Below are 243,793 nucleotides of genomic sequence, written 5' to 3'. Positions count from 1 at the left end.
CATGTAATTAATTCTTGCTCTTCGAGTCCAGTTTTTCCATTAGTTCTGTTGTCCTTGCCTGATAATTGAGAGTGACAGGGGCAGTGATAATTCCAAGAAGTTTGCAAGGCTTTTGTTAAGGCTGGTATGATTTACCCAGTGAAGTGGGTACGTTGATCACTGGAGATTACAGAAAACCTCAACTGGAAAACATGTTTTTTTTTAACTGTCTCTTTGCCAGTGTGAGGGCATCAGCCTTGCAGCGAGGGAAGGCTTCAAGCTATTGGGAAAACATACATATAGTAACAAGAACATTTTGATAACCCATACTAAGTGGCAGTCGAATGAAGTCCAGCTGTAGGTGTTCAAAGTTACCAGAGAAAGGAGGTCTGAGGTCTCTGGGGACAAAAATAGTTTTTCCCAGGATTATGGACCTGACCTGTCAGACATTGCTGATAGGCTGTTTTTGCAATTTTATTTTTATTTTTTAAAAATTATTTTTGCAAGTTATCACACACTAGGTGTAAACCTTTTTTACTTATATTATCATTCTTTTTTTTTTCTTGTTTTTGGCCCCCGCCATGCCACATGGATCTTAGCTCCCCGGCAAGGGATTGAACATGCGCCCCCTGCAGTGGAAGCGCAGAATCTTAACCACTGGACAGCCAGGGAAGTCCCTGTTTTTGCAATTTTATAGAAATCTTCTTACCAATGTCTGTTTACAATTCGAGTCATTTTAAGTGAACTGTGGTGAGGGAGGAATCCAAGAAAAAAAAAATGAGGTTTGCCACGGGGCTGGGAAAAATCAAGTGGCTGTCTTGGGTTTCCCATAACCCAACTCTTTGTTTAATTTATAGCTATTGTTTACCCATCTTAATTTCTCTGATTCAGGAGCAGACTGTTGCTATGGTACGAGGATATCAACATGGCAAAAGTTTGGCAATAAGCAGTCAATTTTTTTTTTTTTTTTTTCAGAAGCAGAATGGACTTCATTCACACGTGTCACCATCCTCACAGATTCTGGTGTTGCTGCCTTTGAGTGAAAGTCAGTTAGGGCATTTCCCTGATACCTGGGTTCAGTCCCTTTAGTGTGAGTCTCAATTTTGATGACAGACAACATTTTATGCCAGGACATATACAACTTCCAGGAATTTCACATTATTTTTGGAACACTTATAATTCATATCTATACAGACACAACATAAAGAAGGCTTAATGTTACTTTTTATTTGATGACTCTTCCTATGTAATTTAACGTATCAAATACACCTAATTAGTTTAATCTCTGTCTTTTTATAAGGAGAGAGAACAAATTTTTGAGATATTTCAGGGGCCCTATGAAATATTTCATATTCCAAAGTTAGTTCTAAGTCAAAAAGACTTCATTTAGAATTTGATTTTTGGGAAGTTTGTCAAAAATATCAAAAATGTTTTAAAATGCTTAGTTAAATAGGTCTCTGTGAAACAATGCTTAGTTATTCATTTAACCAAAATAAGAATTAAAGATTTCATAGGCAAATTTAGAAGGTTATATAGTTCTGAGCAGAACTTAGCTCTTTTAAAATTGAGAGGATTTGGTTTACTTAAGTAATCAAAGACCTGACAAAGACACCACAGAACATAAGTGATTATTTTGACAAGACATAAGATCTATTTTATTCCTAGGCAGATTACTTAAACGTAATGAAAAACCTTTCCTAATCTCTTATTAATATCAAGAGAAGACCAATGGGGGGAAAAAAACTTTGTCTTTTTAACAGAGAGAAAACCAAATTCCAATTTTGCACCAGTTTACTTTTGATATTAAAACTCATTTACTTAATTAAATTCATTCCAGTCTTATCCAGTCCTAGACACATATAAAATTCCTTCCCAAAGATTCCTTTATTTACAAACCTTTTATAATTTTCTATGTCCATGTTAGTTAGTCTCTTGTTTTCTTCCCACTTAGAAGTAATCGCACTTGGACAAAATCACTTTCTTTTTCCTTAACAAAAACATCGCCGTACCTTATACCTCTTCTTACTCCCAAACACATCCTATTTCTATTATTTTATCTGGTAGTTTTAACCACATATATTAATTAAAATTATTAATCCTTTGAAATCTTAATTTTTTAAAAAAATTTGTTTATTGTTTATTTATTTTTGGATGCATTGGGTCTTCATTACTGCACGCGAGTTTTCTCTAGTTGCGGTGAGCGGGGGCTACTCTTCGTTACGGTGTGCGGGCTTCTCATCATGGTGGCTTCTCTTGTTGCGGAGCACGGGCTGTAGGCGTGCGGGCTTCAGTAGTTGTGTCACGTGGGCTCAGTAGTTGTGACTTGCAGGCTCTAGAGCGTAGGCTCAGTAGTTGTGGTGCACGGGCTTAGCTGCTCCGCAGCATGTGGGATCTTCCCGGACCAGGGCTCGAACCCATGTCCCCTGCATTGGCAGGCGGATTCTTAACCACTGCGCCACCAGGGAAGCCCTGAAATCTTAATTTTTTTAAGTGAAAATAAAGAAGTAAACACGTGTGAACTGAATACATTTTGTGGCTTGGCAAACTTACAAATACGTTTTAATTTTTAGAAACATATGCTACTTCATAGTACAATCTTTCCATAAAGCACAAGATATATTTACTAACAGAGCCAAGCATACTTAGTCTTGAAACTGAGTCCCCCTAAAACGAATTTCCTTTGCCGAGTTTATGTTTAATCTCTCGATCCAAAATGTTATTCCCTGTCTTGTCCAACACCTGTTCCCCTCAAGATTGAGCAGTATCAAAGAAAGAGGGGACACAGAAAGACTTTTGTACCCGGGAGGGCCCCAGAGTGTCCTGCTTGTTTCAATTCCCCCTTTTCTCCTAGTAGTTTTGGGGTATATTTGTCTATTATCATAAGTCTTAGGGTAATTATTATTAAAATTTTTTTCTTAAGTACAGGACAATTTTGCTCCAATATTCTGATCTTTTATAATGCCTATAAGCTTTTTGAGAGGAATAGGTAAGGTCTTGAGAAGAGTAAAGATAGGTGGGCCCTGACTTGCTTCTAGAGTTGTACTTCTGGTTTTGTAGACATTTACGAGACACAGACAGTTGTTTCTATTAGCCCTTGAATATTGGCCTCCAGCTGATTTATTTCCTGATTGTTTGTAGGAGGGTCTGGAGAATTGCGTTGGAGATGGGGCAGTTTTTAAGAAGGGAAATTTATGTTGGATTTTTGTTTCAAGTCTAATTTCTGTTCTTTCAGCTTAATAAGGGCTTCTTTAAGGCTAGTTGTTATACCTTTTCTCTCCTTTTGATTCTCCCATAAGTACCAATATGACAGCTGTTTATGATGAGAGCTCTCAAAATATATTTTCTTTTTAAATACAGCCAATTTAAAGGATCCATCATCTGGCCATTGATGAGTAGAATCTTGTATTAATTTCAAATAGTGACTCAAACCAATAAGCATTTTATTATGGCTTAACTAAAGATTCAAGAGGTGTCTCAGAAGAGTGTATATAACCCTAACAAGATCCAGAAAGTTCACTCCCAGAGTTAGTCTATGAAAGTAAAAGCCTTTTGTTGCTACAGGTGGTAAGAATGGTATAGTGAAAATGGTGTCTTTGGTTTCCCATAAAAATATAGGGCATCTCCAGTCATAAACCTACTAATTTATGGCACCGGGCAGGCGCTACTGGAGTAGGACTTTTCTGCACTAACAAGCAATGAAGATCACGAGGACAAAGGCCCCTTTTGGATTGGGACCCCTTATGACAATTCCCCTGAGAGCTGGCACAGCATGACAAAGAGAGTGCTGCTTGTGACTTCATGTCTCAGAACACCAGTCTTTTTGACTGGCCACCAGGTACACCCTGGTAAGTGCACCTTTAAGATGGCGGAGACCAGAAAGAATATTCTCACTAGAGACAAAGCCAGGCTTTCAGGACATAGAACAAGATGGAAGGAAAAAGGTCATCCAGTTTTTCATGGAGGACTGACAACAAAGTTTGTCTCAATAGATACCGACCTGGTAAGAGCTGTTAGTTAACTCACTAGCCTGTGAGACTGGCTCTGACAGCAGGCTTATGAGGCTTATGCCTGTGTTCTGCCCTGTGCTTCTTCCTCCTTATGACCAACAACACAATAGACAGGGACAAAGAAAAACGGTGACCATCTCTGGGAGGAAAAGAATCCTCTTGAGTTGCTAATCCAAGGAAATAGCTCCACAAATATTTTCTCTTGCTTATCTAAATTGAAAGAGAGAGAGAGAAGAGGGACCCTCACCACTTTCCCTTCTAACAGACTTTGCAGGCAGAGATCCTGGAGGCTGATGTGATAAGAAATCTTACCTTCCACAGGCCTTTGTCATATGTGCCATGATATCTTGGCTGCACCAGCCTCAGGACAGAAAGCAAGGTCCAACCAGCTTCCTGGTTGGCTCACCAACTTTCCGGGGGGGGGGGGCGGGAAATTTCCTCCCCTACCCCTCCTGAGTTCTTGTGGCTGGGCTAATAATGAAATTGACACAAGACCAATTAACAGGAGAAAAAGGAACAAATTTTAATTCATGTGCATGGAGGTCCCACAGAGATGGACCTAAGAAGTGGCCAAAGCAGGCAGCTTTTATATTTTTTAGACAAAGAAACAATAAATTCTCGAGGAATTGACAGGACAAAGAAACAGATTTTAGGTGCCCAATTAGTAAAGAATCTAAATAGAGTCTGGGCTTGGGGTATTACATTAAAGAAGTAACAAGGTTTGTTTATATAGACTTCTAGGCCTGAATTCCCAATCTTTGGTGAGAAGTGTGTCCTTTTACCTTCATATGCAGTGAGTGCACCTTTCAAATTAGAGATACGTATTCTTTCAGGGAGACAGAAGGGAGGGTCAGAGTGTCCCTCTTGCGTTGGTCATTTCTTAAGTAACTTTAATTCAAAATAATCAATATGCCATTGAGGCACATTTCGGGGTGGCCTGCTGTGGGCCCCAAAAAACTTTAAGAAGTTTAGTAAATATAACAATTTGCCTCCTCCATAAGTCAAAGAACATGTGTGACCTCTAGGAGCTGGGAACAGCCCTCAGCTGATAGCCAGCAAGAAAATGCTAACCACTAAGAACTGAATTCTGCCAACAACCTGAAGGATAAGCAAGGAAATGGATTCTGCCTTAGAGCCTCCAAAGGAATGCAGCCTGCCACCGCCTAGATTTCACCTCTATGAGATCTTGTTAGATTTCTGACATACAGAACTATAAGATACTAAGTATATATTATTTTAAGCCACTAAATTGGTGGTAATTTGTTACAGCAGCAATAGAAAAGTAATACAGCAAGGAATGTTTTGTCTTTACTTCATTTAAATCAAAGTTTATCCAATACTGAATCCTTATTCTGTTGGGCTGGCAGGGTATTCAATCCCAGACGTTACTGAGGCCCTTTCCCGTACCGGTGACACACAAGGTTCCAAGGATCTTACCATGAGCCAAAATATCAGGGAGGCTCCCTTGGACCTTCTGTTATCACCGTTATCATCTGCTACCAATGAGATGCCATAGTCCCTGCCTTCTTGGTCCCATGTAGTCTGGTGGCAGCAGCAGGATCTTCACAAGGGGGGGAAACCTGGGATCTAGGGTTCATCTCCTCTAGGCATCCAGGAAGTCATCCCCTCATTCCTCTAATCTGGATGTTCCATCATTACCTGGGAGCACTGGGGGGTTAGGAGTGGGGTTTTGGTTACCCTTTGTCCCTTTCTCAGTTAGGGGAAATCTTCCCTCTAACAGTCTATAACAGTTTTTGCTTTTATCCTAAGGACACATCCATCTCACCCCTAACATACATGTGCACAGACATCAGGCCTGATACTGAGGTCATCTCTAATCTGTTTTTACCTCTCAAACTCCCTTGAAGCAAAGAATCATAATGGTCTGGTTACTAGGAGTTGGGAGATAAATAAAATATAAATTAACATCTCAGTAGATTATTTTGCAATATTGATGCACTGGTAAGTTGGTTGCATCCCTTAAAGGAATTTTTGCTTGCCTTCCCAGTGTCTTGGTATTTCTCAGAGGTTTGGTCACTGACGGTCTTTATTTTGATACCAGGGTCTGTCCCAGGCTGGTAACATAAAGTAGCAGCTCGCTGGATGGGTGATACATTTCCTCAGGCTTCTCAAGGTCAGGGTTCATAAACCTGGATTCTTGCTTCCAGAGAGAAAAATGACTCTCTTTTCTCCCAGCTCTGGCTGTATCCCTCCCGCATGGGAGTTTTCTTTGACTCTGGTCAACCTCTGGGAGAATGGACTACAGAGAAGCAAGGATGGAGCAGGGGACCACTTATGTGCTTATGGCAATAGTCTAGGCAAGAGATGACAGGGGCTTGAATCAGGGCAGAAGTAGTAGGAGAGATAAATGGTTGGATTTTGAATACTTTGATGGGTAGAGCCAGTGATCTCATGTGGGGTATTAAAAGAGAAAGCCAAATATAAATAGGCTTGTTAGGACTCACCTGCCCTCACATAACTCATAGTTGGGAGTCTGGAGTGACCTTAAATGACTTAAGAGAACATTCCCCATCTTGAGATTGGAGACGAGAGTTTAAGGGTTGTCACAGGAGAATTTAATTTTGGTAGTTAAAGAACTGGTTCTCCAACCTAAATCTGCAGCCATATTTCTTTATTTTCGGATTCACCTCCTTTTCTATAGTCTCTGGGATTTCATTATCTCCCAACTCCAGTTGGCATTAAGTTCCAGTTTTATCTCCCATCCTACATCCATCACCAGGCAGGTTTTTCAGCCTTTTTCTATCCTCAGAGTACTCCAAAATAAATGACAGGTGCCATTTCCAGGGGAAAAGAATGCGGGAAAGTTGAAAACAATAGCCCTGTTTTCTATATACAGACTTGATTTTAAGATGACTAAAAACTTAATAGTGAGATAAACACTTTAAGAAATACAATACTGCTCTATTACTGTTAGTGCTAAATCTACTTTGTTTTATATTTAATATTTCATAGCTCTAGAATCAAGATAATTATGATTGCAAAACTTAGCTCATATGACTGGTGAAAACTTAATTTTTTAAATCATCGTTTAAAACGATGAATGTTGGTAGAAGTAACAAAGTATTAATAAATGAAAAGAATCAGCACCGATATAGGGCAAGAAGTAGTGCCACTTTCATTCTAACGTGAAGTTCATTCTGGCTTTTAAAAAACTGCGGGCTATATTGCTGTTTTCAAGAGCTGTAAAAACTTGGGCAAGGTAGTTATCTTTCTGTGGCTTATTTTTCCCCGCATACATGAAATCTCAGCTCTCTTACTGCCTTGGATCTTAGGGGCCTCGGACAATTTAAAAACCGCATTTAAACAAATGTTTAGTGTCTAGCGTAAAATAGTATGCTTGATGACGAGTAGAAATACCAAGTACAAGACACAGGACACAGGTCCCTGCCCTTCTAGAGCAAGAAATCCGCTGACGCAGACCAGCCGTGAATTCAACTTTCAATCGGTACAACCTCTCCTTTGTAAGCCTGAAACAAGTACACAAGCTGATCAAGTACATCAGATACTGAGACTGCTGTGCGCACTCACCCAGCTAATTATTTTTTAAAATTTAAAAATTATTTTTAAAAATTTTACATTAATTAATTAACTAGTTAATTAATTTTTGGCTGCATTGGGTCTTTGTTGCGCGCGGTCACCCAGCTAATTCTTAAACTGCCATCCTAAGGCGGAAAACGCAGAATTCCATTTTATTTTCACTTTTAAAGGGGTGAAAATAAAGAAAGTACATTCAAGTTTGCCACCTGAGGTGTTTTCAGAGGAGATTCCTTTACTTCTCCCCGAGACGCTTTCCTAACCTCACCTGCTCCCCAGAACAATCCACACTTTCCTTCCGGGTTCTAGGTGAACTGGCCCACTGGGGACAGACCAATGGGTTCATTCTTTGTCCACTGCGGGGCGGGGTCTCCAGCCTGGGCTTCGGAGACCCGCCCCCCGTACGTGGCGTGCGTGCGTGGCGCCAGGCGGCGCAGGCTGGTTTCTCCAGCTTGTGGTGCCCCCTGGCGGCAGCGGGGCTTCAATGTGACGGTCGGACCTGAGCGCCTGCCATGGAGCCGCAGAAAGAGGCGCGAACACCCAGGGACCCCGTCGCGCGGCTACCCGGGGCCTCTAGCTCTCAGAAGCCGGACGAGGAGGAGCGGCGGGAGGGCGGCACAGCGCCGGCGGCGACTGCCTTGGACGCGGAGGCGGACGGGGCTAGTGCGGACGGGCTGTGGGAACTGCCCGTGGAGCCGGCTGAGCGGAGGCCCGAGTGCAGCCGCTGCAGGTGACCGCCGGGCGGGGGCGGGGGCGGGGACTGAGGCCGGCGGCCGACTTGTAGGGGGTTGTGTGTCGCGGTGGCTGCCGCGCCCTCTGCCGGGGAGGCGGCTGCTGCGGCTCCAGTCCGGGGGAGCGCCGGTTCTGGCATCTCCGCGCTTGGGGCGGGAGGGTCCACTGGTTGACCTTGGAATCACTGTGAAATACCTGTCACAGCTCTTTAGTAAGAAGCCATTTCTCCAGGTTCAGGATTATTTAGCCTTACTTCCTGCAAGACACTGAGCGGGTCATGGGATGAGTAGACAGAAGTTCCGCTGTCAAGAAGCTTGAGCGTCTGATAGGGGAAGTAAGGCGTAATGACAGTAACATTTGTAAAAACACGTTTATGCTTATGTGACATAGTCATCTCACAGTAAAAAAAAAATAAAATGGATCAGAGGAGACAATCAAGGTGGCTATTACAGTAGTTGAGATTGTATTCAGAATTATGAATTCACTTAGAAATATTTATTGAGCACCTACTGTGTGGCAGGCACTGTTCTAGGTTCCTAGGAACCTAGGCATGGATAAAACATACGTTATCTCTGCGCTCACTGGGTCATTTATAGTCTAATGGGGAGACAGTTTATTAACTAGCAGCACCAACAATTAACATTATTTGACCATTGAATTACGCTGGTGTACTTTCAGGATTGTGAGGATTGCTTTCCCTGCTTGTTTGAATCTCATGCTATACAGATATACTATTATATTTACCTCCTGGGTGTTCAGGATCATTTATCTTGGTTACTACCTCTCTGTTGTCCTTCACACTTTTAGCAATTAGATAGTGTCTCTACTTCCTCACCTGGGAATCACTCTGTAATTTGTTCTCAGATCCTACGCTCTGAAATGGCTCTCACTAAGGTCACCATTAACCTTAATGAGGTGAAATCTAATGGGTCATTTTCTGTTCACTTTTTACTGGACCTCTTGGCAGAATTCTGCAGTTGAAATACTCACTCCTTGAAACACTCTCTCTTTGGTTTCGCTTTGATTTATCTGACTTCTGTATCCTAGTCTTCTTTGCCTGTTCTGTTAAAACTCTAAATGTTGGGCTACCTCAAGGTCTTGGTTCTAGGTTCTCTTCTAACCCCATACACTTCTCACAGGTGATCTTACCATTTTTCATGGCTAAGTTATCACCTCTACCCCAGTCTCTCTAGCTCAGACCTTTCTCCTGAGCACCAGATGTACTCATTCATTTAATCATTGAGTACTGAGTGCTTTGCTGATTACTGGTAATATGGTGGAGTCTTTGTCCACACAGAGTGTTCAGTTTGTTATTGGATACAGATGATAAACCAGTAAACAAGCAACTAAATATGTAATTACAGATTGGAAAAAAAAAGAACAGCAATGAAAGAAAGAAGTGGGATGCTGCCATAGAAAATAGCAGGATGGTGTCAGCAAAGATTTGTGAAGAGATAGCCTTTATATTGAGACTTGAAAGATAAGAAGGATTCAACCAAGAGAGAAGTGTTCCAAGAAAGGGAACAGAAGGACAGGCTCGTTGATTGTCTTTAACATTTGCATACTTGGAGTCTCTCAGGGCCATTTTGACCTTTTCCCAGAGCTGAACTGTAAGACCTAAGAGGAAGGATCTTGAGTGTAAGGATCTTCTTATATTTTCTGAATGTACTATGTGCAGTAGATACTCAGTAGACCTTTGACGAGGGTAAATAATTTGTGTCTAAAAGAGACTGTGTGTTGGAACAGAAGGGGTGTGTGAATACAATTTATTTAAATAATTTTTCTAAAGTTGTTAGGAGATAGCACTTAATAATGCTTCGGGGCTTCCCTGGTGGCGCAGTGGTTCAGAATCCGCCTGCCAATGCGGGGGACACGGGTTCGAGCCCCGGTCCAGGAAGATCCACGTGCGGTGGAGCAACTAAGTCCGTGCGCCACAGCTACTGAGCCTGCGCTCTAGGGCCCGCGAGCCACAGCTACTGAAGCCCACGCGCCTAGAGCCCGTGCTCCGCAACAAGAGAAGCCACAGCAGTGAGAAGCCCGTGCACTGCAACGAAGAGTAGCTCCCACTCGCCGCAACTAGAGAAAGCCTGCGCACAGCAACGAAGACTCAACACAGCCAAAAATAAATAAATAAATAAAATTAAAAAAAAAAAAAGAATGCTTCGAAGGGGTCTCACTAGGATATGGAAATAAAAGTGTTTCAAATACAAATCCAGAGCTAAATTATGCTAGCTTTATTATGTAGTTTTTAGTCTACTTAGAACTTCTAGTTATAATAGTTTAAAAATTAGTCTTCTATGGCTAGCAAAGATTTATAATTTTTCTGATCTCCTCCTCTCTGCCCCATTAATAGACTTTATTCTTTAGAGCACTTTTATTTATTTTTAAAAATATTTATTTATTTAATTTATTTATTTTTGGCTGCATTGGGTCTTTGTTGCTGTGCCCTACTTTCTGTAGTTGCGGCGAGCGGGGGCTACTCTTCGTTGCGGTGCACAGTCTTCTCATTGCAGTGGCTTCCCTTGTTGCGGAGCACTGGCTCTAGGTGCACAGGCTTCAGTAGTTGTGGCTCGCGGGCTCTAGAGCGCAGGCTCAGTAGTTGTGGCGCACGGGCTTAGTTGCTCCGCGGCATGTGGGATCTTCCCGGACCGGGGCTCGAACCCGTGTCCCCTGCATTGGCAGGCTGATTCTGAACCACTGCGCCACCAGGGAAGCCCTAGAGCACTTTTAGATTGACAGCAAAACTGAGAGGAAGGTACAGAGATTTCCCATATACTCTCTGCCCCTACACATGCATAGCTTCCCGGTTATCAACATCCCCTACCAGAGTGGTACATTTGTTACAATTGATGGACTCCATTGACACATTATTATCACTTAAAGTCCATAGTTTACGTTAGGGGTCACTCTTGGTGTTATACATATTTTGAGTTTGGACAAATTTGTAATAACATATATCTACTATTATAGTATTGATAGCATACAGAGTGTTTTCACTGCCCTAAAAATCCTCTTGCCTCTGCCTTTTCATCCCTCTCTACCCTCTAACCTGATCTACTGTTTAAAAATTAAAAATGACTTGCTGGATTTTAGCTTGGTTTCAGTTTCATTTAGTTAATCCTTTAGAATTATAATTCATTCTGACATTTCTGCACTTTGTTTTTTTCTAGTGAAATTTTCTACCTTTTAAAGACTCTTGTCTCCCTTGGCATGCTATGCATTTTGTTTGTTTTAATTGGTTAGAGTGCAGTTCTAGAATTATGGAGAATATTTAGGTGTCATCAGTATAATATTTATAGCTCTTTATATTTTATTTTATTAGGTGGTTAGGGTTTTAACTAGTTCCCTGAGTGAACTTCTTTACATTTATGCTTATAATAGTTTTTAAAATTAAAATGCATTCTTAGATTTGAGTGATCAGTAAGTCACAATTATTTGGCCATTTATTTAAAACGCTATTCATTTCTCTAAACACATTACTATAATTGTCACAGCCTAAAGAGTTCTAGAGATTGGTTTTGTTCAGGAAGTGCAAACTCAATTTAACTTCTCAGCAGAATCTTGCTCGTTAGAAATACAACATATCTTAAACATTAATGAAATATTCTTTAAAAGATCCCAAACTAATTTGTTATTGCAAGATACAGATTTTATAAAAAGTGTGTCCCTGTTAGAAGGAACAGCATGTACAGGAGTACATTGTATAGAGTACAGTGTATTTGGAGAGCTTGGCAGAAAGGAAGGAGAGACGAGTCCGCAGAGATTAATTGTGGTTGCACTGGGAAGGGCCAAATAGACTGTGTTAGGGAGTTTGAGCCTAAAGCACTAGAACCCAACAAAACAGCCACTGAAGTATTTTTATATCTGAATGAAGGTTACAGCTTGATTTCTATAGGTGGCTTTTATCACAATTTGTACTGTGTTTTATATATTAAGAAAAATGCAAACTGAATGGTGAAACAATGGTAAAAGGCTTGACTGGGAAGAGTTAGGGCCTTATTCCAGTAAAATGCCAGACATCTTAATTATTTTTTTATCTCTTCTGTTTATATTCCTGCCTGAGGACAAGAGTTAGAAACCACTTGAAATTCATTGATCATAAGAATAATGGAATAATGTCTAAATACAGAGTATTTTTTAATTTGTCTGAGGGAGGAAGACAGCAGGGAGAACATGTACACAAACTGACACAGATAGGCCCTGAGACAGAAAATTTTCTCTCTCCAGTGCTTTCTTCTTACAAAAGTACAAAGTTGTAAGGATTATAATAAGCCACATCAATATATTTGGCACCCGTTTATTAAGCACTGGTCATCTGCAGGTTATTCACCAAGCCTAGGTGCTTTATGTATAATATTTTATTTATTTCTCATAACAGCATTCTAGAATTGATGATATCGTTAGCTTTTAAATGATAAGGAGGTAGAGGTAACAATCAAGTAGCAGAGTTGGGTCTCCAGCTCCAGTCCGCTTGGCTCCCAAGCTCTTGCAAATGCTTGGCTTTGCTCTATGCTCCACGCTTGCTGAAGAACCCCTTATGATTTTGTTTGCTGAGTGGATGTAGTCACTAGTTGAAGTGGAGCCCCTAAGGCTGCAGGAGTAGCTCTGATTTTCATACTTTTTAAGCTGAAGTATGTTTAATTCAAGCTTAGTAACAAGATTCCTGAGCTTTGGTGTTCTTTAGCTCCTTTTTTTTAAAATAAAAATTAAGATATATTTGTTGTATAATTTTATATAAGTTTAAGGTGTACATCCTATTGATTTGATACATTTATGTATTGCAGTATGATTATCACTGGTAGTGGTTAGCTGTTGTCACCTAATTATCATTTCTTTTTTTGTGCTGAGAAGATTTAAGATGTATCCTCTTAGCAACTTTGAAGTATATTAGACAGTATTGTTGACTATATCACAGTGCTGTGCATTAGATCTCCAGCATTTATTCCCCTTCTAGTTCCAACTTTGTATCCTTTAACAACGTCTAGCTTCTTTATTCCATTTCTTAACCTTTTCCGTATTCTTTAGGCTTGACTATTCTGGAGAAGAAGGTGATGGGGATAAAATAATGAGAAAGCGAAGCAGGGAAGTTTGCAGGTGTTTAAGAAGAATACAGGAGCCACAAACTGGAAGTCCCACAGATGTTTTGTTTAAAACTATATTTTTACCAGTTTTAAATTACCAGTTGCTAATAGTTAAAAATGAAGATGTTTTATATCAAAATCCAGATTTCTCTTTTCTGTGAGAATGGGAAGATCTAGCAGCTCGGGGGCCAACTTCCTGAGCAGTAGTTGGCTGCGCAGAGTATTGGTTGTGCCTTTAGACTGGGTGTGATCTGTCCAGGTCATCATTGCTCCCAGTCATTCCTGCTTAATTCAACTATGATTAACTGCCTGCCTCTCATAGGCATTGGCTTTTTGATCTGGGTCTCATGTATGTCATTGTGGGCTGGTCAGCCTGAGCAGGAGGGTAAATCAGTCTGCAGGTTTTGCAGGTAGAAGTGAAAAATGGTAATTCCCAAAGCAATTAGTTTACAATAATTAAGATTGTTGAATTGGTATCAACACTTAGAAAACCAACTGTTTTGGTAAATTTAAAATAAACTAGATTATTGACGGTAATTTTTAGGGTAAAAATTTTGGTGGTCTGCAAATTTAATTCTTTGTGCATTAACTAAGTTAATTTGTTATTTCTTGTTAATATAGAAAATATGTTTATTCTTTGAACTAGTTCGTTCCTAAGATATGTGGGAAGCTAACTGATTTACAAATTACTGTGCAAGCTAATCATATGTTCAAAGTTGAGCAAAGATGATATATCTCAAGAGGAAATTTTTTTCTTAATTAAGTCTCCAAAGAGGAGTGACCAATTTTAAGAAACCACTTTAGAGCTTTCTAAGTGTTTGATTTATTTTCCCCAAGAAAAATACGAACATTATTATTACCCTGTGATAGATAGACGTTTTCTTCAAAGAATATCAAAGCACATTAATTTTTTAAGTATGTTTACATTTGCCCCAAATTAATAATTCATAGCTCTGTTAGTGCTTATGTAGTGAGAAAATATATTCCTTAATAGTCTAGTCTAAAATTTGTCTTTTTCATTTATTTTTTAAAATATGTGATGTATTTTATTTTTTTCTTCCAGTTTTATTGAGGTATAATTGACGTACAGCACTGTACAAGATGTACAGTAAAATGATTTGACTTACATACACCATGAAATGATTAAGTTTATTGAACATCTATCATCTTATGTAGATAAAAAATAAAAGAAAAAGAAAAAAAATTTTTCCTTGTGATGAGAACTCTTAGGATTTACTTTATTTATTTATTTATTTATTTAGGCCGCTCTGCGTGGCTTGTGGGATCTCAGTTCCCCGACCGGGGATTGAACCTGGGCCACGGCAGTGAAAGTGCCAGATCCTAACCACTAGACTACCAGGGAAGTCCCAAGATTTACTTGATTAACAACTTTCATTTATAATGTACAGCAGTGTTAATTATATTATGTTGTACATTATATCCCTGATACTTATTTATCTTACAACTAGAAGTTTGTACCTTTTGACCACCTTCATCCAGTTCTCCCGCTGTCACCACTCCTCGCCTCTGGTAACTACAAATCTGATCTTTTCCTTTAAGTTTGTTTGTTTCTTGAAGTATAATTGACCTTCAGCACTATGTTAGTTCTTGGTGTACAACATAGTGATTCGATACTTCTATACATTAGAAAATGATCACCACGATAAGTCTAGTTACCATTGTCACTATACAAAGATATTACATAATTATCGACTGTATTCCTCACACTGTACATTTCATACAGGTAACATTTATTTTGTAACTGGAAGTGTGTACATCTTGTATTTCCCTCACCTTTTTCACTTATCCTCTCACCCACCTCCCCTCTGGCAACAACCTGTTTGTTCTCTGTATCTAAATAAATTTGGCATTATTTTAAAAGACTTCACAGGTTACAAAGTGCTTTCTTACATGTACGTTTTTATTTACTATATAAGACAACTTTGTGATTTAAATAGTTTTTCTCTTTTATATATTCTTAAGGTCAGGTGCGTAGTAGAGGCAGAGCTGCTTTAACTTTCATATTTTCATTACTGGATCACATAATAATGAATTATACTGAAATGAACAGTATGACTTTCTTTGTTTTCCTATTGCATAGAATACATACTTCCAGTGAGGCGTTCCTTTGCCTTCTTCTAATCCATAGATTCTTTTCCTTTTCCTTTGTCCATGGCTATTTTTAATTATTTTGGGATGGGCAATTTTAATTATTGTCTTTTTTAAGGTCCACCTTTTACCTCCTGAATCCTTTACCTGCCTATGGTCAGCTTCTCATTTCTCTTGGTGGCTCTTCACATTTCAATTAGAAAGGCAAATTTGAAGGTATTATTGATTGATAGGATTTTTTTTTTTTTTTCTCTGCTGAGTTTTTAGTTTGCTTGTTTCTTGTTTTTCGTCTGCTGGAAGCCTAGTGGAAAAGTTGTGGGGAAAAAGGGAGCAGTGAAGTGAAGTAAGTAGAAGTGTTCCAGGATTAATGAAGGAAAAAAATGGAAAGGTATGGAATGATTCTCCTGACCTTGCAAAGAGTTAGAGAGATTGACCTGATAGAAATGTGTCTGATCTCACAGGTGTGACCCCTAGGAATAAATAAAAATAAGAATTAAAAAAAGAAAAAAAATACTGAACAGACATACCAGTGACTGCACACTACAAGAGGAGGGAGTCTGCAGGTTAAGTCCAGGCAAGTTTCCAAAGAACAGCAACCAGAAAAATTAAATAGAATCCAGAGTTTCTACACTATATTGTCTAAAACGTCTAGTTTTTAACCAAAGCTTACTAGACATGCAAAGAAACAGGAAAGTGTGACTCACATACAGGGAAAACAACAGCAAATAGAAACTGTCTTTGAGTGGATCCAGATTTTGGATATAGTAGAAAAATACTTCAAAGCAACTCTTATAATAGGTTCAAAGAATTAAAGGAAAAAAATATAATGACCGTGACTCAACAGAGGCTCAATAGAGAGTTAGAAATTATTTTTAAAAGTCTATGCAAACTGTCAGTGTAGGTTCATCATTTGTAACAAATGTACCACTCTGATGGGAGATATTGATAATGGGGAGGCTATGCATGTCTTGGGGCAGGGGGTATATAGAAAATCTCTGTAGCTTCCCGTCAATTTTGCTGTGAATCTAAAACAGCTGTAAAAAAAAAAAAAGTCTTAAAAAAAGAGATGTGTATTATCTACTTGTTTATGTAAATCTGTTACTTGGCAGGTCAATTAAAAAAAAAATCATGTTAATATGTATATAACATATTTATCATTTGAACCGTTTATAAGTGTACAATTCAGTGGCATTAAATACATTCATAATGTTGTGTAACTATCACTACTATCTATACCCAGAAAATTTTCATCATCCCCAGTATAAACTCTGTACCCATTAAATAATATCTTCTCATCCCCTCCTCCCCCCAGCCCCTGGTAATCTCTATTCTCCTTTCTGTTTCTATGAATTTACCTATTCTAGATACTTTGTATAATCATACAATATTCGTTCTCTGTCTGACATTTCACTAAGAATAATGCTTTCAAGGTCCATCCATGTTATAGCATATATCAAAATTTCATTTTTATGGCTGAATTGTATGTATATGCCATCTTAATTTATCTGTTATCCATTCTTTTGTTGATGGACACTTGGTTTGTTTCCACTTTTTGGGTATTGTGAATAGTGTTGCCATGAACGTTGGTATACAAATATTTATTCTAGTTCCTGCTTTTAATTCTTTTGGATATATACCTAGGAGTGGAATTGCTGGGTCATATGGTAGTTCTGTGTTTAACTTTTTGAGGAATTGCCAAGCTGTTTTCCATAGCAGCTGCAACCATTTTACATTCCCATCAGCAATGTACAAGAGTTCCAATTTCCACAAAATTGAAGGTACACAGTTATCTGAGTAGTTAACAAAGCATGTATATCACCCTTAATGTACTTGAAATTGAATCTTTAATGCAAACCCTCAAATGAAGAAATCACTGAAAAAATGCAGCAATTACCATTGCTCCAGCAAAACATGGATTCTTTTTTATATTTTTATTGAGGTATAATTGACATATAACCTTATGTTAGTTTCAGGTTTATAACATAATGATTTGATATTTATATACAATGCAAAATGATCACCACAGTAAGTCTAGTTAACATCTGTCACCTTAAATAGTTAAAGAAAAGTTTTCTTTCTTGTGATGTGAACTTTTAAGATCTACTCTCTTAGCAACTTTCAAATGTGCAATTTATTTTATCACTGAAAGTTTGTACCTTTTGACCCCCTTTATCCATTTTTACCACCCTCTCAACAAATAATGAATTCTTTCAGAGGAGAATCTAATGTAGTATGTACAAGTTTTACAGTGGCAATGATGACTCATTATTATTATTACTTTCTTTTGGAGTATAGGAGTTGGAATTTGGCTACTGATTGATTTAATTTTACCTGAAAAATAATTTTAGACTTACACGTTGTAAAAATAGTACAGAGAGTTCCGAATACCTTTTTGTTTTGTTAATAGTTTCCCTTGCTGTGCCAAAACTTTTCAGATTGATGTAATCCCTTTGTTTATTTTGTTTTTGTTTCCCTTGCCTGAGGAAATGTATCCAAAAAAATAGTGCTAAGACCCATGTCAAAGCATACAGCCTATGTTTTCTTTTAGAAGTTTTATTTATATATTTATTTATTTTTAAAAATAAATTTTATTTATTTATTTATTTATTTATTTTTGGCTGAGTTGGGTCTTCATTGCTGCACGCAGGCTCTCTTGAGTTGCGGCGAGCAGGGGCTGCTCTTTGTCGTGGTGCGCATGCTTCTTATTGTGGTGGCTTCTCTTGTTGCGCAGCACGGGCTCTAGAGCACACGGGCTTCAGTAGTTGTGGCACGTGGGCTCAGTAGTTGTGGCTCGTGGGTTCTAGAGCTCAGACTCAGTAGTTGTGGTGCACGGGCCTTTTAGAAGTTTTATGATTTCAGGTCTTACATTTAAGTCTTTAATCCATTTTGAGTTCATTTTTGTATATAGTGTGAGAAAGTAGTTCAGTTTGATCCTTTTGCATGTAGCTGTCCAGGTTTCTCAACACCAGTATTGAAGAGGCTGTCTTTGCCCAATTGTATATTATTGCCTTCTTGTCATAGAGTAATTGGTTTATTTCTGGGCTTTCTATTCTGTTCCATTTATGTATGTGTCCGTTTTTTGTGCCATACCATACTGTTTTGATGACTGTAGTTTTGTAGTGTACTTCGAAATAAAGGAGCGTTATACCTCCAGGATTGTTCTTTTTTCTCAAGATTGTTTTGACTATTCAGGGTCTTTTGTCCTGGTATAAAAATTTTTAGAATTATTTGTTCCAGTTCTGTGAAAAATGTCATTGGTATTTTGATAGGGATTGCATTAAATCTGTAGATTACCTTGGATGGTATGATCATTTTAACAGTATTAATTCTTCCAATCCGTAAGCATGGTATATCTTTCCATTTGCTTGTGTCATCTTCAGTTTGTTTCATCAATGTCTTATGGTTTTCAGTGTATGGGTCTTTCACCTCCTTGGTTAGATTTATTCCTAGGTATTTTATTCTTTTTGATGCAATTATAAATGGGATTTTTTTCTGAAACTTTTTTTCTAAAAGTCCATTGGTAGTGTATAGGAATGCAACAGGTTTCTTTACATTAATTTTGTATCCTGCAACATTACTGAATTCATTTATTAGCTCTAATAGTTTTTTTGGTGGTGCCTTTAGGATTTTCTATATATGGTATTGTGTAATCTGTGAACAGTGACATTTTACTTCTTGCTTTCCAATTTGGATGCCTTTTATTTCTTCTTTTCTGATTGCTGTGGCTAGGGCTATGTTGAATAAAAGTGGTGGGAGTGGGCATCTGTGTCTTGTTGCTGATATTAGAGAAAATGCTTTTTACCTTTGAGTATGATGTTGGCTGTAGGTGTTTCATAAAAGCCTTTATTATGTTGAGATATGTTCCTTATATATCCACTTTCTTGAGAGTTTTTATCATAAATTGATGTTGAATTTTGTCAAAAGCTTTTCCTGGATCTATTGAGATGATCATATGATTTTTATTCTTAAATTTGTTAATGTGGTCTGTCACACTGATAGCTTTGTGGATATTGAACCATCTTTGCATCCCTGAGATAAGTCCTACTTGATCATGGTGTATGTTCCTTTTAATGTATAGTTGAGTTTGGTTGGTTAATATTTTGTTGAGGATTTTTTTTTTAACATCTTTATTGGAATATAATTGCTTTACAATGGTGTGTTAGTTTCTGCTTTATAACAAAGTGAATCAGCTACACTGTTGAGGAGTTTTGTTTCTATGTTCATCAGTAATATTGGCCTGTAATTTTTTTCTTGTTGTGTCTTTGATTTTGGTATCAGGGTGAAGCTGGCCTCATAGAATAAGTTTGGAAGCATTCCTTTTTCTTCAAATTTTTGGAATAATTTAGGAAGCAAAGGTGTTAACTCTTCTTTAACTGTTTGGCAGAATTTACCTGTGAAGCTGTTTGGTCCGTGACTTTTGTTGGTGGGAATTTTTTTTATTACTGATTCTATTTTGTTGATGTTAATTAGTCTATTGATATTTTCTATTTCTTCCTGATTCAGTCTTGGGAGATTGTATGTTTCTAGAAATTTTTCCATTTTTCTTAAGTTGTACATTTTATTGGTGTATATAGTATTATATCGGTGTTCATAGTGATCCCTTATGATTCTTTGTATTCTATGGTGTTGGTTTTTACTTCTTCCCTTTCATTTCTGATTTTATTTCCTTTTTTTTTGGCCACACCATTCAGCTTGCAGGATTTTCCCCAACCAGGGTTTGAACCCAGGCCACTGCAGTGAAATGCTGGAATCCTAACCACTAGGCCACCAGGGAAGTCCCTGATTTTATTTATTTGGGTCCACTTCTTATTATTTTTTGATGAGTCTGGCTAAAGGTTTATCAATTTTGTTTATCTTTTCAAAGAACCAGTCTTAGTTTCATTGATATTTTCTTTTTTTTTTTAGTTTTTATTTCATTTACAGTTGACCCTTGAACAACGCAAGTGTTAGGTGTGCCAACCCTCCGCACAGTGGAAAATCTGCACATAACTGTACAGTTGGCCCTCCTATCTGTGGTTCTGCATTTGTGAATTCAACTAGTCACAGATCTTGTAGTACTGTAATACAAATTTATTGAAAAAAATCTGCGTACAAGGAGACCCACGCAGTTTGAACTCATGCTGTTCAAAGATCAATTGTATTTTTGCTCTGATCTTTGGTATTTCTTTTCTTCTACTAACTTTGGGTTTTGTTGTTCTTTTTCTACTTCCTTTAGATGTAAGGCTAGATTGATTGTTTGAGATTTTTCTTATTCCCTGAGATAGGCTTGTATTGCTATAAACCTTCCTTTTAGAACTGTTTTTGCTGTTTCCCATAGATTTTGGATTGTTGTGTTTCCATTTTCATATGTCTCCAGATATTTTTTGATTTTCTCTTTGATTTCTTCAGTGACACATTGGTAGCATATTGTTAAGTGTCCATGTGTTTGTGTTTTTTGCAATTTTTTTTTATTGTACTTGATTTTTAGTCTCATATCTTTGTGGTTAGAAAAGATGCTTGATATGGTTTCAGTCATCTTAAATTTGTAGAGACTTGTTTTGTAGCCTAGCATGTGATTTATCCTGGAGAATGTTCCATATGCACTTGAAAAGAATGTGTATTCTACTGCTTTTGGATGGAATGTTCTTTCTTTGAGCTTTCTTTGACTTTGACTTTTTGCTTCTTCCTTGTCTCTTTCAGACTGTTAGGTTTATTTATCACCAAATATTTTAATTTTAGTGCTAGGCCTTCTGGGACCTAGGGCAGCTCTACAGAGTTATGTTAAGACTTTTCATTGACATTAAATGCTTTTATGGAATCAACAAAATGTATTGATTAAGGGCATACACTTTGGAATTAGAACAGGGTTCTAGCCCCAGCTCTGTTTTCTCTTGAGAAAGTTATTTAACCTTTCATAGCCTTGGTTTCTTCATCTGTAAATTAGGGCAATAATACTACCTTTCTTTTTTTTTTTTTTTTTTTTTAATTTTTATTTATTTATTTATTTATTTTATTTTATGGCTGTGTTGGGTCTTCATTTCTGTGCAAGGGCTTTCTCTAGTTGTGGCAAGCGGGGTCCACTCTTCATCGCGGTGCACGGGCCTCTCACTGTCGCGGCCTCTCTTGCTGCGGAGCACAGGCTCCAGACGCGCAGGCTCAGTAATTGTGGCTCACGGGCCCAGCCGCTCTGCGGCATGTGGGATCTTCCCAGACCAGGGCTCGAACCCGCGTCCCCTGCGTTGGCAGGCAGACTCTCAACCACTGCGCCACCAGGGAAGCCCTATACTACCTTTCTTTGACAGGTTTTGTAAGAATTAAATGAAGGTAAAGTATTTAGCATAGTGCCTATAGCATATGCACATATGCACAAAGTTGTGCAGTTGTTAAACTCTTCCTCTTTCCCTTTCCTCCTTGTTCTCATCTCTTATCTTTTTCTCTTTCCTCCTCTTCCTTCTCCTTTCTTCCTTCCCCTCTTTTTCTCCCTCCTCCCTCGTTCTTTTTCTCCCTCCTCCCTTGTTCTTTTTCTCCTCCATGAATTATCATTATTATTATTTATGAAATTGGTTTATTTTGTAGTTAGTCAACTTCTTCCCTGTTTGGGTTGTTTTTCTAGATTCAGAGATTAAGGGCAAGTAAATAACTTTGCATGTGTTAATGTTGCAGGTCACCATAATTAAATTGCCTCATGATGGAGATTTTATAATCCTAGGACTTTTAAAATACTCACTTTCCAGCTACAAATAAATATTCCATTGATGAAAAATACTTTTTTTAGGGACATCAAAATCGGCTTATTCATAGCATTATTGTGTTCTCTTATGTAGTAAAGTAACCCTATCTTAAACCTTATGTATTTTTCTCTCTTATATCAAAGAAAATTCTCAATTCTCTTTTGAAGAAATGGACCTTTATATAAATTTAGGAGGAATATTTCCTTAATAAATCAGGTATTCCAAATCTGCATTTTAAAATATAGACAGCTTTTAGGCAAGGGAAAGGAGAAGAAAGAATAAAGAAAATGAAAATGTTTTCTAGTAACATGGTCCCTTCATTCTATGCTATTCTTTGTAAAATATCTCTACTGAGCTATAGCTGGCCCTTGGGACAATTTAACCTCTGACCCCTTGCTTGTCAGGATGGCCATTCATGCTGTTCCCTTTAGTTGACCAATGGCTAAGGAGCATAGAATTCTGCTGCACATGGACCTGGAGGCTTAATTTGATGAATCATATGGGTAGTCTTTGTTCATTCAATCATTATTAATTCAGTATCCAGTAAAGGCACAGCTTGGGTCATAGAAAAATAATTAAGAAATTGTTTCTTCTAGAATTCATAGTGAATTGAATGTGAGGGAAAACATGTCTATGTAATAAATATTTAAGACAAATTATGAAAGTATAAAGTAAGAGTTTTTAGAGCAAAGAGTGATTTACTTAACTTGCTATTAAGAAAGATGTTTATTTTTTTATATTTGTTTTATTTCTATATAAGAAGACAAAGTAAATAATAGGATAATTGACTATAGATGATTACTTTATGACAAGATTCTCAGTTGATCTGTCACTTTGTCATTGCAGCTCTAGTAGGGGCTTTATATAGATGCTGTATATAGTCATCTCTCTGGACACAAGGCTTTTGTTTTCCAAGCATTGGCTCCTCTGAAGGCTTCTTTAATTATAATAACACTTACTAAATTTTTCCTTAGTTATAGATCTTGTAGTAGGAACAAGCTTATCTCTAGGCCAGTGATCTCTAAATTATTTTGAATACATACCACAGTTAGTTAAAATATTTAGGATGTAATTCTAATAGGTATACATATTTATCTATGATAATATACATTTATCATATACTAATGTATGACTTGCCTCTTCAACCATAAAAAAACATAGATAAAAGGGAAGAGATAATGGTGAAATAAACTATTTAAAATGTTTTACTAATTGTGATGGAGTCCTAGTCTTATTATTTAGTAATTTTGAGACATAATATATACTTACAGTAAGGTTTATGATAGTAACTTACTGATAGTAAGATGTGATTTCACAGTTCAAATAATCTTTATAATTTCTACTTTTTAAAGTTATTGTCATCTGATTAGATTTATTAACTCTAATGAAGAGTTTGAAGTAGCTGTAAGAAAGGAACAGCTCTGCCATATACTTGTTTATTTGTGATTATGTAATTAGAATTTCTTCAGTATAGACTCTTTGTGGGTATATATAGTTTCTTTGAGGGTACTGTTGTTAACACTTCATGTTTTGAAACTCCTTCTTTTCTATTAGGATACTGCATATCCTGACACATTACCATGTGATATACATCCCACAGAGGGAGTGTTATTCTATGTACTAAATATTAGTTGTTTAATTAAAAATAGAAGTGATAATATTGATACTATCTTTTTGCACCCCATTGGGATATTTTACTTAACTCACTTTGGATACCACTCTTCTAAGCATGCCTAGGTCAATATGTCTCATCTAAAGATATTATTGTCTTTAGAGAGTTACTTCCTCTCCTATGACAGTGATTTTTTTTCCTAAGTCTATTGTTCCTCTACTGAAGGCATTTATAAAATAAAATAATGTAGTGATAAAAAACAGATTTAAGGGGTTATGAGAATATCATTTTTTTACACTTGAAGCAATCAGACATGGTTGAGATTGCTTCTCTTTATGAGATGAAATTTTATTATAATATTATATTAATAATGAAAAACTGTTTCTTCTTTCATTGATTATATTGGATATAGTTTCAAAAATGTAAAACCTAGAGTTTATTTTACAGATTATTTGTTTATTTAAAGTGACAGTAGAGGGCACTGTGGCATTTCGTTTTTCAAAGTCTGTTTTAAAATTAGAAAGTTGTTGCCATTTTTATGTGTAATGCAGTGTATCTATTCAACTGATCTATTGAAAAGTAATGAAACTCTTTGTTCTTTGCTTTTTCACTCTATGGGACTAAAAATTTTTTGTTGAGTGTTGGAAAATTTGAGGTGTGTTATCTTTCTGGGTTCTACATTTGCTTTTGTTTAGTGGGTAAAAGAAATTCTTTTTAAGATAGTGATTCTTGTAAATCTATTCACTGATCTTTTTTTTTTAAAGATTTAATTTTATTTATTTTTGGCTGTGTTGGGTCTTCATTGCTGCGTGCGGGCTTTCTCTAGTTGTGGCAAGTGGGGGCTACTCTTTGTTGCGTTGCGTGGGCTTCTCTTTGTGGTGGCTTCTCTTATTGTGGAGCACGGGCTCTAGACGCGGGGGCTTCAGCAGTTGCAGCACGTGGGCTCAGTAGTTGTGGCACGTGGGCTCTAGAGCACAGGCTCAGTAGTTGTGGCGCACGGGCTTAGTTGCTCCGCGGCATGTGGGATCTTCCCTGACCAGGGATCAAACCTGTGTCTCCTGCATTGGCAGGTGGTTTCTTATCCACTGTGCCACCAGGGAAGTCCCGTATTCACTAATCTTTAAAGTATGCCTTATTAGTACTATGAGAAAAATAGCTTTCAGTGAATATTATGTTAGAAATTAATTAAACTTTCAAATATTAATTAAACTTTTGGAAGATGTTTTTGTAGGTTTTAGCATCTCTAGTCATATGTCAGATATAATTTTATTTCCCTGCAGGCTGTCAAAGATAGCATACCCAGAGTGACAGATTACCCCTGTTTTACAGCATTCACTTCAGAAGCCAGTCAGTCCTAGTCTGACAGAAAGCTTACGTATTTATTTCTACAACCTTGTTGAGAAAAGAAGAAAAAGCTTATTTCATAAAATTTGTTCAGGGAAATTATTTGAAAATTCCATTTATATGTTAAGAATATAATTAACATTAATTGGTTGTATAGATTTTAAAGAAGATAAACCCCAGTGATAGAAAACAGTATTTATAATACATTTCAATGTGTTGTAAGTGTAGAAGAGGGAAAAATCTCAGCTCTTACTTTGGTCATTCTGTTATAAGTTAGTTGAAAAATAGTCATAAATGATTACATTTTTATTACATTTGCCTGTGATTCAGTAGTTATTCACCAGAACTTTCTTGGTGCCTTATTACTAGTTCTATGAAGAAGGAAATTGAAAACCTCTGACACAGTCAGGATCACATAGCAAGACAATGGTATTGTCAGTGACATATCTTAATAGTTACTCCCTAAACCTATACCCAATTTACCAGTTGATATTTATTCAGATATTAATTTTTCTTCCTTAGATCTATATAAATTCTAGAAGTAGTTTGATTTTTATTTTAAGATGAATGTTCATTATTTATTAATAATGATAAATAATAATAAGTTTTGATGTGTAGTTATCTGATCTGTTTTTTTCCTATCATCCATAATAGTTCATAGAAAGCAAGGAACTTTTAAAAAATTTTTTCTGACACAGTGAAAACATACACATTCAATGAAAGCAGTAATCTTTCTCTCTTTTATTGTCCCAAGTGCCTAGTGTCTGGTACATAGTTAGATGTACAGTAAATATTTGAATAAAATTTTGTTGAATTTACAAATTATTTAATCCATTATTGAGTTGAAATATTTAAACCTTCAAGGATTAAGTTTGAATGTAGGGAGATTTTTTGTTCTTTGGAAAAAGATTTTATTTTTATTTAAAAATTTTACTTACTTTTTTGTTCAATTTTTTTAAACTAAAATATACAAAAACAGTTCATCCATTTCTCCCCCTTCCATCCCCTGCCTCTGGCAGCCACCAATCTTTTCTCTGTATCTATGAGCTTAGGTTTTTTTGTTTTGTTATGTTTTTTTAAAGATTCCATATATAAGAGAGATCATATGGTATTAATCTTTCTCTGTCTGACTTATTTCACTTAGCATAATGCCCTGGAGGTCCATCCATGTTGTCACAAATGGCAAGATTTCATTCTTTTTTTATGGCTGAATAATATTCCATTGCATATATATCACAATTTATTTATCCATTCACCCACTAATGGACACTTCGTCTGTTTCCATATCTTGGCTATTATAAATAATTCTGCACTGAACATGGGAATGCAGATATCTTTTTTTTTTTTTAATAGCACCTTTAATTATTATTTATTTATTTATTTTTTGGCTGTAGTGGGTCTTCGTTTCTGTGCGAGGGCTTCCTCTAGTTGAGGCAAGCGGGGGCCACTCTTCATCTCAGTGCGCAGGCCTCTCACTATTGTGGCCTCTCTTGTTGCGGAGCACAGGCTCCAGACGCTCAGGCTCAGTAGTTGTGGCTCACGGGCCTAGTTGCTCCGCGGCATGTGGGATCTTCCCAGACCAGGACTCGAACCCGTGTCCCCTGCATTAGCAGGCAGATTCTCAACCACTGCGCCACCAGGGAAGCCCAGATATCTTTTTGATTTAGTGTTTTCATTTTCTTTAGATAAATATCCAGAAGGGGAATTGCTGGATCATATAGTGGTTCTATTTTTAATTTTTTAAGGAATCTCCATACTATTTTCCATAGTGGCTGCACTAATTTATATTTGCACTAACAGTGTAGGAGGGTTCCCTTATCTCTACACCTTCTCCAGCATTTATTGCTATTCTCTTTGACAGTAGCCATTCTAACAGATGTGAGGTGATATCTCATTGTGGTTTTGGTTTGCATTTCCCTGATGATTAATGATGTAGAGCATCTTTTCATGTACCTGTTGGCCATCTGTATATCTTCTTTAGAAAAATGTCTGTTCAGATTTTATGCCCATTTTTCAATTGGATTGTTTGTTTTTTTTTTTTTTTGCTCTTGAGTTGTATGAGCTCTTTATATCCCCTTATGAGATATATGATTTTCAAATATTTTCTCCCAGTTTGTAGGTTGTCATTTCATTTTGTTGATAGTTTCTGTTTCTGTGCAGAAGCTTTTTAGTTTGATGTAGTCCCACTTGTTTATTTCTGCTTTTGCTTTTGCTTTTGGTGTCAGATTAAAAAAATCATTACCAAGACCTAAGTCGAGGAGCTTACTGCCTATATTTTCTTCTAGGAGTTTTATGGTTTCCAGTCTTACACTCAAGTCTTTAAACCATTTTGAGTCGATTTTTGTGTATGGTATAAGATAGTAGTCCATTTTCATTCATCTGTATGTCCAACTTTCCTAACACCATTTAGAAGAGACTGTCCTTTCCCCATTGTATATTCTTGGCTCCTTTGTAGTTAATTGACCATACATGCATGGGTATATTTCTAGGCTCTGTGTTCTGTCCTGTTGATCTATGTTTGTTTTTATGTCAGTATAATACTGTTTAAATACTAGGGCTTTGTTAGTATAGTTTGAAATCAAGGCACACGATGCCTCTAGCTTTATTTGTGTTTCTCAAGATTGCTTTGGCTGTTTGGTTTAATGGTTCCATACAAATTTAAGGAATTTTTGTCCTATTCCTGTGAAAAATGTCATTGGAATTTTGATAGGGTTTGCATTGAATCTGTAGATTGCTTTGGGTAGTATGGACATTTAAAAAATGTTAATTCTTGCAATCCACGAGTGCAGAATATCTTTCCATTTATTTGTGTGTTCTGCATTTCCTTTCATTAATGTCTTATAGTTTTCAATATACAGATCTTTCACCTCCTTAGTTAAGTTTATTCCTAAGTATTTTATTCTTTTGGAAAAAGATTTTAAATTGAGGAGAGCAATTTCTCTGCACTTATTCACTAGTTTGGTAAGAGATGGTTTAACATTTGGATAGCTAGTCACCAGCATAGTACATGCAGACAATTGTGGAGTAGGAAAGTATGAGAAAAATTGCTGTTAATAATAAATAAGCAAAATTCTTAATTAATTAATAAGGTTAATAAAGGGGACATGCTTTCAAATAAATGGGTAATGATATTTTATGAGCATGTTAAAGCATAAACCAAAACAATTAGGTTTAGCTTAAATCACAGTTACAGTGTTTGTACGTAAAGTGCTTAGCTGTTTTTTTTTTTTAAGTAAATATTTTCTTCAGTAAATATTTTGGCCCCCTATATGGTATTGCTTACCAAAAGGATCACAAATGATAGCAAAGGAAGATCTGAGGGAATTCCCTAGTGGTCCAGTGGTTAGGACTTGGAGCTTTCACTGCCAGGGTCCAGGCTCGATCCCTGGTTGGGGGACTAAGATCCTGCAAGCTGGACATTGTGGCCAAAAGGAAACAAAACAACAAAAATGTCAAAGGAAGATCTGAGACTCTGAATTTCATTTATAATACAAACTAATTGCTTTAGTACTAGAGAGGAAGTGAGGGAGAGATCAGTATTTGATATGCAAGAAAATGAAAGGATAGGATAAGAAATTGTGTAGGAGGAGAAAGGAATTTCAAGGTTGAGGTAAGAGGGAATGCAAAGGTATTCCCTCATGTATTCAACAGTATTTATTGATAGCTGACTATGCTAGGTGCTGGGATATAAAAGTGAAAAAAGTAGGTCAAGTCCTTGCTCTTAGGTAGCTTACACTGTAGAGAAGGAAACCCACCTTAACGTAACATGATGTCAAATAGTGGTAAAATGCCTCTTTCTTACTAATTAGGTTGAACATTCTTTTTTCATTGCATTTTTATATTTAAAAAAAAAACAGCTTTATTAAGATACGATTCACAGACCATGGCATTTATCCTACTAAAGTGTATAATTTAGAGGTTTTCTGTTATATTAGCAAAGTTGTGCAAACACCACCAGTATTACAATGATTTTAGCAGATTATCTTTGAGTATCTCTTTACAACATCTTTCTTTAAAGCTGCCTTCTTCTTTTGGTATTGCATCCTGTCCATTAGGCTCCACTAATTATCAGTTGATCATTTTATCATTTCGATACAGTGCCCTGGAGAATAAATTGCTCAGCAGTCTGATCCAGTTAAATTTGGAGAGGGGTAGTTTTTGAGGCCACTCTGAGTTTTTTTCTGACTGCATGTGTGTTCTTCTTAGCTGTCTCTTTCCATGGTTCTTTCTGATAAACTAGCTGGCCTATGATTTAGCTGTTGCTCTTAATTAAGAAGAGTTATTGTTTTTGAGAGCACCCTTAGGCTTGAACTTCTCACACTCCATTTCAAATAAAGTCAGTTACTTTGGGGAGAGCTTCAGAGCTCTCTTTTCTTATAGTCTGCCTCTCCTCTAGGGTGGATTCTCTGAGCCACTGTTCTGGGCACAGGGCTGGTCAGTAGCCTCTGACTTGCTGCTTCTGGTGTAGAACTTCTGTCCTACAAGTGAACTGGGGTGAGAACGGTTGGGGTCCCAGCATTTTCAGCCTACTGCACTGTGGTAAAGCTTCTGTTTTTTAAGTGGAGGCTGGGTGGAGGAAGGGAGACTGCTCTGTTGGCCACACTCACCAGGAATTTATTTTCTTCAATTTGGAGTTGGAAGGATGAGAAATGCTGATGGTCTGCCTTTCTCTGTGACATATGGTAAGTTTTGATTGAAAGCTGAGAGGAAGCTCTGTTCTCTTGGCCACACTTACCTGGAGTGGAGTTTCTGTCAACCTAAACTGGGGCAAGGTAGTAAATGGGTTATGGCTCAAATGCCACAAACTATCCCAATACCAAGTTTTCATAGATTTTCTTGAATAATGTTTCTTCATTTGAATATGCCCTTAGGACAATTTCCAGAGGCTTTATTTATTTTTTTAAGTTTTTAAAAAAAGATTTATTTATTATTTATTTGTTTATTTTATTTATTTTTGGCTGTGCTGGGTCTTAGTTGCAGCACGTGGGAACTTCGTTGAGGCACGTGCAATCTTTTGTTTGTGGCGTGCGGGCTCTTTGTTGTGGCATGCAGGTTTCTCTCTTGTGGTGCATGGGCTTCTCTCTAGTTGTGGCGTGTGGGTTTTCTCTTCTCAAGTTGTGGCATGCAGGTTCCAGAGTGCATGGGCTCTGTGGTTTGTGGCACGCAGGTCCTGTAGTTGAGGCTCATGAGCTCAGTAGTTGTGGCATGCAGGCTTAGTTGCCCCGTGGCATGTGGGATCTTAGTTCCCTGACCAGGGATCGAACCCGCGTCCCCTGCATTGGAAGGCGGCTTCTTTACCACTTGTCCACCAGGGAAGTCCCGCCAGAGACTTTAAATGGTTGTTTTTTAAAACAGTATTTGTCAGTTTTGCTTGTTTCACTGGAGAGTGGGTCTCTGAAGCAACTTTCCTTGTTATCCTCGAAGCGGAACTCTCCAAACTACTTAATTCTAAATATTCCTAAAGATCAAACATGTCCTTCCAGTAAAGAAATTACTATCCCAGGTAACTTTTTTTCCCCCCATGAACAGAGGTTTTGGTCAGACATGAAACCCAGAGCTATCAATAGCTAAAGCAGTTCTTTGCACTATCCTGTCATACTGAGGACTTTTATAATTACTATATATGTCATGAGCTAAAGATGTTATTTTTAGTGTTTATTTTACCTAGTTTTCTGCTCCCCACAGAAATCTACAGCTTTCACTCAGCTTGTTTACTTGTTGGGTTTTGCAGTTCTTTGGCCCTGCTGATATGTAGATGCTTCCTACATAAAACATATGACATTTTTGCACTCTTTCATATTCTTAGAATCATATAATTTATAAATATGTAAGTTGATATCCAGTTAAATTCTGATTTTTTAAAAATGGCTTCATCTGATCTTAAATTACATTTTATAAAAGAATTTTACTGACATCTGATCATGCATTGCAGTCATATGCAGAGTTTCATATAAAAAAATCAGAAACTTAGGGACTTCCCTGACAGTCCAGTGGTTAAGACTTTGCCTTCCAATGCAGGGGTTGTGGGTTCAATCCCTGGTTGGGGAGCTAAGATCCCACATGCCTCGGGGCCAAGGGACCAGAACATAAAGCAGAAGCAGTGTTGTAACAAATTCAATAAAGACTTTAAAAAAATGGTCCACATCAAAAAAATCTTTATAAAAAAAATCAGAAACTTAAACTTTTAGAATTCTAATGTATCTTATTCTCTTCCTCCTCCTGTTGAATGGGAAATCCTTTCTAATTGCAGCCCTTGATCTGTTTGTCAGTATACGTAGTCCCATCAGTCACTGCTCCTGTGTTTACTTATGTTTAAGTGGTCTTCTTGGGACCACTGAAAGACTCTCCATTCCTATAAATCTGCTCACATTCCTGAGAAGGAACCCATTGTAGGACTGAGTAGTCACACGGAATCATTTCAGACATCATTGGAAAGCAAGTATATTGATTTTCCTTTGGTTAATCATCCACTCTGGGTTCAGTGGTGGAGAGGGGAAGTGGGGTCATGTTGTACAATACATTTCTACCTCTGCGTAAGATATTATCTAGATGATTTCTTCAGCAGGAACAAAGCTTTGACAGTTTCTTGCAGAGTAAGGTGGTAGATATAATTGAACCAATTTACTCACGCTGTGTTTTATTAATATAAGTATTTCTTACCTTAGGCTATAACTCAACATAAGTAAAATTGAGGAAACAGTTGATAGTGATCAGTTTTCTAGTAGTAAGTATGCTGTTGGGAATTCCCTTTAATATAACATTCACTTGTATACTGTTGTAATGGCATGTAACATCTGCCTATAATAGTGATCCACTGTGAAAATTTACTTCCATCATATACTGTATCTGGCCGTTTGTTGAATTTCATGTTATAAACACACATATTAAATATAGGATATAATGGTAAACTATCCATGTATATTCCTTCAATACCTTTGGAAGGACACACAAGAAACTAATCACTGGTTGTCCTTAGGGAAGAGAATGCACCAGGCTGGAGGACTGAGATGGGGAGTATACCCTTTTATTCCATCTGAATTTTGTAATAAGTATTTTTGAAACAATAGTAAAGCACTAAAAAGTAAGTAAAACAAAAACAACAAAGTAAACAATAACAAAAGGGAAAACAAATGGATAGACTGGCGTTCTGTGGATATAATTCTAGCCAAAAATACTTTGGTGGCCCGTTTGGGTTTCTTCTCACAATTGGTAAGCTCTCCATGTTGACTGATGGCTAAGTTTGATTAGAACTCTCTTCTAGGTGGTAATTATATTCTAATATTTTATCATCATTTTGTTCCCTCCAACTTCAGATGATTTAGATCAGTTGCCAGGTTTCTCTTTGACATGAGATCTGTTCTTGATTTGGAATGCAAATTATTAGAAGTATTTCTTCATGAATAAAAAGACAATGGTGGTGACTTATGAGTATTCTTCCATTGAAGATAATTAAGGCAAGATCTTTTGAGGTACTTTGATCTATATGGATGGTAAAAAATTTACTTGAGTCTTTTTTCAAATTCTCATATTGAAAATATGATTGATTAAATTCGTTCTTGGTATCATTTTAAAAGAAGGCAGCTTTAGCAAATCTATATAATGAAGTGAGATTATGTTCAAATTTTAGGTTATTGTTATATAATTTTATTTTAAACATATAGGTTTTCATTTTTTTTCTGCCCTTTAGCCGACCTCAGAAAGTGTGTTTGTGTCCATTTCTACCAGTGCATCCTCTACACATCTCTACCCACTTGTACATAATTCAGCATCCAGCAGAGGTAAGATGTCATAAAATGCACAATTTCAGATAGAATATTAGGACACAAGAGGGAGCATACGGATGAACATACTCGTCCTTTCAGCTCTTCAGCATTTTTGAAAATAAATTGATGATAAATGCTTTCTCTTTGGGAAAAAATAGTTTCTTTTATATATTATATGATAGTATAGTATCATATGCTTTATAGACAGACAAAAAATGTGTTATTTCATAAAAAGTACATTACTGAATTGTATAATGAATATTGAATATATAGAAATTTAGAACTCCAACAATTTTGTATGGAGGAAAAAAAGAGATTTTGTGAGTAGAGAGCTAAGAAATTATTGCTTTTTAAATTTTGGTCATAGCTTGTATCCTTTGATGTCTTTTCTTGTTAGGGCAGAGGTAACGCTCAGCATTTTAGTGTTATAAAATGCATAAAATAAATTTTTTACTTCTTTAAGTGAATAGAACAAATATGTATATTTTACATGTATATATAAAAATAAATATATAAAATATGTATACGTGTTGTATAGAAAGACTTTTTAGTTAATAATTTCATATGTTGGTGAGAATTATGCATGTGCTAGTGTGTACGTATGTTAGTAACTCTTGATTAACTGCAGTAATGAAGAGAGGAGGGAAGGAGATCATAGAAAACCAGAAATTATCATCAATACCAAACTAGTTGATGCATGGTACAAAAATGGGTTTAGTGTAAACTGAAGTTAAAACTCTTCCAGGCTTTCGAAGGGGGAATAATTTTTTTCTTAAATTTCTGAGGTGTATACCACTTGAAGACTTTAACAAAGACATTAAAGGATATTAATCTGTCACTTTCCTTTTCCAAATGATGAAGCAATTATTCTTTTATTGCAAATTGTTAAATATTTCATTTGTTGGGCAACCTTTTTTTTTCAGTGTTAACAACATGCTTTTGTCAGGATTGTGACACTTTAATCACTAGCATTATTTTACTGCGTTTAAACTTACAACACCGTGCAGCTCAAATTTACATAAAATGATAGCTTACTGGCCATAACAGTTGTGGCTAAAACTTGACTTTTGATGATGAATGCTGTTTTCATTTTGCCATATACATAGTATGGGGCCTTTTCATTGTTGTATGGTTCCAGACATAAGATGGCTTTTAAAATGTAGGTGTTTTCATTGATTTGTGGCAGTTTTAATGTTTTCATATCTCCTATTTGTTCCTTTTTTTCTTCATTCCTCTCTTGTCCTCCACATCCCCTCCCCCACTTTCTCCTCCTCTCCCTCCTTCCCTTCCTTCCTTCCTTCATAGTTAATTCACAGTTTAGATGATTCATCCATAATTGTGTGTGCTATAAATGTATTTTATGTATGTACAAGTACATCCATATTGTTTTTCCTTAAAGTTCCAAGGAACTTTACAATCTTAATCTAAGTCAGTCATACTTGGCTGCCTTGTGCTTATTCTCAGCATACTGTTTTCAATAAAAGAATAGGCCAATTTGATGACTTCCCCTAAAAAGTGATTGAAAACCATTTGGATAGGCTCTAGGAGGGGGCTTTGAGAAAAGAAGACTTGATGGAGTGGATGAAATGGAGGTGATATGATGGAGCATTTCAAAGAGTAGGTATATGCATATAGAAAATTACTTAAGGATAAAAACAAAACAGTTATCTCAAGAATAACAAAAAACTTTACAAGAAAGAAACGTTGTGTTAAATTGCTTGGCCTTTTGTGAACAACGTATATGTAGGCATTAATGATGTAAATACGGTTTATTGATTTAACTAAAAATATTAGAAGATGTAAGGGTAAGGAGTGTTGTAAGAAAGCTAAATTTTCATTTATTACGAGAGGCTGTAGTTATAGAATGCTGTAGTTAAGAGTAAGGCTCAGGAGTTTAAATCCTTAACAGCTCTGTAAACTCTGTAACCCTGGGCAAGATAATTAACCTCTCTGTGCTTCAGTTTTGTCATTAGTGAAATGGACATAATAAAAAATATACTTCATTACTTGTTTGTGGTGCATAGTAAATGAATAATATACAAAATGCACTTAGAATTATATACGTTAAAGTTAGCTATTATGATGATAATAAATGGTAGCTTGTAGATAATATCTAAAATTGATAAGAAATAGCAAGACATATATAGAAATATGGACATAACTACTGGAAGAAATAGCTAGAAGAGTTAAAGTGATTGCCTCTAGGAAGTAGTATTGGGGAGTGTATCTGGGAACATTACAAATCTTTAGGCACCATTTAATTTGACTATTATACATGTGTTACTTTGACAAAAGTTTGGAAAGTGATTTAATTATGTGTGGAAGTCTCAGTAGTGATGGTAAGGAGGGAAGAAAACAGTATGAGACACTGGAAAATGTCCTGAAACTTCCCTCTTGCCTATTTCCTGCTAGTCCCATTCATCATAGGAGCTGCTCCAAATAGCTGTTTTCAGGCTTCCTCAGAGTGCCAGCCTGCTACATGTTCTTTTTAGTTAAAATCCCAGCAAATTCTGACTCTTCTGTTTCCTTTTTGAACTTTTTATTAGGTAGATCAGTTTAACTACTCTCAGCATCTGTAAATTTACCGTTTACATGTTATTTTAATCAATACTTCCAAGACCCAGGGGTGAAAGAGGTAAACACAAAAATGTCCTTGAGGGTATATCTATGTGTGTGTTTGTGGTTGTTGAATACTGTTACTACAGTACTTTTAGTTTCTGTTTAAATGTAAATAATGTAATTATAAATTTATTTTAAATTACTTTTATAAATTCTTATATAACTTTATTATTTTGTATATCAATTTGCTAAATAACTCTGATATTCCTAAAGGAAAGTAAGTAATATTTGATATTCCTTTAGTACATTGTCTTTTTTACAGACACAAGTTATTCACTGTGAGGATATATATATGCAGGATTATATAAACTGGTAAAGATAACATTGGGCTCTATGTAAGTAAACTGATTAGAGAGGGCCTCTGTCACTTATTTGATCAAGCATGACATTCCCAGATGGGCCAGTGGAGAAGAGCCAGGCAGTGACTGAGCACTATAGACCAAAATAACCAAGAAAAGTATGAGGCTAAAGCAGAATAGCTAAGCACCTGACTTTACTAGGATTAAGAATGGAATTCTTGTGGCAACCAGAAAGGTGGTTTTTAGTGTTGGAAGTTAGGACGTTGAGAAAAACCCACTGATTTATGGTGAACATTAACTATGATGATAGTTAATGCAATTTACAGAAATGGTCACCAGCTTTTTTCACACTGAAGTTATAACTTTTTTCTCTTTCCATACTTTATTCCTTGGAAGGAAAGCCATAAATCCAGCCCACACTCAAGTAGGAGGGAGAGATTAAACTCCACCTCCTGGAGAGGGGAGAGTTTGTGTTTATTACTTGGAATTCTTCTATGAGGAAGATTTGTCACTTCTCTCCCATTTATTTATTCATATCAGTCTAGACTCTGTATTTATTTTATACTTTGGGTTATAATCCAAATACTGTTATTTTGTTGCTCAAGTTGTTCCATTGGGTGCTCTTTAAGATTGGCTTCTGTGACCCTTTGATATGCCCTATTGTTTTGTTTTTTTTGAGCACTTCCTTGCTTTTGGGGCATAAATATCTAGGCAGTTATCTTCAAGTTGACATACTACAAAATGTAATTACTAGTGAAATAAGAAGTTTGTCAGAATAAATGATTCAATTTAGTTAAACACAAATTTACATTTTTCATAATCTTTATTATTTAGATTAATGTTATCCTTTTTGATCAGTAAACATGTAAACACACCCAAATCAAATAAAAATATACACTTGTATTATATTTAATACTGATAAGTCAGAGAAACTATAGCTCTTTTTATTAAACTGTGGTCTGTAGTAAAAGACTTGTGAAAATTATACATAATGCTGTGAATCAGATGTTCATCAAAAAGTTTTAAAAGCGTGTTTATCTAATTAGAATCTACATTTTAATTAATTTTTTAATTACAGGAAAACAAGGTGTTGCGGACAGTTCCTCTGCTAGCAGCTTGTCTCCCCCAAGATAAGTGTAAAGTCAAGATTGGTCGTCGCTTCAGTGAGGAAAGGTAAATTAACTTTTAGGGCAATTTAAACAAATTCTTTTTTTACTTTAAAAATGGTTTCCTTCAAGTTATCTATTAGACCTAGAACATGGTACATTGGAAATGGTTAAAAAATTTAATTTCTGCCTTTTCTCTCAAAATAATACAAGATAAGCAAAACATAAACAAAAACAGACCAAAATGGAATAAACAAATTATAGCATTATCTAAATTCCATGGTATATATGTTGAGCCTAAAAGGCATGTATATTTCCTGTTTATTTCATTTTTGTTAAGATATTTTATTTCAGGATGTTAGGGTACTTGTATTAGATTTAGTTAATCTTTTTCTTTTACAATTATATATGATACACATTTACATAAACATATATTCATTTCTAGCCCATGAAGGCTTTCCTAAGGTACAGTGACTAGGACTATATTTAGTGTTCCAGTTATAGGCACATCCATATTTTAAAAAAATGATAGAATGCCTTCTCTTGTCGTGTTTAAAATATATATATATATTTTTTGATGAGGCCCAGTATGTGCAGCAGTTTGTTAGTTGATATCTTCACAGACAGTTCTGTAATATTCTTGGATCTTATTTTACACTGTATTACAGAACCCATTATTATAAATATGTATAATATGCTGGATGTATATTGAAATTTTTCTACAAGTTGTTTCTTACCTTTGAAGCATATTTGTTGCTTTTCTACCTATTCACAGCCTTCACAAATTACCTTGATCCTATCTACACAGTTAAATGTATTTTTAGATGCAAAATTTAATTTCTCTTGAAAATATTGAGATTTCTTTTTCAGTTCACTTATGAAAATGCTAAGTAAGACTAGTGCCAGCACCAAGCCCAAGGAATTGACCAAACTTTTTCCTTCCTTTATTATTTTAGCTTTATATTACAAAAATAACATCATGTTAGAACTTTATAAAATCATTTTTTCCTTTCTCTGAAACTATTGGTTAGGCATTCTTTTCTCATATAGATTTTTCTTTTGCACAGTTTGCATTGCCTTGTCCCCCAGAGGTGAGCTTTGCTCTGGGCTTGGTGCTGCTGTTGCAGATTGTGCTGTTTTGTTGGGAGTGGAGGCACCATCCAGAGCTCTTCACATGGGGAGCAACCACATAATTTACACTGTGACACTTCTTTCACACAGAGGCTCTTTATAATGATAGTTTCTCTGTAATTCTTGGATAGATGTGGATATATAATCTGCCAGCTTGGATCTCGGTTATTTTATTGCAAAAATGGTGAGCATCTATGGTGGTAGAAGTGGAAACTATCTGAGTCATCCCTGACATTTGGCTATCTAACCCTTCCACAGATGTGCGTGGGGATGAGAAACTTGATATTTTTCTAAATAGCCTATCCCATTTTGAGCCTATGATATTAAGTTCAGTATTTTTGATGGTACCAAATATAGTGCTTACTCAGTAAATTATTATTCACTTATGGATTTTAAACTAAAGCTGGTTAAGATTATTGACTTTATTAATCTGGTAATTGAATGATTGATTTATTTTTTTCATAAATGTATTTATTTTATTTATTTATTTTTGGCTGCATTGGGTCTTTGTTGCTGCATGCGGGCTTTCTCTAGTTGCGGCGAGTGGGGGCTACTCTTCGTTGCGGTGCGCAGGCTTCTCACTGCAGTGGCTTCTCTTGTTGCAGAGCACAGGCTCTAGGTGTGCGGGCTTCAGTAGTTGTGGCACGTGATGTCAGTAGTTGTGGCTCGTGGGCTCTAGAGTGCAGGCTCAGTAGTTGTGGCGCACGGGCTTAGTTCTCCACAGCATGTGGGACCTTCCCTGACCAGGGCTCGAACCCATGTCGCCTGTAGTGGCAGGCGGATTCTTAACCACTGCACCACCAGGGAAGTCCTGAATGATTGATTTAGTTTTTTGTTAGAGTATGTGATGTAACCATGGGGGAATGATTAAGAGACTTACTACTTTTAGTATCCTTCGTAAATGGAATTTAAAAATACTTACTTTCAGTTTTTTGCCACTAGTATATAAGAAAGCAGTTGGGCTTTGTATATTAACCCTGTATACTATGACTTTCTAAATTTATTTGTTAGTTGTAGAAATTGTTTTGTAGATTCCCTAGAACTTTCTATGTAAGTAGCATTATCTGCAAATAGAGTCATTTATATTTCTTCCTTTCTGATGTTTATGCCTTTTATTTCTTTTTCTTGCCTTATTGTAGTAACTGGGACCTTCAGTACAATGTGTATTATGAGTGGCGAAAGCCCCTATCTTTACCTTGATCCCAATCTAAAAGGACGTTGTTAGAGCTGGTATTGGCTGTATATTTTTGTAGATGCCACTTATTATTATAGTTTGAAGATTATACCATCTATTGTCTTTAATTGACTTTTAACTTGTCTCCTTCCCCCTCAAGTTTGTTTTGTTGCTTGCAGAGAGAGGCTGTGTCATTCTTTATTATATCTCTAGTGCCAAAATGCTTTGACATGTATTTTTGAATGAAGTTCAATAAGAATAATAAAACTTCACCCCCACCCCAGGCTAATAAAGACTTTTATTTTAAACTTTTAGAGATCCTGAACTTTCAGCTGTTTGTCGGAAGTCTGATACATTAATATTATATCCAGGGGCTGACGCTGCTAATTTGGAAGAATTTATATTAGATTCTCCTATTTATCCTTCCACAATCATCATCATCGATGGTACATGGAGCCAGGCTAAGGACATTTTCTACAAGAATTCCTTGTTCCGGCTGCCTAAACAGGTAAACTAGTATTTTAACATAGAGTAAATACAAATGTATAGTTACACATGTAGTATATATTTTCTGTGAGATGACACACATATGCGTTTATATATGAATTTGATGGTGTTTAGATATGTGAATGTATGTACAGAGGTATGTATATGCTTGTGTGTATGTTTTATATATAAGTAGAAAATTTCAAATTTGTCCTTCTTTGTCAATTACTACCATCAAATTTCACCATAGTTTAGGCATTTAGCTGTATTAAAAGTTTCTCAGACATTTAATCAGAGAAGTGTAAGGATTATTTATTTCTATGTGTATTAATGTTTTTGTTAAGAAGTGTTATGTTTAAATATTTTTGGGATACTAAATTACTTTGTTCTTATTAGGCATGACTGAGTTTTTATGAAATACTTTTTTTGTCATTCATGATTATAATCATATGGTTTATCCTTCAATTTGTTGATGTAATTGATGATGATACACTTCCTAATGTGGGACTGTTCTTGTGTTATTAGAATGAACTCTACTGGGTCATATTGTACTATCCTTTTGATATATTACAGAAGCTTATATTTTATTTAATGACATTAAATTATAATTTATATATTTTATGTACTTTTATTATAATATTTGGGTACTAAGATAATGGTAACTTCACCAAATAAGTAGGAGAGATCTTAATATTTTTCTATGGCTTGGAATAGTTTAAATAATAGTTAACCTAACTTCATTTAGGTGAACTTGAGGTGCTGCCATTTTGTTGTATATGTACAGGATGGTGAGCTGGGAAGCCTTTGTCATGAACTTATAGTACCTATTTCAACTGCCCCCTAAACGACTCCTTCCTGAATTTGTTTTCCTTGGGGGAGGGGGGATGGATTGTACAATGAATAAGAAGTATTAATTTTTTTAAAGATAAATTGACTTTGAAGATATAAAAAGTTCACTGCAAGAAATAAAAATTGTGAATGAGGAAAAAAAAAAAAAAGTTTTGCTCCTTAACAATTACATGGAACTCTATGGTGAAGCCACCTGATACTGGTCTCTTTAAAAATGGTAACTTTAAAACCCTTCTTTCAAACTCTTTTATGAAAATTATTCAAGCTTTCTACTTCTATTTGCTTCAGTTTTTAATAGTTTATCTTTTCTGGGGAATTATTCCTTTCCCTTGGGTTAACAAATTGTTTGCCATATACCTATATATTCTTAAGTACTTATTTTAATTTCTTCTGGATGTTTCCCTTTTTTTTTCTAATCATACACACACACACACACACACCCCCACACACTTTTTTTCCCCATGAGCAGACTCAAGAGGGGTTTCCCTGTTTATTGAGCTTTTAGAAGTATTAGCCTTTAGATTGTTTTAATGGCTATTAAACTTTATTCTTACTTCATCAATTTGAACTTTTACCTTGATCAATTTATTTTACCTTTTTCAGCTAAATTATTTTTTCTGATTTTGTAAGATTTGTGCTACAAGTACTATGTTTCTTTATTAAGATTAGTGAGTTTCTTGTTTAATAATAAAGGGAAAGAAGACTGTAATGTTTCTTCTTAGTATAATTGTCATTGTATCCTATAGTTTTGGATTGATGTGTTTTTGTATCTATAGCATTGATATAATTTGTAATTTGTTTTGATTTCTTTCTACCCATGGATTATCAGAGTTCTTAATTCTCAAGTGTTATAACATTTTTGTAACTATTTTTATTTTTATTTCTTATTTTGTTGGATCATGATAAAATAACATTGCCAACAATATTGTGAATAATTTTATGATTTTTATGAGGGTAAGTACATGGCAAATTTTTGTGCAAGTTCTATGAATATAAAAAATTTACCTTCTCTATTTAGCAATGAAAGTGTTTACATTTTTTTAGAGTTTGTTATTTGCGGTTTTACTTTATGCTTTTATTTTTGGCATGCTTGGGCTATTTTATATTGAAAAAGGTATATGGAAAGCTTCTATTTGTGTGTTTTTAATGAAGTTATTCCTACATTTTCTTCTTTTCGAATTTATTTATTTTATTTATTTATGTTTGGCTGTATTGGGTCTTCGTTGCTGCACGCGGGCTTTCTCTAGTTGAGGTGAGTGGGGGGTACTCTTTGTTGCGGTGCGCGGGCTTCTCATTGCAGTGGCTTCTCTTGTTGCACAGTGCAGGCTCTAGGTGCAGGAGCTTCAGTAGTTGTGGCATGTGGGCTTAGTAGTTGTGGCTCATGGGCTGTAGAGCGCAGGCTCAGTAGTTGTGGTCCCTGGACTTAGTTGCTCCACGGCATGTAGGATCTTCCCGGACCAGGGCTCGAACCCGTGTCCCCTGCATTGGCAAGTGGATTCTTAACTACTGCACCAGCAGGGAAGCCCCTTTTTTTTTTTTTCTTCTACATTTTCAATAGTTTTTGTGTTATGTATTTTTTTTAACATTTTGTTGGAGTATAATTGCTTTACAATGGTGTGTTAGTTTCTGCTTTATAGCAAAATGAATCAGCTATACATATACATATTTTCCCATATCTCCTCCCTCTTGTGTCTCCCTCCCACCCTCCCTATCCCACCCCTCTAGGTGGTCACAAAGCACCGAGCTGATCTCCTTGTACTATGCGGCTGCTTCCCACTAGCTATCTATTTTACATTTGGTAGTGTGTATATGTCCATGCCACACTCTCACTTTGTCCCAGCTTACCCTTTCCCCTCCCCGTGTCCTCAAGTCCGTTCTCTACGTCTGCGTTTTTATTCCTGTCCTGCCCCTAGGTTCTTCAGAACCATTTTTTTTTAAAATTCCATATATATGTGTTAGCATACGATATTTATTTTTCTCTTTCTGACTTACTTCACTCTGTATGACAGTCTCTAGGTCCATCCACCTCACTACAAATGACTCAATTTCATTTCTTTTTATGGTTGAGTAATATTCTATTGTATATATATGCCACATCTTCTTTATCGATTCATCTGTCGATGAACACTTAGGTTGCTTCCATGTCCTGGCTATTGAAAATAGAGTTGCAATGAGCATTGTGGTACATGACTCTTTTTGAATTATGGTTTTCTCAGGGTATATGCCCAGTAGTGGGAATGCTGGGTCCTATGGTAGTTCTATTTTTAGTTTTTTAAGGAACCTCCATACTGTTCTCCATAGTGACTGTATTGCTTTGCATTCCCACCAACAGTGCAAGAGGGTTCCCATTTCTCCACACCCTCTCCAGCATTTATTGTTTGTTGAAGTTTTGATGATGGCCATTCTGACTGGTGTGAGGTGATACCTCATTGTAGTTTTGATTTGCATTTCTCTAATGATTAGTGATGTTGAGCATCCTTTCATGTGTTTGTTGGCAATCTGTATATCTTCTTTGGAGAAATGTCTATTTAGGTCTTCTGCCCATGTTTGGATTGGGTTGTTTGTTTTTTTGATGTTGAGCTGCATGAGCTGCTTGTAAATTTTAGAGATTAATCCTTTGTCAGTTGCTTCATTTGCAAATATTTTCTCCCATTCTGAGGGTTGTCTTTTCATCTTGTTTATGTTTTCCTTTGCTGTGCAAAACCTTTTAAGTTTCATTAGGTCCCATTTGTTTTTGTTTTTATTTCCATTTTTCTAGGAAGTGGGTGAAAAAGGATCTTGCTGTGATGTATGTCATAGAGTGTTCTGCCTATGTTTTCCTCTAAGAGTTTTATAGTGTCTGGCCTTACATTTAGGTCTTTAATCCACTTGGAGTTGATTTTTGTGTATGGTGTTAGGGAGTGTTCTAATTTCATTCTTTTACATGTAGCTGTCCAGTTTTGCCAGCACCACTTATTGAAGAGACTGTATATTCTCCATTGTATATTCTTGCCCCCTTTATCAAAGATAAGGTGACCATATGTGCATGGGTTTATCTCTGGGCTTTCTATCCTGTTCCATTGATCTATATTTCTATTTTTGTGCCAGTATCATACTGTCTTGATTACTGTAGCTTTGTAGTATAGTCTGAAGTCTGGGAGCCTGATTCCTCCAGCTCCGTTTTTCTTTCTCAATATGGCTTTGGCTATTCGGGGTCTTTTGTGTTTCCATACAAATTGTGAAATTTTTTGCTCTAGTTCTGTAAAAAGTGCCATTGGGAGTTTGATAGGCATTGCATTGAATCTGTAGATTGCTTTGGGTAGTATAGTCATTTTGATAATGTTGGTTCTTCCAATCCAAGAACCTTGGATATTTCTCCATCTGTTTGTATCATCTTTAATTTCTTTCATCATTGTTTTATAGTTTTCTGCATACAGGTCTTTTGTCTCCTTAAGGTAGGTTTAGTCCTAGGTATTTTATTCTTTTTGTTGCAGTGGTAAATGGGAGTGTTTCCTTAATTTTTCTTTCAGATTTTTCATCATTAGTGTATAGGAATGCAAGAGATTTCTGTGCATTAATTTTGTAGCCTGCTAGTTTACCAAATTCATTGATTAGCTATAGTAGTTTTCTGGTAGCATCTTTAGGATTCTCTATGTATAGTATCATGTCATCTGCAAACAGTGACAGTTTTACTTCTTCTTTTCCAATTTGTATTCCTTTTATTTCTTTATCTTCTCTGATTGCTGTGTCTAAAACTTCCAAAACTATGTTGAATAATAGTGGTGAGAGTGGACAACCTTGTCTTGTTCCTGATCTTAGAGGAAATGGTTTCAGTTTTTTACCATTGAGAATGATGTTGGCTGTGGGTTTGTCATACATGGCCTTTATTATGTTAAGGGAAGTTCCCACTATGCCTACTTTCTGGAGAGTTTTTATCATAAATGGGTGTTGAATTTTATCAAAAAGTTTTTCTGCATCTATTGAGATGATCATATGGTTTTTCTCCTTCAATTTTTTAATATGGTTTATCACATTGATTGATCTGCATAAATTGAATAATCCTTGCATTCCTGGGATAAACCCCATTTGATCATGGTGTGTGATCCGTTTAATATGCTGTTGGATTCTGTTTGCTAGTATTTTGTTGATGATTTTTGCATCTGTGTTCATCAGTGATATTGCCCTGTAGTTTTCTTTCTTTGTGACATCTTTACCTTGTTCTGGTTTCGGGGTGATGGTGGCCTCGTAGAATGAGTTTGGGAGTGTTCCTCTCTCTGCTATATTTTGGAAGAGTTTGAGAAGGATAGGTGTTGGCTCTTCTCTAAATGTTTGATGGAATTCGCCTGTGAAGCCATCTGGTCCTGGGGTTTTGTTTGTTGGAAGATTTTTAATCACAGTTTCAATTTCATTACTTATGATTGGTCTGTTTATATTTTCTGTTTCTTCCTGGTTCAGTCTCAGAAGGTTGTGCTTTTCTAAGAATTTGTCCATTTCTTCCAGGTTGTCCATTTTATTGGCATAGAGTTGCATGTAGTAATCTCTTGTGATCCTTTGTATTTCTGCGCTGTCAGTTGTTACTTCTCCTTTTTCATTTCTAATTCTATTGATCTGAGTCTTCTCCCTTTTTTTCTTGATGAGTCTGGCTAATGGTTTATCAATTTTGTTTATCTTCTCAAAGAACCAGCTTTTAATTTTATTGATCTTTGTATCGTTTCCTTCATTTCTTTTTCATTTGTTTCTGATCTGATCTTTATGATTTCTTTCTTTCTGCTAACTTTGGGTCTTTTTTCTTCTTTCTCTGATTGCTTTAGGTGTAAGGTTAGGCTGTTTATTTGAGATGTTTCTTGTTTCTGGAGGGAGGATTATTGCTATAAACTTCCCTCTTAGAACTGCTTTTGCTGCATCCCGTAGGTTTTGGGTTGTCGTGTTTTCCTTGTCATTTGTTTCTAGGTACTTTTTGATTTCCTCTTTGATTTCTTCAGTGTTCTCTTGGCTATTTAGAAGTGTATTGTTTAGCCTCCATGTGTTTGTAGTTTTTACAGGTTTTTTCCTGTAATTGTTATCTAGTCATATAGCACTGTGGCCGGAAAAGATACTTGATACTATTTCAATTTTCCTAAATTTACCAAGGCTTGATTTGTGGCCCAAGATATGACCTATCCTGGAGAATGTTCCATGAGTACTTGAGAAGAAAGTGTATTCAGTTGTTTTTGGAGGGAATGCCCTATAAGTATCAATTAAGTCCATCTTGTTTAATGTAGCATTTAAAGCTTGTGTTTCCTTATTTATTTTCATTTTGGATGATATGTCCTTGGTGAAAGTGGGGTGTTAAAGTGCCCTAATATTATTGTGTTACTGTTGATTTCCCCTTTTATGGCTGTTAGCATTTGCCTTATATATTGAGGTGCTCCTATGTTGAGTGCATAAGTATTTACAATTGTTATATCTTCTTCTTGGATTGATCCCTTGATCATTATGTAGTGTCCTTCTTTGTCTCTTGTAATAGTCTTTATTTTAAAGTCTATTTTGTCTGATATGAGAATTGCTACTCCAGCTTTCATTTGATTTCCATTTGCATGGAATATCTTTTTCCACCCTCTCACTTTCAGTCTGTATGTGTCCCTATGTCTGAAGTGGGTCTCTTGTAGAGAGCATATACACAGGTCTTGTTTTTGTATCCATTCAGCCAGTCTGTGTCTTTTGGTGGGAGCATTTAATCCCTTTTCATTTAAGGTAATTATCAATATGTATGTTCCTGTTACCAGTTTCTTTATTGTTTTGGGTTTGTTGTTGTAGGTCTTGTTCTTCTCTTGTGTTTCCTGACTAGAGAAGTTCCTTTAGCATTTGTTGTAGAGCTGGTTTGAGGGTGCTGAATTCTCTTAGCTTTTGCTTGTCTGTAAAGGTTTTAATTTCTCTGTCGAATCTGAATGAGATCCTTGCTGGGTAGAGTAATCTTGGTTGTAGGTTTTTGCCTTTCATCACTTTAAATATGTTCTGCCACTCCCTTCTGGCTTGCAGAGTTTCTGCTGAAAGATCAGCTGTTAACCTTATGGGGATTCCCGTGTATGTTGTTTGTTGTTTTTCCCTTGCTGCTTTTAATATTTTTTCTTTGTCTTTAATTTTTGCCAATTTGAAACTGTGTGTCTCGGTGTTTATCCTTTTATAGGATAAAAGGGTTTATCCTTTTATGGGATAAAAGCGTTTATCCTTTTATGGGACTCTCTGTGCTTCCCGGACTTCATTGACTATTTCCTTTCCCACGTTAGGGAAGTTTTCAACTATAATCTTTTCAAATATTTTCTCAGTCCCTTTCTTTTTCTCTACTTCTGGGACCCCTGTAATGTGAATGTTGGTATGTTTAATGTTGTCCCAGAGGTCTCTGAGACTGTCCTCAATTCTTTTCATTCTTTTTTCTTTATTCTGCTCTGTTGGTAGTTATTTCCACTATTTTATCTTCCAGCTCACTTATCCGTTCTTCTGCCTCAGTTATTCTGCTATTGATTCCTTCTAGAGAATTTTAATTTCATTTTTGAGTTTTTCATCATTGTTTGTTTTCTCTTTAGTTCTTCTAGGTCCTCGTTAAACGTTTATTGTATTTTCTCCATTCTATTTCCAAGATTTTGGATCATGTTTGCTGTCATTACTCTGAATTCTTTTTCAGGTAGACTGCCTATTTCCTCTTCATTTGTTTGGTCTGGTGGGTTTCTACCTTGCTCCTTCATCTGCTGTGTGTTTCTGTCTTCTCATTTTGCTTAACTTACTGTGTTTAGGGTCTCCTTTTCTCAGGCTGCCTGTTCGTAGTTCCTGTTCTTTTTGGTGTCTGCCCCCCGTGGCTAAGGTTGGTTCAGTGGGTTGTGCAGGCTTCATGGTGGAGGGGACTGGTGCCTGTGTTGTGATGGATGAGGCTGGATCTTGTCTTTCTGGTGGACAGGACCGTGTCCAGTGGTGTGTTTTTTGGTGTCTGTGGCCTTATTATGATTTCAGGTAGCCTCTCTGCTAATGGGTTGTGTTGTGTTCCTGTCTTGCTAGTTGTTTGGCATAGGGTGTCCAGCACTGTAGATTGCTGGTTGTTGAGTGGAGCTGAGTCTTAGCGTTGAGATGGAGATCTCTGGGAGAGCTTTTGCCGTTTGATATTATGTGGAGCTGGGAGGTCTCTGGTGGAGCAATGTCCTGAACTTGGCTTTCCCACCTCTGGCGCAGGCCTGACACATGGCCGGAGCACCAAGACCTTGTCAGCCACATGGCCATGTACGTGGGGAGTTTCTTGCCTTTTGGGAATTCTGAGGTCTTCTGCCAGCATTCAGTAGGTATTCTGTAGGAGTTGTTCCACATGTAGATTTATTTCTGATGTATTTGTGGGGAGGACGGTGATCTCCATGTCTTATTCCTCCACCATGTTGAAGGTCTCCCTTGTGTTATGTATTTATCTACTCTCTTTTTGGGTTTATACAAGCCATGCACTTGGTGAAAAATAAATGTGAAACCCTGATTCTGAGATCTTAATCTCAAATTCTTCATAGTTTTCTTTCTCTTTGACTAAAATTTTGGCATGGTTTTTAGATGAGACTCAAATATGCATAACAGTTCCAAAATACAGTTAACATGTTGAGTGCTTTGAATGGGCCAGTCCCATTTCCAGGTGCTTTACATATATTACCTTATTTAATCTTTCTCCAAATCCCATGAGGTAAGTATTGTTATTAGTTAACAGATGAGGAAACTGAGGCTCAGAGATGTTAAATAATTTGCTTTAGAAAACCACAGTACTTCATAGTAGAATTGCAATTTGAACCCATCTAGTTTAGAGCCAAAGCCTCTGCTCTTAAACAAAGTAGTATCCCTCTTCTAAAATGGCAATTTTCCATCCGGAATATTTACATATAATAGCTTCTGTAGGTTTATCTAACTTCTTTAGTCCCTGTGTTCTCAAGAACCAAATAAAAGGCATGCATGCTGTTAGAATGTAGCACATTCCAGGTAAAATTTTATGTTCACGTTACATTTAGATATTTCTCAATATACAAAAAAAAGTTTGATGAAAGTGTTACATCTGTAAAACATTTTTGCAGATATTCGAATTTTTTTCTTTTTTGCATGGATATGCTATGTCTGCATCTCTAATCTTTCATTTTGTGGTAACTACATGACTACCACAGAAATGAAGTACGTAGTCACATTAAAAAGATTAAAAGCTATTTTAAAAATGAAAATTCACCAAAACTATTTATCTCTTTTAAATTGAGTAGCAGATAAGGAAATAGGTAAATAATCTGCCTAGTCCTACCATGCCATACATTTCTATCTTCTTTTCCTCTTCTTGTTTTTCCAAACTAGAAGCAAATATAGTCAGATATATATTAAACCTTTAAATGGGTATCTCACAACCAGAAGATAAAATAAAATGCTTAAAAGAAACATCAGATAGATTTGAGATGGGGGAAAATACCACCATAAACTAAAGTGAAATGGTGAACGGCTCTTGAGAAGAGTATGAATTAGAAAAACGCTTCATAAGCTTGGAGTTCTTAGAAATGAATAAGATAAAGTGAAAATCTCAAAAAGTGGGTCGTAGATATAAAAACAAAGTTTGCAAAATAGAAAATAAATGTACTTTTAAGGATCATCATTTACCCTAGTAATCATATGTCAACAAGATACTAAGTTGTAAACTTATATGCTGAAATAATTTCAAACTTAAAGAACAGTTTCAAGAATAATACAAAGATCCCTTAAATACCCTCAACTACTAACTTTGTTCCATATATGTTTATCATGCTCTCTCTCCGTATAATTATGGTTTTCTGAACCTTTTGAGAGTAAGGCATAGATATCCAAGTTTTACTTTTTAAAAAATGTATTTATTTATTTATTTTTGAGTTTTATTTAATTTAATTTTTTATACAGCAGGTTCTTATTAGTTATCCATTTTATACATATTAGTGTATATATGTCAATCCCGATCTCCCAGTTCATCACACCACCACCACCCCCCCACCACTTTCCCCCCTTTGGTGTCCATACATGTGTTTTCTACATCTGTGTCTCAATATCTGCCCTGCAAACTGGTTCGTCTGTACCATTTCTTTAGGTTCCACATATATGCATTAATATACAATATTTGTTTTTCTCTTTTTGACTTACTTCACTCTGTATGATAGTCTCTAGATCTGTCCATGTCTCTACAGATGACTCAATTTCGTTCCTTTTTATGGCTGAGTAATATTCCATTGTATATATGTACCACATCTTCTTTATCCATTCGTCTGTCGATGGGCATTTAGGTTTCTTCCATGTCCTGTCTATTGTAAATAGTGCTGCAGTGAACATTGGTGTGCATGTGTCTTTTTGAATTATGGTTTTCTCTGGGTATATGCCCAGCAGTGGGATTGCTGAATCATATGGTATTTCTGTTTTTAGTTTTTTAAGGAACCTCCATATTGTTCTCCATAGTGACTGTATCAATTTACATTCCCACCAACAGTGCAAGAGGGTTCCCTTTTCTCCACACCCTCTCCAGCATTTGTTGTTTGTAGATTTTCTGATGATGCCCGTTCTAACTGGTGTGAGGTGATAACCTCATTGTAGTTTTGATTTGCATTTCTCTAATAATTAGTGATGTTGAGCAGCTTTTCATGTGCTTCTTGGCCATCTGTGTATCTTCTTTGGAGAAATGTCTATTTAGGTCTTCTGTGCATTTTTTGATTGGGTTGTTTGTTTCTTTTAATATTGAGCTGCATGAGCTGTTTATATATTTTGGAGATTAATCCTTTGTCTGTTGATTCGTTTGCAAATATTTTCTCCCATTCTGAGGGTTGTCTTTTAGTCCCGTTTGTAGTTCCCTTTGCTGTGCAAAAGCTTTTAAGTTTCATTAGTTCCCAATTGTTTATTTTTGTTTTTATTTCCATTACTCTAGGAGGTGAATCAGTAAAGATCTTGATGTGATTTATGTCAAAGAGTTGTTTCCTATCTTTTCCTCTAAGCGTTTTATACTGTCTGGTCTTACATTTAGGTCTCTAATCCATTTTGAGTTTATTTTTGTGTATGGTGTTAAGGAGTGTTCTAATTTCATTCTTTTACATGTAGCTCTCCAGTTTTCCGTGCACTGCTTATTGAAGTGACTGTCTTTTCTCCATTGTATATCCTTGCTTCCTTTGTCATAGATCAGTTGACCATAGATGTATGGGTTTATCTCTGGGCTTTCTATTCTGTTCCATTGATCTATATTTCTGTTTTTGTGACAGTACCATATTGTCTTGATTACTGCAGCTTTGTAGTATGGTCTGAAGTCAAGGAGTCTGATTCCTCCAGCTACGTTTTTATCCCTCAAGACTGCTTTGGCTATTTGGGGTCCTTTGTGTCTCCATACAAATTTTAAGATTTTTTGTTCTAGTTCCGTAAAAAATGCCGTTGGTAGTTTGATAGGTATTGCGTTGAATCTGTAGATTGCTTTGGGTAGTATAGTCATTTTCACAATATTGATTTTTCCAATCCAAGAACATGGTATATCTCTCCATCTGTTTGTATCATCTTTAATTTCTTTCATCAGTGTCTTATAGTTTTCTGCATACAGGTCTTTTGTCTCCTTAGGTAGGTTTATTCCTCGGTTTGTTATTCTTTTTTGTTACAGTGGTAAATGGGAGTGTTTCCTTAATTTCTCTTTCAGATTTTTCATCATTAGTTTATAGGAATGCAAGAGATTTCTGTGCATTAATTTTGTATCCTGCCACTTTACCAAATTCATTGATTAACTCTAGTAGTTTTCTGGTGGCATCTTTAGGATTCTCTATGTATAGTATCATGTCATCTGCAAACAGTGACAGTTTTACTTCTTGTTTTCCAATTTGTATTCCTTTAATTTCTTTTTCTTCTCTGATTGCCGTGGCTAGGACTTCCAAAACTATGTTGAATAATAGTGGTGAGAGTGGACAACCTTGTCTTGCTCCTGATCTTAGAGGAAATGCTTTCAGTTTTTCACCATTGAGAGTGATGTTTGCTGTGGGTTTGTCATATATGGCCTTTATTATTTTGAGGTAGGTTCCCTCTGTGCCCACTTTCTGGAGAGTTTTTATCATAAATGGGTGTTGAATTTTGTCAGATCCTTTTTCTGCATCTATTGAGATGACCATATGGTTTTTTTTTCTTCAATTTGTTACTATGGTGTATCACATTGATTAATTTGTGTATATTGACAAATCCTTGCATCCCTGGGATAAATCCCACTTGATCATGGTGTATGATCCTTTTAATGTGTTGTTGGATTCTGTTTGCTAGTATTTTGTTGAGGATTTTTGCAGCTATATTCACGAGTGATATTGTTCCGTAATTTTCTTTTTTTGTAATATCTTTGTCTGGTTTTGGTATCAGGTTGAGGGTGGCCTCATAGAATGAGTTTGGGAGTGTTCCTTCCTTTTCAGTTTTTTGGAAGAGTTTGAGAAGGATGGATGTTACCTCTTCTCTAAATGTTTGGTAGAATTCACCTGTGAAGCCATCTGCTTCTGGACTTTTGTTTGTTGGAAGATTTTTAATCACAGTTTCAATTTCATTACTTGTGATTGGTCTGTTCATATTTTCTGTTTCTTCCTGGTTCAGTCTTGGAATGTTATACCTTTCTAAGAATTTGTCCATTTCTTCCAGGTTGTCCATTTTATTGGCATAGAGTTGCTTGTAGTAGTCTCTTAGGATGCTTTGTATTTCTACAGTGTTTGTTGTAACTTCTCCTTTTTCATTTCTAATTTTATTGATTTGAGTCCTCTCCCTCTTTTGCTTGATGAGTCTGGCTAATGGTTTATCAATTTTGTTTATCTTCTCCAAGAACCAGCTTGTAGTTTTATTGATCTTTGCTATTGTTTTCTTTGTTTCTATTTCATTTATTTCTGCTCTGATCTTTATGATTTCTTTCCTTCTACTAACTTTGGGTTTTGTTTGTTCTTCTTTCTCTAGTTCCTTTAGGTGCAAGATTAGATTGTTTATTTGAGATTTTTCTTGTTTCTTGAGGTAGGCTTGTATTGCTATAAACTTCCCTCTTAGAACTGCTTTTGCTGCATCCCATAGGTTTTGGATCATCGTGTTTTCATTTTCATTTGTCTCTAGGCATTTTCTGATTTCCTCTCTGATTTCCTCAGTGATGTCTTGGTTATTTAGTAACGTATTGTTTAGCCTCCATGTGTTTGTGTTTGTTACGGTTTTTTCCCTGTAATTGAATTCTAATCTCATAGCATTGTGGTCAGAAAAGATGCTTGATATGATTTCAATTTTCTTAAATTTACTGAGGCTTAATTTGTGACCCAAGATGTGATCCATCCTGGAGAATGTTCCATGCGCACTTGAGAAGAAAGTGCAATCTCCTGTTTTTGGATGGAATGTCCTATAAATATCAATTATATCTATTTGGTCTATTGTGTCATTTAAAGCTTGTGTTTTCTTATTAATTTTCTGTTTGGATGATCTGTCCATTAGTATATGTGAGGTGTTAAAGTCCACCACTATTATTGTGTTACTGTCGATTTTCTCTTTTACAGCTGTTAGCAGTTGCCTTATGTCTTGAGGTGCTCCTATGTTTGGTGCATATATATTTATAATTGTTATATCTTCTTTTTGGTTTGATCCCTTGATCATTAGGTAGTGTCCTTCCTTTTTTCTTATAACATTTTTTATTTTAAAGTCTGTTTTATCTGATATGAGTATAGCTACTCCAGCTTTCTTTTGATTTCCATTTGCATGGAATATCTTTTTCCATCCCCTCACTTTCAGTCTGTATGTGTCTGTAGGTCTGAAGTGGGTCTCTTGTAGACAGCATATATATGGGTCTTGTTTTTGCATCCATTCAGCAAGCCTGTGTCTTTTGGTTGGAGCATTTAATCCATTCATTTTTAAGGTAATTATCGATATGTATGTTCCTATGACCATTTTCTTAATTGTTTTGGGTTTGTTTTTGTAGGTCCTTTTCTTCTCTTGTGTTTCCCACTTAGAGAAGTTCCTTTAGCATTTGTTATAGAGCTGGTTTGGTGGTGCTGAATTCTCTTAGCTTTTGCTTGTCTGTAAAGCTTCTGATTTCTCCTTGAAATCTGAATGGGATCCTTGCCGGGTAGAGTAATCTTGGTTGTAGGTTCTTCCCTTTCATCACTTTAAGTATATCATGCCACTCCCTTCTGGCTTGTAGAGTTTCTGCTGAGAAATCAGCTGGTAACCTTATGGGAGTTCCCTTGTACGTTATTTGTCGTTTTTCCCTTGCTGCTTTCAATAATTTTTCTTTGCCTTTAATTTTTGCCAATTTGATTACTGTGTGTCTCAGCCTGTTTCTCCTTGGGTTTATCCTGTATGGGACTCGCTGTGCTTCCTGGACTTGGGTGGCTATTTCCTTTCCCATGTTAGGGAAGTTTTCGACTATAATCTCTTCAAATATTTTCTCTGGTCCTTTCTCTCTCTCTTCTCCTTCTGGAACCCCTATAATGTGAATGTTGTTGTGTTTAATATTGTCCCAGAGGTCTTTTAGGCTGTCTTCATTTCTTTTCATTCTTTTTTCTTTATTCTGTTCCGCAGCAGTGAATTCTACCATTCTGTCTTCCAGGTCACTTATCCGTTCTTCTGCCTCATTTATTCTGCTATTGATTCCTTCTAATCTATTCTTCCTTTCAGTTATTGTATTGTTCATCTCTGTTTGTTCTTTAATTCTTCTACGTCTTTGTTAAACATTTCTTACATCTTCTCGATCTTTGCCTCCATTCTTATTCCGAGGTCCTGTATCATCTTCACTATCATTATTCTGAGTTCTTTTTCTGGAAGGTTGCCTATCTCCACTTCATTTAGTTGTTTTTCTGTGGTTTTATCTTGTTTATTCATCTGGTACATAGCCCTCTGCCTTTTCGTCTTGTCTGTCTTTGTGTGAATGTGGTTTTTGTTTCACAGGCTGCAGGATTGCAGTTCTTCTTCCCCAAGTTTTAGTTTTTGAAGTTGAAATTTTGCCAGCTCTAGCCCAGAAAGGTTATCTTTTCCTAAATTTTTTTTTGCTTGAAATAAAAAATAGTAATTTAAAACATGACATAATTTATAAAAGCTCATTTTATATATCTTGAGACAGTTTCATCTTAATGTATTTGGGAAATATGGGTCATTTAAAAAATAATACACAATAATATGCATGACTTTTTAGAATATCATACAGTATCCATCCCTCATATGTGAATATGGCTTAGTTAGTAAAGATATGTTTCTAGTTGTTGCAATAAAACAATGAAATCTGTATGTTTACTCTCTCTAAAAAAAGCATTTGAATATATACTTTGTATATAAATTATATGTATAATATATACAATATAAATATATACTTTGTATATTTATATTTTGTATATTTATAAATGTATAATTTTTGTATATTTATAAATATAAATATATTTATATATAAATTTACAAAATAATTTTGTATATTTATAAATATAAATATATTTATATTTAAATATACACAGTATATAAATATATACTGTGTATATTTATATTTTGTATATCTTTGTATACTTTGTATATACAAAGAGAAATAGTAAGATGAATTGAAAAATGGATTGATTTTTAATGGTAACTATACACGTATCCTTAGACATCTATACAATTATAAAATGGTATTGATAATTGTAGTGATTTTATAGTAAGTTTTGAACTAATTTCTGTAACACTAAAAAAGTTTTAGTGTGTTTTTAGCATATCTTCTAATTCTTGAAAACTTTCCCATATCTGTTTGATGATTTTTAGTTAATTTGTAACTTTGTTTCTCAGCTTTTATGGAAAAAAATTTTTATTTTATTACATAATAGACTTTCCTAGGTGCCCTGCTTTAATATATGCATACAAATAAGTGTATGTAACATGTCTCTCTCATGAGTAGTGACAGAAATTCAACTCAAACTAAACAAAAGGAAGTATATAGGTCATGTTACTGAGAAACTCATAATAGATAGGAATGGTCTCAGACTTGGCTGAACCTGGTTCTCAAGCAGCTCTGTTTTTCGGGTTTGATTCCCTTTGTGTTGTTCTGATTTTCTCTTATTATAAATGGACTTCCTCCCTGCCACTGGAAGTTGTCTGTGGGAAGCAGCAGATTAGTCTCCTCCTGGTTTTATTTATCTTAATGGAAAGATGATTTCTCCTTCCCAGAGTAGAATCCTGGGTGGTCCTTTCGTTGGAGTTGGTGTGGATGGTGGTGCCATTACTGACAGAAGGGCCATAAAAATTAGGAAGAAGTTCCTTAGGGGACTTGGGCTGTTGCTGTCAGTAAGATGATTTAAAAGCATGAATGGGCAGACCAAAAACCCCATAGATAACTACAGTCTACTATACATCACTTGTTTACTTGTAAAGCATGCTTGTTTATGCTTTTCTTGGTTCATTCAAAGCTAGTGCTCTATATAAATATTTTAATAATTCTTTCTTACAGTCTTGTTCACCAAGTGAAAAAGGAAAATTTAATTTCTTGTCTAAGTTTCCCAAATCTATAACTAATATAGTTTAAGTTAATTAGGTTTTATTTCTAAATGTAATTTACTTGTCATTTTTTTATCACCCCCTCAATACACATATACCCATGTACCTGCTTTTTGCATAAATTTGTCTTAACTATTATTCTTAGTTTAGTTGATCTGTTTAGTTTCTGTAGTAGTATAAAATTTTTGCTTCAAATACATGAGAGAAAAAATTACAGAAAGAGAACACAAATCAGAATTAATGTCCAAAGTATTGATTTTTTTTTCCAAATAAGAAAGTAATCACATGTGAACTTCATGCTTACCTAATTGAGGAATGAAAGAATTGTAATGCAAACCCATTAACTTCACCTCATTTTAATCTGAATTTCTAATATATCCAGACTATTTGGCAATGAATGAATCTCTTCTCTCAGAAGAATTTTACACAGGAGACTCTTGACGTCTGCTAGGAGTAAGTCCAAGGTGAATATGGAAATGTTTGTAGAGGCTCCTGGCTTTCTTCATAAACTTATTTTCAGCCAGTGTTTTTGTATCCTTGCTTTATTGCCTTTAAAACTTCCACTAAAGCTTAATTTCTCACTTGATAAGCAGAGCACTGTTGGGAGCACTCACTGGCTAAGACGTTTTCATAAAAACTTTTTCTTGTGTCTACACAGAGCTGTTAAGGACTGGTTTATGTTACATCTAATCTGTTGCCAAATTCAAATTCATCATTATCCTCAAAATTTTTTTTATTGAGGTATAATTGCCATATAACATTATATTAGTTTCAGGTGTACAGCATAATGATTTGATATTTGTATATTGCAAAGTGATCTCTACAGTAAGTCAAGTTAATATCCATCCCTATACATAGTTACAGATTTTTTTTTCTTGTGATGAGAACTTTTAAAATCTACTCTTCTTAGCAACTTTCAAATATACAATACAGTATTCTTAACTATAGTCATCATGCTGTACATTACATTGCCATGACTAATTTTATAACTGAAGTTTGTACCTTCACCCATTTTGCCTACCCCTCACCCCCCTACCTCAGGCAACCATTAGTTTGTTTTCTGTATCTACAAGCTTGATTTTTTTTTTAAACTTCTCATATAAGTGAGATCCTACAGTATTTGTCTTTCTCTGACTTATTTCACTTAGCATAATGCCCTCAAGATGCTTCCAAGTTGTCACAAATGGTAAGATCTCCTTTTTTATGGCCTAATAATATTCCATTGTATATACATATATTACATTTTCTTTATCCATTCATCCATTGATGGGCACTTAGTTTGTTTCCATATCTTGGTTGTTGTAAATAATGCTGCAGTGAACATGGGAGTGCAGATATCTTTTTTAGTTAGTGTTTTCATTTTCTTCAGATTATCCTTTTAGTTTTATGCAAAATTTCAGTTTTTTTTACTTCTATCACCAGCATTGGGAATTGGCTTACTTTTTAATGCCCTTTTCCCCCTAAAAAGCAAATTTTTTTTTTTTTTTTTTTTTTACTTCACAGAGTTAAATATGTAAAAGATTCCAGAGAACTAGGGAACATACATCTATATTGAGATGTAGATTCTGAATAGCCTGTTCTACTTACTGTTTGTTAAATGACTTGTGTACTTTACCTTCCAGTAAATATGCTTTCATTTAGTGCTGCAACAAAGTAACTATTTCCTGTCATGAAACTTCTGTGTCCTTCGGGCATAGTCAGAACTGTTGGATGTTAAATGCAGAATGCCAAAGGCTTACTATTATCAGTGATTAACTCTTTTGACTCTTGCGTAGTATTTATAGTTTTGTTGACAGAATGTATCCATACCTTCTAGATCTTTCTCGCTCACATGTTGGGGTGTTGTGTACTCCTCACAGGCTATAAGGCTGATCTCCAAGGTTGTAGATAGCATTACATTTACATATAGAACTTGAGTTAACTTGCTTTTTTTATTCCAGGTGATAGAATGTGAAGTGATAGGAACTATGATCTTGCTATATGTAAAGGATAGTTTAAAGAAAGTTATCAGAGATCTCAGTGTGGAATTCCTTGCCTCCCTAGTTCCATCTATTCTTTACTGAGTTCTTAAGTGTGTACTCACTTCCCTTGCTGAGAAAAATTCTCAAATCCCTTGGCAGATAGTAGTATAATTTTTGAACTGGAAAGAATCTTAAAGATTAATAAATTCTCAGCATTTCAAAAGTGAGAAAGGTAAAGGCCAGTAATAAGTGACTCTTCTAAAGTTGCAGCCAGGTAAGGGGAGAACTTGGAGTATAATATGGTTCTCCTGCTTTCTAATTCAGCATATAATGCTATCCCTAGAATATGCTAATTTTAAAAATTTGGATTTAATTTATTTTAAAATTAACCTAAATTTAGGACTTCCCTGGTTGTGCAGTGGTTAAGAATCTGCCTGCCAATGCAGAGGACACGGGTTTGAGCCCTGGTCCGGGAAGATTCCACATGCCGCGAAGCAACTAACCCCATGCACCACAACTACTGAGCCTGTGCTCTAGAGCCCATGAGCCACAACTACTGAGCCTGCGTGCCACAACTACTGAAGTCTGCGTGTCTAGAGCCCATGCTCCACAACAAGAGAAGCCACTGCAATGAGAAGCCCCTGCTCTCTGCAACTAGAGAAAAGTCCGTGTGCAGAAATGAAGACCCAATGCAGCCAAAAATAAATAAATAAATAAATAAATTTTTAAAAAAAGAAAAAACCTAAATTTATGATTTTATGTCACAAATCATTTGGTCTAACTTAATGCCTTAAATATAAGGTATTTTTATCCTCAAGTATAGTAAGTAGAGCTGTACAGTAGCAGAGTGGGAAAGGCTGTGCTGTGCCTTCCTTCCCAATGTGATTCATGGACTAGCCAGCAGCACTGGCATCAATTGGTAGTTTGTTAGAAATGCAGAATATTAGGTTCCACCTTAGAACTACTTAGAGTCTTCATTTTAACAAGATACCCAAGTAATTCTTTTGCAGATTAAAGCTTGAGAAGCAATGCAGTCTAGATGTTTTAAAATTGAGATATAATTCACAACCTTAAAATTTGCCCCTTTAAAGTGTACAGTTCAGTGGATTTTAATATATTTGCAAAGTTGTACAACTATCTTTTTCCACAGTATTTTCATGTTCAGTACTCATTAGCAGTCAGTTTACCCCTTCCTCCATTTCCAAGTCCAGGCAAAGACTAATCTGCTTTTTTTGTCTTTGTAGATTTGCTTATTCTGGACACGTCCTGTAAATGGAATTATGTAGTCTTTTGTGTCTGGCTTCTTTGACTTAGCCATGGGTGCTTCAAAGTTCATCCATATTGTAGCACAGGGGTCTCCAACCCCTGGACCACGGACTGGTACCAGTCCATGGCCTGTTAGGAACCGGGCCGCGCAGCAGGAGGTGAGTGGCGGGTGAGTGAGCGAAGCTTCATCTGCATTTACAGCCGCTCCCCATCGCTCGCATTACCACCTGAGCCCCGCCTCCTTTCAGATCAGTGGTGGCATTAGGTTCTCATTGGAGCGCAAACCCTACTGTGAACTGTGCATGCGAGGGATCTAGGTTGCACGCTCCTTATGAGAATCTAATGCCTGATGATCTGAGGTGGAGCTGAGGTGGTGATGCCAGCACTGGGGAGTGGCTGCAAATACAGATTACCATTAGCAGAGAGGTTTGACTGCACAGAGACCATAACAAATCAGTTGCTTCATATTAAAACCCTATCAGTGAGTGGCAAGTGACAGTTAAGCTGCATCTTAACCGAGTAGACTGGACATAAGCAACACACTTTGGGTGTCACTGTCTCCCATCACCCCCAGATGGGACCATCTAGTTGCAGGAAAACAAGCTCAGGGCTCCCACTGATTATGCATTATGGTTAGTTGTATAGTTATTTCATTATATATTATAATGTAATAATAATAGAGATAAAGTGCACAATAAATGTAATGTGCTTGAATCATCCTGAAACCATCCGCGCCCCACCCCTGCCGGTCTGTGGAAAAATTGTCTTCCACGAAACCGGTCCCTGGTGCCAAAAAGGTTGGGGACTGCTGTTGTAGCATGTATCAGTCCTTCATTCTTTTTTATGGCTGAATAATATACCATTATATGCATATACTGTACTACATTTTGTTTATCATTCATCCATTGATGAACATTTGTTTTGTTTCTACTTTTTGGCTCTTGTGAATAATGCTGTTATAAATATTCATATTTGTGTGAATACCTATTCTGAGTTTTTTTGGTTACATATCTAAGAGTGGAATACTTGAGTCATTTACTGACTCTATGTTTAACTTTTTGAGGAACTGTCACACTGTTTTCCAAAGCAGCTACACTGTTTTACATTTTCTCTATCCAATTCAATTTCTCCATATCTTGACCAAAACTAGTTATGCCCCCCGCCCCTTTTTTTAAGTTGTGGCCACCATGGTTGGTATGAAGTAGTGTCTCATTGTGGTTTTGATTTGTGTTCCCTAGTGACTTATGATGTTGAGCATCTTTTTATGGGCTTATTGGTCATTTGTATATCTCCTTTGGAGAAATATGTTTCAAATCCTTTGCTGATTTTAAAATCTAGTTATTTTTCTTTTTATTGTTCAGTTGTAAGTGTTCTTTATATATTCTGTAGGATAACCTCTTATCAGATTTATGACTTGCAAATATTTTCTTTCGTTCTGTAGGTTTTTTACTTTCTTGATTATGCTCTTTGATGCAAAGAAAAAGGCTTTTAATTTTGATGCAGTTCAGTTTATCTATCTATCTACTTGTCTCTCTATCTATCTGTCTAGGTTTCTTGACTACTAGATATTTTAACACTCAGAGAAAAAAAGTAAGGAATGAAATATTGGAGGCTCCGAGTATAAAGTAAAAGGAAAGTTCAGATTTGGGGGAAGTGCTTAAGATTCCTTCAGTACCAAATGCTAGAAATATTTTCAGGAGTCAAAAAGCTGTTACTCTGTTCTTTATTAATATAATTTTTTTCCCAAACATTCTTATTATGGTTATTATGTCTCAGTCACTTTTCTAAATACAAATATTAACTCATTTAATTGTCATAATGATTTCATAAGGTAGATGTTATTAAGATTTCTATTTTGTAGAAGTAGAAACTGAGACACAAAGGTGCTCAGTAATGTCATATAGCTAGTAAGTGATGGAACCAGTAAAGAGTTCTAACACATATTTTTCAAGTTTATATATAAAATGTGATGTTATTAAGAGGTTGAAAGACTAATCCCTAATCTTAATCACAGAGAAAGGTGGACAAGATATTGTGTGAGAACATATTGAGCATGGGTTAGGGCTGGTTTGGAAAATTATGCTGCAATTTGGGTAAGCATCAAATACCATTCTAGTATGTTTTTCAGGTGTTTTATCTCTGGGGATTCATTAAATAAACTTCATTTTTGTTATTTTAAATTAGACTTGCCTATATACCACTTAAATATATTTTATATACCTTTCTTATGAGAGTTATACCGTTCCTATATGTAGATGGTAATTATCAGCTGACATGGTGTCATATGTTTGTTTTGTTTTTGGCTGTAGGGTTTACTGCATTGGTCTTGGGCTAGATTTTTTTTAAAGCTAACTTTGCTTGGGATAGGGGCATCCTATCAGGGCCTATTCTTTAAACAAACAGGGTGAAAATAGAACCTGAGTTTAGCTGGGAGCACTATCTTATAACTTGGCTTATAGCTTTGTGTATTAGGTAGCGAGAGGAAGCAGGATTATTCCCTTTCTTTATAAAATATTATTACATTGAAGATAATTTACCTGATAATTTTGATATCTTAGCATATAAGATATAGTTTGTAATATAGGATAAAAAGGCATTAGAAGAAACAAATGCCCTTTAAGTGTGTATCTAATTTAGATAACTTTTTATTTAAAATAAGGTTCAGTTGAAGAATATATTGTTTTATTTTATTTTGCATTAATGGAAAAACATCATTGCTGGAGGTTATATGAAAACTAAAACAGGTTATATAAAATCTTAAATATTTAGAGTCAACACAATAAATACATTTTTCTTATGAATTCTTACATAGATGGTCAGAATTTTCAATGCAAACTGTTTCTCAGGAATGGCAAAAACAATCATTCAGTAATAAAAGAAATTGAAATTTTTGTTTCTCAGGAGTTTCTTGTTGACCTTTTAGAACTATGTATCAAAATAACTTTCTATAAAGATCTGTTATAGTACCTTCTTTAGATACCAAAGGAGGGAATGGTGTAGAAGTTCCTGACATCTATCTGTCCTTTTTTTTACTTTTTGCTTTTCTCTTTTTGTGGTGTTGGAGTGTCTCCTGCTCCATGGTAGATACATAGTCTCCAATGGTAATTTCTGAATTGTCTTTTATCATTTGCATTATCCTGCCCACAGGATAGTGAATTGGTATATTCTGACATCTTGGACTTGTCATTAGTAACCCAGTAAACACATTGTCACAATTCCATTGTGTGGATTGTTCTGGTGTACAGATGCCTATATGAATAATCTTTACACACTTTTCTTCCCATAAAGCCTCTTAAAAATTTCATATATCATTGCCTTGTATTTATTTTTGGAATGTATTATAATCCTTTTCCCCTTTTTATTTTAACTCTCATGCAATAAACTGCACATGTTTAAAGTGGACAGTTTGTTAAGTTTCGACATATGTATGTACCTGTTAAACCATTACCACAGTGAAGATAATGTATCTATCACTTAACAAATTTCCTTGAGCTTTGTAATCCTTACTTCGTACCCTTCTCCTATTCTTAGGCAACCAATGATATTCTTTCTGTCTCTATCAACTGGTTTGCATTTTCTAGAATTCTATATAATCATACATTGTATACTTTTTTGGTATGACTTCTTTCACTCTGTGTAATTATCTTGCAGTTCATTCTTGATCATGTGTCATAAGTTCCTTTCTTTTTATTGGTGAATAGTATTCCTTTGTGTGGATATATTATACTTTGCTTATCTGGACATCTGTTGATGACCATTTGGGTTGTTTTCAGGTTTTGGCTATTACAAATAAAGTGCTATGAACGTTTATTACAAATCTTTGTATGGATGTATGCTTTCTTTTCTCTTGCTTTCACCAGGAGTATATATGTTTTCACCTAGGAGTGGAATGCCTGGATTTGTATGATAGGTATATGTTAAACACTTTTTTTTGGCAGTTTTGGAAAATTGCCAGACTTTTTTCCAAACAATTGTACCTTTTTACATTCCTACCAGTAGTTTATGAGTGAACCAGTTTCTTCATGTCCTTGACAGTGCTTGATATGGACAATTTTTAAAAGTTTAGCCATTTTAGTAGTTGCACAGGGATATCTCATGTGGCTCTAATTTGCATTTACCTAATGGCTAATGATGCTGAGCATCTTTTCATGTCCTTAATTGCCATCCATATAGCTTCTTTGGTAAAGTGTAACTCAAATCTTTTGCCTGTTTTTATACTGACTTCTTTGTTTCCTTGTTAATGAGTCTGAGATTTCTTTATATATTCTGGATACAAGTCCTTTCAAATCACATGTGTGATTTGTAAATATTTTCTCCTAGTCTGTGGCTTCCCTTTTCATCCTTTTAGCAATCTTTCTGAAAGTTTAGAATTTCTTAATTTTGATGAAATCCAATTAATCCATTTTAAAATTCATATACACGAATTTTAAGATAAAAAAATCTACCAGATAAGTCAGCTTATTTTACCTTTATGCACAAAGGATGGAAAGAGATAAAGTTTCAGAGTTTTTATGTTTTAACAAAGCTATGTTACAGGTATTTGTATCTTCAGAAATAGAAATGAAAGTTACAGTATTCTTACCAATATTCTTGCATTCACTTATCAAGCAAGACAACCAATTAAAAAAAGAGATTTTTTACATACAGGTTAGAGTCACAGGACCTACTAAGATTCTTTGAATCTAGATGACTAGAGAGACTCCTTTGTTACAAATAAACATTTATAAGGATGTTTTATCATAGACAATAGAACAGGATGATTATAGTTGTAACTTAACATGCAGCCTCTATGCTAGACTTACGGTGAATGCTTTCTGTTCTGTATGTTATCAAGACAGGTCCTCTGACTCAGAATGTTCTGCCCGCTGCAGCTGTAGGAGAAAGAGCCTGAGCATTTCTTGTTTTTCTGAGATTCCTTTCACTAGCAGTTGCTAATTAGGAGTGCCTGTCTTCTAAAAGATAAACCAGAAATTCCATTCGTTACTAGCTCCTTGGAGAAAACAGCAAGGCCATGAAGCTTAAAATTTACAACATGAAATAGAAAAGGGAAAATTTATTTTAACAAATTAAATGTGTGTAATGAATTTTTTGTTTTTAAAACACACTGATGTAAATGTGTATATACATAAATATATAACGCATATACACTTATATACACTCAGGTGTATCAATATATATAAATATACACACACACATATAATGCAGTTGTTAACAGAGGTTGCTTTATCTTTTAAAATTTAAATATGATTGTCTCACTTTCCTTATCAAATCTGCTGTGGAAGTTTTTTGCAAAAAAGTTATAGTCACCTCTTGCTCTGAGTTCCTACTCTGCTGTACTTTCTTTTTTTTTCTTCCAGTTTTATTGAGATATAATTGACATACAGCACTGTGTAAATTTAAGGTGTACGGCATAATAATTTTACTTACATACATAATGAAGTGATTACCACAGTAAGTTTGGTGAATATCCATCATCGCATATAGATACAAAATAAAAGAAATAGAAAATTAAAAAAATTTGGTGATGGGAACTGCTAGGATTTACTCTCTTAACAACTTTAAAATGTTTAAAACAGCCCTAGCATAGTGTTGAAGTGCTATCTAGTGTTCCTGAGCACAAGAAAGCTGTGATGTGCCTTATGGAGAAAATAACATGTGATAGGTAAGCTTCATACAGGCATGAGTTACATAGTGCTGTTTTCCAAGAGTTCATTGTTAATGAATCAATGATATATATTAAATAAGGTGTCTGTAAACAAAAACACACATAAAATAAGGTTATGTATTGATTGATCAAACCAAAAGTCTTGTGACCAGAGGCTGAAGGGAACCTAATCTTGTATTTTCCCTAAGGGCAATGGCTCAGTATTTGCTAATTCCATGTTTACAGCAACTTTATAAAACCTATCACAAATAATAAGAATCAACTGTATATAAACTTCTTATTAAAGTTTAAGTTATATAGAAGTTGGCCCAAATCATGTGTTCAGCTCCATGAATCTTCACAAAGTCAACATACCTATAAGCAGTACCCAAATCGAGAAACAGAATATAACCAGAATCCAGAAACCTGCATGTCCTTTTCCTGTCAAATGCCCTCCCACCCCTGTAAAAGAAACTGACCTTTATCTTGACCTCTGAAAGCATAGTTTTGCCAGTTTAAAACTTTATATAAATGGAATTATATAGATGTACTTTTTAATGTCTGGCTTCTTTTATCAATATTAAGTTTATGAAATTCATTCATGTTGTTACTTGTAGTTTAATTTTTATCCTTGTAGAGCATTCCATTGAATATACTACAGTTTATCCATTCTGTTGTTGATGAGAATTGAGAGTATTATAAACAGTGTTAATATGAACATTCTGGTACTTGTTAGCCTAATATTGTTATTTTTAAAAACAATTCCACTTAAATTATATGGAATACAAATATGAGAAGTTACTTATTATCATATGAACATCTCTAAATAACTGTAAACAAAATAATGCCAAATAACTTTATGTAAGCTTAGCAGACAAGGTATTACTATGAAGATAATAAGGACAAAGCTGTGACAATGGACTGAATAAAGGATAGCTTAGTTTGCAGAAAAGAAAAACTTTTATCCATCCAGAAACTATAATCATAATCCTGACACATAAATAAGATAAAGTATTTTGTTTTAAGATGGACTGGGTAACAAAGTTAATAGGGTAAACAAAAAATCACTGATGGAAAAAACTACCCAGAAATTTATTTCCTGCTGTACCTACTAGCAAAAGTTCTCAAAATCATTATCACTACCAAAATATTTATGTATTCACATACATTTTACATTCTCTCAGGATTCAACCTTATTATAAAATGCCATATGCAAATAGAATGAAATTTGTGATTATTTCTAATAATGATTGTTAAAACTTCTAGTACCAGTTTATATATTTTCTCTTAGATACTTTGCCTGTATTTTTTGATAACCACAATATAATGAATACCATGTGATCTCCCTTTAAATTGCAAAATTCTAAACATTGGAAAAAAAGGGGAGGATTCTAAATGCACATAAATGCATATGTTACATCGTAAATATGCTTGGCAATCTAACATTATCAAATGTTAAATTACCTTTAAAAACATAATGAAAGTAAAGAAGTAGCGTTAAAACAATACAATTTGGGGAAGACCAGACACTATATAGTTTCACAATCCTGATCAGTTTAGTTTTTAACAATTTAATTTTTACTGAGAATCAAATTATAAGAGACCAGAATGCCCCAGATGATTCTTTCTCTAAAGCTTACTATCTTGCCTAAGTCATACCTTTCATGTAGTTGAAGAAAGTACGTAGGTATACAGTATAGTGAGGTATACCATGTTGAGTTTAAAGGAAGGAAATATATTTTTTCTAGTTAAGTATTACAGTGGGCTGCAGGTTGTGTCTGAGACCTGTTAACATAAATCAGAGAAGTTCTTTGTGTGTCCTAATTATCCATAAAGTAGATTATCAACTCAGGTCAAGAGATCAAAATGACTTAGTTAGGAATATTTATTTTTAACCCAAGCTAAACACAAAATGAAATCAGATGGTTCACTGTAATCTTAAATTCTTCTAAATGAATCATACTTAATTCCTTTTTATTGTATCTATATTTTGGGTAATTTACCATTAAATTTTCTAATAATATGTATGATTACATAACAATACCTTTTCTCATTTTATGCCATATAGATACAGATACCACTGTATCTAGTTATCCTCTAAGAAACAAATAAGTACTAGGGAGATAATGTATAACATGATGAGTATAGGTAACACTGCTGTATGATATACAGGAAGGCTGTTAAGAGAGTAAGTAAATCCTAAGAGTTCTCATCACAAGGGGAAAATTCTTTTACTTTTTTCTTTTCTCCTTTCTTTTCTTTTTATTGTATGTATAAAAGAAGATGGATGCTAGCTGAACCTATTGTGGTAATTGTTTCACAATATTTGTAGATCAAATCATCATATTGTGCACGTTAAACTTATACAGTGATGTATGTCAATTATTTCTCAATAAAGCTGAAAATTTATCTTCTGATTCTTTACTGATCAGGAATTCATTGTTTTTACCCAGTTATCAACTGACCTTTACATTATTACTTTTCAAATGATGTAATGTGTATCCTTCAGAATAAATTTTTATCAAGATCAACTTTTAGGAGACTTCAAATGTACCAGTATAAAACACTAAGATTAAGAATCAGTTTTCAAATAATAATTTTACTTTGAATTTATTTGCCATGATGCATATTTTAAAAGAGTATCATTTAGTGCATTTTGTTTTACACAGATTCCTTTTAACTACATTTAATTTAGTGTTTTCACAGGAACAGAAGATATGCCATTTTAGGCCAGTCTGGCCAGTGGTTTGTACAGCCTAATATATTGTTTTTGACAGTAAAGTGTGGCTGTTGTTCCAGTTGTCTATTGTTACATGTGCAGAAAGCAATTAACACAGCAGGTTTGAGACTGCTATCCTTAGAAACATTCTTGCAAGAACGGCCTTTGGCATCTGAGAATGTGAATGGTAAACAGTTTCCTGCACAGATATAAATTTTCCCTAAAGGATGAGTGGCTCACTGTTGTACAAACAATGTGGTGTATAATGAATACTTGCTTTTCTGTACGAGTCTGAGATTTTGGTGCGTGCCAGGCAGAGGGTGTCTATGTAACTAATCTCCAGTAAAGACCTTGGGCACTGTGTCTCTAATGAGCTTCTCTGGTAGGCAGCACTTAACACAGGTTGTCACAGTTTAATGCTGGAGGATTTAAGTGCATCCTCTTCGACTTCACTGGGAGAGGACTCTCGGAAGCTTGAACCTGATTTCATTTGGACGTGTGTCTTTTCCCTTTGGTAATTTTGCTTTGTGTTCTTTTGCTGTAATAAGTCTTAGTCATACATTGAACTAGATGCTGAGTTCTGTGAGTCCTAGTGAATCACTAGACCTGTGAGTAGTCTTGGGAACCCGTGACAAACTGCATAACAAAATTCTGCAAAACTTAGTATCTTAAAACAGCCATATTATTGTATCTCATGATTTTGTTGGTCAAGAATTCAGTTTGACTTGTTGACAGAGGTCACTTGGTGATTTTCATCTAATAGTTGGTTTGGTCTGGTGGGTCCAAGAACTTTCTCCATGAATCTGGCACTTTGGCAGCAATGGATGGAAGGCTGTGCTCAGCTGGGACTGTTGACTGGAATGTCTACATATGGCCTCTCCTGTATTACAGCTCTAAAATGCCAATTAAGAATCAGACTATCCTGAATAGACAGATCATTTATTTATTTTATACTGCTGAAATAGCTTATATTATTATTTTTAGCTGGAATAATTGGAGTTCTGAATTCCCTATATTACCACATATTTTGTAATGTGTGGTTATTAATTCCTTTTGTTTTCCCCAAACTACCTTCCCTTTGAGTGTTAAGGGATATCTTTTTGTTGTGCTGAATAATTCTGTGTTCATGTTACCTATACTCTATGTGATTTTATTAACATGTAACATCTTCTTTTGGCTTTCATGTTTCTAAGAAGAGAATGTTTTTATTATATCCTCTTTAGAGAGTGACTATTCTAGTTATTTTTATCTTAACCATTTCCAGGTTCATTTTTTCATTTGAAAATGAAAAATCTGACCTATATGCAATATGATAGGCTGAGATGCACCATATATATATTTTTTTCCTCCAGAAGAACCATGGAGGCGTGAATTCCCTTTGCAGAAAATATTATTACTTTTTATGGCTCGAAATTATTCTTAAGTGGAAAATTTTCAAACCTGTGATTAGAAATATTTCTTTTTTACTCACTGGTTTGTAGTTCCTTGAGAGCCTTTGGAGCCTTTTTTTAAATGAATAACATGAAAAATTCTTGAAATCTTTCAGTGGCTTTTACAAATTTTAGCTCATAGTTTGATAGCTTCACATTTGAGTTCCTTCAGGACTCCTGAGTGAATGTTATTCAATCCTAATTTATTTGTATTCATCAATCATGTTTATTTTTTGGTATTAACAATAAATGACATCTCTGTTGGATAATACTGCATGTTAGAAAATAATTTTAGCATGCATTATATAATTTCATTCTTTAAGCAAATTGTTAGATGGTTTGAATAAGTATTTTTTAAAAATTGAATCATAATGTTTTTTGTTCTTTTTCTCCATATAACATTTTTTTTTTTAAACATCTTTATTGAAGTATAGTTGCTTTACAATGGTGTGTTAGTTTCTGCTTTATAACAAAGTGTATAATGTTTTACAGTAGCAGTTAATTTGGCATTCTGTATATGCCATGGATTGTAATATTTCATATTTGTGAATATTATGTGGCTCTCATTTTAAGAAGTTGGCTCTTTTCATCGCTTACTCCAATATATTTACAATACTATTTTTTTCTGTTTTTGAGATTCAAATAAAAATAATCTGCTCTAAATTAGAATGATAGAAGGAAGCTCAAATCTCTGGGTACTAGGGACACAAGAGGTTTTTCATTATCCTCCTTGTACTTATTTTGAAAATTTTCTACTTTGAGCAGGAAATTTCAAAGAGGAAAATAAAAATTGCTTGATATCCTACTATCCATAAATAATCATAGTTAGCATTTTGGTCATTTCCTTTCTTCTCCATCTTCCTGTGGATTTGAATAGTATTGTTAATTATCCCACCTCATAGATGAGAAACCTGAGGCTCAGAGTGGTTTTTTAAGTTAGAAAAGAGAAGAGCTAGAGTGAGAATGGAGATCTTATGACTCCAAATCCCACTGCTCATGGGCATCTGTTCAGTTTTAGGGGCACCACACTACCACCCTGAGTCCTGGTGTTTAGATGATTGTTGTTGTTGTTAATGTTGATCAAGGCGGGCAGGGTATTATGCAGTCCACTTGCATCAGGGATGTTCTGAGATTGATATTTGGATACCTGAGGTGAACCCTGGACACTCATGATCACAGTGAGTCTCCCCTCTGCTTTACTGCACTTAGAGTGCTCAGTTAGGTGATTGAATTTCAGCCTTGATTTCTGACTTATCATTCCATTTCCCCCAGTGGGACTGAACTCTGCCTTAAATCCCCACCTCCCTAGTTCTTGCTCCTAGAAACTGGACCACAAAAGCTCCACCCACTGACTGGAATCTTGTTCCAAAGATAGGATCATGGTGGTACCATCCACCTGACTCTTCTGACCTTGTCTCACTCACTAGTTAGAGTGCTTTTGGCTATTTGACCACCATTTCAGTGTCACTAAAGATATGGATGTTTGCACTGTTGGTCACTGTCTTTGGGGGGGCAGCCCTACAGTGTGGACTCACTCATATCCACTTTCTTCCTTTTTCTCACCAGCATATATATATTGAAGTTGAAATAGTAGGGACTTTCAGGTTTTTTCCATCAGGGTATACTACTTCCTTAGGATAATCCTAAACTATTAATTAGATATTGAATCTCTGCACTTACCATGTTTTCATATATATATATATATATATATATATATATATCTTCTGAACTATTCCCAGTAAAATGAACTTGAGAATTTAGAATCCCTTTAAAGTAATAATTTTCAATCCGAAGTTTATGGGAGTGGTTAAAAACTGAGGTATATACATTTGTGAGTCATTTCCACTTGGGTAGCAAGCGAAACCAGGTTATGGATGATATTATCTAGAATGAGAATATGGAGTTAAAAACAAGTATTTAAGATTGGACCTTGAGGAACTTGAGTATTTAATAGCCAGGAGAGAAGGTTGAAACCACAAAGGAGACAAAGAATGTGTAGCCAGATGGGTAGAAAGAAAACTAAAGGAGTGTGGTGTCTTGAGAACAAAGGAAGAAGAGTGTTAGCAAAGTTGAATTCTCCTGAGAGATCAGTTAAGATGAGCACTGAGAAGTATCCATTAGTTTTAGTGACATGACGGTCATTGTTTATTTTAGTCAGAGTGTTACAGTGGAGTGATAGGATGGAAACCAGGCAGTCAGGCCTAAGTGGCAAGTAGAGGTGAAGAAATGGATCCAGTTGGTATAGAAAACTATCTTAAGTAGTTTGGTAAGAAGAGAAGTGAGGTAGAAACAAGGGAATTGTGAAATTGGTGGAAGGTGTTTTTGTTTATTATTATATATTTCAAGTAGGGGAGACTTAAGTATAATTAAAAACCAGTGGGAAGGATTTAGTTGAGAGGGAGAGGTCAAGTGTATCACAGAAAGAAAGGATGTTTGATAGTATATTATGTTTCTGAGGAAGCAAAAAGGCTGCATAAAGCTGCTTTGAACGATCTTTTATAAGTCTTTTTGTGTTGCATGCTTTCATTTCTCTTCAGTAAATACCTAGGAGTGGAATTCCTGTGTCTTTAGTTTAACTTTATAAGGAATGGCCAAACAGTTATCCAAAGTGGTTATACCATTTTATTTCCTCAGCAGCATTGTATGAGAGTTTCAATTGTTCCACATTCTTACCAACACTTGTTAGTGTTTTCAATTTTAGCTAATCTAAGGGCAGAGTAGTGGTATCTCATTGTGGTTTTGATTTGCATTTTCCTGGTGATTAATGATGTTGAGCATCCTTGCATGTTTTTAGTTGATCATCATATTTTTTATTTAGTGAAGTGTCCTTTCCTATTTTGGGGGGATTGATTGTTTTATTACTGGGTTACAGGAGTTTTAAATATATTCTGCAGAATAGTTCTTTCTCAGACATATGTATAGCAGATATTTTGTTCTGATCTATGTTTTGCCTTTGCATTTCTTAATGTTGATTTTGAAGAGCAGAAGCTTTTAATTTCAATCAAGTCCAGTTTATCAGTTTTTTAAAAAATGGTTTGTATATTTTATATCCTAAGAAATCTTTGTCTACCCACAGGTTACAAAGATTTTCTCCTACTTTTTCTTTTAGAAGTCATATATTTTTATTTGAGTGATACATTTTGAGCTGATATTTTTGATTTGAGTTAATTTTTTGTGTGTGGTGTGAAGAAAGTAAAATTTCATTAAAAAGATATGGCTATGTAGTTGTTCCAGTACCTTTTGTGGGTAAGATTTGTCATTCCTCTAATGAATTACTGTGATTCATTTGTTGAAAATACCTTGACCATCTATGGATCTGTTTCTGTTCCACTTATGTATGTGTTTATCTTTAATGTCAATACCATTCTGCCTTGATTATTGTAGCTTTGTGGTAAGTCTTAAAATCACATAGTGTAAGCCAACCAACTCTATTCTTTTCCTTTTTTTTTTTTTTTTGTGAAAATTGTTTTGGATTTCCTTTGCATTTCTGTATACCTTTTAGCATCTGTTTTTTATTTTCTAATATAAAATAAGTGGGAGTGGGATTGTATTGAATCCCAAGTGAGGATGGGTAGAAAAAGTGAAATGACCTTTTCCAATCAGATTTACATTTTAGAAAGCTCACTCTTCTGACAGAGTGCAGGAGTGCATTAAAGGAGAGTAGGATTGGAGACAGAACAACTTATAGTCCAGGTGATAGATGGTGAAGACTAGAAGAAAGACATTGGTGCAAGTAGATACTTTTGAAACCTCTATCAGTTATCTATTGCTGCCCTAACAAATTACCATGAATTTAGTGGCTTACAACAACACAAATTTACTATTTTATAGTTCTGAAGATCAGAAGTCTGGTACAGTTCCTGGACTAAAATCAAAGTGTTGGTCTACTATGTTTTTTTCTCCTGTGTTGCTTTCTGGAGGATCTTGGGGAAAATCTGTTTCCTGCTCCTTTGGGTTGTTGGAAGGATTCCATTCCTGTGCTTGTATGTCTGAGATCCCTGATTTTTTGATGGCTGTGGGCCAAACGCTGTTCCTAGCTTCTGGAGGCTGTCCACCTTCCTTGGTTAGTGGTACTCATCATCCATTTTCAAAGCCAGCAATAGCAGGTTGAGATCCTCTCACGCATCCTTTTTTTTTTTTCTTCTTTTTTTTTTCCCTTCAGTCTTATCTCTCTGACCAGCTGGGAAAGGTTCTCTGATTTTAGAGGCTCATGTGATTAGATTGGACCCACCCATATAATTCAGGATAGTCTTCCTATATCAAGATCTGTAATTTAGTTACATCTACAAAAATGAAAACTGTATAAAAACTATACTCAGAGAAGTCTCACTCTTTTTCATATCCCTTCTTCCTTGTTTCTACATATTCTCCATGGGTAATAACTTTTACTAACTTCTTGTTTATTCTTATACTATAGCATTTTTCAAGAAGCAGGCAGATACATACATATATTCATAGTCTCATTTCTATGTTTTTTATACAAAAGTCTCTTACTATACATATTCTTTTGCATGTTTTTTAACTTAACACCATTATCATTGAAATCACTCCATATCAGTTTATAGAGATCTTCCTTATTCTTTTGCTTATAGTACCTGTACTCCTTCTATCCTTTAAATAGATGAAGTATACTTTATTCAGCCAGTTTCCATAGAAAGGCATTTAGATTATTTTCAGTGTTTGCTCTGACAAATAATGCTGCATTAAATAATGTTGTATATATGTTGTTTCATGATTGTGTAGGTGCTTCTTTGGGGTAAATTCCTTGACATGGGATTGGTAGATCAGAGGGTAAATACTTATGTAGTTTTATAAATATTATCAAATTCCTTTCCATCTATTTTCTCTCATTTTACGTACCTATCAGTAATGTATGAGAGTGCCTGCTTCCAAACAGCCTTTTCAACAAATTTGTTGTCAGGCTTTTGAATTTTTTTGTCAATTGGATAGGTGAGAAATGGTATCTCATTATAGTTTTAAAAAACTAACTTTACTGAGGTATAATTTATAGGAAGTAAAATGAATTTATTTAAAATATACAGTTGATGATTTTTGACAAATGCATAATCATGTAACCACCACAACAATCAAGATGTAGAATGTTTCCATCATCTCTTAGAGGTTCCTTGTCCTTTTTGTGCTCAATTTTTCCATCCTTCATCCCAGCCCCAGACAATCATTGATATGATTTCTGTCTCAATAGATTCCCCGCCCCCTGCCTTTTGGAATTTTAAATAAATGTAATCATATAGTATGTACTGTTTTATGTCTGATGTCTTTTGATTAGCAAAATGCTCTTGAGAGTCATCCATGTAAGCATGTGCATAGTTTATTCATTTTTTTTACTCAGTGGTATTTCATTGTATGGGTAATTGTTTATCTGTTTACCTGTTGATAGATATTTGGGTCCTTTCTAGTCTTTACTATTATTAATAAAACTGCTGTGAAAATTCTTATACAGGTTTTTGTGTGGACATATATTTTCATTTCTCTTGGGTAGATACCTGGGAGTGAAATTGCTGCTAAGTGTATGTTTTACATTATAGGAAACTATCAAACTGTTTTCTAAATATATATCATTTTATATTCCCACCAATAGCGTTTGAGAGCCAATTGCTTCACATCCTCTATAACATTTGGTATAGCCTGTGTTTTTAGTTTTAGCCACTCTAATGGATGACTAGTGGTATGTAACTGTGGCTTTAGTTTGACTGTTGACCATTTATGTATCTTCTTCTTATTAAGTTATCTTTTTATGAATGAGTTGTAAATATTCTGGATATCAATATATTGTCAGATATATGCAGTGGATTTTCTTCCACTTTGTGGTTTATCTCTTCATTTTCTAAATAATGTCTTTCACAGAGCAGAAGTTTATAATTTTGATGAAGTCCAACTTATAAATTTTTTCTTTTATGTTTTTCATATCCTAAGAAATTGTTACCTCCCTCCAAATCACAACTATTTCTTTTATTCTTTCTTCTAGAACATTTGTAGTTTTTAAAAAAAATTTATTTATTTTATTTTTAGCTGCATTGGATCTTTGTTGCTGTGCATGGGTTTTCTCTAGTTGCAGTGAGCGGGGGCTACTCTTTGTTGCGGTGTGCGGGCTTCTTACTGCGGTGGCTTCTCTTGTTGCGGAACATGGGCTCTAGGCACACGGGCTTCAGTAGTTGTGGCTCGCAAGCTCTAGAGCGCAGGCTCAGTAGTTGTGGCGCACGGGCTTAGTTGCTCTGCGGCATGTGGGATCTTCCTGGACCAGGGCTCGAACCTGTGTGCCCTGCATTGGCAGGCAGATTCTTAACCACTGCGCCACTAGGGAAGCCCCATTTGTAGTTTTGCTTTTATGGTGGTCAATTTTGAGTTAATTTTGGGTAAGTGTGACATAAGGGTTGAGGTTTATTTTTTTCCCAGTGACTATCCACCATTTATTGAAAGAATTATCTTTTTTTTCATTGAATTACTTTAACATCTTTAAAAACATCAATTGAATATGTATGGGTAGATCAATTTCTGGATGCTATGTTCAGGTCCATTGATCTGTGCCTTTCCTTATAGTGATAATACTCTGTCCTGAATACTGTAGCTTTCTTTATAGACCACCTTGAAGTCTGGTATTGTAAAGTCATCCAATTTTGTTCTTTTTAAAAATTGATTTGGCTAATTCTCAGTCATTTGCATTTTCATGTAAATTTTAGAATCCTCTTGTCAGTTTCTGCCAAAATGCCTGCTGTAATTTTGATTTGGATTACCGTAAATCTTTAGATCAGTTTTGAGAAAATTGACATCTTAACATAATCGAGTCTGCCAGTCCATAAACGTGAACATGGTATATCTTTCTGTTAATTTTTCTTCCTTAATTTGTTTTAACAAATTTGTGGCTTTCAGCATTTAGGTCTAGCACATATTTTGTTAAATCTATCTCTAAGTGTTTCATATTTTTTGATGCTATTATACTGACATTGTATATTGTTGATTTAATTTTCTAATTGTTTGTTGTAATATATTGGAATACAGTTCAGTTTTGTATATTGACCTTGTTTTCCAGAGACCTTTTAAAATTTGCTTATTATTTGCAGTAGGTTTTTAATAGATTTCTTAGGTTTTTAAAAACTTACGTGATCACATGTAAGTCATTTTTAGATGGTGAGGTAGTAAAAAAGATGATTATGTTGTGGAAATTTTGTTAAAAACTTAGGAGAATACAAAAAATATAAAATTTTCACTTAAGGCACTGTACAGTAGCTCATAGGATGTAAGATCTTTCCCACAATAGCAAAGATCAGTTGATTCAAAATTTGAAAACTTGCATGTACTTTTATTTAGTTTATATGAGTCATGTGATAAAAGAGACACAGTCCAATTAATACTTCGGGTAAAAAATAATTTGGTAAGCTCAAATGTAGGAAGAAGGTGGCTTTGGGTAAACCACTGCCAGGGTCCCATGATCCAGGGACAACCTCCCCGAGAGAACACACGGCATGCCTCAAGCTGTTGCAACTGTCACACCGGTCTCTGCCACCACAGACTCACCCCGCAATCCAATTATAACTACCGTACTCCTCCCTCTCCCTGGCATAGGTGAGCCAGAATCCCCTAATCAGCCGCTGCTTTAACCCCATCCTGTCTGGGTGGGAATAGATGCCTGAGGGTGACCTACACCCAGCGGTGGGGCCAAAACCAAAGCTGAAGCCCAGGAGCTGTGCAAACAAAGAAGACAAAGGGAAGTTTCTCCGTGCAGCCTCAGGAGCAGTGGATTAAATCCCCACAGTCAACTTGATGTAGCCTGAATCTGTGGAATGCCTGAATAGACAACAAATCATCCCAAAATTGAGGCAGTGGACTTTGGGAGCAGCTGTAGACCTGGGGTTTGTTGTCTGTGACTGATTTGTTTCTGATTTTTATGTTTATCTTAGTATAGTTTTTAGTGCCTGTTATCATTGGTGGATTTGTTTATTGGTTTGGTTGCTCTCCTCTTTTATTTTATTATTAATTTTTAAAAATTTTAATAATAATTTTATTTATTTATTATTTATTTTATTTTATTTTATTTATTTTCTTTCTTTTTTTATCCCTTTTCTTCTGAGTCGTGTGGATGACAGGCTCTTGGTGCTCTGGCCTAGTGTCAGGTTTGAGCCTCTGAGGTGGGAGAGGCGAGTTCAGGACATTGGACCACCAGAGACCTCCTGGCCCCACGTAATATCAATTGGTGAGAGCTCTCCCAGAGATCTCCGTCTCAACGCTAAGACCCAGCTCCACCCAATGACCAGCAGACTCCAGTGCTGGATGCCTCATGCCAAACAACTAGCAAGACAGGAACACAACCCCACCCATTAGCAGAGAGGCTGCCTAAAATCATACTAAGTTTACAGACACCCCAAAACACACCACCGGACGTGGCCCTGCCCACCACAAAGACAAGATTCAGCCCCACCTGCCAGAACACAGGAACCAGTCCCCTCCACCAGGAAGCCTACACAACCCACTGAACCAACCTTAGCCACTGGGGGCAGACATCAAAAACAATGGGAACTACGAACCTGCAGCCTGCGAAAAGGAGACCCCAAACACAGTAAGTTAAGCAAAATGAGAAGACAGAGAAACACACAGCAGATGAAGGAGCAAGGCAAAAACCCACCAGACCTAACAAATGAAGAGGAAATAGGCAGTGCACCTGAAAAAGAATTCAGAATAATGATAGTAAACATGATCCAAAATATTGGAAATAGAATGGAGAAAATACAAGAAACGTTTAAAAGGACCTAGAAGAACTAAAGAGCAAACAAACTGATGAACAACACAATAAATGAAATTAAAAATTCTCTAAAAGGGATCAATAGCAGAATAACTGAGGCGGAAGAACGGATAAGTGACCTGGAAGATAAAATAGTGGAAATAACTACACAGAGCTGAACAAAGGAAAAAGAATGGAAAGTACTGAGGACAGTCTCAAGACCTCTGGGACAACATTAAACGCACCAACATTCGAACTATAGGGGTCCCAGAAGAAGAAGAGAAAAAGAAAGGGACTGAGAAAATATTTGAAGAGATTATAGTTGAAAACTTCCCTAATATGGGAGAAAATAGTCAATCAATTCCAGGAAGTGCAGAGAGTCCCATGTAGGATAAATCCAAGGAGAAACATGCCAAGACACATATTAATCAAACTATCAAAAATTAAATACAAAGAAAAAATGTTAAAAGCAGCAAGGGAAAAGCAACAAATAACATACAAGGGAATCCCCATAAGGTTAACAGCTGATCTTTCAGCAGAAACTCTGCAAGCCAGAAGGGAGTGGCAGGACATATTTAAAGTGATGAAGGGGAAAAACCTACAACCAAGATTACTCTACCCAGCAAGGATCTCATTCAGATTTGACGAAGAAATTAAAACCTTTACAGACAAGCAAAAGCTAAGAGAATTCAGCACCACCAAACCAGCTTTACAACAAATGCTAAAGGAACTTCTCTAGGCAGGAAACACAAAGGAAGGAGAGACCTACAATAACAAGCCTCAAACAATTAAGAAAATGGTAATAGGAACATACATATCAATGATTACCTTAAATGTAAATGGATTAAATGCTCCAACCAAAAAACATGGATTGGCTGAATGGATACAAAAACAAGATATGTATACTGTCTACAAGCGACCCACTTCAGACCTAGGGACACATACAGACTGAAAGTGAGGGGATGGAAAGAGATATTCCATGTAAATGGAAATCAAAAGAAAGCTGGAGTAGCAGCCAACATTGTTCTCAGGGGTGAAATACTGAAACCATTTCCACTAAAATCAGGAACAAGACAAGGTTGCCCACTCTCACCACTATTATTCAACATAGTTTTGGAAGTTTTAGCCACAGCAATCAGAGATGAAAAAGAAATAAAAGGAATCCAAATCGGAAAAGAAGAAGTGAAGCTGTCACGGTTTGCAGATGACATGATACTATACATAGAGAATCCTAAAGATGCTACCAGAAAACTACTAAAGCTAATCAATGAATTTGGTAAAGTAGCAGGATACAAAATTAATGCACAGAAATCCCTTGCATTTGTAGACACTAATGATGAAAAATCAGAAAGAGAAATTAAGGACACACTCCCACTTACCACTGCAACAAAAAGAATAAAATACCTAGGAATCAGCCTACCTAAGGAGACAAAGACCTGTATGCAGAAAACTATAAGACACTGATGAAAGAAATTAAAGATGATACAAACAGATGGAGAGATATACCATGTTCTTGGATTGGAAGAATCAACATTGTGAAAATGACTATACTACCCAAAGCAATCTACAGATTCAATGCGATCCCTATCAAACTACCACTGGCATTTTTCACAGAACTAGAAAAAAGAATTTCACAATTTGTATGGAAACACAAAAGACCCCGAATAGCCAAAACAATCTTGAGAAAGAAAAATGGAGCTGGAGGAATCAGGCTCCCTGACTTCAGACTATACTACAAAGCTATAGTAATCAAGACAGTATGGTACTGGCGCAAAAATAGAAATATAGATCAGTGGAACAGGATAGAAAGCCCAGAGATAAATCCACACACATATGGTCACCTTATCTTTGATAAAGGAGGCAAGAATATACAATGGAGAAAAGACAGCCTCTTCAATAAGTAGTGCTGGGAAAACTGGACAGCTACATGTAAAAGAATGAAATCAGAACACTCCGTAACACCATGCACAAAAATCAACTCCAAATGGATTAAAGACCTAAATTTAAGGCCAGACACTATAAAACTCTTAGAGGAAAACATAGGCAGAACACTGTATGACATACATCACAGCAAGATCCTTTTAGACCCACCTCCTAGGAAAATGGAAATAAAAACAAAAATAAACAAATGGGACCTAATGAAACTTAAAAGCTTTTGCACAGCAAAGGAAACCATAAATAAGACAAAAAGCAGCCCTCAGAATGGGAGAAAATATTTGCAAACGAAGCAACTGACACAGGATTAATCTCCAAAATATACAAGCAGCTCATGCAGCTCAATATCCAAAAAACAAAAAACCCAATCCAAAAATGGGCAGAAGAATAAATAGACATTTCTCCAAAGAAACTATACAGATTGCCAACAAACACATGAAAGGGTGCTCAACATCACTAATCATTAGAGAAATGCAAATCAAAACTACAGTGAGGCATTACCTCACACCGGTCAGAATGGCCATCATCAAAAATTCTACAAACAATAAATGCTGGAGAGGGTGTGGAGAAAGGGAACCCTCTTGCACTGTTGGTGGGAATTTAAATTGATACAGCCACTATGGAGAACAATATGGAGGTTCCTTAAAAAAACTAAAATTAGAACTACCCTATGACCCAGCAATCCCACTACTGGCCATATACCCTGAGAAAACCATAATTCAAAAAGAGACATTTACCACAACGTTCATTGAAGCACTATTTACAATAGCCAGGACATGGAAGCAACCTAAATGTCCATCGACAGATGAATGGATAAAGAAGATGTGGCACATATATACAATGGAATATTACTCCGCCATACAAAGGAACAAAACAGTTATTTGTAAGGAGGTGGATGGACCCAGAGTCTGTCATACAGAGTGAAGTAAGTCAGAAAGAGAAACAGAAATACCGTATGCTAACACACATATATGGAATCTAAAAAAGCGGTACTGATGAACCTAATGGCAGGAGCAGAATAAAGACGTAGACATAGAAAACGGACTTGAGGACACGGCGGGGGTGGTGAAGGGGAAGCTGGGGCGAAGTGAGAGAGTAGCACTGATATATATACACTACCAAATGTAAAATGCGTGGGTAGTGGGAAGCTGCTGCATAGCACAGGGAGATCAGCTAGGTGCTTTGTGGTGACGTAGAGGGGTGGGATAGGGAGGGTAGGAGGGAGGCTCAAGAGGGAGGGGATATGGGGATATATGTATACATATAGCTGATTCACTTTGTTGTATAGCAGAAACTAACACAACATTGTAACACAAGTATACTCCAATAAAGATATAAAAAATTAAAAGATGAACCAATTTTGTCAATGTGTATGAAAATATTGAAGGCATGTGTTTATGTGGTACATGAATGTGTTATTGGAAAACTTTGAATTATATTTGGAACAACTTAGATACATGAACTACTTTTTAAACTCTGATGAAATCTAAATACAGATTAAAAATTTATGTTTGATATTTACCCCCTTAATTAAGATGTTATGTATATATAAAATATACAATGGATTTCAAGGACTTGGTTTTAAGAAAAGAATATAAAATCTCTTAATAACTTTTATAGTGATTATATGTTAAAATATTTTATTTTTGATCTTTTTGGTTAAATAAAATATATTATTAGAATTAATTTCACCTTTTCCCTTTCCTTCTAAAAATGCAGCTATTAGAAAATTTAAAATTACATACATATGTTGCAATATATTTTTATTAGACAACATTGAGCTAGATTATTTTATTGTCTTGCTTGCATAACAGTTTGTGAGTGTCTTCTGGATGCTTGAGGTTAAGAGAAGTTTAAGATAAGGGCTGTTTTGGTCTTAATTCAATCAGTAGTAATTCCTTGGTTATCCTGGTCACTTCAGTGACTGTTATAAGGTTTGTAATGCATTTTATTTATTAAATATTTATGGTTTGATTCAATGGATCTTACTGGGTTGTGATATGTGAAAGTACTAATGTGAAATGAATTTGTGTTTGTATATAAATTACTGTAACTTCTTGTGAGCCATATTATGATACTGACGGCGTTTAAGCCTCTAATTGACTGCATTCTTTCAGAGGAGTACATTATTCAGAGATGTTTTGCACCCAGTTTAGGGTGGGATGTGAGTGGCAGTGGATGCACTGTAGACTTTCTTGCAACAGCTGTCACAGTTGGCAAAGGTAATGCTGGAGAAGCACTGCATTAAATTGGCCCAGTGGACACAATTATTTCAGAGGAAGAAGAGCTGTTTGCATAGTGGGCATGCTTGGACTAGTTGGGCAGCTGGTATGATTATGTGCCTCACAGGGCATGGTCGATAAAACTGCCTCTGTTTATGAAGTGATGTGGATGGTGTAGTTGGAACAGATGGCTAAAAAATACTTGACCTTCTAATACTTTGATATACTAATAATGAAAATAATTTTTTAAAAAAGAAGCAGGAGAATTCTTTATAGATTTGGGAAACAACCTGAATACAAATGGAAAAATGTAGCCAAATTTAGTCAGAAGAAAGAAGGCACACTAAAATATCTCTTTTATTGCATCTAGAGACTACTAATGAAATCTCATTTTTGATAAAATTGTTATATAAATATGTAAGAATGTCACCCTGCAAAATTTCACACTTAGCCCTCCATGTATTTTTGTTCTGTTCTTTTACCTGATTAATAATAATGCACTATATACATTTTAAAAAACACTTTCTGCCTGTGCCTTTATTAGACATCTGAATTAAAGAAGGTAATTCATGTAATTAAAGCACAAAACTTGTGAAACTAGGATTTTGCCTTTTGGTGACTTGCTGTAATTTATATCCTAAGGAATGCATTCTATCTAAAAAGTAAGGTCCACCAGTTTTCAAAGATACATAGATCCTAGAGAAATGGAAATAAAACAAAAATAAACAAATGGGACCTAATGAAACTTAAAAGCTTTTGCACAACAAAGGAAACCATAAACAAGACCAAAAGACAGCCCTCAGAATGGGAGAAAATATTTGCAAATGAAGCAACTGGCAAAGGATTAATCTCCAAAATTTACAAGCAGCTCATGCAGCTCAATATCAAAAAAACAAAAAACCCAATCCAAAAATGGGCAGAAGACCTAGACATTTCTCCAAAGAAGATATACAGATTGCCAACAAACACATGAAAGGATGCTCAACATCATTAATCATTAGAGAAATGCAAATCAAAACTACAATGAGATATCATCTCACACCAGTCAGAATGACCATCATCAAAAAATCTAGAAACAATAAATGCTGGAGAGGGTGTGGAGAAAAGGGAACCCTCTTGCACTGTTGGTGGGAATGTAAATTGTTACAGCCACTACGGAGAACAGTATGGAGGTTCCTTAAAAAACTAAAAATAGAACTACCATAGGACCCAGCAATCCCACTACTGGGCATATACTCTGAGAAAACCATAATTCAAAAAGAGTCATGTACCACAATGTTCATTGCAGCTCTATTTACAATAGCCAGGACATGGAAGCAACCTGAGTGTCCATCAACAGATGAATGGATAAAGAAGATGTGGCACATATATACAAAGGAATATTACTCAGCCATAAAAAGAAATGAAATTGAGTTATTTGTAGTGAGGTGGATGGACCTAGAGTCTGTCATACAGAGTGAAGTAAGTCAGAAAGAGAAAAACAAATACCGTATGCTAACACATATATATGGAATCTAAGAAAAAAAAAAAAAAGAAAAGGTCATGAAGAACCTAGGGGCAAGATGGGAATAAAGACACAGACCTACTAGAGAATGAACTTGAGGATATGGGGAGGGGGAAGGGTAAGCTGGGACAAAGTGAGAGAGTGGCATGGACATATGTACACTACCAAACATAAAACAGATAGCTAGTGGGAAGCAGCCGCATAGCAAAGGGAGATCAGCTTGGTGCTTTGTGACCACCTAGAGGGGTGGAATAGGGAGGGTGGGAGGGAGGGAGACGCAAGAGGGAAGAGATATGGGAACATATGTATATGTATAACTGATTCACTTTGTTATACAGCAGAAACTAACACACCATTGTAAAGCAATTATACTCCAATAAAGATGTTAAAAAAAAAGATACATAGAAAAAATTTTTAATTAATTAATTTATTTATTTATTTTTGGCTTCGGTGGGTCTTCGTTGCTGTGCATGAGCTTTCTCTAGTTGAGGCGAGTGGGGGCTGCTCTTCGTTGTGTTGTGCAGGCTTCTCATTGCAGTGGCTTCTCTTGTTGCGGAGCTGGGGCTCTAGGCATGTAGGCTCAGTAGCTGTGGCACACGGGCTTAGTTGCTCCGCAGCATCTTCCCGGACCACGGCTCAAACCCGTGTCCCCTGCATTGGCAGACAGATTCTTAACCACTGCGCCACCAGGGAAGTCCGGTACATAGAAATTTAAATGAATTAATTCAAAATCTAAGAACTTCAGAGTTTATAAAATATGAATTACTGAAGAGTATATACAAGATTATCTGCCTAGAACTTTATTGTACCTTATTTAATGGAATGTGTAGGACAGGCCTCATGACCTAATGAGTATCAGCCCAGGCCCTGATGTCAGACTGCCTCGCTTTATACCTGGCTCCACAACTTACTTTCTGTTTGACACGGCAAGTTACCTCTGCTCTTAGATTCTTCATTTGGAAAATAGAAATAATGATAGCATTTACTTAATAGATTATTGTGACATTCAAATGAGATAATACAGGCAAAGTATTTAGTATAGCTTCTGGCTCATAGTGTGTACCTACTAAGTATTATTTACTTCTAATGTATATAATGTCGTTGGCTAACTGAGGCTTGCCTAATTCATTTACTTTTTTCTTAGTTAATAAATTGTACTTTGCTTCATATTACCAAATAGTAACAGAATGTAGTATATATTTCTGAAACTAGAGGGTCTTGAGTTTCAATAGAAAACTGAGTAAAGTTCTTCATTCTTTCCTGAAAAACTGTATTTTTTTTTTTTTAATATTTATTTATGGCTGCACTGGGTCTTTGTTTCTGTGCTAGGGCTTTCTCTTGTTGCGGCAAGTGGGGGCCACTCTTCATCGCGGTGCGCGGGCCTCTCACCATCGTGGCCTCTCTCGTTGCGGAGCACAGGCTCCAGACGCGCAGGCTCAGTAGTTGTGGCTCACGGGCCTAGTCGCTCCGCGGCATGTGGGATCTTCCCAGACCAGGGCTCGAACCCGTGTCCCCTGCATTGGCAGGCAAATTCTCAACCACTGCACCACCAGGGAAGCCCAAAACTGTATTTTTTAAGGGATACATTTTAGTCTCAGAAAGCAATGACTTAATCTTTTTCTTGCATCACGATAATTAAATAATTGTTGAAAAGACCATAAGTATCATTCAGTTTTTTTGAATTTAATTTTTAATAAAAGTGAGATATTCACATGGCTGAAACTTTAAAAGATATGAAAGAGTATAGAGTGAAAAGTCTTCTTCCCGCCTCTATACCCCATGTCCCCATTTCCCCTTCCCAGAGGTAACCAATATATCAAGTTCTTATGTATTTTTCCAGATTATTTTATTTATATACAATTAAATCCCCCCTTTCCTAGATATGTGGTAGATACCTGCTCCTCTGTTCCTTGCCTTTTTCATTTAACAATTTATTTTAGGACCTGTCTGTATCTGTATGTAAAGAGATTCCTTATTCATTTTTAGCTGCCTTGTATCTATGTGTGGATGTACTGTAATTTATTGCTTGATGTTAAATTATTCTTCCTTTGTCATTTGTTTTTCCTATTCATTTTTCTCCTTAATTTTCTGGTAATACCTTTGTATGGATCCTGTGTTTGCTTCTTTTTTCTTTTTTTGCTTACTCATTTTTATTTGAGGCCTGTTAATGCAAGGAGTTACCTGTGAGAGAAGGACTAGAGCCCCGGGAGGAGTTTTCTTTATTATCTTAGGTTTGTTTAAGATTTCACCCAAAGCACCATCTGTAAAGGAACAAATTGACTTGGGCTTTCATCAGAATAAAAACTTCTGCTTTTCAAAAGTCACTGTTAAGAGAATGAAAAGAAAAGCCACAGACTGAGATAAAATATTTGCAAAGAATAGGTTGAAGAAAAGACTTGTATTCATAATATGTAAAGAACTTTCAATTTTCAGTAATAAGAAAACAAACATCTCAGTTAAAAAAATGGATGGGCTAAAGTTTTGAACACTTTTACCAAAGAAGATAGATGAATGGCAAATATGCACATGAACAGATGCTTAATATCACTAGTCATTAGAGAAATACGAATAAAACCACAATGAGATACTATTACACACCTATTAAAATGGCTAAAATTAAAGAAGACTGTTCACACCATGTATTGGCAGAGCTGTAGAGTAACTGAAACTCTCATACACTCCTAGTGGCAATATAAAATGATGCAGCCACTTTAGACAATAGTTTGTCAGTTTCTTAAAAAGTTAAACATGCACCTAACATATGGTCTAGTCATTCCACTCCTGGGTATTTATGCAAGAGAAATGAAAGTAAGTGTCCATGCAAAAACTTCTTCATGGATGTTCATAGCAGCTTTATTTGTAATAGACCCAAACTAGGAACAACCCAAATATCTATCAACAGGTGCATGGATAAACAAAGTGTGGCATATCCATACAATGGAAAACTACTGAGCAGTAAAAAGCAATGAGCTAGTGATACACAGTATAACATAGATGCATCTGATAATAATTATGCTGAGTGAAAGAAGCCAGATAAATATGAGTACATACTGTGAGATTCCATTTATATAAAATTCTCGGAAATTGAAATTAATGTATCCTGTCATAAAGGAGATCATTGTTTGGCTGATTGGGTGGGGTGGGGAGAGAGGGAGGGATGAGAAGAGATTACAGAGGCTTAAGAGGGTGATGGTTATGTTATCTTGATTGCAAGATATATATGCAATGTGTGAATGGTTTCACAGATACATACATATATGCATATGTCAAAGCTTATCAATTGTATACTTTAAATATGTGCATTTTACTCTGTCAATTTTACCTCAATAAAGTACTAAAAAAAAAAATCTAAATCAATCAGAAGTTCACATAGCTAGCATGATCAGCAATACAGTCCCAGAGCTCAAAATTCTTGCCTGGGTGTACACCAGTTGCAGTTGATAATGTCAAGCGAGTGAGAATCTCATTAAAATGTTTAGAAGTTCAACCATTCCCCTTTGGACACAGTCTTTTATATACAAAAGGCTTGAGCAGTATATTAATCTGGATATGTTCAGGGAACCATCTCATGTGGCCGGTTGTACTCCATCTGTCTCATAGTTAAACAGTATGTACTGTGAAAGTACAGATCTGTAAACTTGAATGTGAACTCAGTCTTAATTGATCACCGTTACCCTTCCCAGACAATCAAAACCTGGTCCAAGCACATGACTGAACTTACTGCCAGTTGTCCAGAACAAGAGTCAAATTAATTGGAAATTTTTGTGAATCATTCTAGTAAGTCCTTGTATCAACTTTATTAGGGTCCATCTCTGTATTTCCTGTTCTGAAACAAACTTTTAGGAAATCAGACGTTGTTATCACAAAATTTAAGTCAAAAGACCACCTAGGAGGTTAAGTAAGTGGCAAATCTAGGATTTGAAATTGGCTCTAAAGCCTACCATTCAGCCACTCAAACCTGTCAGAAGAAAGTTTTGCTAATAACAGTAATTTCCAACTGGTTTTCTCTAACTTCTTCCTTTAGGAAGAACATCCAAAATAGATAAACACTTTTTAAAAATAGATAAACACAATATTTTTCCTATTGTTAATTTGGATTTTTTATTAATATTAATTTCTTACGTAAATTTCCTACCGTTGTGAAATTATTAGAATCAGAAAATCAAAGGATTATATTTTCTTACTGATACTATGCTAAAAAGTTTAATTCTAATGTTCTTTTAAAAAAAACCTCACCTAGCTTTTTAAAATTAAACATTATTTAAAAAATTGAAGGATAGTTGATTTACAATATTAGTTTCCGGTATACAACATAGTGATTCATTATTTTTATAGATTATACTTAATTTAAAGTTATTATAAAACAATGGCTATATCTTCCTGTGCTGTAAATATATCCTTGTTGCTTATCTGTTTTATACATAGTAGTTTGTATCTCTTAATCCTATATCCTACCTTGCCCTTCCTTCCTTCTTCTCCCACTGGTAACTACTAGTTTGTTCTCTTTATCTGTGAGTCTTTCTGTTTTATCATATTCATTCACCTTTTTTATTTTTTATACACCATATATAAGTGATATCATACAGTATTTGTCTTTATACCACATCTTTATCCATTCATCTGTTGATGGACACTTAGGTTGCTTTCATATCTTGGCTATTATAAATAATGCTGCTATGAATATTGAGGTACAGTGCATGTATCTTTTCGAATTAGTGTTTTTATTTTCTTCTTATTTGTATACTCAGGAATGGAATTGCTAGATCATATGGTAGTTCTATTTTTAGTTTTTTGAGGAACCTCCATACTGTTTTCCACAGTGACTGCACCAATTTACAGTCTTACCAGCAGTGCACAAGGGTTCCTTTTTCGCGCCATCCTGGCCAACATTTGTTATTTGTAGACTTTTCAATGATAGCCATCCTGACAGGTGCAAGGTGATGTCTCATTGTGGTTTTCATTTGCATTTCTCTAATGATTAGCGTTGTTGAGCATCTTTTCATGTGCCTGTTAGCTATCTGTATGTCTTCTTTGGAAAAATGTCTATTCAGGCCTTCTGCCCACTTTTTAATTGGGTTGTTTGTTTTTTTGATATTGAGTTGTATGAGCTATTTATATATTTTGGATATTAACCCCTTATTGGTCATATCATTTGCAAATAATTCCTCCCATTCAGTATGTGGTCTTTTCATTTTGTCAGTGGTTTCCTTTGCTCTACAAAAGCTTTTAAGTTTAATTAGACCCCATTTGTTTATTTTTGCTTTTGTTTCCTTTGCCTTAGGAGACAGATTCAACAAAATATTGCTACGATTTATGTCAAAAGGTGTTCTGCCTATGTTTTATTCTAGGAGTTTTATGGTTTCTGGTCTTACATTTAGGTCTTTAATCCATTTGGAGTTTATTTTTGTATACAGTAGGAGGACGTGTTCTAATCTCATGATTTTACATGTGGCTGTCCAGTTTTCCCAGCACCACTTATTGAGGACACTGTCTTTTCTCCACTGTATATTTTTGTCTCCTTTTGTCCTAGATTTATTGACCATAGGTGCATGGGTTAAATTAAACCTTTTATTTTGTAATAATTGTAGATTCACATGCAGTTGTAAGAAATACTTCAGAGAAATATTTAGCTTTTTAAACCTTATAATTTCAATAAAAACTTAATATAGCTGAAATAGTATTGGATAGAGAACTTGTAGTATACAGCATCATCTCTCTCCACTAGCCCTCTGAACTCTATGTCCACTAATAATAGATTCTTTGTGGTTCCCTGACTTCTTCATGAATTCTCCCACCTCTTGGTTTTACGTGACATTCCCTGTGTCTAGAAGCCCCATCCCAAATACATTTCTCTAATTAACTTATATTTGTCCTATAGGTCGAGCTTTCAACTTCCTTTCCTCTAATTGTCTTCCTTGACACGACTCTGCAAGATTAGGCTTTTCTTCTAGGTATTTTCTTAGTACCCACAACTTATTCCTGTCCCAGGGACTTACTCCATGCTATAATAATTGCCTGTTTATTTGCCTGTGTTTTTCTAGATTGCATGATAATTGAGAAAGGGATTGTCTCTTATTCATCCTTGTATTCCCAATGACTGTTAACTCTTTGAAGGCAAAATATTCTACTTATTTTCTCTAGTGTCCAGAACAATGCTTGTTACATACAGGAACTCAGTAAATGTTGGAGGATGGATGAGAAATTATGGAGCAGAGATGAATAGACAATTATATTTTAATTGAATAGTAGTTCCACTGAATAAACACAGTCTATAAGAAAAACAGATACCAGACTAGAGTGTATAGTGGTTGCTGTATGGATCTGGCTTATTAGGAAAGCCTTAGTTCTTAAAAGGTTATTTTAACTGCCCAGAGACATGTTATAGGAAGTCTTAGAGGATGTTTGAAGAAATACTTTTTGTGAAAAGAAAAAACTGTAGCTGAAATAATATTGGATATAGAACTTGTAGTATACAGCATCATCTCTCTCCACGAGCCCTCTGAACTCTGTGTTCACTAATAATATATTCTTTGTGGTTCCCTGACTTCTGCATGAATTCTCTAGAAAGAAAAAACTATGCATATGATTTTTAAAAAGTTTAATTGGCTAGAGTAGAGATTAGTGGTGAAATATTTTCAGAAAACAAGTTCTTCTGGGTTGAGTAAAGTAATAGAGTGCCTATACTAAAATAGATTTAAATATGTATTTGGTGAACATTTGATGTAAGTATGCTAATACTTTAGTTCAACTTTAGTTACACCGAGTTCATGTAAAAAGGAACTGTTCTCTCCTGTCATTAATTTCTGAAGAAAGGTAGGAGATTAATAATATGGTGCATAATTAACATCTCTAGACCTCATATTAAGTAAAATAGCATAATATTTTATTTCTTGAAATAGCCAAAAAGAATGAAGGATTTAATATTCTTCACCTTCTGTGGGTGACTTTTTGAAATGCATACAAAAGGAGCTTCATGTAGTCCATGTATATAAATACATAGTTTGTTAGTGAAATGAGAAGTGTACATTTCTCTTAAATTTTAGTGCTTCTGGAAAATTTTTATTAGCAATATTCTATATATGGTTCAACAGAGATGGGGAATGTTCATCATAGTTTCCATGTTTCTCTTTGCCTGTTCCTTTCTCATTTGATAACTGCAAAGTTGTATCTACAGAAGAAGAACCCTTGTAAATTTACAAAAATCTGATGTCTAATTTTTTTTTTTAATTTTTATTTATTTATTTATTTATTTATGGCTATGTTGGGTCTTCGTTTCTGTGCGAGGGCTTTCTCTAGTTGCGGCAAGCGGGGGCCACTCTTCATCGCGGTGCGTGGGCCTCTCACTGTCGCGGCCTCTCTTGTTGCAGAGCACAGGCTCCAGACGCACAGGCTCAGTAATTGTGGCTCACGGGCCTAGTTGCTCCGCGGCATGTGGGATCTTCCCAGACCAGGGCTCGAACCCATGTCCCCTGTATTGGCAGGCAGATTCTCAACCACTGCACCACCAGGGAAGCCCCCTGATGTCTAATCTTGAACTATACTATTCTGTCTCTTCTACTCATTAGGGACAAAAATATAAATATTTGTCAAACTCATAGCACCACCATTTTCAAGTGTCATTTTTGCCAGCTGTTTATTTTTTGAAGTAATTTTACCCTCTAAGATCAGTAGTGTTTGATTTTCCTCTATTTTTTGAGAGAATTGTTGATGTTCTAGAAAAATGAGTTTCAAATAATGTTGGTAGTCATTAGAAGGAAATGATATTTTCAATTGACAATACTCTTATAAACCATGTTATTTCTTAGGTGTATGAACTTTCAAAATCTCAAATCTCATTTTTTCAAGTAAGCAATGGAGGTTTAAAAAAAATCTTAGATCATGGTATTTAGAGTCATAGGAATCTGGTAAAAAAGAAAGCAAAAACAAACAAAAAAAAACAAAAACCAAAAAAAAAAAAAAAAAGAAAGCAAAGATAGCATTTGGATCATGTTCTTGTAAGATTCATGTCACTTAATAGAGATGTTAAAAATTGGTATTTAGACCTTCACTGTTTGCTTTTTCTGTGTGAATTTGAACATATGATAAATACAAGGTAGTGTTCTTGTTAAGTGTTTTGTTGGAGAAATAAAATGTATATTCCAAAATAGATGTATATTAGAATGCATTCAAAATCTGATATAAAACTAAAACTGTGAGATTAATTCTGTTGTACAAAGTTACTAATCAGTTAGGATGATCAAATCATTTGCATGTAATATTTTGCTGATAGCATCAGAATTTTAAGGTGATTGAAATGATTTTCAGTGTGCTTCAGTAAGCCATATGAAAATACCAAAAAGCATACTTACCTTAGTTGTTAAGGAAAATCCCAAAGCAAAATACTTACTTAAATTAGAGAGTTTAGGTCTTGGTTCATATATAAGTTTGAATGCATTTTAGTACTTGATATTTGCCAGTAGTGTGAGTTTATAGAGGTCCCAAAGCCTAACAAATATGTGAGAATTGAAATAATATGGGAATGGAAAAAAAAAACTGAGAGGTATTTTTAAAAAAGAAATAAGGAAAAATAATAACAAGTTAGTTGTGTCTGGAACCTAATGAAAAAACCCATTCCAGTGGAAAATTAGGCAGTGTGTTTTTAAGAGATTTTTAAAAAGTCAAAAGAGAATCCCAACTGTTAGCACTTGATTATGATGAATGTTTTTGAGTTCATTAACTTTTAAAACAGTTTGTTTCTGAAGTTTAGGAATCTAAAATTCTATTTATTATAAGACATGTTCTAATTTTAGAGATGTTGAAATGTGGAGAGAGAATGCGTGTCTAAGAATCAGTAAAATACAAGGCTATTGTTTACAAGCAGAACAAGGTAGAAAAACTTGTCTATAGTTATAAAAAGTGGTTAACAGTCTAGATGTGAATCGAGTTCTAGTCTGGCTTTAGAATTCTTTCTTTCAGCCACTAAAATACAGTGCCTCACCTATAGACATCTTTGTATGTCAGTACATAAGATATACAAAAAAAAACCCCAAACCAAAAAACTGTACTTCATGGCGTTCCACTGAATAGATGTGCTGTAGTTTATTTAACCATTTCCCTACTGCTGTATATTTAGTTTGTGTCCAGCTCTTTGCTGTTATATAAGCAGTGCTACAGTAAACATCCTAATACACGTGTATACATGTGTATTTATCTGGTGGATAACAGGAAGTAAAATGGCTGTGTCAAAGAGTATTCATGTTTCAAATTTTGATAGAAACTATAAAGCTGCCATATCGGCTTTGGCCATTGGGAGTTCTTTCAGATTGGTTCCTTTCAGATTGGTCCTTCTGACATGCCTCAGCCTTTTTTCCCCTCTCTCTCAAGTACTTCCTTACCTTCTGTCACTATAATGTACTCTAGGCTCATCTTCTATTTTTCCTGCCCCAGTCCTAAAATTTCTCCAGCTCAGCCATTTCTCCAATGATCCCTGGTTCCTTCCATTGACAAATTATATTTAGAAACTAAGCTGTGGGCTGTAGGTATGCTTGCTGCTACTGGGGTGTCACTTTGATAGGGCCTCTCAGTTGACAGCCCTAGAAAATATATGTGTACATACATCTCTAATTATTTCTGCATCTAGCTATTCTGTATCTGCATACATATTAAAGCAAGTGAGTTTGTACTGATGTCTCCAACTGTAATCCAGCACCACAGGGTTCATTCCAGCCTTTCTCCCTTACTTATTTGTAAATTCGTTCTCTGACCTTGAGGAACCTCGTTTCCATTACTACGGTTTGTCTATTTCTTCAACCTGAATTCAGTGCATGTAAACTAGTTTCAGAGTTATTAACTTCCGTCCCCATAAGAAAACACACCAACAAGACTACTATGTTTATGTACAGTTCTTTTTATCTTCAGCTCAGTAATATCAAGTTAAAATACCATTTTCCAAAGTTACTTAGGTCAGTTTTATTTTTTCTCATCATCTCCAGGGATATTATTTTATATCACTTTTAATCATTTTTTTAATTTATTTTTTTAACATCTTTATTGAGGTATAATTGCTTTACATTGTTGTGTTAGTTTCTGCTGTATAACAAAGTGAATCAGCTATATGTGTACATATATCCCCATATCCCCTCCCTATATATTTTTTTAAACATCTTTATTGGAGTATAATTGCTTTACAATGGTGTGTTAGTTTTTGCTTTATAACAAAGTGAATCAGCTATACATATACATATATCCCCATATCTCCTCCCACCCTCCCTATCCCACCCCTCTAAGGGGACACAAAGCATGGAGCTGATCTCCCTGTGCCATGCGGCTGCTTCCCACTAGCTATCTGTTTTATATTTGGTAGTGTATATATGTCCATACCACTCTCTCACTTCGTCCCAGCTTACCCTTCCCCCTCCCCGTGTCCTCAAGTCCATTCTCTATATCTGTGTCTTTCTTCCTGTCCTGCCTCTAGGTTCTTCAGAACCATTTTTTTTTTTTTAGATTACATATATATGTGTTAGCATACAGTATTTGTTTTTCTCTTTCTGACTTCACGCTGTATGACAGACTCTAGGTCCATCCACCTCACTACAAATAACTCAATTTCGTTTCTTTATATGGCTGAGAAATATTCCATTGTATATATGTGCCACATTTTCTTCATCCATTCATCTGTCGATGGGCACTTAGGTTGCTTCCATGTCTTGGCTATTGTAAATAGAGCTGCAGTAAACATTGTGGTACATGACTCATATTGAATTATGGTTTTTTCAGAGTATATGCCTAGTAGTGGGATTGCTGGGTCGTATGGTAGTTCTATTTTTAGATTTTTAAGGAACCTCCATACTGTTCTCCATAGTGGCTGTATCAATTTACATTCCCACCAACAGTGCAAGAGGGTTCCCTTTTCTCCACACCCTCTCCAGCATTTATTGTTTGTAGATTTTTTGATGATGGCCATTCTGACCGGTGTGAGGTGATACCTCACTGTAGTATTGATTTGAATTTCTCTAAGGATTAGTGATGTTGAGCATTCTTTCATGTGTTTGTTGGCAATCTGTATATCTTCTTTGGAGAAATGTCTATTTAGGTCTTCTGCCCATTTTTGGATTGGGTTTTTTGTTTTTTTGATATTGAGCTGCATGAGCTGCTTGTATATTTTGGAGATTAATCCTTTGTCAGTTGCTTCATTTGCAAATATTTTCTCCCATTCTGAGGTTGTCTTTTCATCCTGTTTATGGTTTCCTTTGCTGTGCAAAAGCTTTTAAGTTTCATTAGGTCCCATTTGTTTATTTTTGTTTTTATTTCCATATCTCTAGGAGCTGGGTCAAAAAGGATCTTGCTGTGATTTATGTCATAGAGTGTTCTGCCTATGTTTTCCTCTGAGAGTTTTATAGTGTCTGGCCTTACATTTAGATCTTTAATCCATTTTAAGTTTCTTTTTGCGTATGGTGTTAGGGAGTGTTCTAATTTCATTCTTTTACATGCATCTGTCCAGTTTTCCCAGCACCGCTTATTGAAGAGGCTGTCTTTTCTCCATTGTATATTCTTGCCTGCTTTGTCAAAGATAAGGTGAACATATGTGCATGGGTTTACCTCTGAGCTTTCTATCCTGTTCCATTGGTCTATATTTCTGTTTTAGTGCCAGTACCATACTGTCTTGATTACTGTAGCTTTGTAGTATAGTCTGAAGTCAGGGAGCCTGATTCCTCCAGCTCCATTTTTCTTTCTCAAGATTGCTTTGGCTATTCGGGGTCTTTTGTGTTTCCCTACAAATTGTGAAATTTTTTGTTCTAGTTCTGTGAAAAATGCCATTGGTAGTTTGATAGGGATTGCATTAAATTTGTAGATTGCTTTGAGTAGTATAGTCATTTTCACAGTGTTGATTCTTTCAATCCAAGAACATGGTATATCTCTCTATCTGTTTGTATCATCTTTAATTTCTTTCATCAGTGTCTTATAGTTTTCTGCATACATGTCTTTTGTCTCCTTAGGTAGGTTTATTCCTAGGTATTTTATTCTTTTTGTTGCAATGGTAAATGGGAGTGTTTCCTTAATTTCTCTTTCAGATTTTTCATCGTTAGTGTATAGGAATGCAAGAGTTTTCTGTGCATTAACTTTGTATCACTTTTAATCATTGATTATTAAAATTATGGGGGTGTATAAAGTAATGATAGATTGTATGGTAACCTGACATATTGGCAGAAAAATAAATAGATAAGAAACCTTTTGTAGCTTTTATTTCAAATAATATTTTAACATAGATCTATGATAAAAAAGATTTCAAGGAAATATGGATATTCATTTGTTTTTCCGAGTAGTTCTCTTTAAAATGGAATTATTTTCTCATACATACTATCTTTAATACATTTAAAAGTTCAGATACACCCAATTGTAATAATTTTTTTTCTAAGATAGGAAAATAATGTAATTAGATAAGATTATTATTTCATTGGTTTATAGAACTGTAAGGATGAAGGAATCTATTCTGTTTATTTATTTGTTCATTTTACCTTATTTAATCTTCGCTAGCTTATCATGAATGAGGGAATATTATTAGTAAAAGCTAAGGGTAAGAACAACAAGTTAGAAGAATAATGAAGTTACACAGTGTTCTGTTTGCACATATTTTTAATTAATGGGAAGTCATTTCCTAATCCAGCTAGGGAATTTTGTTTAGCTTCATTGTTCTATAGTTTTGAAAATCTCATAGTGTTCCTGCTAAAGGTTTATTAAAAAGTGAGCCAAATCTAAATAAGTCACAGTAGTTAATTCATCAGTCTCTTAACCAAAATCTAATTTTTTTACTTTATATATTTCTGTTTGTGTAAAGTGGTGTTTTCAACAGCAAATAAAAATTTGCACATGAAATATAAACTCTGGAATATCATTGAGTATCAGTGTGGGAAACAGGTTTGTCATTTCTTTTACTTGTTTAGTACTTTTACTTAAAAAAATTCTATTACTGTCATGCTAAATCATTTTTAAACAAATCACCTTCCTGAAGTCGCATTTTAATATTTACTGAACTGTTGTTACTGGACCAGATTCCTTATCCTTTTTTTACTTTTAAGAGTAGCTCCCATAATAGAGACAGGAAACATATTTGGAGCTGTACAGTATTTTGTGATTCAGAGTACTTATGGAGAGCTGTGCTATTGTATAAAATTTTTATTTTCATAACTATTGCTAAGTATCTGAGTACAGAAACTGCTTTTCTATTTGCTGTCTTCTTCATAAATCTTAGGTACTTTTCTGTCAGTTAATGAGATCCTATTCCAGGGTACTTTCCTTAGTGGTGAGGAAAAAGGGATAGAAAGAATTAGAAGGTAAAGCTCCTCCTTTCTGCCCTGGGAGGGGAGTGTGAATGGTTGGCTTGTCTGCTTGTTTACTTGCGTATGTATTTATAAAGCAAAATTATATTCAGCACCTCTTATGTGCCAGGCCCTTTCTTAGGTACCATAAACACAAATATGCGGAAAAAGCAAGGTTTCTTTTCTCTAGTTGCACAGTCGAATTGGAGGAGACGAATGTGTAAATATAATTACAGTACAGTGTGTCAAGAACTTGATAGTAGGTATTTTGGAAGAAGAGAAATATCATGTGTCCTGGCAAGGGAAGTTATGGAATGTTTCCTGTAGAAGAGGTGTTACCCTCCTAAGGAATGTGTTGAGTCACCCAGAGAGAGTAGCAAAGAGAAGGAAGGACGCTTCTGTAAAGGGGAAAGTGGGAGCACAGTCTCAAGAGAAAAAGCATCATGTATGTAAGGATGATCAGGGTCCTTAGAAAATAAGGTACAAGTAGTAAAAGGGCAAGAAAAGACACTAGTGAGTAAGATAGGGCCTAGATTGGGGATGAGTATTTAATGCCACCCTTGGTATTAATACCTGGCATTATGTAATGGAAAGATCCTTTCCATTTTTTACTGTGTTAAAATACATATGACATAATATTTACCATTATAACCATTTTAAGTGTACATTTTCAAGTGTTCAACTATCTTATTGTTTAGATAGCAGAAGAAGATCTCATTTTGAAATATACAAAGCTCTGTGATTCCTTTAAGACCAAACTGAAAGTTTACACAGTGTATCAGTTACATGTTGCCACAATAATTCTGTGTAACAACCAACTGGAAGCATTTTAGTAGCACATAATCTTAGTAGTATATAATAAGTTTATTGCTTACAGAGTCAGGTGGGTGTTGGCTAGGCAGCTCTGCTGGTCTTGGCTGGGCTCACTCTTATAACTGATGTAGACTGGCTCTTGGATGGTCACCGACATGATTAAGCTCTTCCACTTCTCATTCTCCTGTAGGCTATCCCAGTCATACTCTCATGATGATGGCAGACGTGTAAGAGGAAGCAAGCGAGTATAATTGTATGAGCACTTTTCAAGTGCTCCGTCTAGGGCTGCGTGTTCCCCACTATAGAGGAAAGACCTTTCTGTGTACTCTGCTCAATAACCTATGAATCATGAGATTTTCTAGTCTGGCTGGTGGGAACAGGCCCATACCCAACCCTGTGTGTCTGCAGGTACCATTGTCACTCTTCTTTTTAGATGACTTTGGTGTCTAATATTCCTTAAACATAGTATGAAAAGCAATAACCATAAAGTAGAAGGTTGATAAGTTATACTTCATTGATTTTAAGAACGTCTAGTCATTAAAAGACATTAGTAGAGTTAAAATGTACTTTACAGTTAGAAGATGTTTGTAATACATAATATAAAGAATAGTACAAATCACTAAGAAAGAGGCAGAAAACCCAATATTATAAAAATTGGAGCCAACACATACACATAGGTTTTACTTAAGTGAAAAAAACAAAACTTAAAGCTCACACACACACACCAATAGGAAAAGTCACTCACCTAGTTAGGGTCAGAGTAGAGACTACTATTGAGGTCACTTAAATTTTTAAAAACTTTTGTTTTACTTGTAGCTTAGTCAACTTTCTGGCTTTTGAAATTATAAATTGCACAGCATAGATGTGCAAGTTTGAACATTATCAGCATTAAAAATGTTATTAACTCTATATTTGTAAAGCATTTTACAGTTTACAGAGTGATTTACCATACTCATATTCATTTGATCTTTCTCATATCTCTACCAAGGCACAACAGATACTATAGAAAACTAAGACTCACAGAAGTTATGTTGCTTGGCCAGAGTCATAAAGATGTATTTGGTGACCCTAGCATTAGAACTCTTTTATCTTCTCATGCCCAATCTAATGCCTTTTCCGCTTCACATGGATATCTTTCCAAAAACGCTCATAAACCTCTTATGTTCAAGATAATGTCAGATTCTAAGGATGTCAAGATACAAGTCAGCCCACCTTCAATGGTGTGACAGGCGAGTAGTAGAAATTACTAAACCAAGATTCCTCCAGAATCCTAGGCTGGCGTCGAAATTGAGGTCATTCATAGTAACAATCACCTTTGTTTCACTGGTTCCTGCTCCTGCCTCATAGGGTCTGACCATGGTCACCAGTAAATCTTCCACCATTGGCGATTGCTGAAAATACTCAAATGGTGTTCTATGTGAGCTCTGGAAACAGTGTAATCAGCTACCCAGATTTAATTCTTACTTACAACTCTGAAGTTCTGTTTCTGGACCAAGCTTGTGTCTATTTTCTTTCCTTTTGAGTAGTTTATTGTTTTTTCTTCAGAGGTCTCTAAGCTGCTTATATACACGTATTTCTGTTGGGTCTTTTAAAGATGTCCCATTTAAGATACGCATCCACATTTCTTCTTTTGTAAGTAGATGAAAGGAAAAATACAAAATATCCACAATGAGAAACTCTTTATTCCCATCAGATTAACAAATATTTAAAAATGTCTGATGATATCAAATGTTGGAGATGCAATGGAACAAGTGGAGCTCTTATTCGCTGCTGAAGGGTGTATAAAATATTACTACTTTGGAACACAGTTTGCCATTATTTCATGAGGAAAGCATAACCCAATACTTTGATATCAGTTTTACTCCTAGATACGTACTCTGGTGAAACTCCTGCACTTCTGTACTAGGACACACAAATTTTTATTAGTTTGCTTATAATAGCAAACAACTCTAAACAGCTCAAATGTTTCAGTGAATATGTAAATTGTGGCAAATTCACATACAGGGATACTGTAAGACAGAAATGAAAATGAATGAACTGCAGCTATAGGAATAAATATGGATGGATGAATCCTGAAATATAATGTTGTTAAAAAGACAAGTCACAGACGAATATAAACCTTTTTTATAAAGTTCAAAAAGGCAAAATTGAACAATGTGTTATTTAGGATACCCAAAACTAAGAGAATAATAAAAAATTAAGACTACGGGTTATCTTGGAGGAGGTCAAGTTTATTAGGAGAGGTTTCACTGTTTTAGTAAGGATATTCTTTTTCTTTTTTTAAACTGAGGTATAGTTGATTTACAGTATTATGTAATTTCAGGTATATATCATAGTCACTTACAATTTTAAAAGGTTATACTCCATATATAGTTATTATAAAATATTGGCTATATTCTCTTTGTTGTATAATATATCTTTGTAGCTTATTTATTTTATACATAGTAGTTTGTATCTTTTACCATACCTGTATCTTTTCCCTCTCTCCTTCCTGCTTCCCACTGGTAACCACTAGTTGGTTCTCTTTATCTGTGAGTCTGTTTCTTTTTTGTTGTATTCACTAGTTTGTTATATTTTTTAGATTCCACATATAAGTAATATCCCACAGTATTTGTCTCTCTCTGTCTGACTTAACTTCACTAAGCATAATACCCTCCAAGTCCATCCATGTTATTGCAAATGGCAAAATTTCCTTCTTTTTTATGGCTGAGTAGTATTCCGTGTGTGTGTGTGTGTGTGTGTGTGTGTGTGTATGTGTATACCATATATATATAATCTCACATCTTCTTTATCCATTCACCTGTTGATGGGCACTTAGGTTGCGTTCATATCTAGACTATTGTAAATAGTGCTGCTATGAACATTGGAGTGCATGTATCTTTTTGAACTAATGTTTTTGTTTTCTTTGGCTGTATACCCAGGAGTAGAATTGCTGGATCATACAGTAATTCTATTTTTAGTTTTTTGAGGAACCTCCATACCAGTTTCCACAGTGACTGCACTAAGGACATTCTTATCTGAAATTAGATGTATAGATGGATCTATCTGTCTATCTGTCTATCTTTCTATCTGTCTATTTCTCTGTATTTCTGTGAGTGTGCGGAGCATACTGGGAGGGGTATCCTGAGAGTGTCAATCATTTTGGTTATTTCTATTGTATTTCTTAAATAGTTACTAAAAGATTCAGGGATGCCAGTTTTAGTCATTCTTCATGACTCAAATATTGCATATTTTCTTTTGTAGATATTAAAATTTTATAATTATGTATTAAAAATTAAGGTGTTGGAAGAAATAATACTGTATGGTAGTCATTTTTTCTTGGTGGTGACATTACAGGGTACTCTCACTTTTTATATTATGCATTTCTAAATCTTATAGGTCTTTTATAATTGACATGCAATTTTAATATCTAGAAAAGACATAGATGATTATTGAAAGTAAAAGCACAAATTCAAAGTTTTTTCTAATATTTTGCTAATGAGATGTTAACCTTGAGTTATATGCTAGTCTACAAAGCTGTCGTGTCAGACTTAATACTAAGGATATTTGTTTTTGAAAATCACCAAGCCCAGCGCATTTACTCTCACTTGAGACTTTCAGATAAGCATATTTATCTTTCACCAGAATTTTAATAAGTCCAAATTTGGGTCAGTGTTTTCTACACTGATATAAAGTATATCTAAATTTAAAACTAAAGCTGACGTTTGAGTGGTCAAAAGACCACTAATATATGTTACATTGTTGCAGATACAGTACTTAAATATCCACTAATATGCAGTATTATTAAACAATTCCAAAACCATTCACTATAAATAAAAGTTTATTTTATAAGTTTTTCAACAAATATCCTCTGCATGGCACTTCATCTTTTTATAATTTCTTTTAGCACCTGTAACTAAATGTAAATATGTTATTATGAGAAGTTGGGGCAAAAGATTATAAACATTTTTATTTAAAGGGAAGAAAATAGAAATGATGTGGTTACTAAAAATGAGTCTCTGTGATTATTTGAAAATCTTTTAAAAAATTCCAACTTTATACAGAATGTTAAATGTCTTAGAAACATATGAATGATATAATGTAATTGACCATGAAACACTGGCTTCCCATGGTATCAAGTTTATACATATTCTTGAGTTGACAATTTAGAAGCTTTTGGTATCTCCATTTTTATGGTAGAATAATTATGCATGTGTTTATGTACATATATATGTGATTAGACAAATATAATAATTATAGAAAAGGTTTTTGTGACTTACTTTCCTTATATGATTTTATAATTTAAAAAATTGCATGACATTTATTCCCTTTAGAATTTTTTCTCCAAATAGGTGCTCTAAAAATGTCACTTTGAATTAAAGCATAGTGTTTGGAAAAGATAACTTATTTATGTTCTTGATGTAGATTTCAATAACATGCTGAGTTTTGCTCTGGTTGAATTTTTCCAGTATCTCAAAAGAAATTGCTGAAAATATTTAGATGTAAGGTTTTCAGATTTTGCATTATAGAAAACAATGTTAGAATTGCATAGAATAAAAGAAGGTAATCCCTTTAAAATTCCTAGAAGAGGATTTGATATGCACCTTATATATATACATATATATATTTTTTCATTAAACAGTTCATATTTGCTTCACAAAGTCCAATTTTTTTTTTTTTTTACAAATTTCTCAGCTTAAAAGGAATTGCATTTCTTTTCCTGTAATATGAACAACTGGCTAAATTTCTAGTTCTTAAAGGATTTGTGTGACGTCAGTGGGCTCTCCCTGCTTAATAAACTTACTAGGCCTCTCACCTTCTGAGATGGCCTGAACTCTGTCTGTGGAGGGTGTTCCTCCCTTGGCCGATCTCACTTTCCAAGATGACCGCATGCCCTGGGGCCACTCTTGCCTTTTGAGACGGTCTGCATTCTGTCTATGGAATGTGTATCTCTAAGTAAATCCACGTCTTACCTAAAAAACAAAAACCAAAAAAATAAAACACAACTTACTAAAATCCCTCAAAAGAGATAAATTATGACTAATAATATTTGTTTCCCATTTCCAACTTTTCTATATAAAATTTAATAATTGAGTAAAGCAGTTGTTTATCAACTTTGTAAGTTTATTTTACTTATTTATTTTTTTGGCCTATGTTACGCAGCTTGTGGGTTTTTAGTTCCTCGACCAGGGATCGAACGCAGGCCCTGGCAGTGAAAACGTCAAGTCCTAACCACTGGACCACCCAGGGAATTCCCTCAACTTCATAAGTTTAAATTCAGACAGAGAACCCTAATGTCTTTATACAAATCCTTTCTCCACTTCTCATTTCCAGGTCTCCTTGCCCAGTAAACTTACCAAAAACCCATAAATTTAAGTATTTAACTGCTGGGTTTGAATTCATAGCTATAGTTTTTTCTTTTCTAATGATTATCATCAGCATTCATTCATTCAACCAGTATTTATTGAATACCAGCCACTATGGGGCACTGTTATTGACACTAGAATACAGTAAGTTGTAAGTAAAATAATCCATGCCTTAATGGAGCTTACTTTGTGTGGAAATAGCCACTTAGGTCAGTATATAATTACAAATTAAATTCTGTGGATGGCATATAGGGGGTGCTTTAAAATGGCAATTTGATTGAAGTTGGGAATTCATGAAGACCTCTTTAGCTTTTGAGAACTGAAGGATAGTAATAGCCAGACAAAGAAAAGGTAAATACCTTTTTATACTTAGGCTGGCTATGTAGTGAGGGAGGTGGGGAAAGAGTGTTCTTCATGAAATGGATAGTTTATAGACCATGGTAAGGATTTTGTCTAGTGGCAAGCTAAATATTTTAATATGAGTAATAATGTGATCAGTTTGTTTTTTAGAAATTCACTTGGCCGATACATATAGAAGGATTTATAAGAAGATTGAAGTGGAAGCAAGATGTCCAGATAGGCATTTGCAGAGATTCAGTCTAGAAAGGATATTGACTTGGAATTGAGTACTGTTGTTGGAAAGAATGTTATTTAAAAATAAAAGTCATGCTAATAGTTACAGTGACATATGTGTTTGTGTCTCTGGCTTAGACTGTTAACCTTATCTAGTAGAAAAAGAACTAATTAATACAGATAGATGGAATTATGCTCTAGATATTGCCAATAAATTAAATATATGCAAATAGCTTTTATATGGATCAAGGAGTTGATGGGAATCTTAATAAAATAATAGTAAGTTAAAGTACAGAACTTTTCATTAAGCAGATGGTGAAAAGCAACATAACAGTAAACCACAATTTGTTAAATACTGTGTATCATCATAGTGATACTTTTATTGTAATTAATGCTTTCCATAAAGAAGTGTGGAATTAACATGCCAATGTTTTATTTATTTATTTATTTATGAGGATGATCTGTCTTTTATTTATTTATTTTTTTAAACTTTTAAAAATGTACAGAAGTATTGAATTTTTTTAAAAAATCTTTATTGGAGTATAATTCCTTTACAATGGTGTGTTAGTTTCTGCTGTATAACAGAGTGAATCAGCTATACATATACGTATATCCCCATTTCTCCTCCCTGTTGCATCTCTCTCCCACCCTCCCTATCGCACCCCTCTAGGTGGACACAAAGCATGGAGCTGATCTCCCTGTGCCATGCAGCTGCTTCCCACTAGCTATCTGTTTTACATTTGGTAGTGTATATATGTCCATACCACTCTCTCACTTCGTCCCAGCTTACCCTTCCCCCTCCCCGTGTCCTCAAGTCCATTCTCTACATCTGTGTCTTTATTCCTGTCGTGCCTCTAGATTCTTCAGACCTTTTTTTTTTTTTTAGATTCCGTATATATGTGTTAGCATACGGTGTTTGTTTTTCTCTTTCTGACTTACTTCACTCTGTATGACAGTCTCTAGGTCCATCCACCTCACTACAAATAACTCAATTTCATTTCATTTTATGGCTGAGAAATATTCTATTGTATATATGTGCCACATCTTCTTTATCGATTCATCTGTCGATGGACACTTAGATTGCTTCCATGTCCTGGCTATTGTAAATAGCGCTGCAGTGAACACTGTGGTACGTGACTCTTATTGAATTATGGTTTTCTCAGGGTATATGCCCAATAGTGGGATTGCTGGGTCGTATGGTAGTTCTATTTTTAGTTTTTTAAGGAACCTCCATACTGTTCTCCATAGTGGCTGTATCACTTTGCATTCCCACCAAAGTGCAAGAGGGTTCCCTTTTCTCCACACCCTCTCCAGCATTTATTGTTTGTAGATTTTTTGATGATGGCCATTCTGACTGGTGTGAGGTGATACCTCACTGTAGTTTTGATTTGCGTTTCTCTAATGATTAGTGATGTTGAGCATCCTTTCACGTGTTTGTTGGCAATCTGTATATCTTCTTTGGAGAAATGTCTATTTAGGTCTTCTGCCCATTTTTCGATCGGGTTTTTTGTTTTTTTGATATGAGCTGCTTATATATTTTGGAGATTAATCCTTTGTCAGTTGCTTCATTTGCAAATATTTTCACCCATTCTGAGGGTTGTCTTTTTGTCCTGTTTATGGTTTAATTTGCTGTGCAAAAGCTTTTACGTTTCATTAGATCCCATTTGTTTACTTTTGATTTTATTTCCATATCTCTAGGAGGTGGGTCAAAAAGGATCTTGCTGTGATTTATGTCATAGAGCGTTCTGCCTATGTCTTCCTCTAAGAGTTTTATAATGTCTGGCCTTACATTTAGGTCTTTAATCCATTTGGAGTTTATTTTTCTGTATGGTGTTACGGAGTGTTCTCATTTCATTCTTTTACATGTAGCTGTCTAGTTTTCCCAGCACCGCTTATTGAAGAGGCTGTCTCTTCTCCATTGTATATGCTTGCCTCCTTTGTCAAAGATAAGCTGACCATATGTGTATGGGTTTACCTCTGGGCTTTCTATCCTGTTCCATTGATCTATATTTCTGTTTTAGTGCCAGTACCATACTGTTTTGATTACTGTAGCTTTGTAGTATAGTCTGAAGTCAGGGATCCTGATTCCTCCAGCTCCGTTTTTCTTTCTCAAGATTGCTTTGGCGCTTCGAGGTCTTTTGTGTTTCCATACAAATTGTGAAATTTTTTGTTCTAGTTCTGTGAAAAATGCTATTGGTAGTTTGATAGGGATTGCATTGAATCTGTAGATTGATTTGGGTAGTATAGTCATTTTCACAATGCTGATTCTTCTAATCCAGGAATGTGGTATATCTCTCCAACTGTTTGTATCATCTTTAATTTCTTTCATCACTGTCTTATAGTATTCTGCATACAGGTCTTTTGTCTCCTTAGGTAGGTTGATTCCTAGGTATTTTATTCTTTTCGTTGCAATGGTAAATGGGAGTGTTTTCTTTTTTTTTTCTTTTTTTTAAATTTTTTTTATTTTTTTATTTTTTTAAAATATCTTTATTGAAGTATAATTGCCTTACAATGGAGTGTTAGCTTCTGCTTTATAACAAAGTGAATCAGTTATACATATACAATATGTTCCCATTTCTCTTCCCTCTTGCATCTCCCTCCCTCCCACCCTCCCCATCCCACCCCTCTAGGTGGTCACAAAGCACCAAGCTGATCTCCCTGTGCTATGCGGCTGCTTCCCACTAGCTATCTATTTTACATTTGGTAGTGTATATATGTCCATGACACTCTCTTACCCTGTCACATCTCACCCCACCCCCTCCCCCCTCCCCATATCCTCAAGTCCATTTTCTGGTAGGTCTGTGTCTTTATTCCCGTCTTGCCACTAGGTTCTTCATGGCCTTTTTTTTTTTTTTTTTTTTCCTTAGATTCCGTATATATGTGTTAGCATACTGTATTTGTTTTTCTCTTTCTGACTTACTTCACTCTGTATGACAGACTCTAACTCCATCCACCTCATTACAAATACCTCCATTTCATTTCTTTTTATGGCTGAGTAATATTCCATTGTATATATGTGCCACATCTTCTTTATCCATTCATCTGTCGATGGACATTTAGGTTGCTTCCATGTCCTGGCTATTGTAAATAGAGCTGCAGTGAACATTTTGGTACATGACTCTTTTTGACCTATGGTTTTCTCAGGGTATATGCCCAGTAGTGGGATTGCTGGGTCGTATGGTTGTTCTATTTTTAGTTTTTTAAGGAACCTCCATACTGTTCTCCATAGTGGCTGTATCAATTTACATTCCCACCAACAGTGCAAGAGTGTTCCCTTTCCTCCACACCCTCTCCAGCATTTATTGTTTCTAGATTTTTTGATGATGGCCATTCTGACCGGTGTGAGATGATACCTCATTGTAGTTTTGATTTGCATTTCTCTAATGATTAATGATGTTGAGCATTCTTTCATGTGTCTGTAGGCCATCTGTATATCTTCTTTGGAGAAATGTCTATTTAGGTCTTCTGCCCATCTTTGGATTGGGTTGTTTGTTTTTTTGTTATTGAGCTGCATGAGCTGCTTGTAAATCTTGGAGATTAATCCTTTGTCAGTTGCTTCATTTGCAAATATTTTCTCCTATTCTGATGGTTGTCTTTTGGTCTTGTTTATGGTTTCCTTTACTGTGCAAAAGCTTTCAAGTTTCATTAGGTCCCATTTGTTTATTTGTGTTCTTATTTCCATTTCTCTGGGAGCTGGGTCAAAAAGAATCTTGCTGTGATGTATGTCATAGAGTGTTCTGCCTATGTTTTCCTCTAAGAGTTTGATAGTGTCTGCCCTTACACTTAGGTCTTTAATCCATTTTGAGGGCTTCCCTGGTGGCGTAGTGGTTGAGAATCTGCCTGCCAATGCAGGGGACACGGGTTCGAGCCCTGGTCTGGGAAGATCCCACATGCCGCGGAGCAACTAGGCCCGTGAGCCACAATTACTGAGCCTGCGCGTCTGGAGCCTGTGCTCCGCAACAAGAGAGGCCGCGATAGTGAGAGGCCCGCGCACCGCGATGAAGAGTGGCCCCCACTTGCCGCGACTAGAGAAAACCCTCCTCGCACAGAAATGAAGACCCAGCACAGACATAAATAAATAAATAAAATAAAATAAAAGTTTAATCCATTTTGAGTTTATTTTTGTGCATGGTGTCAGGGAGTGTTCTAATTTCATACTTTTACATGTAGCTGTCCAATTTTCCCAGCACCACTTATTGAAGAGGCTGTCTTTTCTCCACTGTATATGCTTGCCTCCTTTATCAAAGATAAGGTGACCATATGTGTGTGGGTTTATCTCTGGGCTTTCTATCCTGTTCCATTGATCTATATTTCTGTTTTTGTGCCAGTACCAAACTGTCTTGATTACTGAAGCTTTGTAATATAGTCTGAAGTCAGGGAGCCTGATTCCCCCAGCTCCATTTTTCGTTCTCAAGATTGCTTTGGGTATTCGGGGTCTTTTGTGTTTCCATACAAATTGTGAAATTTTTTGTTCTAGTTCTGTGAAAAATGCCAGTGGTAGTTTGATAGGGATTGCATTGAATCTGTAGAATGCTTTGGGTAGTAGAGTCATTTTCACAATGTTGATTCTTCCAATCCAGGAACATGGTATATCTCTCCATCTATTTGTATCATCTTTAATTTCTTTCATCAGTGTCTTATAATTTTCTGTATACAGGTCTTTTGTCTCCTTAGGTAGGTTTATTCCTAGATATTTTATTCTTTTTGTTGCAATGGTAAACGGGAGTGTTTTCTTAATTTCACTTTCAGATTTTTCATCATTAGTGTATAGAAATGCAAGAGATTTCTGTGCATTAATTTTGTATCCTGCTACTTTACCAAATTCATTGATTAGCTCTAGGAGTTTTCTGGTAGCATCTTTAGGATTCTCTATGTATAGTGTCATGTCATCTGCAAATAGTGACAGCTTTACTTCTTCTTTTCCGATTTGGATTCCTTTTATTTCTTTGTCTTCTCTGATTGCTGTGGCTAACACTTCCAAAACTATGTTGAATAATAGTGGTGAGAGTGGGCAACCTTGTCTTGTTCCTGATCTTAGTGGAAATGGTTTCAGTTTTTCACCATTGAGGACAATGTTGGCTGTGGGTTTGTCATATATGGCCTTTATTATGTTGAGGAAAGTTCCCTCTATTCCTACTTTCTGCAGGGCTTTTATCATAAATGGGTGTTGAATTTTGTCGAAAGCTTTCTCTGCATCTATTGAGATGATCATATGGTTTTTCTCCTTCAATTTGTTAATATGGTGTATCACATTGATTGATTTGCGTATGTTGAAGAATCCTTGCATTCCTGGGATAAACCCCACTTGATCATGGTGTACGATCCTTTTAATGTGCTGTTGGATTCTGTTTGCTAGTATTTTGTTGAGGATTTTTGCATCTATGTTCATCAGTGATATTGGCCTGTAGTTTTCTTTCTTTGTGACATCTTTGTCTGGTTTTGGTATCAGGGTGATGGTGGCCTCGTAGAATGAGTTTGGGAGTGTTCCTCCCTCTGCAATATTTTGGAAGAGTTTGAGAAGGATAGGTGTTAGCTCTTCTCTAAATGTTTGATAGAATTCGCCTGTGAAGCCATCTGGTCCTGGGCTTTTGTTTGTTGGAAGGTTTTTAATCACAGTTTCAATTTCAGTGCTTGTGATTGGTCTGTTCATATTTTCTATTTCTTCCTGGTTCAGTCTCGGCAGTTTGTGCATTTCTAAGAATCTGTCCATATCTTCCAGGTTGTCCATTTTATTGGCATAGAGTTGCTTGTAGTAATCTCTGATGATCGTTTGTATTTCTGCAGTGTCAGTTGTTACTTCTCCTTTTTCATTTCTAATTCTATTGATTTGAGTCTTCTCCTTTTTTCTCTTGATGAGTCTGGCTAATGGTTTATCAATTTTGTTTATCTTCTCAAAGAACCAGCTTTTAGTTTCATTGATTTTTGCTATTGTTTCCTTCATTTCTTTTTCATTTATTTCTGACCTAATCTTTATGATTTCTTTTCTTCTGCTGGCTTTGGGGGTTTTTTGTTCTTTCTCTAATTGCTTTAGGTGCAAGGTTAGGTTGTTTATTCGAGATGTTTCCTGTTTCTTGAGGTAGGCTTGTATTGCTATAAACTTCCCTCTTAGCACTGCTTTTGCTGCATCCCATAGGTTTTGGGTCGTTGTTTCTCCATTGTCATTTGTTTCTAGGTATTTTTTGATTTCCCCTTTGATTTCTTCAGTTATCACTTCGTTATTAAGTAGTGTATTGTGTAGCCTACATGTGTTTGTATTTTTTACAGATCTTTTCCTGTAATTGATATCTAGTCTCATAGCGTTGTGGTCGGAAAAGATACTTGATACGATTTCAATTTTCTTAAATTTACCAAGGCTTGATTTGTGACCCAAGATATGATCTATCCTGGAGAATGTTCCATGAGCACTTGAGAAAAATGTGTATTCTGTTGTTTTTGGGTGGAATGTCCTATAAATATCAATTAAGTCCATCTTGTTTAATGCATCATTTAAAGCTTGTGTTTCCTTATTTATTTTCATTTTGGATGATCCGTCCATTGGTGAAAGTGGGTATTAAAGTCCCCTACTATGATTGTGTTGCTGTCGATTTCCCCTTTTATGGCTGTTAGTATGTGCCTTATGTATTGAGGTGCTCCTATGTTGGGTGCATAAATATTTACAATTGTAATACCTTCCTCTTGGATCGATCCCTTGATCATTATATAGTGTCCTTCTTTGTCTCTTGTAATAGTCTTTATTTTAAAGTCTATTTTGTCTGATATGAGAATTGCTACTCCAGCTTTCTTTTGATTTCCATTTGCATGGAATATCTTTTTCCATCCCCTCACTTTCAGTCTGTATGTGTCTCTAGGTCTGAAGTGGGTCTCTTGTAGACAGCATCTATATGGGTCTTCTTTTTGTATCCATTCAGCCAACCTGTGTCTTTTGGTGGGAGCATTTAATCCATTTACATTCAAGGTAATTATCGATATGTATGTTCCTATTCCCATTTTCTTAAATGTTTTGGGTTTGTTATTGTAGGTGTTTTCCTTCTCTTGTGTTTCTTGCCTAGAGAAGTTCCTTTAGCATTTGTTGTAAAGCTGGTTTGGTGGTGCTGAACTCTCTCAGCTTTTGCTTGTCTGTAAAGGTTTTAATTTCTTCGTCAAATCTGAATGAGATCCTTGCTGGGTAGAGTAATCTTGGTTGTAGGTTTTTCTCCTTCATCACTTTAAGTATATCCTGCCACTCCCTTCTGGCTTGCAGAGTTTCTGCTGAAAGATCCGATGTTAACCTTATGGGGATTCCCTTGTCTGTTATTTGTTTTTTTTCCCTTGCTGCTTTTAATATGTTTTCCTTATATTTAATTTTTGACAGTTTGATTAATATGTGTCTTGGCGTGTTTCTCCTTGGGTTTATCCTGTATGGGACTCTCTGTGCTTCCAGGACTTGGTTAACTATTTCCTTTCCCATATTAGGGAAGTTTTCAACTATAATCTCTTCAAATATTTTCTCAGTCCCTTTCTTTTTCTCTTCTTCTTCTGGGACCCCTATAATTCGAATGTTGGTGCGTTTAATGTTGTCCCAGAGGTCTCTGAGACTGTCCTCAGTTCTTTTCATTCTTTTTTCTTTATCCTGCTCTGCAGTAGTTATTTCCACCATTTTATCTTCCAGGTCACTTATCCTTTCTTCTGCCTCAGTTATTCTGCTATTGATCCCATCTAGAGTATTTTTAATTTCATTTATTGTGTTGTTCATTGTTGCTTGGTTCCTCTTTAGTTCTTCTACGTCCTTGTTAAATGTTTCTTGCATTTTGTCTATTCTATTTCCCAGATTTTGGATCATCCTTACTATCATTATTCTGAATTCTTTTTCAGGTAGACTACCTATTTCCTCTTCATTTGTTAAGTCTGGTGTGTTTTGACCCTGTTCCTTCATCTGCTGTGTGTTTTTCTGTCATCTCATTTTGCTTATCTGACTGTATTTGGGGTCTCCTTTTCACAGGCTGCAGGTTCGTAGTTCCCGTTGTTTTTGGTATCTGTCCCCAGTGGCTAAGGTTGGTTCAGTGGGTTGTGAAGGCTTCCTGGTGGAGGGAACTAGTGCCTGAGTTCTGGTGGATGAGGCTGGATCTTGTCTTTCTGGTGGGCACGTCCACGTCTGGTGGTGTATTTTGGGGTGTCTGTGGCCTTATTATGATTTTAGGCAGCCTCTCTGCTAATGGATGGGGCTGTGTTCCTGTCTTGCTAGTTGTTTGGCATAGGGTGTTCAGCACTGTAGCTTGCTGGTCATTGAGTGATGCTGGGTCTTGATGTTGAGATGGAGATCTCTGAGAGATTTTTGCCGTTTGGTATTACGTGGAGCTGGGAGGTGTCTTGTGGACCAGTGTCCTGAAGTTGGCTCTCCCACCTCAGAGGTACGGCCCTGATGCCTGGCTGGAGCACCAAGAGCCTTTCGTCCACACGGCTCAGAGTAAAAGGGAGAAAAAATAGAAAGAAAGAAAGAAAGAGGCTATAATATAGTGAAGTAAAATAAAGCTATTATAAAGCAAAGCTATACAGACAAAATCTCACCCAGAAGCATATACATATACACTCACAAAAAAAAGGAAAAGGGGAAAAATTAATATATCCTGCTCCCAAAGTCCACCTCCTGAATTTGGGATGATTCGTTGTCTATTCAGGTATTCAACAGATGCAGGCACATCAAGTTGTTTGTGGAGTTTTAATCCACTGCTTCTGATGCTACTGGGAGAGATTTCCCCTTCTCTTCTCTGTTTGCACAGCTCCCGGTGTTCAGCTTTGGATTTGGACCCGCCTCTGCATGTAGGTCGCCTGAGGGTGTCTGTTCCCTGCCCAGACAGGACGGGGTTAAAGGAGCAGCTGCTTCGGGGGCTCTGGCTCACCCAGGCCGCGGGGAGGGAGGGGTATAGAGGAGGCGGGGCGAGCCTGCGGCGTCAGAGGCCGGCGTGACGTTGCAGCAGCCTGAGGCGCGCAGTGCGTTCTCCCGGGGAAGTTGTCCCTGGATCACGGGACCCTGGCAGTGGTGGGCTGCACAGGCTCCCGGGAGGGGCGGTGTGGAGAGTGACCTGTGCTTGCACACAGGATTTTTGGAGGTGGCAGCAGCAGCCCCAGCGTCTCACGCCCGTCTCTGGGGTCCGCGCTGATAACCGCGGCTCGCGCCTGTCTCTGGATTCTGCGCTGTTAGCCGCGGCTTGCGCCCGCCTCTGGGGTCCGCGCTGATAGCCGTGGCTCGCGCCAGTCTCTGGAGTTCGTTTAGGCGGCGCTCTGAATCCCCTCTCCTTGTGCGCCGCGAAACAAAGAAGCAAGAAAAAGTCTCTTGCCTCTTCGGCAGCTGCAGACTTTTTCCCGGTCTCCCTCCCAGCCAGCTGTGGTGCGCTAACCCCTTCAGGCTGTGTTCACGCCGCCAACCCCAGTCCTCTCCCTGAGATCCGACCGAAGCCCGAGCCTCAGCTCCCAGCCCCGCCCGCCCTGGCGGGTGAGCAGACAAGCCTCTTGGGCTGGTGAGTGCTGCTCGGCGCCGATCCTCTGTGCGGGAGTCTCTCCGCTTTTTCCTCTGCGCCCCTGTTGCTGTGGGGTCCGCGCTGATAGCCGCGGCTCGCGCCCGTCTCTGGAGTTCGTTTAGGCGGCGCTCTGAATCCCCTCTCCTCACGCACCAGGAAACAAAGAGGGAAGAAAAAGTCTCTTGCCTCTTCGGCAGCTGCAGACTTTTTCCCGGACTCCCTCCCGGCTAGCTGTGGTGCACTAACCCCTTCAGGCTGTGTTCACGCCGCCAACCCCAGCCCTCTCCCTGGGATCCGACCGAAGCCCCAGCCTCAGCTCCCAGCCCCGCCCGCCCCGGCGGGTGAGCAGCCAAGCCTCTCGGGCTGGTGAGTGCTGCTCGCGCCGAGCCTCCGTGCGGGAATCTCTCCGCTTAGCCCTCCGCACCCCTGTTGCTGCGCTCTCCTCCGTGGCTCCGAAGCTTCCCCCCTCTGCCATCCGCAGTCTCTGCCCGCGAAGGTCCTTCCTAGTGCGTGGAAATCTTTCCTCCTTCACAGCTCCCTCTCACTGGTGCAGGTGCCGTCCCTATTCTTTTGTCTCTGTTATTTCTTTTTTCTTTTGCCCTACCCAAGTACGGGGGGAGTTTCTTGCCTTTTGGGAGGTCTGACGTTTTCTGCCAGCGTTCAGTGGGTGTTCTGTAGGAGCAGTTCCACGTGTAGATGTATTTCTACTGTATCTGTGGGAAGGAAGGTGATCTCCGCGTCTTACTCTTCCGCCATCTTCTCCCTAACCTGGGAGTGTTTTCTTAATTTCTCTTTCAGATTTTTCATCATTAGTGTACAGGAATGCAAGAGATTTCTGTGCATTAATTTTGTATCCTGCTACTTTACCAAATTCATTGATTAGCTCTAGTAGTTTTCTGGTAGCATCTTTAGGATTCTCTATATATAGTATCATGTCATCTGCAAACAGTGACAGCTTTACTTCTTCTTTTCCTATTTGGATTCCTTTTATTTCTTTTTTGTCTCTGACTGCTGTGGCTAAAACTTCCAAAACTATGTTGAATAATAGTGGTGAGAGTGGGCAACCTTGTCTTGTTCCTGATCGTAGTGAAAATGGTTTCAGTTTTTCACCATTGAGGATGATGTTGGCTGTGGGTTTGCCATATGTGGCCTTTATTATATTGAAGTAAGTTCCCTCTGTGCCTACTTTCGGGAGGGTTTTTATCATAAATGGGTGTTGAATTTTCTCAAAAGCTTTTTCTGCATGTATTGAGATTATGATATGGTTTTTACCCTTCATTTTGTTAATATGGTGTATCACATTGATTGATTTGCATATATTGAAGAATCCTTACATTCCTGGGATAAACCCCCTTGATCATGATGTATGATCCTTTTAATGTGCTGTTGGATTCTGTTTGGTAGTATTTTGTGGAGGATTTTTGCATCTATGTTCATCAGTGATATTGGCCTGTAGTTTCTTTCTTTGTGGCATCTTTGTCTGGTTTTGGTATCAGGGTGATGGTGGCCTCATAGAATGAGCTTGGGAATGTTCCTCCCTCTGCTATGCTTTGGAAGAGTTTGAGAAGGATGGGTGTTAGCTGTTCTCTAAATGTTTGATAGAATTCTCCTGTGAAGCCATCTGGTCCTGGGCTTTTGTTTGTTGGAAGATTTAAAATCACAGTTTCAGTTTCAGTGCTTGTGATTGGTCTGTTTATATTTTCTGTTTCTTCTTGGTTCAGTCTCGGAAGGTTGTGCTTTTCTAAGACTTTGTCCATTTCTTCCAGGTTGTCCATTTTATTGGCATATAGTTGCTTCTAATAATCTCTCATGATCCTTTGTATTTCTGCAGTGTCAGTTGTTACTTCTCCTTTTTCATTTCTAATTCTATTGATTTGAGTCTTCTCCCTTTTTTTCTTGATGAGTCTTGCTAATGGTTTATCAATTTTGTTTATCTTCTCAAAGAACCAGCTTTTAGTTTTATTGATCTTTGCTTCAATAAGCAATCATTTCCTTCATTTCTTTTTCATTTATTTCTGATCTGATCTTTATGATTTCTTTCCTTCTGCTAACTTTGGGATTTTTTTTTCTTCTTTCTCTAATTGCTTTAGGTGTAAGGGTCATTTATTTGAGATGTTTCTTGTTTCTTGAGGTAGGATTGTATTGCTATAAACTTCCCTCTTAGATTTGCTTTTGCTGCATCCCATAGGTTTTGGGTCATCGTGTTTTCCTTGTCATTTGTTTCTAGGTACTTTTTGATTTCCTCTTTGATTTCTTCAGTGTTCTCTTGGCTATTTAGAAGTGTATTGTTTAGCCTCCATGTGTTTGTATTGTTTATACATTTTTTCCTGTAATTGATATCTAGTCTCATAGTGTTGTGGTTGGAAAAGAAACTTGATACAGTTTCAATTTTCTTAAATTTACCAAGGCTTGATTTGTGACCCAAGATATGATCTATACTGGAGAATGTTCCATGAGCACTTGAGAAGAAAGTGTATTCTGTTGTTTTTGGATGGAATGTCCTATAAATGTCAATTAAGTCCATCTTGTTTAATGTATCATTTAAAGCTTGTGTTTCCTTATGTATTTTCATTTTGGATGATCTGTCCATTGGATGAAAGTGGGGTGTTCAAGTCCCCTACTATGATTGTGTTACTGTTGATTTCCCCTTTTATGGCTGTTAGCATTTCCCTTATGTATTGAGGTGCTCCTATGTTGGGTGCGTAAATATTTACACTTGTTATATCTTCTTCTTAGATTGGTCTCTTGATCATTATATAGTGTCCTGCTTTGTCTCTTGTAATAGTGTTTATATTAAAGTCTATTTTGTCTGATATGAGAATTGTTACTCCAGCTTTCTTTTGATCTCCATTTGCATGGAATATCTTTTTCCATCCCCTCACTTTCAGTCTGTATGTGTCCGTAGGTGTGAAGTGGGTCTCTTGTATACAGCATATATACGGGTCTTGTTTTTGTATCCATTCAGCCAATCTGTGTCTTTTGGTTATAGCATTTAATCCATTTACATTTAAGGTAGTTATCAATATATATGTTCCTGTTACCATTTTCTTAATTGTGTTGGGTTTGTTGTCATAGGTCTTTTCCTTCTTTTGTGTTTCCTGCCTAGAGAAGTTCCTTTAGCATTTGTTGTAAAGCTGGTTTGGTGGTGGTGAATTCTCTTAGCTTTTGCTTGTCTGTAAAGGTTTTAATTTCTTCGTCGAATCTGAATGATATCCTTGCTGGGTAGATTAATCTTGGTTGTAGGTTTTCTCTTTCATAACTTTAAATATGTCCTGCCACTCCCTTCTGGCTTGCAGAGTTTCTGCTGAAAGTTCAGCTGTTATTCTTATGGGGATTCCCTTGTATGTTATTTCTTGTTTTCCCCTTGCTGCTTTTAATATTTTTTCTTTGCATTTAATTTTTGATAGTTTGATTAGTATGTGTCTTGGCATGTTTCTCCTTGGATTTATCCTGTATAACACTCTCTGTGCTTCTTGGACTTGATTGACTATTTCTCTTCCCATATTAGGGAAGTTTTCAACTATAATCTCTTCACATATTTTCTCAGTCCCTTTTTCTGTCTCTTCTTCTTCTGGGAACTTTATAGTTCGAATGTTGGTGCATTTAATGTTGTCCCAGAGGTCTCTGAGACTGTCCTCAATTCTTTTCATTCTTTTTTCTTTATTCTGCTCTGCGGTAGTTATTTCCACTATTTTATCTTCCAGGCCACTTATCCATTCTTCTGCCTCAGTTATTCTGCTATTGATTCCTTCTAGAGAATTTTCAGTTTCATTTATTGTGTTGTTCATCATTGTTTGTTTTCTCTTTAGTTCTTCTAGATCCTTGTTAAGCATTTCTCCATTGTATTTCGAAGATTTTGGATCATCTTTACTGTCATTACTCTGAATTCTTTTTCAGGTAGATTGCCTATTTCCTCTTCATTTGTTTGGTCTGGTGCATTTTTACCTTGCTCTTTCATCTGCTGTGTGTTTCTCTGTCTTCTCATTTTGCTTAACTTACTGTGTTTGGGCCTCCTTTTTGCAGGCTGCACGTTCGTATTTCCCGTTGTTTTTGGTGTCTGCCTCCAATGGGTAAGGTTGGTTCAGTGTGTTGTTTAGGCTTCCTGGTGGGGAGGACTAGTGCCTGTGTTCTGGTGGATGAGGCTGGATCTTCTCTTTCTGGTGGGCAGGATTGCGTCCTGTGGTGTGTTTTGGAGTGTCTGTGGACTTACTATGGTTTTAGGCAGCCTCTCTGCTAATGGGGGAGGTTGTGTTCCTCTCTTGCTAGTTGTTTGCATAGGGTGTCCAGCACTGTAGCTTGCTGGTTGTTGAGTGGAGCTGGTCTTAGCATTGAGATGGAGATCTCTGGTAGAGCCTTCGCCGTTTGATGTTACATCGGCTCCAGAGGTCTCTGGTTGACCAATGTCCCGAACTCAGCTCTCCCACCTCAGAGGCTCAGGCCTGACACCCGGCCAGAGCACCGAGACCCTGTTAGCCACTCGGCTGCTTGTGTTGGAGGGGCTCTTGCAGAGGCGGGGGGTGGCTGTGGCTCACCATGGGGACTAGGACACTGGCAGCAGAAGTTCTGCAAAGTACTCCTTGGCATGAGCCCTCCCAGAGTCCACCATTAGCCCCACCAAAGAGCCCATGCCAGTGTTTTGATTAACCATCTAATAGAATTTTCATTTAAATCACTTGAAAAGTGACTGATAAGCTTTGGGGAAATTATGTTTTAATTTGAAATCAGAATCTTTTCCTACTGAATAGAAAAGAAATCCCTGTAATTTTTAAAGAATTCTTTACCTTGTATTCTTTTCCCATATTATTTTTACTCTTCATTGCAGTTATCGGTCTTTCATCCCTTTTTTTGGGTGGTAATTTTTCAGCCTTATTTGTGTCACTAAAAACTAATTCACTTGTCAAATTCAGTATCTGACATTTATGCACATATTCTTCATACTATAAAGTTGACAGAATTATGTTATATTTCTGAGGTGAATATATTATATCATTAATGGCTATTATGCAGGGTACTTTATGTTGTCCAAATTGTGTTTGAATGGATTTATGTAAGAAACGCCAATTCACTTTTTGGATTTCACTAGCTCTATTAAATAGTCTAAGAAAATAATTAACAGACATGGAGGCATCATGCACCCTGATTTCAAACTGTACTACAAAGCTATAGTAATCAAAATAGTATCATGCTGGCACAAAAACAGACACATAAATCAAAGGAACAACAAACCAGAAATAAACCCACACTTATATGGTCAATTAATCTATGACAAAGGGAGCAAAAATATACAATGGGGGTAAAGACAAACTCTTCAATAAGTGATGTTGGCAAAACTGGACAGCTATGTGCAAAAGAACGAAACTTAAGCCACTGTCTTACACCATATATAAAAAATAAAGTCAAATGGATTAAAGCCTAAATGTAGGACCTGAAACCATAAAACTCCTAAAAGAAAGCATAGGCTGTATGCTCTTTGACATAGGTCTCAACAGTATTTTTTTGGACCTGTCTCCTTAAGCAAGAGCAACAAAAGCAAAAGTAAACAAGTGGGACTACATCAAACTGAAAACCTTTTGCATAGTGAAGGTAACTATCAACTGAATGAAAAGGCCCCTTACTGAATGAGAGAAGACATTTTCAAATGACAAGTTCAATAAGGGGTTAATACACAAAATATGTTAAAAAAAACTCATACAACTCAATATCAAAAAACCCAAACAATTTAATTTAAAAATGGGCAGAGGACATGAATAGATATTTTTTCAAAGAAGACATACAAATAGCTAACAGGCACATGAAAAGATGCTCAACTTCACTAGTCATCAGGGAAATGCAATCCAAACCAAAATGAAATAATTACCTCACACCTTTCAGAGTGGCTGTTATCAAAAAGACAAGTAATAACAAGTGTTGGCAAGAAAAGAGAACCCTGGTACAATGTTGGTAGGAATGTACATTGGTACGGATGCTATGGAAAACAAAAAATTAAAAAATTGAACTGCCATATGGGTCAGCAATTTCACTTCTGGTTATTTAACTGAAAATGAAAGCACTAATTAAAAAAGATATATGCATACCAGTGTTCGTTGTAACATTATTTACAATAGCCAAGATATGGAAGCAACCTAATTGTCTGTGAAAAGATGAATGGATAAAGAATATGTGGTATATATACACAATGGAATATTACTTAACCATAAAAAGAACAAAATCTTGCCATTTGTGACAAAATGGATGGACTTAGAGGGTATTATGCTAAGTGAAATAAGACAGAGAAAGACCAATACTGTATGATATCACTTTTTTATTTTTATTTTTGGCCACTCTGTGTGGCTTGTGGGATCTTAGTTCCCCAAGCAGGGATTGAACCCGGGCCATGGCAGTGAAAGTGCTGAGTCCTAACCACTGGACCGCCAGGGAATTCCCCTGTGTGAATCTAAAAAACAAAGCAAACATAATAAAATAGAAACAGACTCAGACACAGAGAACTAACTGGTGATTGCCAGAGGGGAGGTGGGTAAAGGGATGGGCACAATAAGTGAAGACGATTAAGAGGTACAAACTTCCAGCTATGAAATAACAAAGTTATGGAGATACAATGTACAACAGGGAATATTGTCAATAATATTGTAATAACTGTATGGTGACAGCTGTTAACTATCCTTATCCTGGTGATCATTTTGGTATAAAATGATCAAAGGTAAAAAAAGGTATAAAAATATCAAATCACTATGTGGTATACCTGAAACTATTTAACATTGTAAGTTAATTATATTTCAATTAAAAAAATTGTGATATTCTGCAACTCACAATTTCTTATCATTTAAGTATTCTGTACTCTGTATTCTTCAAAGGAACATAGCAACCTATTGTTAGCCAATTCTTTTTTATGTCTGTCTGCCAGTTTTACTGTCATAAAATCAATTAAACATTACAGATAAGTTACACATGTGCAGAGGTAGAAGAAGATGAGAAAATATATTGAAAATATTAGGCAGATAAGAGTCATGCAAGGTCATTCAAGAAATGAAAAAATTTCATTTTAAAAGTATTTTCAAAAATCATTATAAATTCTTGGTCTGTCTCTTCTGTTACATGGTGTTGTTTGGGAATGTTTTAAAGAACTATCAAAGATTTAGATACAAGATTCACTACTTTGGGGAATATTGCACATTTTAATGATGCTTAGATCATGTACTTAAAGGGCAAAAGAGTAAAATATGAATATTTTCCTTGTATATAAATTATATCTTTAATGAAAATATTTCTGCCTTTGTTTTTCAGGATTCTTACTGTTAGGAATATTTTATTTATCTGGCAATGTAACTTGTTCTTCTCTGTTATTCAGTGAAACTCTTTTCTGGTTCTTTCTCCTGCTTCTAAGACTGCTTTTTCTCTACCTGTTCAATAGCGTTTCTTCTTCCATCTTGTAAAATTTGACATTCTTCTGGCTCTAAGTTTTATCTTATCCCACACTCTTGGTCAGGCTACTCATCTGGCTTTATTGCGATAAAGCTGAGTTGCTTCACACTTATTCATTAGATTGTGAAGAAAGCATTGTAAATCATCACTAGCACTCTCCTGGTTAACATCAGTAGCATCAGTACCACCCTCATCAACATCTTTGCCTGTATTGCGTGCTTACTGTATGGCAGGCATTGCTGAGTACTTCACATATATTAGCATCTTAAAGCACAATAATTCTTTAAGGTTGTTAATGTTTTAGGCTCTCAGAGTTTAAATCTTGTTTGAGGTCATACTACTATTATGTAGAGTTAAATTTAAATAAGTCTAATTTCCTTTCTTATGCTTTTAGTTGCTGTGCTTTTCTGTCTTCCAATTCATGCACATTATTTTAATTCAAGGTTATAGAAAAGTGTTGTTAATAAAGTAAAAGAGTATACAATTTAACTCAGTAAATTTTAAAATAAAAATTTTATGTGATAAATTGAACTTATGAAGTAATTGTAAAATGTGTGCTTTATTTCACACCTAGGCTAATTTATGATTTATTTTCCAATAGCTGTTTATGAAGCCATGACAGCTTTTGAAATGAGTAGAAATGATAATTGTTAAATGAAATTTATCTTTGGTGAGAAAATGTTTCACTAGCAAGACATTATAAAATTGGTTATTACTTAGGTGAGACTAGGAAATCAATTTCTAATATCCTAAATCAGTTTCTGTTCTAAGTTTCCTAATAAAGGATATAAATTGATGTAAGCCCAGTATGAATAAATGCATACATGTAGACATGCTTAGTTTGGACAATTTCAATTTCAGGAGATATCACAAAAGTTAGTTTCTATAGCATTATTCAACAGAGACTCGTCTTCATTAAGTATTGCTGAGAAAAATAGCAGCAGAAAGTAATGCCAAGACGTGTAATCTATAGTCACATTATTCTTTCTGGCTTGTTTAATGGTGTAATGTTTTGTTAATTTACTGAAATCACTCTGAAGTTATTGTAGCCAATAATGTTTTTGTTTTTTTTTTAAATTTTTTTGGCTGTGTTGGGTCTTCGTTGCTGCGTGTGGGCTTTCTCTAGTTGCAGCGAGCAGGGTCTACTCTTTGTTGCGGTGTGCGGGCTTCTCATTGCGGTGGCTTCTCTTGTTGTGTAGCACGGGCTCTAGGTGCGTGGGCTTCAGTAGTTGTGGCACGCGGGCTCAGTAGTTGTGGTTCGCGGGCTCCAGAGCACAGGCTGAGTAGTTGTGGCACACGGACTTAGTTGCTCCGCAGCATGTGGGATCTTCCCGGACCAGGGCTCGAACCTGTGTCCTCTGCATTGGCAGGCAGATTCTTAACCACTGTGCCACCAGGGAAGCCTTGTAGCCAATAATCTTAAGGAATTTTTGTTTTCATGCCTCTATTAATTCTTTTTTTTTTTTAAGAGGAAGCTTAAAAACTCAGATAAAACTTTTTTTTATTTAAGAGAAATTATTATATTTCAATATTATTTTAAACTTTAATTCTGTCATTCTAAACTTTTTAAAAGAATAATTATGCCTGAGAACGTGGAGATTACTATTTGACTTATAAAGATAACTTCCAATTCTGTGATCTCATGAATCTATGTGTTTTTACTTTCCTTCTCTAGATATTTCCATACCCATAGTTCTTAGTGACTTCAGATATGCACTACTTGGAGTTATGTGAAAAACAGTGGTAGATTAAATATTTTTATTAGTAGGAAAAAACACTAGTCAAGATATTTGATTAAATATGTCACTCAACAGAATTTTAATTTTGTATCATTATTTAGATTTGCTTAAATTTGAAATTTGTAAGTGCTTAATTTTTAGGCTTCTGAATTGTATGTTTGCAATTTTAACATCAAAGTTTTTGTGTGTTGGAAAAGCAATGTGTAACTTTAATTATCATTTTAATGTGTAAGAAAGTACTAAATTTTAAACCCAATGTCTTCTACAAGTTCTTTGGTAATTTTGGAATTGTGCTTTACCATAGAAACTGTTATGAAATGAAGTTTCTCAGGTCAACTCAGAAAAAAAAAATTTTAAACAATAATGTGTTTTGGAAGTAGCACAATATTATCATTTTATCTATAACTAATGCCCCCTTTAACCTTATTTTTATCAAATTTTCTGAGTTTCAACATTAATCCTGGAATCTTAACTTTCTGTAAAAACTTTACAGGCTTCATAGTGTGGGAAGATGGGAGCAAGACATAGATATTGACATTTGTGAGAAACTTTCATTCTTGAGAAGACTCCTCCCCATATATCATTTTTTTTTTTACACTTTGTTCATAAGAACCCTAAAATTATTCAGGAGTCTCTCAGCCTTGCTTTCCAGCAGAATAGCTTTGTTTTATTTGTTTCATATGTTGGGATTTGCCTAAGAATTCATCCATTTAATTATTAGCCTAGTTATGAAGAGCTCAAGCTCTCAAAGAAGACTCTATAAATTCATTTATCTGCTTTACCATGATTGATTTTGGAACCTTAGGTAAGTTACTTCACCTCTCTCTACTTTGGTTTCCTCATCTGTAAAATGGAGATAATAGTACTTACTTCATAGGGTCTTTGCGAGAATTAAATGAGACAATATATGTACATTTTCTAGAATAGCACTTAGTGTCCAAGTGCATGAGACTTTGCATATAAGTGGTTAAGTCTCTATTCAAACTGGCAACTGTCTGATGCCAAAGCTGGACTCATCACTATTAGATCATAGTGTTGAACTAAACTGAGGAAATGAAAGGAATGAAGTAGATGGAGGGATTGGGGCTAGAAGAAAAGATTTAGTACCTCTCCTTCAAAGGGCAGCTCATAAGCTCAGATACTGATTCTTGTTTGTGAAAGATCATAGAAAAAAGGGTGCTTCAGAAAGGAGGGTTTTTATGTGTGTCTTCCACTGATAAGGAATTCAGAATGTTAGTAAAACGTTTATTTTAGCTTGTTCTAGACTAGGGTTTTTTCAGAAAGCCTGCAAAATAGATTGATTTTCCTAGAAACCTTTAAGGAAGCTGATCAACTGATTAGAAAGTCTTGTAACTCTTAATAATTAAGTGAGAAGCACAGTAGTTTTATGTAATGATGAAACTTGTCTTAAAAGAGCCTGAGAACAGATAACACGTAATCACCATCAAATTATAAAAATACAGCATTTGTTGCGGGCGGGGGGTGTGGAGATGATTAAAATTTTAATTTTGAGGCCTTTTTTAGTTTATTTTTCTTGACAAAAGAATTAACTATATTATAGTAAATTATTTTAAAGACATGTTATGCAAACATAAGCCATGGCATGTTAATCCTTTGGATATTTTTTTGAGTCCTAAAGGTCATTACTAAACCACTGAACATGCTATGACTTCTACACTATTAATGACACAAATCACAAAAATAGCTAAAGGTCTATCTAGGAAGGAGACATTTGAAAAAACCCTTTTAAAAGGCATCTGAACAGTGATCATAGCTGTCAAACTGTTACCTGGTATTCTTATATATTAAATATATATTTAATATTTAATGGAAGAAAAAAAAGGAAGGCATTAACAACAAAAGAATTTTAAGGAATTCAAATTTTAGCCAATCCAGAGAATCAGTGGAAAAGATCTGAAGCTCAGTCTAGAAGTAAAATTTGGATGAGTTGGCTGTTTCTAAAATGGGAGTTATATTATAGGCTTACAACCTATACCGGTAGAATTCTAAACCAACCAGTGATACTCCTGTTCCTAAAGAAATCACATTAAGAGCACTCAGACAACTTCTACCCATGGAGAACCAACTTCCAAGAAGATCAAAATTATTGAAGCATTCTTTGCATCAGCATGGCTTCCAAATATTGGAAATGAAGACTGTATATAATAATTATACATAATATATTAATAATAATGATATATAATTAATGTAGCATTATAATTACATATACATTTTATGATCTTGGGATTGATCACTAAAAAATAGGTTTTAATACCATCAGGTCCAGCTATCTGATTTTTATCAAGTGAGCAGGAACTGAGAAACTAAATGACTGAAATTAAGTGATTAATTATTGTCAACTTTGATATAATAATATTGGTCTTTCAATAGTTCCTCTTTCTACATACCATACCTTCATCATATGTTAATTTTTTCCCTTTCTTATAATAGTTAATTTTGCCTTGGATTTTCTTGAACTTTTATTCACAAAGATGAGGCAGTTTCTGAAAAATTATTATGATGCTTATGACTTCTCAACAAGATGGATCAACAGGGTTTCTTTTTAGTCTTGCTCATTTACTCACTGAATTAAGTGTGTGATGAAGGTGATATAGCACATAAGCATAAAAGGAGGTGCCGTGAGATCACATTAGCATGCTTTAATAACATGTATCCTAATAATATGGCAGATCTTAGTTATATATACTCTTTTAATATATCCAGTTACTAGATAACTCCCAGAGAGATGATTTGTGAAGGATATTCTGAAGTCTTTTAACAAATGATATATTTCAAATTCTGTTTTCATACAGCCATGTGAGCCACAGTAAGAAATAAAACACCCTCCTGAAATAACAAATTTCTTTTAAAAATCAAATTAATTCCAATAAACAAAATCCACTGTGAATTTTGCATGTTTTCCAAAGGTTTTGTTTTAATCAGATGCTTGTTATAAATTCCTCCAGTGATGACTTGGAATTAAGTATTGAAAGCAGTAGTTGTCTGTACTCTGTTCTACTAGTTGACCTGATGAAATATCAAAGCTTTTAGTAATTACAATTAATCAACATCATGAATTATTCTTACAGTTATTTAAACATAGGCTTTCTTTTATCATTATACATGTTTCTCAACCATTTTCTTCCATCTCTTTCTCTCCCTGCATCTGTTTTTCATCTTGTCCATTGGTAGAAATGCAGAGTAATTTTAATATGATATCTAAAACATAATTAGTCAAATATGCTTTAAAGAATATATTCCAAAATCATATATAGGGCAATACATTCTATAGTGAATCTTTTATGATGCCCACTTTGCTTCCCTCTCTCTCTCCCTCCCCCTTTACCCCTCATCTCTTTTTGAGGAAGGAAAGGAAACAAGTTGTAGAGGATAATTTTTTGAACAAAAAGCAATCAGAGTGGAAAAACCATATTTCTCATCACATATCCTTAAATGTGATTTTGATCAGAGTGTGGGCTTTATGAGTGTAAGCTTACTTGAGTTTCATTTAATTAAAGTAGGAATCAGACGACCAAAATGCTGACATTCAGTTTTCTATTGCCTTTCTCATGTCTGACTCTATCTCAGCTAAAATATTGTCTCGATGGAGAAAAGTATCTGTAGTATGCTACTTTTATCTAAAAAGAGGAGATATATATATATATGTGTGTGTGTGTGTGTGTGTGTATGTGTGTGTATCTCTGTGTGTTTATATAGATTTACACCCACACAGACATATGCTTATCAGTTTAAGAAATAATGGAAGAATAAACCAGAAAATAAAAAATCCCAATTATCAATTCTCCAAAGTGATTAAACCATTTTCACTCCCACTTCAATGTATGAGAGTTTCACTTGCTCTATCCTCATTTGGTGGTGTTAGTCTTTTCGATTTTAACTGTACTAATGAGTGTGAAATGTTATCTCCTTGTGATTTTATTTTATTTTATTTTTATTTATTTATTTTTGGCTGTGTTGGGTCTTCGTTGCTGCACACGGGCTTTCTCTAGTTGCGGTGAGCGGGGGCTACTCTTCATTGTGGTGTGAGGGCTTCTCATTGCAGTGGCTTCTCTTGTTGCAGAGCATGGGCTCTAGGTGCACGGGCTTCAGTAGCTGTCACTCACGGGCTCTAGAGCGCAGGCTCAGTAGTTGTGGCCCACGGGCTTAGTTGCTCCGCGGCATGTGGGATCTTCCCGGACCAGGGCTCAAACCCATGTCCCCTGCATTGGCAGGTGGATTCTCAACCACTGCACCACCAGGGAAGCCCCTCATTGTGATTTTAATTTACATTAAATCATGTTGAGCCCTTTTACATGTACCTATTTGCTACTTGTATATCTTCTTTTGTGAAGTGTCTATTCACTCTTTTGCCCACTGGAAGGGGGTTATTAGTCTTTTTATTTTTGATTTGTAGAAATTTGTATATATTTTGAATACGTTTTCTTTGTCAGATGTGTAACTATCCTCTTGCTTCTATTTAACAAAATAATAAAAGGATATTATATATAGAAGATATTGATACATTTAATATTTATAAACTGGCAATTTTGGAAGGAAATTAGAATAATTAGTATTTAAAATACAGACCTTATAGTTTTAAACTTAAAACAAAAATTACATTCTATTCTGTTTTTGATTTCAGGTGCAATTAAAAACTAGCATTTCTAGTCAGTATGTAATTCGGGCACAACCAACTAATAGGTGCCTTTCTACACTGGAGTGTGCAGCTGTTGCTCTTTCTATCTTGGAGAAAAATAATTACATACAAGAGGTATGTCTTTGGAAAGTTATATAGTTTTTGAAAGTAGGAGTTTGGTTAGATTTTTGTCTAGAAAATTTAAAAATGCATAACTTGTTAAATTTGTAACTTAAGTGACAAGTAGACTATATCTGTGATAGAAATTTGTGCACTTTTGTAACCTTCCTTTCCCCTCTGGTGTTTTCCTGTTAGTTTAACGTTCCAGATTGCATTATTTAAATATTCATTCTAAGCTGTGCAAACAGCATTTGTAATATGCTAAATCGTTTTTAAGTAGCATAACATTAAATATAGTTTTTTTGGCTAGATATGTCTTTCAGTAGTCTGTATTTCTGTTTAAGTATTTTGTGTTCTCTTGTACTAGACTTTTTTTATTTAAAAGAACATTTTACAGCAAGATTTTTTCCATTGGTGCTTTTATTCGAGGAGACATACCAACTCCCTGTTTATCTTATTAACCTTGCTTAGGGTATAAAAAGATATAATTTTTTTTTGAGAAAAAAGCCTACAGAATATGAAAAGGTTATAACCTGCAATCAACATTTAATTTCCATGAAAGCCTGATGATTTCATATATAATTCATAATCATTAGTAAATAATAATGTTTCAGTGAGCTCACCAACATCTCAATCTTTTAGAACATGTTAGAAACTTTACAGTTATGACAAGAGAAAAAAATAGCAAACTAAATGGAGTTTTATAACTCCCTCCTCTAACACACACACACACACACACACACGCACAAAGTATGCTCTTTCCTGCCTTCTTTCTCTCTCTCTCATTATACACCATGGTTTCTATTATAAAAGTGTGCCTTAGCCATGAGGGAAATTCTAGTAATGGATAAAAGCTTAGGTCAGAGTAACTGGATAAGTGGATTAGTTACCAAGAAAAAGAACAAAAGACCTCCAGAGCAAGGGAAGTTAAAGAATGCCAGAAGCAGCATTGAATTGCCCTTTTCCTCTCCCCTACCCTAAGCCATGGTATGTGTCAGAGCTGGAGACTTTCTTCTTTTGAAAGAAGTAGGCTTTCATGAGTAGGCTATTTTTGTGTGTATCTGTGTGAGTAGACTTAGTTTTGGGTCTAGGCAATTTCTCTTTCTCTCTTTTGAGGAAAAAAATGCGTGTGGGATCCTAAATCCTTCCTCCAAATGACCAGGGAGTGTTCTCAGACTTTTTTTTCTCCCCTCTGACTTTATCACCTACTCCCGTGTACCTTCCATCAATATAACACTTACTATACCCCTATACTTGTCTCTCTGTTTTGTTTATTAACTGTCATCTGTGTATGTTCTTCAGCAGAAAACAACATTATTTTTAGGTGTCTTAAAGGAAAGATGAAACCCAGGGCTGTTGTTTAAGCTTGCTTTCTGTACGGTCTCTGTATTTTCCTTTTTGTTGATGTAAAATCCTAGGATCAGCCAACATCAGACATAGGCCTCATTAAAAGTTTAAATCTTGAGGGAAAAATATAATGGTCTTTGGCTATAAATTTAAAATTTCTTTCCTCTTCTTCTTCTGGTTTATAAAAAGAATCTTCTATGGATTTATATTTATTATTCCCACAATTGGAATTGGATCGTTACTGCATTCCTAAACAGAAGCGTTAATGTTGGTAGCGGTGGTGTTTTAGTAGTAGTAGTTATAGTATAATAGGGCTAGGGTTTGGCATAGGGTTTGTACTACTACTACTACTACTACTACAAATGCTGCTACTGCTTCCCCCTTTCCAGTTTTATAAGATATATTATTCTGGTGTTAATTACTGTCACAGCAGGAAACCTATCTTACGTTTTTAGTATAATATCTAACAACAGGCAAAGTTTAAGATACAGAAGGGTATCAGGCTCTATCATCTCTTCAGCTTTTGGAGCTTTTATTTTTTTCTATGGATCAAATTGAACATAAAATCCCAAAGCAAAAGTGGGGTCCTAGAGTTCTCATTCTTTTTGCTTTGGTCACCAGGAGTGGTTATGCTATAGTGACCAGGAGTAGAAGAAGGATGCTTGATAATCAGACATGTGATTTGGGAGGTGCTGATAAGATGGTCGCAGGAACATGAGCAGAAAAAAAGCGTATGAAACATCCCAAGTTGCTTATTATTACATCTGGCAAACAATTAGCTTTCTTAGTGGGGGAACACCAAGTCCAGCTTGTTTAAATCTAGCTACAATAAAAAAATTAGTACATTCTTCTGAACATCTGCTCTGAAATAGGTGTTTTCTTTCCTTCCTGGGGAGGAAAGCTATAACATGCCTTTTCCCCCCAATAACCTTTTATTAGGGGCATCCTAATAAAACCTTAAGATGATGGAGGAGAGTAGTAATTTTTCAGCTGGCTTCATTCTGTAGAGGTAGGGCTCCTCAAAATAAAGAACTTGGCATAGAATGGCCTTCTTAGTCTGTTGATTCATTCTCTTCCTTTATTCTTGAGCAGTTTTCAATCACTTGGAAATAGCATGATATGAGTTTTGAAGCAAGTTTGAGTTAAAACTTTATCACTTAGCATCAGCAGTTTTTGCCAGAAGGCAATTCATGTAATCTCTTTGTGTTTGTTTTCTTATCTGTAATATACAAAAAATAGTTACCTCATAATATTGTTATGAGAATCGAATGGGATAATGTATGTTAATTGCCTGACACTGGGCTCTCAGGAAGAGTTCATCTTTTTGCCTTTCCTCGCCTCTGATTCTTGTCTATAGATTGACAGAAAAATTGAACTGAAAGTTGGTGATTTCATTTTGCCATTGTAATACCTACCAGGGTTACTCATACCTTGGAAGCCTTATGAACTTTTGAAACTAGACATGGCAGAGCTTTGTGCTGTAACCTAAATGTCTTAGCTCTACTCATCACCAGTAATTGTTAATAACAGTCTTTTGAAACTGTCACGTTGCATCTGTAGACAAAGGATTTACAGAACACTGATTTTCCCCCAAATAAACTTTTAGAAACTAATTTTGTAAGTAGAGGATTTTCTTTGTTCTTCTGAACCAGTAAACCTCTCATATAGCTTCACATTGCCCCAGATACAATGTTATGAATGTAGAGAGAAACATTATCATTTATTATCAATCAAGTCATATGCTAAGCACTTTAAATGTATCATGTAAGTGCACTGTAATAATAACCTTATAAGGTGGACATAATATTCCTCACTTTACAGATGAAGAAAGCGAGGCAAATAGAGGTTATAGAACTTATCTGGGAACACATAGCTAGTAAGTGATTGCATCAGTCACTTAAAACCCCAAAATCAGGATGGCATAACACACTGTCTGTACAGTGGGATTGCCAGGGGGACCTCTGCTAATTATAGTCGCTTAGGGATCCAGGCTAATGGATGCACCATCTAGACACATCATTCAACTTTTATTAAGGAAGGAATAAAGAGAGGTGGGGAATCATACACCACTTTTAAAGCGTCTGCCCAGAGGTGACACACATTATTTGTGCTCACATTTCATTAACCAAGTCAAGTTATATGGCCATGCCTAACTTTAGAGGGGGCTAGAAAATGCAGTCTGATCATGTATCATGAAAGAGGACTGGTGTATTTGTGAACAGCCCTAGTGACTACCACAGATCTGTCTATCTCCAAAATTCATTCTCTTAATTACTCAGAAAATTGATAGAATCTTATCTTCAGGAAGTAAAAGTTGGAGGCCCTTAATCATAGGAGTATTAATACTCTTCTATCTATGAAGAATCTAATAAGTGTCATAAAATAGCAATAGAAACTTCAATTGTCTCAGTCTGTATATGTCCAAGGTATGTTTCCTAGGTATGATGTTTCAGGATTCAATCACTTCCTTATGTTGACTCTGTAAAGTAATATATAGTCATTCCTGTATTTCTTCTCTTGTTTGAAGAATTGAAGATATGAAAAGAAATGAGAACATACCTAAGAGACTTTCTGCAATAATGTCAGGCAGAGCTTTTCCAAGATGTTTGTCTTTTTCTTACTGGTGTGTCTCAGTTAGGAGTTAACATTTAGTTGCATGTAACAGAGCCCTTACTGCAGTGGTTGAGCCATATATGAGTTTATTTTTCTCTTGTAATAAGAAATGCTGAAGTTAGTAGTCTAGGGCTGGGGATGCAGCTGAAAAGGACTTCAGACACCCAGATTTCTTCTGTCTTTCTGTCCATCACTGTATGTATTTGGCTTTAATCTTCGTGTTTATTGTCCTGTAGTCACATAGTGGTTATCCCACAACTAGCAATCATGTTCCAGGCAAGAAGAAAAGGCAAAAGCCTATGCCTGCTAGGTCTGTCCCAACCCAAGGCCTTCCACTTACATCTTGTTGGATAAACTGTCATTAGTCAATGTAGTATTACTAGCTGGACACATTGCCACCTTGAATAAAATTTTAGATTTTTTTTAATAAGGAAGAAAAGAATGGATATGGAGAAGCAACTACCAGTGACTGCGACATATTTGTAAGAGTTCATTGTAAATTAAAGCTGTTAAGCCCTTTGCTGCCACTTTTGTTGTATATGTGGGGCAATACATTTTCACATAGGCATTGTGAAATTTTTGTAGTTAAATCTATCTTTGTTCCTTTTATTTTCTTTTTAAACAATCTGCACCATCAAGTTTGTTATTTAAAAGTGTTAGATCAGGGATCTCAGGCCCAAGGAAAGACTCTGACTCAAATATGTTTAAAACACTGGGTTAATGTTTTTTTTTTTCCCTAATTTTTGAATTTGAATAACTTTAAGAAGGACATGTGCTCAGTTGTTTGACAACTCCACCATTCTCTGTTACCTTATACGTCCACCTAGGTCACATGTTTATGTTATATGTCTGGCCCTGTAGGTATTTGAGTTTAGACAGGTATGTATACAGTTACAGTTATTTCAAATGCACCCACACCTGGTTATATAACTTGTATGTGGGCCATGGAGTAGTGTGAGAGAATTAGTAAACTTACCCATTGCTGCCATCATCCAGTTGTTAGCAACTAGCGGGAAGCTTGTGTTAGTCTGTGATTGAAACTGAATTAACTAATTTGTACCTAAATGTCTCTTTTAGTCTGCTGTTACAGATTAGTTATTATAATGGCAACAATTTTTGTAGTGTTTGAATATATTAAAGTATAAAACTAAATTTAGACTTTATCACCTATATGGAAAATTAGTATTTGTGTCTTACTGGAATTCCTTAGTGGTATGTAAGGTATGAATTTAAATGAATTATTTATTTAGAAGTTATCATATATTTGAGTGCCTATTGCTTTTCATAGTTAAAAGGTAATAATAAAAAATATAATAATCCCTGTTTCTAAGGAAAAAATTTAGATAGAATATCATGATTTGTCACACTATTTTTAGTATCTTTTTTTTTTTATCTTAACAGACTTTGCTTCGCCCTCTTCAAGCTTTATGCTCTTTCCAGCTTCAGCATGGTGCTCAAATTCGCCTCAGCAAGGAACACCTTCTGAAAACTGGATTATATCCTAAGCCGATGCCAAAGAACAAACGCAAACTCAGGAAAATGGAACTATTAATGAACAGCATTAAAATTTAGTTGTTCTTATGGTGCTAGTTTTGGTGTCTTCAGCTGACAATACCAGGTTAACTTTTTATACATTTTAAGTCTGTGGGTTTTTGTCTAAAGAATGAAAGTTACATACTAAACTTACCCAGAAGAAGAAAGTAATCCGAATAGCCAAAAAAGAAACAAACAAAATTCAGTGATTCAGTGAAAAGCAAGATTTCGTACTGTATTTGTTTTTAAAATGTGCCTCTAATACATTTTTTCAAGTCAGTAATTTGAAATGTGATTAGTTGTTGAGCTGGGTTAGAAGTTCTTATTAATAAAAGGGAATGGAAGGAAATTGATGTGCCTGACTGGTTCAGTATTGTTTCCATTAGTGTTTATAGATAATTAGGTGTAGACCTATAATAGAGGATACGTACCTCAAGTTGCCTTCTTGCACATGAACTTTATAGTTTGAAATAAGTAACAAAAGAAAATAATAATCAAGTAATTTAGGTTGAATTTATTTATTTCATAAATAAGTATTCTTTAGGGACTAAACTTGAATTCAGCCAATGTGATTTAAGTGTGCAATTAATTGCCCATATTTTTAAAGTTAAAGTTTAATTAGAAAAAGTATATTCACTGTCTAACATTATTTTCAGGTGTACAACATAATGATTTGGTATTTGTATACACTGCAAAATGATCACTACAGTAAGTCTAGTTAAAATCTGTCACCTTACATAATTAGAACAAATTTTTTTCTTGTGATGAGAAGTTTTAAGATTTACTCCCTTAGCAACTTTAAAATATACAATACAGTATTACTAACTATAGTCACCATGCTGTATATTACATTCCCATGACTTACTTGTTTAAAAACGGCCCTTCTGACCCTCTTCACCCATTTCACTCCCACCCTCACCTCCACCCCTACCTCTGGCAAACACCAGTCTGTTTTCTTTATCTTAGAGCTTGTCTGTCTATAAGCTTTTTTTTTTTTTTTTCCAGATTCCACATTTAAGTGATATCATTTCTTTTTCCAACTTACTTCACTTAGCATAATGCCCTAAAGGTCCATCCATGTTGTTGCAAATGGCAAGATTTCATTATTTTTTATGGATGAATAAAACTCCTTTATATATATATGTGTGTGTGTGTGCGTGCATGTGTGTATCACATTTTCTTTATCCATTCATCCGTTGATGGGATGCTTAGGTTGTTTCCATATCTTGGCTGTTGTAAATAATGCTGTAATGAACATGGTGGTGCAGATATCTATTCAAGTTAGTGTTTTCTTTGGACAAATACCCAGAAGTGGAGTCACTGGATCATATGGTAATTCTGTTTTCAATTTTTGAGGAACCTCCATGCTGCTTTCCATAGTGGCTGCATCAATTTATATTCCCACCAACAGTGCACAAGGGTTCCCTTTTCTCCACACCCTTGCCAGCATTTGTTATTTATTGTCTTTTTGATGACAGCCATTCTGACAGGTGTGAGGTGGTGACTCATTTTGGTTTTTTTCTTTTTTTTAAATTATTTATTTATTTATTTATTTATGGCTGTGTTGGGTCTTCGTTTCTGTGCGAGGGCTTTCTCTAGTTGCGGCAAGTGGGGGCCACTCTTCATCGCGGTGCGCGGGCCTCTCATTATCGCGGCCTCTCTTGTTGCGGAGCACAGGCTCCAGATGCGCAGGCTCAGTAATTGTGGCTCACGGGCCTAGTTGCTCTGTGGCATGTGGGATCTTCCCAGACCAGGGCTCGAACCCATGTCCCCTGCATTGGCAGGCAGATTCTCAACCACTGCGCCACCAGGGAAGCCCTCATTTTGGTTTTGATTTGCATTTTCCTGATGATTAGTGATGCTGAGCATCTTCTCATGTACCTGTTGGCCATCTATATGTCTTCTTTGGAAAAATGTCTATTCAGATCCTCTGCCCATTTTTAAATTGGATTGTTTGTTTTTTTGATATTTAATTGTAATAGTTCTTTATATATTTTGGATAGTAACCCCTTATTAGATATATGATTTGCAAATATTTTCTCTCATTAAGTAGGATGCTTTTTCATTTTGTTGATGGTTTCCTTTGCTGTGCAGAAGTTCTTCAGTTTGATGTACTCCCACTTGTTTATTTTTGCTTTTATTGCCTGCCTTTGCTTCTGGTGTCAGATTCAAAAAATCATTGCCAAGACCTATGTCATAGAGCTTACTGCTTATGTGTTCTTCTGGGAGTTTTACGGTTTTAGGTCTTACATTTTAGTTCTTAAATCCATTTTGAGTTGATATTTGTGTATGGTGTAAGATAGTGGTCCAGTTTCCTTCTTTTGCATGTGGCTACATGTGGCTGTTCAGTTTTCCCAACATCATTTATTGAAGAGACTGTCTTTTCTCCATTGTATATTCCTGCCTCCTTTGTGGTAGATTAGTTGACCATATAAGTGTGGGTTTGTTTCTTGGCTCTCTGTTTGTTTCATTGATCTATGTGTCTGTTTTTGTGCTAGTACCATACTGTTTGATTACTGTAGCTTTGTAATATAGTTTGAAATCAGGAAGCATGATACCTCCAGCTTTGTTCTTCTTTCTCAAAATTGCTTTGGCTATTCATGGTCTTTTTTGGTTTCATACACATTTTAGGATATTTGTTCTATTTCTGTGAAAAATGCTATTGGAATTTTGATAGATATAGCATTGAATCTGTAGATTGCCTTTGATAGAGCCGTAATTTTTAAAGAGGTGCATGTAATTTTCAAATAGCACACATTTTCATTTGTATGCAATCTGGATAAGTTTAGATTTCTCAGTATTCATTGAACAAGTTTATTGACTGTGATGAACTACTTACACTGAAGTTTTCACATGGAAATAACTGTAGAATATAAGACAGCTATAATTTTGAGAACAAATATAAATATTTTTAGTGGACAAAAACTTTCAATTTGAGAGAATAAATTTTTCCCACTCCCTTGGGAAAATATTTAAGGAGATTTCTATATAGAATAAGAGACATACATGTAGTATATATTTATATCTAACTTACATCTACTGCAATTATGTACACATTTCAGCAAGAAGAGGGGACTTTGTTTTTTTCTTTATTTATGACTTCTAGAGTTTCCTGTATGTAGTTTTAAATTGTAAGGAAAAACTAAACATTAGATTTAAAAGTAAACTTTATACACACACACACACATATACACACACATTTAATTTTTTCTAGTATACAGAGCTTTTTTAGTCACTTACTCTCTTTAAGTAGTTTTAAATACATTTTAAAAGCTATTATTATTAATATTTTTAGTTACTAAAATTTTTCAAAATGTGTAGTATTATGTGAGGATTTAACTTAATCTGGCTTTTAAAAGTTGTTACTTTTTTTATTATATTAGTTGACTTTTAACTTCAGATGCTTTGTATCTGGTTGAGTTGCCTGGATTAGTTCTAGGTTTTGTGGATTTGTAGCTGTAGAGTGTACACATAGGCTTTACATGTATACTCTACACTTTGATGTGGGGTAGATTGTTTTGTGAATTGTTATTTAAACCATGTAACTCAGAGAGTATTCCTTTATATATAAGGTGACCGTGTGTTTAGTCAACCTTTTTGTGGTGGGTTAAAAAATCACTGTGTAATGAGTGATGTTATTTTGAGAATTTTATGCACATGTGAGTATAAAGGGTTGAGAACTACAGTATACGAAACAAGTCACAGTGCTTGGAAACTTTCTATAGCTTGGATTATAAGATTTCTCATGTGGAACATGAGAGTTACGTTAAGAAAAATTATTTTTCTCCACTTTAAGACTCCAAACCAACTTTTCTTAGCTGTGACCATTACAGTGTTAGGGTCTTCTCCCTAAGATTTTGGAAGGAGCAAGTTCCTCACCACTACCACTGTTAGTGAATTATGTAGAAGAGCACTTCTGTATAGCTTTCTTCATCACATATCCACATTTATTGCCCTAAATTGCCTGTTTAAAAATGTGGTCATGCTAATAGAGAATCCTTTCCGTTGAATGATACTGAATTTCAGGGAGGTAAGTTGTTGATCATGGATACAACTTCATTGGTGTAGAAGTAAATGTTATTGATGCTCAAAGTAAAAAATTAGCTTTGACTTAGTGAACTCAAAAGTTTTATATAACTGGATTTTCGCTATGTAGATTTATTCCTTAAAAATAGGTATGAGTGGATATTTTTATAGATAAGTAAACTGTGTTTTAGATGTAATGAAACTTTGCATCTAATTCTGTCCCATAGCATAGAATAAATCACTGCCCCTTAATTTGTCCAATCTAAATTTTTATTTACTGGCTTTGCTTAGCATATTCTCCCTCCTTTCTCTTTTTTTCAGCTTTATGGAGGTATCATTGAGAAGTAAAATTTTAAGATATTTAAAGTGTACAACATGATGATTTGATATACATTGTGAAAGGTTTCTTCCCTATGAAGTAATTAACACATCCATCACCTCACATATTTACTTTTTTTTTTTTTTTTGGTGATAACATTTAAGTTCTCTTAGCAAATTTCAGTTATACAATTCAGTGTTAATCAACAATAGTCACCATGTCCTCCCTCCTTTCTTTTCACACTTGCTTCTTCTTTCCTAGGCTCTTCCTCTCCCTCTCTCATTCCCCTCATTGTCCTCTATCCCTTTCTACTATCCTTAGCCTGTGTACTAGTTTTTAGAAAAATTTTTAACAAATTATTCATGTATTCTTACATAAGTATTTTTCTTTACAAAAGATCCTGTAGTGGTCTTAATAGATTATAATTTTATATTTAAAATTTGTGCAGGAAATCAGTGCTCCATGACTTACTCTGTGCAGATAACTTGGCTCCTTTAGTCTATTTAAAAAAACATATTAGACAAACAAGTAATTGTTTATTAGTCTTTAATAATTGTTCACTTGAACTAACAACATAAGAATTATTTTTTTAAAGAAATTTTTTAGCGTAAGGAATTTAAAAAATTGAAATAGATGACCTTTGAATAAGAAATTATAATTTACTGTTACTGTTATTTAAAAGTATATTAAGGAATTAAGGCATTAAAACATTTTAGAAAGTACAACTGCCTCAGGATTATTTTCACAGATGTACTCTTCATTGATTTTGTATGCTAAAAGCATTTATCCATTTCTGTCCCTAAATATGTTATTTACAAGGTGAAAAATCTCTTATTATATTTTTGGTATATATTTAATTTTATGGGAAACATAATTGATATGAAAAAGGCAATAATTTACAATGCGAAAAAATCATCAGATTTTATAAATCTGTGTATTTTTTTGGCTTTATTAAATTTATTTCTAAAGTTGCTCTTTCTTAATAGAATCAATGAAGAAACAGTTAAAAATGTATATGAAAAACCTTGATTTTGGATCTAAAATGTAAGCTTGCCTTTTCACGTCTCTGGATTATCTACAATTATAGAAATGAAACCAACGTTTTAACATCACATTTAATAATTATCGTTTAGTAACTCTCAGAACTCTTGCAAATTCAAATTCTATGGGGCAGACAATGACAGATACTTTAACCCATGGCATATAGTTTTCTATAAGAGAAAAATATCCATTTAGTGAATAAGGGAAAAATAAAGATTAGTAGAAATAATGAGTATCTTTCAGGCAAAATACATTAGCAAATTGGCTCTTCCTTTAATTTATAAAGTGTTCATTCAGTAGGTTAAAGTAGGGAAAATGGATTATGATGTCACTTTTTCTTTTTTTATTTTAATTTAATTGGAGTATAGTTGATTTACAATGTATTAGTTTCAGATGTACAGCAGAGTGATTCAGTTACACATATACATCTATTTATTCTTTTTCGGATTCTTTTCTCATATAGGTTATCACACAATATTGAGTAGAGTTCCCTGTGCTATACAGTAGATCCTTGTTGGTTATCTATCTTATATATAGTAGTGTGTGACATGTTCATCCCAAGCTCCTGATTTATCCCTCTCTACCCACTGCATTTCCCCTTTGGTAACTATAAGTTTGTTTTCGATATCTGTAAGTCTGTTTCTGTTTTGTAAATAAGTTCATTTGTATCAGTTTTTAGTTTAGATTCCACATACGAGTGGTATCATATGATATTTGTCTTTCTCTGACTTACTTCACTTAGTATGGTAATCTCTAGGTCCATCCATGTTGCTGCAAATGGCATTATTTCATTCTTTTTTATGGCTGGGTAATATTCCATTGTATATATGTACAACATCTTTATCCATTCCTCTGTTGATGGACATTTAGGTGGCTTCCATGTCTTTGCTGTTGTAAATAGTGCTGCAGTGAACATTGGGGTGCACGTATCTTTTCAAATTATGGTTTTCTGCAGATATATGCCGAGGAGTGGGATTGCTGAATCATATGGTAGTTCTATTTTTAGTTTTTTAAGGAACATCCATACTGTTCTTCATAGTGGTTGTACCATTTTACATTCCCTCCAACAGTGTAGGATGGTTCCCTTTTCTCCACACCTTCTCCAGCATTTATTGTTTGTAGACTTTTTGATCATGGCTACTCTGACCAGTTTGAGGTGATACCTCATTGTAGTTTTGATTTGTATTTCTCTAATAATTAGTGATGTTGAGCATCTTTTCATGTGCCTTTTGGCCATCTGTATGTCTTCTTTGGAGAAATTGGACTTCTTTCTCGTCTTTGTAAGATCTTACTGAAATTCTGTCCAGGAAACAAAATTATGTCCCTTCTTTTCCTCTAATATCTATGAGCAGATTCAACATTTAAAGCAAGGCTTCTGGGCTTCCCTGGTGGCGCAGTGGTTGAGAGTCTGCCTGCCAATGCAGGGGACACGGGTTCGAGCCCTGGTCTGGGAGGATCCCACATGCCGCGGAGCAACTAGGCCCGTGAGCCACAACTACTGAGCCTGCGCGTATGGAGCCTGTGCTCTGCAACAAGAGAGGCCACGATAGTGAGAGGCCCGTGCACCGCGATGAAGAGTGGCCCCCGCTTGCCCCAACTAGAGAAAGCCCTCGCACAGAGATGAAGACCCAACACAGCCAAAAATAAATAAATAAATAAATAAATAAATAAAATTAAAAACAAAAAAAAAAGTCAGGTTTAAAGCAAGGCTTCTGATTTCTTGATCTGAAAGGTACCTTTTTGATAAAGGACTCCTGCATTCTGGCAATTACATAGTTAACTTATTCATATCTTTGGATGGTTTTATTTGCTCATAAAGGTCCTGTAAACTTCTGTATGGAAAAGAATTTGGTAACTTCAGTAATGTCAGTATACCAATGTAAATGATCTCCTTTATTTTCAGATCATTGGTGATGAGAAGTATAGATTAAATGGGGATTGTAGGCCTGGGATTAGGCCATTGAATTTTTTTTTTTTTTTTTTGGCCACACCGCGTGGCTTGTGGGATCTTAGTTCCCCAACCAGGGATTGAACCTGGGCCCTTGGCAGTGAGAGTGTGGAGTCCTAACCACTGGACCGCCAGGGAATTTATGATGTCACTTTTTGATTTTTAATTTATGCTAATTGATTTCATTACTTTTAAGAGTACCGGTCTTCATTTTAGCTTAAAATTTATTAATGTCTATGTTTACGGGGTATAGTAATAGTATTTACTTAGCACTAAACATTTGTGATTTGTAATATCTAATATTCAGTAAATTATTAATACAATATTAAACTTAATTTCCATTTTAAAAGAAAGAGTTAAATTACTAATGACGATAGTTACTTTGTATAATGCTTCTACTAATTTTTGTTGGTAAGTTATCTGAATTATTTTAAAAAATAGAATTATGTTTTATTTTTGTGGTGATTCTCAATAACATTATTATTTAAATATCATAAATATTTAATTGGAAATATATGAATCATTCCTAGTATTTAGCATAAAAGAACAAAGTCTGTTAGGTAGTATATCTCTCCATGCATCTACCATTATTTTGGATAATTGGACATGATGATGTTACTAGTGAAACAGGCTTGGGTATCCATAAAATACCAGGTTTCAGTATATAGTAAAAGTGTCTGTGAGGTCTGTCTTTTATGTCTATTAGTAGATAGATCTTGGTCTACTTAGTGTTTCTCAGTAATCAGTCCAATAAACCATTTATTTGGTAGATATTTTTATTTAACTCTTAGTATGTGTCAGGCACTATTTTAGGTACTAGAAAATACAGTGATGTTGAAGACAGAATCCCTGTGTCCAAGAACTTGAAGTTTGGTGGTTGGAGACAGATGTAATAAAATAATTTCAGGTATTGATAACTGTTATGGGAAAGGGTCCTGTAGCAGAGTATGAGAGTCCAGTCATAGTAGTTGGGAAAGGCCTTGTTGGAAGAGGTGACTTTTCAGTTTTGTGCTAAATGATGAGAAGGATGCAGCACGTAAATAATCTTAAGGAATTTTTCAGAGAACTAGTAGTTCAGAGGGATCAAAGGACAGGAATTTTTTTTAGAGATACGTGATATTAAGGATAGCTGTCTGGGTAGATTGGTAGACTTGCTGAAGAAAAAATTTGACATGTTTTTTATCTGATTGTATTTTTTCAGTGAAGAAAATGGTAAAGTTATCAACTAAGTATGAAGGGGGATATTGAGATATGCTTATGGAGAGAGAGGACATGAAGTATTTATCTGGAGAGTGGGTTTACTGGGGCAAGGACTAGGATTGTTTGGCATTGTTGTGTGCCCCTTTCAGATATATGAGTATAAATTTGAAGCAGATTTGGTTAGCATGCTTATGTGAGTTGTGTATGTGGGCATGCTCCACATTCTGTTGTGGTGCCTAGTCCTAGAGTAAGCAGATAATTGGATTGGGGTGCTGTTCAATGAGCACAAGAGAAGGAGAGAGGGTAAGGGTTTGGGGGTACTGTGTTATAATACTAGACCATTGAATCTAGACTGATAAGGAGAGAAGGGCATCTGGACCATGGATAGTGAAAAATTGGTATGGTCATTGGTTGAGAATCTTAATGAGGTCATAGAATTATTGGAATGGGTATTCTAGATAAATAAGCTGGAAGATGAGGGTCAGAGAACAGGAAATTTGAAATTGAGATTTCAAAGGTGGTACAGTTATTACTGATAACAGTTTCCAATGTGTGACGTTAGAAATGATGCTAAAGTTTGGTAGAGGACTAGATGTTTAGAGCTAGGTGAAGAATCAAGAGGCTGTGGAATTGGATGGCCACGTTTTGGGGTGTGGAAGTCCCCAAGAATAATAAGAGTAATGGTGGAAAGTAGGTGCTGAATTCATCAGCGAATGAGGGGAAGTGACTGGAGGTTAATAGATAATGCCAACAAGGAGGGTAAGGGGTAATAGAGTCTGGTAATGCATTTCAAAGGTGCTAGAAGTTTTTAATGAAGAAGGAGGAAAGAGCAAGTGAGTTTGATGGAAAGTGACAATGGCCATCAAAGAGAACTACACTGTCTCCAGGCTCTGAGGTATGAGGGATGTGAGAGGAAAAGCAGCCTCCACTTGGGAGAGCCACAGGGGAAGCAATGTCCTAAGGGAACAGCAAATTGCAGTTATGGTGAGGGGAGCATTCATAAGATAGGAGAGCTTACTGATAATTAGGTTGAGCATCTAATTTATTATATAAATGAGGACACATTTATCTATTGGATGCGATACTGGGCAAACAGTAAAGTGATATAGTAATGTGCAAACGGTAATACATAATCACCCTATTGATGACTGACCATGAATTTTAAAAGGTGCAGTTGAAAGATTTGTTAATTATGTGTGTTTTTTCCATACCACCAAGCAGTTAACTTCGTTCTCTGAGGACACTGACCTAGTGTCCCACAAATTTAACTCAATTCTGATACTACCTGGAGATAGCGGCAGATCCCACAGATTAAGGGTTCAGTCCTACAAGACACTCCCCCCACCTCAGATGCCAGTGTCAAGTACAGGTTGTCACCTGTGCCTTCTGATCAACTAGCTGTAGATTGAAAGGTCCAGCAACCCCCTCCTTGGGTTTGATTAATTTGCTAGAGTGGCTCACAAAACTTGGAGAAACATTTTACTTACTAGATTACCAGTTTATTATTGAAGGCTGGAACTCAAGAATAGCCAGATGGAAGAGATTGCATAGGGCAAGGTATGTGGGAAGGGTCTTGGAGCTTCCATGTCCTCTCTAGGCTCGTCACTGTCCCTGAATCTCCATGTTTTCACCAACCTGGAAGCTCTCTGAACCCTGTCCTTTTGGATTTTTTACGGAAGCTTCATTATATAGGTATGATTGATTAAATCAATGACCATTGGCTATTGATTCAGCCTCCAGCCCTCTGCTCTCCATGGTCTTCTAATTATGGCTTATTTCACTTAGAGTTATGACCTCCAGAATCATCCATGTTGTTGCAAATGGCAGAATTTCCTTTTTTAAAATCACTGAATAGTATTCCATTTTACATACACCACATTTTCTTTATCCATTCATCCATTGAAGGACATTTAGGTTATTACCATAGTTTGGCTATTGTGAATAATCCTGCAGTAACATGGGGGGACTGAAATTTCCAACCTTCCAGTCATGTGGTTGGTTCTCCTGGCAACAAGCCCCCATCCTCAGGTGCTTTCCAAAAGTCACCTTGTTAACATAAACTCAGATGTGTTTGAAAGGGGTTTGTTATGAATGTCAAGACACCTTTATTGCTCTTATCACTTAGGAAATTCCAAGGGGTTTAGGAGCTCTGTGCCAGAAATGGGGAAGGAGAAATATATATTTCTTGTTATAAATCACAGTATCGTAGTCTGTAAGGATAGGAAGAGTAGAAAATGGGATTATTAGAGATGCCTAGTGGTGAGTCTATAGGATGATAGATAATCTGGGAAGTTTGTATTTCTTTTTTTTTTTAATAAAAAAAAATTTTTTAAATTTTTTATTCAAACAGGGGAAGTTTGTATTTCTAATTGAAATGACTGGACATGTAAAGTATGATGGGATTCATCCTGAGGTCAGAACATGCAGTAAATCTTTAAATCCTAAAAATGATTTTTTATCGTTATAGAGGAATAATTGACAAATATAATTGTATATAGTTAAAGTGTACAATACAATGTGATGATTTGATATACATATACATTGTAAAATGATTACCAAGATTGAGATAATTAACATATCCATCACCTCACATAGTTTACATCGGTAACTCTTTTGTGTGTGTATGTGGTGAGAATGCTCAGGATCTAATGTACAACATAGTGACTTGATATTTGCGTATACTGCAAAATGGTCACCACAGTAAGTCTAGTTAATATCCGTAACCATACATAGTTACAATTTTTTTGCTTGTTGTGAGAACTTTTAAGATTTACTTTCTTAGTGACTTTCAAATATACAAATATTATTAACCATAGTCACCATGCTATATATTAGACCCTCAGAACTTATTCTTCTTATAACTGAAAATTTGTGCCCATTGCCCTATATCACCTTATTTCCCCCTACCCCTAGCCCCTGGCAACCACCATTCTATGTTCCAATGAAGTCAGCTTTTTTTTTTTTTAAGATTCCACACGTAAGTGATACTATTTAGTATTTGTCTTTCTCTTTCTGGCTTATTTTACTTAGCATAGTGCCCTCCAGATACATCCATGTTGTTGCAAATGGCAAGATTTACTTATTTTTTATGGCTGAATGATACTCCATTGTGATGTGTATGTGTAACATTTTCTTTTATCTGTTGATCCATTGAAGTACTTTTAGGTGGTTTTCATATCTTGGCTATTGTGAAAGATGCTGCAACAACATGGGGGTGCAGATTTCTCTTAAAGATTCTGATCTCACTTCCTTCAGATAAATACCCAGAAGTGGGATTGCTGGATCATATGGTGGTTCTATTTTTTATTTTTTGAGGAAACTCCATAATGTTTTCCATAGTGGCTGTACCATTTTACATTCCTACCTGCAGTGTATAAGGGTTCCCTTTTCTCAACATTCTTGACAACATTTGTTACCTCTCGTGTTCTTGATGATAGCTATTCTAACAGGTATGAGGTGCTATCTCATTGTGGTTTTTAAGATTTTTTATTTTTTTATTGAAGTATAGTTGATTTACCATGTTGTGTTGATTTCAGGTGTACAGCACAGTAATTCAATTATATATATGTATGCGTGTATATATATGTATATTCTTTTTCAGATTCTTTTCCATTATAGGTTATTACAAAATACTGAGTATAGCTCACCGTGCTACACAGTAGGTCTTTATTGGTGATCTGTTTTATATATAGTAGTGTGTATATGTTAATCCCAACCTCCTAATTTATCCCTCCCCCCACTTTCCCCTTTGGTAACCATAAGTTTGTTTTCTATGTCTGTGAATCTGTTTCTGTTTTGTAAATAAGTTCATTTGTTTTTGTTTTTTAGATTCCACATGTAAGCGATATCATATGATACTTGTCTTCCTCTGTCTGGCTTACTTCACGCAGTATGACAACCTCTAGGTCCATCCATGTTGCTGCAAATGGCATTATTTCATTCTTTTTTATTTCTGAGTAATATTCCGTTTTATATATATACTACATCTTCTATATCCATTTATCTATCGATGGGCATTTAGGTTGCTTCCATGTCTTGGCTTTTGGAAATAGTGCTGCAGTAAACATTGGAGAGCATGTATCTTTTCAAATTATAGTTTTCTCTGGATATATGCCCAGGAGTGGGATTGCAGGATCATATGTTAATTCTATATTTAGTTTTTTAAGGAACCTCCATACTGTTCTCCATAGTGACTGCATAATTATGGGTTTGACTTTCATTTCTCTGATGATTAATGATGATTAGTGGAGTAAGACCCAACTGTATACATTTTATAAGATGCACCAGACACTTTAAATGTAAAGATAAGATTAAAGACAAAAGAATGGAAAGAGATATACCATGCAGACCTTGACTTTTTTCATTTTCTAATCCATTTTATTTATCATTCATTCAACATGTATATGTTTATAATCTAGTAGGTGTCAGGCCCTGTCTTTAGTACAATGTTGTATGTAAAAAAATCTAGCTATTTGGATTTTCCATTATTTTGAAGTTTAGATAGGAAAATTTGAAAGTGGTAGGGCACTTTCATATAAATGTTTGTTCCTAAAAATGTCTTGTTCTTAAAAGAAAAAGCCAACTCGCTCAACACGACTGTCAGTTAATTCTTTTTGCGGTTATAAATGTCTACCAGAAAAAAAAAATAGAATACTTTTAACCACAGTGGTAGGCATCAGTAGTCTTTAGTAAATCCTTTAATCCTGTCTGGATCTTTATAAGGAAGGATATAACAACAGTAATGTTTTATATATACTTGTTTGATTAAAATAGATGTCTCAATCCTTGTGATCTAGTCATTAATTCTTTAATTTATTACTTTAGAAACCATGTTGCATCTACTTCCTTTTTGAATGGGGAATGGAATCTGATTTTTCCTCTTGAGCCCAGGATGTTATTCTCAACATGTGGTGAATCCCTGTCAGAAATGAATAAAAGCTTCATTAGATGTTTCTTATAAAGAAAATTAATTTTCTTTTCTTAACCTACTTCACTTTATTATCATCAGAATATAATGCAGAAAAACTATTGTAATATATGTTGACAGGGCCTTCCTGCAGAGAGGATGTTCTAGTTGACTTGCTGATTTCTACAGGAAAATGCCTTGCCTAGTGCATAATTCAGGTAAGATAGTAGCAAGGGATTGGACTGACCAACGATTTCAGTGAGGAAATCTTGTTGAAAGCAAAATATTCCATGTAAAATGTATGAGATTCTTAATGCTCATATTTAATATTTAATAAATCCAGCCCTGAAGGATAGTCTTTGAAACACAAGTTCAGCTACCTGACTGGTATTTCTGTATGCCACAATTAGAGCTGTCAAAACAATCTTTTTAAAAATAGAACCAGAAAGAGCTTGAGTGCTTGTTGTCTGGAGTTGTACTAGCATTACTTGATGTGAATACAGAGTTTCCACAAAAGATGAGGCTAAAAAAATACTTTCTGGTTATAAGTACAGCACTACCCATAACACGCACCAAAGGAAGCGACGTATTTTTCAAGGATATGGTGAGATATTTTTATTTAATTATTTAGATATATATGAATAAGCAGGCATAGCCAAAAAAATCTATGAAGAAACATGTAGGTAAACATTTCTGAAATTAACTTATGGAACAAAGAGGCCTCAAATATGTTGTTATAATATGGAATAGAAAATAGGGCAATGTATGAAGAATCCTAAAATAATTGTTCATTAATGGACATCATACATCTGATAGAACTGCTTTTAATTTATTATCTTAGGACTGCGTAGAGTAAATGAAGTAAGGTAGTAAATGGCTCATCAATCCCTAATCTTTTCTTTTGCAAAACATTTTTTTTAAATGATCAAAATCTGAAATCTGTTTCCTAATTCACAAATAAAATTCTCATTATGCATTGCTAGGAATCCACCAATCAGCCATACAGAATTGCATTATTTTACAAGATACAGTTCTTGCATCAACGTTTTGCTCCTCTTTCAACTTATTTGCCCATATATTTTTAAAAAAATCTAGAAAAGTTCTCTCTCTTTGTATTCTTAGAGTGACTTAGCCTGATATTATTATAAGCCAGGTTCCTGATTGTCAGATTTAAAAATTCTCATAGAAATTCTGTGACAGACTCTGCAGCAGCATCTCAAATATAATGTCAGTGGTGGATCTTCCCACTCATTTTAAGTAGGAAATGAATGATAAAATCTATACCGTAGTATCAGGTATTCTGCTCTCAAACTGCCTGACTTGCTCAGAAGTCAGGAAGAGCAAAGAGAAACATTGGTCCCTGCAGTATGTGGAATTTAAAAATGTGTATGCTGCCTTTTGAAGGAGAGGCTAAATTTGTTGTTTAAGGGTTTTATGCTTAAAGCCTTACTGTTCACTCCCCAGTTAAGTCCCCCTTGACTTTGTATTGTGGTTGTCTCCAGATGAGTGCTCAAGGTGGGCCAGCTATGGTTGGTCATTGCATTAGAGTGCAGGGAGTCAACTGTACTGAGGAGAACTGTTAGAGTGAAACTCTCAGGACTGGCAGAAGAAGAGCCCTTAAGGGCACTTGGCAGTTCCATTAGCAGTTATACCATACAGAGGAAACCTTGTGGAGCCTTGAGCAAGCTGACTCATGCTGATCCTCCCTGGGCAGAAAGCGTGCTCTAGATCGTGGAGATGCTGCCCAGGATCCTTAACATCCTGTGATCATCTCTCAGGGTTACCTTTCTAGATGTGGGGTTTTCCTTACTGTGTCTCTGGAGCTCCTGATGAAAAACAGATATATTCTCTTAAAAGGGCCAGACACACGTGACTAAGAAATAAAAAATAAATGTTCACTAGTCTACAAAGACCCTCATAAGCTAGAGGTAGCAGGAAGAGAAGAGGGATACAAGGTTAGTTCAGAGGAGGGGGAGTTCAAGCTCCCTAAATGCTATACCTGTAGCCATCAGTCTTTTTTTTTTTTTTTTTAATAAAGTGAATTATCTGAACGCAAAAAGAGAGATTAAAAAAATTTTTTTTTAATTTTATTTTTTTAATACAGCAGGTTCTTATTAGTCATCCATTTTATACACATCAGTGTATACACGTCAATCCAATCTCCCAATTCATCACACAACCACCACCCTTGCACACCGCTACTTTCCACCCATGGTGTCCATATGTTTGTTCTCTACATTTGTGTCTCAATTTCTGCCCTACAAACCAGTTCATCTGTACCATTTTTCTAGGTTCCACATATATGCGTTAATACGCGATATTTGTTTTTCTCTTTCTGACTTATTTCACTCTGTATGACAGTCTCTAGATTCATCCACATCTCTACAAATGACCCAATTTCGTTCCTTTTTATGGCTGAGTAATATTCCATTGTATATATGTACCACATCTCCTTTATCCATCCGTCTGTTGATGGGCATTTAGGTTGCATCCATGACCTAGCTATTGTAAATAGTACAGCAGTGAACATTAGGGGTGCCTGTGTCTTTTTTTTTTTTTTTAACATCTTTATTGGAGTATAATTGCTTTACAATGGTGTGTTAGTTTCTGCTGTATAACAAAGTGAATCAGTTATACATATACATATATCCCCATATCTCTTCCCTCTTGCGCCTCCTTCCCTCCCACCCTCCATATCCCACCCCTCTAGGTGGTCAAAAAGCACCGAGCTGATCTCCCTGTGCTATGCGGCTGCTTCCCACTAGCTAGCTATTTTACATTTGGTACTGTATATATGTCTATGCCACTCTCTCACTTTGTCCCAGCTTACCCTTCTCCCTCCCCCTATCCTCAAGTCCATTCTCTAGTAGGTCTGCGACTTTATTCCCGTCTTGCTCCTAGGCTCTTCATGACTATTTTTTGTTTGTTTTTTAGATTCCATATATATATGTGTTAGCATACGGTATTTGTTTTTCTCTTTCTGACATATTTCACTCTGTATGACACACTCCAGGTCCATCCACCTCACTACAAATAACTCAATTTCATTTCTTTTTATGGCTGAGTAATATTCCATTGTATATATGTGCCACATCTTCTTTATCCATTCATCTGTCGATGGACACTTAGGTTCCTTCCATGTCCTGGCTATTGTAAATAGAGCTGCAATGAACATTGTGGTACATGACTCTTTTTGAATTGTTGTTTTCTCAGGGTATATGCCTAGAAGTGGGATTGCTGGGTCGTATGGTAGTTCTATTTTTAGTTTTTTAAGGAACCTCCATACTGTTCTCCATAGTGGCTGTATCAATTTACATTCCCACCAACAGTGCAAGAGGGTTCCCTTTTCTCCACACCCTGTCAAGCATTTATTGTTTGTAGATTTTTTGATGATGGCCATTCTGACCGGTGTGAGATGATATCTCATTGTAGTTTTGATTTGCATTTCTCTAATGATTAATGATGTTGAGCATTCTTGCACGTGTTTGTTGGCAATCTGTATATCTTCTTTGCAGAAATGTCTATTTAGTTCTTCTGCCCAGTTTTGGATTGGGTTGTTTGTTTTTTTTGATATTGAGCTGCATGAGCTGCTTGTAAATTTTGGAGATTAATCCTTTGTCAGTTGCTTCATTTGCAAATATTTTCTCCCATTCAGAGGGTTGTCTTTTCATCTTGTTTATGGCTTCCTTTGCTGTGCAAAAGCTTTTAAGTTTCATTAGGTCCCATTTGTTTATTTTTGTTTTTATTTCCATTTCTCTAGGAGCTGGGTGAAAAAGCATCTTGCTGTGATTTATGTCATAGAGCGTTCTGCCTATGTTTTCCGCTAAGAGTTTGATAGTGTCTGGCCTTACATTTAGGTCTTTAATCCATTTTGAGTTTATTTTTGTGTATGGTGTTAGGGAGTGTTCTAATTTCATTCTTTTACATGTAGCTGTCCAGTTTTCCCAGCACTGCTTATTGAAGAGGCTGTCTTTTCTCCATTGTATATTCTTGCCTCCTTTATCAAAGATAAGGTAACCATATGTGCATGGGTTTATCTCTGGTTCTTTCTATCCTGTTCCATTGATCTATGTTTCTGTTTTTGTGCCAGTACCATACTGTCTTGATGACTGTAGCTTTGTAGTATAGTCTGTAGTCAGGGAGCCTGATTCCTCCAGCTGTTTTTCTTTCTCAAGATTGCTTTGGCGCTTTGGGGTCTTTTGTGTTTCCATACAAATTGTGAAATTTTTTTCTTCTAGTTCTGTGAAAAATGCCATTGATAGTTTGATAGGGATTGCATTAAATTTGTAGATTGCTTTGGGTACTGTAGTCATTTTCACAATGTTGATTCTTCCAATCCAAGAACATGGTATATCTCTCCATCTATTTGTATCACCTTTAATTCCTTTCATCACTGTCTTATAGATTTCTGCATACAGGTCTTTTGTCTCCTTAGGTAGGTTTTTTCCTAGGTATTTTATTCTTTCTGTTGCAATGGTAAATGGGAGTGTTATCTTAATTTCACTTTCAGACTTTTCATTATTAGTGTATAGGAATGCAAGAGATTTCTGTGCATTAATTTTGTATCCTGCTACTTTAGCAAATTCATTGATTAGCTCTTGTAGTTTTCTGGTAGCATCTTTAGGATTCTCTATGTATAGTATCATGTCATCTGTAAACAGTGACAGCTTTACTTCTTCTTTTCCGATTTGGATTCCTTTTATTTCTTTTTTGTCTCTGACTGCTGTGGCTAAAACTTCCAAAACGATCTTGAATAATAGTGGTGAGAGTGGGCAACCTTGTCTTGTTCTTGATCTTAGTGGAAATGGTTTCAGTTTTTCACCATTGAGGATGATGTTGGCTGTGGGTTTGTCTTATATGGCCTTTATTATGTTGAGGTAAGTTCCCTCTATGCCTACTTTCTGAAGCGTTCTTATCATAAATGGGTGTTGAATTTTGTCAAAAGCTTTCTCTGCATCTATTGAGATGATCATATGGTTTTTCTCCTTCAGTTTGTTAATATGGTGTATCATATTGATTGATTTGCATATATTGAAGAATCCTTGCATTCCTGGGATAAACCCCACTTGATCATGGTGTATGATCCTTTTAATGTGCTGTTGGATTCTGTTTGCTAGTATTTTGTTGAGGATTTTTGCATCTATGTTCATCAGTGATATTGGCCTGTAGTTTTCTTTCTTTGTGACATCTTTGTCTGGTTTTGGTATCAGGGTGATGGTGGCCTCATAGAATGAGTTTGGAAGTGTTCCTCCCTCTGCTCTATTTTGGAAGAGTTTGAGAAGGATAGGTGTTAACTCCTCTCTAAATGTTTGATAGAATTCTCCTGTGAAGCCATCTGGTCCTGGGGTTTTGTTTGTTGGAAGATTTTTAATCACAGTTTCAACTTCAGTACTTGTGATTGGTCTGTTCATATTTTCTATTTCTTCCTGCTTCAGTCTCGGAAGGTAGTGCCTTTCTAAGAATTTGTCCATTTCTTCCAGGTTGTCCATTTTATTGGCATATAGTTCCTTGTAGTAATCTCTCATGATCCTTTGTATTTCTGCAGTGTCAGTTGTTACTTCTCCTTTTTCATTTCTAATTCTATTGATCTGAGTCTTCTCCCTTTTTTTCTTGATGAGTCTGGCTAATGGTTTATCAATTTTGTTTATCTTCTCAAAGAACAAGCTTTTAGTTTTATTGATCTTTGCTATCATTTCCTTCATTTATTTTTCATTTATTTCTGATCTGATCTTTATGATTTCTTTCCTTCTGCTAACTTTGGGTCTTTTTTGTTCTTCTTTCTCTAATTGCTTTAGGTGTAAGGTTAGGTTGTTTATTTGAGATGTTTCTTGTTTCTTAAGGTAGGATTGTGTTGCCGTAAACTTCCCTCTTAGAACTGCTTTTGCTGCATCCCATAGGTTTTGGGTTGTTGTGTTTTCACTGTCATTTGTTTCTAGGTAATTTTTGATTTCCTCTTTGATTTCTTCAGTGATCTCTTGGTTATTATGTAGTGTATTGTTTAGCCTCCATGTGTTGGTATTTTTTACAGATTTTTTTCCTGTAATTGATATTTAGTCTCATAGTGTTCTGGTCGGAAAAGATACTTGATACAATTTCAGTTTTCTTAAATTTACCAAGGCTTGATTTGTGACCCAAGATATGATCTATCCTGGAGAATGTTCCATGAGCACTTGAGAAAAATGTGTACTGTTGTTTTTGGGTGGAATGTCCTATAAATATCAATTAAGGCCATCTTGTTTAATGTATCATTTAAAGCTTGTGTTTCCTTATTTATTTTCATTTTGGATGATGTGAGCATTGGTGAAAGGGGGCTGTTAAAGTCCCCAACTATGATTGTGTTACTGTCGATTTCCCCTTTTATGGCTGTTAGCATTTGCCTTATGTATTGCGGTACTCCTATGTTGGGTGCATAAATATTTACAATTGTTTTATCTTCTTCTTGGATTGATCCCTTGATCATTATGTAGTGTCCTTCTTTGTCCCTTGTAATAGCCTTTATTTTAAAGTCTATTTTGTCTGATATGAGAATTGCTACTCCAGCTTTCTTTTGATTTACATTTGCATGCAATATAGTTTTCCGTCCCCTCACTTTCAGTCTGTATGTGTCCCTAGGTCTGAAGTGGGTCTCTTGTAGACAGCACATATATGGGTCTTGTTTTTGTATCCATTCAGCCAGTCTATGTCTTTTGGTTGTAGCATTTAATTCATTTACATTTAAGGTAATTATCGATATGTATGTTCCTATGACCATTTTCTTAATTGTTTTGGGTTTGTTTTTGTAGGTCCTTTTCTTCTCTTGTGTTTCCCACTTAGAGAAGTTCCTTTAGCATTTGTTGTAGAGCTGGTTTGGTGGTGCTGAATTGTCTTAGCTTTTCCTTGTCTGTAAAGCTTTTGATTTCTCCATCGAATCTGAATGAGATCCTTGCCAGATAGAGTAATCTTGGTTGTAGTTTCTTCCGTTTCATCACTTTAAGTATATAATGCCACTCCGTTATGACTTGTAGAGTTTCTGCTGAGAAATCAGCTGTTAACCTTATGGGAGTTCCCTTGTATGTTATTTGTCGTTTTTCCCTTGCTGCTTTCAATAATTTTTCTTTGTCTTTAATTTTTGCCAATTTGATTACTGTGTGTCTCAGCGTGTTTTTCCTCGGGTTTATCCTGTATGGGAGTCTCTGCGCTTCCTCGACTTGGGTGGCTATTTCCTTTCCCATGTTAGGCATATTTTCGACTATAGTCTCTTCAAATATTTTCTTGGGTCTTTTCTCTCTCTCTTCTCCTTCTGGGACCCCTGTAATGTGAATGTTGTTGCACTTAATCTTGTCCCAGAGGTCTCTTAGGCTGTCTTCATTTCTTTTCATTCTTTTTTCTTTATTCTGTTCTGCAGCAGTGAATTCCACCATTCTGTCTTCCAGGTCACTTTTCTGTTCTTCTGCCTCAGTTATTTTGCTATTGATTCCTTCTAGTGTATTTTTCATTTCAGTTATTGTGTTGTTCATCTCTGTTTGTTATTTAATTCTTCTAGGTGTTTGTTAAACATTTCTTGCATCTTCTCAATCTTTGCCTCCATTCTTTTTCCGAGGTCCTGGATCATCTTCACTATCATTATTCTGAATTCTTTTTCTGGAATGTTGCCTATCTCCACTTCATTTAGTTGTTTTTCTGGGTTTTTATCTTGTTCCTTCATCTGGTACATAGCCCTCTGCCTTTTCATCTTGTCTCTCTTTCTGTGAATGTGATTTTTTTTCCACAGGCTGCAGGATTGTAGTTCTTCTTTCTTCTGCTGTCTGCTCTCCGGTGGATGAGGCTATCTAAGAGGCTTGTGTAGCCATCAGTGTTGAGAACAGTAAGTCCCTCCCCTGGTCACAAAGATTCCTTTATGAAATACAGTAGAAAATTTTAATAAAATCATTAAAGTTATTTCTTAAAAAATATACCTGCATATATATATCCCAAGGAGCACTGTCCCCATCAGAATAATTTGGTCAGGATGTTATACATATATTCCACAATATTTTAGGAATCTTTCTGGAATTGCATCCAAAACATGGATCAATTTTTTTCATATTCTTAAAGGTAAGACAATTATCTCTTGATTGTTTATTTATTATTCAAATACTTCAGTGCAGAATATGAAAGTGGAAATCGACCTAGTTTTACTGTGAAAATATTGTGAAGAAATTGTAGTTTGTTCCTTTTGAGTTAAAAAGAAAACCCAAACACTTCACCATTTTTGTACATCAAGCCTAATTGCTCTTGTAGTATAAATTCTTCATGAGGTTGTCCTTTGATTTGAAAGAAAGTCAACATTTATATTACTTTTGCATCAGACACTTGGACATTGTAAGGCTTCAGAGCATTGGGGATTCTTCTGATTTGTTTAATTACTGATTAATATTTTCTGTAATATTAAATTTTTTGGCCCCCCAAAAATTGTCTTAATTTTTTACTCAAAGTCTATGACAAAATAATTGCTAACGTTTTTTCATGTTAATTTTATTTTACAGTCATCTTTCCTTTCATCTAAATCTGACTTCCAATAATCCAATCTATGTTAATGAACTAAATCTTACCTTTTCAACATTTTCATGTTGAAATTTTCGTGGATCTTACAGGTAATTAGGTAACATTACTTCATATAGAATTGTGGATATCTTTTCTTTTACTTTAAAACTTTTGGGGAGCCCACACCTCTCTACCTTAACATACCTTATGTCAACATACCTTATGTTAACATACCTTATGTTAACATACCTTAACATAACTTCATCTGTATAAGCTTTTAACAAGTCAAAATATCTTTCAAGAAAAACTTATTTTTTGATCAGTATCATAACCAGTCACTTTTATGCTGACCTGAAACAGCAGGAATGTACAAGAGCAATATCAAGACTTTACTAGCTGATCTTGGCTGATATCGAAGATATAGCTGCAAGTTGTAATGTTACAGTATTTTCTACTTTAATCAGTCTTCTTTTCTGTAACAACAATAATGAACTTCCCGTTGTTGGTTGTGAATCCCAGCTTGCTTGCTTTCACTGGACCCTGTTCTGTTACTGATTACTGAGAGTTCTGATAAAGGGGAATTGTTATTAATTGCATTTGTGGCAAGATTTCTGTCCTGCCCAGACCCCCATTTTACTTTCAACCCCAGGGAGCTGGGCTTGATCATATTTAAACCTCAAAGACTTTCTTTTCATCTTTCTCACCTAACGTCTAGACCTTGCTTTCTCCCTAAAACCTCATCTAGGTCCATTTAAAGGCCTCGAAAGAGTGGGTGACTGGACAGTACACTCCAGCCTGTAATAGCATCTATTGAAGAAAACCTAGAGTGGGGAGGAGCGATAGGAGAATTCAGTTCCTCATTGACCTTCACCTTCTGGAGCAGAGCACAAAAATGTGACAGTGCTGAATGAAGGCTCTGGACAAGGGCCCGAGCCCTTGGAATGTAGGATTTTGAAGATGAATTATTGGAGGATGTATCAGCCTGTCCCCTGGCATGGTCAGGAGCTGGGATCCAAGCCTTAGGGTTACAGCTGTGTAACACAGTAGAATCTGGACTTGTTCTGTCCCCTCAGTATTTGCTAAATTATCTCTCTACAGAAAGCTAGGCACCTTTCTGTGGAGCTTCCCTGCATTCTCAACCTAGTTCTCCTTTCTCTCTCACTCTAAGGTGGCCATTGATAGAAGAGAGCAAACGTTGCCTTAGTCCACTTCTAATCATGACCCTGTGTTCCTCTTACTTAGCATGCAGTCATTAGTCCTAAGGAAGATGGTGAGTGGGACATCATTCTGCGGTACTTCTTGCCTCAGGTTTGTCACAGACTCATTCAAGAGAGTTGCTCCCTGATGGTAGAGTTGGAGATGCTGTGATGAACAATTTGTTTTAGATATATAGATATGACAGACTGGTCGCCTGTGAAATAAAATGTTTTTTACAACCTGTACATTGTTCAATTAAAAAAAAATAGTTGCTAGCATTTCATATTGGAAATCTCACTTAAGAATTCAGATTTCTGTTTTCTTTCAAAAAATTAAAAGATTTTGCCTCCTTGAGCTTATATTCCTCTGTGGCAACAGTCAGATGGAGGTCAGTGTTGCCTGACCTCCATACCTTTGGACAGGTATTCTTCAGTTTCCACTTTTCCCTGGCCCAGCACAGTCACTTGTGTTACTTGCCTGGCTCCTGTGGTCATTTGAGCCTCTACCTTTTGTTTTTGAATCCCACTGTAGGTATAGCTGCTGATATATTGCTCCCATCATGTCTGTCTAATCTAAAGGTACAAAAATGGAATAGATTAACAGTCATAAGAATATTGTTTCTAAGATTTTTCAGTTTTTACTGTGGATATGGAAATTTGCCAGAAGCGTTAGTATAAGCTTTTGGTGGAAAACAATCATATTTCTATATGAACTGAGTTGCTTGTTCAAAATCTTTGTTCCTTGGGGTGGAGGCAGGGTTAGTGAGGACATATTCTGCTGCTTCTGTCTGCACTTGAAACATTTTACACAATTTTGATTCCTGCTTCTGTCTGCACTTGAAACATTTTACACAATTTTGATTCCTGCTTCTGTCTGCACTTGAAACATTTTACACAATTTTGATTCCTGCTTGTCTGCACTTGAAACATTTTACACAATTTTGATTCCAACTAGAGTACTTGAGTAAAAATTTCATTGTATAGGAATAATGAGCAAATTGCTTTGAAGGAATAGTGTCTGTCTTGAACATAAGTGACAACAGCACGAGACAGCGGGTTAGTGGAGCCCTACGAAGCACTGGATCTAACTGATCACAGATTCAGAGGCTGCTCACCTTCCACTGTTCTCTACACCTTCCTAGAATGTTTATATCTGGGTGGGGGGGGGGAGTAGGGCATATTGAAGACGCATACCAGAGACTAAAGCAAAAATGGTTATGTTTCTGTTGCTTTCCTGTAAACCTAAAGAGTTTTTATGTAAGATCTTGATGCTCTGCTTTATTTTAATTTTTACTCCTAAGTTGAGACAAGGTGTTAAAAGCATATGTTATAGAGCGTGCAGCTGAGGAAGTATTTTAATTTTGGTAGGTGAATGTAAAACTGTTGAAGTGGCTAGCTTTTCTGGAGAGCATCAAGAGTAGGGTGGGTGTGGAGCAGTAAATGAAGGAGAGAGAAAATGGGGGGGAGGGAGGGAAAGAGAAAGAAGGGGAGAGAATGCCCATGTGTGTATGTAATATGTAGGATTGTAGGATTTCAGGGAAGAATTTACACTGAATTGGAAACAATTCTGGGCTCCTCTGAGATGCAACTGAATATAGAGTTGAAATGCCAACGCCTTCTCTTGCTTTTCTACACATCTGCTCTCCTGGCTGGTACTGACATTAGCATTTTTTGAGTCTTAAGGAATTTTAAGGTGGAGTAATTGATCAAATCAGTAAGAATTACTCAAAAGATGGGGCAAAACACAGTTTCATTGACTTTTAGAAAACTCTTGATCTGAATGTGAAGTGGCATCTAAGAGGCAAATGGGGCAGAGCTGCTAGCAGATTGTAGACAGTTCATTTCCAAGGCCATGCAATTATTTCAGTATTGACCAAGGCCTGCAAACACTGCACAGAAATATCCATTTCCTTTTTATTTTCAACTTATAACAACCCAAACAAAAATTGCACTATGTTTTGGAATAATCAATTGCCTCTCATGATGAAATCAAAGATGTAATTTGAGATCTTAATATGCAAATTTTATTTATGGAAAATTTAAATGATTATATTCTTGCAAAACACTCCAATTTATAACTTGAAGATATAAACATATACTAATAAGCTTATTTAGTCAGTCAAAAAACAATCTAAAATAACAACACATTAATGATAAACAGTGTAATGCTATATATGTCAGCGTGGTCTGTGTATTTTTATACTAAACATTAAGGGCGGGAACCTTAATTCAGATGTTTACAAGCTAGTCTTTAATTGAAATTGTTGTTAATTTAAATGTGGGTGCTTGAAAGGAAAAAAATGTGAGACAGAGAAAGCCTCACAGGTGCCAGATCATCTTAGTGGAAGCCTGAAACCTGAGAGAAGAATCATTTAATGTCCTGGTCAAAAAAACGCTTCTGAAACCCTATAAACTGGTGTAGAATTTATCAGGGTTATAAACCCATAATGAATTTTAGGGACCAATTTCTGTAAGCCACCTCCTAGTTTAATGATATAATCTTATTAACTTGTGCATCCTATATTGTCACACAATAAATATTAAGTTAATGACAAGATGAATGATTTATTTAGATGCTAAGATTCTTGTTCAGTGTTATGGTAGCTGGTAGTTCAGAGAACTTTAAAATTTAAGCATATTATTGGATGCCCAAAGCTCTGATTTGCTTAGATAACCTAAAAATTCATATGGTTAAACTAAGAAGACAGTGTAAAATCCCTCTGAAAGCCTGATTTTTGAAGGGAGTCCTAATGTAGAAGAAAAAAGGACTTTGAGGAAATCACTCTGTGTGCTCACCTTTCCCACCTAGTATTTTTTATTTGGGTGAAATCAGATTAATATAATCATCAAAGAAAGCTTCTGGAAGAATGGGGTAAGACTATAGGGAGTGGGAGGAAGTCATAAATTATTCTCCCTAATAGGATACATGTGGAGGGGAGAAAGCACCAATTTTGCTGTTTGCTTTGTTTGTATTAGAGGTTTTATGGTTGATTTATGTCAAATAACAGATCTTTTCTGACTCTGGTTTCTGGAGCTTCCTTCCTCACATGGACTCCTCTTGGTGTTACCGCTCATTTAGTGGTTGTGGAGTGCCCTGAAGCTGGGGTCAGGGAACTACTGTTTGAGGGCCAAATCAGATCTTCCACTTGTTTTTGTAAGGCCCGGGAATTGAGAATGGCTTTTACATTTTTAAACGATTGAGAAAAAGCAGAGGAAGAATAATATTTAGTAACAAGTCAAAATTGTATAAAATCCAAATTTTGGTGTCCACAACTACATTTTTATTGGCACATAGCCACATTCATTTGTTTACATATCGTCTATGGCTGCTGTCACACTACAGCAGTGGAGATGAGTACTTGTAGTAGAACTGTATGGTTGGTTAAGCCTAAAATATTAACTCTCTGGTCCCTTACAGAAGTTTGCCAATCCCTACCCTTAAAACACGGAATTTAGGAAGAACACCTTGATGTTCTTTCTTAAGATCTGGGCATCAATGACATAAAGTCCCCTGTGGCAATAGTAAAAATTCAGATTCCTGGGTCCCAGTGCTATACTTTCTACTAAATAAAACCCCATGGAGCCATGTAGACTGTGGAGTTTGCATTTTAAACTAGTGCTCCTCCAGGTGGTTTTTCCAATCAATATGGAACCAGAATCATTGCTTTGTACAGGGAAAGGGAACTGGGCTTCTGGATGTCTAGAACTGACTTAGTCTAGATAGGCTACCTGGTTTTATGTGAAATGTTGTTTATAGATTATTTGAGATAGGCTAGAGCATTCTCTCTGAATTCTATATTTTTCTGTGACCTCTTGTCATTTGCAGAGCTCCTAGGAAGACTTGCTATATTGAAATAAGGTCTTATTTGTTTTATTGTATGAAATGATGGTCTCCAAAGTGGAATGTACGTACTCAGAGTCTGTAATCCTCTCACTTCCAGGAAGAATATATTAGAATTATTAATTTTCCTTTGTAACTTAATTTTTTGTGAATGAAATACATGTACAAAGCTTAAACATTAAAAAGTTTATAACAGAAAAATAGTGTTTCCCAGTTACACCCATTGCTACCCTCATTCCTTTTCCCCAGAGGCTCTTTCCTTTGCCACTTACCTTTATGTTTCTAAATAGTATGCCCATACTACTATTTCTTGATTTTTCATTTGTAGACATTACCTGTTGACTTCTGTTGTGAAAGATGACGATTTTGTTCTCCTATATTCTGCTTACTCATACTCTTGCCTTACTGCCATTGTCTCAGTATGATTATGTAAAATTTTTCTTTAACATTCAGTATTTACATTATTATGACAATGGATTGATTGCTTTCTAGATCTACTACATAGCTATTGTCCTTTGACTTTTCTTCACTATCTTGGAATTCCTTTGCCTCTTTTCTTTGTTGATTTCTTAGTTTGTTTTGTCTCATGTTTTCCTTTTTGTTGCTTTTCTCCCTGATTTTGGTGGATCCCATTCTCCAGTGACTTCCTGGTAGAAGGCATGTGGGAGATAAACTTTTCAAGAATTTGCATGTCTGAAATGCCTTGATTGATAGTTTTGATGAAGATAGTATTGTAGTTTAAAAATATGTTTTTTTCTTCATAAGGCATTATTTCCTCTACTTCCAAGTTCCAAAGTTGCTATCAAGAAATTCAATGTCATGTTGATTTCTGATGCTTTGTTTTTCTCTGGGAACTTTTATAAAAGTTCCTTTTTCATCCAGTGATCTGAAATTTCACAATTATATGTCTTATTGTAGATATTTCTTCATTTATTGTGCAGTGTACTTGGTTCCTTTCAATCTAGACACTCATATCCTTTAGTTCTGAAAACTTTTTCGTGTATGATTTTTATTTTAGTTACTTCCTTTTTCTCTTTTCTCTTTTTAGAACTCCTATTAATTAGATATGGGAACTTCTATATTGATTTTAATTTTCTTATTTCTTTCCTGTTTTCCATCTGTTTTTTGGTCCTACTTTCTGGTATATTTTGTCATTCTTATCTCCCAATCCTTATATTGAACTATTTTTTGGCTAACATTTTTATTTCTAAGAGGTCTTTCTTTTTCTGTGTTTATTCTTTGACTATAACACATTATTCTTGTTTCATGATTATGATAGCTTCTCTTAGAGCTCTGATTATAGTTTGTTGTTTTAACCTGTGCTCTATTTCTTCTGAGTGCCTATTTTTCTCTATTAGTTTTGATTTCTATTTTTCATGCTAGAGACCTTTCTCAAATTTCTGGTGATCTTTGGCTCTTTGTTCATATTAATGAATGAGACACTAAAAAGCTTAATGAAATTTCTGTATGTACAATTGAGGCTTATTTATTGGGGAGCTTCATAATAGGGTAGAAAGGCAATGAGCAGGTTTTTTCGCTTTGGAATGGCCAAATAGTGTAGCTGTTCGTTTACCAGTTCCATTTCCTCAGAGGAATCTCTAGTTTCATGCATGGATAGAATAAACTTGACTTCTAGCATTCTGGTAGGTGAATAAAGGAAGGGGACTGGAGGTCTCATCTTTCTGTGTGTAGAATTTAACTTAATCATTCTCAGTACAGTGCCTCACTCAACCATGCAAAGCTTTCTAGAAAGTAAACTTACTGTCTTTTGCTGGAATGTGTAGGTTGGGGTGAGGTGTGAGGGGAGTCATTTAGCTATGTAGAGTGGAGATGGGATCTTCCAACCAGTCCTCATGTTCCAACCAAAACTTCTACACAGTGCCTCTAGTTTCTAAGCCCTTCTAGAAGAAATCTGTATTGTGAATTGAACTTTCTAGTCACTTTACTTCTCTCAGGCCCCCACCCCTGCCCCCATTACTTGCAAGATTTCAGGTTTCTGTCATCTCTAAATCTTTTACTGTCACTTTTTGGGGTTGGGACAAAGTAGTGATAAATGTGCATGTATAATCTACTATGTTTAATGGGTCATACAGAACTCTTTATTTTTCTAAATGATCTAATTAAAAATTCATATTGATGTATGTATTTTACTGATGTAATAGTAAAGAAACACATGTATGTAATTTATACATATATATTTGAAGATGTGCTCAAAATATTAACTGCTGGAGATATTGGATAAGAAACACATTTAGAAACTACTTATTTTAAGGATATATAGTTAAATTTTTGAAAAATATTTGAATATAAAGATAGAGGTTGATCTGAGGATTTCTTAAATCAGAAATACTAAAAATTTTGCAAGAGAAAAACATAATAAATTTCAGTTGTATAGCTTTCCAGAAATATTGTACATGAGGTTTTGCTTTTTGGTGATTTATTAGGCTAGAAAAGTTCTAAAGTTCCTCTTAAGTCTAATATTCTATGATTTATAAAAATCAGATTTAAAGTTGTAAAATACTATATTAGGGTCAGTTTTGAATAAGCAAAACAGAATGCAGAGTAATAGTTACGTGTATAATGTGTTTCGTAGTTATAACTTCATCTTTACTATTTATAGCTAAAGATTTATCTGATTGGCATGACTAACAGAAGATGTTCCTCAATAGGGCTTATGCACAGCTCCTTGACACTTTGAAAGAAAGGTCTTGTTTTGGTGGGAAAGACATCCATCCATTTCACTGGGCTATCTTTCATGTGGAATGAAAGTAATTAGATGTCTGGCTTTAGTAGTATAGTATTAAGTCTTATCTTGAGGACACCTAAGGTTTATGTAATACCCAGGCGTCAGTCAATTAGACCGAGAAAAAAACAAGTCAATTTTATGAGTCTGCATGAGTCAGGCATTTGATTATCCTGAGAAAACAGGGGTCTGGCTCCTTTCAGTGAAGCTTTCCTTCTGCAATCGATTAACTGCTGACTCTTGTTCTATTGACCCTCACTAATTTTGTTGCCTGGTCTGTCATTCCTTATCTGGAGTGAGAGGGAGACTCCTCTGTAAATATCAACAACTGATGAGGTTAGGGGGGCACTGTCTATTCTGGGATGGATCTTCATAGTGTGTGTCTGTGTGGAGGGCCGTTCTTGAGCTTGTACCTAACACATTTTCTTAGACCAGGTTACGAGTTATAGCTCTCTCTTTTACACATAAAACAGTTATTGAACAACCAACACCAGTATAGATATTTACAAATTAGAATTTGACTTTGTCTTTACTTTATTCTTTTATTTTTTATGTTATATTCTTACTAATGTGAAATCCTGCCTTTACGTGGAAATGGAGTTTAGAGACTCAATAAATTAATTCTTCCCAGCTAAGGATTAGCCATGCTATTTCATTTTACTCTCAGCTTCTTTGTATCAAAAATGTTAGTGGTTTGTTTAAAACAACAAACTTGACCTAATTCTTTAATTAGTATAGACAATTAGTATACTCAAAGTCTAATGCTGCTGGTTTCATGTTATTTGTTGGATATCATTTGGGTCTCTATATCCATTCCCTAAATTGTCTAAAATTTGTTTGTTGGGTGAAGTCATATCAGATTTCTATAATTTTAAGACAAAATTTCTAAAATCAAGCTGAATTATATGTTAGATATTAGACATAGAATGAGGAATTCACTGGAATAACCTTATTGCTGAATGAGCTATCCAGAGTGGGATATGATCCATCACTGCTGAATACTTCTCCCCAACTTGATAACTTATCACCTAAGCTCAAACTGAAATGCGACATTTATAAAGAGTAATGCATTTAGATCCAAACAAGCTGGACATTCTAGAAAGGCAGGTTAGTGTAGGCTTAAGAGTACAAACTTACTTCTATTTTGACTGTCCCATGTAATATTTGTAAAATGGAGCTACTAAGAATTTATTTAGTTCTCATCTGAGCCTGAAGACCTTCATCTTTTTCTTCTCTCCAACACGTACCTGTACTCTTACTGGATGAAGTCATGTGCAGGTTCCTGAACATCCTGTTTTATTTTTCATCTCTACACCGTCATTTCCCCTACCCATGATTATCCTTTTCTTCTTAGTCTGCATGGTCATTTTTCAGGACAAAGTTGATGTATTTTTCTTTTTTCCTGTGAAGCCTCTGACTAACCAAAGTAGGGTAGAGAACTCCTTCCTTTGTAAGCTCCTTCCTTTATTATCCTTTGTAATACCTATCAAGTATTACAGCCTTTGTCACACTGTGTAGTTATTTTATTAACATGCAAGTCTCTCTTTTAGGACTGTGCACTCCAAGTGCTCAATACATGTTGAATGAATGCTATTTATTATGCCTAGAATGTGTTGAATCAGTTGTCAATTGCTGCATAAATCCCTAGATTTATGGATGAAAGCAACTCTGATTTGTCCGCACAATTTTTCTTTGGTCTCACTTGAGCTCACTCATGTGGCTGCAGTTGGCTGGCAGCTTGACTGGGGATAAGAGGATCTCGTATGGCCTTACTCATGTGTCTGGTGCCTCAGTTGGAATAGTTGGGATGACTGATCCTCTCTCTCTTTGTGATCTTTCATCGGGGCTTCTTCACATGATGGTGGGCTAGTCCTAATGAATGGGTGCTCATAAAGCCTCCATGGTGTCATATTTGCTGATATTCCCTTGACCAAAGCAGGTCATGTGGCTGAGTTCAGAGTCAGTGTGGGAAAGGACTATACAAGGACCTGGATGCCAGGACACATGGTTCATTGGGGGCCACTAATGTAACAATTCAGGATGTGCACTTACCTCCACGGTCTAGCTGTTAAAGAGCTTTTGTTCAAAACTCCCTTTGATCATTTTTCTCCTCTAAAAAGCCTTCAGTGACCCCCCTAAAGCTTTTCTTACATGTTTCTATTGCTCAGAGTCCTCAATTATCTTGCCTGGGAGCAGCAGTGAGGTGCTCAACTAGAACTTAGAGAATGTTATTCATTTATACTTCACCTTGTTCCAGAAAAATTTCAGGCAGCAACTTGGAAATAGAGGACGTAGGGTCACCTTGGAAACTTTAACTGTATAATATGTAAGATTTAATACATATTGATTCCAAGTTCAAGTCAGTCTTTACTGAAGGTATCAATATATCTAAAAGAAATATATTGTTTTCCAAATTTCAGTTTTGAAAAGATAAAAGCAAAAAACCCCAATACTCTGTGCTGATAAGGGTTCAGGGAGAAGGGCACTCTTATGTACTGTGGAATTGGAATTGCAATTGTTCTGTAAAGCTGTTTGGCAGTCTGTACTGAGACCTTAAGAAGTTCATATTGAGTCAAGTCCAGTGATTCCACTTCTAGAAAATCATTCTAAGGGAATAATCAGAGACAATTTTGTGCAAAGACGTTTATTGAGGCATTATTTATACAGAGAAAAGGGAAAAAATCCAAATTGGGAAATGATGACATTATGGAACAGTTATGTAACGGAATATTATGCAACTGATAAGAAGTCTATAGGAAGAAATTGTTATGACTTTGGAAATTGCTCACAATGTAAAATGTAACTGATTCAAGGGTATATAGAGGATTAATTCAATTCTGTAAAACCCTGTGTATGTGAGTGTGTATGGGTGTGTGTGTGTGTGTGTATTGTCAGTGATTGCAAACATATTAACACACTCTGTTTGGCACTAGGGCTTATCTGGAAAGAAGAAAGACATGTTCACTTCCCTTACTCTGCTTACAGATTAGTGGGGAAAATAGATGCTGAATGGCGTTGATGCTGATGGGGTAATAGCCATATTTACACTGGAAATGGAAAGACCAAGAAGAAAAAGGAGCAAGCAAGAAAGCTTGTTGGTTTGAAAAGACTGAGTGAATTTTGAAGGGGTTAAATATATTTTTGGGGTGGTAGAGAATTGTAGGTGTGAAACATTGAGAGAGAATAAATCAAATGAGGTAAAAGGGTTTTTAAAAATTTCTGCTAGATATATTCCTGCTTTTTCTTTTATTTTGCAAGGGACTTTTGCAAATACTTAAGTTACTCTTCAATTATTTTAGATGCTGAACTGGAATATCTTTGGGTATGACACCATGCTGACATGAAACATTCCAGAGCCCCCAGCTTACCATGGGATACATATACATATATATGTATATGTATGTGCATATATACATACATTCATCATCTATCTGTCTATCTATCTATGCAAGTGTAATAAAAACTGGGGGGACATGCATTCCAATATCTAGGAGGTGATTACAGGTAATTTAAAATTTGTTATCAATTTTTCTGTAGTCATAAAAATATGTACATACATTAAAATTAAGTATATTTAAAAAATGAGTTAATGAGGAAGTAGGTTGGTCAGCAGGGAAAGCATGCTGTTGCCCTGGCCAGGGGTAGGGTGACTGTCATTTTGACTGTTCAGGTATTCTCAGCAGGTCTCACTAGTGTGGAGATGGATTCTTCATGGTGTCATAACCTGAAGTCATCAAACATGTGTTGCATTCAAGTAATTTCCCTAGTTTTGACTCTGTAATTATCTAAATATTTTTCTGAGTATAAGTGAGGTTGAGAATGTGTAGGTAGATCTGTCTTCAGAAGCAGAATGAACATGCTGTGTCATCACAAGCCCTCTGTCCCTAATCCTCGTGACAATGCAAGTTTCATTATAAACTAGTTAGAATTCTGGGTTATGCATTAGTATTGTTAAGCTCAGTTAATATAAGTTAATGTTACAGAGACAGATTCATGCTCGGTGTGCTGACAAAACCAGATTTCTGAGCTTTCCAGGGAGGAGGCCAGGCCACGTACATGGACATTTACCAAGGTAAGTCCATCCTGAGAAACTTCTTGGCAGTTTGCCATGTGGCCTGTTCTGTTAACACTTGCACCTGAATGTGTGTTCATTTTCCTTAATATTCTACATTATTTACTTAAACTTTATAGAATCTTGTCCATTTTCTTGTTTTTCTTACCAGAGGGAGGAACCTTTGAAAGCAGATATTTCTTTTTCATTTTTTAGCACTTAGCACAGTACCTGGCATAAAGTATGTATTTAATTAACATTTACTGAAAGAAAACAAATATATTAATTGAGGTTAATTACCAGACATAGTTAACCATATATACAAGGGCAAATATAGATAGATTTTGGAACATCCACTCTTTTGGATTATTTATACCTTACTTTACATACGTTAACCTAATAATCAAATAACTGTACTTATAAACTATTATTCTTTCTTCTTCTCATCCCCTGTACAATTCTCTGTGTGAGCATTGTTGCAGTGTTATTAGAGGTGGGTGATGTTTAAGGATGTGTTAGGCCATAAATGCAATCACTATTCTGTTCTGACATAGCATCACTTGTAAGAAATGACAGGACTGGTGGATGTAATCCAGTGTAGCTAAGGTAAGAAATCAGTCTATCTGTAGGTAAAGCTTAAGTTTGTTCCAATGACATTTTCTTGTTTTAAAAGTCTACTCTTCCATAAAAAATCTGCAAAATGAATGCACTGAGGGCTCAGGAATGAGGAGAGTATTGGCATTTTCGCTCCTTCTCTGTAAAACTGATTGAAACAGACGGGGAAGAAAGGTAAATACCTGTGACCTCCTTTCAGTGGGCCTCTGCTGATGTCGTTTGGCATGAAATGAGGCCTGCAGTGAAGGGTCCTTCGGGGGGCCCCTCAGGTTTCCCCTCATCCAGTGGGATTTCTTTTTTACTCTCAGTAACGCTTTTGTGCTCCCGGGAGGAAAACAGCTAACAAGCTTAGATATGAACAATGGGCTCCACATGTATCGTGCAAATTTCTCAAATTTCATTTGCACAAAAGTGCTGAATGACATTTCCTCAGCTCTAACTACTGTCCATACCTCTGGGGAATGTGAGCAGCATGGCGAGGTCAGCCCCACAATGAGGCGGCTTTCTGGGCTTCAATAGACACTTTATGCCTGTTCAAAAAGAGACACTTTGAAGGCTCTCTCTCTCCATCTCAGGGCATGTGAACGCTGCTGTGCAGAGAGAGAGCCAGCTCAGGCTGAGCCAAGAGGAATTAGGCTAACCTTGCTGAGGGATCCCAGAAGTGGCTCTGAGGTTGATGTGGGGGGGGGGATGACGTGGGTTTGAAGCTGACAACCTAATATGTGGTCGGTTTAGAGTAACCCTTTGTGCTAGACTCATGTATGAAATACATTTGACTCTTTTACTCATAGGCAGGGTTTTTTTGTTTTTGTTTTTTGCTTGTTTTAGATTGGGGCCCTACTTCCCTTTTAAACTATTTCTATATATTTTACATATGACTTAATGTTATATAGGCCAAATGTAATAATTATCTTTGAGAATAATCCATAAGAGGAATTTTTGAATTATCTACCATTTCAAACCCATTGTTCTCTGTCATTGCAATTTTCAGGGAAAATTTTTATTCTAGAGGAAATGTTTTGTAGTAGATTTCAGTGAAAAAAAAGTTAAGAAAAGTTTAAGAAAAAATTAAGAAAACTTCAGTGAGAAAAAATTAAGGAAAATTCAGTGAAAATAAATAATTCTGATTTTGGAGTTATAAGAAAGTGAGAAGAAATATTCCATTGTGTGTTAGATTATAGCTGCAAAAGCTGAGAGGCCCATGATCTGGAAGAATTTGTAATTCCTGAGGTTTAGCATAAGAGGAAAACAGAATCTAGAGAAAGAGGGAAAAGTATTACCTGATGCACAGTCATATTGGCTCTATAAATACACATTTCCGTAGGGTAGCATCTCGTTTATATGAAATCATTACAGCCAGTGATTTTAGTGGTTATTAACAGAAAACCAGCACAAATGGGCTTAAGCAAAAGGGGAATTTAATGGCTGTCAAAAGTGAAAGGTATTAAGTAAGGGCTGTTTGATGAAGGGGCTCAGATTCTATCACCAGGACTCCATTTCTCTCCATCTCTCCATTTCTGCTTCCTCCAGATTGTCTTCCCTGCGTGGGCAGCAGCATTACTGCACCTGTTCCAGCCTCGGAGCTTCACTACCCTCTGCCTCTTTTCCAGGTGATCCTGGAAAACCTCTGGGATTCACTCTGATTGAACTGATTTAGATCACACGCCCACCCCCTCCTCAACCATGAATATAATGTAGGGAAATACTATGCACTGGTTGCCTTAGGCCTGGGTCTCTGACTTCCTCTGGGGCTTGAGGAGCCCTGAACAGTCCAGTGGATTGAAAGAGAGCAAGGGGTAAATTCTGAAAATTACGGGCATAAGAAGGTGTAATGGAAGCTGGAAAGGCAACGATAAGTGTCTATCACGTCTAACAAAATGTATCTTATTTAAAAACATATAATTTTCTTGTCTAGTTAAATAGTTTATTTTAAAAAATAGTATTTTGTGAAAGTGCTACCTGGTGAATAAAATTTACTGTTTTTAGTAATTGATAGATTTTCAAATTTCTATGCTGACTTGTGTGAGGCTAATCATATTTAATATCTTCCTCATATAGGCTTTCCTAAAAATGTTTCTTGAGAAGGTGTGGACTAAATAGGAATTTATATCCTTTATATCCTATGTCGTCCCCATCTCAGTCCTAGGAATACCAGTGAATCTCTCACAAATTGCGCTCCATGAGCTAGTGCGTCTTTTTGATGCAAACCCCCTGGGTGGGGTGGAGTGAACTCTTTTCAGATAGACTATAGATTATTCTCTATAGGAGTAATACCTATGGGAGTGTAACTAAGTCAGGGTCAGATCTAGGCAGGTGAGTTAGAATGAGAAGACCCTCTCCAGGGGCCCCTGCAACCTGGTTTATTCAGGAGCCTCCAGGCTCTCACACTCCACCTCCTGGTGTTAGAAGTGAGGGGCCATCTCAGGTTGGCTTGGTGAATCTCTAATCTCTTCTCTCTGGAGTCTTTTTGTATCATGTTATTTCTGCAACAAATCTCTGTCTTTGTTCGTGTTTGTTGCAAGATACTTGAGTCCCATTCACGTCTGATCTTATGTAACACATTAACCCTTTCCACATTTTTTTCCCGACCACGACACCATATCAGTGATTACTTGCCTCTCATCAGTCCAAGACTTGAGAATTCAGTGGCTGTTTAATCTTTATTAACTCTTCTATGCCTAGGGATGCATTTAAGATATTAAATAATTTCAATTATTAGAAGGACACCAATATAGAATGCAGATAATAAAGGTTGTGAAGCTTAATTGAAGGCAAGTATTCCTAAAATCATTTAATCCTATTCTATCTTTTCTTAATAACCTTGCTTTAATCGTAAACTTTAACATTCCGATGTCCTCATGGATTTTGAGACAACTAGAGTTCTTTCGGTGCAGATGACTCCAGGTTGTTGAGCTTTCTTAGTTTTGGTGTTTCTCTATTTCTGATAGCTGTCTCTTCAGAGAACTATCAATGTAGCTGATTTTAGGAGACCACTGGGCTTCCCTCTTATTTTCTAAGATAAGGAGAACTGAAATGGCTTGCATGTAGCATGTAATTAAAATGCATGCTTTTAATGCACTTATTTTGGAGCATTTAGTTTGGCTTCCTGGGTGTCTCCCTTCTCTCTCTTCTAGTATTTTCTGGGTTCTGGGAATGAAAAAAAAGGTAAGGAGAAACTGGGTCTTTGCATTCTGCAAAAGGCAAATGTCTAATTTTTGCTTTGAAGGACATCGATAAAACCGTCTAATCTTAGCGACTTCATGCTTTATAAATGAACAAATGGTTTTATTTCAGTTATTCTATTAATAATAATATTTTCAAATAATGGAAGAAACTCACTGAGTGAGTGCATGTTCATTTTGCTGTTGGCAAAGAGATGTGAAATAAAGCAGCAATAGGTAGGCATGGCCCTTAGCTGGACCATGATGTGGATGAGGTTTGACTCAGGAACACTCACACATCCCCTCTGTTGTCCTTCTCCTGTTTCCTGGGCCTCATTCTCCAACTGTCCTTGCTTCTAGATATGCAGGGCTCTCAGGCTGCTCTGCAGTCAGAGCTCCTCCCTGCCCTGCCTGCCAAGACCCTCCAACTCCAGGCAGCGCATCATGCCCTCGTTTGGTCTTCCAGCCAGTTATCTAAACTAGACAAAGCAGATTCCTAATCCTGCCGTCTGGATCCCAGCTAGCTGCCACTACTGAAGATGAGTGTCACTACTGGAACTAAGCCTAATTAAGGTCTTAATGCACTGTAATGCTTAATATATTATTTCTCCCAAGGTTACTGGCATTTTGTTAAGAAACTCTTAAGGCACATTTACATTTAAGTCAAGGGAATGATCATCCTAAAGAGGAATTTCAGGCAAGTCTATGGTCCGGTTGGTCTAGAAGGGGGGCAGCTTTCTCTATCTCCTCTGGGACAGACAAATTCCCTTCTTCCGGGACTTTCTTCACATCTCTGTCCTCCAGGAGAGTTTTTGAGAAATCCTCCCTTATAGCCAGGCTGGCTAGGGATTGCTTGCCAGCTGTTTTCCCACCAGGTGTACATCTAGGTTTGGCCCATTTGTAATCATTCCCACCAATTCTTAGAAGGATCTCCCTTGGATACAGCCCTATTCCAGATTTGGTCCTCCTACCATTTCCACCCCACTTGACCATTCTGAAGCCATATTCCCTCTGCTTTGTGATAGAACCCTGTTGCCTTCCATCTGGAATTGTTCCAGAAATGCCATATCTATAATATGAACTTACTTTGTGAATATTAATATCTCCTTGGGGCTGTGGATTCTTCTCCCAGGTTTTCTCAATTTTTTACCCCCTTCTCTCTAGCTCTGGCTCTCTGTCTCCCACTGTCCTGCATTGCCCACTCTGCCCTGTAGATATTGTTGCAAACGGTGGAGTTACAATACAGAGCATGGTAAGTGCATGTGGATGACACAAAGCATTTTGTAGTAAAGGAAGATTCATGATTTGAACCTCGGTTGCCTTGAAGACTATACTCATTCCACTCCATCACAGATGCATACCCCTTCCTGCTTCCCCCAGAGTCTTCATTTTTCAAAGATAAAACATTTCATCCCTCCTAGGATAGGATTACCAGATTTTTCGTCATTCTGACCATTTTCTTACAGGAAAATCCACTTTGTCAATGTCTCACTGAAAATTTGGTGTCCAAAAAGGAACAAATATAGGCAGCATGAGAGTTCACGTAAGCGTTTTATCATCCAGCCCACATTTCTCCATCTTGTTCACAAAGATATCATAGGAGACTTTATAAAAATGCCTTACTGAAATCTGTGCATGGATTTACCATGTCAAAAAGGAAATTGGATTATTTGATATAAAACATAACACAAACACACAAGCACACGTGGGACAACATTTACACATTATAACTTAAATGTGCAAAAAAAGTAGTATTCTTTATTTTCCATAAGTGATCTCACCTTGTCCTCAATCCCATATTCCATTTGGGAGCAGGAAAAATAAATCTAAAACTTACTTGGTAATTGAGTTTCTTCTGTTTTTAAATAGTCTCTGTTAGGTGAGCTCAGTGTCTTTTGGATAAATATTTAGTCAAATTCAGAATTCACACTTCTGCCAGAAAAGGATATTCCTCTCCTTTCAAAGATTTGCCCCTCTGCTTCCTGCTCCCTAGGGTGCTATATGGGTATCAGTGAGGGGGACCTCAAGGAAATCATTGTAGAGTAGTTAGTCCTTTTCAGGGTCTTTGTGCTGTGTTTGGGATCTTCTCCGGTCATTGTGGAGATGTTCCTTATCTCTCGATCATTGAATGTCCTGCTGGCGTCTGCTGCTGGAGTCTTTGGCAAGGCTCAGTGTAAAATGTCTACCGGCTGTAAGTTGTAAGTTGGAGCCCATTTTCTCGCCCTGAAGAGTCCAGGTAAAAAGTGCAGGAGACAGAAAAGATGACAGTGAGATGATGACTGTGTGGGGTTAAGAATGGGCCATGAATTTCAGGCCTTTTTTTTTTTTTTTTCTTTTTTTTAAAAAATACTTTTCTGATATATTTTTTTGCTGTTGTTTTAAATTTATTTATTTATTTTTGGCTGCGTTGGGTCTTTGTTGCTGTGCACGGGCTTTCTCTAGTTGCGGTGAGCAGGGGCTACTCTTTGTTGCAGTGTGTGGGCTTCTCATTGCGGTGGCTTCTCTTGCTGCAGAGCACGGGCTCTAGGCACGCGGACCTCAGTAGTTGTGGTGCATGGGCTCAGTAGCTGTGACGCAAAGGTTTAGTTGTTCCACGGTATGTGGGATCTTCCCGGACCAGGGCTCCAACCCGTGTCCCCTGCATTGGCAGGTGGATTCTTAACCACTGCGCCACCAGGGAAGCCCAGCATTTCAGGCTGTTGACTTGGCAGGAGTTGGCATAACTACCATGGCTCAGGCTGCAGGTCGAGCTGTTGCTCAAGTCAGCCTCGGGCCCCCTGGTCCATCTCAGCTGGGAGTTTGAGGGTGGGGAGAGAGCTGTAGAGGAGCGCTTCTGCACGTCTGTGGTCTCAACGTGGAAATCTGTGTTTCAGGTATTCAGTTTCAGAAATGTGAGGATTTCAATACAAGTGCTCGTGTGCAGGCTTTATTTGTGGGAGCAAACCAACCTCTATCCTCATGGAAGCAGGGGGCAGAGTGGACAGAGCATATAGGCTTGGAGACAGAACTGGGTTTATTCCCACTGACTCCCTATTGACCCTGGAAAAGTTACTGAACTTTTCTGAACCTCAGTTTCATCATCTGTACAACAGGGGTAATAAATGCCTGTATGATTAAAGAAAAACAGTGTTCATCAATAAATGACAGCTATAATTGTAAATCATAACAGTATCTTCTCAGCACAAACACTGTTTTTCTAACATTCCGAGGAGGTTACAGCTTGCTTCCTTTACCATTGGTTGGCTTTATTAAGTCTGACATTTCCCCCCCAATGCAACCATTTTTCTTTGAGACAAATGCCTCTTTTTCCTCAGAGGGATGCATTTCTCCCTCTTCCTGACAGAGCCCAGGATCCCTGTGAACATCCTTCCTCTCCCTCCCCTTGGGGATCCTGGGCCACACTGGCCCTGCATCACTGCTATCATTACTCTGCCCAGGGAGGACTGGTAGAAGCTCCCTTTGTGGCTTGTTGATGTCACTTCTGAGGACGTGCAAGATGGATTAAGAAAAGTCCTCTAATCGTTTTTACTTTTCAGGAAGCCAAATGTTTTTCAAATCAGAAGCAAAAGATTTAGCACAGGTAGGCCAGGCCCACATCTTTGTCAAGAAAGAGCCAATGAAACTCTCATTTTCCCCATAGGCCCTGATATATTTCCCACTGGGCCTCATCTCCCTGTCATGCTTTAAGCCTTCCCTTCCTGATCTTCCTTCTTGAGACCTCTTGGCCAAGCCCTACTCTGTTCTGTATCCAGAGTGTGATTGAGGATGAAGGCAGGAAAGGCAGAGAGATCCTGTGTGTGAAGAGCAAGACCAGTTCTATTCTTGTGGTTGTGTAGGTGGGCTTTTTCCAGCAGGTTCTGGGTACTCCCTCTATTTAATCTAATTTCTGCAGCAAGAGTTACAAAACACAAGGACAGCTACTTTTCCAACCAGTATTTGACCCCTAATGCCATGGGGAGCATGGCAGTCTTGTCCCAAACCTGAGTTCCTTTCCTCTTTATCAGGGGAAAGCGGTTCCAAATAGTAATGTACATCTTGTGTTCTCCAATGACTGCCCTTTGCCTGATTGTCTTTGGGGTGGGGGGAGAACTGCAAGTGAGTGGGATATTAGCAGTACAGTCATATCTCTCTCTTGCTGACAGAGAAGTCTCAAGCTTTTGAAGCCAAGAAGTGGAGTTAGATGCAATCCTGGTCTTTCCAGTGTGGCTAATCTGGTCTCAAAGAAGCATTTGCAGTATTAAAAGTTAGTTCAAGGGCAACTTGGTCTGGGATCTCTGTAACCTGTGAAGAGCTCTAGAGATCTTTGCAGGTCTTTCTCTAGGAGTCCAGGAGTCCATGATTCTATTGCACAATACACATTATTCACTGGCTTGGGGAAAATGAGGCCAACATGTGACTAGGGGCATGCAATAGTACCAGATGACCATAAGGTGGCACTAGTAGTACTTATAAGGTTGCCACTGGAGAACATTAGGTAACTGATGGAGCACTTGCTTCCTTCCAACTGGCTAAAAGCGACACAACTGTGTTTTGTTAACACCATGTTACACAGAGCTTTTTTTGTGGGTTTCTGCTTTTACCCAAACCGTTGCAGCCTACTTTCCTGCTGTGTTAGGAGTGTTACTTACAATGAAATCAAAGACCGGAAGGTTTTGTTTGTGGAAATTTGCTCTATGTATTTATGATGCTTTCTATTCTTTGAAACTTTGACAAAAACAGCCCCCAGTTCTCTGGGAAATGAGAGAACCCATTTGTTTAGCAACTGTTCATCCACTTTGGAAATGTTCCAGAGGTCTAGATGCAAGGTTGTTATTGTCTGTCCTGTCAAGCTTTTTGCTGTCAAGGCTTTTAATATTCTTTGTGTGAGTTTAATGTAAAAAGGCACCAAGTTAATGCTGCCTTTAACGTGACTGATAGACTGCCTCATGAATAAGTAACTGTCTATATATTTTTAATAGGAAAAGAACTTACTTAAAAGGAACTTGAAAGCCACCAAGAAAGTTGGGAGAAACTCAGCAAGAAGCCTCCCTGACTATTCTACTTTGTTTAGCAAAGGAAGGTTTTTCAGAGAAAGTAATTGGCAGCCATCCTAGTAATGGCAACATAGAAACCCATCCTCTTATCCATTTGCTCGGAGCATTCTGTAACAAGGAGCTGCCAGTTATGACAGGAACTACAGCAGAGATTCCAATTTTTCTGTAAGGATCTAAATAGTGAATATTTTAGGCTTTGTGGGCCGTTAGGTCTCAGTTGCTGCTGCTCTACTCTGACACTGTAGCTCAAAAGCAGCCTAGATAGAATGTAATTGAGTGGGCATGGCTTTGTTCCAATAAAACTTTATTTACAAAAACAGATGGCAAGGGACTTCCCTGGTGGCACAGTGGATGGGAGTCCACCTTCCAATGCGGGGGACATGGGTTCGATCCCTGGTCTGGGAGGATCCCGCATGCCATGGAGCAACTAAGCCCATGTGCCACGGCTGCTGAGCCTGAGCTCTGGAGCTCGCGAGCCACAGCTACTGAGCCCGAGAGCCACAACTGCTGAGGCCCGTGCGCCTAGAGCCCATGCTCCACAACAAAGGAAGCCACCGCGATGAGAGGCCCGCACACTGCAACAAGGAGTGACCCCTGCTCGCCACAACTAGAGAAAAGCCCGCATACAGCAACAAAGACCCAACGCAGACAAAATTTAAAAAAACAAAAAGACAAAAACCAGATGGCAAGCTGGATTTGGCAGATGACATTCATCAATGGCTATAGTTTGTAGATCCCTGAACAGGGGAATGGAGACTTAACTTTTCCTTCTCTGCTGCGGATGTTTCCTTTTTGATCCTCTTGTTTTGCTAGGGTAGCAGCTGAGGGTTGTCCAGATGTATTTGGCCTTGTCCTCATGGATTTCCCACTATTATAGGAACAAAAGGGGAAGGGCAGGTTCTGTTTCTGTGGCCACTGCAAGTAGGGTAAATCACTGTTATAAGTAATGGGCAGTGGCCATTTGTGTTATCACCTCCTCAGTTTTTAAAAGTGAGGATTGTATTGTGTCAAGTGGATTCAGCATCATCTTCTGGTGGCATCATATTTGGCCAATAGTCATCCTTTAGAATAGGAGTTGGCACAGGATATAGCCTGTTGGCCAAATCTTCCTTCCACCTGTTTTGGTAAATAAAGTTTTATTGGAACACAGCCATGCTCATTTGCTTACTCATCATCCATTGCTGCTTTTGCTTTAAAATGACAGTTAAGTAGTTGCTACAGAGACTTTATAACCTACAGAGCTTGAGGTATTAACTATCTGACACTCTATAGAAAAAGTTTGCTGACCTTTTTCAGACTCTGTGACAAAGAACTAGTTTTTCTTTTTTAGAATTCATCATGATGATGTTGTCATCTGCTGTCCATGACTGGTAGCAGCTTGTGCCACGTGCAACTCACCACACAAATGCTGAAACCCTACACTGGCTCATTCCTTTTGAAGGACATGAGTCCGCTGCTCCTTGGATGTGGCCACATGTCAGTGTCAATGTCGCATGACTATGAAAGTTTTAAATCCTTACATCTAATTTTTGTACTTACCTAGTAGTGGACTAGGAACAGGCAGCTTGCAGAGCAGTGGCTTTGTTCTAGGGCAGTGCATCAACCATCAGCTTCACTTGAATATCTTGTTAAAATGCAGATTCTGATTCATTCAGTAAATCTAGGGTAGAGCTCGTCATTCAGAATTTCTAACAAATTCTGGATGATATATATCGATGCTACTGGTTTGTGGACTTTTCTTTGAGTGGCACTGCTCTAGAGGTATTTCTAAAGCAGTCAAATTAGACACCAGTATAGCCTCTACTCACAGAATGGTGCTGATTCCATTTGACTGATGAGGACAAAGTTCCTTAGAGAAGTGAAGCAATTTGCATTGGCAACCGAGAATGAAATGCAGATGCCATTAATCAAGGGATGCCTAAGAAATGTGGACACCCTTATCCTACCCCATATATAATATTTTCACCCAGAACAAATTGCTCTTAATCTCCCTCTCCCCTCCCTACCCCCACTTCCTTAGTTTTCTTCTTCCTCTCATGTGATTATATAAAGAGTCTCCAGATCTTCATTTGGACCTGCAAGAAATTGGGAAAAAGATGTATCAAGCAGGAAATGGAATCCTTTATACATTCTTGTAACATTAGTGTTCAAAAAATATACTCAAGGGATTGGGCAAATGCTTTTCTGTGTCATTTGGGGCACTGTTGCTACCACGTATGCCAGTCTTTGGATTTTCATCAAGATTTATGTCAGCATAGTTGAATTTTGCTCCTTTCCTGCCCTCCCTTAGCTGCTGTTTATCAGGAGCTTTTTGTGTATTTCAGCTGCTGTTTATCAGTTTAAATGATCTGGGCCACTGAGAAGAACAGGAAAAGAGGATAATAAAGAAAGCCTAACTTCCTGGGTTGCTTACCATGAAAAGTTTATTTAGGAGCTGAATCTCCTTTTAAAAGATTCACTCCATATAGTACATTAAAAATGCTGATTATGTTTGCTCATCAATTCTACAACAAACATTGCTTTGTATTTGTGTACTGTTGCTGCGTAGTTTTTCAGAAATGTTTCCATTGGAGTTAATTCATAATGCATCAAAGCTAAGTTGTAGCCATGTTCTCTTCTAAAACAAAGTATCAACCTGGGGCAAAGTCATTTGTATCAAATTCTTTGTTAGGCCCTTTCTTCTTCTTCTTCTAGTACATTTGCCTCTCTAAAGTTTTCCAGAGATAATATCAAAACCATGATAACTTTTTTATAAATTTATTTATTTTATTTTATTTATTTTTGGCTGCGTTGGGTCTTCGTTGCTGTGCGTGGGTTTTTTTCCAGTTGCGGGGATCGGGGGCTACTCTTCGTTGCAGTGCGTGGGCCTCTCATTGCGGTGGCTTCTCGTTGCGGAGCATGGGCTCTAGGCGCCTGTGCTTCAGTTGCTGTGGCTCACGGGCTCTAGAGCGGAGGCTCAGTAGTTGTGGCGCATGGGCTTAGTTGCTCCGCAGCATGTGGGATATTCCCAGACCAGGGCTCGAAACCGTGTCCGCTGCATTGGCAGGCAGATTCTTAATCACTGCACCACCAGGGAAGCCCACCATGATAACTTTTTGCTGATGATTTGGCCAATGTTGGAGTAATGTCACAATGGCATTTGAAATGAAGGGTTCTAAACTATTGTCAAAGCACAACTGTGTTGTTTGTGATGCTTCATGTGTTGAACAAGTTACCTGAGGTGGTGAGGATCAAAATATAACATCCTTGTTGCTTGAAATCAGAACATTTCATCCTTGGAAAATCCAGAAAACTGTCAAGATGAAATAGATTTCCATAGGCTAAGATCTTAAATTTACCAACAAGAGGAAAAGGAAGGCACCCACAACTCAACACATGCACATTTGTTTTCCTCCTTCCCAGCCATGGAATGTGATCACCCATCCTTCTGTATGCTCTTGTCATTAGCTTCAGGGCCATCCACCCAGGCCTCCTATACATACATCAACCTGTTCTTGTTCTTCCTGCCACTCCTCCAGTTCAGGCGCTTTCCATCATCTTGTGTTTTGACTTCTGACAAGCTCCTGAGTGATCCAACTGCCTAAAGTCTTATTCTTCCCATGTCCTCTTACCATCTGTCTGGAACTCAGAGCCTATATGTCATTTCTTTTCCTGAGACTTATCACAAAAGGGATGACATTCCTTCACCTCTGCATGCTCTATCAGACCCTCTCTTATCAGGCTCCCATGTTTCTCCACTCCCACCTCCCACCACTCCTTGCATTGCCCTTAACACTTTAGTAATATGGAACTATGTGTAGTTTTCAGAAATGTCATGCTATGTCACACCTTGAGCCTTTGGTCATGATTTCCCATCTGTCTGTAAAAATCTACCCCAGTGGTTTTCAGCCAGAGGCAATTTTGCTCTGCTGGGTGATAGCTGGCAATGTTTGGAGACATTTTTGGTTGTCATAACTTGGGGAGGGATGCTACTGTCATCTAGTGGGGAGGGACTAGGGATGCAGGAACATCTTCCCACTGCAAAGAATTATCTGGCCTGAATGTCAGTAGTGCCAATGCTGAGAAACCTTGCTCCTCCTCAACATTTCCAGCAGGATAAGTTGTTTTCCAATCATGAACGTAGGACATTCTCTCCTCTGGCAAATTGTCCTTGACCCTTCTTCTCTTCATCTTGGTGAAGTGCCCCTCCACTGTGTTATGCAATTGTTCTCTGGGTATACCTCTACTATCGCTGCACAGGTCATATATTACTATAATTTTATTTTATTTCATTTTTAATAAAGTTAATGCAGATGTAACAAACAGGCTCCAGGTTATCCCAGAATGCTGGCTAAATCTCCCATTCTTGGTTCAGAGCAAAGCCAACAGGTGGCTCAGCTACCTCCCCTCAGGGTTGAGATCTAAACAAATCCAGAAACCAGCTCAACACCACCCACCTTCCCTCCACACAGCCAACACAAGGAGAAGACAGGCTATCCTCCCCTCACATTTCTGTGGAGGAGATGCTCCTTTTCCTAAGGCCAAATGGAGGTCCCCAAGGAATTCCTGTTTGTTTGTTTGTTGAAAGGAAACCTATGAAAAAGGTGACTGTCATTTTTATCCCTTTTTTGGATGTCTGCTTTGCCAGAGAATTAGGGACAATGAGGGGGGGGAGTGAACTTTTACCAGGGGATCATGTTGGAGCCACCATCTGTCCACACCAGCCACCCAGAGAACATATACAGTGAGCAAGAACAGCAGTTACTACCAACCTCAGGCAGGATTGTGACCTGGCCCAGTCAGGAGCGCAGTTCTTACTTCTCCTCCTGCTACCTCAGCCCCACCCTCCTAGAGAAGGAAGCAGCAGCAGGTGGAGAGAGGAAAGATGTGAAAACCAGACCATGCAGCCCACTGTCCATTTCAGGCCAGTCAGGTCAGAGCTGTGGCCTATGCTTGGGGTTGGGATGGGTAAGAGAGATGAGATTAGAATCAGATGTAACACTGAAATTTTTAAAATAAGTAGGGCCAAGTCTTAGGAAATGAAAGGATACTGTTTGTATAAGTCAGAATGTCTGAAAACTTTTGGAATTGGATCAAGATGATATTAAGGAAGGCATTACTTATTTAAGACATCTAGGAATAGTTACTAGCAAAAAAAAAAAAAAATCAGGTTTACATCCCAATGAGTAGATATTCCTCAATAAGCTAGTTATATATATCCATGATAAAAATTTCAAACAGTACAGAAAGAGATAATGATTATGTAATAATGACATAATCTACTTTTCAACACAACATTGAAGGTCCTTGGGTCCTTCATTCTTCTTAAAGGCCATTCTTCACTATAGATGTGTGTCATGAAGTTTGGAGCTTCTTGGGTGCCTTCTGTATTATGGGAGACTCTGTCATTTCAGAAAGCCTCTTGCAAGCCTGGAGTGTGAGGTGACAGGGAGGTTGGCGCCAATGCTGTTGTGCATTGTCACTCAGAAGGAAAGGGACAAAGCTACCTTGCCTATCCCAGTCCTTCTCCTATCAGCCTCCACCAGACCCACGTGACCTACTCTAATGTCAGCATATAAAGCTCTTTTCTGAAGGGTTGAGTATTCGAAGAAAGACTTTATAGAGGTATAAGTTCTAGTTAACTCAGAAGTTGCCTTGTACTCCCTAAGGGAAGGCATTTCAAACTTTTGACCTGTGTATCCTGTGTCCACCTCTAACTGGCTTCATACTCTACTGTGTGTGTGCATGCACACACAAACACCACAAACAAGTGCGTGTGTACACACACACACACACGCATGCACATTCTTGTGCAACCCCATCTGTGGGTCTCTTGGTCTCACAGGACAACTCTACTCCTTTCCATAGGAGATCTCTCTCCCTGGGTTCCTTTTGGCTTCTCACAATGTGAGAAATGTCTCAGATTATGTGTCCTCTAGAGCTTTGCCCTTCTTCTCTGCCCTTCACACAGGCTCTGGAGGAAAAGGAGCTGTGTCCTCCCCTCTCTGTAGGACTGGTGACCTACCTAATTTGCTGAGCCTAGTATAAAAGGAAAATATGGGACCTTTTGTCAAAAAAATTCTTAATAATTTAAAAATGGTGACAACGGAGCACTAAGCCAAACACAGGGGCCCTCCTGAGCGTGTGGCCCTGTGACTGGGCCCTGCCCTCTGTGAGAGCAGGAGCCCAGCTACTGCCTTTACTGGGTTGTCTCTGAAGGGAGCACAACTTTAAAAACCATGAATTAATTTTCCTCAGCGATAACATGGCATACACATCTCTAGGAAAGAGCATTCCCCTGCTGGCCTGACCCTTGCTTTGCCCTCCAGGAGCAATATGTGACCTGCCATGGTGCTGCAGTGCACGTGAGTCTGTGCCATCGCCCGGGCCTGAGAGCAGCCTAAAGGGAAGGACCTACATGCTGGCTTTTCCTGCTCCTCTCTTGCTCAAAGAATGTGCTGTTACCAGCTGGTTTATCTTGATTCGTTCTTCCTCTGACAGAAGAAGAAGGAGAGAGTCTCTATTCCTTCTCTTTTTGTGGTAAAATATACATAACATAAAATGCACCATCTTAACTATTTTTAAGTGCACAGTTCAGTGGCATGAAATATATTCATACTGTTGTGAAGGCACCACCACTATCCATTTCCAAATCTTTTTCATCATCCCAAATCTCATTCCTTTTATTGCATCTATTACCCTGGATTAAAAGCCCCTTGGAGGCTGAGAACATGACTTAATCATTTTTGAATTTCCACGGCCTTTCATATAGTAGACACTCAATACACTTACTAAGCTGCATTTACATTCAGCAGAGGGAAACAGAGAGGGAAGTTGCTGTAGTTGTACTCATGGAAATGAAAGGAAGTCTATGGACAGTTAGTAATATTTGCCTTTCTTATTGATGCCACCCTTTCTGTTCCCAGGAAATAATGTAAATAGATTATCGCATATATAAGTTGTTAAGTCCTTTGTGATGTCCTGCTAGCTTTTAATTATAGAACATCCAGGAATTTCCTGTAAATTGAGTAATATGCCCCTAAATGTATAAAGCTGTGTCTTAAATCTTTTCATGAAAGAAAGAAAAACCCCCAAAAAACCCAAGGAATAATTAACAACCAAGCTTGTACTTGCATCTCATCCTGAATTCTTCCATGGGTCCAATCCTTTTTCAAATGAATGAGAATTCCATTTGACCAAAAGTTTTTTATTGCTTAATGTGAGGAAACCACTTTTTATCTGTTTGAAAACTGTTTGGTCAGATGTATCTAAAATACGTGTTTAGGAAAGGCAGGGCTCAGTCTAATCAGTGTCCTCTACTTACAGGGTCACTTCAAGAATTCAATAAATATTTTTATATGATTCCTTAAAGTTCAGGTGCTGGAGGGAAGTCTAGCAAATTAGCAAGACCAGATGTTGAAGAAATTTTCTGATGGGAGGAAGATGGTCAAAGAGTTCTAATAGAAAAAAAAAAAAGAGTTCTAATAGTTTTGGCTTAAAGTAAATAGTTTGAAATGAAAAGAGAAAAGATGAAAAGCAGGCAAGTAAAGGGAGGAATGTTGTGATTGCTGAATATGGGTATATCCAAAAAAATTACCACTTTCTGATACATTTAAGCAGGTAGATACAGGCCAAAATAAAGCTGCCTATAGTGTGCTGAAACAAAATTGCTCTGATGTACTACTGTGGTATATATTTCCTGGAAGTGTTTTGGGATGTTAGAAAAGATGAGGGAAAATATAGCTGGGCCTAGGAAAGGAGTCTCAATTGCACTGTTGTGAGGAGCAGGCTGTATTTCTCCTCTTCCTCATAAGAGGAGTCATTATTCCCTGTTGGTCACTTTTTTGAGACCCACAATTATATCTGGGAGTTTATTTTAGTTCTCAGATGTGTGGGGGAAAAACGGAGACCATTTGTCTATAAAAATCCCTTTGTTTGGAGTCATCAGATAATGATAATCATCTATGATGCTTGCTCAGGAATGTCTTAACATCTGCCCTTGAGTACCATTCCCTTATATCTTGTTCTAAATTGTAGCTATGTTAGGGAAAGATTTGTAATTATGTCTGAGTATTTACAAGAGGCATTTAATTTTTGTGTTGGTTGGAGTAGCAGCTGCTGCAACAAATGAGCTGCAACATTTCAGTTGGATAACACAGTGGGTTTTCCTGGTCCATGGGCAGATGACTTTCCTCCTTGTGGTAATTTGGGGCCCCAGACTCCTACCATCTTGTGGCTCTTCCATCTCCTATGGTCTCAAAGTCCTTTGCATGAAGCCAGTGGAAGGGGGAAGACTGTGAGGAGAACATGCTTGTTTCTTGTCTAAATTGTCATTAGATAACACAGATGGGATCTTTTAACTTATAGAATAAAGGATAATGTAGATTTGTCTGGCATTCTCCAAATTTTAATTAACCCAAAACTACTATGATAGTTTATTAATTTACCAAACTTCTTAAAAAAACCCTGACAAATTTAAAGAGAAGTTTAGCTTTCTGAAGTTAACTGTATACAGTTGACCTTTCAACAATGCAGGGGCTTGGGTGCTGACCCTCATGCACAGTTGAAAATTCACTTATAATTTTACAGTCATGCCTCCATATGGTTCTGCCTCCATGGATTCAACCAACCATGGATTGTGTAATACTGTAGTAAGTATTTAGTGAAAGAAATCTGCATGTAAGTGGACCTGTGCAGTTCAAACCTGTGTTGTTCAAGGGTCAACCATGTAAGTAAAATGTGTTAGTGTGTGTTTCGATGCTGGTGTACATTCAAGTTCAAAAAGTACTCATGTTCAAGAACAGAGACTGGAAAAATACCTGTCTACAAATTGATGTGTTTGTAGGTTTCATGGGCCTTATAAATCATAAACAATCATAATACACTTTATCATACAAATGAAAAGGCCCTGGAGTTTATCATTGTCCTCACTATTCATAATACACTTTTATTCCCGGAGTAATCACTGATCAAATCCTTAAAAATTAATTTTGTAGTTTGCCTCAGTAAAGGATTCCATTCTCCTCCATGCTTTTATTGTAGTTAGTATAATAAATTGACCAGAACCATTTAGTCTTATCACCCACATGTCTCTCCTTCTTGCTTATATTCATATAAAGCTCTCTGCTATAAGCTGAATTTCAGGAATTCAGGGTCCTGGAAGGAATAGCAAAAGAATTAGTATCAGAAACATTGGACTATTGGTAATTAACACAGGGAATGGGTACTGCTGTGATATATATGATTCTGTATGATATGCAAGGACTTCATTTATGGGTACATGTGACTGAGTCAGGATTTCTAGGATGGGATCCTGTAGTAGAAGACAGTGTGAAGTGAGTGGTTTCTGCTTGAGACCATCAGAACAAGGTAACCCAGGTGCTTTATCACTGGACAGATATAAACAAGTCTTCTCTAATTATTGCCTCCACTTTACAGTTAAAGAAACTAGGGCTCAGAAAGTGTAAGGAACTTGCAAAATTCATTGGTTACTGAGTGGCAGAACTGAGGAGCAGAGGACTGCAGTTTGTCTGATGCCAATTTTTGTTTGTTGTTTGCTTTTTAATTGCCAGTAGGCCCAGGAGGAGCAAAGACTGATGGATGATTTCTGAGGAACTGAAAAGAACTTCGTTGGAGGGAACACTTTGGCATACAGAAGTTGGTTTGAAGATTCCTGAAAACCACCTAAGCATACAGAGACCTGAACTGTAGGTGCAGAAGGCCTAGCCAAGTTTTGCCTTTTTGTGTCACTGGTGGTGAGAGTGTGAAACAGGTTAGAGAATGGGATTCTCTCACCCCTGCTTGGATGCTTTTAAGGGCACCCTGCTCCTAGGCCAGTCTGACTCTCTTTCACATAAACTTGGGGTCTTTAGTTTTTTGGTTCTGCCTTTTGAATACAAAGGAGGGTATGCTTTATCTCATTATGATAATGCAAATAAGATGTTCTTAAAACCAAATGACCAGCATCACCAATGTCAGTCATTATAACTTAAACTAAATTAGTTACCCGTGGTGTGTTAAGCTTCTGGTGGTGCTTGGGAGAAATACCAGTTTCTACATCTTTTAGATGACGGAGACAATGACAAACAACAATAGAAGCAGTAAATGCTTGTAAAATGCTGACTGAATGCTCACTACATACCAGGCACCATTCTAAGCATTTCTTATATTAACTCGTTTAACCCTAATAACAACCTGGAGGTAGAGCGTGATTAGGGGCTTTTATGAGGTCACACAGGCAGAGGAAGGTCAAATGGAGATTTGAATCTACAGTCTTAACCATTATGCCAGCTTGATTATCTTTTAGATATTTTAAAATCAAAGAAAGCACTGATATTTAGTGTGAAGTACACTGAAAGTAACTCTTGCCATTAAGAAACTTAAGTTTAAAGTACTTGTTTTCCTAAAAGTGGTTGTAGTATGTTGAGACTATGATTTTAAATATTTCCCCTAGCTTTTATAATAGTAACAATAAACCATTTTTAAGAGGGAAAAATACATTTTATTTCCCCTAAATTTACCATTTTATAAATTTACTTTGGATTATAGGTTTTCTTGCTTAATGTTTAAAGGAAATTAGTAAAAATATTTTAGTTTTATGGAAAATGTTAAACCAATAAGTAGGTAAATATGTTTTCATTTTCTAAAAAATGCTAGATTTACTATCTCTCAGAGTAGAAACTTAGCTAGGTTTTATATTCTTTGTTTCCATAGGAATTGTCAGCAAACACTGCTATATCTATATCTATGTATCTGTATATCTATATCTATTTCTATATACATACTTCCATATCTATATCTGTAATAATCATTATATTCTTAAAGTAACTTCCATGTGATACTTTTGCTTCTATTATTGACTTATTAATTATCTGTATCTTCCCTCATTCTACAAAAGGAACTTAAGGTGGCTAAAATATATTTACTTAGTAATATATGATAATAAAGGAGAAAACTGGGGAAAAGAGAAAACACAAATACATTGAGAAGATGAAGTCAGGGTAATGCTTTACTCAAATATATGGCCTAAGTGCTGAGGTACCCATGCTTTGTCTCAAGTGGGCTGCAAATTTAGCTCCATATTTCTAACAATTGATTTAAATGTTATTGAGTTCCTAAAATAAGAAACAAAGTAATAAGTTAAGAGAGGCATAGTTATTCTTGGTACTGAGGCCTGAAAACAGACAAACCATGAGAATATGTTGAGCATCCACTTATGTTTACAGAGAATGCAAAGATGGTTCTTGGCTTAAAGGATTTTAGGGTACGATATCACATTTGCACCCAATATTTAGGAATATGAAACATGCCTCTCAACTGGGCCCTCAACCCTACCTGGCATCTCTGCTGTGTTTCTTGTTCCTTATTCTCCCACTCTCCCCAATGACTTTTTAAACCTTCTCTACTTTCTTCAGATTTCCTAATCGTCTTTACTCACCTCTCACCTTTCCCTGTCTCAGAAGATGACCTACTTCAAAAACAAAATGGAAGCTATCAGGAAACTGGGAACTGAGTCTGCTTACCACCACAAAGGAATCTCTCTACGTCTACACTTCTTTCCTCTTCTCTTGGCATGCAATAGTGGAACTGTTCCTTCTTTCTAAGAACAATTCTTTTGCTTATGATATAGATTCTTTTCTTTCTTGAAAACCTGTGCTAAACATGATCCCTTCTCTCTTGTATACTTAACTTCTCTTTCATTGGCATTGAAGTATGCTCCAGACTCCTTAATCTTAGAAAATGCCCTCTTTGACCCTGCATCCATATCCAAGACCAACTCATTCTCTCTGATCTCCCCATTTATAGCCAAAGTTCCCAACTGCCAGTCTGTGCTCACTGCCTCCTTCACCCTACTTCCCAATAACCCTTAAAGCCATTTCACTCTGGATCCACCAAAATGACACTTGTAAGATCACCAGTGTCCTTGATGGCACTAAATCTTGTGAACATCCTTTAACTTTGTGAGTTCTTCAGTTATTGCCAAAAAACTTCCTCCTTATTTTGATGAAAGAGGCAGAGTTCACTTCTGTGGCTCACAACCAAAGAATCCCAGTGGATACTATAACTCTCCAACTTTATCTTGCACTGTTCCCCCCCTTTGATCTTTTTTTTTTTGGTTGCATTGGGTCTCTGTTGCTGTGCACGGGCCCTCTCCAGTTGTGGCGAGTGGGGGCCGCTCCCTGTTGTGGTGTGCGGGCCTCCCATTGCGGTGGCCTCTCCTGTTGCGGAGCACGGACTCCAGGTGCGTGGGCTTCAGCAGTTGTGGCACGCGGCCTCAGCAGCTATGGCTCGTGGGCTCTAGCGCTCAGGCTCAGTAGTTGTGGCGCACAGGCTTAGTTGCTCCGCGGCATGTGGGATCCTCCCAGACCAGGGCTTGAACCCGTGTCCCCTGCACTGGCAGGCGGATTCTTAACCACTGCGCCACCAGGGAAGCCCCCCCCCTTTGATCTTTATGTTCACTCACACTGTCCTTTTTTCAGTTCCTTGAGTGAGTTCTATTTCTCCTACCACAGGGCTTTGGCACATATTGTATCCCCCATGTGGAATCTCTTCCTCTCCCTCTTCACTTGATAATTTTATTCCTTCAGATGCACATCAAATGCCCCTTCTTCTGGGGAACCTTCCCTAGACCCCCAGACTTGATAAGTTTCCCCTGTTATATATTCTCAAAGCCCAGAGATACAGTTTAATATCCTTCTAGAGGATATGAAGATAGCTCTCTACCTACCTAGGTGATAGCGTCTGAGTTTTAATTCCATCCACACTGTGACATTCTAAAAGACATGTAATGGATCCTTCAGGTAGGATGTGTGTGGCCAGTGTTTGAACAGCTTGGAATATCCTCTTAAGTCAAAGTGTTTATTTCCTGATGACTCAAGTTCTTACTTATGTTTACATTGTTATCCATTTTCAACTCAATGTAGCAAAGATACATTGAGTGCTGAATATATAGAAGATTCTAGAGAATATAAAACAATAATGCAAATTCTTCAAGCTTATAATTTGGTGGGAGATGAGGCGGGGACAGGATAATATCACCTACTCTATTATTTCATTGCCTCTTTTCCAACCTTCATAGATTTGAAATTAGGCTTTATTTTAGATTTTTTCTTTTCTTACATTCCTTTCTTTCATTATTATGTATCTGTGAATATCTATTCATCTGAGACCAAGTCAGATGACAGAACAACTTCTGGGAAGAAGTTCCTGATGACAAATGACCATCTCTTTCCCTAACCTTGATTCAAAGTAGGGGCAAGTAGCAATTGAGACTTGAGGTGGGTCTTAAACTTGGAAAAATAAAAGAATTATTTATTAATATTTTAACACAGCTTGAATACCTATTGAGAAAACCCTGGGCTTTGTTTTTCACTGCTGCCGATTCATGAAACAGGATGAATGTTCACCTTTTGAGTGTAAACTGCTTGTTGCCTTCCCCAATATCCAATCTGGCCATATGGGACAAAGACTATACTTTCCAGCTTCCCTCATAACTAGTCTGATTCTGTGACTATGTACTGGCCAATGAGATCTAATGAAAGATTATCACAGTGCTGGGAAATCTTATAAAACATCTGGCATGCACCCTTTACCCTCTTCCATGTGGTCAATGCATGAGCAGTCATCTTAGGTCACGGGATGGCATGCTAAAATTGGTGGAGTGGGGAGACCTTCAAGATGGCAGAGGAGTAAGATGTGGAGATCACCTTCCTCCCCACAAATACATCAGAAATACATCTACATGTGGAACAACTCCTACAGAACACCTACTGAACACTGGCAGAAGACCTCAGGCTTCCCAAAAGGCAAGAAACTCCCCACGTACCTGGGTAGGGCAAAAGAAAAAAAAAAACAGAGACAAAAGAATAGGGATGGGACCTGCACCAGTGGGAGGGAGCTGTGAAGGAGGAAAGGTTTCCACACACTAGGAAGCCTCTTCACTGGTGGGGACGGGGGTGGCGGGTGGGGGAAGCTTCGGAGCCATGGAGGAGAGCGCAGCAACAGGGGTGCAGAGGGCAAAGTGGAGAGATTCCCGCCCAGAGGATGGGTGCCGACCAGCACTCACCAGCCCGAGAGGCTTGTCTGCTCACCCGTCGGGGCGGCCGGGGGTTGGGAGCTGAGGCTTGGGCTTTGGAGGTCAGATCCCAGGGAGAGGACTTGGGTTGGCGGCGTGAACACAGCCTGAAGGGGGCTAGTGTGCCACAGCTAGCCAGGAGGGAGTCGGGGAAAACAGTCTGGACCTGCCTAAGAGGCAAGAGACCATTGTTTCGGGGTGCGCGAGGAGAGGGGATTCAGAGCACCGCCTAAATGAGCTCCAGAGATGGACACGAGCCATGGCTTTCAGCGCAGACCACAGAGACGGACATGAGACGCTAAGGCTGCTGCTGCAGCCACCAAGAAGCCTGTGTGCAAGCACAGGTCACTATCTACACCACCCCTCCTGTGGCAGCCCGCCACTGCCAGGCTCCCGTGATCCAGGGACAACTTCCCCGGGAGAACGCATGGCGCGCCTCAGGCTGGTGCAACGTCACGTAGGCCTCTGCCGCCCCAAGCTCGGCCCGGACTCCGTACCCCTCCCTCCCCCCCAGCCTGAGTGATCCAGAGCCCCTGAATCAGCTGCTCCTTTAACCCCGTCCTGTCTGAGCGAAGAACAGATGCCCTCAGGCGACCTACACGCAGAGGCGGGGCCAAATCCAAAGCTGAACCCCAGGAGCTGTGCGAACAAAGAACAGAAAGGGAAATCTCTCCCAGCAGCCTCAGGAGCAGCGGATTAAATCTGCACAATCAACTTGATGTACCTGCATCTGTGGAATACCTGAACAGACAATGAATCATCCCAAAATTGAGGCGGTGGACTTTGGGAGCAACTGCAGACTTGGGGTTTGCGTTCTGCATCTAATTTGTTCCTGCTTTATGTTTATCTTAGTTTAGTATTTAGAGTTTATTATCATTGGTAGATTTGTTTATTGATTTGGTTGCTCTCTTCCTCCTTTTTTTAAAAAAAAAATATATATATTTTTCCTTTTTCTCTTTTTGTGAGTGTGTACGTGTATGCTTCTTTGTGTGATTTTGTCTGTAAAGCTTTGCTTTCACCATTTGTCCTAGGATTCTGTTTGTACATTTTTTTAAATATAATTTTTAGTGTTTGTTATCATTGGTGGATTTGTTTTATGGTTTGGTGGCTCTCTTCTTTCTTTCTTTCTTTTTTTTATTACTTTTTAATTTTTTAAATTTTTAATAATTATTTTAAATTTTTTATTTTAGTAACTTTATTTTATTTTATTTTTTTCTTTCTTTCTTTCTTTCTTTCTGTTTTTCTCCCTTTTCTTCTAAGCCGTATGGCTGACAGGGCCTTGGTGCTCCTGCTGGGTGTCAGGCCTGTGCCTCTGAGGTGAGAGAGCTGAGTTTAGGACATTGGTCCACCAGAGACCTCCCGGCTCCACGTAATATCAAACGGTGAAAGATCTCCCAGAGATCTCCATCTTAATATTAAGACCCAGCTCCACTCAACAACCAGAAAGCTACAGTGCTGGACACCCTATGCCAAACAACTAGCAAGACAGGAGCACAACCCTACCCATTAGCAGAGAGGCAGCTTAAAATCATAATAAGGTCACAGACACCCCAAAATGCACCACCGGACGTGGTCCAGCTCACCAGAAAGACAAGATCCAGCCTCATCCACCAGAAAACAGGCACTAGTCCCCTCCACCAGGAAGCCTACACAACCCACTGAACCAGCCTTAGCCACTGGGGGCAGACACCAAAAACAATGGGAACTATGAACCTGCAGCCTGCAAAATGGAGACCCGAAACACAGTAAGTTAAGCAAAATGAGAAGACAGAGAAACATACAGCAGATGAAGGAGCAAGGTAAAAACCCACCAGACCAAACAAAAGAAGAGGAAATAGGCAGTCTACCTGAAAAAGAATTCAGAGTAATAAGAGTAAAGATCATCCAAAAATCTTGGAAATTAAATGGAAAAATACAAGTTTTAACAAGGACCTAGAAGAACTAAAGAGCAAACAAACAATGAGGAAAAACACAATAAATGAAATTAAAAATTCTCTAGAAGGAATCAATAGCAGAACAACTGAGGCAGAAGAACGGATAAGTGAGCTGGAAGATAAAATAGTGGAAATAACTACCACAGAGCTGACTAAAGAAAAAAGAATGAAAAGAATTGAGGACAGTCTCAGAGACCTCTGGGACAACATTAAACACACTAACATTCGAATTATAGGGGTCCCAGAAGTAGAAGAGAAAAAGAAAGGGACTGAGAAAATATTTGAAGAGATTATAGTTGACAACTTCCCTAATATGGGAAAGGAAATAGTCAATCAAGTCCAGGAAGTGCAGAGAGTCCCATACAGGATAAATCCAAGGAGAAACACGCCAAGACACACATTAATGAAACTATCAAAACTTAAATACAAAGAAAAAATATTAAAAGCAGCAAGGGAAAAACAACAAATAACATACAAGGGAATCCCCATAAATTAAGAGCTGATCTTTCAGCAGAAACTCTGCAAGCCAGAACGGAGTGGCAGGACATATTTAAAGTTATGAAAGGGAAAAGTCTACAACCAAGATTATTCTACCCAGCAAGGATCTCATTCAGATTTGATGGAGAAATTAAAACCTTTACAGGCAAGCAAAAGCTGAGAGAATTCAGCACCACCAAACCAGCTTTTGCTAAAGGAACTTCTCTAGGCAGGAAACACAAGAGAAAGAAAAGACCTACAATAAAGAAACCCAAAACAATTAAGAAAATGGTAATAGGAACATACATATTTGTAATTACCTTAAATGTAAATGGATTAAATGCTCCAACCAAAAGACATAGACTGGCTGAATGGATAAAAACAAGACCTGTATATATGCTGTCTACAAGAGACCCACTTCAGACCTAGGGACACATACAGACTGAAAGTGAGGGGATGGAAAAAGATATTCCATGCAAATGGAAATCAAAAGAAAGCTGGAGTAGCAATTCTTATATCAGACAAAATAGACTTAAAAAAAAAGACCATTACAAGAGATAAGGACACTGCATAATGGTCAAGGGATCAATCCAAGAAGAAGATATAATAATTGTAAATATTTATGCACCCAACATAGGAGCACCTCAATACATAAGGCAAATGCTAACAGCCATAAATGGGGAAATTGACAGTAACACAATCATAGTAGGGGACTTTAATACCCACTTTCACCAATGGACGGATCATCCAAAATGAAAATAAATAAGGAAACACAAGCTTTAAATGTTACATTAAACAAGATGGACTTAATTGATATTTATAGGACATTCCATCCAAAAACAACAGAATATACTTTCTTCTCAAGTGCTCCTGGAACATTCTCCAAGATAGATCATATCTGGGGCCACAAATCAAGCCTTGGTAAATTAAAAAAACTGAAATCGTATCAAGCAAATTTTCTGACCACAATGCTATGAGACTAGATATCAATTACAGGAAAAAATCTTTAAAAAATACAAACACGTGGAGGCTAAACAATACACTACTTAATAACCAAGAGATCACTGAAGAAATCAAAGAGGAAATCAAAAAATACCTAGAAACAAATGACAATGAAAACACGACAACCCAAAACCTATGGGATGCAGCAAAAGCAGTTCTCAGCGGGAAGTTTATAGCTATACAATCCTACCTCAAGAAACATGAAACATCTCAAATAAACAACCTAACCTTACACCTAAAGCAATTAGAGAAAGAACAAAAAAACCCCAAAGTTAGCAGAAGGAAAGAAATCATAAAGATCAGATCAGAAATAAATGAAAAAGAAATGAAGGAAACAATAGCAAAGATCAATAAAACTAAAAGCTGGTTCCTTGAGACAGTAAACAAAATTCATAAACCATTAACCAGACTCATCAAGAAAAAAGGGAGAAGACTCAAACCAACAGAATTAGAAATGAAAAAGGAGAAGTAACATCTGACACTGCAGAAATGCAAAGGACCATGAGAGATTACTACAAGCAACTCTACGCTAATAAAATGGACAACCTGGAAGGAATGGGCAAAGTCTTAGAAAAGCACAATCTTCCGAGACTGAACCAGGAAGAAATAGAAAACATAAAGTGACCAATCACAAGCACTGAAATTGAAACTGTGATGAAAAATCTTCCAACAAACAAAAGCCCAGGACCAGATGGCTTCACAGGTGAATTCTATCAAACATTTAGAGAAGAGCTAACATCTATCTTTCTCAAACTCTTCCAAAATAGAGCAGAGGGAGGAACACTCCCAAACTCATTCTACAAGGCCACCATCACCCTGATACCAAAACCAAAGATGTCACAAAGAAAGAAAACTACAGGCCAATATCACTGATGAACATAGATGCAAAAATCCTCCACAAAATACTACCAAACAGAATCCAACAGCACATTAAAAGGATCATACACCATGATCAAGTGGAGTTTATCCCAAGAATGCAAGGATTCTTCAACATACGCAAATCAATCAATGTGATACACCATATTAACAAACTGAAGGATAAAAGCCATATGATAACCTCAATAGATGCAGAGAAAGCTTTTGACAAAATTCAGCACCCATTTATGATAAAAACCATCCCAAAAGTAGGCATAGAGGGAACTTACCTCAATATAATAAAGGCCATATATGACAAACCCACAGCCAACATCGTCCTCAATGGTGAAAAACTGAAACCATTTTCACTAAGATCAGGAACAAGACAAGGTTGTCCACTCTCACCACTATTATTCAACATAGTTTTGGAAGTTTAGCCACAGCAGTCAGAGACGAAAAAGAAATAAAAGGAATCCAAATCGGAAAAGAAGAAGTAAAGCTGTCACTGTTTGCAGATGACATGATACTATACATAGAGAATCCTAAAGATGCTACCAGAAAACTACTAGAGCTAATCAATGAATTTGGTAAAGTAACAGGATACAAAATTAATGCACAGAAATCTCTTGCATTCCTATAAACTAATGATGAAAAATCTGAAAGAGAAATTAAGGAAATACTCCCATTTACCTCTGCAACAAAAAGAATAAAATACCTAGGAATAAACCTACCTAAGGAGACAAAAGACCTGTACACAGAAAACTATAAGACACTAATGAAAGAAATTTAAGATGATATGAACAGACAGAGAGATACACCATGTTCTTGGATTGGAAGAATCAATACTATGAAAATGACTATACTACCCAAAGCAATCTACAGATTCAATGCAATCTGTATCAAACTACCAATGACATTTTTCACAGAACTAGAACAAAAAATTTCACAATTTGTATGGAAACACAAGAGACACTGAATAGCCAAAGCAATCTTGAGAAAGAAAAACGGAGCTGGAAGAATCAGGCTCCCTGACTTCAGACTATACTACAAAGCTACAGTAATCAAGACAGTATGGTACTGGCATAAAAACAGATATATAGATCAATGGAACAGGATAGAAAGCCCAGAGATAAACCCACGCACATATGATCACCTTATCTTTGATAAAGGAGGCAAGAATATACAATGGAGAAAAACAGCCTCTTCAGTAAGTCATGCTAGGAAAACTGGACAGCTACAGGTAAAAGAATGAAATTAGAACACTCCCTAACATCATACACAAAAATAAACTCAAAATGGATTTAAGACCTAAATATAAGGCCAGACACTATCAAACTCTTAGAGGAAAGCATAGGCAGAACATTCTATGACATAAATCACAGCAAGTTCCTTTTTGACCCACCTCCTAGAGAAATGGAAATAAAAACAAAAATAAACAAATGGGACCTAATGAAACTTAAAAGCTTTTGCACAGTAAAGCAAGCCATAAACAAGATGAAAAGACAGCCCTCAGAATGGGAGAAAATATTTGCAAATCAAGCAACTGACACAGGATTAATCTCCAAAATTTACAAGCAGCTCAATATCAAAAAAACAAACAACCCAATCCAAACATGGGCAGAAGACCTAAATAGACATTTCTCCACAGAAGATATACAGATTGCCAACAAACACATGAAAGGTTGTCACTAATCATTAGAGAAATGCAAATCAAAACTACAGTGAGGCATCTCACACCAGTCAGAATGGCCATCAACAAAAATTCTACAAACAATAAATGCTGGAGAGGGTGTGGAGAAAAGGGAACCCTCTTGTACTGTTGGTGGGAATGTAAATTGATACAGCCACTATGGACAACAGTATGGAGGTTCCTTAAAAAACTAAAAATAGAGCTACCATATGACCCAGCAATCCCACTACTGGGCATATACCCTGGGAAAACCATAATTCAAAAAGAGTCATGTACCACAATGTTCACTGCAGCTCTATTTACAATAGCCAGGACATGGAAGCAACTGAAGTGTCTATTGACAGATGAATGGATAAAGAAGATGTGGCACATATATACAGTGGAATATTACTCAGCCATAAAAAGAAACGAAACTGAGTTACTTGTAGTGAGGTGGATGGACCTAGAGTCTGCCATACAGAGTGAAGTAAGTCAGAAAGAGAAAAACAACTACCGTATGCTAACACATATGTATGGAATCTTAAAAAAAAGAAAAATAAATGGTCATGAAGAACCTAGGGGCAAGACGGGAATAAAGACACAGGCCTACTAGAGATTGGACTTCAGGACACGGGGAGGGGGAAGGGTAAGCTGGGACAACGTGAGAGAGTGGCAGGGACATATATACACTACCAAACATAAAATAGATAGCTAGTGGGAAGCAGCTGCATAGCACAGGGAGATCAGCTCTGTGCTTTGTGACCACCTAGAGGGGTGGGATAAGGAGGGTGGGAGGGAGGGAGACGCAAGAGGGAAGTGATATGGGGACATATGTATATGTATAACTTATTCACTTTGTTATACAGCAGAAACTAACACACCATTGTAAAGCAATTATACTCCAATAAAGATGTTAAAAAAATAAAATAAAATAAAATAAAATTGGTGGAGCATTAAGATAGAAGACTCCATACAAGCTCAAGGGGCTATGTCAGAACTTCTTTTAAGGGGTATAAAATAAAAATTGGTCTTTTATGGGCCACTGTTATTTTCTAGTTTGTTTCACAAGCAGCTGGACCCAATCCTAGCTGAATTCCCCACTCTACCACCATCAGGAATGTCCTAAAGCCTGGATTTTATTTGTCTGCTGAGAAAGGCAAACCAGATATTTTTGTGTTTCTAGGGCCTGAGGTCAATCCATCTATAAGGACAAGCCGTCAAACACTGCTGAGAGATAGCAAAATAGGTATGAATAATTTTTTTGTTTGTTTGTTTGAGAGATGGGAAGGGAAAGGACTTAAGAGGAAAATGATAGGAATTCTGGAATATTGTATGGTACTTGAGGACTGGGAAAGGCACTGGGGTTTATAGTTTCAGTTAGTAATGGAGATCTGATCTCACTGAAAAGCAATGCCTTTGTGGATGAAGGACTCTCATATGGAGATAGCCATGTGGGTACCCATGGAGACTGGGTGCTGGTTGCTATATTCTTGGGCGCTTCAGTGAGGGAGGGAGAACTATAGGAGGAGTCATTTCCTTCACCATAGATTGAGAGTATCAGTGACCAAAATAGAATAGCAACCCCTGTCCCATTCTTCTGGACCCCATGGCTCTAGATTTCTTGTTTGAAAGAATGGAAGGGAAAGCAATCCAAGAAGATGACTTTTGTTGGATTTCTCAAAAGACTTATTCTGTGGGGGTATTGAGCCAGAATTGATTCATTGTGGAATACCAAGAAATGTTATGTTTCTTACCCCTCTTGGAGTAATTTGTACCATTAGTGTAGGACGGAATGTTCATGATTTCATTTTACTTTCCACTCAAAACCCACAGGTATTTCTCCATTCAAAATGTGTATCTTATTTCAACATCCCAAGTGCCGAAGCATTTAGGTTAAACTTTTATAGCAGGAGATTAATTCACTTAATAAATTCAACAAATAAATTGAACTTATACTTTGTGCCAGGCACTGTTATAGGCCATTGGGATTAATCAAAGAGCAAAGACAAATCCCTGCCCTCCTTGGAGCTTACTTTCTATCTGGTGGACAGACAGTAAACACAATACATTACTAAACGGGGTATGCTAGAGAGTGATTTAGTAGGAGTCTCAGAGTAAAGAGATACAGCACACTTTTATTTCCTGGCTGCATTAAACCTAGAGAGAGGCAAATCTCTCTGTGTTAGGGAAATATACCAAATGAGAAAGTGCAATCCAGTGCATTTTAAGAGAATGGCCCTTTGTAAGGATTATAGAGAATTCCTAAAATTGTCCAAAATAGTGGTCTTGTGTATCACTGAAAACCCTGCCAAAGGCAGCAGATTTGAGGAGCAGATGTTTGATCCCAAACATTTTGCTGCTTATAAACAGAGCAGTGCATTGACAAGAGGTAAAGACGTTAAAAATACAACAGAAGAATCAATTTCTTGCTTTCTTAAAGCTAAGGACTGTGGTGAACTTGGAGTGTTAGTGACAGTCTCCAAGGAGAGAGATTCATTTCTGCTTGCCTTTGAAACTTTTTCCATTTACAGCAAACTTCCTGAAATGTGTGTAGATTGAGAACACTTTCGTCTGATAGGCTGAGTGATTATATTGTGTGTTGGCTTTAATACAGGTCACTGTCTATACAGAGTGAGGATGGCTTGACAGCTTCTGTTGAGAAGGATATGCTGGATTTGGAGTGTTGGTTTTAGCAGGTGGCTCTGAGGGGAGGGGCCTAAGGAGTAGACAATCAGGTGTTACGAGAAAGGAGAGAATCATTAAAAAGCGTGAGGGTGTAGGGCAAGGTTTAAGGGTCCCTGGTCATTTAGGAAAAGGGAGGATAGAACAGAGGGCTGGGAAAGGGGAGAGCTGGGAAGCCACTATTTAACATGTCCAGAGCTGAGCTGGGCCAGGCCAGGGAGAATATTCAAGGGCTGCGTGGGGCCAGGAAGGCTAGAAATGAGGACCTTCTCCTTGGAGTTGGGGAAAGGAGTTTTGACTTGGAACTGAGAGCTGATTTTGAAGACTAAGAAAGAATATTTAGGTGATTCTAAGGTTTACAGGCTGACTCTGCACATTGCCGTAAAAGGGCATTTTCATCCATGCCTGACAGGTAAAAAATTAGCTGTTAAAGCATATGCCATGCTATGGCTGTGGCACTGCTGTTCTAAAGAGAGATGTTGACTTCACCCTGGATGTGATTATCTCAGGATATAAATCATCTGACATAGGCTGATTGCACAGAGTAGATAGTTGAGATGTTTCTGGAATTTTGAATTCAAAGTAGCCATTCAACTACAGCTGCAGTTCAATGGCTCCTTTGGATTTCAGTTATTTAGTCCTTCACTGAGAAGTCACGCCATGTTTTCTCTTGGCATAATATATGAAAAGTTTAACCAGAAGCTGCAGATGTTTTTTTCTTGTCACTTTGTGTGTGTGTGTGTAGTTATATATAGCATATGACTATATACTATGATGTATGTGAATATATGGTTATAGCTATATATGGTATATAAAACTATATATAACATATATGCATAGTTATATATAGCTCTACATATGTAACACAAAGTGACAAGACATACATATAGTTATATATATACGTATATATGTAACTATATATATAACTATATGTAAGTATATATATATATAAATATATAGTGTTTTATAACTTTGAAACATTTTATGTGCTTTTGAAAAGATTCATTTTACTCTTTAAAAAAGCTAGATTTACAATTTGGAAATGCTGTCACTAAGTGGTAGATGCCTAGTGTTTGAGCCACAGGATTTTAATTTTTCCCAATTCAGATGAGGTTCTCTGTTTAAGCTCCAGCAGTAATTTTCCTTCTCTCTCTCTCAATGGTAAATACATATATATGTAAATATGCACACATAAATACATAGAGGTATATGTGTACTCTTACATACACACACATACATACTCGCTTTAGAAAAACCAGTTGAGCATGGGAAACACTATGTTTAAATACGGTACTCTGGAGCAATTTTCTAATGAAATAATTTGGTACATTTTTCACTAACTTTTTATCTGTCACCACTTTTTCTAATTTTAATATATTTCACGCCCAGACTTGAATTAACAAATTTGATTTAAAGCTCACCCTATTTCTCTTCCTGGGGTGATTTCATGACTCTGGGACCTCAAGCTCTTGGATCAAAGCTTTGCTGCATCTCAGCAGCTGTCATAACTACTCTAGAGAGAGCAGTTTGAGTCCTTCCAAGCTCATCAAAGAGAAGGTGTTAGTTTGCCTTTCTCACACCCCTGCTTTCAGAACATCTGCTTCCTGTCTCCTGTATGCAGTAGGCTACTGGGAAGAAAATATGTAATAGAGGGTGATTCTGTTGAGAGGATAAATTCCCTCCTGGTTAGGTCTTCTTCAATCTGCAAACGTCTTCTTGCCAATTTGCTCTTGATAAGTTTGAGAGCAGTTGGTTAATCATGGTGTGCCAGCAAGGATTCTGGGCAAGGAGTCAGGTGATCTTAATGACTGTCCAACTCTGCTATGAGGTAGCTGTGTCACTTCAGGCAAATCATGTGTTCTCTGATTCCCCATGATTTCACCTGTAAAAAGAGACAATGGGATATTATGACCTTAAATTTCTTTAAACTTCTATGATACTGAATCTATTCCTGACACCCTTCTTATCATAATGATCTTACATATATTTAGTGATTTTTCCCAAGTCATAGCTGACTTTAGTCCTAATCATTACATTCATGTACAACCTTTATAAAAATTGAAATTACAAGATTCCTGCATATAGCCAAAACCCTTTGAACAAATTTAAACAGAAGATTCATCCAAGTTTTATTTGATTTTATTTTTGCTCTAGATTCTTCTACTGAAGTCTCTTTATCAGATATCTGTTGAAGAATTGTCATTACACATTAATGTACTACTTTGTTGAGAACTTCTTCATGGACATTCACCATAATGTTACAAACTACCTTTTGAAATGAAAAATGTAAAACCATATGATGAATAACTTAGTGATAATTTTAATAAATGCAAATGTAGTTCTCCAAAAAGACATGTTAGTTGGACAGAATAAAAAGCATCCCAAGAGTTTCCAGCTGGAGTGGAGTTGAGGACATGAAGTGCGTAAGAGCTCCTGGGGAGAGGGTTTTGAGGCCAACAGAAGAACTGCAACATTCTAAACATTTAAAGGATTGGCAGAGGAAGGGGAGCCCTCAAAGGAGACTGAGAAGAAATGAGAGGTAGGAGACGAAGCAGAGGAACCTTCAGTCAGAGAAGCAAGGAGGAGAAAATTTCAGAAAAGTGGGACCGGTCAGTAGTGAAAAATGTTGTAAGGAGGCAAAATAAAATAAGGATTTAAAAGGATCTTTTGCTAGGAAGAAATCTACTCAAGCTACAGCAATTGGGATTTATTTTAAGGATACTTATGGAATTTCAGGTAGACCTGAGAACAAAAACAAAACACAACTGGACCACAAAAGCACCTGCCACTGGGATCTGGAAAGCCACCAGGAACCAAAGCTATTCCCTCCACCCCTTTCCCAGGGGCCACTTCTGAGCAACTGCTGCTATCTGTTCTCAGCCAACATCCTTCTCTGTGGTTTCTCATATCTGGCCACAGTGGCCTACATTCCCTCCTCACCAACTGCTAAATTTCCTTTGATCTTTGTTCAAATTTGGGAGAGAGAGAACCTAGCCAAGATTTTCTTTTTAACCCTGTACACACAAATCACTAATTTCTGGCCCATCCTATGGGTTGGCTGCCTTTAGATTAGATATCTTCTGGTTAATCAGTTGTGAGAGTTGGGGAGTTGCTTGGGGTGAATCTCATGGTAGAGAGAACATCCAGACCTACTTGACAGAGCCTGTGGTCCATGGCACATCAGATTCATTCAGAAGGACTGTGGACTGGCTACTTTAAGTCAGAAGGAGAAGTTTGTTTGGCAGGTGAATTGATCAGCATGTCTAGTACAGGGTCCATTAGATTTAGGTACTGAATTGCCCATATAATTTTTGAAAGAGTGCTTTCAGTAGAATGGTGTAGGGTGGCAATCACATTATAATGGAATGAGAGTTGAGTGGGAGGTGTACGAGTGAACACAATATGTGTAGACTAGATATCTCAGGCAGGGCAGTGGGACTTGGCATAGGAGGGAAAGAGATAAAGATGGAAGCTAAAGGAAGTGCATAGACTTGATAAAGTACATTTTTTAAAGATTGAAAATATAGGAGTAATTTTAGCAATTTATTTTATGAATAGAATAAAGGAAAGGTTGAATGTAGAGAAAGAGAGAGGATGATCAATGGAACAGATTTGCTGAGAGCACAGAGCACGTGGAAGGATACAACTGAGATGGCAGGAGGATAGGAGAAATAACTATTGGAGAACTAACAGTGACTGCTACAAATACAGAGCTCCTTTCTCAATGAATGGTAAGACTGCATGCTCAGGATACAAAATTATCATTGCTTATTCAGATTAAAAAAATATGTAGATACAGGCTTTGAGCCAGCTAAGAAATTTGCACCAAGGAGAAGGCATAGTAATATCATGTAAAATTTGAATTAATTTTTACAGAAACTTGACTTAGCCCCCTAATGTTTCTTGGGTAAAGCCTGTTGGTTGGAAGAACTTCTGTTGATTGATCTGTGTGCAGTTTTCCTCCTGACAGGTTGCCCTTAGTTGAAATGGCTAGTAGAGGTCTAGTAGAAGTCTGCTTCATTGTGGGACTAAAAATACCAGAATAGTAAATGTTCACTAGCCTAGATTATTCTTTTAAAAAGCTTGTTTTAAGCTTATTGGATTGCTTATTTTTTTCATACAAATGCTATATGATATGAAGATATATTCCCCCAATTCAGGTCTTCTGTAAGATATTTGAATTTAAGTTTTTTGTCTTGTCAGATATTGTTTTACTAAGTTCTGCAATATATACTGATAGGGATAGAAAATTAGTTTGCTCTGTCTTAATTCTTTCCAACTTGAATAAGAACAGTACAGAATTTACCAGCATTGTTTCATTCAACAGGCATTTATTTTGAATTTCAACGTGAAATTCAGTTTGTAGATGCTTCTTGGTATGTGAACATGAAAGACTCAAAGTACCTGCTCTCAGGGAGCTCACATTATTTGGGCACATCTTCCTCCACTACTTGAAACACTTACTTTAGTTGTTAAAGAACCAAAGTGCTGTCTGGGTGTGCTCCCATATCATTTTTTATACTTTTCCTCAATGCTTGAATTTAGCTTTAACTTGTTTGTCTTTAAAAACTGAATTTTAAAAAAAAAATCTAGGATCTTGTATTATCTCAATCACTGTTAATTGTTTGTTTTTCCATGGTTTGTTCTCTCTTCATGAATTACTGGTTGTGAAACTGGATATTGACTTAAAAAATCACACTCTATACCCTGAGTCTGTACATTGCTTTTTTTAAAATTGAAGTATAATTGACATACAATATCATATTAGTTTCAGGTGTACATTGTATGATTCAATATTTATATACACTTTGAAGTGGTCACCATGATAAGTCTAGTTACCAACTGTCACCATACAAAGTTATTACAATATCATTGACTACATTCCCTATGTTGTACATTACCTCCCCACGAATTATTTATTTTATAACTGGACGTTTGTATCCCAGTCCTCTTTATCTCTTTGTCTGCCTCCCTCCCCTAAACCCCTGTCCTCTGGCAACCACCTGATTCCACTTATATGTGGAATCTAAAAAACAAAACAAACACAACAAAACAGAAACAGACTCATAGATACAGAAAACAAACTGGTAGGTTTCTTCTTTAATGTCCCTGAACTTTAAGTCCACGAATCCTCAGTCTCCCAAGTCTGAGGAAAATATGCAGGACTCTGGGTCTTCACCTAGATGCCTAGAGAGTATCTGCCTCGGGAAGGGCTTGACATCCAAAGATCCAAAGTGCTAACAGTGCACTTTATGAACAATGGATTTAACTTTAAAAATAGGTGCTATGTTTGAAAAATAAAGTCTAGCTGATTACATTTAGGGCTTCCAAAAGCTACATGTATGAATATAGGTCTTCCTCTGGTCACCCACAGCACCAGGCACATTGGTTTTCATTGCATTCCACTTGTTCACTTTTATATGTTCCCCAAAGACAGCAATTTCTTAAGAGCTGGTGCTATTTTCTTTTATTGTGAGCTGGACTCTTTAGCCATTATGTCTTCCATGCATTGTTCTGAGATCCACACATGCCACATTTCAGTATTATGATTTGTTCACAATTAGTCTTATGCTTATGTACTGAAAGAGTTGTAATGTGAACTGCTGCCCCAACTCATACTTTCTCCACCCCAAATTCTAAGCTAAGTCTAGGGAGACATATTTCTTCTGATATGGTTTTGCCTGCACCCGCCTGAATCTTTCATTCACCTGTGGCCTTACACTTAGGCCAGATTTGCTGGTTACCTACCTGGAATAATTTGACGAATGCTAATGAGGTTACCAGATTCTCTGCTGCATCACTAGGGTCTACAGTTCCGTCATTGAAGATGTACTCCTATCTTAGTCTGTTCAGGCTGCTATAACAAATTACCATAGATTGGGCAACTTATAAACAACAGAAATTTATTTCACACAATTTAATTCTGGAGACTGGGAAGGCCAACATCTATGTGCTGACAGATTCGGTGTCTGGTGAAAACCCACTTTCTGGTTCACAGATGGCTCTCTTTTTGCTGTGTGCTCACATGGCAGAAAGGCGCAACTCTGGTCTCTTCAGCCGCACTCTCATGACCTAATCACCTCCCCAAAGCCCCACCTCCTCATACCATCACATTCAGGATTAGACTTCAACATATGAACCAGGGAGGGGGGACATAAACATTCAGTCCTTACAACTTCTATTATGCTACTTTCACGACTTCCTCAAGTGATAGCACGTTTGCCTAGGACAAAGTATGTTGTTTTCGTTGTGCCTGCTTCCACTAGCTGTGATGGTCTGTGGTCTCAAGCCACCAATGGCTCAGGCGGGCAAGACTTATGGGTTGTTGCTGTGCTTGTTCTGCGGTCCCCTGGCCAATTTGCTATGCATGGTCAGCCCGTAGACTGTCAACATAAACCTCAGTGGGCGAGGGAGGAAAGCTTTGCTTATTGCCAGCTGTATGAAGCAACAGTGAGAGTCTTCATGTCACTCTCTGCACCTGCCCCATTCTTTTCACTTCTGCCTCGTGACACCCTTTCCCTTCTTCCTCTTTTCCATCCCTGCTGTAAATGTTTCTGTGACCTTCCCACCAACCCTCCCTCCAAAATTAACCATCCTTTTGAGAAAATGATGTCACAGAATTTTAGTACATTTAAATCTAAATGATATGGTTTGAAGGTAAACATATGTGAAAGTTTGCTTTACCTAGTATAACAGCTGCTTATGTGAAAAGTTATTTGTCAACTGAATTTTTGGAAATGTAAGTATGTTTTAAGTGCTCCAAGGGAAATTTTTATTTAAAGGAACCCAGCAGTGAGACTTCCAGAAAGACTCTCTTTTTGGGATACGAGTAATACAAATTGTTCTTTGAGTTTGGAGTTTAAAGAGAGTCTCTCTCTTTTTTTTATTTACAGGTGATATTCTGTTGTGTAGAAATTGGTTTTTTTTTGTGTGTGTGTGTGTGTGTGTGGTTTTGGTATTTCTCTTCTTTATTTTATTTTTTTTAATATAGTAGGTTCTTATTAGTCATCTATTTTATACATATTAGTGTGTATATGTCAATCCCAATCTCCCAGGTCATCCTCCCCCCCGCCCACTGCTTTCCTCTCTTGGTGTCCATACGTTTGTTCTCTACATCTGTGTCTCTATTTCTGCCTTGCAAACCGGTTCATCTGTACCATTTTTCTAGAGTCCACATATATGCATCAATATTCTGTTGTGTAGAAATTGGGATTGTGTTCTTATTACACTATTGGGGTTATTTTCAGATTATGATGCAATAGTTCACAGTATGAACCTGAATTAAATATCAAAACTAATTAATAAGTTAATCAATCTCAATCTCTGTCTCTATCTCTATTTCTCTCTCTCACAAACACACACACAAACAAACAGACTTGTGACATAAATATATGTATAAATTACACTGCAATTGAAGTGTGGAAGGAAAGGAGCGACTGTTTAATTCTGAGTACTGAAGGAGACTGAAACTTGATGAATTTTGAAGAGTATAAGCTGTAAATGACAAAGCAATTTGCACATCTTGATAGGAGTTTTCTCTGGGGACTGTTTTGTCTCTCAGTTATAGCTAGCTTGAAATTTTTAATGATATGTGAATTTTATTTTTAAATCATAATGATTTAAGATTCTTTTAGCACAGTTGGTACCATCACTTTGTGCTTGGTAACCTGTATGTCATCTACCTAGGGGAATTTATTAGGGAGTCAAAGCCTATTTTTTATAACTGGTCTTTCTGCCAGAGTCCAGCAATATTTCTTTTAAAAACAAAAAAAGTATGTGGACAAGCTCATTTAATCACCATCTATTCTGAAGTTCCCTCTTCTTCTTGATGTTCATTTTGTTGTCTTTAATAACATAATTGCTCAGATTGTTAAAGAAACTGGGACAGGGAGGATAGTTTTATATTCCAGGTCTTTAGACATCCTGCTGTATTTTCCTGGCTTCAGACAGCCAAGGGTCTCAGTAGGAGGATCTTGACAGATGACTATTGTCCGTCTAAATGAAATTAGTACCATGTTGTAGCTGAGCATAACTTCCCCCAACTTAGAATTTCATTTGTCTCCTTTAAGTCCTGTAGATTGCAGAGACATAGAAAAATGCAAATAAAACCTAAGCACAGGGTATCAATTGTATGTCTCCTACAAAGAACACAATTGCTACAGAGTGAGAAGGATTCTCTCTGAAGTTGCTTTACATCATCTCAGCCACCTGGTTTTGAGTTTTTCTTTCTTTCTTTTTTGTTAAATATTATTTATTTGATTATTGAGGTTTTGGCATCCCTTTATTTTTTTTAAAGTTTAATTTTATTTAAAAAAATTTTTGGCCACACCGCATGGCTTGTGGGATCTTAGTTCCCCAACCAGGGATTGAACCCGGGCCCTAGGCAGTGAGAATGTGGAGTCCTAACCACTGGACCACCAGGGAATTCCCTTGAGTTTTTCATAGGGATAAAAAATCCAGAAACTAATGATAGTGGTTAGATTTGTTCTATATTCCATTTGTGGCAACCCAGAACTTCTGATAGGTCTGAGACCAACTAAAACTTCTCATGGAATACTATCCTTTATGCATTTTACTAAACATAAGTGATAAATAATATTATAATACTTATGTAATCGTGGTCACAGACAGGTCGTAGACTCCCTGAAATCCTGACCCCAGTAAAACTTAAAAGATGATAATGGAATATTATAAAACAATGGGAAAGCTATAGATTAGTGCATAAACAATATTGGGGAAATCAGTTAAAGTTAGCTTCCTCCCCTCCCACCTCATATATCAAAATAAATCCCAGAAGGGTTAAAGAGTTTAGTGTAAAATATGAACATATAAAACCCATAGAAGAAAATACTGGTCACTATTCATCTTATTCCTTTTGAAATGCTATAACAAAAATACCATAGACTGGGTGGGTTAAACAACAAACATTTATTTCTCACAGTTCTGGAGGCTGAGAACTCCAAGATCAAAGCACTGGAAGATTCCGTATCTGGTGAGAGCTTACTTCCTGGTTAATAGGTGGCTGCCTTCTCACTGTGTCCTCACAAGGTGGAAGGAGGAAGGGTGCTCTCTGGAGTCTCTTTATAAGGGCACTAATCCCATTCATGAATGCTCCATCTTCATGACCTAATCACTTCCTAGAGGCCCCATCTCCTAATACCATCACATTGGTTGTTAGGATTTCAGCACATGAATTTTGGGGGGACATGAACATTCAGTCCATTACACTATTAAACTTAAGGGACAGATTTCTAAGCATGAAATCAGTAGAACAAATGATGTAAAAATTGCTTTATTTTACATTAATATTTTTGACCTGTGGGAGGATTAATATTTTGGAACTGTGGGAGGATAGCCTGTAACAAGTATAATTCTACTTAGTTTCAATGGAACAGAGTAGAGAGCCCAGAAATAAACCTGTGTGCTTATGGTTGATAAATCTATGATAAAGGAGGCAAGAACATACAATGGAGAAAAGACAGTTTCTTCAATAAGTGGTGCTGGGAAAACTGGACAGCTACATGTAAAAGAATGAAACTAGAACCTTTTCTCACACCATATACAAAAATAAACTCAAAATGGACTAAAGACCTAAATGTAAGACCTGAGACCATAAAACTCTCACAAGAAAACATTGGCAGAATAGTCTTTGACATAAATTGTAGCAATATTTTCTTGGATCTGTCTCCTAAGGCAAAGGAAACAAAAGCAAAAATAAACAAATGAGACCCACTTAAACTTAAAAGCTTTTGCACAGCTAAGGAAATGATTGATAAAATGAAAAAAAACCTAATGAATGGGATAAAATATTTGCAAATCATTTGACAGAAAAGGGGTTAATCTCCAAAATATATAAACAGCTCATACAGCTCAATAGCAAAAAAAAAAAAAAAGCACCACACACCAAAAAACAAAAACAAAAACAAAAAAATGAACAACCCAATTGAAAAAACTGACAGAAGCCCTGAATAGACATTTTTCTAAAGAAGACATACAGATGAGCAACAGGCACATGAAAAGATGCTCTACATCATTAATCATCAATGAAATGCAAATCAAAACCACAATGAAATATCACATCATACCTGTTAGAAGAGCTATCATCAAAAAGAATAGAAATAACAAGTATTTGCTAGTGAGGATGTGGAGAAGAAGGAACCCATTGGTGCAGCCACTATGGAAAACAGTATGGAGAGTCCTCAAAAAAACTAAAAATAGAACTAGTATATGATCCAGCAATTCCACTCCTGGGTATTTATCCAAAGAAAACAAGAACACTAATTCAAAAAGATACCAAGATATGGAAGCAACCTAAGTATCCATCAACAGATGAGTGGATAAAGAAGATGTGGTGTATACACACACACACATGCACACACACACAGTGGATAATTACTCAGCCATAGAAAGAATGAAATTTTGCCATTTGCAACAACATGGATGGACATGGAAGGTATTATGTTTAGTGAAATAAGTCAGACAGGGAAAGACAAATACTATATATTGCCACTTGTATGTGGAATCTAAAAAATAAAACAAACAAATGAATATAACAAAACAGAAACAGATTCACAGGTAATAGATAACAAACTAGTGGTTACCTGTGGGGAGAGGGAAGGAGGAGGGGCAAGACACGGGTAGGGAATTAAGAGATCCAAACTACTATGTATAATATAAATAAGCTACAAGGATATATTGTGCAGCACAGGGAATATAGGCAATATTTTATAGTAACTTTAAATGTAGTATAATGTATAAAATTTTGCATCACTATGTTGTACACCTGAAACTAATGTAATATTATAAATAAACTATACTTCAATTAAAAATAAAAGAAAATCAATAGAACAAATGATGCAAGAAAAATTGCTTTCTTTTACATTAACATTGGGTTGGCCAAAAAGTACTAACTTTTTGGCTAACCTAATATTTGACCTATTTTGGAACTATAGGAGAATGGTCTCTAGTTTCTGAGTTGTTGGATGAACGTCTGCTGTTATAACTTTCAAAGGTATGATTCTCAGAGACATTGCTGGTGGACTAAATACAGGTAATGAGCGTGTTGTGGAATGTAAGCTGGGGAAAAGTCATGTAAATAGCCTTATAAGTGTGTTTCAAGTCTATTAGCTTTTTGAAATCATACGGGAGTAGCACAACTTATGCTCACTTCAATACCCTTAATTTGTCACTTCTGTATCTCTCCTACTCTCCCTATTAGGAAAATTTGTCACAATTCAACATTTATGAAATTGTAGCAGTGAGAACTTAAAGTGGAAAGAGGGAGAAGAAAATAAAAGAGAGGAAGCATAAAATGAGAGGAAAGGAGAGAAGAGCCAGAAGAAATAAGTGGAAGAATGGGGGGACAGCCTCTATGCCAATGTGAGGTTAGAAAAGCAGACTGGAGGATAAACAAACAGAAGAGGAGGGTGATGGAGTAGGTGGGGTGGAACTAGATCCTTCTTTTCAGTCTTTGACATCAAGTTGTAGTCCCATGTACATAATAGCTCTGTCTCTAGAACCCCCAGACACTTGGTTCTATTCTCTGTTCCCAGTGAGTTGCATGTGTGTCCTCCTCTCTTGGCATTCTTGATTGGCACCCCTTTCTTAATATTCCAGGCCTTGAGCTTCTTCTGTATCAAGGACTGAGCCTTCCCTAGACATTCCCCTCTCTTGTTAGGCTGACAAACCTTTCTTCAGTACAGACTCCAGACATGCCCAAATCTGTATTCAGCTTGTCTTTCCAGGGAAACTGATTTTCCTGATGTTATGTATTTCCCATTTGCCTCAAATTGCAGTCTTTTGGCTGGTATAGCTTGCACTTTGTTCAGGTGTTGGCCTTTTGGAAGGCTTTCTCTGATGCCTTATGGATTCCTTGGAGCAAAGGCCTCTTGGATTTCTGGGTTAACAGAGGGCTTTGGCTTCTTGTGGCCACAGATCACGCTTTTGGTTCTTTCTCTCCAGCTTGCTTGTAGGATTGTCATCCCACCTATTCCTGTTACAGCCCTGCCTACAATCAGCCTCATGAAAAGTTGAAAACTACCTGTCTGTCTCCCTGAGAGCCTAATTTTCCCTCTAGTTATACCATCCACTGGGTGGGTGCCACCCTAAGAGGTAGCAGTAACTGTGGATGAACAGACAATAGTTAGGAAATTCCATGCCTTCTAAGGGACGGTTGCCCATCAAGGCTGACTCAACTCTGCAAGAGAAGGATGGAGCTAGTAAAGAGCAAGGTGTATCTGTTCAAACAGCTAATATATATAATTCACTGGTAATTAGCACTGTTGATTCATTTGTAAGATTTCTATAATACCACAGATTGTTTTAGTTAATTAAAAATTGTACACTTTGGCTACAGTATCTCATGTGAACTAACTGTGCTTGAGAATGTCGTGGTCATATAGCACAGAAGCATAGAAGCACTTCCTCTTGGGTAGAACTGCTGAGATTGTAGGTAGAACTTCATGACCCAATTCCAGTGCCAGTCATGAAAAATGCATTTTTTTTTCATGCTTTTGCCAGTTTTGACAACCTTGTACTTCAAACTGCTTTGCATCCTGGCACGTACTTTCCTTTATCTTCATTCTTCAAGACAAAAGTTGCCTGCCTTGTATTTTTGGTCTGCTTCAGAGAAGCTGAGGTGAGGTAAGATCAGAGGCATTTCCTCTGAACAGAGTGCTGGACATTTACACTTGACATTTCCACCTGAGTATGCAAAAATCTAGCCAGGCCAGTGAGGGCAGTTGATGTTCTTTCTCCAGAATTGCATAACTGGCTCTTGGTCACCAAGAGGTTCTTCCTGCTTCTTTCTGGCCCTCTCCATGCATTTTGCTTTTACTTCCTCTAGCTGTCCACCCCCTGACCCTTTCTAATATACTGTGTTCTCTCATGAATACTTCTCTCTCATGGTAGTCTTTTTGATTTCTTAAGCATGACTTGTTGTAAAACTTCAAGGCTGTGGGTTATTTAGTTATGACTTTGCTTTGATCCTGGGCCAACTTTTCTTTTGAAACAATCTTCTTGTATAAATACATTAAAACTACTGAAGGGATCCTCCCCACATTGACATGGGGAAGACAGAGGGCTGCTCCTTCCAGAAACAAAGATTTCTAAGGAACCACGATTGGCTTCCTGCCCAAAAGATTGCTGTGGATGTTGAACCACCGTGGCAAAGACTGGGCATGTCAGATGGATGAGTTGTGTTGGGTACTGCTGGGTACATCTCATAAAAAGCAAAAAGCTGGAGACCAGGATGGGATCAAGGAATAGAAATTCAGGATGTAATTTATCGATCTTGTTTTTTGTGAAAGGAAAAAATGTGACTGTGTTGGCTGGAAAATTAAAAGCACTCCTACTTGAAAAATTTATCCAAACAGGCAACTGATAAGAATACACCCAATATTTCACTTTCTTGAAAATGAAATCTGAGTTATAGTCATCCTCAGAGTTTGGGGTTTTTGAAAATACTTGTGGGGCTCACATTATGAAAATGTACCAGTTGATATGTTCCTTCCTCTAGTCTCTTTCAAGATTTTGGTTTGCTAATGTCTGCTTTCTAAGTCATCAGCTAGCATACATGTGAAAAGATACAATTTTAAACAACGTACGTAAGCTTGTATTCAATGACCAAAGCTACTAATACAGCTACTAAGTGCCACATTGTGATATTAGCTGGTATTACTGTTGTGTGGCACGTTTAAACTAATTTTTAAAGGGGGAATTTAAAATAGGTTTAAAAATTGGGGAATTTTGTCTGATGTTTGATTTGTATGAATAGATTGTAAACTATGAATTTTTATGATAATATGATTAGAAAACAGCAATGCTGAGGTATAAAAATGTTGGAAATATGAAGTTAAAACTGAACTACAAATTATGCTAAATTTGAAGTCTAGGTTACTTGGATGGTAAATAGGACAAAGGAGACATTCAGGAACACAGACATGCCCATGAATGACCGTCATGTTTCTTCTTAAAATGCATGTGAGCTGATGGTAAAAATCCCACTATTTTTTCTCTGAAGTTGTGTCAGTAGTTTGTCATTATACTTTAAAGTACAGAAATAGTATTGGCTCCTAAAACACATTTTATTAAGGCAAGTTGCAGTTCTTAGGTATGCTTACATGTATCTGTCACATTTAATTTGTCACATTAAATTCATGTTTATATTGTTTTTGCATCTCAGGAATATATTTCAATTATATATCACACCTCTTATTTACTTGTGTTGCCCAAATGTCAAATGTGACTTCACAATTGTAAATTTCTATGTAATAATTTATAAACAAATATAGGCATACCTTGACAGGTCTCCAGTAATAACAACTAAAGTCGCATATGCACAGGCAACACATCACAATCCCAACTGGACAACTGTGTTTTTATGATGCAGTCAATTTCAGATATGTTTGAAATTGTGAAAAGAAGGTGAATCATGGAATAAAGTCAGTACAAGAATTCTTTTCTCATCACACACAGCCCTCCCTCATCCCTTACCCCAACTGGGCTGAGTAATAAAATAAAACAATGCAACATACTTAAATTATCTTGGATATGTGTTGTATTATCAAATCTCATTAATACACTTAGTGGAAAGAAACCAACTTTGATGTCAATTCCATTACCTATCCCAGGCTAAATTCCTTATTAGCAATCATTCTTTTTCTCACTTCAGGAGAATAAATTCTAATTCAGAGAAGTTGAAGAGTGACCTGATGTGTCCATCTCAGCCTATTGATAGTGACACTATCTGCTAGAAATGACTGAGGGACTCACGTGGGCCCTTATTACTTGTGGCGAGCCTCACAGACATTTCCTGCACCAGAGCTGATGCTGTGGCTGGACTGGCCTTTGTGGTTCTTATAATGACTGTAGGACACACCTCAACAACAACCATCAGGGAACTTTGGGGGAAAAAAAAAAGGCTTATTACTTTCAGGTCTGAAGAGACACACAATGAGGTGGAGGTTGAGAGAGATGGAGGAAGCTTGGACCTGGGGCTCTGCCTTCATTAGGGTTGAGGGTGGGATACCTGGCGTTTTGAGGGTTCACTATTGGTGAATTTAAGACATAAGAGTGGGAATTAGGGAGCAGGAATGAAGAAGCAGAGTCACTCAAGTGATCAGTTACCTAAGTTCTCCAGGGCTCTCTAAAAGGGACTTCATGGGTGAGGGTTCCTGGTTCCTTATCTAGCTGGTTCGCTAGTAGCTGTGTCATACAGCTGGCAGTGTGTTTATTTGAGATGGATGTCTTTGAAATGATGTCTTGGCAATCAAAAGCTTAATGTCAGGCACTTACACTATATTTGAAGTCCAAAAAAGGACTTGAAGCAGGAAGAAAACCTATCTCCTATGCCCAATCCTCTTGAATGGCTACTAAAATCCTCTGACCTCTCCCCAGCATTCATATTTTTTTTGTTTGTTTTTTTATTAGGGCAAATTTTACTTGAAATTTCAAAAAAATATTCAAATTAGATTCATGTTTGAAGCTAGAAGATGCTAATTTGCAAGTTATTTCATAATAAGTAGACATTTTAATATTAGGTTGAATTTTGGGTATAAACTTGACATGAGTAAAGGCTGGCTAAGGTAGGTGATCAGTGTGAATAATCACGTATGTTACTTTCTGGCATGACCTTTAGTAGGAGAGACAAGGAGTTTATCAAGCATCTCAAGAGTGGAAAATTCAATTTAAAAACTAATTCTTAGGAGGTCATCATTTTCCATAAAATCCTCTGTACCTTTGCCTTTATGAGTCTGACTAAGGAGGTGTTCTAAATTCATCTATTTTGTGAGGGAAGACTCATCTGTTAGGGTGAAGAATGATTTTTCCACCCACTTCTTTGCCAGTTTTCAAAATAGCTGTGGCAAAGAGCCTGCTGGCAGACAACCCCCAGTTCCATGAATGGACTTTATTTTCTAATCAGAGGACTTGTGATGCTTGACAGGTGGACTCTAGCTGCTTAGTGTTTGATGCACATACTTGCACTAAGAAATCCTGAACCTTACCCAGTGAAGGGCAAGAAATCCTCTCATCAGGGTCCCACTGGGGACTGATGTTCAGGAAGCTTCTGTGGTGTTGTGGAACTGTCACCTGCGATCCTGCATGGGGTAAGGGACATGCACACAAGGTGAATTTAAAAGCTGTAAGGGCAGAAAATGCAGGACTCTTTCCTCCACTCTACCCAGTACTGCAAGTACCCAAAGAAAATATGTTTTAATCAATTAAGATGCGTGCCCACACTACAGAATATTTGATTTACAGACAGTTACTATAATCTGAATTTCATCTTCTTGAAGGAAAGAGCCATGTGCAAGATTTCTGGATTTGCACAGCAAATCAATCCCAGTTCTGGATTGAGAAGCCTTTTGGAGAAAGGTGGAGAAATTTGTGAATATATTAAAATCCACTGGCTTATATATATCAAATGAGTGAATTGTATGGTATGTGAATTATATCTCAATAAAGCTGTTGCCAAAAAAAAAAAGACAAAAATTCCCATGTAGCCACCTACCAGGTAAAGAAATTGAACATTTATTCAAGAAATTGAACATTTATTGTTTTCATAGTTGCTTCCTGTTTCTGTCAACTGATACTGCTTTTGCATTTACTGTAGTCATATGAAACTTTCTTTCCAAGAAATCTTTTTTAGTAAAATCAGTGAGCTATTGTGCAGATATCTGAAGTTGGAGAAACCTAGAGTGTGCATGGTGTATTAGTGGAGTTCATTTGCTTCATAACATAGCCATATTCATCTGTTTATCCTTTCATTAATTTGTTTAGTTTTTTGAGTGCCTACCCTGCATCAGGCATGGACTAACTGCCTTTCCTGGAGCTCAATGTCTGTAGGGATGGTAGGCACGGCTAAGTGTCCTAATCAGACTGTAAATGCTGAGATGCAGGGTCCACTGTTTTGGAGGAGATGGTTGCAGTGTTTTAGGAATACATAAGACAAATAGGAAAGGGAGGAAAATCATCAGGGAAACAAACATGGATGGAAAACACTTTAAAGTATAGTCAATGCACTATGAAGTTTTCCTTCTTTCCTCCCCCCTTCCTCACTTCCTTCTTTTTTTCCTTCCTTCCTTCAAAAGATAAACTGAAACATGTTAAAATTTTTAAGTGCCTATTTGAGCAAAAATTTATTGGAATTGGGCAGCACCAAACCAGAAGTTGTTAGAAGTGCTCTGGAGCCAGGGGAAAGACTCGTGTAGAGAAAGTGGGAAGCAAAGAAAGAAAATTATTTGGTTGGCTAGAGCTCAAAGCCTACTTGGCTGTTTGTGATTGGTTGTCCTTTGAGATTTGATTTCACAACCTTGAGTCGTTTACAGGCTTAGATTTTGATTTGCTTATGTGGGCCGCCAGGATATTAAAGCCACATCAGTCTAACGGACCCTTCCTTCCCTTCCTCCCTCTCTTTCCTCCTTCCTTCCTTCTTTCCTTCCTTTCTTTTTAGTAGGATCCAAGTGGCTTGAAAAAATTTAATCCTTATAAGATATTTTGGGTTTCTTATCACTTCAAATAAAGCTTACTACTTGAGCTGCAGTTTAAAAAGCTGTACAAACATACAAAAAACCAAGCACTACCACCATAAAAACTACATTTAATCATAGTTGGCAAAACCTAGGGATTTCCTGTGGTAATGTTTCTGGATTCTAGCTTAAACTTACTTATTGAGGCTGGAGAGACCAAATGCTCTTATTCTGAGAAAAGAAACACTGCAGTTCAGAAACCCCTTCAATACTGATAAGTGAATGTTTTTCTACGCTTAGTGGTTTATATATATTTCTAGCTTTGTAGGAGTGTCTCTGTATTCCAGGTGAAGTCAAGTACATTCATTGACATTCCTACTACAGTGAATGGAATCTTTTTGTGCATTTCTAAAAGAATTAAAGTTAGAACAAAGGCCAGGTAACAAATAGTTCTTGTTGTTTGTCTGATTTGGTCTACTAAAGTGACAGCTGCATGTTTAAAATTCAAATTAAAAATATAAACAATTCACTCAGGAGATTATGACATAGTGTAATGCAAATATCCAAAACTTCATCTAGTCAGAGCTCAAAGCTGTTTTATTTAGGAAAATTGCACAAGCCTCTTAGATAGCCTCATCCACCAGAGGGCAGACAGCAGAAGCAAGAAGAACTACAGTCCTGCAGCCTGTGGAACAAAAACCACATTCACAGAGAGATAGACAAGATGAAAAGGCAGAGGGCTATGTACCAGATGAAGGAACAAGATAAAACCCCAGAAAAACAACTAAATGAAGTGGAGATAGGCAACCTTCCAGAAAAAGAATTCAGAATAATGATAGTGAAGATGATCCAGGACCTCGGAAAAAGAATGGAGGCAAAGATCAAGAAGATGCAAGAAATGTTTAACGAAGACCTAGAAGAATTAAAGAACAAACAGAGATGAACAATACAATAACTGAAATGAAAAATACACTAGAAGGAATCAACAGCAGAATAACTGAGGCAGAAGAACGGATAAGTGACCTGGAAGACAGAATGGTGAAATTCACTGCTACAGAACAGAATAAAGAGAAAAGAATGAAAAGAAATGAAGACAGCTTAACAGACCTCTGGGACAACATTAAATGCAACAACATTTGCATTTTAGGGGTCCCAGAAGGAGAAGAGAGAGAGAAAGGACCAGAGAAAATATTTGAAGAGATAATAGTTGAAAATTTCCCTAACATAGGAAAGGAAATAGCCACGCAAGTCCAGGAAGTGCAGAGAGTCCCATACAGGATAAACCTAAGGAGAAACACGCCAAGACACATAGTAATCAAAGTGGCAAAAATTAAAGACAAAGAAAAATTATTGAAAGCAGCAAGGGAAAAATGACAAATAACATACAAGGGAACTCCCATAAGGTTAACAGCTGATTTCTCAGCAGAAACTCTGCAAGCCAGAAGGGAGTGGCATGATATACTTAAAGTGATGAAAGGGAAGAATGTACAAACAAGATTACTCTACCTAGCAAGGATCTCATTCAGATTCGATGGAGAAATCAAAAGCTTTACAGACAAGCAAAAGCTAAGAGAATTCAGCAGCACCAAACCAGCTCTACAACAAATGCTAAAGGAACTTCTCTAAGTGGGAAACACAAGAGAAGAAAAGGACCTACAAAAACAAACCCAAAACAATTAAGAAAATGGTCATAGGAACACACATATTGATAGTTACCTTAAACGTGAATGGATTAAATGCTCCAACCAAAAGACACAGGCTTGCTGAATGGATGCAAAAACAAGACCCATCTATATGCTGTCTACAAGAGACCCACCACAGACCTAGGGACACATACAGACTGAAAGTGAGGGTATGGAAGAAGATATTCCATGCAAATGGAAATCAAAAGAAAGCTGGAGTAGCAATACTCATATTAGATAAAAAAGACTTTAAAATAAAGAATGTTACAAGAGACAAGGAAGGACACTACATAATGATCAGGGGATCAATCCAAGAAGAAGATATAACAATTATAACTATATATGCACCCAACATAGGAGCACCTCAATACATAAAGCACCTGCTAACAGCTATAAAAGAGGAAATCGACAGTAACACAATAAGAGTGGGGGACTTTAACACCTCACCTACATCAATGGGCAGATCATCCAAACAGAAAATTAATAAGGAAACAGAAGCTTTAAATGACACAATAGACCAGATAGATTAATTGATATTTATAGGACATTCCATCCCAAAACAGCAGATTACACTTTCTTCTCAAGTGCACATGGAACATTCTCCAGGATAGATCACATCTTGGGTCACAAATCAAGCCTCAGTAAATTTAAGAAAATTGAAATCATATCAAGCATCTTTTCTGACCACAACGCTATGAGATTAAAAATCAATTACAGGGAGAAAAACGTAAAAAATACAAATACTTGGAAGCTAAACAATACATTACTAAATAACCAAGAGATCACTGAAGAAATCAAAGAGGAAATCAAAAATTACCTGGAGACAAATGACAATAAAAACATGACGATCCAAAACCTATGGGATGCAGCAAAAGCAGTTCTAAGAAGGAAGTTTATAGCTATACAAGCCTACATCAAGAAACAAGAAAAATCTCAAATAAACAATCTAACCTTACACCTAAAGGAACTAGAGAAAGAAGAACAAGCAAAACCCAAAGTGAGCAGAAGGAAGAAATCATAAAGATCAGAGCAGAAATAAATGAAATAGAGACAAGGAAAACAATAGCAAAAATCAATCAAACTAAAAGGGTGTTCTTTGAGAAGATAAAGAAAATTGATAAACCATTAGTGAGACTCATCAAGAAAAAGTAGGAGAGGACTCAAAACAATAAAATTAGAAATGAAAAAGGAGAAGTTATAACAGACACCATGGAAATACAAAGCACCCTAAGAGACTACTACAAGCAAATCTTTGCCAATAAAATGGACAACCTGGAATAAATGGACAAATTCTTAGAAAGATATAACCTTCCAAGACTGAACCAGGAAGAAATACAGAATATGAACAGACCAATTACAAGTAATGAAATTGAAACTGTGATTAAAAATCTTCCAACAAAAAAAAGTCCAGGACCAGATGGCTTCACAGGCGAATTCTCTCAAACATTTAGAGAAGAGCTATTACCCATCCTTCTCAAACTCTTCCAAAACATTGCAGAAGAAGGATCACTCCCAAACTCATTCTATGAGGCCACCATCACCCTGATACCAAAACCAGACAAAGATACTACAAAAAAAGAAAATTACAGACCAATATCACTGATGAATATAGATGTAAAAATCCTCAGCAAAATACTAGCAAACAGAATCCAACAACACATTAAAAGGATCATACACCATGATCAAGTGGGATTTATCCCAGGGATGCAAGGATTCTTCAAGATATGCAAATCAATCACTGTGATACACCATATTAACAAATTGAAGAATAAAAACCATATGATCATCTCAATAGATGCAGAAAATGCTTTTGGCAAAATCAACACCCATTTATGATAAAAACACTCCGGAAAGTGGGCATAGAGGGAACCTACCTCAACATAATAAAGGCCATATATGACAAACCTACAGCAAATATCATCCTCAAGGGTGAAAAACTGAAAGCATTTCATCTAAGATCAGGAACAAGACAAGCATGTCCACTCTCACCACTATTATTCAACATAGTTTTGGAAGTCCTAGCCATGGCAATCAGAGAAGAAGAAGAAATAAAAGGAATCCAAATTGGAAAAGAAGAAGTAAAACTGTCACTGTTTGTAGATGACATGATACTATACATAGAGAATCCTAAAGATGCCACCAGAAAACTACTAGAGCTAATCAAGGAATTTGGTAAAGTTGCAGGATACAAAATTAATGCACAGAAATCTCTTGCATTCCTATACATTAATGACGAAAAATCTGAAAGAGAAATTAAGGAAACACCCCCATTTACCATTGCAACAAAAAGAATAAAATACCTAGGAATAAACCTACCTAGGGAGACAAAAGACCTGTATGCAGAAAACTATAAGACACTGATGGAAGAAATTAAAGATGATACCAACAAATGGAGAGATATACCGTGTTCTTGGATTGGAAGAATCAATATTGTGAAAATGACTATACCACCCAAAGCAATCTACAGATTCAATGCAATCCCTATCAAATTACCAATGGCATTTCTTAAGGAAGTAGAACAAAAAAATTCTTAAAATTTGTGTGGAACACAAAAGATCCCGAATAGCCAAAGCAGTCTTGAGGGAAAATAACGGAGCTGAAGGAATCAGACTCCCTGTCTTCAGAGTATACTACAAAGCTACAGTAATCAAGACAATATGGTACTGGCACAAAAACAGAAATATAGATCAATGGAACAAAGTAGAAAGCGCAGAGTTAAGCCCACGCACCTATGGTCAACTAATCTATGACAAAGGAGGCAAGGATATACAATGGAGAAAAGGCAGTCTCTTCAATAAGTGGTGCTGGGGAAACTGGACAGCTACATGTAAAAGAATGAAATTAGAACACTCCCTAACACCATACACAAAAATAAACAAAATGGATTAGAGACGTAAATGTAAGACTGGACACTATAAAACTCTTAGAGGAAAACATAGGAAAAACACTCTTTGACATAAATCATAGCAAGATCTTTTTTGATCCACCTCCTAGAGTAATGGAAATAAAAACAAAAATAAACAAATGAGACCTAATGAAACCTCAAAGCTTTTGCACAGCAAAGGAAACCATAAACAAGACGAAAAGACAACCCTCAGAATGGGAGAAAATATTTGCCAATGAACCAACGGACAAAGGATTAATCTCCAAAATATATAAACAGCTCATGCAGCTCAATATTAAAAAAACAAACAACCCAGTCCAAAAATGGGCAGAAGACCTAAATAGACATTTCTCCAAAGAAGACATACAGATGGCCAAGAAGCACATGAAACGCTGCTCAACATCACTAATTATTAGAGAAATGCAAATCAAAACTACAATGAGGTATCACCTCACACCAGTTAGAATGGGCGTCATCAGAAAATCTACAAACAACAAATGCTGGAGAGGGTGTGGAGAAAAGGGAACCCTCTTGCACTGTTGGTGGGAATGTAAACTGATACAGCCACTGTGGAGAACAGTATGGAGGTTCCTTAAAAAACTAAAAATAGAATTACCATATGACCCAGCAATCCCACTACTGGGCATATACCCAGAGAAAACCATAATTCCGAAAAACACATGCACCCCAATGTTCATTGCAGCAATATGTACAATGGCCAGGTCATGGAAGCAACCTAAATGCCCATCGACAGATGAATAGATAAAGAAAATGTTGCCCATATATACAATGGAATATTACTCAGCCATAAAAACGAACAAAAGTGGGTCATTTGTAGATACGTGGACGGATCTTGAGACTGTCATACAGAGTGAAATAAGTCAGAAAAAGAAAAACAAATATCGTATATTAATACATATATGTGGAACCTAGAAAAATGGTACAGATATACCAGTTTGCAGGGCAGAAATTGAAACACAGATGTAGATAACAAACGTATGGACACCAAGGGGGACAAGCGGCAGGGGGTGAGGGTGGTGGTGTGATAAATTGGGAGATTGGGATTGACATGTATACACTGATGTGTATAAAATGGATGACTAATAAGAGCCTGCTCTATAATAAGTAAATAAAATAAAATTTAAAAAATATATATCAGGCTGCTCAAGTGACCATCAGCCTGTCTGACCCTTCCCTCCCCTCCCCTGGCCAACCCCATCTATTCATCAGATGTTCTCAGCCTTAATTGAAATTGAGAACACAGTGATGACCGAAATGTGCCATGGTTCATACAGCACATAGTACTTCATAATCTCATAGGGAATGTGACACGAAATGATGAGATAGGTCGTTTACACCCTGCCGACTTTCTGAAAGTGTGTTACATAGCCTAAATTTAAAAAATGCAATGAGAATTAACACAAGGTAATAGGCAGGCTTGGGCGTTTTAAAATGTATATAGGAGAAGGTAAAGAAGTAGAAATTAAATCACCAAAAAAAAAAGAAAAAAAAATAGCTGTTTTATTTAATCTGTCAACAAATATTCACTGCATATTTCTGGGTCTGGGGAAACAAGCAAAGTGTCACAGAGCTGAGTTCATTTTCATTCCTTGCCTTCTTCTCCTCCTTTCCCTATTTCTGTTGCCCTTTTTCTACTTTTGGAGATTCACTCTCATTTGTGGAGCTATATCCAATCAGATCAATTAATTTTTAAATTCTTAGTCTTTTCTACATATGTACATACCATCACTCCTGTCCTTACAATATAGATCAGACAGTTTCTCCCTTAAACATGGGCCATTGAGCTTGCTTCCCTATTGGTTTCTGTAATGTTGGATCAGAGATAGTTTTCTTTTGGGGATTCACTTTCCAAAGAGGCAATGGTATGAGTTTGGTTGTTGATAGGCCAGGGCTGCTCCAAGGGCTGGGATTAGAGCATGGGAGAGCACTAAAACAGGGTGAGTGATCTGGAAAGACCCTGGAAGCAGGCAAGAAGAAGAAGTCAGGACACATAGGCTGAATAGCAGGCATAGTATCATGGTCACAAGCAATAGACTGAGGACAGAGAAGCAGGTTGGTATCATGGGGTCTTTCCAGCAGGTAGTAGGTTCTTCCTGATGTTGGACTCCAGGTTCTATGAGGACTGATGACAGCAAACCCTGGCATTGTATATCATTCCCAAATGAGACTGAGCTCCAACTCTATGCCTCAGCCAGTCTGATGCACTTACCTCTCTCCATATTTACTTTGTTCTTCTCCTTCCTCATGTATTTGTTATAATTTCTTTTTGTAATTCTATCCAGAATTCAAAATCCAACTTAATGCAAGCTTTCTTTAAGCTTTTCCTGACTACATTAACTAGAAATATTTTTCTCTTTCAAATTCACATTCTGAAGAGGCAAAGGATGACCATTTATTTGAGTATCTATATGTGTAAAATTTTAATTTGAGATTTTTTTTGTTGAATCCTTATTTGAACCTCGTATAAAGGGTAGCCCCAATATTAAGATGTGAAGAATGATTCTAGAGAGTGATAATACTCTCTTCCTTTTTAAGTTGTCATGACCTATCTATTAGGATTCTGAAATAACATAAAAGTATAGGAAAGACTAGAGATGTCTTGGCTGGATAACTTTTAGGAGATTTTGTTGGCCACATGATGCTCAATCTATTATGGGACTCAGATAATATCCTGGTATAATTTGACTGAAGAGAAGGAAACATTCACATAAGTTTATAAATGAATACATTATGGTATTTCCCTAGTATCCTCCCAGTCCTGACTCACTGCATCTATACATACAACCAAACGATGCAGCAGGAGGTATCCTGAGATTGGATCACCTAGGGAGAGAGTGGACAGAGAAGAGAGGAAGGTCCATGACTAAATACTACAGTGTCCTCTCATCTAGGGAGCATTCAGTTGCCGCAGAAACTTCCCATATATTGACTAAAATGAGGGCAGAAAATAGAGGTTCATGGTGATTTTGATAGATGCCCTTTCTATGAAGTGGTGGGCAAAAACTTGATCATAGTAGTTAGATGAGAGATGTAGAAAGCTTTTCTGTGAAGGGAGGGGAGAAATGGGCAGAGCTTGGAGGGGGATGTGGGTCAAGGGATTATTTGTTGAGCTGGGAAATAATATGGCAAACTTATCTACTGATGGAAATAATGCCAGAAAGAGTAATAAAATACTTCTTTTTGAAGGTGGGAGAGGGATTAAAATCATTGAGTAGGAGGGGGGAATGGAATCCATACAGACATAGAGGGGTTGACTTTACACAGGATGGGGGCATCTTAGACAGGGTTAAGGCTACCGTGCTTATTATAATAGGAGGAAAACCAGATGAGTACTGGTGCAAACCTACTAATGATTTGGTTGGGGAAGATAGGTTGCTCTTATCTGATTGCATTTATTTTGTCTTTCTGAAGAGTGAGAAGTTTATTGCAGAAGAGAGGAGAAGTTGTGCAATGATTAACTCAGATAGTAGGAAGGCAGATTTACTTGGTAAGTGTGACAGAATTGCTGGTTAATTCTGAGGGCACATTTGAGAATTGTGGACATAACATTTAAAGGGAGATATGTCATATGTCATGGGTGATTTTCTCCTAAAATATTTAGCTGTGTAGACATAGTCATATTATATGTAGAGAGTTGGAATTTTCCAAGGTTTGTTTGCCAGATACATATGATGCCAGGAAGGGGGACAAAGGAGCTAAGAGTATTTTCAAGGAAGTTATTAGAGTTCCTAGAGCATGGAATCTAAGCTGGGTTGGAGGAAATTGAGAACATGGGAGGGTGTGAACACTGAGAGAACTCAGTTGACTGGAAGTCCCTGCAAGGAGGAAGAATGATTGGAATTGAGCACATGAATACATCGTCTGGAAGGACAGGAGAGAATAGTTAGAGAAAGTGGGCACTCAACATTTTGGATGTGGTGTGACAGCAAGGTTTGGAGTGAGTGGATACGATGTGGAAGAGATATTTGGAGGAAAGGAAGTTCAGCAACTGAGAGGCTAGGATATAGGAAACCAGGCCTACATGGACACTGAGATCAGCAAGAATGTAGAAAGAGAATTGTTAGAGAGAAATACATCTCTCCAGATGTCAGTCTTTCTCAAATGAAGGAAAGTGACTTCACGGTCAATAGATGACATCAGCAAGTGGCTGGTGACACAGCAGTGTGTTGTGGGCTTCAGAGGAGCAGACGAGAGGAGGAAGACAGGCAATGTCTTGGCAGTGGTAGGTAGGTAGGGGTCAAAAATCTTCAACTCAGGGGTTCAGGGGCTGTGGGAGAAAAAATAGCCGCCATTTGAGAAGGCCTCAGGGGAAGCAGTCTCTTTGAGACATAGTCAAGTTGCAATCGGAGCTGAGGATAAAGAATTTGTTCGTAAGTGACCATGAATGTCATAGGGTACAGTTGAGGGTTTATGTGTTTGGGAATAGACAGGAAATGAGGACATATAAGAAGAGAGGTGAGGTTGGTTAACCTGGAAGGTGATTTGAATAGAAAGCATTGCGACTCTGGACAGTGGTCATCCTGTAGGTCAGGTGGCGTGGTGGCTTGGGAGATGGTGAGAGCCCCCTCCATGGGACAAATTTCCTAGTAGTCCCTATGGCGGTGGTGGCCCTGAGGAAGCTATCATAAGTGAGTGAGGACATCTGTGTGGTCTGTTCTATGCCTTTCAAAGCCGTTCTGCCTCGGCGAGATAATGTAGGTCTTTGTCAGAGAATGGAGTAAGGGAAACACTGAATTTTTTCTGCTCCTGAGTATACTATGTACATGTACACTAATATATACCTCTTACGTTCCTTGGCTTCACCTGCCATCAGAAGAATGGCACCTTATGTGCAGGAAAACTATAGAAACCAATGTGCTTAGCCCCCAGAGACTTGGATAACAGGAAGTACTGTCTTTTTTTTGCATCCTTTCCCCCAGATTCTCTTTTTATAGGTCCTCGGGAAATAGAACTTCTCAGAATTAAGAGTCTCTCTGTTTTGTGGTCTGCTGTCATTACTTGGTGGTTCATGGTGGGTAACCTTGCTGCTACCTGTGCCACTGCTGACCTCCTCCAGGTCCACTGATCCCTGGTGTTCTCTCCCTGCCAATCAATTAGCCCCCTCTGTTTCTGTCCTCATAGAACCATAGGCTCCCAAAGGACCTTAAAGGTTTATAGACTGTAGCAGGAGCCATAGGTTCCTCTAATATTCAGGCCTACTCTACAGTCCGACCCACGCTGCTGGACTTGTTCTTTCTGGTGATATTCTTTGAGGAGCCCATTACCCTCTATTGGCCTGAAACCCAACTGGGAACTGTGTTCTCACTCTCTTTTATGAGCTCATAGATTCTGTGCTAATCAATGAATGTGGCTAGGTATCTCTTTTAGTGTCCCTCAATAATCAGTCATCTGTTAAGAAACTTCTGAAGAGTAGTAACAGTTGGGAGACTTGTTAGTCTAAATTATTAGTTCTCAGATTTTGACCTGCATCAGAATTATCTGGGGCTGTTAAATCACAGATTGCTGGGCCCATCCCCAGGCCTCTTTTTCTGTAGGCCTAGATGGAGCCAGAGAATTTGATAAGTTCTCAAGTGACATAATGCTGCAGGTCATGGAACCACACTTTGCGAACCACTGGACTGGAGCATACTGAAGACTTTGAAATTGCATTGCCTAAGGCAAAATGCCAGTCCAATAAAATTTTAACTATGATTCAGTCAAAATATTCACATATTATAGAAATTAAAGTTGAATTAATATTCTTAATTGTAATCTTCTTGAAGATAGTCACCGTTTCTTTTTTCACCATTTCTTTTTGTATCCTCTGCAGTAGAACTCAGAATTAAAAGAGCAAAGTAAAACTCAAGATGAAAGGATATAGTTGATGTCCTTGCCTATCTGGAAATATGTCTGAAAATGGCTACATCCAAGCAAAAGTGGTTCAGATAGTGAATGGCTTCAGAGCCTAAGAGTTGTAGGAGGGCCAGCCTATCTTAAAGGGAGCTGACATTCATCTAACCATCAGTCAATCCCAACTCTGGGTGTTCTGATCAATCCTATATCTTTCCTTTTCACAGATAATGAGATCAATTATGTTGAAATGAGTGTTTTGCCCAGTGGATAATTTGAGTGAGAACAATAAAAGCACTTACTACTCCAATAGACTGAAGCAAAAAAACCCTTTTTTGTTTTTTGTTTTCTCTCTCTTTTCAGCAAAAGATGGCCATTCTGGAAGGGAGAAGAGAGCTAAGAAAATAACTCATCTGAAATCAGAGCCCATAATCACACATCCCAGAGAGACAGGAGTCTTAGGGCTGGAGGAGTAATCGACAATCAGGTAGGATAGCTCTTCTCACCTGGAGAAAAGGAAAAATTATCATATTACTGTCATAATTCCTAGGCTTCTCATACCTTAAAGATTTCATTGTTAGTTATTTAGGTGGCTAGTTTTAGAGTCAAATTTATCTCTATATAACAGCTTTTGTTGTTTAAGAATATGCAACCTATCTCTGATTCCTTTGCTCATCACTGACCATCAGCCTAGTAGAGGTTAAGTCCCACAAAACTGAGTAAAAACTTTGTAATTTCTGTCATCATGTTAGGATTTGTACATTGTTCTGTGAGAATGGGATGAAGTGGAGCGGCAGAGTGGGACTCTGAAGTGAGCTGTAGACCCATGAGGATGCTCAAGAACTAGGGGAAATAAGAGAGAGGGGAGAACGGAAGGGAGAGAGATGTGTAGGTAGGGAAGGTCCAGGGTTTTGAAATACAGGACTTTGAACTTGGATCTAGTAAATTCTACAATACACAGTAATTTTCCCATTGTGAAAGTGAAAACCAATGGCTTATGTTAGGACGAATGAATAGCAACATAGAATTGGACAGTGAGTCACTGACTCAGAAGGGAGAGTCCAAACCTCGGTGGAATCTGTTTTTGCAGTGCTTGATTCTGTCACAAGAATTAAATGAGGGGTTGCTCTTTCCACTCTACTCCCAATAGCATCTTCTCGAGTGCAAAGGCAGTATATGGCATATTGATTTCAGTGGATATTCTCTTTCCTTTTAGGACCTCATGCTCTCTATTTCAGATTTCCAAGGGCACTTGTTTCGTGGTTTTGAGTTTCTGTTATCAAAACCCTAAGTTCAAAGGGCAGAATCCATGTCATCACATACTATTCACCAGCACAATCCATTTATCTGCAGTGCTTAAAAAAGTTCCCCTGAGAACTTGGCATAGTTTGAGTTTCTGTAAGTGATTGCCTGGCATATCTGATACGCTGGCAGAGCTTTTCATCTTAGCTAATATCTTCCAGAGATTACTTTACAGTTCATTTACTTGGGCAAGGGCTAAAATGTCCTGAGTCTCTATGTGTTGAGGGTAAATGTGAATATTGAAGTAGAAGGCTAAAAATGTGAGCTTTTATTCTTGATGTTCTTGTCCTCTGTTATAATTCCTTAGGCTATATATTTAGGAATAAGAAGCAAAGTGCCTTAGATGGTCCCATGGTTATCATATCCACCCCTCAGCAGTCTTGGAAGGCACAGACAGTAATTCTACAGCGGCATTTGTGCTATAAGGTTTCCTTTATCCCCCTCACTTTTAGGTGGCTATTGCTAGGGGGGTTCACTTATAAATCTGTGAAGAGCTGTTTTAGCCAAGTTATAGAAGAGATATTTTCATCCAAGATATGCTATTTGTAAGAGAGCTAATCACTCTTTATCAAACTTTATGCAAATAAAGCCAAATTAGATTTATTAAGGTGATGAAAGAGAATAGGGACTTTTTAATGAGTAGCAATGCTGTGCATTATCTAAATGCAAGGCAGATGTAATGATGCATTAGCAATGCCGAGAAAATTTAATCAGTGTAGAAAAAATATAATGAAATGGTTGTTTAAACACTGTAAAGCTAATGTTAGAGTAATTACTTCCCATTGAGCAAGGCGTGGAGCACGTTACCCAGGCTCTGTTTGATTAGTCATCCTGCCTGCAACATCTGGCCCTTTGATCCATTTTGATTTTAATATAATTACTAAACTTCTGAATTTAAGTTTTGGAATGAATGAATACATAAAACAACTTCTGTAGGAGACAAAGTGTTTGCTAGTTTGTGACAGATTAAAACTGTGTCCCTCATGCTCCCTTCTCCCTCCCCGCCGTGTCCACCTTCCCTTTTCCATTCATGAAAGAGAACTCTGAAATCCAGAATGGTGGACTTCCCTGCCTTTAAGATTAGGTAGCAAATACTTTAAAATATTTTGGTTCTGTGGGTGGTCTTTCTCTTGATATATAGGTGGAAATAGTGATATTTAGAACAATTATTTTTTACCTACTGATAGGAAAGGAGCAGAAAGAATAGGTTATAAGAACTAATATCTCTGCTTTCTCTTTGTGGCAGTTTACATTTCTTGTTGAAAATTTAGAAAATACAGATAATAAAAATCAGAAAATAAATATCACCCATAATCCTATTTCCTAGATGTAAATGTTATTGATATTTTGGGAGAATTTCTTACTAAAACATGACAGTTAATCTACTCTCTTCCTGTAATCTAATAATCATATAACTCAGAAATTAGCATTGTGAGGAAATTGTATGGAAATATGTATGGAAATATGTTAATATAAATGTTTCAGACATTACATCAAATTTCTAAAAATCTTAAAAAAAAAAAAAAAAAAAAAAAAAAAAAAGAAATTAGCATTGTGGTTAAGACTATAGGAGCAGGAGTCTGATTACCTGGGTCCAAATCCTGATTTCACCTTGGGCAAGTTATTTGTTTTCTTGATGCCTCATTTTCTCCACTATAAGTTAAAGATAGTAATAGTGACTACTTCATACGATCATTGTGAAATTTAAATGAGATAATACATGCTTATAACAATGGCTTATAACAATGCCAAACACATAATGAGTATTTATGTCAGCTATTACTACTACCATTACCTTGGTTGTTCTCTAATTATAAGAATTGTATTTTGCATATATTTTTATAATATACCTTTTTTTCTACTTAGCAACATAATATATCTATGTTTTATGAAAAATATTTTTTATAATATTTTTCTTAATAGATACATTGTATTCTGTTATAAGGACCATAGTTTGTTTATTTAACTAATGGTTTATTTATTTAACTAATAGTTTGTTTATTTAACTAATTGCTGATTGATGGGTTTTCAGGCTCTCTGAAATTTTTAAATTTTATAAACAATATTTCCTTAGAACTCTTTCTTAGGAATGAAATTGCTGGGTAAAAATGCATTAACATTTAAAAACTTTTGACAGGTACTGTGAAATTGCTCTCTATAAAAGTGGTAACATGTCTCTTTCTCCCCTTCTTCCCTAAAACTGAGTATTATTAGCCCACAGGGAAAACAATTTAACAATTTAGTGGGCAAAAAGTGGTATGTCATGGTTTCTTTAATTTGAATTAATATTTTTCCTGTATCCTGGGATTTTCCATTCTGTCAATTTCCTATTCATATCCTCTACTCATATATTTTTGAAGCATTAGTCTTGTACTTTTAAGTCTTGGTATTTTTTAGAGCTTAAGGAGATTAACTTTTTGCAAATATTTCCCCCAGTTTATACTTTGCTTTTAATCTTGTTATATGGTTTTTATTTTGGTTATGTAGAACTTTTAAAAGTTTTATGTAGTCAAATTACTCATTATTTTTGTTTATGATTTCTAGTTTTGACATGAAAGTTAGAGCATTTAGAAAGTCTTATGTGTGTTTTTAGGTAACTGTTTTAGGGTTTTATTTTGACATTGTTATCTTTTAAGTCAATTTGAACTTTTTTTTGAGGTAGGGATCCAAATCAATCAATCAATCAATTTTTTAATTGTATTTTCTTATATTTATTCTATGTTTGACAATGTCATTAAATCTCTATCCATATGAATAATTTTTTTCAGGTGATACTATTGGGATTTCAGGTTAAAAATTTGAGAATAGTTTTACATACGTTATTCAGACACATGATTGATTATATCACAAATGTATATAGCATCTGCTGCCCAACTGTGAGAGTCATGTTCTTGAAAATTATATGGCAGAAGAATCTGTGGTTGAGGAAAAGATGTTATGAAAAAAAAATTGAAATGGGGGCCAGGTTCCAAGTAAATCTGTGAAGGCTCTTTGGAATGGTTTTTCCATTCACCAAATTAAGACAAGTAAGTTCCTACTCAAAATAATGACAAGGCCAGTGACATTTTATACCCACTTAATATTAAGGGACACAGTGCAAATCATTGCCATTCACATCTCTTCAACTCTGGTAGGTCCAACCTTTTCACTGAGATTCATGTATGTTTGTTTTACTCTCTTTACACAAGATGGATTCAAAGAGGAAAGGAATATTTCTCTCTCCAGGGATGGATTCAGGTTCTGTGGCTCCTGAAGATTATACAGTTTGGGAGACCCTTTTTAAGAAAAAGAATACAAGCTTAAAAATACACTGTTAGGTACTAATTAGATATGAGTGCTGATTTAGAATGAGAGAAATCAAAACATACAACACATTAAAGGAAAGCTGGCCAGTACTACAAACTTCACAAAATTCAGAAAATGACATGATATTTTTATTAATAAAATGCATGATGCATTTTGGCTGCATACTTTTCCTTACATTTTACATAACAATTTTATAACCTAGCTTTCTTTAGAAAGAATAAGATACATCAATCCTTCCTCTAGCATGCTTTGTTTAAGGTGAGGTTTGAGGGGGAAAGAGGACACACAGTTGGGAGAGCTGGAGGTGGTGTGACAGTACGGATGTGGCCTACAGCACCTGGCACTGGAAGTATGTAGATGGTAGAAAAGAGATGGGTGAAGTTGACTGTGAACCACATAAATATATCCCTGATACCAAACTAAACATTATCTCTCCTAAACTTTCCCATATCCAGATCCCCAAAATGTTGGCAGCAACTCCAGTGCCACCCCAAATAAGAAGAAGAGTGATGGAAGGGAAGTCTAAATGGAAAGAACACCAGTCTTGATCAATTTTTAAAAATATCTTACTTTTGCAAATTTTACAAGAACACGTGATCTTGTGAATTCATTGCCAAGGCTCTTCCCAGGGCCTTAGAAGGGTCCCATGCAAGTGAGGAGGAATGAAGCTTAAGCTTCATTAGTTTCATAGTAAATTTGCCTTTGTGTATCAGATATTCCATTCAAATATTTAATGTTTTTGTCATTTAATGTCTAAGTCTTGCTATGACTGCCATCATAGTTTTTGAGATGCAAAATTACTTAGATAATTGACATAGAAAATACATTATCACCTCAGATGAGTAGGTATTCCCTAGTATGCAGGGTTCCTGAGCTTAAACTCTTCCTGAAAATCTTTCTGTAAGAACATTAGAAGAATTCGTCAGAGCACTAGGAATTATCTCTTTACACTCCTGCACCTGTACCTTAATGCCTTCCCCCTTACACATGGTCAAGTTTGACCCTTACACATGGTCAAACTTCACTTTTTATTTTTAATATTGTCCTCATTGTGCCTTGCATCTTTTTTTTTTAACATCTGTATTGGAGTATAATTGCTTTACAATGTTGTGTTAGTTTCTGCTTTATAACAAAGTGAATCAGTTATACATATACATATATCCCCATATCCCCTCCCTCTTGCATCTCCCTCCCTCCCACCCTCCCTATCCCACCCCTCTAGGTGGTCACAAAGCACCGAGCTGATCTCCCTGTGCTATGCCGCTGCTTCCCAATAGCTATCTATTTTACATTTGGTAGTGTATATATGTCCATGTCACTCTCTCACTTCATCCCAGCTTACCCTTTCCCCTCCCTGTGTCATCAAGTCCATTCTCTACGTCTACGTCTTTATTCCTTTCCTGCCCCTAGGTTCTTCATAACCTATTTCTTTTTTTTTTTAGATTCCACATATATGTGTTAGCATATGGTATATGTTTTTCTCTTTCTGACTTACTTCACTCTGTATGACAGACTCTAGGTCCATCCACCTCACTACAAATAACTCGATTTCATTTCTTTTTGTGGCTGAGTAATATTCCATTGTATATATGTGCCACATCTTCTTTATCCATTCATCTGTCAATGGACACTTAGGTTGATTTCATGTCCTGGCTATTGTAAATAGAGCTGCAATGAACATTGTGGTACATGACTCTTTTTGAATTATGGCTTTCTCAGGGTATATGACCAGTAGTGGGATTGCTGGGTCATATAGTAGTTCTATTTTTAGTTTTTTAAGGAAACTCAATACTGTTCTCCATAATGGCTGTATCAATTTACATTCCAACCAACAGTGCAAGAGGGTTCCTTTTTCTCCACACCCTCTCCAGCATTTATTGTTTGTAGATTTTTTGATGATGGCCATTCTGACTGGTGTGAGGTGATACCTCATTTTAGTTTTGATTTGCATTTCTCTAATGATTAGTGATGTTGAGCACCCTTTCATGTGTTTGTTGGCAATCTGTATATCTTCTTTGGAGAAATGTCTATTTAGGTCTTCTGCCCATGTTTGGATTGAGTTGTTTGTTTTTTTGATATTGAGGTTCATGTAAATTTTGTAGATTAATCCTTTGTCAGTTGCTTCGTTTGCAAATATATTCTCCCATTCTTAGGGTTATCTTTTCATCTTGTTTATGGTTTCCTTTGCTGTGCAAAAGCTTTTAAGTTTCATTAGGTCCAAGTTGTTTATTTTTGGTTTTATTTCCATTTCTCTAGGAGGTGGTTCAAAAAGGATCTTGCTGTGATTTATGTCATAGAGTGTTCTGCCTATGTTTTCCTCTAAGAGTTTTATAGTGTCCGGTCTTACATTTAGGTCTCAAATCCATTTTGAGTTTATTTTTGTGTATGGTGTTCTAATTTCATTCTTTTACCTGTAGCTGTCCAGTTTTCCCAGCACCACTTACTGAAGGGGCTGTCTTTTCACCATTGTATATTCTTGCCTCCTTTATCAAAAATAAGGTGACCATATGTGCGTGGGTTTATCTCTGGACTTTCTATCCTGTTCCATTGATCTATGTTTCTGTTTTTGTGCCAGTACCATACTGTCTTGATTACTGTAGCTTTGTAGTATAGTCTGAAGTCTGGGAGCCTGATTCCTCCAACTCCATTTTTCTTTCCCAAGATTTGCCTTGCATCTTTTAAACAACAACTTTATTGAGCTGTATATTACCATTTAATATGCCCATATAGAGTGTGGAATTCAGTGGCTTTAGTATATTCAGTATACTAGTATATATTCAGTATTCAGTACATATTTAGTTGTGCATCCATCACCACAATTTTAGAACAGTTTTATTACTCCCAAAAGAAATTCTGCACCCCTTATCCATTATTCCTTGAGTCCCCATCCCTAAGCAAACACTAATCTACTTTCTGTGTCAATAGATTTGCCTACTATGGGCATTTCATATAAATTGAATCTCACAATATGTGGTCCTTGTGACTACTTTCTTTTACTTTGCATAGTGTTTTCAAGTTCATCTATTTTGTAGCATGTATGAGCACTTCATTTATTTTATTTCTGAAAAATATTCCATTGTATAGATACACCACATTTTATTTATCCAATTATTGCTTGATATATTTTTATTCTGTTTCTACCTCTTGACTATAATTAATAATATTTCTTTGAATATTTGTGTACACATTTTTGTGTAGATGTATATTTTAACTTCTGTTGAGTATACACCTAGGAGTGGAATTGCTGGGTCATAAGATAACTCTATGTTTAACATGTTGAGGAACTGCCAAACCGTTTTCCAAAGTGGCTGCACTATTTTCCGTTCCTACCTGCAGTGTATGAAAATTTCAAATTCTCCACAGCCTTATCAATACTTGTTATCTAATATTTTATTCTAGCCATCCTAGTGAGTGTGAAGTGGTACCTTACTGCGGTTTCAATTTGCATTTTCCTAATGGATAATGCCAACTTTACTTTGTCACAATTTTCTCTGTCTGTCTCAAAGGTGCCAGCAGAAGAGTCTCTACTCTTTTCTCCTTGCCTTTTGCTTTATCTTCTTTCTTTACACCCCTTAATATCTGTCAGTTCAGGGCCAAACTTGGAAATCACTCTAGATATTTCAGGAAGGATTTAATATAGGGATTTAGAAACTTGGAAGGACCATAGGAGCAGAAGTCAGGGAGCTACCTCTTATCTATTGATTTCAAGTGTTTAGACTGTAGCTGGAATCCAAAGATCAGGAAACTGCTCCAGCTGTGGTTTCTGTTGCTGCTGTAATTGCCTGTCTCCATCTGGAATCCTGAATCCTGAGGCTGGCTACAAAACCTCACGTCCCTTTGAACCTCTTGGTCAGTAGTAATAGCAGCAGGAAGATGGCCTCCTCCTTACTCCCCAAACTCCTGCAAATGTATCTCATTGGAATAACTTAATATGCATCTTGAACCTAATTTTTTCATGTTCAAGACCCATCTTTACAGGAAAGTATATAGAAAGGGGTGAGAGTTAATGCTAAATGCTCATAGACCATAACCAGCCACTGTTAGTTCCCTCACGACCTGGTTGGAAACATTGACTATGAATATTTCCTCTCCCCCCATATCTTTTGCTGTCAGTAGGAGCAATGGGTCTGGGGTTTGGGTGAAAGTATAATGGGTAGAATTGGAGACTGAAAGGAACAAAGAAAGGCTCAATTTACATCAGATTTATACTGGAAAGTGTAACGAGTTCATATTGAAAGAAAGGCATTGCTCAGAAAAACCCTGAATTATGGGGAGAGAAGACCCAGTTTGGGCTGATTTTGAGGAACTATTTGGGGGAGGGCTGAAGAGTAAGATTAGGAGCGTGGTGCAAGTGCCGTGCTGTACTGAGGGCTACTTATTACAAATAGATGGGTGAAGAGGGCTTTATACTCTTGAGTATAATGTAGAGTGATCCCTTTGGCATTTTTCAAGAGACTGGATTAGTGATTTAAATTGCCTTTCAGTTTTTTATGGATTTCAAATTTAATGTCTTTTTCTGAGCGTGACACCATGCTGGACTTGGTTGAGAAGGAACCCACCTTTATTCTGGATTCATCCTCTTTTTCCAAGTATTATTAATAAGAGTGGCTCAACTTTTATGTGAACTGAACTGAAATTTTCATGGTTGGGGAGAAGGAATCAGATATAAAACTATCAGAACTTTGAGTGAGAGATATTTGTAGTTAGCTGGATCTCTCTTCTCTCACACCTATAGCAGCGGCTCCCTGGGAACACCCCTCACCCTGCAATATGTCTGAACTTCTTAATTGAGATGGAGAAGAAGATGATAAGGAAGGCAGGGGATATTTGACTTTCATTGGAATAACACACACTATCCCAAACCGAATTAATGAGAACCTCTTTGTAATCAAACCATTCTGTAAATTGTGTTTAAAGTCTGTTTTGTTATATTCAAAATAGGTTTAGAGGTATTCATTGTGAAAAAGATTTGACAATTCTAAGAATAGACTCCCGAGAAACAGCTTCTCTTAGTAGAATAAACTTACTTAAAATGGAAGGCTCTTGAGAGTAGAGTTAGTTATTTTTAATACAGAGCTTAGTAAAAAAGTCTCACCACCCTGATAAGCTTCAGAAGAGGTACTGCTTGACTGTGTATTTGTCAAGTGGATCAGGGTAAACTTGGTTCTCTTCTGGGGAAAAATTAATCATAAGGATGCTAGATTCTTTGCCCTAGTCTTCCTTTTTGTTTTAGGCATTGGTTTAGGTTGGAGGAAGATTCATTTCTAATCCCAAAGAGAATCCACAAAAACACTTTGGAAGTCAGGAAAGAGAAGGATTAAATTAGAATACATTGGAAGGCAGAGGTGAGAGGCTTTCCTCTAAGATTTCAGGGATAGCACAAAAGAATCATGCATTTTGGGGCTTCACTGGTGGTCCAGTGGTTAAGAATCTGCCTTCCAATGCAGGGGACACGGGTTTGCTTCCTGGTCAGGGAACTAAGATTCCACGTACCATGGGACAGCTAAGCCTGTGCGCTTTAGAGCCTGCATGCTGCAACTACTGAACCCGTGCCCTCTGGAGCCCATGCGCCGTGCCACAACTAGAAAGAAGCCCGCGTGCCGCAAGGAAGAGCCCTCGTGACACAACGAAAAGATCCTGCATGGCAACAAATATCCTGCATGCCGCAACTAAGACCGGAAGCAGCCAAAAAAGAAAAAAAAAAAGAATCATGCATTTCTTTTAACAAATAGATTGAATGTTAAAATCAAAGGCAGTGGGGACATATGTATATGTATAACTGATTCACTTTGTTATAAAGCAGAAACTGACACACCATTGTAAAGCAATTATACTCTAATAAAGATGTTAAAAAAAAATCAAAGGCAGTTTCAGAATTTTAGAATTGGAATGGACCTTAGAATTTATCTTGTCTGTTCTCTCATGTTTCTGAGGAGGAGGTTGAAAAGTACAGAGGAGTGTTAAATTTCCTTAAGGTCATACAGGTTGAATTTTGCCACTGGTCCATTAGATCTTCTACTGCGCTAAGATCTATGTGCTGAGAAGCCATACTGGAATTTAGTGTTGTCTTCTTTATATGAAAGTCAGAACTGCTGAAACAGTTAGGAGTAGAAGAGCCACTCAGAACAATGCATATGATCTAGACGATTTCACTTTAAGAAAAGGCCTAAGTATGTTTGCTATCCAAGATTGGGCAGGAGAGACTGACAATGAGGAGAACCAGAGTTAGGGTTGTGCCTCAATATCATATCTTTCTGTAACTTACTGAAGCTTGTGGCCCTGTGTTAATTTATCTCTTATGAAGAGTAGTTTACAAATCAAGATTTTAAAATACAATGCTTGACTGAATTGTCTGTTTTTAGCTTGGGTCTAGGCTCATCATGTTTAAATTGAAGATAATGGAATTTCATAATTGTGTTGCCTACGAGGTTTTTGTTTGTTTTCTTCATGGATGAAGTTGGCTGTTGCTTATATATAAGAGGGCTCCTTGTCCAAGATAGTTTACCAACTGGTCCATCACTAGTGTTTGAATGCTGCCACTAGGGAGCCATTCCTTTGACTTAAGCTTTTCTTCATCTGGCTTTTTTTTTTTTTTTTTTTTTTAATTCATATATCCCTGGAAAAGTGGGTGTGAAGAAACCATTTTCCCCTAATTGACAGTTTGCCCTGCATTCTGATGTTTGGAATAATGATTTTCAGGCATTGCAAGACCCTGAATCATTAGTTTTATTCTCTCTACTCCTGTTACTAAAACAGGTTCTAGTTCTTAAATTGGTTAGTGGGCTTGCGTATGTCCTTTGCATTATTATGCTTCATAGCTTATATATGTTTCACGTGTATTCCTTTGTATACATTGAATATTACATAATAAAATATTTAAAAATTAAGTTATTGCATGCAACAGAGACTTGAGAATAGGGGGTCATTTAAAATTTTCATGTATGTCAGTATTTTAAACAAAGCACTTAAAATATCTTGACCAAGAGTATATCGTATTTTGAAAGCCAACATCTGAACAGGAAACATCTTTTTAATTCTTTTTATTTTCAACTGATGATTCTTATTAGGGTCTAATCTAGCTAGATACTGCATTGTATGACTTAGATAAAAGAGTCACCTTTGTTCTGAGTACTTATGAAATGCTCCATGCAGATTTCAGACTGGATATATGACTGCTGTTGGCTCCACATCCAAACTTAAAGTTGTAGAATTTTTGAAACATGGGAGATCCAATTCAGAGGAGTAAAACTGATCGTTTGTTTCGGAAAAACTTTGAACGACATTCAGTTAGATGTGTAATCCTGGGTTTTAGTGTGGTAGGAAATGGGGAATGGGAGGAGGCCTTTCTTGCTCTGAGTTTGTTGAGACTGTGGATACGCAATGCCAGCTAAAGCCAGCTACATCAGAAGGAATGATGTGCAGTTCTGCTTTTCTTCCATCTATTTTGAACAGATAACCCAGGGGTTGAGTGTTGTCTATTGTATTAGTCAGGGTTCTCCAGAGAAACAACTAATCAAAGATACACACACACACACACACACGTGTATGTGTGTGCATGTGTGTGTGTGTGTGTGTGTGTAGATAGATAGAGAGATTTATTATGAGGAGTTGACTCACGTGATTAACGGAGGCTGAGAAGTCCCAGGATCTGCCATCCACAAAGGGGAAACCTATGAGAAAGTTGGTCGTGTAATTCAGTCTGAGTTCGAAGGCCTAAGAACCAGGGGAGCCAATGGTGTAAATCTCAGTCCAGCAGAAGGAGAAGATGAGATGAGATGTCCCAGCTTAAGCAGTGAGGCAGGAAAAAAAGAAACTCCTCTTTCTTCTGCCTTTTGTTCTGTTGAGGCCCTCAGTGGATTGGATGATACCCAGTCACACAGGAGAGGGCCATCTACTTTACTGAGTCCACCAAGCCAAAAGCTAATTTCACCCGGAAACATTCTCATAGACACACCCAGAAATAATATTTAATCTGGGCACCTGGTGGCCGGTGAGGTTGACACATAAAATTAACCATTACACTTGTGTTATGACTACAAACCTTCCCTGGAACAATTGATGTGATTGGGTTCTTCTGTACCTGTTATGTGCTTTCCTGTCAAGAAACTGAAGTGAACCTGGCTTGAGTGCAAGGCAGCATATAAAACGGTCCACTAATATTCTTCTACAGGAGTGAAGCATTTTTACATCCTGTTGAAATGTATTGTCATGCTTTATTTTATTGGATCCCCTATCAACCCCAGTAGTTACAGGGCTCAATTTTTCTTATTCTCATTTTATGGGTGATTAAACTGAGGTCTAGAGAGGTGAAGTGACTTGCCCAAGATCACTTGGCTAGTAAGTGGCAGAGCTGGATCTAGATTATGGTTTAAGATTATAGATCAAGTCTTCTGATTTTTAATATTGCTTTCTCTTCTTGATAAGAAATCATGCTGTTGCCAAGTTGACCACTTCGTGTGTTCAAGTAACTCTGTATTCTGATTTCAACTTCTAAAAGAAAGCAAGGAAAGGAAGAAATGCCACCTGAACCTGATGTTTCTCTAGACTAAGATGTTCCACATACCTTCTTGCATTGGTATAATAAGTGACAATTTAAATTTTTAGAATTTCTATAAGTGCCTAATATAGAACCATGGAGAATTCAGTTTATGGGAGAAAGTAGTCTGCTTGTTCTCTGTGTTATTACTCTGCAGGGCCACTTAAAGTGGGTTTGGGCCCCAGTGGAAAAAATTGGGCATCTCTAAGTAAGGGAGAGACATGTATTGAAATGAAACTAGTTGATCAAGACCACCTTACTGGGTTTCTGGTTCACCCCAAAAGTGTGGGTTTATATTGATATACCACATCAACAAGAAGGTATTATCAACAAGGCCTGATAATTTGTACCTGCTTCTTCTCTGCCCTGATATTTTGTTAGCTGGGTTTATATAATTTGGTCTTCTCTAGGGGCTAGCTTACCTCTTGTTCCAGGGACCGTGGATGCTGGGTGTGTTTGTGTATCCTGAAAGCTCCAGACATTACTGTGGGTTCTTCCTGCAGCTCTGCTTTGATTTGCAGCTGTTGTTGGTATTACAGCACTTCCTAGATCCCCGATCCACCCCGTGATTTAACCCCAGAACCTCTTGTTCTTTGTGGCTGCCTGTTAGGCTGGACTGCCAGTGCCTTTTGTTTCCAAATAGACGGCAGCTGTACTGCACTGCAGCCTCATGTTTCCCTGTGTCTGGCCACCAGCTTGTGGTCACCCATGACAGCTCTCCAAAGAGCAGCTGCTCAGGTCAGATGTTAGTCAGGTCAATAAAAATAATAACAAGAAAACTGAAACATTTAAAAAGGTCATTGAACTTCCCTAAATGAAACAGTTATGTAATCACAGATTCTTGTTTTATTGCTCTCATTGGGTTGGAGATGATAAATGTATGCACATAAAATTAAAACCATAAGACAAGCTGGGACCTTTGAATAGAGCTTCTTCCTACTTCTTCCATTTTGGGGGGAGAGGCTTCTCCCCCAAGCACCCACTTTGGGAGACTCATTGTTGAAACTTATGGTTATTTTTATTGTCCTCCCAAAGGTACAAACAAGGTGACCAGAGTCAGATACTGACAGGCGACAGCAGACTACACACACGAGTGGGGTCACCTGGGTGGGGACCTCTGTGAACTGCAGAATGCTTCCACTCCCAAAGCAGGCAGGGGCTACTCCATTCCAGAAGATGGCTGTTAGTAATCCAGGCCCTGTGTTGCCATGTCTTCTGATTTCAACTCAAATCAGAAATCTGGGTTTTAAATCTTGGTAACTAATTCAAGTTAAAACAACAACATCAGTGGCACTGCAGGGCAGGCCAATGAGAACACACCTGTGGGCCAATGTCGCTGGTGTGCTGGCCCTGGATTTTGCTTTTCTTCAGACTATAGCCCAAGAAATGCCCTTAATAGCTTTCTATTTTTCCTTCTCATGTGGCTACACAACGGTTGTTGATTTAAAGTGCAGCAGGAAAAAAAAATTGAATGAAGTGCTAATAAATTGAAATATGAACTATGAATGAACTATGAACTATGAATTGAACTATGGGTCAGAAAAAAGAAAAGTGCAGCTGATAATTAATGTACAAGTGCTCTGTACAGCATTCTGGCCCTTTCCGGTTTATGCTTGTCTCTTCCCTGCCTCTGTGTGTATAGCCTACTTTTACTTGTTTTGCTCTTTCCTGTTTCACTCCTGGTCTACCCAGATCCCTCTCTCTGCAGGTTCACTCCTGAAAGTTCCCAAGCCTCAACCTGGCTGCCAGTTGATCTTGGCATTGCCTGAGTGGCTAGAGTTTTTCATCTGAGTCAGCTGTCCTCCCCCTCTAGAACGCCGTCTCTAACTGTTCCAGAACTCAACACACTTCTCTCTGGTGGTTTTTCGTGCTCACATTTCTTCAGTTCTCCAATGTCTGGGTCTCTCTGCTTTTAATCATTTAATTCTATTTCCTGATCAAAGCTCTCCTGGCTCATGGTCCAAGCATAACAGATGATGGAACACATTATTATTGTTATGCATCTAACATTAAATATGTGTTTTATATATATATATATATATATAATTTTTACTTATGATTAAGAGTTAACAGATTACAAAGTTACAATATCATCAGACAATATCACAGTATCCCTGCATGTAGATGGGAAAGGGTTATTAATCCCATATAAATAATTTTATTAAATACTGCATGGGTACAAAGGAATACTACAATGTATGTGGAAGATATTAAAAGTAACACCAACACACAGATGTGGGTCTTACTCAGTTTAAGATATGGAATGTTTCTAGTACTTTTGAAGGTCCTTGTGTATCCTTCAAGAGCCCATCCACCTTTTGCTGGCTTTTCAGAGGAAACTAATATGCTTAATTTTGTGTTTGTTATTCTTTTGCTTTGTTTGAATATGTAAAAATTTGTTCAGTGTTGCAGCTTTTGAATTTTACATATAAGAAATTATACTGAATGTGGTCCTATTGACTTACAGTTTTGCTGAGTCTTGTAGTTTTTTTGAGATTTATCTGTGTTGATGGGGCTACCTGTAGTTAATTATTTTCTATTGCTCTATAGTATTTCATTGATTAAAAATTCTACAATTTATCTTCCAAGCTACTGGTATGACTAGCAAGACTGTTTCCTTTTTTTTCCCTATTACAAAATTGATATTAGAATTACTATACTCTGATTGTAGCTGGCTAGGAGTGAACTGTATGTAGATACCTAGGATCGTAGGATATGCATATATACAATACACATACATGGGACAATGCGAAATTGTTTCCCAAAGCAATTGCACAAATTTACATTACACCAGCAATGTCTAAATATCTGTTGCTTTAAATCTTTCCTAACTTCTGTCATTTTTAGACTTTTTTACTTTTGCAGGTCTGATGGACCTACAATAGTATTTTTTTGTGTGTGGTTCTAATTTGCATTTAATGCAGTTTAGATTGAGAATCTTTTTAAATGCTTGTGTTTCCTCTTCTGTAATGTAAATGCTCCTGTCTTTCACCACTTTTTCCCGCTTTTGTTTTGTATTTTTCTAGTTGATTTGTACTTCTCTATAGATTCTGAATATGAATCCTTTGTTATTCCTAAGTATCACAAATTTTCTTTCAGTCTGTAGCCTGTCTTTCTATTTATTTATTTTTTATGGTATCCTTCTGCCAACAGAAGTTCTCAATTTTAATTTAGTTGAATACATTGATCTTTTCCTTTGCAACTTATGGTTGTGTGTGTGTCTTTTTAAAGGAATCCTCTATTCCCAAGATCAGATTTTCCTCTTTATAATACATATTGATATCTGGTGGGGGTATCCCTCTATATCTACATTCTTCTTCTTCAGGAGTGTCTTGGCTACTTTTGATTTTTTAAAAATTAAAGTATAGTTGATATTTTTTCTTTTTTTAAAAATTAATTAATTAATTTTTGGCTGCATTGGGTCTTCGTTGCTGCACGCAGGCTTTCTCTAGTTGCAGCGAGTGGGGGCTTCTCATTGTGGTGGCTTCTCTTGTTGCGGAGCACGGGCTCTAGGAGCGCGGACTTCAGTAGTTGTGGCACGTGGGCTCAGTAGTTGTGGTTCGCGGGCTCTAGAGCACAGGGTCAGTAGTTGTGGCACACGGGCTTAGTTGCTCCGTGGCATGTGGGATCTTCCCAGACCAGGGCTCGAACCCGTGTCCCCTCCATTGGCAGGTGGGTTCTTAACCACTGCACCACCAGGGAAGCCCTAAAGTATAGTTCATTTATAATATTTTAATAGTTTCAGGTGCATAGCAAAGTGATTCAATTATATATATATATATATATATATATATACATATCTATTCTTACTCAGATTCTCTTCCATTATAGGTTATTAAAAGATATTGAATATAGTTCCCTGTGCTATACAGTAGGACCTTGTTGTGTATCTATTTTATATATAGTAGTTTGTATCTGTTAATCCCAGACTCCTAATATATCTCCTCCCCAGCCTTTCCCCTCTGGTAACCATAAGTTTTCTATGACTATGAGTCTGTTTCTGTGACCTTTTGTTTTTTATATAAATTTAGAAGAACCAGCTTATAAAGCTTTGTAAAAAGCCTGGATTTTTATTAGAATTAATTTATCTCAGATCAATTTGAGAAGAATTTACTTTTTTATGGATTTAAGTCTTCATACCTATGAACATATTATATTTTTAATTGATTTAGATCTTCTTTAATTTCATTTAATGAAATTTAATTGTTTTACACATATGGTGCTCACATATCTTTTATTACATTTATTTCTAGGTACCTTGTTTTTTTGTTGCTATTATAAATGGTGTTTTAAAAAAAACATTAGTTAAATGGGTCTTTTTTGGTAGCAAGTAAAACAATATAATTATATATATTGATTTCATCTAGCTACTTTGTAAACTAATAATTCATCTGATTCTCTTGGGTTTTGTACAGGGAAAATGAAATTATCTATAACTAATGACAGATGGTTTCTTCTTTTCCACTCCTTATCTATTTATTTTCCTTACCAAAATGTGCTGACTGGGACCTCCAGCACATTATGGTAAAGAAAATAATAATGGTAATATGGGCATCCTTCTATTTTTTTTTTTTCTTTAAAAATTTTTTTTATTTTAACATCTTTATTGGAGTATAATTGCTTTACAGTGGTTTGTTAGTTTCTGCTTTATAACAAAGTGAATCAGTTATACATATACATATGTTCCCATATCTCTTCCCTCTTGCATCTCCCTCCCTCCCACCCTCCCTATCCCACCCCTCTAGCTGGTCACAAAGCACCGAGCTGACCTCCCTGTGCTATGCGGCTGCTTCCCACTAGCTATCTATTTTACGTTTAGTAGTGTATATATGTCCATGCCACTCTCTCACTTTGTCACAGCTTGCCCTTCCCCCACCCCATACCCTCAAGTCCATTCTCTAGTAGGTCTGTGTCTTTATTCCCGCCTTGCCACTAGGTTCTTCATGACCTTTTTATTTTTTTCCTTAGATTCCATATATATGTGTTAGCATACTGTATTTGTTTTTCTCTTTCTGACTTACTTCACTCTGTATGACAGACTCTAACTCTATCCACCTCACTACAAATAACTCAATTTCATTTCTTTTTATGGCTGAGTAATATTCCGTTGTATATATGTGCCACATCTTCTTTATCCATTCATCCGATGATGGACACTAAGGT

General features: G+C 36.7%; 1 protein-coding gene across 1 annotated transcript; it reads left to right on the top strand.

The window, feature by feature from the left end:
* Nucleotides 1-7,969: 7,969 nt before the first annotated feature.
* DTWD2 (DTW domain containing 2) lies at nucleotides 7,970-132,960 on the top strand. Its single transcript, XM_036847668.1, has 6 exons — nucleotides 7,970-8,271; nucleotides 32,817-32,907; nucleotides 36,889-36,983; nucleotides 39,537-39,729; nucleotides 126,742-126,870; nucleotides 132,217-132,960. Exons 1-6 carry the CDS (start codon nucleotides 8,054-8,056, stop codon nucleotides 132,385-132,387), a joined length of 897 nt encoding a protein of 298 aa, XP_036703563.1. The 5' UTR covers nucleotides 7,970-8,053; the 3' UTR covers nucleotides 132,388-132,960.
* The last annotated feature ends 110,833 nt before the right edge of the window (nucleotides 132,961-243,793 follow it).

This window comes from Balaenoptera musculus, chromosome 3, assembly GCF_009873245.2.
Source record: "Balaenoptera musculus isolate JJ_BM4_2016_0621 chromosome 3, mBalMus1.pri.v3, whole genome shotgun sequence".
Classification (NCBI taxonomy): Eukaryota; Metazoa; Chordata; class Mammalia; order Artiodactyla; family Balaenopteridae; genus Balaenoptera; species Balaenoptera musculus.
Note: the sequence above shows the minus strand (reverse complement) of the source record. Positions and strands in the feature narration are given on the sequence as shown.

Bases quoted from the DNA above. Each gene is read 5' to 3' on its own strand.
- DTWD2 (XM_036847668.1), top strand. From the start codon at position 8,054: ATGGAGCCGCAGAAAGAGGCGCGAACACCCAGGGACCCCGTCGCGCGG. The intron at 8,272-32,816 runs GTGACCGCCGGG...TCTGCCCTTTAG, and splicing joins CCCGAGTGCAGCCGCTGCAG to CCGACCTCAGAAAGTGTGTT. The intron at 36,984-39,536 runs GTAAATTAACTT...TTAAACTTTTAG, and splicing joins CGTCGCTTCAGTGAGGAAAG to AGATCCTGAACTTTCAGCTG.